The sequence below is a fragment of the Sminthopsis crassicaudata genome, chromosome 4 (assembly GCF_048593235.1).
Source record: "Sminthopsis crassicaudata isolate SCR6 chromosome 4, ASM4859323v1, whole genome shotgun sequence".
NCBI classification, from domain to species: domain Eukaryota; kingdom Metazoa; phylum Chordata; class Mammalia; order Dasyuromorphia; family Dasyuridae; genus Sminthopsis; species Sminthopsis crassicaudata.
In genome coordinates, this window is record NC_133620.1 from 116796990 (window position 1) to 117043097 (window position 246108).

At 34.3% G+C, this 246108-nt stretch overlaps 2 protein-coding genes and 1 pseudogene across 4 annotated transcripts; all 3 read right to left on the minus strand.

Annotated features, from left to right (window-relative positions):
- Nucleotides 1-102539: 102539 nt before the first annotated feature.
- Nucleotides 102540-103164, minus strand: LOC141541090 (large ribosomal subunit protein uL22-like; annotated as a pseudogene).
- Nucleotides 103165-120904: 17740 nt separating this feature from the next.
- On the minus strand, nucleotides 120905-168861 carry SLC30A10 (solute carrier family 30 member 10). 2 transcript variants are annotated; one of them, XM_074309192.1, is made up of 4 exons: nucleotides 168396-168861; nucleotides 138534-138614; nucleotides 130487-130726; nucleotides 120905-126437 (listed from the first exon to the last, which is right to left on the minus strand). In XM_074309192.1, exons 1-4 carry the CDS (start codon nucleotides 168844-168846, stop codon nucleotides 125950-125952), a joined length of 1260 nt encoding a protein of 419 aa, XP_074165293.1. In that variant the 5' UTR covers nucleotides 168847-168861; the 3' UTR covers nucleotides 120905-125949. The 2 variants fall into 2 exon arrangements, with proteins under 2 accessions (XP_074165293.1, XP_074165292.1); XM_074309191.1 differs by lacking the exon at nucleotides 168396-168861 and adding an exon at nucleotides 139173-140165.
- Nucleotides 168862-176490: 7629 nt separating this feature from the next.
- EPRS1 (glutamyl-prolyl-tRNA synthetase 1) lies at nucleotides 176491-242498 on the minus strand. 2 transcript variants are annotated; one of them, XM_074309193.1, is made up of 34 exons: nucleotides 242293-242498; nucleotides 236463-236547; nucleotides 232985-233084; nucleotides 231729-231885; nucleotides 229679-229818; nucleotides 229400-229494; nucleotides 227862-227988; nucleotides 226492-226684; nucleotides 225853-226024; nucleotides 224319-224552; nucleotides 223104-223188; nucleotides 222410-222469; nucleotides 222108-222128; nucleotides 218851-218961; nucleotides 216470-216606; nucleotides 215461-215668; nucleotides 214159-214271; nucleotides 211611-211728; nucleotides 209736-210092; nucleotides 205941-206183; nucleotides 203897-204127; nucleotides 202980-203242; nucleotides 200851-200902; nucleotides 199957-200166; nucleotides 198135-198207; nucleotides 196282-196361; nucleotides 195983-196084; nucleotides 194559-194714; nucleotides 193821-194018; nucleotides 193262-193435; nucleotides 183327-183487; nucleotides 182295-182373; nucleotides 179052-179116; nucleotides 176491-176847 (listed from the first exon to the last, which is right to left on the minus strand). In XM_074309193.1, exons 1-34 carry the CDS (start codon nucleotides 242336-242338, stop codon nucleotides 176697-176699), a joined length of 4797 nt encoding a protein of 1598 aa, XP_074165294.1. In that variant the 5' UTR covers nucleotides 242339-242498; the 3' UTR covers nucleotides 176491-176696. The 2 variants fall into 2 exon arrangements, with proteins under 2 accessions (XP_074165294.1, XP_074165295.1); XM_074309194.1 differs by lacking the exon at nucleotides 222108-222128.
- Between the last annotated feature and the right edge of the window lie 3610 nt (nucleotides 242499-246108).

Below are 246108 nucleotides of genomic sequence, written 5' to 3' on the forward strand. Positions count from 1 at the left end.
GTTTCCATTTTTATTACATAGAAGTCATTACTGATAGATTTGTATCTTGTTGAGTAAACCATATCTGTGATTGATCAAGTAATTGGGAGTTCCTCTTTAAAAAGATTATTGAGCATCTTAGTGACAGAGAGAATAGAGTGTCAGGCTTAGAGTCAGGAACATATGCCTCAGGCACTTACTAGCTTGTAATCCTCACAAGGAACTTAACCCTATTTGCCTTAGTTTACTCATCTGTAAAATGAGCTAGAGAAGTAAATGGCAAACCATCCTAGTATTTTTGCCAAGAAAACCCCAAATGGGAAAATAAAAAGTCAAATACATCTGAAAAAGAATTAAACAACAACTTATATAAAAGACTAACTGTATTCATTACTGAGCTAAGAAATAGCTTCATTAAATTTCTTTCTCTAGAGTTAAAATTTTTAACACATCAAAAAATTAGTAGGCAGTGAAATTATATTCAGTCCACATTTCATTGACTCTTCTCATACCCAGTGTCTATCTTTCTTCCCCTTCCTAATTATTTCTACATCCTTCTATTGTTCTTTATGTTAGTTGGTTAGTAAAACATGGGTCTCTGCTTGCCACAAACACACTGATTGTCGCCTGAGAAATAAGGAATTCCCATAGAAACCAAACCAAACAGAAAGGAAAGTGATGGGATGCATATGTTCTCCTTAAGTCTATTGCTGTATGCTCCACTGACCACGCCCATTTAGGGCTTCCGTGTTGAGACTAGTCCTTATTTTCATGACTGGTCTCATACAATCTTTTCTCCATCAAGTTTAAAGTTTACATTATACTTCCTTCTACCCTTCAGGATATTCCTTCTAATCCATTCATTCTCAATACTTCAGATCAAGTATAGGTATGAAGGTGGAGAATTCGTCCAAATCCAGGGAGAGGGACAGAGTAATAAAAAAAATCCTTGTTAAGCTCCAGTTTGCACAGGGATGCTGAAGGAAAATTTTTCTGAGAACTCTAATTGAGCATAAGCTTTGTCTCAATGCATTTGGGGAAGGGAGGGGGCAATATTCACTTGGTCTTTTCTACAAGAGCAGTGTGTGCTGGACATGTGCCTTCACATCCTGGAATATGAGCTAAGCTCATTTGGTTCCAAGTCCTATAGGGCCCAAGTAGAAACATAGAACCATTGTAAACAAAGATCTCAGAGCCTCAATGTTTTAAACAGAAGGAAATAAAGCCATAAAAGAGCCATCTTAAGAGTGGCAAGCCGCCCAGGTGTACCTGAGCAGCAAGTTACATTCCCCCAACATCAAAGGCAAGGGTGCAGTCGCTAATTCCAATTGCTGAGACATTTTAACAGCTGGAAATTAAAATAAGCTGTCAGTTGGCTCAAAAAGATTTTTTAAATTCAAAATAAAGCAAGCTAACAATTTGCAGATGTTTGGAAAGAAAATGTTTGGGTGACTCATTTTCAAAACTTGATTCCCTACCTTTGCCACTCCAGGACATATGAATGGCCATAGAGATGGTGAAGTCCTGCTACCTGAATTCTCTGTCCTAGTGAAGCTATCTGATTCTGCTGATCAGGGTATATTCACAGGAAAAAGAAGAACCAAAAAAAAAAAAAGAAGAAGGGGAACAAGAAGAGAAGGAGGAGAAGGAAGTAGAAGAGGAAGAGGAGGAAAAGAAAGAGAAGGAGGGAAAGGAGGAGAAGGAAGAGGAGGAAGAAGAGGAGAAAGAGGAGGTGGAAGATAGAAGAAGAAGGTGTGAGCCAAGTGCTGATTCAAGAAAATAAATAGAATGTCATCCCGGGTCAAGCTGGAGTTCATAAGATAACCAATCCAAGGCAGAAGTCAGAAAGACAAATTCACAAAAGACAAAGTGGCTAACTTGCAGAAGATAACATCAACATTACTTCGTCTCACACAACTTTCTGCCTAAGATAGAATTTTTGTATAGTAGCAATATAAATACATGGTCATTCTCACTCCCCTCTGTCTGTCTGTGTTATCAGCTTCCCATTATGCCCAATCTAATATAATCATAGATTTATGTAAATTGAATTTCCTTCTCTATTCAACTGAAAATAAGGAATGTTAGGGGAAAAAGAACCAGAATTTGTTTTTAATTGAAATCTAAAGAAACTACTTCCTGATAAATTTTCCTTTGCACCATTGACAAATACTAAAGAATAAATGTCTTTAAGGAGAAAGATCACATTTTTGCTTAATATAGGTGAAGGATTTTGAAGTGTTCCTTACATATGAAATCATTGCCTACATTTTGGTTGAAGACCCTCACCCCCTCTCAAAAAAATTAAAAATAAAATTCTTTGCTATAACCAAACTATGTCCAGTGGTAACTGTCCAGCAGAGCTGAAAATGAGCAGAGGCTCATGGGAACAGAGCCCTTTCATTTCTTTCCATGTAGGTCAGTCAGTCTGACAGGAAGAGCTTTCTCATGTCTCTCCAAAATTACAAAATCCAGAGTGTCAGACTAACCTGAGTCACTCAAAGAATGCAAATGACTAAAGTCCTGAACCAAATTTAAAAAAAAAAAAACAAAAAACAATGGAAGGTGGAAGGTCAAAGATACTTTAATGTGGGAAAGAACAGGAAAAACAAATAGGGATCATTTGCTCAGCCTTGAGCCTGTTTACTTTTCTCATCCCCCTCTTTCAGTGTGGCAAATCTGGAGTTCCCCTGTTTGGTCAGTTCCACCTGGACTTAAGCCTGTAACATCTCTACCCTGCAGGTATTCTTAGATTTTACTTCTTTTTTTATTTTTCATTTTTAGCCAGGCATATGATTTCACCAGGGTAGTGCCCTTCCAATAGAGGACCTTTTTCTCATACTGTGGATTAACACTTCCCCAAGTTGCATTAGGCACATAGAGTAACTTGTCCAGAGTCACATATATGAGGCAGGACTCAAACACAAAATGTCAAACTCTGAGGTACTTTTCTATACCAAGGCTTCTTAAGGTTTTTCCACTCACAACCCTTTTCCACTGAGAAATTTTTATGTGATCCCAGGTATAGATATGTAAAATAGATACACAACTCAAACATTTATTGATAATAAATCATAATTTCATGACTTTCACATTCAGTTAAAAGACCCCTTATGGGGAAGCTACCCCACAGTTTAAGAAACTGGGTTCTCTACACCATCTGCCTCTCAAACTTTTCATTAGAGCTTGCCACCTCAGTTCTTCAACCCAACAAGATAAAGGTACCCCCCATATTCTGACTTATCATAGTTCACTTTATTATACTGTGAAGAATTGGTTGTTGCTCTTTCTCTTCATTTCCAAAAGCTTTAGATCAAGAAAAATGACTATAGAATAAATATCCCTGGACATGTGTGTATGTGTATAAAATGTGTGTATATAAATATATACATACACAGACATACAGCAGAAAGTAACCTAAAAAGGGAAGACTCAAATTTTTGGAAGGACTGGGAAGGCCTCTTCCCAAAGTGACATTTGAGCTAAGACTCAAAACAAGCCAGGGATGTGAAGACATACACAAAAAAGGGAATGAACATTGCAAACAAAGACATAGAAGCTAGAAGGAGAATATCATTGTTGAGGAGCATATCAACCAGTTTGGTGATGTTTAACTACAAAATAGTGGAGGGTATAAAGTGTGAGAAGAGAAAAAGCAGAATGAAAACATGAAAAAGAGGGAAGTTGCCATCGATATTTTCTGTTTATGTCTTAACCTGAGCAATGATTGCCAGCAGCATTGCAGTAATATGCCAGTCTGATCTATTAGCTCAAATAATTATTGTGATTGGCAAGAAATATTTATTAAGCACTATATACAAGATAAGCAAAAACATGGTCCCTGCCTTCAATGCTCACATTCTAATAGAGGAGACAACTAGTAAGCAACTATGTATAGCCAAGATAGAAATAATATAGATATAGTAGGTGCTTAATAAATGTTTATTGACTGACTGATTATATGGGAAATAATCTCAAAGGGAAAGTAACTGAACTGGAACCTTACAGAATTGTTGTGAAGGTCAAACTAAATAATATTTACAAAGTACTTAACACAGTGCCTGGCATATAATTGCCACCTAATATATGCTTAGTCCCTTCCTCCTTTAGAAAGACCACTTTGGCAACTGAAAGGAAGATGAATTGGAGAAGAGAGAGTTGAGAGAAAACAACTAGCAATATATTGCAATAGTCCAGACATGAAGTGATGAGGACCTCATTCCAGCATGGCAGCTGTTAGGAGTTGAGAGAAAAGGTCAAAAATGAGAGATATTGTAAAGGCAGAAATGACGAGGCTTGTCACAAATTGGATATGTGGAGTGAAGGAAGGAAGGAGGAGTCAAGGATGACACTAAGATTGAAAGTCTGAGTTCCAGGGAGAAGGTTGGGAAAAGATCAGTTCTGGGGAAGCTAAGTGGTGGAGTGGACAAAGCATTCGACTTGGAGTCTCAAAGAATCATCTTCTTGAGTTCAAATCTAGCCTCAGACACTTACTAGCATGACCTTGGGCATGGAAGTTAACCCTGTTTACTTCAATTTCCTTTTCTGTAAAATGAGCTACAGAAGGAAATGGCAAACCAGTCCAGTATCTTTGCCAAGAATATCCCAAAATGGAATCATGAAGAGTCAGACATGAGGGAACAATAACCAAAAAAGGTCTATTTGGGACAAGTTAAGTTTAAGGTGTCCATGGCACATCGAACCTGAGATGTCTAAAAGACAGAAATATGAGAGTCAATTCATTCCTAGAGATAAAGGTTGAATAAATAGATTTAGGGTTCTCATAGTGTGACCTGAAGAATCCCAAGGCTCACTTTCACAGGGTTCACAAGGTCAAAACTATTTTCTGAATCATAGTAAGACATCATTTACCTATTAAAATATTATTCCCTTTTCCAACCACATATCTGTGTGAGTCCAGATTTTCTTCAAATACTTTAACCAAAATCAAATCCATACAATAGACAGACTGTAGAAGCAGATGAGAATCTAGCTGTCTTCTATTAAGCCACAAATTAGAGATTTGAAAAAATATGAAAATGATGCCATTTTTCTAATTGTTTTTTACTTTACAAAAAAAAAGGTTTTTTTTTTCATTTAAAAAGCATGTTGTATGTATTGTCATACAATGGGTTTGTTGTTATTTTAAATAAATGTTTAAAAATGTTTTAAATAAAGTTTATCAGTTTTAATTATTAATACAGTAAATATCAATAGCTATAACCAAGCAAAACAAAAGTAATTTTTAGAAACATAAATGGGTTCTAAGACAGAAAAATTTGAGAATGGCTGGTTTGTTTTTAGAGTACTGCTTAAGATACTTAGGTATCCCTGACATGCTGATCTAGTCTCTTTCCCCTACATCAGAAATCGTGTGGTTTTTCCCTTTTGTTTTAATTCTTCTTTCACAACATGAGTAATATGGAAATTGTTCAATATGATTATACATGCATAACCTAAATTAGACTGTTTGCCATCTTGAAGAAGGTGGAGGGAAGGAAAGGAAAGATAAAAAGTAAAATTGTGGGGGGGAGGGAGAGAGAGAGAGAAGAAAGAGAAAAAGGGAGACAGAAAGAGAGGAAGAGAGAAACAAAGAAAAAAGAAGGAAGGAAGGAAGGAAGGAAGGAAGGAAGGAAGGAAGGAAGGAAGGAAGGAAGGAAGGAAGGAAGGAAGGAAGGAAGGAAGGAAGGAAGGAAGGAAGGAAGGAAGGAAGGAAGGAAGGAAGGAAGGAAGGAAGGGGAAGGAAAGAAGGAAGGAAGGAAGGAAGGAAGGAAAGAAAGAAAGAAAGAAAGAAAGAAAGAAAGAAAGAAAGAAAGAAAGAAAGAAAGAAAGAAAGAAAGAAAGAAAGAAAGAAAGAAAGAAAGAAAGAAAGAAAGAAAGAAAGAAAGAAAGAAAGAAAGAAAGAAAGAAAGAAAGAAAATCACTACACTTTACATAAAAATCCTTATAGCTTTCCATTCTTTGAAAACCACATGGTAATATCTGTGTTCTATTGTATTTTTATTTATTTTATTGAATATTTTGCAATTCTACTTTACTCTGATTCTGCCAGCAATGTGGCCCAGAGCCACACATTTAACAACTCTGCTGTAATTCAAACTGCCTCTTGTCTAAATATAATAAAAATAACTCTGTCCAGAAGGATATGTATACATTTGATGCACATATTCTTTAGTCCAAAGAAAACAAAGTATTTTTGCAACACATGTAATCATGACAGTAGGTGAGCAAAGTCCTCTCTCTTCTGTTCTGCTGCAATAAGCATTTTTGAGGCTGTAAAGCACATACTACATGGATAGCACTCATATAACACAGGAGGAAAAGTGCAAAAATTGGGTTCAGAAGACTTGGATTTGAATCTTGCCTCAGTGGTCAGTGATGGTGGTGGTAATTTATCCATTCATTCTTCATTCTTGAATAGATCAATGATATCATGAATGATATTTTGACTTGTAATTATCAAATGAGTTATTTGCAAAAAGCTTAGCACAATACCTGAACATGCTAATCATTAATGGATGGTTGTTCACATCCACTTCCCTATTTATTACCCATTGTACATCAACAAGTCACCTAACCTCTCAAAGTCTTAGTTTACTCCATTGAAAAATGGGGGCAATAATACCTCTACTACTTATATTTCAGCATTGTGAAGAAAGCAGTTTTCAGTCTTAAAGCTTTGATATGAATCTCATAAGTCAATATGAGCACCATTTCTTAAGAAATTTCTGAAGGTTTTTTAAGAAAGACATGATATCTACTGTCCAGCAGTTTATTGTTGAGAAGACTAGTCACTCATCAGATAAAACCTATGGTTCAAATTTTGGTGCCATATTTTAGATAGGACATTTATAAGTTAGAATGCAACTTGCTAAGACAATTGAATGATGAGGAAACTAAAAGTCATCCCAGATGAGTATCAGTAAAAGAATCAGGGATGTTAACTTGGAAAGGAGAACACTTCCGTATTATAGCTTTCTTCAAATATTTGAGAAGTGATTAGCCCAGAAAGTTGGCTCAGAACCAATGGGGAAAGTAACAAGGAGGTGGGTTTGGGTTCAGTATGAGAAAACAACTTACTAGCAAATAGACTTATCCCAAAATGAAATAAAATGGAATATGATGGCTCACCTGAGAGCTACCAGAATGGCATTAGTAAATAATAGTGATAGTGTCCCTTTCCTAGCACCTATGGTAGCTTGGAAGAACAAAGAATATTTGTAACCATCCAGACTTGGAACTGTGTGAGCCAGCTCAGGGTTCTCTCTAAGAGGACTCCACTCACCTCAATAATGGTTTGCTGGTGTTCTTCAACAGTTAGACACTTTTGCCACCTAGTGGACAGAGTGCTAGGATTAGCTCCCTTGGGTTTACAAAATGGGAGGGACACAGCACAACCTCCTCTATGTGGAACATGGACAGAAGTATCTGATGTAATATAAGAAATTCAAATTGGACGTTTTTTAAAGACAGCTACCCCCTTCATTGTGGAGGTGAGGAACTATGGGCATGGAATATTGCATGTATTGTCATACAGACTTGGTCTATGTGTTATTTACCGTTCTTGAACAGCTTTTTTCCACTTCTCTTTTAAAAGAATCTTCTTTTTAGAAGAGATAATTCTCTGAGAACATGAAAGGAACAGGAAATATCTAGGAATAAAGATGATACAAAAATAAAAGACAAAAATATTCAAGTGGGAAAAAAACATAAGTTTGATGTTTTTGTTAATTTAACATATGTTCCATGAGCTAAGGAAACTAAAGAAATAGTAAAAAAGCAAAATGTGGTAAGCTGATTTGAGAAGCACAGTTCACTACAGACCTGCGTTATATAACAAGAGTCAGATATAACAGAATTGTGGAATTATAGAATTGCAGAGTTAGAGGGGAACTCGGAACTTATCTACAATATTGTCAGTTGTTATCCAGGTTCCCTTTAAGAGTTCTAGTGTATGGGAAATTCATTATTCTATTACCACCCTGAAGCAATCTGTTCAATTTTGGGATATTTCTATTTACTAGTAAGCTTTTCCTCAAACTGAGCCAAAATCCATCTCCCTGGTACTTCCCCTCAGTGGTTCTAGATCTACTTTCTGGGCCAATCACTTCTTCAAATATTTGAAGAAAGTTGCAATATTTTTCCTAAGTGTTCTTCTTTCCAAGTTAACATAGTCTGGTTCCTTTACTGATCCCCATATGGGATGACTTTGAGTTCCCTCATCATCCCATTGTCTTAGCAAGATACATTCTAAGTTATAAATGTCCTTTCTAAAATGTGGCACCCAGAATTGGACCACAGGTGTCATCTGATGAGTGCAAGAGGGAAAGAAAAGGATGAGATTAAATGAATTATCCAAAATCCCAGCAATCTTTCCATTCTTTCATGCTGCCTTTCAAACTATGTGGTAGAAATAGAAATATAAAGGATGTAAATAAGAAATATTATGAGAAAATTGATGTGATTTATGATTGATTTTAAGGACATCAAAGAAAGGAATCAGAATTGGCAAATAGCTTTCTAGCCCAAGTAATGAGGGCAAGGAAGTCTTAATAAAAATAAGGAAGTAAGAATAAAGAGTTGTTTATAAGGAAAGAAGATGACTGGATTTTTGATCTATTGAGTATCAGGTTCTAGCAGAGAATTCAAGTGGAGATATTGAATACACAGTTGGAAATAAGGAGCCAGCTGAGACAACTGAAGAAGACAGAGATTAAGTGACTTGCCCTGTAGCATATGATTACTAAGTGTCCGAGGTCACATTTGAACTAAAGTCTTCTGATCCATTCAGTCATCTAGCTGCATCTCCTGGTTATATGATAACAGAAAAGACCTTCCCTGTGACAGTACTACTTCTAAGAATAAGAGTTACATCTGTGATGCTGACTTGCATTGATGAAAGGAATTTCAACACTGGAACTTCCCCATAACTAATGAAATTAGAGATATAGTTTCTCCTCAACCCCTTCATATATATATATATATATATATATATATATATATATATATATATATATATATATATATATATATATATACACATAGGGGGAAGACAGTATTTATATACAAAATCTTTGTCGAGGTGATAATTATGTCCAAGGTGATAGTTGAGATTGCTGTAGGAGAGCTGAGAAAAAAGAAAATAAGACCCTCTCCATGAGTGAGAGAAGAAGTTTAATTATGGGCTTTTGAAATAGTTGTTTTGTGATTCACAAATCAAAGATTTGTCTTTAGATAGAACACAGTTGGGAGAATTTTCTGTCCAGATCTTGCCCTTTCAGTCACGTATCTCAGCTTAGATGATGGCACGGTTGTAATGCTACACATAATGACATTCAGTTTCTATCACTTACCACCTCTCCCCCCTCCAACACCCAAGCAAGCATAATTTATTGCAACCTTCTTCTCAAATTACCTCAAAATACAGACATAGAAGGGGGGAACCTGAGGGAAACCACAGGGGTAGTAGGACAGAGTTCACCAGCAGTCAAACCACCATGTGAGATTTGGGGGAGGAGACGAAGATGAGGGATGGCCTCTTCAAAACCAAGCAAAGAGAATCCAGTTACATCATAGAAGGTTGAAACCACTTCAAAGTCATACAAAAGCTTACATATTGGCAGCTTGAATCCCGCTAAGGATTGAAATGAAATACTACCTATTTCAACAAAACTGGAGCAATGATTCAAACAGCTTAATCCCTCCACATAGCCTCGGTTGGTGATCAGGGAGATCTGTCTCAGACCAACCCATTCAGCATATTTCATATATTTTGTCTTTATGGGTTTCCTTTTTTGGGAATGTTACATGAGATGATGGAAAACTGTAACTTGACCCCTTTTTACAAAAGAAAAAGAAAAGGGGCACATCTATACTTAGTTCTACCATGCCCAATGCCATTCTAGGACCTTGATACATTAGCCATCGAAGCTGGTTTTCTGGAGATAGGCAGCATGGTAGTAGAAATTTGGGGCAAACTGGAAAGTAAAGGTAAGTTTAAATAGATGTTATTAGAGCCATATCAGTGATCCAATCACTTATAGTAAGGACTTAAAATAGTCTTCTAGAGCAAAATCTCAGGCCTATATATTAAGACTGTGGCAAAGAGACCCCTGCACCAAAGAAAAACAACCACAAAACAATCAAAAATGAATGTTGCAAGATTACAAATAATGAGCATGGTCCCAAAGAAGAGACATGAGAAGACATTTCCCCATCACCACCTCCCAATGCTTTGCAAAGGTTAGGAGGTCCATAATTGCATAGATCTTCAGATTTTTTTCATTATATTGATTTATTTTGCTGGGATTTTTTCCTTTCCTCTTTTTTTTGAAAATAGGCAGCTAGGTGGTGCAGTGGATAGAGAACCAGCCTTGAAGTTAGGAGAACCTGAGTTAAACTGTGACCTCAGACACAACACTCTGGGCAAGTCTCTTAACTCAAATTGTTTCAGCAAAAATAATAATAATAATAATAATATTTTTAATATGAGATGTCTTTCTGAGAAGAGACCTAAGAATTTGAGGGGAAATTTAGAGAATATAAAAAACAAAGCCATCAATAAAAATGTATTTTTTTTAATCTAGATCATACCATGAAACTGCTTCTAGTTAGTGCTCAAGTATAGGACATCAGTCCAGTTTTCAACCCTTCTACTTAGAAGAACTTGAATGTCCTTGAGCCTTTCAGGGCCTCTATTTCCTCATCTGCAAAATCTAAGCCACTTTCTAGGTCCCAATCTGTCCTAAAGTTGTGATACTTTAATCCAATGACCCCTTAAAGTCTGGTGTAACTATAAAAGTGAGGGTCAAGAAGATACTAATAGAATCATGAGTGCAAAGGGAATAAAGCACTTACAGCATCTGTCTAAAGTGACTTAAGCCAGGGGCTTTCCCTGTCTCACTCCCAGAAACATTGAATTAAATACCATATATTTAGAAGAAAAAGAACAGCTGCTTTTAAAAAGAGATTGCAGGGAGCTGTAGCAAAGTTCTTCACCCTTCAATTTCGTCAAGTGCTAAAAATCCTGAGCCCATTCAGTCCTGAATCATCAGCCAAGCACAATGCAAAGAGCAGATGTGGGAGAAGGTCTACCTCTCTGGGGGTCATTGTAGCCTGTCTGTGCCAAAGAGGAAAGGGAAAGTTTTACAAAGTAATGTGCCTGATTCTTAAGGAATTTCCTTACAAACTTCCTCCTCCTCCCAGCCTGAGGCTTCAGACTACATTGCCACCAACTTCAAGCAGAAGACTCATGAAGAGAAATGGTAGGGGCAAAGGGGCCCCCATTTCAAATTTAGGCCAGTGATCAAAGAATGTCTTGCAAAAAATTGTGAAATAATCAAACTTTGACTTCACTTTCCCCATAATTCCCCTTCCTATATCAATGTTCTCCATCTTAAAAGATTTCCCCTTTAGCTTCTCCCTCTCATACTTATTCCCCTCATGTAGTCCTCTGCATTGAAGACAAAAATCAGATATGGAGATAGAAATTTAGGAGTCTTAAAGAGCATTTGTAAGCTCTGACTTTGAGTGAATATAGACCCATAAATTACTTTGAACCACATAGACCACTTATTTTTGCAAGTTGCAGACCTATAAACAGTCATATATATATATATATATATATATGTATTCAGCATATTTCATATATTTGAAGCAATGGGAGAGGATTCCCACCCCCCTCTATTCTCTCACTCCCATCACTGTCTGCCCTCTCCAGTAGCTTGGAAAAGCTTCAAATATCCAAGGTCTTTCTATGGGTAAGAACTTCCCTGCTTTGTATTTCTTTTCCTTTCAGATGGTTGTCACACTGAAAAGCCATCTAAAGAATTCGTAGAATCTAAGATCTATTAGGAACCTTAGAGATGATATATTTCAGCTCCTCCTTTTGCAGATTGGGAAACTGAGATATAGGAAGGCTAAATCACTTAGTCAAACTCACATAGCTAGGTTACAGAATTAGTATCTCCTTTATCTCCTAATTCCCAATTTAGAGTTTTTCCTCACTGTAATACAGCAAATTAATCCTCACAAAAGTAATGACTGTAGAATATAAATTCCTTGAGGGCAGGAACTGTTTCATTTTTGCTTTTGTATACCTGTATGCTTTTGTATGTACCTTGCTCATAATAGGCAGCTAGACAGTATAGTAGATAAGGTGCTAGACCTGAAGTCAAGAAGTTTCATCTTCCTGAATTCAAATCTGGCCTCAGACACTTATTAGCCATGTGCCTTAGGCAACTCATTTTACCAGATTTGCCAGTTTCCTCATCTGTAAAATAATTTGGAAAAAGAAAGATCTCCAGTGTTTTTGCCAAGAAAACCTCAAATGGGATCACAAAGAGTTAAACATGATTGAACAACAACAAAATCATATTATATAAAGCAATTACCAACAACAACAAAAAAAAGCTGTGGTTGGGAGGGATCATTATAATTGCGACCCCAACAAAAATATTATGGATAAATTTAAATTCTGAGTCCTATGTTCTAAGATCACTACTTCCAAAAAAAAAAAACTTCAAATATAGTCCCAACCTATCTTTCCAAGTTCAGTAAACATTAGTCCCACTCCCATGCTTTTCAATGCAATCCAACTGGCTTTCTCTCTGTTCCTCACACCCAAATGTTCATTTCCTGTCATAATATCTTTGTGCTGGCTGTCCCACAAACCTGGAATGTATCCCCTCCTCACCCCCACCTCATAGAAACTCTTTCATTCTTTAAAATATAAGCAACACCTTTTACATGAAGTCTTTTCTAATCCACCCAAACATCTAACTCCTTCTCTTTTTTCCCGGTATTTAATTACTTTGTTAGAATATGAAGCAATTTATATTATGAATTAATAATATGTTGACCACAGGACACAGAATATTACTTCTCTGTACTTGCCATATTTCAATGTGATACTGAACTTCCTCTTCACTAGGGTTTTCTTCATTGAAAAGCAAATGTGAACACCAGCCCTGAAGTCAGGAGGACCTGAGTTCAAACATGACCTCAGACACTTAACACTTCCTAGCTGTGTGACCCTGGGCAAGTCTCAGCAAAAGAAAAAAAAAAAAAAAAAAAGCAAATGTAATTGCTCGTTTTCTTTTAATTTCCAAATTCTCTGCTTCTTTAGATTTTTTTAATACCCTGAAATTTGTTGGCTCTTGAAAGTATACTATAAAATCCTTACTTTCCTGCCTTCTTGTATAAAATGTTAATATTTACTTATTTTTATATTAGAGTAATTGTTCCATGAGCCCCCACAGTTATCTCTATGCTCATGTTATTTATCCCAAACTACATGTAGTTCCAGTGGGGAATAATTGTTGAATGTTATTCTACACACAATACTAAAATGAGCAAAACCAAGAAAGAATTGTATACAGTAACAACAATATTGTTTTAAGAACTTTGAGTTACTAAATCACTTTGACTATTACAAATTAGCTACAAAGAACATATGAAGGAAAACACTATCTATATCCAGAAAGAAAATTGATAAATAGAAGTGTATGTAGAATGGCTTTTACATATATATGCATATTTATTCTAATAGTAATCATGGGGAGAGGGGAAGATAGAAAAAACAAAAAGAAAGTTACATTAAACTTTATTAAATATTTAAAGAGAATAGCAGGTTATTCATAATAGATTTGCAATTTCCTATAGAATCTTTTTTTTCTATCCTACTATGTTATGGAAATACTCAATTTATTTCTTAAATTCAGAATAAGATAAATAAAACTTTTTAAAGAGATTAAGCATTTCAAACTATTAGGAACTTAGAAACAATCTTGTCCAGTGCCAGCCCAATGGATGACTTTTAATCAAAAAAGAGGAAAAAAGGAGAGGAGACATTAACTAGTAACATCAAACTAGTTTAATTTCATAAAAAGAGGCTCCTCGTCTAAAAAGTGTCACTTGGAACTAAACAAAAGAGGATAGAATTATCCAACTAAGATAAAGCACCACAGGAGTAGCGCCTCCCTCCTTCTGGATGTTTTGTTACTGTAGAATACAATTGCTTTAGATTTTCTGGCAGCCAGATCACTCTTTGATTCATATGATTCATATGAACTTGCAGTCAACTAGAACTCCCATACTTTTCCACATGAACTCCTATCAGGTCATGCATGTGTCTCTCCTCACCTCTCCCTGATTTTTTCCAATGGGAAAGGAATTTATACTTATTCTTATTAAGTTTCAATACGTTTATTTGCCTTATCTATTTAGCCTTTCCAGATTGTCTTGGATTCTGATTCTGTCATCAGACATGTTAATTATCCTCTGGCTGGAGTGGAAAGAACACTGGATTTAGATTAAGAGAACTGAATTTGATTTCCTGCTCTGATACTATTCCATAGTGGAAGACAATATAGTATAGTGAATATTTATAAGAAAGATCTGAATTCAAATTCTACCTTAGATACTCACTCACTGTGCTACTCTTCCTAAACTTGCTTCATTTAATTTATATAAGATGAGAATGCTGAACTAGATGATCTATAAAGTTCCTTCCAGCTCTAAGTCTATAATCCTATGAATTTTATGATCTTGGATAAAATACTTGGCCTCTAGGGTCCTCCTTGGTGGATTAAATGTCCTCTTCAACTCTAAGTGGTATAACCCTTCAACAAACATTTAAGGATCTTTTTTTTTTTTTTATCTATAAACATAGATGCATAGATAGTTTCCAACATTTACACTTGCAAAACCTTGTGTTTCAAATTTTTTTCTCTCCCTTTCCCCATCCCCTCCCCTAAACAAAAAGTAATTCAATAGAAACCATTTAAGGATTCTAATAGACATCAAGTCCTGTGTTCCCTCATTTTATAATTAAAGACGAAATGGAGAGCAACTAGGTGACTTGCCTAAAGTCACACAGTTCAGTTCATTTATTAAGCACCTACTATATACAATGCATTCTCGTTGTGGTCCTTACCTTTATGCATTCAATATTATGGTGAATGTGCCCATTATTTAGCTTATCATTTTAATGTTCCAGTTTCCATATGAATAAAGAGCTGGATTTTGACTCTATTTCTAGAGTCTTTGCCTTTTGATGAGGAAGCAGTTATTTCATTTTATTTTTTAGGCTTTACTGCCCTCTTGTGGCCTTTAGAAAATATTACCTAGGGATCATTTTTAAAATTCTTCATGTTACAGCTTAATTCCATAATTACCTGAAAGCACTAAGTTGCATTCTTTTTAGGGAAAAACCTACTGGGCCAAGAGCAATTTAAATAATCTTTGTTGGAAAGAATTATGGTTTCAATAGTTCATACTTCTTGTAAATAGTAAATATCCAATAAGAAAGTAGGTATTGTGTGTGCCAGAAGTGGTTATTAATTTTCATATTTATGATGCTTAGAAGAAGGACTATACATATCATTGCCATAAGGAAAGGAAGAAGCCAATATAAGTAAGGGAAATAAAGGTACAGAGAAATGGAGGGGAGTGGAGGTGCAATTTGCCTCAGAGAATTAAAATCAGTGAGATCTTATTTATTTCTAGAAGCTGGGTACTTGACCATATTCTTATAATCTGGCTTTGTAGCTTATCCTAAAAGCAATCCCAGCCTCTTCTCATAGTGTGGATCTTAAATTAAAACCCCACAAGCATCCTATAGCAAGCCTTATTTCAACATCTCCAAAAAGTGACTGAGAAAAGACTAATAGCAATACCTCTTCATATTCACCAGTTTCACTACTTCACACACTCCAATGGTTGCAGATTCTGCCTCAGTTTAGATAATTGGAAGCATAACTCCAAGCTGACAGAAGAAACTAGCAACCTCTATCTCATTCTGTTCTAATAGACATTCAAAACAGAGGTGTTCTGACCTGGAAAAAATTTCAAGACTGATGATCCAACCCTCATGATTTGTACTAAAGAGAAGTGGAAGATGGAATACAAATGCTTCGTGGAGGATTTGGGTGAGGTGAACAAAGAATTTTCCTGGCAGAGAAGGTTACTGAAGAGCATATTATGTAATATTCTCATGGAGGCAATTTATGATCTGTCATTTATCTAAATTTAATACTACAGAACATTCAAGCTAGAAGGTGTTAGCAGGATTGCCTAGTGGTAGAGGAATGAGCTAAATGGGGCTCTTCAGGACTCATTCTCTTCTTAATTCTGAGACATTTCAAGATTCTTCTCCAAAAAAGATGTTAACCCTCCTAGATACCATCTTTTTATCCTGTATGTAACTTGCTCTGCATATATTTATTTATATATTTTCTCCCCAATGAATTGTAAGCTCTTTGAGGGTAGTGACTGTCTTATGCCCTTTACATATACCCAGTGCTTAGTACAAATAAGTATTTTATAAATGTTGATTGATTGATTGATAGTTGTGTAAAAGTCTGATATTAAGTGATTTTTTTTCACGATCACATGGCTAGCAAATGATATAGGGGATATTTGAAACCATACTTATTATCCACTGTGGTGGAATTTTTTACTCATAATAAAATTAAGTATTACCATTAAAAAAAAAAAAGATGTTAACCTTCTCTGAAGAATAGAACATAATGGCTCTGTATTCAGTCATACTCTAAATACTCAGTCATCATTCACTGAATGCCAACAAAAACCATGGCAAAAGATGGGGAAAGATGATTGAAAGATAGGACTGCTGCTGTTCTGTAAAAAAAGAAATTTGGGGTGCCACTGATAGTGCTCTGGTTGTCCCTACCAAGAAGTAGAAAAGGACTGAACTTGTATGTACAAACTCCTTTGTTTAGCTTTTAAGGCTTTCACAAACTGGTCCCAACCTATCTTCTTAGCCTTGTTATACACATTATGCCCATTCTTATAATCTACAATTCAGCCAAATGTGCCTTCTTTGTGTTCCTCACTTAGTTTGGGCTTTTGTATGGCTATCCACAGAGCCTTGAATGAAGCCTTCCCTCCACTACCAATTCACAGACTCTTTCACTTTCATGTTGACTCAAGTCAGCTCAAGAGCCATCTTATCCCATTCTACACAAAGCTTTTTCTGAGGCCTGGAAATATTCTTGCCCTAATTAATGACCTTGTATTTATTCTGCATTGATTTAGTCTGTATATATTTAAGTATATACTTATATACAGAGAGACTACATAGAAAGCCAGCTCCAAAGCCAGAAAGAGCAAGGTTTTGCCTATAATGAATAGATAGCCCCAGGCAAATGGCTTAACCTCTCAGTGCTCTAAGAAACACCTTTAAAAGATAAATTGTAAAAAAGATACCCATTCTAAATGTGATTCACAATATAGTATTTTCACTCTTTTTGTTGTTTGCTTGCATTTTATTTTCTTTCTCATTTTTTCTGCTCTGACTTGATTTTTCTTATACAACAAGATAATTTTAAAATATGTATGCATATATTGGATTTAACATATATTTCTATCAAAAAAAAAAGGAGATATCCATTGGCATTAATAGAAGTAGTACATTATCGATGAAATCATGGGACTAATCCCTAGATAATTATATATGAATATGTTATTTCCCCTAATAGAATATAAGGTTTTTGAGAATAGGTGCTATTTCATTTTTTGCATATATATATAAAATTTTGATGTTTTCCCCAATTACATGTAAAACAATTTTACCACTTTTTAAAAAGTTTTGAGTTTCAAATTCTATCCTTCCTTTCTTTCTTCCCTCCCCTCCCTAAGATGGTAAATAATTAGATACAGGATATACATGTGCAATCATGTAAAACATTTCCATGTTAGTCACTTTGTACAAGAAGACTCAATTAAAAAAAAAAGAATGAAAGAAAGAAAGTGAAAAACCTCATGGTTCCATCTTTATTCAAACAATATCCATTCTTTCTCTGGAGGCAGATAGTATGTTTGGTTCATGATTAGTTCCTTGGGATTCTCTTGTATCATTGCATTGTTAAGGAAAACTAAGTCACTCTCAGAGCTCCAGTGGCAACAAAAGGTACTTATACAATATTTTTTTTGCACCTGACACTTAGTAGGTAGACTCTTAATAAGTACTTGTTGATTGTTTGCCATATGCAATACCTCTAAATACAACTCCATCCTAAATAACAACTACATCTAATTCACCACTAATCCTAGACATCTTATGCCATTTTAGCAAACTTTTATGTGCCTAGCATGTACAGAGCCCTATGGCTCTGTTGTTTGTCCTTTGTTTTTTAAGAGGACCAATGAGGGTCTTGTATTGATTTGCCCGTGAAATGGATTTAAGTGAGGCTGTTGTTTGTCCTTTGTTCTCAAAGAGGACTATGATCAGGGAGGCCATGCCATGACATGCAAGTGGATTGGATTTAAGTGAGGGAGGGCTATTCAAGGTCACCTGTCTCACTTTCCCCTCCAGAGCCATCTAGGTCCAGTGGCCAGGTATAGATCAGGATGACTAGATATGGCCCTGGATGACACAGGAGATCTTAGCCTTTTAAGCTAAAGTCTTCCACAGATTTCAGTTTGACTGATGCTGCACCCATTCAGTGATTAAGCAACTGAGGCAAAGAATCTCCTCTTTTACTTAATCCAAAAAAATCAAAATCATCAAACTCCAGTGGCAAGACAAAAACCCAGCATGCAATGGATGACCTTGGCTTCTTTAATAACTGACCAGGCTCTGAGCAACATATAGTACCTGCTTCTGCCACCTTCATAACCCTTGGAATAAATTGTTCTCACCCACCCATTCCATCATGGAAAGTCTCCAACATGATTAGGGTAGATGTTCCCTTAACTCAATAAGTCTTAGAACTGTCAGTTACCGTCAACCTGGTTTGGTCTATCTGCCAAGAAAATTTTACTGAGGTATGGCTCTGTACATGCTATAATTTCTTGGAGCCACGGGTGAGAATTGAGTGACCAGCTGCATATCAGAAGTGAATCAGCAGCCCTGAAAAGGGATCACAAGCTCTCACATCAGAGGTGCTAGTCCTGCAGAATACTCCATGTATCCCACTGGAAGGTAGAAGAGCTATAAAGTTCAGATAAGATTAAACCTGCTCTCAAAAAACATCACATAAAAGGCACTAAAACTCATATAAAAGTAACTGTTGTATAAAATAATACCTACTAAGTGCACTAAAGAGGTACAAAGTAGAGTATATCAGTAGACCAGGGGATCAGAGATGCTTCCATGAAGGAAATCACATTTAAACTGAGTTTGAAAGGATGACTAGGAATTCACCAGATCATAAGGGATAGGGGTTCCAGGCATAGAATAAACAGAAGCAAAAACCTACAGATGGTAAATGTACAAAATCTTAAAAAGGGATAGCAAGAAGTCCAGAACAGCTAGAGAATGGAGCCTCCAACTCAAATAGACACAGATTCCTGGCCACATATTGACTTAGAAAACCACCATGATAAATGATTCATTTTCACATTCTTGCATATACTCATGTTGTCTCACTCATTCAACCACAAGTTCCTTGAAGGTAGAGACTGTTTCATTTTTTAGTTTTGTCCCCCAATCCCTACCATACTTCCTGATACCTAGTATCTTTTAATAAATGATTTTTTGATTGACACACTGTAAATGATCAATGAAGTGATCCCAGAAATGAAAAGGAAAAGAGAAGAGTAGGACATGTTGCCTTTGGAAAAGTTGTTTTAATGACTCCCCAAAATTTCCCTGAAACAAAGGTAGCCCATCTTTTTAAACAATTTTTCCTGATTCATGATGATATGTGGATGGCTGTGAGTAATGATACACTGATACATGATACATGATAAACCCACTAGAGGGTGGGTTTGGGGAGATGGTGAACTAATGATCCCTAAAGTATCTTACATTAAGGCTCAAAATTCTGTGATTATCTTGACTCCAACCCCCATGATTTTTCCCCATAATTTTACATTGTAAATTGAAGAACTAATTCTACCTCTTAAATGTTTTCAGCCCAAAAAAGAATCATGATGAGAATTCAAAACCAAGAGAGAAAGCCTTTGCATTAAACATATTTATCACATGAGGCAGGACATTGAAAAGATGGAAAGTCATCTAAGGGACAAGACATTTATCTGAAACCTGATTATAATTTCAGAGCCCCAGTGGGAATATTTGTGAAAGAGTAGCAAAATGATCTAAATGCTTAAATGTAATAGAGAGCTGGAAAGAGATCAAAATTAGGTATCATTTTAAAATCTCAGAAAAGAGTTACAACAGCAAAGACTAGGGAAATAATAACCCCCCTATTTATGACACTGTAATCCCATGACTCTGTCAAGAAATCAAAAAACAATCTCACTGATGCAAATTCCACATTTGCTTTGTTAGACCTCAGCATAATGGTTCCTGTCACCCAAGCCTCTTATCTTCTTGTCCTATAGTCCCAATCTCTTTTTTCATTCATGAAAATCTTTACTCAGATGGATCTCTTCAATGTAGGCACTCTCTTCACTGGCGCACATTATGACTCTTTTCTCTTTTCTCATGAACAATTCTTGTCTATGTGTTCTAAATTTTTCAAAAAATTCTTCATTTCCAGCTTTCCTTGTTCTTCTAATATTTCTGAGGTATTAATACAGTCCTCAAGCTATCCTATGCACCCATTGGATAGATCCTCACTTCATAACCAGACCACATCCTTTTTGGTTAAAATTTGTCTTTTATGATATCTTCTATACTTCATAACTATCATTTTGGCAATGTGTTACAGTGTACATTTAACCATATCTTGCATATTATCTCTTCTGGATTACTGCCTTATTAGTAAAGGGACTTGCGTACCTCAACAAAACTATGAGCTTTGCCATGAAATATTGTCCAAGACAGACAAATCACAGTGGAGAGTTCAGACAAAAGGTGATCCACTAGAGAAGGAAATGGCAAACAATTCCAATGTCTTTGCCAAGAAAATCCAAGAAAATGGATAGTATTAAAATAAAAAAAGATTTGAGTTAGAAAGTGTCCAACATGTTACTGGGGAAGAGCAGAGGTAGCTCCAGAAGGATTGAAACACCTGGACCACAGCCAAAAGGAAGCTTAACTGTAGATGTGCCTGGTGATGAAAGGAATGTCCAGTGTTGAAAACATGAGTATTGCATAGAAATCTGAAATATAAGAACTAAGGTAAACTGGATGTGGTCAAAGAGGAGATAGAAAGTTTAAACTTTGACATTAAGGGTGTTGGTGAATTTAATTTAATGAATTTAATTCAGATCATGATTACATATACAACTGTGGACAAGAATCCCTTAGAAAAAATGGAATAGTCTTTGCTATAAAAAAAAAGGGTGAGAAAAAACAGTACTGCGGTATAATCTCAAAAATGGCATGATGAAATCTGTTCTAATCCAAGATAAATCACTCAACAGTACAGTAATACAAATCTATGCTTGTGGTTTCACTGATACTAAAGAGGCCAAAGTTGCTCCATTTCATGAAGACTTACAATATGTTCTAGAAATAACACCAAAAAAAAAAAAAAAAGATGTAACATTCATCACAGGGTATTGAAATGCTAAAAAGGAGGAAGTCAAAAGATATTTGGAATAACAGGTAAGTTTGGTTTTGGAGTGCAAATAAAACAAGGCAAAAGCTAATAGATTTGTTGACTTTTAATTTTACTAATTTTTCCCCAGTTACATTAAAAACAATTCTTAACATTTATTTTTAAATGAATTTGGTTTCCAAATTCTCTCCCTTCCTTTGTCCCCACCTCTCCTTATTGAGAAGGCAAGCAACTTGATATGGGTTATACATATGTAGTCATGCAAAACATTTCCATAATAGTCATGTTATAAAAAAAATAATTAAAAAAATAGACCCCAAAAAAAAACTTCAAAAAAAAAAGTAAATAAAAATATCACACTTCAATCTAATATACCATTGGTTCATTCTCTGAGGATGGATGGAATTTTTCATCATAAGTCCTTCAGAATTATCTTGGATCATTGTATTGCTGAGAATGGCTAAGTCATTCACAGCTAATCATCTTACAGTATTATTGCTACCTTGTACATAGTACATTCTACTTCGCATCAGCTCAGATAAATCTTTCTAGAGTTTTCTGAGAGCATCCTGCTCATCTTTTCTTAAAGCACAATAGTGTTCTATCAATAATATATCACAATTTGTTCACTCATTCCCCAAGTAATGGAGAGTCCCTCAATTTCCAATTCTTTGCCATCAGAAAACAGCTGCTATAAATATTTTTGTACACATAGGTCCTTTTTCTTTTTTGTTTTTTATTTCTTCTGGAATACAGAATGGTATTACTAGGTCAAACAATATGCATAGTTTTATTGCTCTTTGGATATAATTCCAAATTGCTCTACAGAATGATTGAATCAGTTCACAACTCCACTAACAGTGAATTAATGGCTGGTTTTGATTATGTCCTTTCCACCATTTGTCATTTTCCTTTTCTATTCTATTAGCCAATCTAATAGGTATGAGGCAGTATCTTAATATTGTTTTAATTTGCATTTCTCTAATCAATAGTGAATTGGAGCATTTTTACATATGGCTATAACCTTTATTATAATTTTGATTACCTCATCTAAAAACTGTTCATATAATTTATCAATTAAGGAATGGCTGCTATTTTTATAAATTGAATTCAGTTCTCTATATTTGAAAAATAAGGACTTTATCAGAGAAACTTATTTCAAAATGTGTTTCACAATTACTATTGCTAACAATATTTCCTTCCATCCCATTTTTCCTGCAAATAGAGTTTTGTCAAGAAAAATTGCTGGTCACAGCTAACATTTTTTCCTCAAAGTCTCCAAAAGGTGATTCTACACATAGACATCCCCACAAGGTCAAAATTGAAAGGAAATTGATTATATACTTAGCAACCAAAGGTGGAGAAATTCTATACATCAGTTATAAGAAGATCTGGAATTGATTATGGTTCAGATCATGACTTCTTATTGCAAAATTTAGTCTTGAAAAAAGTAGTGGAAACCATCAGACTATATAAATATGACCTAAATAACAACTCTTAGAAATATAAAGTGGGGCAATGAATTTAAAACATTAGATTTTGGAAATAAAGTGTCTGAGAAATTATGGACAAAAGTTCACAAAATCACCTCAAAGAAAAAGACGAGCAAGAAAGCAAAATCACTGTCTGACAAGGCTTTACAAATAACAGAGGAAAGAAGGAAAGGAAAAGATATATCAAACTGAATGCAAAATTCCAGAGAATAGCAAGAAATTATAAGAAGGGTTTTTTAAACAAGCAAAGCAAATAAAGAAAAGAAAATAATATAATGGGGAAGACAGGAGATCTCTCCAAGAAAATTAGAGATATCAACAGAACATTTCATATAAAACTAGACATGATAAAAGATGAAAATGGAAGAGTAGAGGAGATTAAGAAAAGGTGGCAAAAATAAACAGAAAAAAGTGCACAAAAAAGATCTTAATGCCACTGATAATCACAATGGTGTGGTTCCCAATCTAGAACCATACATTCTAGAGAATAAAATCAAGTGGGCTTAAAAAGTGTTGCTAACAATAAAGCTAATGGAGTGACAGGATTCCAGATGAGTAATTTAAAATCTTAAAAAAGATAATGCTGTTAAAATGTTGCACTCAATATGCCAAACAAATTTGGAAATCCCAAAAGTGTGTACTGGATTGAAAAAAAGATCAGTTTATATCCAAACCTAAAGAAGGGCACTGCCAAGCAATGCTCAAATGATTGAACAATGACAGGTCATTTTACATCTCAACAAGATTATATTTATATCCATCCCTGAGCTTTACAAGGCTCAATGAGCAACTAAAAACTTCCTATGCAATCATAATTTCTGGGTGCTCATCAAGACCACATCTCCCTAATAAACCAGTTACAGCCTCATGAAAGAATGTGAATTCATAAAATCAAACCTACTCAATGCCAAAAGATTTGGCATTGGTGTGTTCTGCATGTAAAATGGAATCTTGTGTGCACTATTCAGGTTACATCATGTTAAACAGTCCTCTAGCTCCTCCATTGTGGTACTTTACTACAATCAGTACTGCCTATGGAAGGAAAACCAGCCCCATTTTGAGTAAACTCAGGCAGATTTTATTCTTAGCTAGGGACTCACTTCAAACCATTATAGAACCTCATGGCCTCCCTGGCTAAGGGGTCAGCCAGCCTAAAAGTCAGCCTCCACTCACCCCCAACCTCCCTCAAAAACTTGGGCAATGCAATGAAACACTCATTCCGGCAGTTCACCATAAATAGCATCCTAAAATCATTAAAAGCGCATAAGGAATCCCCCTGAGTGCAATGAACTGCAATTGGGGTACAGATTGCCCCTAGAAAACCAGTTTGCAAGTGGATAGCTCCTCTTGTGCCTCAAAGCTTATGATCTTACTAAAGTTGAGTTCCCACCTCATGAATCTGCCTGCCAAAGAAACATGAATAAAACAAGTAATGGGCAATGTTTCAGCTGGGTGACCAGTTCAATCATTCTTATGGAATCAAAGACCTCGGACATCAATTATTCTAACTCACTTACAGGTAAAAAAAAAAAAAAACTAAGGCCCAGAGAAATATCTATTTACCTATGGCCACATGGTAAATAATGAAATTGATACAAAAACTCAGTTCTCCCTTTCTGTTGCTCTTTCTACTAAGCTATGCTGCTGAAATCAACTGAAGACTTCTGTAAAAGAACAAGCAATTAAAAATCATTGGGGTATAAAGGATAGATGCTGGGTCTTAGAGTCAAGAAATCCAGGACCAAGGGCTTTGTGGCCATGGACAAGTCATTTAACTTCTCAATGTCTATAAGTTACAAAAGGGCTCTGACAGTGAAAGGAGTTTCCAACATCAAGAAATCCTAACACCAACAAAATCATATATCATTGATCAAATTTTACAAGACACCAAAAACAACAACAATAAAATACTGCCTGGGTGACCCTAGGAAATCTAGGAATGTCTCCTAACCTTCCAATGTTCCACCAACTTTCTAATACTAAAAGTCTCAGAATGTGCCATTCTGTTTCCATTGAAGAAGTTCCACCAATGAAATCAATAAAACCATCCAACTTAGTGCTTAACTAACTTCAGTCTCTAAAGGCCCTCATAGACAAGATGTGATACATTAAACAGGACACCATATTTACAGTCATAAGACCTGGGCTCACATCCCAGCTCAGCCACCTATGTTACCTTGAGAAGATCACTCCTTTAGTCTCTTCATCCATAAAATGAGGACATGAAGTTAGTGTCTTCTATGATCTGTCTCAATTCTAAATCAATGCTCCTATAAAACACATATGTGGTGAACATAAATACATACATATGTGTATTGTGACTTTATATATATGCATGTGTATATCCACCTGTGTAGATTGTTTAAAGGTATATGTCTATATAAATTGGGTTATACATACATATATATATATATATACTTATGTGTGTACAAGCATAATCACATACATGTGTTTTGTGTATGCAAGTAAGCATTTGTGTATATTTGTCTATATAAATTATGTATATATCTATATGTATCTGTGTACATTTGTACATATAGATATGAATACATCTATTTACATATAAATATATGTATATGTATATATAGGTATATTGTATAATGATATGTCAATATATTATATATGTATATTATGTTGCACATATACATTGTATATAAGGATTATACATGTGTAAATTGTGTATGTGTATATTTGTGTCTAAATTTAGGCATATATGTGTGTATGTATATACATACAGACACATATGTAATCTTTCAATAAGATTCAGGATCATCCCTAACTACCCACATGCAGGAAATAAGGAAAGGTCTCCAAATGATTCTAGACTCTAGGCTTCCCTGGCATTAGTCACTTCTTTATGAGGATAGGGTATAAGCACTAACCTAAAAAATGGCACTGAGATGATCAACTCTGATGGATGTGGCTCTTTTCAACAATTAGGTATTAGGTAATTCATGCCAATTTCAATAGGCTTGTGATGAAGAGAGCCATCCACATCCAGAGAAAGGGATATGGGGACTGAATGTGTATCACAACATAATATTTTCACCTTTTTTATTGTTGCTTGCTTGGTTTTTTTCTCATTTTTTTCCTTTTTTTTTTTTGACCTGATTTTTCTTGTGCAGCATGATAAATGTGAAAATATGCACAGAAGAATTACACATGTCTAACATATATTAGATTATTTGCCATGTAGGCGAGGGGAATAGGAGAAAGGGAGGGAGAAAAATTTGGAACACAAGGTTTTGAAGTGTGAATGTTGCAAGCTATCTTTGCCTGTATTTTAAAAATAAAAGGCTATGGGTGGTATTGTAAAGGCAGCACTCTCAAACCTGAGAACTAGGTGGACACCTATATACTGATCCAATTGGCTATTCCTTTCACCCTGGCATTTGATGAAGAAAGTAAGCCTAAAAAAGAATTAAGTCAAGGATAATAACTGATCAATTCAAGGCTAGAAATTCTGGATTTGGATCATTCCTACTCTGATGAGTAAATAATTGGATGAGTTATACCAGAGAGGCAGTGAAAGGAATAACAGAGTAGTTAGATGCCACTAATAGAATGTCAAGGGAAAATAGAATGACTCTAAAAAAATTATCAGCAAAAAGGAGGAAACAATTGGAGGTAATTTCACTCCTAGTACAACCTTGTTCAGAAAAATTTCAGGAATTAATTATCCATCCTGTGTAAGGAGATTTGTGCAGGTGTTAATAGACTTTTATGAAATAGGATATAAAATATTAACCAAATTTGAGGGGTTAGAAAAGAATGTGGAAAGCAAATTATTTTTAAAAGGGGGGAGAATTGTTTTTTTTTTTCAATTTTTTTAATTAAAGCTTTTTATTTTCAAACACATGCATGGATAATTTTTCAACATTGATCCTTACAAAACCTTCTGTTCCAAAATTTCCCCTCTTCCCCCCACTCCCTCCCTTAGATGGCAAACAATCCAATATATGTTAAACATGTTAAAACGTGTTAAATCCAATATGTATAACATATTTATACAATTCTCTTGTTGCACAAAAAAAAAATCAGATCAAAAAAAGAAAGTAAATGAGTAAGAAAACAAAATGTAACTGAACAACAACAAAAAGAGTGAGAATGCTATGTTGTGATCCACATTCTGTTATGTTGTGATCCACAGTGTTTAAGGCTTCATTTGAAGTTTGGTTTTTTTTTTTTAAATTTTTTATTTTATTTTATAATTATAACATTTTTTGACAGTACATATGCATGGGTAATTTTTTACAACATTATCCCTTGCACTTACTTCTATTCAGATTTTTTCCCTTCCTCCCCAACCCCCTCCCCCAGATGGCAAGCAGTCTTATATATGTTAAATATATTACAGTATAATTTAGATACAATATATGTGTGTAGAACCGAATTTTTTGTTGTACAGGAAGAATTGGATTCAGAAGGTAAAAATAACAGTTTACATTCATTTCCCAGTGTTCCTTTTCTGGATGTAGCTGGTTTTGTCCATCATTAATCAATTGGAATTGGATTAGCTCTTCTCTATGTTGAAGAAATCCACTTCCATCAGCATACATCCTCATACAGTATCATTGTTGAAGTGTATACTGATCTTCTGGTTCTGCTCGTTTCACTCAGCATCAGTTGATGTAAGTCTCTCCAAGCCTCTCTGTATTTCTCCTATTGGTCATTTCTTATAGAACAATAATATTCCATAACATTCACATACCATAGTTTACCCAACCATTCTCCAATTGATGGACATCCATTCATCTTCCAGCTTCTAGCCACTATGAAAAGGGCTGCCACAAACATTTTGGCACATACAGGACCCTTTCCCTTCTCTAGTAGTTCCTTGGGGTATAAGCCCAGTAGTAGTATGGCTGGGTCAAAGGGTATGCACATTTTGATAACTTTTTGGGCATAATTCCAGATTGCTCTCCAGAATGGTTGGATTCTTTCACAACTCCACCAACAATGCATCAGTGTCCCAGTTTTCCCACAGCCCCTCCAACATTCATCGTTATTTGTTCCTGTCATCTTAGCCAATCTGACAGGTGTGTAATGATACCTCAGAGTTGTCTTAATTTGCATTTCTCTGATCAATAGTGATTTGGAACACTCTTTCATATGAGTGGAAATAGTTTTAATTTCATCACCTGAAAATTGTCTGTTCATATCCTTTGACCATTTATCAATTGGAGAATGGCTTGATTTCTTATAAATTAAAGTCAATTCTCTGTATATTTTGGAGATGAGGCCTTTATCAGAACCTTTAACTGTAAAAATTTTTTCCCAATTTGTTACTTCCCTTCTATTTGTTAAAAAGGGGGGAGAATTGTGAGACATGGAGGATATTTGACTTCCACAGTTATGAAAATTAAATTGGAGAAATGAAACTTAAATTAGAAAACTGAAACCCAAAAGGACATCAAGAAAAGAATTATTTTTTAAAAAAGGAAAAAAAAAAACAAACAGCACTGACTTTGATCACTTCCATTCTTTGTACACCAATATGTACCAGGAGCTGCATCTTCCTTAATAACTGACTCCATTCTGACTTCAACTTCAAGCTGTATGGACTAATCAGTTCAGGTCATTATTAAGATATATTTAAGCATTTACTAAGTACCAGGCAATGGCCTAGATATGAAGGCAAAAATAAAACTGTTCTATCCCCCAATCAGCTTAAATAGTATCAAGGGAAATGATATGTGTACATATAAATACAAAATATAAATGGAATAAATATAAGTTTGTTTCTGGGATGTATTGGTACAGACCAGGAGAAATTACCTTTGAAATGACTTTTGAAGAAAAGCTAGGGATGGTAAGAGGTGGAGCTAAGAAGAGAGTGGTTTTCTAGCTTGGGAGACCAAGCGTACATTTAGGGTTGCAAAGACACAGTGAAAAGATAAGGAATATCAAACACTGAATAACAAAAAAGCCAGGAGAATTCAAATAAACAAAATAATGCACAATAAGATCAGAAAGTTAAACTGAATACTGGTTGAATAGGGTTTTATTTATTGTATTTTATTTTATTTATTTTTTATTATTATATTATTTATTATGATATATTATTATGTTGTTTATTGTATATTATAATAAAAACATTTGTTATATGTAAATTTATTTGTAAACATATATTATTTATTTATTTAAAACTTAAATATAAAATTTTTTTTAAATCCCTCCCTTAATTTCTCCCTTACTCCTTCATCTTACCCTCTTATTTCTATCTAAATTAGAAGTCTTTTTATAGCCTTAAAAGCTTATAAAGCCATATATATAGTTGGTTCTCCTTTATCCCATTCCCATTCATGTACACACCTTTCTTTATTCCCCTTATCCTAAACCCTTACCCTCTTGCTTCTTTATAAATTTAGAAGACTTTTATTCCCTTCTAAATACCTGATTTATATGACTCTTTTTTAACTTTTCCTACATGGTGTTTCTTTTTAAAATTACTTCACACCCACATAAATCATCAGTATTTCTATATAGTACTGACAAAACCCATCAGCAAGAGATAGAAAAAAAATCCACTTAAAATAACTGAAGACAAAATAAAATACCGAGGGGTCTATCTGTCAAGACAAAACCAAGAACTATATGAATATGGTTATAATACACTTCTCACACAAATAAAGTCAGATCTAAACAATTAGAAAAAATCAATTTCTCTTGGGTAGACTGAGCTAATATAATAAAAATGACAATTCTGCCTAAATTGGTCTACTTGTTCAGTGCCATACTAAACTGCCAAAATAAAAATATTTTATATAACTAGAAAAAATAATAACAAAACTCATCTGAAAGAACAAAAGGTCAAGAATATCAAAGGAATTAATGAGAAAAAATGCAAAAGATAGTGGCCTAGCATTACCAAATCTAAAACTATGTTATAAAGCAACAGTCATCAAAATCATTTGATAGTAACTAAGAAATAGAGTGGTAAATCAGTGAAATAAATTAGATACACATGACACAATAATCAAGGCCTGTAGTAATCTAGCATTTGATAAATCCCCAAACTCTAGCTTCTGGAATAAGTACTCACTATCAACAAAATTGTTGGGAAAACTGGAAAATAATGTCAGAAACTTGGCATAGACCTACATCTCACACCCCATACTAAAATAAAGTCAAAATGGGTCAAATGGATCCACATCAGTCAAATGATTTAGGCATAAAGGATGATACCATAAACAAACTAGGAGAGCAAGGGATAATTTATTTATCAGATCTTTGGAGAAGGGAAGAATTTATGACAAAAGAAGAATCAGAGAACATTATGAAAAGCAAAATAAGCAAATTTGATTATATTAAATTAAAAGGAAGTACAAAGCTGGGGGAAAAAATTACAGCCAGTGTTTCTGATAAAGATCTCCTTTCTAAAATATCTAAAGAACTGTGTCAAATTTATAAGAATACAAGTCATTTCCCAAGTAATAATGGTCAAAAGATATAAACAATTTTCAGATGACAAAATTAAAATCAGCTATAATCATATGAAAAAATGCTCTAAATCACTATTGATTAAAGAAATGCAAATTAAAACAACTCTGAGGTATAACCTCACATGACTCAGATTGGCTAAGATGATTTAAAAAAAAGATAATGGTAAATACTGTAGAAGATTAGAGGAAAATGGGACTCTAATGCATTGTTGATCAAGTTGCGAAATGATCCAATTATTCTGGAGAGCAATTTGGAACTATACTCAAAGGTCTATAAAACTGCTCATACTCTTTGACCCAGAAGTGCCTCTATTGGGTCCATATCCCAAATAGATCATAAAAGAGAAAAGAACTCACATGTGCAAAAACGTTTTTAGTAGCTCTTTTTGTGATAGCAAAGAATTGGTAAATGAGTAGATGCCCATCAATTGGGGAATGGCTAAACAAGTTGTGGTACATGAAGATAATGGAATATTATTGTTCTATTTTAAAAAATTATGAACAAGCTTATTTTAGCAAGGCCTGGAAAGATTTACATGAACTGATGCTGAGAGAAACAAGCAGAACCAGAAATACATTGTACACAATAACAGCAAGAATGTGTGATGATCAACTATGAAAGATTTGGTTCTTCTCAGTATTTCAGTGATCTGAAGCAATCCCAATAGATTTTGTACAGAAAATGCCATCTGCCTCCAGAAAAAGGTCTAAGAAGGCTGAAGGTAAATAAACATATGCTATGTTCATTTCTTTTTTCTATTTTTCCCCCATAGTTTTTCTCTTTTGCTCTGATTTTTCTCTCCCAACATGATTCAAAAAGCAATGTGTATTAAAAAGAAATAATTTTTTAAAATTACTTCATATTCAACTCCACTTTAATCTTTTTTTTGAACTGTCCAATTATTAATGACAATCTTTTACATTCAGTTTACATTTTCATAAATAAAAAATAAATGGCTTGTCTCTATTAGTGCCTCTCCAGGCCAATTCACCTGCCTAACTGCAGGACTCAAGGTCATCTTGACCTGACTTAGACCCCCTCTAAGTGCCAACCAGTAGACCAGCAAGGACTGGGGAAGATCCGGAACAAGTATGTTGGGTACATTTTGTAAACAGGATGGCTAGGGGATGAGTTACAGAGAACTCCAAGTTTCTCCTTGAAACTCAAAAATATTGTCGCTTCATGTCCTGCCTGATTTATCTGCTTTAAATTTCCTGAGTACCTTGTAGTTACAAAGCTTAAATGGAGTGCTTATACAATAAATGTCTTGACCATAAACACCATTGTCTCTCTCTTTTCTTGCTTCATGGTCACTGTGAGAGCCAATACAGCTGGCCTGTCTTTGGCAATTCATACTATTGAATTCCTCGTCTTTGATGTTTATCTTACATTTATCTTGAATTGTATATATCACAAGTAAGATTTTAAATACCAGAGTCTATATTTGATCTTAAAGATAATAGGGAACCATTGGAGTTTATTGAGCTGCAACATGATGTGGTCAGACTTACTCTTTCAGAAGACCAATTTGATAGTAGTTTGAAGGATGAAAGGGCACGGGGAAAGATTGGAGTCAGATGGTCCCTCTACAACATCCTCAACATATGGTCATTTACTCTCTATCTGAAGACCTCCAATGAAGAGAAACTCCCTCCAAATAAGACTTTGGGTCTTTTTAGTTGTTAGGAAGTTTTCCTTTATATTAATGTTAAAAAAAAAAAAAACCACTTACCTTTGCTCCTATTTATACTCCATGGAGAAAAGAAAAATTTTAATCCTTTGTCAAAAGGATTACTTTTCAAATATTTGATGACAAAAATATCATAAACCTCCTAACTTTCTCTTCTGAATAAATGCTAAATAACCCTATCTTTCCAAAGATGCTTACATGCCCTAGTTTCATATTTCCCCAACATCCTGAATGTCCTTCTCTAGGCTGACTCAAAATGAATAATTCAATACTTCCAAAGATGTATGATTTCATCACATATCATTCAATGGCTTCATGAACTGATGCACTCTTCCCTCCAAAAAAAATAATAATAATAAATCATTACTTGTAGTACTCATTTTGGTGATTAGCTATTTGACCTTTGTTAAGCTGTTTTCTAGATGAGTCTATTGCCACAGCCATAACAAGCTTCTTCATCATGGAAGGACCTTCAGAGTTTGCCCTCTGCTAGGGTTGATCTTTGGAAACCTACACTCATCTCCACCCTCTGAGAAAATGTTGGAGTAAGATTTGTCAAAGTATTTCCTAAAATACATTTTTAAAATTATGTCATTCTCAACTTTAATCTTTCTTTTGATCTGCCCAATTGCTAATGACAATCTTATACATTCAGTTTATATTTTCATGAATAAAAAATAAATGGTTTGTCCCTATTGAATGCCTTGTCTTTGATATTTATCTTACATTTATCTTGTATTTGTATATGTCATAATTAGGATTCTAAATACTAGAGTCTATATTTGATCTTAAAGATAGTAGGGAACCATTGGAGCCCCCATCAATTTTCCAGTCTGACCTTTCTCCCATACTTTATAATGCAATAACACTAGCCTTTATGCTATTTCTCAAACAAGACACTCCATCACCCAACTCTGGATATTTTTGTTGGCTGTCCCCCAGTTCCATGCCTAGAATTCTCTCCCTGGACTAGATTAGACATACTGCTCCATATGAACAAAACTATGGATAGAACAATAGACTATCATTTTCTTTGTTCTCAAATATTTAGTTTTATTATTAATATCTCAGCTTGCATTAGCTTGTTTGGTTACTATTGTCACATTACTAGTCATGCTGAGGTTACAGAACCCACAGTCTTTTTCAGATAAACTGTTATAGGTCACAAGTGATCCAAGATGTAAGAAAGAAAAGACCAAAGAGAAATTGTCTCATCAAACAAGAGGAAAATAAATCAAACAAATCATCAAAGCAGGTGACTTGGGTTTAAGTCCTGACCAGCACAGCTATTTGAGAGGCAATATATTATAACAGATGAACCACTGGACTTGGAGTCAGAAAAACTGGAATTCAAGTGCTACTTTAGACACTATAGAGCTGTGTGCTTTTTTTTTTTTTTCAAATAATTTAATCTCTACCTGTATTTATTCTTCTCTAAAATGAGGGACAGTGAATAGCATGCCTGGAGTCAGAAAAACTCATCTTTCTGAATTCAAAATCTTGTCTCTGACACTTACTGGCCATGTGATCCTAGGCAAGTCCCTTCACTCTGTTTACCTCAGTTTCCTCACCTATAAAATGAGGTATAGAACAAAATGGCAAACTATTCTAGTATCTTTGCCAAAAAAAAAATCCAAATGAGTTCATGAAGAGTTGGACATAATTGAAAATGACTGAACAAAAACAAAAGGAAGGAATTGGACTCAATGGTCATTAAGTTCCCTTCCAGCCCTGAATTTCTGATGCTATGAAAAAAGTTTTGTAATTTCCCCAAGGTAACCCAACCTACTCCCCTCCTCCTATTCAACTCTGGACCCAACTCATTTTTTATTTGTATTCTCTTTCCCAGAAACACACCCAGCCAGATAATCTCTAGAGGTTATATTCTATCTCTCTTCCACAAAATCCTTTTCTTATGTGCCACTGTGGCATGGAATGAACCCCAAGCTCCCAAAGGTTAACCCTTTCCTAGGTCGCTATCTTATTCATGCTAGACTTTTTGCCTCAACTATTCTTTCATCTCTTCTCATCCAGTACTTATCCATCCCTCAGTCTCATTCAAATGTCACCTCTTACATAAAGCCTGCCAGGAAGTCTTTAGCCAGAAATGAGTGTTCTCTGCTTGGAACTACTGTAGCACTTTGTACCTCTCCTATTGAGTGTTCCTATTCTCTCTTGTTTTATATATATATGTATATATATATATATACATATATATATATATAAAACATGTAATTTTATGTATTATCTGGAAAGTAAACCATTTACCTTCCCCCTCTAAACAGTAAACTCTTTGAATTTACTCATGGGCTTGGCCATGTTTCACTTTTCTTTGGTTCCACTACATCAACTAGAAAAGACCTATTTTTAATTAAAGTTTTTAATTTTCAAAAGATATGCATGTGCTGAGTGAAATGAGCAGAACTAGGGGATCATTATACACTTCAACATGAGGATGTATTCTGATGGAAGTGGATATCTTCAATATAGAGAAGAGCTAATCCAATTCCAATTGATCTATGATGGACAGAATCAGCTACACCCAGAAAAGGAACACTGGGAAATAAGTGTAAATGGTTAGCATTTTTTTGTTTTTCTCCCCAGGTTATTTTTACCTTCCTAATCCAATTGTTCCTTTGCAACAACAACAACAAAATTCAGTTCTGCACATATATATTGTACCTAGGATATACTATAACATATTTAATATGTATGGGAGTGCCTGCCATCTAGGGGAGGGGGTGGAGGGAAGGAGGGGAAAAATTCGGAACAGAAGGGAGTACAAGGGATACTGTTGTAAAAAAAAAAAAAATTACCTATGCATATGTACTGTCAAAAATGTTGTAATTATAAAATTAATTTTAAAAAGATATGCATGGATAATTTTTCAACATTAACCCTTGAAAAACCCTGTTTTCCAATTCCTCCCCTTCCCCCATCCCCTCCCCTAGATAGCAAGTAATCCAATATATGTTAAATATGGTAAAAATAGATGTTAAGTCCAATATATGCACATATATTTATACAATTATCTTGCTGCACAAGAAGAATCAGATAAAAAAGAAAAAAATGAGAAAGAAAATAAAATGCAAGCAAACAACAACAAAAAGAGTGAGAATGCTATGTTGTGATCCACACTCAGTTCCCACAGTCCTCTCTCTCTGGGTATAGATGGCTGTCTTCAATATAAGAACTAAAGACATTTCTTTTTACATAGGAGCTTTTCAATAAAAATCTTTCAGAACCTAAGAGTCATCAATAGAATATAGGGAAATCTGCATGTTGTAACCTTTCTCAAAAGGAAGGAGAACAATTATTCCCCCATTTGAAGTTGAACTCACTGACCTGATATATAAAAATTTTCTCCAATTCTTCTATAAAAATCAATAACAATCAATGACTAATCTTTAAGGTTTACTAAGCAGTTTCCATTCATTAATTCATTTAATTCTTATAATGATAATATGCCTCATAATGAAAAGTATAAAAGCCATATCACACATAATCTATTTCAGATTCACATTATATTCATAATTGTTCATCTTTTCTTTGCTTCACCATAGATTTTCTTTTGTTCTCTGCTATGCACTTTTTACTTTATTCTTTGACTTGACGAGTTGATTTTTACTTTATTCTCTGACTCTCTCCCTTCCAGAGTTTCACTTAACAAATTATGAGGTATTTTATTTATTTATGTTTTCTTTGTATTCTTCCCATCCCCAGCCTCTCTAAGAAAAAGCAAATTCTGTTAAGGTTAAAGATTGTGCATTATCTAAACCATATAAAACAACTAGCCAACAAGCATTTTGTTAAGTATTTGCTATGTGCCATACACTGAGCTATACACTGGAAATACAAAGACAAAAAAAAAAAATGAAAACTCTTTTCCTTCAAGAAGCTCTATAGAAGAATTGTATTTCACCTATCACTGAGGGTATTGCTCCACTGATGTGTATGCCCAATAAATGTTGAATTGAATTGAATTGCCTCCCCCATGAATTTAATCCTGTCAATCTGAGGAGTCAAAAAATGGCCTTTGAGAAAAGTCCAATCTCATTTATCACCTGCCACCCTAATATTCATCTAATAAAGGCTCAGGTAGAAAATATGTGAGCTTCCAAGTCTGCCCTACTCTCTCCCCATTGACAGTAGAGGCAAATTGTATTTTTATGGAACCAACCCAGGAATCCCTTCTCTCACCAAATCCAAGTCATTGTTTTAATATTGCATCTACAGAATTAAAATAGCCATGTTGAAATAGACAAAACAATGGATGAGGGAATCAGAGGGACAGAATGTAGAATTTATTTCTTATGTGATCTTGAGCCTCAGTTTCTTCATCTTTCAAATGAAGAACTTGGGCTAGCATTCTAGGGGCCTATGAATGAAGTCTTCTCCCCAGTGATCAATAGCCAGTCCCTTTCCTGTCCTTAATACCACTCCCAGTCTTCTAAACAAACATCGCTATTAGCTGCCTGGAAAATTTCAACCTTGTTCCAAATTTATATATTACTTTTCCATTATCTCAGAGTAATATTAATAATAATAACAACAGTCATAACATCTTCCTTCTCCGGAAGAAGTCCTGGCCATTGCTTGTATTTTTCTGGTTTGGTATACCCTGGTGGGCTTCTTTTTTTTCCCCCTTTTTCCTCCTCTTTAGTGGAAAATGTTACTTCTAGCTGCTGGATTTAATTTAATTTAATTGCAGCATTTTGCACACATGCCCAGAGGCCTTTGGGTAATACTTGCATTTTTAATAAATCTAATATATAATAATGACTTTGTTTTTAACTTTCCACTGAGAGTTGGACCCTGAATTGGATGTAGAACTCCAGACGGGGGTGTCTAGGTCATCCCACCATGATTGGATTTCAGGGAATCATAGAGTTCCTAATTGGCTTGCTCCCTTACTCACTATTCCCTCACACCTGTGTTTAAAGTCCACATTCAAACTTCCCATAAGCACTGAATTGACCAGTTGTTTCCATCAAAATGACCAAATAGATTGTGAGTATAGACACATCCCAAGCTTAGTGAGATTCAGAATGAGTGTAAGCCACCAGTATGTGGAACTACAGAACTGTCTGATTGGACACCAGTGACGTATTGGTTAGGAACAGACTCAGTATTCAAGGAAAGAGAATTTTTAGGAGAATATTATTTTGATTGTTGCTAAGGAGACTGTAACCATATATTCTGATGATGTACCTTTCCTAAATAACTGACTCAGATCTATCTTTAGCCCCAAGTCTGGCCATCTCAGATCAGCAGTAGGAATAGTAATAATAATAGTAACAATAATAATAATAATAATAACTAAAATTCATGTAACACTCTAAGGTCTGAAAAACTTACAAATGTCATCTCATTTTATCTTCATAACAGCTCTGAAGAAATAAATGCTATTATTATCCCCATTTTATAGATGAGGAAATTAAGGCAGGAAGAGATTAAATAATTTGTCTAGGATCACATAGCAAGTAATTATATGAGATTGTATTTGAGCTCAGGATTTTCTGGCTCCAGTGCCCTTCCTGATATATCATAAAGATGTTCCTATAATTAATAGATAATTACATACAACTTTGATAATTAAATTCATTGCAACCACAGATCAGTGGTCATATAGTAAAGAGCTAGTTTGATAACTAGAAAGTCCCAAGTTCACATCCTTCCACATAATCCTGCCCCAGAGCACATCCCTTAACTTCATAACTAATAGACAATTTTCTAAGTCTGTTTCAGAGAAAGTGCTGATCTTCATTACTCTAGAGAAGTTCCTGATTCTGTTAAAAACAAGTCAAATACCATAATCATGGACTACTAGAAGAAGGTTTTCTACTCTGACATGAACTAGATGATACTGAATAAGTCATTTTCTTCTCTAAAAGTACTTCCTCATTTCTAAAATAGGGGACATGATAATACTTGCATTCCCTACCTCACTAGGGATTATGGGATGGAAAGCACTTTGTAAACCTTAAACAATTATGAAATGTGAGATTTTATTTGTAGAGCTTATGTGATTAATATAAAGGCTATCATTTTAGACTTGTTGATATCTTCCTTTATAAGTTATTCACATGTCATCCCATTGTTATTAATAATAACTCCCATTTCCATAGTGCCTTCAGGTTTATAATGCATTTGACTAGAAATAAATTGGTGGTTAGATAGCATAAATAGTATTATTATCCAAATTTTATATATTAAGAAACTGATTTAATTTAAATTTAATCGTAATTTTTGCAAACTGGGTCAGAGGTCTTTGGGTAATATTTGCATTTTTAAATAAATCCAATATATTGTAATGACTTAGTCTTTAACTTTCTACTGAGAGTTGGAAAAGTTAAGTTATTGCTCATATAGGGTCACATAACTAATAAGCAGAATCAGGATTTGAACTTATTTCTTTCATAACTCCAAGTTCAATACTTCCCACTATAGCATTCAATTTCTATCTATCTTTGGCCATCCAATTAGATTATCATCTCCTTGCAGACAGGAATTATGATTTATGTTTCATAGAATGACAAATTTCACTCTTGAAGGACCCTTAGAAACAAAGTAGACCAAATTCATCATTTCCTCCCTCATTTTTTTTCACAAGGGTCCAATATACTACTCTCCAGCCTCCATTAGGCAGTAAGTTTCTGGGGAGGAGGAATTGAGTTTGTCTTTCTTTATTTCCCCAGAATTCAGCATGATATCTGGCATTTATTGGGAGCTTAATAGATATTCATTGATTTGACTCTGTTCCACCAAAGATGCTCAACAAAAGCTTCATTTTCTGCTAACAAAAATATTTACAAATCCACATGATTTCTTTTCCTTGATCACTGACTTAGTCAATCAATATAATAACAATACCAAAAAAAATGCACTCAGGTAGTTTCTTTTTGTTTATTGTAACAGTATTTGGTCCATACTCTTGAAAAACTGATATTAAGATAGGTGTTAGCAGCTGAGAAATTTGGGCAAACTGTAGGCTTCCAAAATAAGCTACAGGATTTTCAATAGTATTATATGATCAAAGGAATAGAGATTTGGAGGAGAAAGGGAACTTGGAAGCCATCTAATCCAATGCCCTCATTTTACAAATGAGAAAAAGTGAAGGCTAGAAATTTAAGTGACTTGCCCAAGGTCACTGATAGTCTGTTGGTGAGTCTTCCTCTTTCAAGTCTCTCTCCACTCCAATTCATCTTCCATTCAGCGATGTAAGTGATTTTCCCCAAAATGGGACCATGTCACCACCACTATGCTCAGCAGCTCTCTTTTGCCTCCAGCATCAAATATAAAATTTCTGATGGGCATTCAAAGCCCTTCACAACCTAACCTCTCTCCTACATTTTTAGTCTTTTTATGCCTTAATCCATGTCCTGTACCCTTCAATCTAGTGACACTGGACTTCATATTATTCCAAGAACAAGACACTCCATCTTAGTTCTCAGCATTATTTTGATTATCTACCATACTTTGAATGAACTCTCTTCTCATCTCTATCTACGGGCTTCTTTTAAGTTCCAATTAAAATCCCAATTTCTACAGAAAGCCTTCTTATCTAATCTAATTGCTTCCCTTTCTTATTTATTTCTTTGTTTGTTGCTTCCCCTATTGGATTGGCAGCTCTTTGAGGACAGAGACTCTTTCACTCTTTTTTTGTTTCCCCAGACCTTCACACAGTGCCTAGAAGGAGGATATGTAAATAACAATCACACATATGCCTCCTTTAGCAGCCAAGAGATAGTCCAAAACCAATCTATTGTCCATCATTAATGTTCAGAAATTCCAATGATTCCTGCAGGTTTTGAAGTCCTGCATCAGTCTCATCATGTCTCAAGGAATCCAATTATTTCCTGCAGTTTTTGAAGTCCTGCATCAGTCTCATTAACATTTTTGATGTTCATGAGTCAATGTTCATAAGTCAATTGCCACATATGTAGGGCTAATTGCCATGCTCTTTCAGTGGCAGGCATAGTCAGATATGGAACCACCCAATGTTTTTTGGGTCTTCTCCTTCGTTTCAAGGGTTTTCTCTTTTTCCATCTCTCTCCAATGGACAAGGCAGACACAGCTCGTTGGCACCCATCTGATTCCTTCTCCATCTGTAGAGATACAAGCAAATCCTTTGCCCCAAGCAGTTAGTCTGTCTGGTCCCTTCTATTCATTACTTTTCAGATCTTCCCACATCACCTGGCAATTATCTAAAGATATTGGAGCTGATTGCCTTTGGACACTGCCCTTCTGGCAGCAGTGGACCCACCACTCCACTGTCTGCTGGAGCCAGTGCATCTTCATCAAAAATCAAAAAATTAATAGTATATAGAGTTAAGTTTAGAAGCTCTCTAGGGCTACCTGTGGCTCCCCCTTTCTTTTTTTTTTGGAGGAGCATCTTAATGTCTCTGTATCCTCTCTACTATTGCCTGTTCTTGAGGATTGAAGGGTATACCAGTGATGTGTGAAATCTGATACTGTGCACAAAAGTGTGCAAAATGTTTGGAAGTATCTTTTTGCCAACACTGAGCTTTTAAATGCCCTGATTTACTACACTGAAAGAATTGATGAGTCTCTTTGGAAGTCTTTCCCAAGAAGGACCCTGTTTTAACATGTTCAGATCTCAAAAAGCTTGCATCATAGTCTGGGCATAAAAGGTATTTGTGCCCATTGTAGCATAGCACCTTATGATCTCACCTAAAGGACCATTATTTTAAAGTCTTAGTATAAATCTTCTACAATCCTCATTAGCATTTTCTCTAGCAAGCTGTCCTACCATAATTTCTGTTGCCTCACTTTCACCAATGGTTCGTGTGATAGCTGTTTGCAAATGTCCCACAAAATCAGGAAAGGATTAATTTGGACCTTGCTTCTCTATTAACCTAACTAAGTTTTCTTCATACTTCCCTTGGGAAGGAGGCTCGTTCACTACTATTTGCCCCATTTCAGCTGAAAAATGAAAGTGACTAGTTTAGCCCTTACCAAATCTCCTGCTTGCCTATTTTATACTTATTCTATTCCTAAGGTCATGGGGACTCCTCCCCCAAACTTGCTGATCACGTCAGTCAAGCTGCTGTGTCTAGGGCTCCACATCTAGGGCCCCACATTTAGGGAACAAAATGTAGTATGCTTCCTAGAGCACCAGATTAGGGTGCCAAAATGTACTGTCAGGACTAGCTCTCTGGAGGATCTCAAGACCAGCCCAAGTCTTTGGTCTTAGAGGAGGAGGGATGAGGCAGAGATTCATGTGGATAGTCAAATATAGAGTTTGTTTTTTTCAAGTTCTCTCAGCCTTAAATACCTTAGTACAATTACATCACTACAGCACACTGAGCATGTGCTAACTATAGTGCCATTATATCACCACAGCACACTGAGCATGTGCTAACTATAAGCACACTGCTATTATTATGTAAGTACCTCTTTTCTGCAAGTATCTCTGCTTCAAGTAGAACACAGGTTGTCACACCCCACCCCAATCTTCTCAGAAAGGCTGAGATCCCTCTAAAGGTAGATAAAAGCTAAACTAGACATTGTCAGCAGGCTCCCTCTGGGCTGAAGGATCTTATTCCTCACCCAGAGTTCCCCCACTGTGTGTGGCCCTCTACAGATACCAATTCCAATGATCTTGTGATGAAGATAGTCATCTGCATACAGAGAGAGGACTGTGTGAACTGAGTGTGGATCACAACATAGCATATTGTTGTTGTTTGCTTGCATTTTATTTTTTTTCACTTTTTTCATTTTTTATCTGATTTTTCTTATGCAGCATGATAATTGTATAAATATGTATACATATGTTTAACATATATTGGATTATTTGCCATCTAGGGGAGAGGATCTTGGAACATCTTGGAACACAAGGTTTTGCAAGGGTCAGTGTTGAAAAATTATCCATGTATATGTTTTGAAAATAAAAAGCTTTAATAAAAATAAAATGAGTCTGCATTTCTAACAATAATAATAATAACTAACATGTATAATGTGCTTATTATGCATCAAGCAATGTGCTAACTGCTTTAAAAATGTTATATCATTTGATCCTCACAACAATCCTGGGAAGTAGGTACTGTTATTGACCTAATCTTACAGTTGGAAAAACCGAGGCAAAATCAATGATTTGAATCAATGGCTGAGGTCAGATTTTAATTCAGGTCTTCTTGATTTTTAGAATTCTTTTTCTTGTCTTCTAACAACATAATTGTCTTTTATAGTATCTTTTGAACAATGACCTATATGTGAATAAGTATAGAATTTGGACCCTCAGCAAGTCTTCTGTCAAAAACACCACTTATCAAACTTAAGTTATTTTATTCCTTCCACCAATCAAATTTCCAGAACTTACTCATATCAACATTATACTAAAAAAGATGACTTTGTGAAATTATTCCCTAATATGAGACCAATATGTTGGGTTGCTCCAAGCCTGGAAGATATATCTAATGTCAAAAAACATGCCAAATGCTTTTTAATCCTTCAGGCACTTTATAGACCTGAGGTAATATCCTCACCAAGACAGAAGGCATTTAGAACAAAGGACTAAAGTAAAACTTCAGCATAAACTCCAGCTAGTGTTTTGTTACTGCCTTTCTCAAATCCTTTTCATTTCTTGGGAGACTAACAGGTCTTGCTGGGATAAGAAAAACCCACAGGACTCTAAATCCAGCTGTCCCTTGGCAATTTTTTTAAAAGGAGCTTCTAAAAATTATTCTGAGGGCACATGTTCCTCATACAAAGCAGTGGCTGGTTCTAGAGTTAGAAAGACCTAAATTCAAATCCTGCCTTAGATACTAGCTGTGCAACCCCAGCAAGTCAATTAATCTCTCTCAGTCTCAGAGTCACTATGTATAAAAATTGGGATAATATCATCCCAAAAGTCTTCATTTTTAAAACATATAAAAAACTGTATCAAATGTATAAGAATACAAACCATTCTCCAATTGATAAATGGTCAAAGGATATGAATAGATAATTTTCAGATAAAGAAAGAAGCCATCTATAGTTATATGAAAAAATGCTCTAAATCACTATTGATTAGAGAAATGCAAATAAAATAATTCTGAGGTACCATCTCACAGCTCTCAGATTGGCTAAGATTGACAGGAAAAGATAATGATAAGTATTGGAAGGGAAATGGGAAAACTGGGACACTAATGCATTGTTGGTGGAGTTATAAAATGATCCAACCATTCTGAGAGAAATTTCAAACTATGTCCTAAGGACTATAAAACTGTGCATACCCTTTGATCTAGCAGTGTCACTATTGGGGCTGTGTCCCAAGGAAATCATAAAGGAAAGAAAAGGATCCACTTGTATCAGCTCTTTGTGGTGGCAAAGAACTGGAAAAACGAGTAGATGCCCATCAGTTGGGGAATGGCTGAATAAGTTATGGTATATGAAAGTAATGAAATATTATTGTTCTATAAAAAATGATGAAGAAGCTGATTTTAGAAAGGTCTGGAAAGATTTATGCGAATTGATGCTGAGCAAAACAATCAGAACCAGAATACATTATACACAGTAACAGCAAGATTATATGATATGATCGGCTATGACAGACTTGATTCTTCCCAGCAGTTCAGTGATCCAAGACAGTCCCAATAAACTTTGGCTGGAAAATGCCATCTGTCTCCAGAGAGAGAACTATAGAAACTGAATGTAAATCAACACATGCTATGTTCAATTTTTTTTTCTTTTTCTTCTGTTTTTTTTCTCTTGGTTTTTCTTTTTTGTTCTGAGTTTTTTTTCTCTGAACATGATTTGTAAGGAAATGGTTTTTTTTCTTAAATGAATGTACATATATGACCAGAAAAATAAAACATTAAAAGAATTGTGAGGACAAATGAGATAATAAATATAAAGTGTTTTTGCAAATCTTAAAGCACTAAACACAAATACAACTATTATGCTACTACTCCTACTCCTTCTCCTCCTCCTATGGAATTAAGTAGTTACAAGTAATTTCAAATGTAAGTCAGTTGTCTAAAACAATCAACTGCAATTCAACTCCAAAGTATGTTCAAAAACAAATTAAATGTAGGATCTGTTTATCTCTATAAAAGCTTAGTTTCATCTTTCCCAGTAAGATCAGGAGTGAAACAAGGTTGCCCACTATCACCATTACTATTCAATATTGTATTAGAAATGCTAGCCTCGGCAATAAGAGTCGAGAAAGAAATTAAAGGAATAAGAGTAGGTAATGAGAAAATCAAATTGTCACTCTTTGCAAATGATATGATGGTATACTTAGAGAACCCCAGAGATTCTAATAAAAAGTTATTAGAAATAATTCACTTTAGCAAAGTTGCTGGATACAAAATAAATCCACATAAATCCTCAGCATTTTTATACATCACCAACAAAATGCAACAGCAAAAGATACAAAGAGAAATTCCATTCAAAACAACTGTCGAGAGTATAAAATATATGGGAATCCATCTACCAAAGAAAAGTCAGGAATTATATGAGCAAAATTACAAAACACTTGCCACAAAAATAAAGTCAGATTTAAATAAATGGAAAGACATTAAGTGCTCTTGGATAGGCCAAGCGAATATAATAAAGATGATAATACTCCCTAAACGAATCTATTTATTTAGTGCTATACCAGGGACAGCTAGGTGGCATAGTGGATAGAGCACCAGCCTTGAATTCAGGAGGACCCGAGTTCAAATCTGATCTCAGACACTTAACACTTCCTAGCTGTGTGGCCCTGGGCAAGTCACTTAACCCCAGCCTAAAAAAAAAAATAATGTTATTTAGTGCTATACCAATCAGACTCCCAAGAAACTATTTTAATTAAAAAATAACAACAAAATTCATATGGAAGAAAAAAAGGTCAAGAATTTCAAGGGAATTAATGAAAAAAAAATCAGATGAAGGTGGTCTAGCTGTACCTGATCTAAAGCTATATTATAAAGCAAATACCAAAACCATTTGATATTGGCTAAGAAATAGACTAGTTGATCAGTGGAACAGGTTAGGTTCACAAGACAAAATAGTGTACAACTATAGCAACCTACTGTTTGACAAACCCAAAGATCCCAACTTTTGAGATAAGAATTCATTATTTGAAAAAAAAACTGTTGGGAAAACTAGAAATTAGTATGGCAGAAATTAGATACTTAACACCATATACCAAGATAAGATCGAGATGGGTCCATGATTTAGGCATAAAGAATGAGATCATAAATAGATTTTTTTTATTTTTTTAATTTAATTTTTATTTTATTTTATAATTATAACTTTTTTTGACAGTGCATATGCATGGGTAATTTTTTATAACATTATCCCTTGCACTTACTTCTGTTCAGATTTTTTCCCTTCCTCTCCCCACCCCCTCCCCCAGCTGGCAGGCAGTCCCATACATGTTAAATATATTACAATATATTCTAGATATAATATATGTGTGTAGAACTAAGTTTCTTGTTGCACAGGAAGAATTGGATTCAGAAGGTAAAAGTAACAGTTTACACTCATTTCCCAGTGTTCCTTTTCTGGATGTAGCTGATTCTGTCCATCATTAATCAATTGGAACTGGATTAGCTCTTCTCTATGTTGAAGATATCCACTTCCATCAGAATACATCCTCATACAGTATCATTGTTGAAGTGTATACTGATCTTCTGGTTCTGCTCGTTTCACTCAGCATCAGTTGATGTAAGTCTCTCCAAGCCTCTCTGTATTTCTCCTGTTGGTCATTTCTTACAGAACAATAATATTCCATAACATTCATATACCATAATTTACCCAACCATTCTCCATTTGATGGACATCCATTCATCTTCCTGCTTCTAGCCACTATGAAAAGGGCTGCCACAAACATTCTGGCACATACAGGTCCCTTTCCCTTCTTTAGGATTTCCTTGGGATATAAGCCCAGTAGTAGTATGGCTGGGTCAAAGGGTATGCACATTTTGATAACTTTTTGGGCATAATTCCAGATTGCTCTCCAGAATGGTTGGGTTCTTTCACAACTCCACCAACAATGCATCAGTGTCCCAGTTTTCCCACAGCCCCTCCAACATTCATCATTATTTGTTCCTGTCATCATAGCCAATCTGACAGGTGTGTAATGATATCTCAGAGTTGTCTTAATTCGCATTTCTCTGATCAATAGTGATTTGGAACACTCTTTCATATGAATGAAAATAGTTTTAATTTCATCATCTGAAAATTGTCTGTTCATATCCTTTGACCATTTATCAATTGGAGAATGGCTTGATTTCTTATAAAGTCAATGATCATAAATAGATTAGAGGAACATAGGATAGTTTACCTCTCAGACTTGTGGAGGAGGAAGGAATTTATGACCAAAGGAGAATTAGAGGATTTTGATTACATCAAATTAAAAAGCTTTTGTACAAACAAAACTAATGCAAACAAGATTATAAGAGAAGTAACAAATTAGGAAAATATTTTTACAGTTAAAAGTTCTGATAAAGGCCTCATTTCCAAAATATATAGAGAACTGACTCTGATTTATAAGAAATCAAACCATTCTCCAATTGCTAAATGGTCAAAGGATATGAACAGACAATTTTCAGATGATGAAATTGAAACTATTTCCACTCATATGAAAGAGTGTTCCAAATCACTACTGATCAGAGAAATGCAAATTAAGACAACTCTGAGATGCCACTACACACAAATAATGATGAATGTTGGAGGGGATGTGGGAAAACTGGGACACTGACGCATTGTTGGTGGAGTTGTGAAAGAATCCAGCCATTCTGGAGAGCAATTTGGAATTATGCCCAAAAAGTTATCAAAATGTGCATACCCTTTGATCCAGCAGTGCTTCTACTGGGTATATATCCCAAAGAAATACTAAAAAGTGGAAAGGGACCTGTATGTGCCAAAATGTTTGTGGCAGCTCTTTTTTTAGTAGCTAGAAACTGGAAAATGAATGGATATCCATCAACTGGAGAATGGTTGGGTAAATTGTGGTATATGAATGTTATGGAATATTATTGTTCTGTAAGAAATGACCAGCAGGATGAATACATAGAGGAATGCAGAGATTTACATGAACTGATGCTGAGTGAAATGAGCAGAACCAGGAGATCACTATACACTTCAACAACAATACTGTATGAAGATATATTCTGATGAAAGTGGATATCTTCATAAAGAAGATCTAATTCAGTTCCAATTGATCAATGATGGACAGAAACAGTTACACCCAGAGAAGGAACACTGGGAATTAAGTGTAAAATGTTTGCACTATTATCTTTCTATCCAGTTTACTTATACCTTAGGAATCTAATTCTTACTGTGCAACAAGAAATTTGGTTGTACACACATATATTGTATCTAGGTTATACTGTAACACATTTAATATGTGTGGGATTGCTTGTCGTCTAGGGGAGGAAGTAAAGGGAGGGAGGGGAAAATTTGGAGAAACGAATACAAGGGATAATGTTGTAAAAAAAATTACCCATGCGTATGTACTGTCAAAGGAAAATTATAATTATAAAATTAATTTAAAAAAAAAAGAAATTGAAACTATAGCCACATAAAAAAAAGCTTAGTTCCAGGAGACAAATGCTCTCAATCTTTCTGTGGGATGAAGAGATGCCACTCAAAGCTAGGACTCTGGAAAACAAACAGACACTGCTTTTTTAAAGTAAGGAAAACAAGCATAAATTTATCTCTTTTCTGATAATGGATGTGGAAGTGGTCTTCTGCCTCTCAGTAGCACTATGGGTAGAACTGTGGGGTTGGATTTAAGAAGACCAAGTTCAGATAGAGACTTGAACATGTATTGAACCTGCATGATTCTAGGAAAGTCACTATTTGGCAGTGAGCCCTATAAATGTTGGTTATTATTATTTTTCCATCATTAAAAGAGCTTTTGAAGTTCAAGTCTCTGAACTTAAAGATTTTTTTAAATGGTAAAAAGTCCCTTTTTCTTCTTGTGAGGAAAAGTAAAAAACTCAGCCAAAGGTTCCAACTGGAGCCCAGAAGGCAATGGCAAAGACAGAGAAACTCTGTGACCACATGCCCAGCAAAAAATCCCAAGACCAGAGGAGCACTGCATACAAAGCTTCAAATTACCAAAAGACCTGAAGTACCATGTTAAGATCAGTAAAGAACAGACCAACTTGGAACAATATTATAACATCAATGGAAGACCAGCAACCCTACAACACCAGAACTTTAAGATAAATGGGCCAAATGTTATCTTCTCCATTTATTTATCTGTATGAATCTATAGATTCAAAATGCATGATCGCTGACATGTGTTCCCTATTTATGTATGCTTCTGCACTTGTTTCCAAGACTTTTCCATGGTTCGAACTAAAGTGTTAGTAAGATATCCCAGCTCTATAGGGATGAAGTTATATTGCTGTTTTTACAACTATGGAATTTGATGAAAAGCTTTTGCTTTGAACTAATTATGTCCTTTTTCTGTCTAGTAAAAGTAAACCTATCAGTAGTTATAGATGACCTATTGTTTTTGAGTAGACACAGATCTACAGAGTATCTTGAACCAAGTATAGATTTTTTTAGGCCCCTATGTCTGAGAGGGGAAATTCCCCAGGTGCTGTAATAGATTATATTAATATTGACTAAGCTTTGACTAAATCTTCTGATTGCTTTCCTAATGCATGTTGGACATTAGTCAATAAATACATCTAATATAGAGATGATCTGGATAATGTTGATATTTTCCTTAGTTCAGGCTTTAGCCCTGACATAGACTCAATTCAACAAACAAACACCTATACTCTCTCCACTAGAGTCCTCTTTCAGTACTTCTTGGGATGATCCTTGGTTCTCAAAAATTATTCCATGAAAAGAAAAGGGAGTCTTCAGATAGATCTTGATAAGAGATTAATAAGTGGCTAGACCTTGTTCACACATGGATGTCACCTCTGATTGATTCAATTCACCTGTAAAAAAGGGATCTAAGCCAATGGGGTAATTTGACTCAATCCTCATCCTTATATAAGTATGATTTTTTAAATTTTGTTTTTTTGCTGAAGCCATTGGGGTTAAGTGACTTGCTCAGGGTCACACAGCTAGAAAGTATTAAGTGTCTGAGGTCAGATTTGAACTCAGTTCTCCTGACTTCAGGGCTGGTGCTCTATCCACTGTACCACCTAGTTGCCCCTATGTATTCCTTTTAATGGAGTCTGTGGAGGTCCTCTAGTAAGACTATTACCCTGAATAGGAGCACTCTTTAATAATAATGACTTACATTTATATGGGACTTTATGATATTTATAAAACAATTTATCCCACAGGGCTTTGGGATAAGTACAGCAAGTGCTTTTTATCTTGTTAGAGATACAGAAACCAGAGCTCAGAAAGGCAAAATGACTTCCACGATCATACATATAATATCAGATTCTTACCTCCCAGTTCTCTGTATTATATTTACTTCTCTGAACATAAATTGATGAAATTCCCACATTCTTTTAATCCTTTTTTTAAAATTTTTGTCTGAATCTGCTATTTCATCAAGTCAATTCCCTATAATTATACTACCAGAACATTGCCTATGCCACTGAGAGTTTAAAAAACTTACTCATCATAACACAATTAGAATGTATCATAAGCAGGATAGAAATGTCCTTTACCTGTCCTTGACCTTGTGTTATTTATAATTTTTTTATTTATTTTATCTAAAAAAAGAATAAAAACAGAAAAACAGAAAAAGAAAACATAACAAGACAGAATAAAAAATTGCCATGTGCTCAGCAGAACATTAAAGAGGATTCAAAATACATAACAATAAATTACCAGTTCAAGAAAGGATTTATAATAGGAGAAATTATATTCATGAGTGTCCATCTTTTCTTTGCTTCCTTGTAGATTATTCTTCTATTCTTTGCTATACATTTTTTCTTATTCTTTTCTTCCCTTTTCGTACCATCTCATATCCCCCAAGCAGGCTATAGTTAAACAAGGACATATTTATGTGTACATATATAGACAATATACATATAATATATAATATATAATCCTCTCTCTCTCTCTCTCTCTCTCTCTCTCTCTCACACACACACACACACACACACACACACACACACACACACACACACACACCTACACACATACACCTTTCCTATCCCTGCTAACTCATTACTTTAATTCTGCTACTTAACTTGCCTTGCCTTGCCTTGACTTTACCTCCCCCCCTTTATGGATTCTTCTCTTATCTTTTTCCTCTGCTCTTTGTTTTCTCTTCAGTCCATCCCTTCCCACTCATTTCTTTATAGATTTTGGAGGGTGCTATATCCCTCATGATGTATATGTAATGTTGCCTATTTAATCCATTCCTGATGTGAACAGGTTTTCAGAACTATGAGCTCTTCTCTCTCTCTCTAATGTCTGTGTCTATTCTTCTTCTGCACTTCATTTGTATAACACAATTACTATTTTTATTTTAATTCTGCCCAGTCTTTCTTTTGAATTATTCATTTGATGATGTCAATCTTAAATATACAGCACACATTTTCTTGTAAAAAAAGATAAACAATTCATCTTAAATTGATGTTTGATCTTTGATTCTTATATGTTAAATTTTCTATTGAGTTTAGGTTTGGTTGAAAATCCTGAAAACCTGAAAGTTCCTTGAATGTCCTTTTTTTTTTCATTCAATATTACATTTTTCTGGGGATATGATATTTTTGGCCACAGGCCTAGTCTTTTGATTGCCAGGTGATCTTACAATTTTTATCAATGACTTGAATAAAGGAATACATGATATCTTCATAAAATTTACAAATGACACAGACCTGGGAGAGATTGCCAAGATAAAATAATCACAAAGTCGGGATTCAAAAGGATATTGACAGGTTATAGCTTTCAGACAAATATAATAAAATGAAATTCAGTAGATAGTTTTAAGTACTAGAATGGGGAAGAAATAAGTAGCACTTGTTCTGAAAAAAAAAGAAATGGGGGAGTGGGAAATGGACTATAACCTCAACAAACTTAACAATGTGATATGGCAGCCAAATAAGCCAAAGTCTTGGGTGGCATTTATAAGCAAATAACTCCCAGATATAGGGAAGTGATATTTCCGTTCTGTTCCATTCTGGTAATCATGGTTTAAGAAGATCCTTGATAAGCTGAAAAGGCAACAGAGGAGTACAAGGATGCTAAAGGACTATGACTCCATATTGTTTAGTTCAAAGAAGAGAAGATTCATAATATCTATGTTCAGTTATTTGAATGGCTGACATATGTAGACTTCTTCCATTTAGCTCTAAAGAATAACTACAATGGAATGTTATAGTAGAAATTCCTTTCAGGTATGGATTGGATTAGAAGGCTGCTCAAGTCCCTTCAAATTCTTAAATTCAGTGATTCTGCTTTGCTGGGTATTCTATCCACTGAAACACATAATGATATAACATTATAGATTATCAGATACAGTAATATAGATATATCACTCTCATGTCATTACATGTGGATAGTATCATATAAATCCATGACAAATTTTTCAGGACATATAAAAGCATATCATTAGATTATAATATCCTTGAGTCCATAATCAATAAGTAAACATTTATTAAGTGCCAGATAGTATCTTCATTGATAAGGTTTTGGTTTTTTGTTTTTGTTTTTTAAGAGGCAAAACCTCAAGGAACTTACAGTCCAATGGACAATGACTGTACTCATATGTTTAGCCCCTTCCCTCGGAGTCCTAGAATAGTATCTTGATATAGTAAGCCAAATAAATCAAACTGAATCTTTCCAATCTTTATTCCAAATCACTTACATCTTAAATTTAGAGCCTGAAGAGATTTGACTTCTCAAAATTGAAATTAAAATTACAATAAGTACAAACTAGGACAGGTTTGCATAAGATTCAATAATATTAAATTTTTTATTCTATTATTAAGACCAGGGCTTGAAATGGAGAATTTCCTAGTAATATTAAAACTTCCAGCATGAAGAACTTCTGCTGGCTTAAAAGCAAGGTGTTTCATCTCCCTTATGTTGAATAAGGTGTAAAATTCATAAACAAAGTATTTACTAGATGGCTTTTCTTTAAACATAATGGAAATTTAATTCAGGAAATTAACATCTATATATGTTTGTTTCTTCATGTTCCATAACAGATGAATTGTCAGTAGAAATGAAGAAGGTAAGTAGGATCCAAGATCACTCAGCCTTCTCAGTGTGTAACTCAGTTTGTAGTATGCAAATAATTTTACAGAAATCCCAGAGGAAATTTTTTTTCCCAACCACTAGTTTGATTTAGCTCTTCAAAGTCTTTAATCTTAAAATCTGAAAATTTCCTTCCACTAAAAGTCAAATACGGCAAATGCCCCAAAATGGTAAAGTGTCCTTTAAGAAGCACACCCATTGCTATTTCTTTGAGATGAACAGAAGAAATAGGAAAAAGATTCCAAGACTGACTTTGTGAAAATCATGGCCAAGGGACTCCAGGTTTCAAGAGTAATAAAATCAAAGTATTTTTGATTTAAAAAAAAAAGATATGTCAAAGAGATAGGAATTATTGTGTTTCTTAAAAGTACAATTTACCTGAAAATCTAAAGCATAAAGTATTGGATAAATTCAAGAAATTAACTTGGGGTTTAGGAACCAAATAAAACCCTCCATTTTGGGACATTTGCCAGATTTGGTCTTTGATGAAAATAAATTTGGCCATCTGTGAAGAGAATAATCACTGTGGAGAAGGATCTTGCCTTCTTTACTGTAACTAACACTAACCTCTGACCAACTGCCATTGACAGAAATGTAAACTCAAGAATCTCAAGAGCAGCAGCAATCCTCAGATAACCAGTGTTCCTTCAAGCTATCTATCCCCTTTCAGCATAGAAGATTACCTCTTTGGAGATTCAACCAAGGTGCTCTTTCTGGGTATTCTGTAACCTTATCTCCACATCAACATCAAAAGAAAGTTCTCATGACCACTGTCAAATGCTTCAACATCAGAAATGGATATGATTTTATCAGTAAAAATGACATTAAAGAAGGGTACCATCATATGGTTTGCCACAGCACCCTAAAGACCAAGACACTTTTGTTTTGCAGCTGAAACTTCTTTTTTTTTTTTTTTCTTTTTTCTTTTGCTAAGTCAATTGGGGTTAAGTGACTTGCCCGGGGTCACATAGCTAGGAAGTGTTAAGTGTCTGAGACCAAATTTGAACTCAGGTCCTCCTGACTTCAGGGCTGGTGCGCTATCCATTGGGCCACCTAGCTGCCCCATTCATTCATTCTTGTCCCTCTTCTATGAGGTGGTAGTATAAATTGGTGTTATAGATGCTATAGCTATGGATGGCACAGTGGATAGAATTTGGGTTTTCAACCTAGGAAGACCTGACTTTGTAACCCTGCCTCTAACATTTGCTAGTTATGTGACTTTAAACAATTCATTTAAATTATCTTAGGCTCATTTTTTTCTAGCTAAAATGAGAATAACAGTATCAATAACATTTAATTACCCCTTAGGATTGTCAAGACTAAAGATAATACATGTAAATGCTTTACAAACTTTAAAATGCTTTCCAAATGCTAGCTAGTTGTCATTATTATTTTTATGGATTCTACTTTTCCTCCCCAATTCTACCTCTATGCTATGAACAAATTGAATTTTATAAGGGTTTGTATAAGAGTGACATAAGAATGTCCGTAGCTTCCTAGTCGGCCTCTAAGGAGAGCAGAATACTTCTAACACTATAAGAGATGTAGATTACTTTATTAAAACTTGATTAGAATCACAGGTGCTTTTCAGTAAGTTCTGCTATTTGAAACTTGGCCCATTTAAAATCTTATGACTCATAGGTCCCCCTCCCTCACCCTGACCCTTGTAACAAATAAAACCAGGTCAGTTATTGTATTTTGTGATGTAACCTTGTTCCAGGCCAAATCAGACTAGCCCCTCTTTCTAATATAACCCTCTTACTCACTCTATTACTCAGAAACCATTAATGGTTTGCCAGTTAGATGAGGCTGGCAAGTTATTTAACTCTCTGGGTCTCCGTTTCCTTATAATTAGGAAAAATGAAAAAGTTGGACTAAATGATCTCTGAAGCCCCTCCCAGTTCCAAATCTAACAATTCTATTACTCTTTTATCTATCATTCAAGGTTCCTCAATATCTAAAGCTAATTTATCTTTCCCTTCTTCTCTATTGTTCCCCTGAACAAATGTTTCTCTCCAGCCAGTTTCTCTCCAGAGACATTCATGGTCTATTCATTCTTTACTAAATGTAATTTGTTCATTCATTTCATCTTCATTCTTTTGCTCAAACCAAAATCTCTCCTCTCTCCCAAAGGCCATACTTATTATCTTCCTCTCAGCCTAATTAAATCTTACCCATTCTTTAAGCACCTGCTCAAGTTTCACGGCTACTATGGCTCTAAGTCAGCACTCTATCCATTAGGCAACCGAGCTATAGTATGCATCATAGTGATATAGTCTCTTACCTAATGAAGAATGGACAAAAAATAAATTTAAAAAGCATTTATTTCATGTTAACTATGTGCAAATACTCTTCCCTGACTATTGCAGCCTTTAACAGTATCTATTTCCTTTGGATTTGTATACTATTCATATGCAATGTAAAGGACTTTTAGAGAGGGAATTCTACCTGCAAATTGCACAATAGTTACTTTGTAAGCTTCCAGGAAATATAGTTTATTCTTCTCTTTCTGGGAGAAACTGAAACTATTGTGAGCTCTGATCAGGGTATATCTCTCCCTAACATAGAAGTTAGGATTGGGAAGGAAGAGAAGGAATAATTATGATGACGTTGATAACAGCTTGTATTTATACAACACTTTCAGGTCTATAAAGTACTTTGCATGTATTATCTCATACTTGTTCCTGACTACAATTCCAAGAGATAGGTAAGGGTTGTTATTGTTGTTGTTGTTATTATATAGATAAGGAAAGTGAGGCTAAAAGAAGTTAAATGAATAGTTTGGACTGAAAAGAGGTAGAAAAAGAGAAAAAGACAAACAGATTCAGAGGTAATTATAGAAAGTGCAAGAGAAAAACAGAGACAGAGAGATGAGATAATCTCTACAAGATTCTAAGTGAAGTCAAAAAAAAGAAAAAGAAGAAGAAGAAGGAAGAAGAAGAAGAAGAACAAGAGAAGAAGAAGAAGAAGAGAAGAAGAAGAAGAAGAAGAAGAAGAAGAAGAAGAAGAAGAAGAAGAAGAAGAAGAAGAAGAAGAAGAAGAAGAAGAAGAAGAAGAAGAAGAAGAAGAAGAAGAAGAAGAAGAAGAAGAAGAAGAAGAAGAAGAAGAAGAAGAAGAAGAAGAAGAAGAAGAAGAAGAAGAAGAAGAAGAAGAAGAAGAAGAAGAAGAAAGAAGAAGAGCTCCAGCAGGCATTTTTTTAAAATTTTGCAATTCAAGTCCAGAAGTATCATGGAAGTATCATTACTCTCTGTGGAAGCCCTGCCTGAACCCAAGGTACTACATCTGCCTCCCCTTAAAACCTCAGAGAGAATCAATCAGAAGAATCAAGAAGTGAACGCCTGAGCTACTTACTAGTGATTGCCAACTTTCCATTCAAGTTTATAGATCTCAGTAGCCCTGAGCAGAAGCTGATTCCAAAGCTTATTCTGTTCCATAAAGTTACCCTTCTAATTTCTCTTTAAGTAGTTAGAATTTTTGCCAGCTAGATAAAATCTAATCAATGCTAACTACTTTTAAGTTGTTTGAGATATTTCCTAGTTGGCAAACAGGGACCGGTTTGCTGGAACCAGTAAATGGATAGGATTTATATAGAGATATAGAAAGGACCAGTATTCAAACTTCAATGTAAAGTACCAAGCCCTTTATCCTGTTTGGGGGCTTAATCCAAATGAAGAAGAATATCAATGAATTTTTATTTATCATTAATTTTTATAAACTTCACAAAATAGCAAAAAAAAATATATTAAATTCTGAGAATCTAGACTATTAAACCTAATGTCTGAGCCATGAATAAGCAGACTGAAATAGTAGGAGGCTTGATAAGTGGAAGGAAGCTCTCCTCTGAAGCAATCAGTCTATAGATATTTTCATACTCTGATTGTTCTTTACAAGAAAGTTCAAAGAATTTTATCTGTTCAAATGAGGAGAAAAGTGTAAGTGTAGACCAAGAGAAGGTCACACCCCCAGAAGCCAGCTAATAGTGAGCAGAGAATAAGTGGTGTCAGCAATATTTCAAAAGTAGCAGCTAGTTGAGTGAGGAAGGAGCTAGATTGCTTGTAATACTAACCATTCCAATCATACCAATTGTTAGAATAGTATTTCTTATCGTATAATATTCATTATATATTATCTTATAATTTTATTTCTATCTTCATATACATATGGTTTATCTTCCTGTATACAGTGTCATCCTTAAGGAAATATTAAGCATCTAGTGTGTGTCACACATTGTTCTAAGTAATGGAAATGTAAATACAAAAAAGACAGTTCCTTACCCTCAAATAATTTATAGGGGAAAACCATAGACAAAACAAGGAAGAGAAATTGAAAAGAGCTGGAGGCGGGAAGGAGAGATGATGGAGAAGGCCAACAGCCAGTGGGAAATGAAGAAATGACTGACCTGGACTTCTTTCTTAAATGGAGGTTCTGAAAGTCACCACACTCCACTCAGAGGAACTCCCAGGGCAGAGGGTATTAATGAGGTATGAGATTCAGGGATAATGTGTTATTATTTAATGATGAGGTTCCTGTGGGCATGATAGAGAAATCCAAAGAATAAAGTAAGGTGGAAAATGAAACTTCTTTAAATACTCTTTATTGTCTACTAATTTCAAGTCCCTAGCTGTCTTCATATGCCCAGCCCTTAACACATGACTGGTGAATAAATGCTTATTGATTGACTGATGATCCCCATGCTCATTATCTACAATGGACTCCTTGCTCTTGCTCAAACAAGACATTCCACCTCCCAGTTCTAAATATTTTACTGACTTTCTCTCATGCCTGGAATAAACCATATACATAATAACAATCTTTGAAAACTTATTAATATAATACATAAAAATTTGGGTAGATTTTGTGGTAGAGTCTGGAGAAAAAAATGAATCAAGAAGTTATTTATTTAGAATACCAGCTTTCGCTTGCCTCCTTGCTTCCTTCAAAACTAACTAAAAAATCACTCTTCCACAAGAAATTTTTCCCAATTCCCCTTAATACTAGAGCCTTTCCTCTATTGTTTCTTACAATTAATTCTATATGTTGCTTTTTTTGGTACAAAGATGTTTTCATATTGACTAGACAGTAAGCTCTTTGAGGGTAGGGACTATCTTTTGCCTTTTTTTTTTTATATCCCCAGTGCTTAGCATAGTTCCTGGCACATAGTAGGCATTTAATAAATATTTAATGACTGATAGTAGGTACCAAATAAATATTTATTTTCTATTTTATCAGAATATATGTGTGTAGACAAGTTAATATCTACACGCACACACATATATGTATTATACATCCATAAATGTGTGGATATATACAGACAGCTTTGTATATGTATAAAATCACCAAAAAAAATCAGACCTGACTGAAAAATAATGGAACAACAACAAATATGCAGGTATAGATACCTATTAGTGAGTATATCATATGTGAGTGAATGTCATAAGTGATTCTTTCTGTGTAGAAATTCCCTCTACACACCCATCCAAAACTAAATTTTTAAGTATTAAAGAGCTGCTTGAAGTTCAGAAAAGTTAAAATTTTTGCCATGATAAAACAGATACTAAGTTTCAAGGACAAGATAGAGCCTGTCTTCCTGATTCCAATATATCCAACAAAGGCTATACCGCCTTATGAAGAGCAATAACATAGGTTTTTGGAGTTCTTGATCATTCCAAGAAAAAATTCATGTGACTCTAATGAAAATAACTTCAGCAACACCCAGAGTGACTTGAGACTCAGACATTTGTCTAAAAATCAACAAACTCTAGCATTCTATCCAGCTTTGGTAAAAAATAAATACCAATGAACCAGGAACTTGATCTTGGAATTTGGGTTTGGAAAGTAGTTATACAGCAACATGATTGTTTCTCATTTAAAAAAAATACTGAGAAAATTGCACAATTTTATTTTGAAACCCCCTTGACTATCCTTACCCCCCAAAAAAAATTCAGAATAATAGTATCTCTTACCTAAAAAACAATATTGAGGAAATACATAATGCCAAGTCTGAAACCCAGGTAAGCATTGCTTTTCAAATAAACTTCTATGGAACAGTTGTTTCACTCAAAACTATGAGATATCAAAAACCAACCATAAGGCTCTTGGTCCTTGAGAACCCACTTGGCATCTGATAAATCCCTGCAGTCTAGAATATAAAAACCTTGAATGGTTTGGAACATGTGGACTATAGAGGGTCTCCTGGCTTCTTTCAAGCTAATTTGCTCCAGTGAGGGTTACATAAGTGCAAGCAAGTCCTCATAGCATGTTTTATCCAAAAAAATAATTGTTTCCAGGTTAAAATTCTCATTTGCCAAGATTCAGCCCAAAGAGAATGGTTAAAGCTTCATTATGAGCTCCCAGAGTAGGTACTTAGAAGAGGAAATATGCAGAACCCTCTATAGCAAAGTGAATAGCGCCAGAGCCCAGATTGCCAGAGCAGGTCAAGAAACAGGTCTTCAGCACTGGCAAAATGGGAGTTACAAAACCTCACAGCACTCATTTTCTAAAAGGAGGAAAATATTGCCTAGAGGTCAAAGGAGCCTTCTTTGAATCTATTTTGCTGGGATAACCATCTCAGTTTGTAGCCCTAAAGAATAATGTTTTTCCGAGAAGCTAATTTGCTTATTCTTCCCCCCTGGGCCTAAGTCAGCCAAAATAGTATAATAAATTGAAATTTCTATTCAGCACCTTCCCTCACATGGCATTCTCTTTTCTACCCATCCACTCAGTCAGAGACTGTTAAGGTGCTTGCTTATTAGAAGTAAAGTTGAAACCTTACACATGGTCTCTTTGTGTTTTAATAATGGATTCCCAAGAGGAAAAATCTTTAAGAGTCAGTACACTTAGAATCAATATAGGACAACAATTTCAGAGAGAGTGATGTTTAGGGACAGGTAGTTCTGTCCAATGGTCCCTAAAATCTTAGCATTCATAATCGATTCCTACTTATATCTGAGGCCAGCTCTGAAAGAAGGCTAGATTTGAAATCAAAAGCTCTAAATTTGAATCTTTAGGAAAGTATGGGGTGTTCCAGGAAGACTAGTACCTCTGGTATGGGGGCTCATGAACTCTTTTCAGGGCTACTCATCCACCTTTGGTGTCCATCTTTCAACTGACTATCACCTGTGGCTCCAAGAAGCTGCACCATGCACCCTGGTCTCAACAAATGGGCTAAACCAGGATAAAGATAACCAACAGACCTCAAACTTGCCTGTGAATTAAGGAGACATGTACCTCAAGCATATGAGTAGATAAGAATAATTTGTTCCAACAATCATGAAGGTAGCTTAAACAGGCACTTGAGGAGCACTTTGAGCTTAGCCAGACAAGATACTACTGCAGGCCAGGCCATCACCAGCAGAGCTGACTTTTGTCTTGCCATGGGCTTCAATGACACTGGAAGAGAGAGTAAGGCTGATGATTTTTTGCAACTCTGCTTACTTAAAGCCAATTCATGTATTAGTTAAGATGTGATGTAATGGATCTTCCTAAAAAACAAAGGACTAACAACAACAATATGGCTTTAAATATTCAACAATAGGGACATGGGGAACTAAAATCAGAACGCCATCAGAATAATTATGTGTGTGATGATAAAAAGCACAGAGGCATAGTCTAACAATTTGATGGAGGAACTCAGTGGAATAATGTTTTTTTGATAATCATCCAAACAAGGTCTCCTATCTACAATGGCTCCCCCAGAATTCAGTGGTGATTGTTCACTCATGTTTGTATTGCCTTAGTGTCTTTTAGGATGATAAAAATCACAGGATTTAGGGATCCTTTTCTTAATATCTGAGGAGAAGCTAGGCAACTAGCTTCTGATTTTCAGCAAATCTTGAAGACACTTTTACTGATAATAGTAATAATTGTTCTTCATTGTTATTTCTTTTTTCTCTATCCCAGTCTGCTCCAATTCCCTGATGATCAGATGTAAATTCTTAGAATTTCCCACATATCATGCCAAACAAAAAATGGAGAGAACCCAGAGAATAATGTTCACAGCTTCCCTTCACCATGTTAACCCCTCGTCTAAACTTGTCTAAAGTCTATAATTAAAGATGGAACCAGGATTTGAATCTAAAGGATCCAACTCCAAAACCAAGACTTTTTTCCATTACTCCACAAGTTCTGCTCCATCAGAAGATGAATGGTAGTGACCAGACATTGGTAATCCAAGTATCAGCTGGAAAAGCTTATAATTATAAACTTTAAAAAAAAGTTATAAACTGTAAGCATTTCTCAATTCTAACACATCATTATAATAGAGTAGGGAAGAGAGGAGAGGTCTCTCCTCAGGCTAAGATATTCTTAACCTGTTGGCTTTACAAATTGTCAAATATAAAACCAAGAGACATTTTAGTATAGTGACAGTGTGCTAGACTTGAGTTCAAATCCTCTTTTCAGCTAAAAGTATCTGATACTGGGGAAAATAAATTAGCTTCTCAAAAATTCAGTTTCCTTGTCTGTAAAATGAAATTAACGATACCTGATCTAGATACTTCTAGGGTTATTGTAATTTCAAATGAGACAATGTAGATAAACCAAATGTGATCACAAGTTTCTAGTTAGACTCAAGTTGCTACTGAATCTATTTCTGAATACTTAACTGGCTTCTCCTAACAAGATAATAGGTATCTTCTTGTATCAAATTGTCCACTAGAGGTCAGGAGATGCTAAAGCTGATTTTGTCATGTGTGAAAGCTGTTAGAAAAAAAGTCAAGGAAAAAACTCTTATTTCACTCAGACAGGCAAGACAAGATAGCTGCAATTAGTTTAAGAAATGCAGAGTATTATTGGAAGGTGGGGGAGGGATTTCCTCATTCCCTTGCTCTAAATTCTAGTTCTTTAAATTGTGCGTCACAATCCCATATGGGGTCTCATAACTGAATGTGGGGGTAGTGAAATTGTAATTTATTATCAGTAAATGTTTGATTTGTAGACCTATTTTATATACTTATATACCAGGGATCATGTAAAAATTTCTCAGCCAAAAAGGGATCACAAGTGGAAAAAGTTTAATTAAACTCTGATCTAAACCACCGTTTATTGCACACACTTCAGGTAATTAAAAGTAAGACATTGTTTTGCTTTCCAAATCATCCCCAGTAATCACATTCCCAAGATGCTTTGTGAAAGAAAAAGATACAGGACTTTCAATTTCCCCCCAACATTGTTCTTAAGAGTTGTTTGTTTGGGGCAGCTAGGTGGCGCAGTGGATAGAGCACCACCCTTGAATTCAGGAGGACTCAAGTTCAAATCTGGTCTCAGACACTTAACACTTCCTAGCTGGGCAAGTCACTTAACCCCAGCCTCAGGGAAAAAAAAAATGTTTGTTACATGAATTCCTAGCAACCTAATAAAGCCCAGAGTGAGCCCCCTTTCTCAGAAAAATGTGTTTGTTTTTTTAAGTCATAATTGAATGAAATGCCAGATTGCTGTTTTCTCCCAAAGCAAGTTCATGGAACCCTTGCATCACAAATAAAGAACCTTTAATATAAAGAATAATTCATCCATATTTAGAAAAGTATAATTATTCTCCCTTCTTTGCAGATGCAAGAAACAATGAGTGTCAAATATTGTATATGCTGTCCAGATTAGTTGATGTTCTGGATGGTTAGCTATTCTACTGGAATATCAAGTTCCAAAGTCTAAATATCAGGAAGGAGAGTAAAACTATCAATCAACAAATATTTATGAAGTATCTACTATGTGTCAGGCAGTGTGCTAGAACTGGGGTATGAGGAGAATGAGAAGGAAGATGATGATAAGCCCTAAAATTTGAATATCCTTTCACAACCATTTGTCTTATTGCACATATACCAGATAAGATGCTACTTAAATAATAAGTCTGGGGTAAAAATAGTTACAGTGTGACAGGGGCAAGTCACAATGTAGGGACAATGAAAGGGATAATGCTGATAATGAGGAAAGAGTAATAGAAATCAGAGGCAAGTCAGCCCACTCAATAAAAGTGCCTTCTACTCAATGATTAACATTCTCTTACTTGGTCATATTTACACATCCCAGTGATTCCAAACCCCTGTAGGTCATCATACAGAGCCCAGGCCCTATCCTTCACCACTAAGTTCCTTATTCCCTCGTTCAAATCCATCACTGATTATACACACTAGGAATACAGTGTAGAATATTGCCCCTTCACCTCCTACCTCAAAAGTCCCAACTCATGTTTTCCACTGTATCCTCTGGAATGCCTGTTCCATAGGCAACCGACTTGCCTTGATCTTCCATCTTTTCCTTTTCCACTTCTTCCATCTTCCACTAGTCACCAAGATCTGGCTTTCCCCAAATGACACAGCCTCTTTAGCCACTTTTCTATACTAACTACACCTTCACTAATTCCCCTTGACTCACTGTTGAGGTGAAGGAATTGGAATCCTTGCTCCTCATTGATACTTTCAGGTCTTCTCTCTACCATCATCACTTAGTAATCTCTTTCCTTTTATAATGCTGGAGAAACTGAGCAAGACAGAGATTAGAGAGTATTTAATAATTTATTAAATGGAGAGATTTACTGGAACCAATGATCCATGTTTGGTCCCAGGGCTGAATGAGACTATCGTCTCCAAGAATCCAACAAACAGAGTACTCCATGACATATATACACGTGGTTCAGACGCAGAGGGTAGACTGAGGCAGGAGCAGAGTCAGGGTGCTGAGAGCGAGAATGGGACTGACAAGGTAGGGTGAGCCTTGGGAGAGGGATGACATAGAGAGGGGGAGGCACCCCGGACATGGGGAGAGGCATCTTGTTAAGACAGTATCTGATATTCTAATAACTTGGGATGGGGAGAGGCATTCTGATGTTCTATCAAATATTCTGATAAAGAGGGAGGGGAGGTTTTGCAGAACTGGGAAGCAGGGAAACTAAGACAGGACTGAGTCAGGATAATTAGGGAAACTGAGTCAGGACAATAAAAGAGAATTATGGCATGACACTTTTGAGACCCAAAACTGAGCATGGTATCTTTGCTCTATGGAAAACAACATCTGCATCTCAGTCCTTCAGGTTTATAATTTAATTGTCATCTTCAATTCTTCATCATCTCACACCCCACATCCATATTCAATCTGTTGTTAAGATCTATCAATTTCATCTTTGCACCATCTTTTTAATACAATCCCCTTTCTCTTTGGAAACTACCACAACTCTATAGCAAGCCCTTTTCCCTTTTTTGCCCTTGAAGTTCCAATAACAAGACACCTCATGTCTCAACTCTGGGCATTCTCTCTTACCATCTCTATCTCCTGTCTTCCTTGACTTCCTTTGAAGTTCCAACTAAAACTCCTCTTCTATAGGAAGACTTTCCCAAACTCTTCTAATTATTTCCAATTTTCTTATCTAAAGCTTGTTTATACATATTTGTTTGCTTTTTGTCTTCCCCATTAGTTTTTGTCTCCTAGTTTAGATTGCAAGCTCCTTGAGATCAGAAACTCTTTTTTTGCTACTTTTATATACCCAGCATTTTGCACAGTGTCTGACATATAATAGACACTTAATAAATGCTTATTGTTTGTTTGTTTGTTTTTGGTTTGTTTGGTTTTTTTTCCTGAGGCTAGGGTTAAGTGACTTACCCAGGGTCACACAGCTAGGAAGTGTTAAGTGTCTGTTAAGTGTTAATAAATGTTTATTAACTGACTGACTTTCCAATGGTGATAATTATTCTTTGTGATTAACACAGTTACTTCAAATTGAGACCAAAATGCTAAAAATAATAATAGGCTCTCCTTTCTTCTCACATGCAACCACCATAATCCTATTACTCTGCCACCATTTTTCCCAGACAGATTAGAAGACAGTAGAAGTGATAAAGACTAAAAAGGCAATATTAGCTTATTCTTCTGCCAAGATATTTGTTTCTTACTTCACACTAGTAGTCACAAATAGCCCAATGCAAAAAAATTATAGCAATAAAAATGTAGCAGGATAGAGTAAAAGGAGAAATAGAGAGGACATTTATACAGTACAAAGCATAAAGGACAAATCATAGGTTACCACTTTTTCCAGGAAAAAATGTGCTTCTACAATTAGTCTTAACTTTCCCTCTATGAAACTTTAAACTCAATTAGGGTAAATCTTATGTCTTAGCTAAATCAAAGCCTTGGATAACAGACTGTACACAGCAAACACATGATAAATGGTTGATAAATTATAACTCTCAAAAGCAAAAATAACTTAACCTTGAAGTTAGGAGTTCAAGATTCAAATCCTGCTTGTTAACCATAGTTACTATAGCTTAAATTCCTTGTGCCTCACTTTTTTCAACTGTAAAATGGAGTAGTACTATTTGTACTGTTGTGCCACAGTTCCCTTTTATTGTCCGGGCTCAGTTTCCATAATTGTCCTGACTCAGTCTCCCTAAATTGTTCTGCCTCAGTTCCTAATTATTCTGGTCAAAACCACCACCTCTGGTGGTGCAAAACCACCCTTCCCTCCTAATCATTGGATACTTGATTAAATATTACCTTGTATTGTCTGCTTGATTTGTCTACATATATGTTGTGGTTTAAAAATTTCTTGATGGCAAGAGAATGTTTTAGAATATCAGATGCCTCTCCCCATCCCAATCTATTAGAATATCAGATACCTTTCCCCATCAGAATAGCAGATGCCTCTCCCCATCTCTGGTGCTTTCCCCCATTATGTCATCCCCATCTCCAGTGCCTCTCTCCATTATGTCATTATTCCTGTCACCCTATAAAGAATCTCTGTACCCCACATTTGCTGCTGGATTCTTGGAGATGATAGTCTCATTCAGCCCTGGGACCAAACCATGGATCCATCTGGTCCCACTAAATCTCTCCCTTTCAAATAAATTATTAAAACTCTCTAATCTCTATCTTGCCTCAGTTTCTCTGACATTACAGGAAAGTGTTTGCAGAATCTTAAAGCCGTATTTGATTTGATTCAGTTTGGTTTTATTGGTCCAGATCTATGAATTAACTAGTTTGGAAATTTTGGAGTAAGGAAGCTATCCTCTTTCATGCAGACAATCTATAGCTTTTTTAGTTTCATAACTGGGCAGATCTACAGCTGGAAGGCCCTCAGAGGCCTCTACCTCAACCAATCCTTTTTTTTTTAAATGAGGAAACTGTGGCCCAAAGAAGTAAATGATTTACCTAAACTCACCATAAATACTAGGAGATTTGAACCCAAGTCCTCTCCTTCTGTTCCATTGTGCCAAATTTACTAAGACTTATAGTTTTCCAGAATTGCCTGGGGTATTGAGAGGTTGAGTGACTTGGCTATACCCCACAGTTAGAATATGTCAGAAATCAGGTCTTCCACATTCCAATATCCACTTCCTATTTCTTTAACCACCAAACTACACTTTTCTAAGTACTCTATAACAGAGGGGTCAAACACTCAGCCATAGAAAACTGTCCCCAACAATTCCAAGTGCTGCCAAAACCAGAACAAAATGTGCAATAAAACAAAAATAATATTAATTTATTTTTAAAGTCAAGATGTAGCTCATGGAGCTCTTTAAATACAGATTAGTGCCCCATTTCTATTTAAGCTTCATACCACTGCTCTAATAAGGTGAATACAGCGACAGAGGCTGATCTCAAGACCAGGAAAACCCTAATCAGATTCTGCTTCTGATGAGTCTTGGTTCTGTGAATCTGTGAAATCTACAGATGTATCAGGTGATGTGCATATGCTCAGGACCTCTGCTGATTTCCCATAATTCATTGAATTTTTAGATTTCTTATTCAATTAAGTCAGTTAAGCTCTCCATTAGCTGGGACAATTCTCTAAGACAGTAAATTGCAGAGAAGGTGTGAATCTGTATAGCCAACTGAAGGAAAAAATTTCCTTAGCCAAGATTTACCTTTACCAAAAAAAAAAAAATCAAAGATCCAGTCAACCCTTGTTTTTATCTCTCCTATGTACAAGTCACTTAATTCTATTTGCCTCAGTTTCTTTATCTGTAAAGTGAGCTGGAGAGGGAAATGACAAAATACTCCAGTTTCTTTGCCAAGAAAACCCCAAATGGGGTCATGAAGAGTTGGACTCCATTGAATGACAACAAGGACTGGACTAGGAGTCAGGAAAACTAGCTGGGATGCCACTGTGATTTTCCAATTTACAAAAGGAAGTGAGGATAATTGCCCAGTAGATGGAGCTCTTGACTCCGCAGCTGAAAAGAAAGACATGTAGGGAGTCCATTGTAACTTCTTCACCAGTCTCATACTGAATTCCCAACAACCCTTCTATTGTGTTCAACTAGAAACGAAAGAGTACGCTCAATTCTGGACACCACATTTTAAAAAGACCCAGACAAATGAAAACAGAATGACCATAATCTGGATGAGCTTGGATACCATTCCACAGAAAGATCAATGAAGGAAAACAAGGATGTTTAACCTAAGGAAGAGAAGACTTACTGGGGATGTGGGTTCATTCTCTCTAAGCATTTAAAAGACAGTCACATGAAGGAAGCTTTCATTTGCTTTGCATTAGCTTATTTTGAATTTAAATATTTTGTGTATAAGGCATGGCCCTTAAGAAAAAAATCTAGCCAACATACCCCAATATATCTTGAGAGGATTCACGGATCCAAAAAAGAAAAAAACAAAAACAAAAACCACTCTGATTCTCATTGACTGGCCACCAAGAGGTCTCAGGCTAAGCCCCATTAGGTCATTGTTTGGGTCCTGATTGACTCTGGATATAAATAGCAATCATTTCTGCTTTGGCCAGAAACTCTAAGAGTCTTCTCCCATATTTATTTATGTAAAGTTTTGTTTCTTGTTTTTTTTTACTAGGTCAAAAAGGAGATTCTTTGCCTCAGTAGCTACATACTCTTAATCACTGAATGGGTGTGGTCAAACTGAAATATGGTGAAGACTTCAGCTTTAAAAAGGTCAAAGTCTCCCATTGCATCTATGGCCATCTTCAGTCATCCTGATCTATAGCTGGCCACCAGACCCACATGGCTCTGGAAAGGAAAGTGAGGTTGCTAACCTTGCATAACCCTTCTCTATCCAATTCACTAGCATGCCATGGCATTACCTCCCCAATGTCGTGATCCTCTTTGAGAATGAAGGACAAAAAAAAAAACATTTTGTGTATAACTATATTTGTGTATGTTGACATGCCAATTGAAAAAAGGTCCACAAGATTAGAGATAGTTTCCCTTTAAAAAAAAATTTTGGGTCTTTTTTCTGGTTATATATACACATTAGATTTTTTAATACACATTTCTTTATGAATCATGTTAGGAGAGAAAAATTAGAAAAAGTGGGAAAAATCAGGAGAGGAAAAAAAAAACAGAAGAAAAAGAAAAAAAAGTTAAGTATAGCATGTGTTAATTTACAATTCAGTCTCCATTGTTCTCTCTCTAGAGGCAGATGAAATTTTCTATCCAAAGTTTAGTAGAACTAACTGTGTTGGATCATTGAATCTCTGAGAAGAACCAAGTCTTTCATAGTTGATGATGTTCTACTTGTTTCCCTCAGCATCAGTTTATGTAAATCTCTATAGGCCTTTCTAAAATCAGTTCATCATTTTTAATAGAACAATAATATTCATATGAGAATAACTTATTCTGCCATTAACCAATTGATAGGCATCTACTCATTTTCCAATTCTTTGCCACCACAAAAAGAGCTGCTACTAACATTTTTGCACATGTGGGTTCTTTTCCCTCCCTTATGATTTCCTTAAGATATAGACCCAGTAGTAGTATTATGGGATCAAAGGGTATGCACAGTTTTATAATCTTTGTAACCATAGTTCCCAATTGCTCTCCAGAAAAGTTGGATTATTCCATAACTCCACTAACAATACATTAGTATCCCAGTTTTCCCACATCCCCTCTAACATTTATCATTATCTTTTCCTGTCATCTTAGCCAATCTGAGAGGTATGAGGTAGTACCTCAGTTATTTAATTTGCATTTCTCTAATCAATAGTGATTTAGATCATTTTTATATGACTATAGATGGCTTTAATTTCATTATCTGAAAACTGGAATAGAGATAATTTCAATTTTGTCTTTGTATAACTAATACTTAACATAGTGCCTAGCACCTGGTAATTGCCTGATACAACTTTGTTAATTAGTTGATTTGATGACAGATTTCTTCTGATTAGCCCCAGCAGACAGAATAAGAAACAGTGGGTTGAAGTTACCTGTAGACAGATTTAGGTTCCATGAGTAGAATGGTGGCCATTCTGAAAAAATGGGAGTCCTCAAAGTCAGGGACATTGTGGCAGGTACTCTTGTCATGTTTATGTTCAGAGGTGGATGTGAACCCAAAATGATCTTTGAAATCCTTTCCAGTGCTATGATATTGCCCTGCAAGAATTTCTCTTTCTCTAGTCTCTGCTTAATACATTAACCTTTTCTTCATCTTTTCAATTAATAAGCATTTATTTTTTCTCCTTCCCCAATTGGAAAAAAAAACAAGAAAAACAAAATCCTTGTAATAAATAAAATAAAATAAATATATGCATAGTCAAGCAAAACAAATTAGGAAGCAGTACAGTCCAAGACTCCTTACAGCTACTTCAAAAAAATCCAAAATCATTAGAATAGTGAGGGAAAAACCTAAGAAGAGACTGAATCATTTTTCTACCCAATGTAATGAATTTAGCCCAAAGGCAAGTGACCAAATCTTTAATTTTGCAAAATACTATATTATATATTATATTATATTATTTAACAATAATCCTGTGAGATAAGTATCACAAATATTAAATGAAGATACTGAGGCTGAGTAGTTTGTCTATGAGAAGTGCCAGGGGGCTGGATTTGAACCTAGTTTTTCCTGACTCCAAGTCCAACATTGGCTCCAAAAAGCCAGGACTCCGTATTTTACTTGCACTTCAAACAGTATTTGCTGGGTTAGGTTTCCTTTTATTGCATTCAAGCAGAGTTAGTTCCTAAGGCTATTTAGAAGTTCAGCAGGCTTGAAATGATGAAACACAAAGATGAGAAGGTGTCAGGAAAGGGAGAAGGAGGAAAAGAGAAGAAAATAAGAGAAGAAATACCTATTAACCTGTCCCCAATCTACCCAGATAACCAAAGGAAATTAATAGAGTAAAGAGCTTAGTATAGTTTTTGCACATACACATAAAATGATGCAATAAAATGCTTATTTCCTTCCTCTTCTCTTCCTTCTCCTAAAAGCTATTAGTCTATCAGCATTAGATCTACTACAAATTGGAGATTCTGGGGAGAAAGTTTTTCTCTAGTCTCTTTCACTTTATAATTTTTCTGGGTGTGGGGAGAAACCAAAAGATAAGCACTTTTTAAGCACCTACTGGAAGGGGAGCATTGCAGTAGATGTTGGAGTTAGAAAGACAAAAATATAATACTCCCTGACTTCAAGGTCTTTCTAGAGGAAAAATAAGATCATAGGAAGATAACTGAGGACTGAAAGGGACTTCTGAGGACATCTAGCCTAACCCTCTCATTTTTAATATGGAGAAAATAGAAAATGAAAGACATTAAGTGACTTCCTCAAGACTATACAGGTAAAAAAGGGTAGAGCTAGGATGTAATGTCCAGTTTCATGACTCCCAAGTTCAGTGCTTTTTGAATTTGTTTCTACTCTTAGAAAACGGGTATTGTAGCTTGGAAAACCTTTGAATATTTTTCCCTTTTCCACTGAATAAAATAAGCAAATAATCCTCTATCTCTGCTCTTAGCTAACCCTCACAAACAAGCCTGCATGAATCCAAATAGTCTCCTATCTAAACACAAAGTACCTGTATCTTGGAATTCTGCCTCCTGAAGAATAGACTGGAATCTCACATGACTGATTTCTAATTTTTATCCATTGACATGTCTCAAAGAGTAAAAAGAGACAAGAAAAAAAAATGGCCTCAAGAAACCAAAATTCTATTTACCTGCTATTTTTCAAATAACTTTTTTTTTAAACAGAATTTAAAAGCCTTGGGCCAACTATTTTCTCCAAATAGGCAAAACTGTCCATTTCTAAACAGAGATAGAGCCTAACTTTTTGATTTCATTGGTTAAAGGAAACTCTGATGAGGGAAGTCCCTTCATCAGTCGCAAATCAGATCCTTCTCTACAATTTAGACATAACCTAGAACACTGAGAAGTTAAATTATTTGCCTAAGGTCACACAGTCAATGTTTTAGAAACAGAACTTGATTATAGTTCTTCATGTCTTCAAGACTAGTTCACTCTCCATTAATGATATCAATAGCTACATTTATATAGAGCTTTACTTATATTATCTCATTCTATCCTCCAACAACTCTGGAAAGTAAGTGATATTATTATCCCCATTTTACAGATGAGGAAACCGAGGCTGACAGAGGTTTTACTGAGAATTATATAACTACTAAGTATCCAAGATTGGATTTAACTTCAAGCCTTCCTGAGTCTAGATAATATTCTATCTACTCTATAGTCTATCTATTCTACCACATATCTATCTCATTAGTCCTCTCTACCTTTCTGGAGGCTATTTCCTAGGGATACTTTTTTAAATGGATGTGCCTTAAAAAAAAAAAAAAAAAAAAAAAAAAAAAAAAAAAAAAAAAAAAAAAACATAAAGAGGGTGGAGGAGATGCCATAACACTTCCTTCTCTCCTTGTAATTTGCTCCAGGTTCATTCAGTTTAGTTGGTAATTGCTTTCACCTTTCACAGAACAGTTCCAACCACATAAACTAGCTGCCAAGCAATATCTGCTCTTCTTCTAATTCAGCTGCTTTTATGACCCTCTTATCGTGCTCCAGTATCATAGCTAAGTTCATTGGGTTTATCTATTATTGCTTTCATAGTATGTGCTTTGGCAAACCTCAGCCAGCATATTCAATATATTCAGCATGTTCAGAAAAAGACCAAAGTAGCAATCCTTGAAGGCTTTCCCAACAATCACATCCCTGGAGAGGAGGGCTCTACTAGCTTAGACTGTCCCAAAAGTTTTGGGGAACTTTTAAAATTTAATGACTTAAAATTGCAAAACTGTACATTCCTTAAAAGAGGAGCACCCTGTTTTATCTCTAAACATCCCCAACCTCTAAATCCAATTAGCAGAAATACCTCGTATAAACTAGGGGCCAAGAAAACTGCAACATAAGTGTTATTTTAACTTGAGATATGAACTGAACATATTTATTCTATCTTATATGTATATATTGTTGTTGCTCAGTCCTTTCAGTCAGGTTCTACTCTTTTTGACTGCATTTGGGGTTTTCTTGGCAAAGATACTGAACTGGTTTGTCATGTCCTTCTATAGCTCTTTTTTTTTTTTTTACAGATGAGGAGACTGGGGCAAAGGTCAGTGAATTGCCCAGAATCACACAGCTATTAAATGTCTGAAACCAGATTTGAACTCAGGAAGATGTCTTCCTGACTCCAGATTTGACACTCTACTGTACCACATAGCTGTCTCATTTTATTTATCTATCTATCTATAGATATATGTATAAATATATATAAAACTTGGCTGTTGAGGAAGCATGGTGAATATTTTTTATTTTAAATTAGTGAAGGAGCACTGACTTTAAAAAACAGCATGCAAATTAAAAGTGATACCCATAAGAGAGATTTCATTTTCTTGTAGTTACTTAAGCCTATTGTAGTGATATCTGATCCATGCAATGAAATTGACTGGGATATAAATGAATGGGGAAGGGGCAAAGAGTCATTGATTAGAAAGGTAAGCAGGGCACTTGTTTATGTATTTCCTTTTTAAAAAAATATTTTTTTTATTTTCAAAATATATGCAGATAGTTTTTAACATTCACCCTTGCAAAACCTTATGTACCAAATTTTTCTTCCTCCCTTTCCCCAACCTCCTCCCCTAGAGAGCAAATAATTCAATATATGTTAATTCTTCTATACATATTTTTACATTTATCATTGCTACACAAAAAAAAATCAGATCAAAAGGGAGAAAAAGAGAAAAAAACAATCAAACAAGCAAACAACAACATCACATTCAATCCCTATAATCCTTTTTTTAGATGCACATAGCTCTCTCCATTACAAGTCTATTGAAATTGCCTGAATCACCTCATTGTTGAAAAGAACTACATCTATCAGAGTTGATCATCATATAATCTAGCTGTTTCTATAGTGTACAGTGTTCTTTTGGTTCTACTCACTTCACTTAACATCAGTTCATGAAGTCTCTTCTGAAATCATCTCATTGATTATTTCTCATAGAACAATAATATTCCATAACATTCATATTCCATAACTTATTCAGCCATTCTCCAACTGTGGGACATCCACTTAGTTTCCAGTTTCTTGCTACTACAAAAAAGGCTGCTACAAGCATTTTTGTACATATGAGTCCCCCATTCCCTTTTTTTATGATCTCTTTGGAATATAGACCCAATAGACACTGCTGGATCCAAGGGTAGGCAGAGTTTAGTTGTCCTTTGGGCATAACTCCAAATTGCTCTCCAATTAGATGGACAATTGGATCAATTCACAATTCCACTAACAATGTATTAGTTTTCCAGTTTTCCCATGTTCCCTCTAACATTTATCCTTATTTTTTTTGTCATCTTAGCCAATCTGAGAGATGTGTAGTGATACCTCAAAATTGACTTAATTTGCATTTCTCTTATCAACAATGTGACTTAGAATATGACTAGACATGATTTTAATTTCTTTATCTGGAAATTATTCCTATCCTTTGATCATTTATAAATTGGAGAATGGCTTGTGTCTATGTATTTCCTAAACTATGATGAATTGAATTTTGATATACTTATAGGGCTACAAAAGGACTTGGAGATAAAGTGAAACCATACTAGTCTCACAAAATGACTGTGGAAATGCCAGTTATTATTATTATTATTATTATTAATTTATGCTATTCACTTGGTACTGAATCATTTGGAGTTTTTTTAATTTGTATTTACTTAAGTTTTCAAGTGTGCATACCACATCACTTGGAGAGCAGGCAAGAGCCATGTATTATATTTTTCTTATATCTCCCAAGTCCCTCCTACCAAAAGAGTGCTGAATACGTGGTAGTTACTTAATAATTATTGACTAAGTGAATAAATGCCTGGCTGGATATGAAAAAAATTACCATTTTTTTGTCACTGGAAAAAAGGATGTCTATTGATTTAGGTGTTAGATATTTTAAACCAGTTCTGATAATGCAATTGAATCATGGCAACTCATTTTACTCCAGAAGTTAGTGGGAGGGCTCTGGATCAGCTAGAATTTTAATGGGAATAGTGGAAAACTGGGTTTAGACATAGTCAGGAATTTACTGTCATGACAATTTTTATCTAACCAAGATGATGGACTCTGAAACCAGATCAGAGATGAATTAATGGGAGAAACACATAATTAGATGGACATTTGTGCCAGTCATCACTGTGGCCAATTTAAGAGTATCTTAGGATATGATTCCTGCTTCCTCCTTCCTCTAGAGTTCATAGTTATTGCACTATATAATCTGTTTATTTGATATCTATTTTGTATTTGAGTAGCAGTGTGGTGTAGTGGATAGAGAACTGGCTTTGGGAAAAGTTCAAGTTATGCCTTGAGCATGTGTTGGCTGTATGACCCTCAACAAGTCACTTTACCTCAATTTCCAAATTTTATTTTATACATTTTACTTTATTCTTTTTTCCCCTTAAACTCCTCTCCACTTCCCCAATGCAGGCTACAGTTAAGCACAGATATATTTACATATACATACACACATACACATGCACATTCATGCCCATCCACAACACACATATACATACATACATAAATCTAAAAACATACTTATCCACATATAATCAGACACATACTTATACACAGCCATATGTAAATATGCACATAATGTAGATTTCTCTCTAGATTGAATCTTTGACTTTATCTAAGATCAATGACTACTAGACTGACTTCTTTTTAATCTACATACCTTATCCCACTTCTGTTAATCTAAACAACCTTCTGTACCCCCACCTTATCTCTTGATATTCTTTCCTTCCCTTCCCTTTTTATCCTTTTTTCATTAATCTGCACACCTTGTCTCACTGCCACAAATTTTTATATCCTTCTATACCCCACCTCATCCTACTCCCTTCCCCTATTCCTCTTCCCTTACTTCTTTTTAGATTTTGGAGGGTGCTATACCCTTTATGATATATATGTAGTATTACCTATTTAACCCATTCCCAATGTAAGTTTTCAGAACTATGATCCCTCCTTCCCACTCTAATGCCTCTGTGTCTAATCTTCCTCTGCATCTCATAACATAATTATCTTTTCCTAGACAGTTTTGTTTTTCAAAGTCATATCACATTCAACTCTGCCTCAATCTTTCTTTTGATCTACTCAATTACTAATGTCAATCTTTAAATTATGGTATGTATTTCCATGTAAAAAGCCTAAATAAATTGTCCAATTGATGGGTAACCATGTAGTTTCCAGTTTCTGGCACAAAAAGGGCTGCCACATTCTTGCACATCCAGGTCCCTTTCCATTCTTTAAAATCTCTTTGGGATATAAGCCCAGTAGTAACACTGCTGGGTCAAAGGGTATGCACAGTTTGAGAAAATTTTGAGCATAGTTCCAAATTGCTCTCCAGAATGGCTGGATATATTTTCACAATTCCACCAACAATGTATCAGTGTCCCTGTTTTCCCACATCTCCTTCAACATTGTGCATTATCTTTCCCTCTCATTTTAGCCAATCTGACAAGTGTGTAGTGGTATCTCAGAGTTGTCTTAATTTGCAGTTCTCTGATTAATAATGACTTGGAGCATCTTTTCATATGGCTAGAAATAGTTTCAATTTCTTCATCTGAGAATTGTCTGTTCATATTGTTTAACCATTTATCAATTCACATGTGATTTTTAAAATCTTTTTTCTGAGTTCTTCTATATATTCTCTCTGGACAGGGAGACATTTAATACTACTCTGGAGTAGAAGAAGCTTTTTTTACTTCACTGCCCTCCTCTAAAGATAATCCTTGATTTTCCTTATTCCCACAGTAAGTTTCTATGATTGTATTCTTTCTTCTTTGCCTATTCTTTTTTTTTTTAATGAGAAGTATTAGAACAAGCATTTCTAATCATGAGGTAGGAGGATGGTGCCTCTAGCTTTTCAGCACTCTGCTCTGACCTAGAACCCCAAACTAAGAGTTTTACCCTCTAGCAAGTGCCTGAAGCTAGCAGCATCCTTGACCTACTGCTTCTGCACTCACTAGGTATACTGGTTCCTTTTCTGCCAAGGCCCTGTCTGAGCAGCACAGCTGAGCCTAACATTCCTAACCAGCCAAGGGTCCAGATTCAGTCTTCCCAGATTCAACTCCTGATGCCCCAGCTGTCTAGGAGGTGAAAGTTTTTGAGGTTCAGGAGGAGGTTCCAGCCAAGCCCAGGTAGCCCTAGGCTCCCATGGCTATCTCTGCAAAGCTAGCCTGGAGATGATTGCACTTCACACTAGTTAATCCCTATTCGATTGTCTTTCTTTGGGTCTTTTGGAGTTATTCCAGAAGTCTTCTTTTTCTGTTTCTGTTTTTCACCAGTTTTCAGCTTGAGGCACCAATATGTTCTATATATGGAGAAAATCTGGAGAGCTTGAAATTTTCTGACCTACTCTGCCATCTTCCCAGAATTCTCTTTGCCAGCAGAAGATTAATTTATAAGTACATCATGCATAAACCACCACTATCCTCAGCTGACTATTAAACATTTAACAATATATACTACCCATGTCCTATATGAACTTGATATGGTCTTTTGTATAATTTATTTCATATAGGACTTCATGGGAAATTTGATGTGGCATCTACGTCTCTCCTGTGGTCTTTGAATTATTGATGCTTCTGAATATTTTCAGATTTATAAAATAGTAGAAATTTCAATTATGTTGTACCCATAAGCCAATAACAAAAAAGTCTTTCATCAAACCATGCATCTGGAGAGCTTGAAATTTATTGATCTACTCTGCATCTTCCAAGAATCCTCCCCCTTGTAATTTTTTCATGTGAAAATGAAAGCATTAGAATTAAAGGTCTCCAAGGTTCCTTCCTAAGATGTTCTAAATGATGCTATCTATGACTTTGTGTCATTAAAAAGAGAGAGATATATATAGAAGAAAGAATAATAGATTTAAAATTAAAAACAACTGTGTTTGTATTCTGGCTTAGCCACCTGTGTGATTTGGGGCAATTCACTTCTTCTCTCTCAATGGCACAGCTGGATGGTATAGTAAATAGAGTGTCAGACCTGGAGTCAGGAAGACCTAAAATTCAGCCTCAGAAACTTCTTAGTTATGTGATCCTGAGCAAGTCACTTAATCCTCTTTGCCTTAGTTTCCTCATTTATAAAATGAGAAGGGAAAGGACATGACAAACTATTTCAATTTCCTTTCCAAGAAAGTCCTAACAGGGGTCACAAAAAGTTGTCTCTTGTAGGGACTCTGCATCCTACTTCCTAAAATGAGAGGATTTGTACCTATCTTGGCTTTAAGATCCTCCCAAAATAGCATTCTGTGATTCTGAAAAGAAAAATATGGTCTCCGCACACCATAGCAGTATATTTTATCAAGCATCATAAATGATAATAGCTCAGATTTATAGAGCAAAACTTTTTTTTATATTTCCCTAATTACCTCATCATCCTATTCACTGCAGAAACTCTTCCAAACCTTTCCATTTATCCCCAAATCCCTACCATGACTCCATCTTGCTATGGGCCAAAACTCTGAATTTGAAACAAAGAATTCTTACAAGATACTAAGTCAGTGGAATTGATAGAGACAATAGTTATCTAATTTAGCTTGGTTCAATATGATTGATTTAATCCTACAAGATGTTATGGACCAAAACTTGAAACAAGATACTAAGTGGAATTGAGGAGACAATGGTTAAATCTAGTTTAACGTTTAACGCCTCTGTTGAGGCAAATCCCAGTTCCTAACCCATGTGTGCAAGTGATTCCATTCCATCCAGTCTTCTCCAGAAGATTGTCCCTTCCATCATCCCTAATATTTATCTTCAATGTCTCCTCACATAGTTACTGCTTTCCTATTATTTAGAAACAAAACCTTTCTTCAAAAGATCTTTACTTGATCCACCCATTTCCCCTAATTATCATCAAATAGCTCTCTTCCTTTTTGTGGGTAAATCTCCAGTAGATGCTTCTACTAATTTCCTTTTCACTCTATTCTTAACCTCTTTTAGTCTGGCTTCTAACCTCATCATTCTATTGAAACTGCTTTCTCCAGTTATAAATGATGTCTTAATTGCCACATCCAATAGCCTTTTCTTAATCTTCATCTTTCTGGATCTTTCAGCAGCCTTGATCCTATCAATCACCCTTTTCTGATACTCTCTTCTTTCTAGGTTTTCCTGATACTGCTCTCTTTTTATTCTCCCACCTGTTTGACAAATTCTCAATCTTCTTTTGCTGAATCTTTTTTAAAATTTCTTTTATTTTTTAATTTATAGTATAAAAAAGGTGTTTCTGTAACATAGTACAATAAAAAGATGACTGTACGTGAAGTGCAAATCTATTATGTACAGCTTGCTATTCCTTTCAAATATACAGTAAAATTATCATGTAACATTCTTTTTTTTCTTCCTTAACCCCCCCCCACTTTAGAGAAAAAGGCTACTCATAATTGCCAGGTATATATGTGCAAAATTATTCTATGCAAACTTTTATTTATCATTTTTTTCCTCTGGATGCAGATAGCATCTTTCTTTTTATGTTCTTGATAGTTAATCTGGGTATTTGTAATAGTCAAAATAATTTATTCACTCGGTCATTTTTTTAATATCACTATTACTATGCACAATATTACATTCTTTATTATCTCATGCAAGTCTTTCCATGATTTTCTAAAATCACTGAGCTCATCATTCCTTATAGAACAGTAATATTCCATCATAACTTGTTCAGCCTTTCCCAAATGATGGTTATCCCTGCAATTTCTTTGCCACCCAAAAGAAAGCAGCTGTAAAATTTAAAAATATATAAATTCTTTTTCTTTTTTCTTTATCATCTCTGGAAATAGACCTAGTGGTACCACTGGGTTAAAGGGTAGAGGTATAATTGGGCATAATTTCAAATTAATCTCCAAAATGGTTGGATCAGTTCACAATTCTACCACAATGAATGTGTACCAATTTTTTCACATCTCCTCCAACATTTGTCCTTTTCTCCTTCACACATTTTACCCAATCTGGAAGGTATATAATTATATCTCAAGGTGTTTTAATTTGCATTCTTTAATCAATAATGATTTAGAGCATTTTCCAATATGACTACAAATTGTTTTGATTTCTTCATTGGAAATTAATATCCTTTGACCATTTATCAATTGGAGAATAATTCATATTCTTATGGATTTGACAAAGTCCTTTATATATTTTGATATGAGCCCTTCATCTAATAAACTGTCTATAAAATTTTTCCCCAATTTTCTGCTGGGATTTATATCAGGAAGGCAGGAGTGCTTTAAGAAAAGGAAAATCATTAACTTAATTAGAGAAAATTGATAAAATTCAATACTCATTTCTATTTAAAAAAACACACTTGAAAGTATTGATATAAATGGATTTTTCCTCAAATTGATAAAAAGTATTTAAATAAAATCATCAGCAAGCATTATTCATAATGGTGATAAACTAAGCCTTTCCAGTAAGATCAGATGTGAAACAAACATGTCACCAATATTTTTCAGTATTGTATTGAAAATCATAGCAATAGCAATGAAAAGAAAAGGAAATAGAATCACAATAAAACTATCTCTTTTTACAGAAGATTTGATGAAAATCCCAAAGATTCAACTAATTGGAACTAGTTGAAACAATAATTTTAGCAAAGTAGCAACATATAAAATGAATCCACATAAATTATCAGCATTCCTATATATCACGAACAAAGCTCTGCAAGAAGAAAAAATACTGCATTTAAAATAATTGTAATCAGTGTAAAATACCTGGGAATATACCTGCTAAAAACAAACCCAGGAACTATATAAACAAAATTACAAAAAAATATTTATACAAATAAAATTAAATTTAAATAATTGGAGTGTAATGCTGGAGAAACTGAGGCAGGATAGAGATTAGAGAGCAATTTAATATTTTATTTGAAAGGGAGAGATTTACTGGGACCAAATGGATCCATGGTTTGGTCCCAGGGTGGAATGAGACTATCTTCTCCAAGAATCCAGCAGTGAATGTTGGATACAAGGTTCTTTTATAACATAACAAGAATAATGACATAATGGGGGAGGTACTTGGATGGGGATGACCTAATGGGGGGAGGCACCTAGGATGACATAATGGAGGAAGGTACCAGAGAAGTTCCTGATATTCTAATGATGTCCAAAATGGATAAAGACCTTTATCCCATCAAACATTAAGAGGGAGTCATTATAATCTGAGGCAGAGTAACTGAATAGGACAATTAGGGAAACAGGGTCAGGACATTAAAAGGGAACTGTGTCACAACAGAAGGAATATTATATTCATGGATACTGGGTACTCAGGACCAATGTAATAAAAATGACTGTCTTATTTAAAATAATTTATATATTTAATGCCTTCCCAATTAAATTATTTTGCTGAATTAGAAAAAATAACAATATTAATTTAGAAGAACAAAAAATCAAGAATATCAAAGGAAATAATGTAAAAGAGGGAAAAAATGTAAAGGAAGAAGATTTAGCAGTGCCAGATCTTAAACTATATTATAAGGCAGTAATTTTCAAAACTATCTGATACTGGCTAAAAAATAGAGTAGACTTACAATCTACAGTAACAAATAAATGCAATAACCCAGTGTTTAACAAATGTAAAGACAAAATTTTGGAATAAATATTCATTATTTGATTAAAAAACAAAAAAATTATTGGGGAAACTGGAAAGTAGTATGGCAGAAATTGGGCCTAAGCCAGTATCTTCTACTATTATACCAAAATCAAAATAGAGACATGATCCAGATATAAAGAGAGATATTGCAAGAAAATTAAAACAGGGAATATATTACATATCAGACTTATGGATAGATGAACAATTTATAATTAAACAAGAGATAAAAAGCAAAGTTAGGTGTAAAATGGATAATTTCTATTATATTAATCTAAAAAGGATTTCAACAAATAAAACAAAAAATCATAAAGAAAGCAGGAAATGGAGGAGGAAGAGGAGGAATTTGCTGAATCTTCATCCAATTTCCAGCCTTTGATTATGAGTACCAATAAAATCTACCCTTTTCTCCCTCCATACTTTTTCACTTAGTGATCTCATCAGTTCTCATGGGTTCAATTATTATTGCTGCGTTGATGATTTTCAGATTTGTTTATCTAGTCTTAACCTCTCTGCTGTTTTCTAAACTCATTTCCTACTGCCTATTGAATATCTTATATTAAAGGTCCTGTAAACATCTTAAACTCAATATGTCCAAAATTGAACTCATGATCTTTACCTTTACATCCTCCCCTATCCTATAAGAAATAATGAATAAGAGTAATTCAGAAAAATATCAGAAGACTGGCATAAACTGATACTGAGTAAAATAAGTAGAACCAGAAGAAACAATTTGCGTAATGATAACAATAGTATATTTGGAAGTGAGCCCCCCCCCCCACACACACACACACACACACTAAAAGGAAAGCAAAGTCTGATTAATTAAAATTACCAATTCTGGTCCTAGGGAGCACAAGATGAACTATATTCCTTCTCTTGGCAAAGAGATAGGGGTATTGGAACAGAATATTGTCCCAATACATTATCAGGTGTGGTCAATATTTTTCTTTGCATTATTTTTCTTTGTTACAAGAAACGGGAAGAGGAAAATAGTAGAGGGTAGACTAGCATTTATCCAGATATGACTTATATATGCAGTATACTACATCCATAGTCTCTAATCCCTGCCAAGGAGCAGAGATACTTTTTCTTAGCTCTTCCTCAGAACAAAGCTTGATCACTTATAATTTCCCAGCATTCAGTTATAATTATTTTGTTATTCCCCTTCCCTTTTACATTGGTGTGATTTGTGTAAATTTTGCTTTTCTGGTTCTGCTTATTTTCATTTGTATTCAATTCATTTAAGTCTTCCCTCGATTACTTCATATTTATTATTTCTTAGATCTACAAGTATTTCTTAAGCATCTGATAGAGACAGATACCTGGGATACTAGTAAACAATCCTAATTCTTACTTAGTTTACCCTCATGATATGGAGCCTTTCTTTTGGTTGCAAGAAACTTAAATAAACTAGGTACAGATAAGGAGTCAGTTCATTCCTTTGTCATCAAGGACTACATTCACAGATTCCATCCCTGCTCCTCCTCTTCCTCATTGGGGGAAGGAACACCATATGACCAAATTTCATGAAAAATTGTGAAAAAATAAAATTCATCTGATCACTGGTTACTACAGAATTAGCACAAATTCTGCAGTAGTGAAATTAGAATAAGGAATATATTCAAACCATCCCTAACTCAGGTTTTTTCTTTAATAATTAGAATTGCAAAGAAATTCAGATAGCAAATTCTATTGCTAGCCTACCTGATATCAAGAATCTAAGATGTTTCTTCTTTATATCAGAATAGTAACAAAGTCATAGAATCTCAAAGGTAAAAAAGACCCCAGAACCATCTAGACCAGAGATTATTGATCATTTTTTTGTGTCACGGACCCCTGGAACAATATGGTCAACCCTATGGACCCCTTTTCAGAATGATGATTTGTCACTTATTATTGGAGGAAATGCTAAATTTCATTTCAAGGTCATTGAAATAAAAACTTTCCCCATCAAAGTTTCAGTATATCAGAGGTCAACATAAAAAATTTAATGGGAATTTAGGGGGAGTTTTTAAAACCTCAGAAATGCATAAAATATATGTATAGCATGGCATAATATCAACATATTTTATCTTCTGATACCATGATAATTCAGACTTCTCCAGTACAAAGGGAAGATTTTTCAGAAAACAGGGGGGGGGGGGGTGGAGGTAGAACATGCCCTTAACCCTGCAATGTGGAAAGGAAAACTATAAATTCCTAGTTCCTTCAGTCTACCTCCTTATCCTGTGCATTCTCTCAAGGCCTTCCACCATTCTGGATGACTCCCTTTTAATGCTTTTCTATATATCTATTCCCTTCCTGAAACACAATATTCAGAACTGAATACTCTACTCTAAATGTTGGCTGAGCAAGGCAGAATATAACAGAGACTTCTTTGTTATGGAAGCTATATCTTACTTAATGAAGCCTAAGATTGAGATCATTTTCTTGGTGATCATATCATATTGAAATATTTGACGATCTTGTTTCAGTCTTCAACCTTCTTTTTCTTCATCCTTCTTGATCTTCAGCATTTGACTCTTTTGACCACTCTCTTCCTATATAAGATTTTGTTATTATTTTCTTGGTTTTCCTTCTAACTGTTTGACCTTTCCTCCACTTCTTTTTCTGGGTTGTATTCTATAGCAAATCAACTGACCAAGATTTCAGCAATCCAAGTCATGTATCTCAAGGCCCTCATTGTAATATAGCCTAGGATCTTCTTGTAATATTTATTTTCTCATTAATTGTTCACCAATCAGAGTTGATTGCCACCCTCAGGAACATCTGCTCTTCTAAGAGGATATAAATTATGAACCCACCACCACTAGGTTTAAGAGAGACAGTCAAATGACCATCTTTTTATTAATAAATATGCTGGCCTTATTAATAAAATAACTTAATTACCCAGAAATATTCTCATTCTCCTCTCTTTCTCTCTCTCTCTCTCTCTCTCTCTCTCTCTCTCTCTCTCTCTCTCTCTCTCTGTCTTAGGATCATCAGCCTTAGTATGTTGAACTGTAAAATTAACATATTGGACTATATGACTTCTAAGGCTTCCTTCCTCAGAGCTTTAATCATTCCAGACTTCTAAATCTGTGATCTTATGATCTTAATTCTCTTGGAATCACACAGGCTTCCACCTACACAGAATCGTGGGAGGAATGCCTTTGAAGCTTTCTTAGTAAGACTAACCTAACTTCCTCTTACTGTATGAGTTAATACTAAACCTTAAGCTCTTACACTAATTATCCATCAGCCTTCTCAAAACAACTGCCCCAGTTTGAAATATCCAGCTTTGAAATATTAAGGACAGCGGCTAGCTGCATCACTAGTATTTAGCCAATCCAAAAGAAAGCCTTTTTTTTAAATCTTTGCAGAACCTCAGATAACACATAAGCAATCTCTTGAAATGCCAGCAGCTTTTTTATTAGCGTAATATAGCTATCATAAACATATTATTTTATGATCTTATTATAATCCATTGACCTTTCCCAAAGTGCTCCACGAACTCATTAACCTTCACTACAACACAACATAAGAAAGGCAACAAGTTTGCAGCTTTATTAGACTGCATGGGAGTGGCAGTCAAGGTGAACTTACCTGTCAGTGGGATGTGTAAAATATTCAACAGTACATATGGTATAATTTCAGAACACCTGGAAAACCACAAAGATAGTTTCCTCCACCCCATCCTCAATGTAGGTGTAGGGTGGGATGGAAGGGTTCACACACACACACACACACACACACTTGTGAATCATTTATACTGTAGTATGAAAGAACATATCAAAACTTTTCTTGGAAGTGGACTTTGATTATTTGATTATTCAATCACCATACATAAATTCAGTGCTTAATATATATACTAGGCACTGTGCTAAACTCGAGCTTTTTTCCTTAGTCTTATGACATGAGGAATTTCTGGTGTGGAAATACTCTTTACTGATGTAGATCAGCAACTAACTCCTCACTTAACTTATACCCTGGGAGCAGTTAGATAGTAAGTGATTTATTTGTGGTCAGCAAATCGTATGTGACAAAGACAGGATTAAATGCGAATCAGACAATGAACATTTATTAAGTGCTTACTTAATGTATTTGCCAGGCACTGTGTTAAGCACAGATATTAGTCGCCAGAAATACAAAGAAAGATAAAAGACAGCCCCTGTTCTCAGGGAGTCAAGGTCTAATGGAGGACTTGCTGAACTTGCTGACTAAAGCTGGCCCTCTGATTAGTACATTATGCTGCCTGATTTAAGCCCTGTGGGTAATAGGCAAAAATGAAACAATCCTTTGATGTCAGGGCCTGGGGGAGGGGAGAAGGGACCAAGGGGAAAGGGGGTAAAAGGAGATGAGTGAGTCATACACAGAAAAGGAGGCCTTGGAGATAAGTATTGCTTACTTCACAATTCTATATGGGGCCTGATCCAATCATCAGCCAGGAAAATTGCCATCAGAGATCAGAAATCCAGTCTTCTCCTGCACCCGCTGCTTCCTAAACATCAGGCATAAGGTGGCGCTATAGTGCTACCCAGTATCCTCTGAGATGATGAAAAATAATCTCTTTAGCAACGGGGAGGATTTAAGTAGCATCCTTCTAAATAATGTGGATGTAATTTGGCATCTATAAACACTGTCACCATTTAGACTAGGCAAATCAAAAGATCGGTGATTCAGAGCACTTTTCCGGGATTCTGTTGTAGCGGAGCAATATGTATTTTCCAGTCCTCATCTTGCTGCCCTTCCCTACCTGCCCCAATCTGTTTGCTTGGCTCTGCTACTATAGAAGCAATAATTGTTGGCATGGAGAGTTTGTTGCAGAACCAGGATTTGAAAGCAGGACTGCTGGTACCCAGCAGTTTAACTAGCTACTTTCTCTGCATTGTGTCATGATCAGAAGATGTCTAAAGAAGTATCTGAAAAGCATTAAATTCCTTTCTTACAATAGAGCATACAGAGTTTGTATCTCTATAACCAGTAAATGTCTGGAAAATAAGGAATTCTGTCATTTAGTTTTGGCATCAAATACAATTGTGGTATATGATCGTGATGGAATACTACTAACCTATAAGAAAGGATGAGCTCAATGATTTTGGAAAAACATTTTTTTTTTGGAAAAAAAGACTTGCATGAAATAATAAAGAGTGAAATGAGCAGAACCAAGAAAACATTGTATACAGAAATAGCAATATTGTTTTTAAAATGATGTTGAGCAAATAAATTGTTTTGACTACTGTAAATACCCATATTAATTAGTAAGGACATAAAAAAGACACTATAAGCATCCAAAGAAAGAACTGAAAAATAAAAAAATATAGAATAATTTTATATAAATTTATGTATACTTATATGTGCTAACATATACATAAATATATATTTTTGTATGATGATGACCATCTCTAGGGTTGGGGAAGGGAAGAAAAAAGGAATAAAAAAAGGAAATGATAATTTTATTGTATATTTGAAGGAAGTAGTAAGTTATACATAGTAGATTTGCAATTTCATGTGCAATTATCTTTTTTATTGTGCTGTATAATGGAATTTTTTAATTCCATAAATTTTTTTAAAATAAAATACATTAAAATATCTTTGTAAAAGAAAAAAAAAAGAAAGTAAGAATATCTTCCTGCCAAAGTAATGACTTTGGGGATTGAAATTACTTTGAACTGAATTCAGACATCAAGGGATAGTTATTTTGTATAGACACCACCTGAGACTTCAATAAATCTTCTGCTTGCTACCACTGTTTTGTATGTTTATTTCAAAATGGTCAGAGATGACGTTTATGATGTTTTCCCTTGTTTCTAAGTCTTTTCTATAATTTTGCCAGTCCACAAAAATTTTCAAAAACTTTAGTAAGAAATATAATTTATTCTGATTTCTAAAGAAAACATTTATTTTTATCTTTTCTTCCTTATATCCTTGACAACCATTTTCATATGAAGTTTAATAATTTAAACAAATTATGTAATATACTTAGAAGGATTTCATAAACTATTATATGAATAAATGCCATAAATATTGACAATGAAAGCTAAGATATCTCTGTTCCCTGAATTCTACTTTGGGTTCAGAAGCATATTATTCTTTCATTCAACAAGCCTCTACTAAGTTCTTGCTATAATCAAGGCACTGGGGCTACGTGCTAGGGAGGAACACAGCTAAAATCAGAGAAAAAATAGGAAACTCAAAAAGGCTTAAATTGAACTAGACAAAGCATTTAAATATATAATAACATTAAAAATTGCCAAAAAAAAAAGAGATCATTTTAGATATGTGTGTGTTTAGATATGTATTTTTTAAAGCAATAGAGATTAATTTTATACACAACAAAACTTTGGTAAGGAAATAAATGAAGAGACATGAGGAAAATGGTTTCAAATTAAGAAAAAGAAAATAATGACCACCAACTTGTTTAGTTGAAAACAAAATTGAAATTAAATTTAATAGGGGCAGCTAGTTGGCACAGTGTATAGAGCACCAGCCTTGAATTCAGGAGGACCAGAGTTCAAATCTGATCTCAGACACTTAACACTTCCTAGCTGTGTGATCCTGGGCAAGTCACTTAACTCCAGCCTCAAAAAAAAAAAAATTAAGTTTAATAATAATAGCTCACATTTCTACAGCACTTTAAGGTTTACCAAATGCTATATATGCATTATTGAATTAATAAAATCGATGTTTTAGTAGAAAAGCCTCTAAATACACATGTTTAGATTATGCATTATTCAGGCAAACATTTGGACAATGATTAAAACTGAAATGTCTCAACCAAGAAGACTACCTAAACAGAGACAGACAGCACAACTTCCATACATCTGGTATAGGATGGAATAAGATGGAATATTGATAAAGAAATCCAATAAGCAAGTATTGTACATTATTTCTATCCCCAAATCTCAAGCTTCCCTCCATCTTCTCCCCCCAAAAAATAAACCAGAAACCCACAGGCAATAGAAATGAAGACCCACTAGAAAAATAAATAAATACCCACACTCAGTAGGTGACCTCCCAACATACCAGAGACTGATCAGAGACACATTTAGTTTGTAAGCATCTCTATTCAGAGGCTTCAAAATCAGAAAATTCCTAAAAAACAAACAAACAAAAAAAAAAAAAACCCAGGGTTAGAAACTTATTGAAGGAACAATAGAAGTGATTTGAAGTTAACTTCCCTCATTCACACATCTCAGATTTTGAATTCTAAAAGAAAAGTAACCACAGGGGGTAGAGATCAACAAGGGGCCCTCGGTGACCCAGTCTAGACCAAACAGGACCCACAATTCCACCCAAAAAGCAACCCCATAACTCTACATAGCAGAGAGTTCAAATTTGTCATGACACAAAGCTCCAACTAAGGAATTAAAAATTAAACAGGAGATAAGATAGTGATAGATAGTGATAGATTCCTATCACTATAAAAATTTATTGTAGATCTAGAAATAACAACAAAATTCTCTTAGGAGAGAGTGTTTCACAACAATTATAAACAGATATTCAAAAAAAAAAATTTCCCATGAGGATACTTCGAAGAAATGGTACAAGAGATTAAAAAATGAAGTAATAGTTGGGAAAGAAAAATTGGGAAAACGAATAGTTCAGAAAAAAAAATGTTGAAGTTTATTAAAGAAATGAAATCCCTGAAAAATAGAAATCATATAAAAATAAATTCTATGAGATAGGAAGACATACTAAAATAAACAAAAATAAATCAGAAAAATAAGATATCTAATATCAAAAACAAGTGACCTAGAGAATAGAGCAAAGAGATAATTTAAGAATTACCAAATCCCCAAGAAATCATTGCCAAAAACAACAACAACAACAACAACAACAACAGAAAACTTGTAAACTATTTCAGGAATTTTTAAACAAAAACAACTCTCACTTTTATTAGAACCAAGGGACAAAGTGAAAATACAAAGAATTCACCTATTATCTCAAAAAAGAAATTCCATAAAAAAAACCTCCCAAAAATGTCCCTGCCAAATTCAGAACTTCAAAGTCAAAGAAAAAATACTGCAGTAATCAGAAAGAGAGCCATCAGTTTCTATTATAAACAAGAAGGAATCTTGAAATATAATATTCCAAAATGCAGAAGATATAAGCATACATTCAAGCATAACCTATTCTGCAAAACTGAGCATAATCTCAGAGGAGAAAAAAAATAGATCTTAATGAAATAGAGGACTTTCAACATTCCTGATAAAAAAAGAAAAAAGAAAAAGATCAGAGGTGAATAAGAAATTCATAATAAAAAGTCAAAAATCCAGAGAAACCTGGAAAGAAACCATTTGAACAATCAATGAATAAACAGTAAAGGACTAAAATTCCAACTGAGGTATGGGCCAGGGAAAGAGTGGGGGATGGGGAGGGAAGGAAGGAGAATGAGAAGGGGCAGTGTTCTTTCTGAATCCTAATATCTTGAAAGTATGATGGAGTCAATTAGGGAAAACTTTGATTGTTTTCTAAGGATTTTGAGAGGAAAAAAAAAAGAAGAGTAAAAGAAATAAGCCAATGCAGAAAGAAGGTAGAAGGGAATAGAACTTGCTATTTTTTGTAATTAAGGTCTTTGAGAAAAAGAGCATAAAAATAGTAAGAAAGGGATGAAGGGATTGGGCATCGGGTAGACCTCACTGAAGAAGAGAGAAGGAGAGGAGGAAGGGAAAAAAAGAGAAGGAAGAGAAAAGTTTAGAAAGGAGGTTATCAGTGATAATGCTTTAGAAAAAGAAAAGGGCAGATGAAATTTTTTTTGAAACGCATAGAGGAAAATAGAGATGTCAGAAGGAAACAGAAACAATTTCAAAAGTAATATCGAATTGTAATTTAATGTTGAATTTATTAATAAAAGATCAGAGCTGAATTTTGAAAAATTAATCACTATGGAAAAGAAACTCACAGTTTCATATGCAATTCCCTTTATGTATTCTATATTATATAGAAATACTGATTTTAAAATGTTCAAAATTTAATTTTTTTTAAAGAAAATGACTAAAACAAATGGAAGAGTCTGGTGGGAAGCTTTATTAGTAAATTAAAATGTTAAGGTCATCTGGGACATTTTTCAAAGATAGGAATGTTTAAAAATCACCTCTTATATTTTTCCAACAAATATCATAATTATTATTTGCATTAACAATAATAAGAAATTATGCCATGTGGAGGCAAGTTTCTTAGATATATATATATGTATATATAAAATATTATACATATTAGATAAGATTGTAAATGTTTGGAAAATAAACTTAGTTTTTATGTGGACAGGACAAAAAGTAATTTCTTTTTAGAATCAACCAAGAATTCCTGCCTTTTCTAAAATCAATTCTTGAACACTAAAAGTCAACAATCCTTTGATTTCAGAGTAAAGGGAGTATTTGTTAACAGATCAGATAACTGAGTTAAAATATCTATTTTTTCCATATCACTTATTAATATATTCAAGCCATTCTTTAAAACTTTTCTCTGAATTTTGGCAAATGATGGCATTCCAATACCTATTATGAGGTTGAGGGAAAGAAAAAATATGACATTATATACTTTGAGAACCAGAAAAATATTTAGTTTTCAAAAATATCTTCTTTTTTAAAAAAGAATTAAACCATTATTAAGTTACTCGTTTATTGTTTTTTTTTAATTCTTAAAGTGATCACTTTGAAATATTTATAGCATGCCACATCTAGAACTATAAATGCATTTCCAGTCTACTCTGTAACATGTGAATTTTTCAAAAGAACTGAAAGAAATAAAACTACAATTAAAAAAATAAATACCAAAAGCCACATCAAAATTAGACTGCCACCAATGAGCATCCTTAGGTATTACAAAAAATTTGCCTGAATATTGGAGGGGAAGAAAATTGGAGGGTTTTTGTGCAGCTCTGAAAGATTGATATTAAAGACATAAATGGTCATACTACAGCAAAATCATTTCAGTTCAGTAAGGATATTTTAAAACAAACCCAACCAAAAACAAAACAAAACACCATTCTCTCATATAACACATGAAGTAGTAATAGTATTTTGTGCAAATAAAAGGATATTCCACCCATTTCTTAAGGAGAATGTGAGCTATAGTCTTGAGAATTCCCAAAAATAGACACATTGCAATGTTTATACGTAGTTAAGATTTGTATAATTTTGCTTCATGCTCAACTATATAATTGATCATTCCTTCAAAACAAAAGAATTGGATTCAAGGATAGAAGATTTTCAAAATTTAATACAACAATGAAACATATTGTGCAACAAAATATTTCCAGTTAGATGTGAAGAGTTACAACAACAGCAAAAAATTATACAAAATTAAGTTGTATTTTATACTTGTGAAGTTTTTGGGTTTTTTCTATTTCATTTTATGTTATCAATGAAGATTATATGTAAATAAAATTCACTTTTATAAGTAGTTTGCTATATATTTCAATCTCTAGCATGTGACACAAAGATAAGTTTATTGTAAGACATTAACATGCTACAAGATAAAATGATTTGTTAAGTATGCAACCTTCTGACAATAAATGTTCCATTTTAAAATATTTTATTTGAAAATTGATTAATCTACTAAATAAGTGTTTTAATATTTATATTTTGTCAATTCACCTTTTAAACAATTAGCCTTAATTTTTAATTGCCAAACAATCCTGTCCAATTTTAAAGTACCAGGAAATGGCATAAAATCTTAGTAGGAAATTTTAAAGTTAAAATTTCAGTGATTACACTACCATCATTTGCCAAGATTCAGAGACCATCTTTCTAGAAAAGAATGGCTTAAATATTTTAATAAGTTATTTGGGGAAATCGACAATTCAATTCCATTTTCTGACCTATCAACAAATGCTCCCCTTGGTATGGAATCAAAGAACTGCTTACTTTTAATGTTATTCTCTCAATTTTAAAAATTTTGTTGAAGGAATGATTTCAGAAAAGGAAGGAATTCTGTGATTTGAGTCTAAAAGAAATTACTTTTATGCCTTGCCACATAAAAACTGAGTTTATTCTCCAAAAAATTACAATTTTATCTGTGCAGTCTATTAAAATATATGTAGGAAAGAACACACTAATGTTCCTACAAGCTGTGAACAAATTGATAGTTTTAACTCCATAGTTGTGCTTCATGGTTTATTTTTCACTTCTAATACATTAGTTGCTTTTGATTTTTGAAAAGGTCCAGTTAATATTTTCAGTTTGCAAAACAAAAACAAATAATAAAAATTTGTGCATTCACATATTTTTGCAGATAGAAAGACACATAGACAGATAGACTACAGATCTATGCCCTTATTGAAATTATTCCCTCTTTTTAATGGGAACAAATGGAAATCATGTATCACCCAATATCCAGGATGATTCAATCCCCAGATAATACTAATTTTTTTTTAAACAATCAAAACCAGATACAAAAAAGGGAAATATTTCTATTTTTATAAAACATAGAAAACCTGACATAAGTTTCCATGTCCCCAGTATCACGGACATAGGCTTCCTGAAGTCTCATAGACTTCCGTGAAAGAGGGGGTGTGGAGGTGTGGAGGGAAACGAGAAGCTAAACAATTTTTATAGGCATCAATCTAGCTGATCTTAATCAGAAAAAAAATCATCTAAAGCAATAATTTATATTCAAGTAACTATAACACAAGTAACTGTGGAAGGCAGATTTGCTATGTAATGGAATATATACATATATGAATATAGTAAGCATATATAGGGCTAGAACTGGAGTCTTGAACACCTGAGTGAGGAAATTCCTTTTACTTATGAAGGTCATTGTCTTCTCTAAACTTAAAATCTATGAAAGTTGCCCTCAACTACTGAGAGGATGTAACTTAATTAGGGTCACACAAACTGTGCCAGATACAGGACTCTGTAGTCTAGCTCTGAAACGCCCCTCCAAGGACCTGACCAGAGATAAATGTCAGTATTTAGGTGGGGTGGGGTGGGAGTGTATAAACACACACACACACACACACACACACACACACACACACACACACACACACACACAGAGGAATACGGGAATGTGGAAGAAACCTAATTTTTGAGCATTTTTCTTGCTTTATATCTAGTTTATTCCCCCCTTTTTGATACACATTCACTAATTCTAAGAATCTATTTCTATATACATCCTTATGGTTCAGAGGTTGCTAAAAAGTAGCATAGTTATGTTGCATTAAAATAATGCAAAAAAAAAAAAAAGTTACAGTTTAACCCAAAGACCCGAAAACATTTTACCAACATTATCTCCTAACTTCAAACGAGACCCTGCAGAAAAAGATAACAGAAAAGACAAAGTACGGTAACAATGCAGTTGTAAGATGTTCCTTTGGGTGGAGAAAAGGGAAGTAGAGGTGGGGGAGGGAAGCAGGGGAGGAGAGGGTGAGGAGTGGGGCAGAAAGCTGGCTCTTCATTATGAATACTTGGAGAATACTTTGTGTATTGTATGTGTAAGTACTGACTTTCTATAGGAAGTGGCCAGAATTCCAAATCCTTTCCTCTGTTGTCCCCTTCTTCCCATTCTGCTCTTTTGCATTGCACATATGCAGAACTCCCTTTCTATTTATTTCTGACATAATAAAACCTGGCTGCAAATATATTTATATATAACATATATATAAAAAGATAAATTTGTAAATGAATTAATGAGTGAACAAAAAAAATAAAAGGATGAATTAATTAATTATAATAATATATTATTATATTAATTATTATATTATTATAATTATTATAATCTCTCTTTCCTGGGCATAAAAATCTGGTAAATTATTTCCCCTACTAAAAAAATGAAGGGAACTAAATACACTAATGTATGCATTAATAAATATAATCGAAACAAACTGAATTTCACTTTCCAAAAGAAAGAGATTATGGGACTCACAGAATGGAAATGTTTTCTTAATTTGCATATTTGCTACAAGAGTTTTTCCTTGGATTGTTTTGTTAATAGAAGGGATGAGGTGGGGAGCTCGGGAATTGAAGGAAGAGCTAGGAGGGGTTTAGAATGCTTTGTACTATTTTAAATATGTAATTGTCAGATACTACTTCAGACTCTGCCCAGAGTCTTGCTTATGCTCTGCCAGGATCCTAGATTTGGAGCCAGAAGGGAACTTTAAAAATATTCTTGTCCAATCCCTTTGTTCTACATATAAAGAAACTGAAACCTAGAGAATGACTTGCCTAAAATCACACAAAGATGCAAATCTAAGTCTCAAGAGTTCAAATTCTGCATTATTTCCACTACACATTGGTTTCCTTGCCCCTGAGGGGAAAAAGCAAAGGTATTGCTAAATGTAACATTTCCAGAGACAGAAATCCTTGTTCAGTTATTTATTACCTATGAGTAATTTATTTCACCTTTCTGGCTTCAATTTTCTCCTCTATAAAATAAAGGGATTGCACTAGATAACTGCTCAAGGCCATTTCAGTTCTTTATCTTTTTATCCTGGGAGGCACTGATTTATTATATATCTATGCAATCAAAAGCATCCTCAAAACAAATTCCAAACAATTTAAAGCTAGAAAAAGAGTCCTGAGATTACTACATCTCTTCTAGTCCTAAAAAAAAAAAAGTGTTTTTAGTTTACATAGACACTATAGAGCAAATGAAAGGAGAATTTTCCTTCTTATACCAAGCTGTCTCCCAGGAAGCAAGAGTCTTTGGAAGGAGACTCAATCCTTCAAACTCAGTCCTTGAAGCCAAAATACAAGCAGTTCTGCTGATTCATACTATTAACCACACTCTAACAGCTGAATTCTGCTTAAAACTCAATGAATTGAAAAGAGAAAGAAACAAAAACCCTTCTTGTTTTAGAGAGAAATTCTTTTTAAAAAGAAAAAAAAAACTGCATAGTAAGTAGGAAAAGTGCCCCAAGAGCTTAGCATTGGCCACCAAGTTGACAATGAGCTTTAGCCTAAGATTTCTCTGACCCAGAAAAGAAAAAGAGTTAGGGAGGGTTTTATATTTATATCCTCCCTCCTGCCCCATGCTATGAATATATAAAGCACAGAAAGCATATATCTAAATGTGTATGTATGCACATATATTTGTATTTGTATATGTCTATGATTTGGTAGGTTTTCTTGTTTGATTCCTTAATTTCAAGAATGGACCCTGGTTTTGATATCATCCCCTGTGTTTTGAAGGGAAACATATTTTTGAACAGTATTTTCCCCCAATTGAATGCCAAGAAAAAATTTAGCATTCGTTTTATAAGATTTTGAGTTCCCACTTCCAGTTGATCAATGATGGACAGAAATAACTGCACCCAGAGAAGGAACACTGGGAAGTGAATGTAAATTGTTAGCACTACTGTATATCTACCCAGGTTACTTATACCTTCGGAAGCTAATACTTAATGTGCAACAAGAAAATGGTATTTACACACATATATTGTATCTAGGTTATATTGTAACACATGTAAAATGTATGGGATTACCTGCCATCGGGGGGAGGGAGTGGAGGGAGGGAGGGTATAATTTGGAAAAATGAATTAAAAAAAAAAAAAAAAAAGATTTTGAGTTCCAAATTTTTCTCCCTCCCTTATCCTCTTCTCTTCCAAAGATGGTAAGCCTTTTGATACAGTTTATACATGTGTTATCGTGTAAAATATATTTCCATATTAGTCCAAGTTGTAAAAGAAACAAATCAAAAAGAAAGAAAAACCATGAGAAAGAAAAAAAATGGGCAAAAATATGCTTCAATCTGCATTCTGAGTCCATTGGTTCTTTATCTGGCTGTGTATAGCATTTTCCTTCATGACCCCTTTGTATTTGTCTTGGATCATGGTGGTATTTAGAAAAGCTGAGTCAACCACAATTGATCATCACACAGTATTATTGTTACTGTGCATAGTGTTTTCTTGGTTCTGCTCATTTCAATTTGTATTAGTTCATATGAGTCTTTCTAGGTTTTTCTGAAATCTGCCTATTCATTATTTCTTACTGCATATTTACTGTGTATTTGTATTCCTTTGCATTCATTTATTGTAGTTGGTTCAAGCATTTTCCAATTAATGAGCACAAGGGAAAAATTATTAAAGGAGGACTCTATAATATGATTGGGAATTCACATAGGTAATTTCAGCATTGACAATTGCAAAACCTTTTGTTCTAACTTTTCCCCTCCTTCCCCCCACCCCTTCCCCAAGATGGCAGGTTGGCCAATACTTGCTAAATATGTTAAAGTATAAATTAACTACAATATATGTATACATGTCTAAACAGTTGTTTTGCTGTACAAAAAGAACAGGACTTTGACATAGTGTACAATTAGCCTGTGAAGGAAATCAAAAATACAGGTGGACAAAAATAGAGGGATTGGGAATTCTATGTAGTGGTTCATAGTCATCTCCCAGAGTTCTTTCTCTGGGTGTAGCTGGTTCAGTTTATTACTGCTCTATTGGAACTGATTTGGTTCATTTCATTGTTGAAGATGGCCACGTCCATCAGAATTGATCATCATGTAGTATTGTTGTTGAAGTATACAATGATCTCCTGATCCTGCTCATTTCACTCAGCATCAGTTCATGTAAGTCTCTCCAGGCCTTTCTGAAATCATCCTGTTGGTCATTTCTTAGAGAACAATAATATTCCATAATGTTCATATACCACAATTTATTAAGCCATTCTCCAATTGATGGGTATCCACTCAGTTTCCAGTTTCTGGCCACTACAAAGAGGACTGTCACAAACATTCTTGCACATACAGGTCCCTTTACCTTCTTTAAAATCTCTCTGGGATATAAGCCCAGTAGTAACACTGCTGGATCAAAGGAAATGCATAGTTTGATAACTTTTTGAGCATAGTTCCAAATTGCTCTCCATGGATGTATTCACAATTCCACCAACAATATATCAGCGTCCCAGTTTTCCCACAATCCCCTCCAACATTCCGCATTATCTTTCCCTGTCATTCTAGCCAATCTGAAAGGTGTATAGTGGTATCTCAGAATTGTCTTCTGATTAATAATGACTTGGAAGATCTTTTCATATGGCTAGAAATAGTTTCAATTTCTTTGTCAGAGAATTGTCTGTTTATATCCTTTGACCATTTATCAATTGGAGAATGACTGCTAAGGTTTTTTTGGGGGAAAGAAATGTAAAAACATAATTCCTAGCCTCCAAGAGTTCACCTTCTAATGAGAGAGACAACATAAAAACATATATGTACTATAAATGAGAGGTAGTTTCAGAAGGAGGATACTAACAGTGGGGTAGATTGAGAAAACCCTCCTGTTAAAAAAGGAAAAGTGAGATTTGAGCTGAGTTTACTTAATCTTAGTGAGAATACATTAAGATTGAAGAAAACTGGGAAAGGCTTTATCAAGAAGATGAAACTCTAGCTGAAACTTGAAAGAAACCAGGGAAACCAGGAACTTGGGATGAAGAAAGAGAGCATTTCAGACATGACAGCCAGAGAAAAGGCCTGGGGTCAGAAAATGGAACAATCAATTGGAAGAACAGCAAGAAAGCTATTGTCTCTAGATTACAGAATAGTATAGGACAATTCTCATAGGGAATTAATACAATTTTTTAAAAAAGCATTTGTAACTGGAATCATCAACATCAATGAGAACCTTTTGCCTTTAGCACTCATCTCAGAAGTTTCTAAGAAACCGAGTCCCCTACCTTGAAAACATGAAACCAAAGTCCAAGATAGCATACACGTAATAAAGGACTATAAAAAACACTCCTTTTGCTGACTTATATCATCTCCATTTATATCTTGTAATAAAGCTGATTAGGAAAAAAAGAAATGGAGCCAGCCTACATACTTGAAAAGCAATAATAATAGTAATTAATTTAAAGAAAAAAAATTCATCCATGTATAATTTATTTATATGGCATAGGAAAACATTCCTAGTGATTAATTTCACTCCTTCCCTCCTTTCTTTCCAGGAACAAGGAATTGCAACCTTCAGGCCCTTTCTGACCATAGGGGATGAGCACTCTGTTCTCTTGAGATGGCTTTCCTCTCTCTTCATATTCCAGAGATCACAATGTACTTCTAAGTCAGTATCATTTGTTCTCAGAGGATGAAGCTTTATGAATCCAAGAAGTACTGTTCTCCCATCAGCTAGGCTTTAGCCTTCCCTCATGATGTCTGTTCCTGAATCAATACCAATATCTTTTGTTGCTCAGCTGATATGACCACCAATCTAGAACTCAGAATTTAAATTTCTTTGAACCCCTCTTTAACCAGTTATCCCCATTCCCTCTCATGTAACACCTGTTCCACTTAGATTTCACATATATTGTACTTCTCTGAAACATTATTTCTTGGTGGGGAGTGTGTGGGATGGGTGCTTGACTCCTTTTCCCAAATTAACTAATCAGAGACATCTTCAAGTACAAAGAGAAAACATTTATTTAAAACTTGCAGGGAGAGGCCTAGACACACACCTGGGAGCCATCCCAGCTCCCACCCTGTGTTCATGAACCCAACCAACTGGAAGTAGAACACCTGGTTAAATAAGAAAAGACCCAAGTCTTTCCTTGGACCAAAAGGACACAACCATCCTGACCAATGGTCACCAATGCTGTCTGCCTCCCACAGGTCACATCACTTCCTGTGACTTCCCCTCACCTCCTACAACCTGGGGCCTGACCCTCTAGAGATCATGTGACTGTCTATGGTTTCTCCAGGACACAGAGTCCAAGGCCAGATCTCCTAGCTATGGGAATGGGGATCATGTGATTTGGAAAATCCCTCTGGTAAGAATGTCAAAGAAATGAGAGATGACAGCTTGTCAAAAAATCAATATGTGAAGTAATTATTATTGAGAAGAAGAGAATGAGTATATTGTGCTAAGTTCTTTATAGATATTTATTTGATCCTCACAACGACTCTGGGATAGAGACATAAATTGTTGCTATTTGTTTAGGATAACATCTCTATAGCCAAAAAAATCTACAGGTCATCTAATCCAGCTCCCTCTTTTTAGTTTTTCACTTTGTATTTCTTTGTAATTGAGGCAGAAGATCTCATTTCTCCTTCTAAAACTTTACTCTGCTCAATAAATTCAATATAATAATAGCATTTGCACAATGAATTTAATAGGTGTATAAAAGGTACAAGATAGTAATTAAGGATGCAAAGATATTTCCTTAAAAAACTTACAGTAGGCAGCCCTCTTTGTAGTGGCCAGAAACTGGAAACTACATGGATGCCCATCAATTGGAGAATGGCTGAAAAAATTGTGGTATATGAATATTATGGAATATTATTGTTCTGTAAGAAATGACCAGCAGGATAATTTCAGAAAGGCCTGGAGAGACTTACATGAACTGATACTGAGTGAAATGAGCAGGATCAGGAGATCATTATATACTTCAACAACAATACTACATGATGATCAATTCTGATGGACGTGGCCCTCTTCAACAATGAGATGAACCAAATCAGTTCCAATAAAGCAGTAATGAACTGAACCAGCTACACCCAGAGAAAGAACTCTGGGAGATGACTATGAACCACTACATAGAATTCCCAATCCCTCTGTTTTTGTCCACCTGCATTTTTTATTTCCTTCACAGGCTAATTGTGCACTATGTCAAAGTCCGATTCTTTTTGTACAGCAAAACAACTGTTTGGACAAGTATACATATGTTGTAGTTAATTTATACTTTAACATATTTAAAATGTATTGGTCAACCTGCCATCTGGGGGGGAGGAAGGAGGGGAAAAAATGGAACAAAAGGTTTTGCAATTGTTGATGCTGTAAAATTACCCATGCATATATCTGGTAAATAAAAACTCATGATTTACAAAAAAAAAAAAAACCACAGTATATCAGGGTAATGGGTATGGTGCATATACAAATAACTATAAGGCTATCAGAAAATGAGCAAGTATATAAGAAAGTCAAACAGAATGGCCTGATAGATTGAAGTATGCATAATCACTTCCAGCTGGAAAAACTGAGACTCAAGAAAAACTATAGAAGATAAAGGTGTAGAGGACAAGTATTGAATTAGTTCATGAACTGTAAAAGTCCAAACCAGGTATTACTTGAGACCTGCTCCCCCCATTAGAGCAGCAATTCAAACTATTGGCTCACTATCTCCCTATCAAAGACATACTTCAGATAAATTTAGGTTAATCTTGATAGAGAATGCTTTTGACAGGAACTAAGCATTTCTATTCTACTATTTACCCTTTAACAATGAATTAAGAACATACCTGAGGTAAATATATTAACATGCTAATTTCTGCTATTTGCTACTGTTTTGACTAGTACTGTGATAATGATAAACATCACAACTATTTAAAATTCTGTTGGTATTGATAAGCATCACAACTATGCTATTTATAATTTTGATAAGTACCTCAGTATTAATAGTTAAGGTGGATACTGAAATGTCAAAGTATGGTTTGTGTATTAACCCTGGAAGATTTACAATGTGACCTGAAGGTAGCTAGCTATAATGTAACACTAGCCTAAAGGCAACAGAATAGCATTGAAGGTAGACACTGAAGGAGGAAAAGAATTTCAGCAATGGAAAGTAAGAGCCCATCAGGAGATGGATTGTGCAAATGTATGGAAATGGAAGATGACAATGGACATTAAGAGAACCATTCAGTTTGCTGCAGCTTGTGTATGTTAAGAAACAGCATGAAATTATGAAAGGCAGGTTGGAGTCATATAGTGGTGAAACTTGAATACCAAGCTAAAAAATGTCATTGTTATTTTGTAGACATTAAGGAATAAATTAATGTTGAGTAGTATGGAAACAAGTAGTTGGACTTGCCCTATGAGATTATTATATGTGGAAATATGTGTCAAATGTTTGTACATGTATAACCTAATCATATTGAAGTAAAGGAGGGAGGAGAAAAAAAATAGAGACTCAAAACCTTTCAAAAACTGTTAGGATTACTAGGTGCTACATATATTGTATCTAGGTTATACTGTAACTCATGTAAAATGTATGGGATTGCCTGTCATCTAAGGGAGGGAGTAGAGGGAGGGAGGGGAAAATTTGGAAAAATGAATACAAGGGATAATGTTGTAAAAAAAATTACTCATGCATATATAGTCAAAAAATTTTATAATTATAAAATTTAAAAAAAAAAGGATTACTAGGTGCTAACTTGGTTGTCTAATTTAGCATGGTACTTAATAATTCTCTAGCTCAGAGTTCACACCTTTAGTTCAAACCTTTAAAGTTTACACCTTTAAAAGTTGTTTACACCTTTAGACTTCTTAAAGGAGTTTATACCTTTGGAGTACCCACAAGCCCATTCTCCTGGAGGATAAAAGGAGCCAAGAGGCTCCTGGAAGAGGTTAGGGTCTGGAAGAACTTAGAGTCTGGAAGAGAGTCTGGATTGGGCCAAGGAAACTTCCCATGGATTCGCAAATCCAGCAGATTCACAAGTCTAAAGGAAAATCTTGTTCATGGACTATTGGGAGATTCACATCTAGGATTGAATTCTGGGACACCCACATTCTTGGAGGCAGAGTCAAGATATGATTCCCACCTCTACCTTCATGCTGGCTGGAGGCTTTGGATTCAGAGGCAGCTAGAGAATGAAACTGGCTGGAGACATTCTGACAGGAACTAAAGCCAAGGCTGTCTCCAGAAGCCTCAAAAGAAACCTGCTCCCAGAGAAAAGGATTTATAGAAAAGAAATCTGCTCCCAGAGAATAATCGAAAATCTAGAAACAACAGAACATTACAAAAAAGAATGTTGAAAACTAAATAAAAATATTTTAAAATGTTAAAAAGAAGATTGTTATGACTCCTATAAAAGGCTGGAAAGTGAAGAAATTGGAGGCAGGAAAGTCAGTTAGGAGGCTAGCCTTAATTAGGCAGGTGACCCAGTAAGTGGAAAAGAAGAGATAGAGAGAATAGATAGTGCTAATATGGATGGACTCAACAACATTTGGCAACTGATTGAACATAGAGACCAAAGAAAAAGGCAGTATTCGTGGAAATCTGATAATATGAGACAGAGTGAAGAATGGAGTAAAAAAGGAAATGAAAAGGAAGAACAGATTTGGTGAAGAAGATGAATTCATTTGAGACATATTGAGTTTAAAGTGATAATGGAATATCAGTTGAAGACTTCCTGTAGCTATGGAGTATTAGAAGTCTGGGAAAAAGTCAAAATCGTGAGATAGGATTAGCTAAAGTCCTCAGGAACAATTGAAACCTTATATCCATTTGGGTCTTTAAAAAAAAAAAAAAAAAAGTGTTCATATTGTCTTTGATCAATGGGATTAGGAGACTGGAGATTTGTACCAGGAATATCACAAAGGCTAATTTTTCTTTAGAGTTCTCCAACTGGTAAAACTATAGGTTACTAGACTTCAGTTAAAGTTACTTGTAAGGGCTAGATTAGTGTTATCTCTTTACTTACCCAAGCACAGAGATGTAACTTTTAGTTGACTTAAGACATTTCAGGGTTATCTCCCTTGAAGTCTCCCTGACTCATTGCAGTCCCAACTAATCTTTCTTTTGTGTTCTCTAGTGCCCCATTAATTCTTTACCAACTTGCTCTTGCTTATGTTCTCCAATTATCTCACCTAAATATGTCCCATTTCCTCTAGTCAAATTCCTTGAGTATTGTATTTTTCTACTTTTTTTGTGTCCTTAACATTACCACATGGTGACCAAACTCTCCCTTATGTCTGAAATGTTCTTCCTCCTCATCTCTAACTCCTAGCTTCTCTTGGTTCCCTCAAGTTTCAGCTAAAGTCCTACTTTCTGCAAACAGTCTTCTTAATGCTAGTGCTAACCCTTTAGAATGATATGCAACTTATCTTGTATATATTTTTACAGAGTAGTTTGAGTGTTGTCTCCTCACTCCCACTCTACTAAATGGTAAGCCCTTGAGAACCATAAATGTTTTTGCCTTTCTTTGTATCCCTAACATTTAGCATATTATATGGCACGTAATAGGTACTTAATATATGATTGTTGGTAGATGCTTGATAAATATTTTATAGTATTACAAACTTCCAAAATGTTAGGACTCATCCAAACCCTTCCTTTTACAAATCAAGAAACTGGGGCCCAGAGTGTGAAAATGACCAGCAAGAGAGAGCTGAATGATATCATAGAGAAATTGCAGCTGCTAGAATAGGGATAGCCCTAAGCACTATCTCTGAACACTTATTTATTATATGATCAATGGCCACTCAATCTTTGAGCTTCAATTAGCTCATCTGTGAAATGAGCATAAAACCCTTAGTACTGAAGCTCAAATGAACCAATACTTTTCCACCCTTAAGGTGATATATACATCTCATTCTGTGTTATTGCATAAGGTCATGAAACTAATAGGCAGCAGAGCCAGAAATCACTCATATCTTTTGTCTCCAGAGCAAGAAACCTTTCCATTCTACCACACTAAAGGAAATAAATTGAAATGGGAGAGTTCTAGTCCACCTCGAGTTTGAGCTGTTGATAAACTAGCTCCATTAATATCTAGTCCACACCATCTCAGCAAGAAGTGCTTTCAACTCTGGAGTTAAGCAAGGAGTTATTTGGAGGGGGAAAATGCGCAAATGGAGCTTCCAACATTCAAAATGAATAAGAAAATAGAGTAAATGTCTTTTTTTTTCTTTTTTTTTTCTTTCTTTTTTTTTTTTTTAGTATAACATTTCATTTCATTTTTATTTGCACTGTCATATTTACTCTGGTGCCATAAGCTTTTGCTTCTTCAATTTCTTTTGGGATATCTTTTTCTTTTGAGCAACTTCCTCTTCTGGTTAAGGAACAATTTGTTCCTTTTCAGTAAGGATCATCTCAATGTGGCAAGGAGAACTCATGTATGGGTTGATTCGACCATGAGCCCTGTAAGTACGCCTCGCATTTTGGGGGCTTTGTTAACCTGAATATGCTCAATGACAAGCGAATCCACATCCAAACCCTTCAGTTCTGCATTACTCTCTGCATTTTTAAGCATATGCAGCAAGAACTCAGCACTCTTTTTGGGCCATTGACCCTGTGTCCAACCCCATTGCTTAGCCTGAGCACATCTGCCAACTCCACCATTATATCGGCAGAAAGGCACACATTGTTTTTTCAATGTGACATCTTTCAAATACTTGGTGGCTTTTCTGATATGCATGCCCTTGATAGCTTGGGCTGTTTCACGGGTATTCTTGAAGTGGACCCAGAGATTTGAGCCCCTTGATTTGCATGATTTTGTGGGGTTCTCTGGATCAAGAGAATACCTCACCATTTTTAAGGATTACCTAGGACGGCTCAAGGGAAGAGGAAGAGAGAAATGTCTTTTTTTTCTACTAATATGGATAGACTTTCTTCAAAATAGTTGAAATTAATGATATTAGGTGTCCAAACCTACATGTCATTTCCCAATTGCAGCCCTTATAGTTGAATAAAAGAGAATTAATTAGCTTAATATACAGTGACACATCCTGGTTTCATATACTCTGAGGAATGTGTGATGCAGGGGAAAGCACACCAGATTGAGAGTCAGAAGACAGAATTTCAAATCCTAGGTGGGCTTCTTACCATCTCTGTGACGTCAGGCTCCCGTTTCTTCCCATGACAAATAAAGATATTGGACTTGGTAACTTATTAAGATCTCTTCTGATTCAAGTAGCCTACCATTTCAGTTGATCTTTTTAAGCAGAGTCATGGATGGTACCTGTATCTTACTAAAACTTATATGATTATTTCTATTTCTGTGAGGTTCAGACTTGCCTGAAATCAAATTGCCAATAAAAGATGGTGAAAGAGCTAGAAACCAGGCCTTCTCACACCAAGACTAATACTAATAAAATAAGACTATTTTGTGTACTACAGATGCCACAGGATAATGCAAGATCTGGACTTTCCGTGCTAGAAAATATTTACTAAGCTTCTAAAAAGGGAAACATAATATGATCTTGAATACTTGGGTAGGATAGGACAGAGAATAAACTGTAATGGGACACAGAAAAGAAATATTAAAATATATGTAGCCTAAAATCATCCCATTCAAATTTGGAAATTTAATATTAGGCTATCAGGGCCAACAGGTTCTATCAGTGTTTCTTGATAAATCATTTTTCTCTTAAAATGCCCTTGAATTAGTCACAATGAGTTTAATCATTTATGAAGAATAAAAAGGCCATATCTTCTACCAAACGCCCTTGTAATCACTTGGGTAAATAGTCTGGAACCATTTGCCATACACATAATAGGATAATGAGTTTAAAGTTATAAAACCTAGAAATATTTTACTACAAGAATGCTGCTCTCTGCAATTCTCACAGCATATTGCCTTTGTCTGTATCCACAGAAGTTTTCTCTAAATCAAGAACCTATACAGATTCAATGATGATGTATATTTGGATGTAATATAATGACTTTGAGTCAGTAGGGTTGGGTTTGAATTCTGGCTGTGATACTTCATAACTGCGTGACTTCAGACAAGTTGCTTAACTTTTCTAAGCCTATAAAACAGAGTCTATAGCAATCATACCTGACATAGTGGTTGGCTAAGCAACTGCCTGATTGAAGCCACAGGGCTATTCTAATTGCTATCCTTAACCTGGCTTCAAGGTTTGCCCTGGATTGAATTGCTCTAAGAGCAAATGCCTCCTCAATAGGGAAATTACCCTTCCCAGTTCTCAATTTAATTGTTTCCTCCTCCCCACACCAGCTATTCGTGGGGACTGATTTTATTTTTGGTTCAGATCTAGCATTTCCACCCCCTCCTCAAAAGGGGAGATAAAGTATTAAACGTAAAAATAAGGCATGGAACTAATAGTTTATTCCCACACAGAAAAAGCTAATGCTAAGCAATGAAGAATCACAGAATGATTAGAACAGAATTCAACAAATTATAGCTCCTTGTAAAATCAGTTGAAAGCCTTGTAGGGATACAATTTCTTTACAAAGTTGCTCATTAATGATAATCTCAGAAACATGTATAGAACATGGCTCATGTTTAACATATCGGAGGGGTTGGGGGAGAGGAAGGGAATAAAAAATTTGGAACACGAGGTTTTGCAAGGGTGAATGCTGAAAGTTCTTTATGCATATGTTTTTTGGGGAAAAGCTTTAATTTAAAAAATCAAAATTGCTAGTTAGCTATTTTTTATTTCAACTCCTCTGAGTACAAACCAATCAAACACTAAGATGGTTTGTCTTTCTGGAATTTCTCTTTCTTTTCTGATTCTGATGTTGTTTTTAGTGAAAAACCTAATCTTAAGACTGAAGCTGTCATTGAAACTATTCTGACAAATGTTACCCTTGAAAATCACCAGCACTCACAAGTCTTGCACTGTCTTTTGATGATTACAAAGTTTATGTTAGTAGAAAGGAAACATAAATGGAGAGGCAAGGCAGTCAAAGGCTTCAATACAAATCCAGCTTCTTAGATAAATGCTCTATGTGAGGAACAGGGTTCTTAAAAACCCCTGATCCTGCCATTTTGCCAGGATAAAAAAAGATCTTTGAGTCTTCTATCGCCAACTAATGTTACATCTCTTCTCAGTGACTTCCACCAAGTAATCTCTCAACCGGAAGTCATCTCCTCTCTCCCACTGTGGCATCATCTTTCCTACTTAGCAACTAGATGGAGAGACTCAATTCAGTAATGAGTAATCACTTGGAAGCAACTGGAAGCAGGTAGAATATACCTATGCATGCTCATTTACACAGAATACCTAAAAGAAGGTAGAGAATATCTGTATGATCCAATATTAGGAAGTCTAAACTCTTGACTAGAATGCTCCAAGGGGTGGGGTAGTATCACTAGAGAGTATACCATAAAATACAAAGTCATTTTCAATAAAAATCTGTAACGAGCTGTCGTCTCCAGAAGCTGCTGGATCGCTCTCTGGGAAGAGATCTGCTGTGTCTTCTACTCAAATCTCTCCGACAGATTCTTCTTCCTGTAATGAACCGTTGTCTCCAGGCAGTTGCTGTTAACTCTTGTCCAAAGAAGTGACTTCCCTTCCTGCAGAGAGCTCCGTCAAGCCTGATGCAATTCAGAGTCTTCCTTCTTGAATCCTGGCTCTGAATCTCCTCCAGCTCTTATCCTTCTCCAGGCCGATCTGCTCTGCGCCCAGTGCTGTCCTCTCTTTTATTCTCCCAGAGAATGGGCGTGGGATAATGCAAGGGCTTCTGGGAAGAACCACCCCAGCCAATGGGCTTGCTCCTTCTACCAAGTCAACCTGAGTTCTCACCTTGTAACTATCCAGACAACCTCAGTTCTCACTTAGTAATCCTAACATCTCCCCCTTTCTTTTGATTTAGAACATAGGACAGTCATGACCTTGAAACATAAATCCATCAATATGGGAAGTATTACAGATAATTACATAAATTACATAAGCACATAGTAACATAGTAACATAACACATGCTAGAAGTATATAACATAATCAAATAATCATAAATTGAAAATTTATAAATGTCCATAAGTCCATTGTCCATTATTCTCATCTTGTGTGAGGAAGTCCAATGATTCCTGCTGGTTTTTAAAGTTCTTTAACAGTCTTCTTATTATCCATGCTCTTTCAGTGTCAGATGTTTCTTAGATCTTCTCCTTTATTTTGAGGTCTTTCTCTTTTTCTGTCTCTCTCTGATGGACAAGGCGAATACGACTCGTTGGCACCCATCTGATTCCTTCTCCTGCTGAAAAAATACAAGCAAACCCTCTCTCCCAGGCAGTTAACCTATCTAATTTCCTTCTATTTACCACTTTCTAAATCTCTTCTCATCATCTGGCAATTACATTGGAATTGTTTGCACTGGATACAGCCATGTTGGTTTAAAAGGCCTGTATTCTCCCCAAGTGTAATCCATTTTTGCAATCTGATTGTCTTTTGGCTGATTGATTGGGTAATCCCTTTCTTCCATGTGATTGTTTTTCAGCTGATTGATTAAATCAGAGTCCTGGCCTTCTAAAGGCTCTTTGGGTGTAACATCAGCTGCCATCATGCCCCAAGTCTTTTTTGCCTGGGGCCCTGGACCTGGGCTCCTCATCCCATTTCCCTGAATTATTCTACACTCTGATGCCCAATGGAGTCCTCTGTTGCATTTTGGACATGGGGTTTTAGGTCTTCTCTCACCCTGTTTCCTCACTGTATCTCCATACCTACACTGAGCTCTTAGATGTCCAATTTTTCCACATTGAAAACATCGCCGAGTTTCTCTAGAAGGCCTTTGCCAGGAGGGACCCTGTCTTTCCACATTCATCATTGTCCGGGTGTAAAAAGCATTTGTTCCCACTGTAGCACAGCGTCTTATGATCTCCTCTAAAGGAGCATCTTTGTCTAATCCCCATATAATTCTTTTGCAAATCTCATTGGCATTTTCCTTAGCCAGATGTCTGGTCATTATTTCTGTAGCTGAATTTTCTCCAATAGTTCTTTTGACAGCAGTTTGCAAACGTCCCACAAAATCTGCAAAAGGTTCATTGGGACCTTGCTGTATTTTAGTGAAAGCCTCTCCACGATCTTTCTGTCCAGGAAGGACACCCCAAGCTTTTATTGCAGCCTTAGCAATTTGTTCATATATTGTCATGGTATAATCAGTCTGTTCTGAATTCTCTCCATACCGACCTTCACCAGCCAAGTGCTCAAAAGTGAATTGTGTGTTAACTCCTATTTCCAAATTGCATCTGACTTGAATTTTACATAATTCATGAAATTCCGAAAGCCATAATAAATTTTCTCCAGGTTCCAGGCATATCCTTGCTATGGATTTCCAATCATTTGGGGTTAGGACTTCATAAGACAAACCATCTAGTAACATTTTGACATAAGCTGATGTAGCCCCATAAAGGGTACAACCTTTTTTCAAATCCTTAATTTTATTCAAATCTAAAGGTGCATATCTTCTCCTTTTTTTACCTACAGAGTCAGTATTTTCAATCACAGGATATGCATGTATAAAATCACTTATATCCTGTCCTTCTCTCTTAGCTTTAACCAATGCTTTTTCTAATCTTGTCATAGGCTTAGGCTTCTTCACAGGCAATTCTGTTTGTGTTTCTGCCTCTTCCCCTCTTTCTTCCTCCATCTCTGAAGGTGGGGTTGATGTGGGCCTGTCAATAATCTGTTCTCTAGGCAGGGTTGAAGCTTCTTCAAGAGAATCATACCATAATTCCTCATTTAAATCCTCTTGCTCTAGGGAAAGATCTTGATCTTTCCTTTTTTCCTCACACTTCCTCCTCTGTTCATTTTTAGAACTTTTCCTTCTCCTACAACTTGCTTGGTAGTTTAAGGCTAATTGAACTATGTTGTAGATATAAAATACTTCTGCAGAAATTGAACGAGGCCCATTTTTTGCTTGAAATTCTTTCATTTCATATCCCACTAGCTTCCATTTATCTACATCTATCTTTTCTTCCTCTAAGAACCAAGGGGATGTGCGTCTTAATGCAGCCAAGAGTTTAGCAATCTGTACCCAGGTTACAAGTAAACTCTGCTCCTCAATTATGTTGATTATACTCTCTATAGTACCACTCCTGAATGGGGGTGGAGCTGAGGTTGCTTCTGGGGCTGGGGATGAGTCGGCTGAGGTCCAGGGATTGAATATAGCTAACATCTGCCCCATTTCAGCTATAAGAGATTCCTGGTTTAGCCCTTAACAAGTTAAGTTCCTTATTTATCTAGTAGCACACTCACTTAATCTTTAACAAAGTTTCCTCTTTACTCACGGTTCTGGGTCAGAGAGACTGAGATCTGGATGGGAGGCTTTTCTACTGGAATCAGGACTGTGTCTGTCCCTGTTCGGGTGCCAAATTGCGAAGGTCTGGTCTAGCTCCTCTTGTCAGGATAAGCAAAAGTCCTTGCCCCACGTGTGGACGCCAATTGTAACGAGCTGTCGTCTCCAGAAGCTGCTGGATCGCTCTCTGGGAAGAGATCTGCTGTGTCTTCTACTCAAATCTCTCCGACAGATTCTTCTTCCTGTAATGAACCGTTGTCTCCAGGCAGTTGCTGTTAACTCTTGTCCAAAGAAGTGACTTCCCTTCCTGCAGAGAGCTCCGTCAAGCCTGATGCAATTCAGAGTCTTCCTTCTTGAATCCTGGCTCTGAATCTCCTCCAGCTCTTATCCTTCTCCAGGCCGATCTGCTCTGCGCCCAGTGCTGTCCTCTCTTTTATTCTCCCAGAGAATGGGCGTGGGATAATGCAAGGGCTTCTGGGAAGAACCACCCCAGCCAATGGGCTTGCTCCTTCTACCAAGTCAACCTGAGTTCTCACCTTGTAACTATCCAGACAACCTCAGTTCTCACTTAGTAATCCTAACAAAAATCCTTTGCAAAGAATCATAAATATAATTTGCTAAATGGTAAATTGGTTATTTCTGTTACCTGGCCAAATGTTAAATGTTAAATGTTTCTTTAACAAGTTTTTCAAGGTTCAAATTCAATTCAAATGAACAAACCTACTATATGTCAATATTGAGTGGTGGGGATACACAGGCAAGACAAAACAATCTCTGTTCTTACAATATGCTCTGAGGAAAAACACATGCACACATAAGTAAGCACAAAATATAAGATCAATTTGTTTAAAAAGAGAACAAAGTTTCCAGAGGGTACAATTAGAGTATAAGGTAGAGTGGACTAATGGTACCATGTGATAGAACTGACTTTGATAAGTATGAGGGAGTAAGAATGCTAGTGAAGTCATTCAGTTTAGGTAGCCAACAACTCAGAATTGTGGGTCTGAATAAAGGTACAGGACAGTTAATTGCCATGCCCATCATACTAGCAGTAGTTATAATGATTTGATTTTTAATCCCTGAGAGAGATAAAAAGGGAAGATGTCCAGTCCATAATCCTGCTAGATGGTCAAGAAAATATTTTATGGAGACCTGGGGTCAAGATGTTTATAGGAGTGAAAGATTCTTGACAACGCATTAGGTCAGCTTTGCCCTAGTACTCATTCACTATGAAGCAGATTATCACCTCTAAGATGTCTCAGAAAAAGAGAGATAAGATTTGGCTTATGGGATAATCAGCATTCCATCTACTATGATGATGTTTGCTACACTCTTCTAACTCAATAGTAAGTAATTTCAATTTTTTAAAGTAATTTCAATTAGTAAAGTATTGTCCATGTTCACAAGGTTCTTCAACTTCAAGACTTAAAGCAAATTTCACTTCCTGGTCTCTATCTCTTTTGCCCACCCCCTTGGTCTTCCATCTTAGACTCTCTTCCATGTATCTTGTACATATTTATTAAAATTGAGCTCCTTGAGAACAGGAGGATTTTTTTTTTACTTTTCTTTGTATTTCCATCACTTAGCACAGTGTACATATGTACATATGTTAGCACATATATAGTAAGAGCTTATTATAGACTTGTTAATTGATTGACCAGCTACCAATTCTATCAAACAATTAGAAAAAAAAAAGACAATTTATAACAATTAGACATATCTACAAGAGAAATAAGCTGATTTTAAAAGTGATAAGTTAATCCTCATTGGAGATCTTCACTCAGAGGTCAATGATGATAAATACTTGTCCAGTACATTATGGGGAGGGTTTGGTTTTTTGGGGGGGAGGAGAGTTTGTTTTTGTTTTTGTTTTTTGTTGTTGAGCTTGGACTAGATGCCTTCTGCTGTCCTTTCCTACTCCCAAATTATGTCATTCTGAGAAAAATCTATGCAAAGGCATGGAAATGGAAGATGGAATGTTGTATGACAGGAAGAATTAGTAAATCAGAAGAGTGTGGGGTTTTTTTTTTAACCTAATCTCATTTGTCCTGACATCTATGGGCTTTATGAGGCAGCAACTGTCACTCCAATTTTGTAGATAGATAATAGACATGGATAAAAGTACCTAACTAAAGTCACAACATTAACTAATAGCATCCACCAACAAGCATAAAGTATCTACTGTGTGTAAAGAATCATGATAGGTATTGAGGAAAATATAAAGGACCTTGCATTCTAGATTGAAATGAATGAAAAGGTATTTATAAAGTTATAATTATTTTTTAATTGAATATACTAAAAGAAAAATAAAAGTGCATTCATTTTACAGCAGAAAAGAACACTGACTCTGGAGTCAGAGATGGCTTCTGTTGTTCAGTCATGTCTGACTCTTCTCGACTCATGGACCATAGCACTCCAAGTCTTCTTGTTCTTTGTATCTGTCAAAGTCTATCCTAATTCAAGTTCATTGTTTCCATTGGAAAGGAGAGGGATTTGAATTCCACCTCTGATGCTTATTACCTATTTGACCTTGATGTTCATTACCCATTACTTTAAATGAGCAATTAATCTTCCTGGGTCACTATTCCCTTGTTTGTAAAAATAAGGGGTTGGCTATATTCGATGGTTTGCTATCTTGAGGAAAGGTAAGAAAGGGAGAAAAATTTGGAAAAAAAATCTTACAAAAATGAATGTTGAATTGATTCATTGTTGGTGGAGTTATAAACAAATCCAACCATTCTGGAGAATGAGTTAACAAATTGTGCATACCCTTTGATCCAGCAGTATTACTACTGGGCTTATATCCCAAAGAAATACTAAAGAAGGGAAAGGGACCTATATCTGTCAAAATGTTTATGGCAGCCCTTTTTTTGTAGTGGCTAGAAACTGGAAAATGAATGGATTCCCATCAATTGGAGAATGGTTGGGTAAATTATGGTATATGAATGTTATGGAATATTATTGTTCTGTAAGAAATGACCAGCAGGAGGAATACAGAGAGGCTTGGAGAGACTTACATGAACTGATGCAGGAGATCATCATACACATCAACAACAATACTGTTTGAGGGTGTATTCTGATGGAAGTGGATGTCTTTGACAAAGAGAAAAATCTAATTCAGTTCCAATTGCTCAATGATGGGCAGAAGCAGCTACACCCAGAGAAGGAACACTGGGAAATGAATGTAAACTGTATGCATTTTGGGGGTTTTTTCCCCCAAGTTATTTTTACCTTCTGAATCCAATTCTTTCTGTGCAACAAGAAATTCAGTTCTGCACACATATATTGTATCTAGGATATACTATAACATATTTAACATGCATAAGACTGCTTACCATCTAGGAGAGGGGGTGGAGAGAGGGAAGGAAAAAGTTGGAACAGAAGTGAGTGCAAGGAATAATGAAAAAAATTACCCATTCATATGTACTGTCAATAAAAAGTTAGAATTATTTTTAAAAAGTGAAAGTTGAAAACTATCTTTACATGCATTTTTAAAAATAAAATACCATGGAGAAAAAAAAGACAAAGGGTTGGACCAAATGGCCTCCAGAGTCCCTTCCTTCTTAAAATCTATGACCCTATGAATCGAAGAAACCAAAGTGTTGTGATAGTTTTGAGTTTCTTTGGAGGAAAAGAAGATTATTTTGCAACTAGAAGAGATCAGGAAAGGCTTCAGAGAAGAGGTGGTATTAAAGCTATACCTATAAATCCAAATGTGTTTAAATAGTAATAGATAACAGGGAAAACATTTCAAGTGAAGGGAACATCATGAAAAGAGACAGATTCTGCTTATGAAATGATGAGTAATCCAATCTGTCTGGAACACAGAGCTTATGGAGGGGAGCAAGGTTAGATCCATTGGGGAAAAAAGGATCAGACATTTAGAGCAAGAAGGGGTCTAAGAAGGCAATTTTAGTCCATTCCCCTCATTTTACCCCTGACCCCTGAGGAAACTGAACCTTAGAAAGATTAAATGACAAGGTCATATAGGTATAATAAGCGTCAGAGACAGGATTTGAGCTAAAGTCTCCTAGTTATAAATCCCATGGATTGTAATCTATTTATTTGTTTTTGCTGCTTCTTTCCTTCTTCCCTCCCTCCCTTCCTTCCTTCTTTTCTTCCTCCCTCCCTCACTCTCTCTCTCCCTTTTTTCTTCCTCCTTCTCTGCTTTCTTTCTGTCTTCCCTTCCTTCCTTCCTTCCTTCCTTCCTTCCTTCCTTCCTTCCTTCCTTCCTTCCTTCCTTCCTTCCTTCCTTCCTTCCTTCCTTCCTTTCTTCCTTCCTTCCTCCCTCCCTCTTTCCCTTTCTCCCTCTCTCCTTTCTTTTCTTCCTTCCTTTCTTCCTCCCTCCTTCCTTCCTTCTTTCCCTTCCCTCCTTCCTTCCTTTTATTCTTTCTTTATTCTTCTTTTTATTCATCTTATTTTACAGATGAGGGAACAGTGAGGCCAACAGAGGGTAAGTGATTTACTTAGGACTACACAACTCGTTATTACTTTGAAGTTGAATGGTGAACTCTGGTTTTCTAGAATGCAGATCTGACTCCCTATTTCACTGTACCACTAAAAAATTTGCTGTTTTCAAAAGGAAGACAATTCAATCTATATAAAGATTGTATCCATGAACTTTTGTCTCTTTGGCAGTTCCTGATACAATCCATCATTTATTACAGGGCTATTAGGAATACCAATGACTGATTTTCTAGAACTTGAAATAAAAAGATAAGCAAAGCAATTAATAACTACCATATTTGTCTGCTTCCAATGTGCAACGTGCTACTGGAGATCAACAACTATGTCATTGCCCTATGATCCAGTGAGCTTTCAACACAGAGTTGGAAGGGACAACCTCAAAGATCATGTAGGTCAGGCATGTTATATTCAAATAGAAATGGGGACCACTAAACCATAATCAAGGATCCCTGAGGGCTACACATTGACTTGGAAAACTGCATATTAACATTATCTATGTTCTATTATACTTTTATTTAATGTTAAATGTTTCCCTATTACATTTTAATCTGATTTAGCCTCATTCAAAATTATTGTTGGTCACATGTTCGACATCTCTGTTCTAAATCAACTCTCTTTCCAGTGCATATGTGAAAGTATGAAAAAGCATTTTAACATCTTTCATTCATTTTTTTAATTTGAATATAACACTAAATGTCCATCTCCATATATGAGATAGAATAGAAGAAAAAAAAGCATCATGCATAAAACTACAAATCTCTATTAAACATTGCTTGCTTTTCATTTCATATATATAATGAATTCAACATGCAATATTCAAAGCTGATCTACTTGGTTTTATTTCTTTCTGGCTTTCCCTCTGTTCTGTTTGGTGTTTGTTTGTTTGTTTTTTTAACATAAATAAATGTTTCAGTTGCTAGTACTTGTCTGTAACAGCCCTGAGAAATGGTGCATTCAGTCTCTGTTGGAAGATGTGTGGTATCCTCTATTAGACTATAAGGTCACTGAAAGTGGGAACCGCTTGTTTCTGCCCTCTTGTGCGAGCAGAATAACCTTAATTCCACTTCCACATGTCAGCTCTTCACATAATTGAAAACAATCACTAAGTCTTCAACTTAAGTCTTCCTTCTGCAAATTAAAAAGCTTGAGTTTTATAGCCAAAATTTTGCATATGGTTTTTAAAAGTCATTATGGCTTAAAAAAAAATTATTCCCTCTGTAGGCAGCATAATAATGTGCCTCCCTACTCTTAATTAGGCTTTTCTTCAACTGGCATATATGTCATCCATTTCTGGGTCAATACTTAAAGTGTTTCCAGCTTAATAGTATCTGCCAATATCTTTTTAACTCAGGGTCACCAAGACTCCTCCCAATTCTCATTACTTTTTTTAATTAAATATTTTTCCCAATTACATATGAAAATAATTTTTAACATTCATTTTTTAAAATTTTACATTCTTAATTCTCTCCCTCCCTCTCTTTCTCCACCTCATTGAAAAAGCAAGCAATTTGATAAAGGTTACATATGTGGAATCATGCAAAACATTTCTATATTAGTTATGTTGTAAAAGAAACAAACCAAAACAAAAACATAAAATAAGGAAAAGTAAAAAGAAAAAGTTTCCTTCAATCTGCATTCAGACTCCATCAGTTTTTTTTTTTTGGAGTCAGATAGTATTTTTTCATCATAAATCCTTTGGAATTATTTTGGATCATTGTATTCTTGACAATAGCTCCTTCATTCATAGCTGATTATCATATAATATTGCCGTTAGTATGTATAATGTTCTCCCAGTTCTGTTCACTTCAGTTTGTGCCAGTTCATGTCAGTCTTTTCAGATTTTCCTGAAAACACTCTGTTCATCATTTATTATAGCATAGTAGTCCTACATTACCACAACTTATTCAGAGCATTTTTTTCATGTGATTATAGATATCTTTCCACCCGAAAAGTGCCTGTTCTTATCCTTTGACTATTTGTCAATTGGAGAATGATTTGTTTTGACTTTGTTGCCTTTTGAGTTTGTGTTTTGATCTGTCACCTTGGCAACTTTCTATGATCAAATTCTTTTTTGTTTGCTCATTTTCGCAACCTATTTCTTGATTTTTAACTTTATGTTAAAAATTGATTCTGTTCCCAGGGTGTAGGGAGTATTGTGCCAAACTTCATCTTTGTGTGTGTGTGTGCGCGTAGCTATTTACAGAGCTAGTTCTAGAGATCTATAAGTTTTCAGTTTTTCCAAGATGGCAATGTGTTCTCCTGGCCTATGCTCTGGTCATGAGTGACTACAAGTACTCTTTTCTGTCCTGGAACTATGATGAGGGTCCCTATTCCATTGTGGCTGGTATATTAGTGCTTCTTTTCACCCTGGGACTGAGATCCAGGACGGTGAGCAGCATGTATATATGGACAATGCAACAGAAGCCTGTACTCAGTGCCTGCAAAGAGATCTCTATAACTTCCTTCCAACCAATTTTCTGAGCCCCTTACCATATGCAAACTTAGAGTTCCCAGAGACATTGCTTCTGATTCAATCACCGTGAAAATCTTCTACTGTCTTGTAGGTTGTTGCCTGCATTTAGACCATGCTCCATTCTCACCCTAGTGTAACAGATCTTCCCTGCTAACCTTCTAAGTTATCTTGGGCTAGAAAATTATTTCATCCTGTCCTTTTCTTAAACTTTTTTTAGAATCCATTCTGAGGCTTTATTTTTAAATTTTTGGAGGGTAATTTGTGAATGAATTTGTGATGAATCTCTGCCTTAACCAGGCAAATAATTCCTGCTTTTCCTTCATCATCTTGGCTCCACCCCGGAACCATCACTATCTTTTAAAAAATAGTGTTTCATTTCTTCAAATACATGCAAATATAGTTTTCAATATTTGCCTTTGCAAAAACTTGTGTTCCGAATTTTTTTCCCTCTCTTCCCCTTCCCCCTACCCAAATCATCAAGCAATCCAATATAGGTTGAACATATCATCACACCTTCTTACCCACTCTGTCTTGCCACCAAGTCCAAAAATAAGTCCTTAGGATTCAACTCTTTCTCTACAACTTCCACTCTCAATCCTCACTGGTACAATCATGAGAAAAAAAAGAGAAAGAAAAGGAAGGAAAGAAGGAAGGAAGGAAGGAAGGAAGGAAGGAAGGAAGGAAGGAAGGAAGGAAGGAAGGAAGGAAGGAAGGAAGGAAGGAAGGAAGAAAACAAGGAAGGAAGGAAGAAAACAAGGAAGGAAGGAAGAAAACAAGGAAGGAAGGAAGGAAAGAAGGAAGGAAGGAAGAAAACAAGGAAGGAAGGAAGGAAAGAAGGAAGGAAGGAAGGAACGAAGGAACGAAGGAATGAAGGAACGAAGGAAGGAAGGAAGGAAGGAAGGAAAGAAGGAAGGAAGGAAGAAAACAAGGAAGGAAGGAAGAAAACAAGGAAGGAAGGAAGGAAAGAAGGAAGGAAGGAAGGAAGGAAGGAAGGAAGGAAGGAAGGAAGGAAGGAAGGAAGGAAGGAAGGAAGGAAGGAAGGAAGGAAGGAAGGGAGGGAAGGAGGGAGGGAGGGAGGGAGGAAGGATGTGGCTCAGAAATGGTGAGGGGTCACCATTTAATAAAAAAGCTGGAGAGATCTCTAGAAGCAAAGTAAAGTTTATTATACATTCTTGCAAGAAGGGTGTCCCACCTGTTGAGCAGACAATTGAAGGGAGGAAGCACTTCCTGGTAATGAGAGATAGGAAAGGGAGAACTCCGTTGGTTGGTGCAAAGATAGTAAGATAATCCCATGAGGCTCAGTGTCCCCTGTAAATGAATTTATAGGCCGGAAAACCTAGATTGATAAATAAAAGGTTTATTGTAGAAATTTGGAAGTAAAGCTCAGTTAGAAAAACGCCAGGGCCAGAGGTGGCCGCTGGGTGGGCAGGAACACTTACATTGGCGGGAAGGATACCATGTTTTGGGGGGAAGGGCTCCTGCAAAGAGAGAACTCCAGCTTGGCTCTTTTATACCTAAAAGGGGCTTGTAGGTGGTGCCAAGTTCTGGCGGGTTTTTCAGATAAGTTAGAAACTGTGGGGGGTTGGGAAAATTTGAGCAGATAGTGGGGGCTGGGCCGGGATATTCAAAAGGGTGCTTTTTGACCAGGATTTGTGAATCAAGGTCAGCCATGGGGGTTGCAAAATCAGAAAGGAATCTTAAAGGTGTTGGGGATTTCCAGGCTTATGGTGTGTAAGACAAGGTGCAGGTGAAGTAAAAGAATTTACTCAATTTCTAAAATAAAAAGTAAAAGTTTATTTTAAATCACTGAGAAATATCAGTGGACAAAAACTCCCAGATGGGATTAGAGAGTTCTTCGTTTTGGTATGCTGGCTCAATATTTGGTATAAAGATAATCATAGGCAAGCATTAGAGGGTGTAGTGACAGAGGCCAGAACTCACTGGGAGGTAGGACGAGGAGGAGAAAGGTGGAGATTCTGGACTCTAGAATCAAGGAGAGATGCTTGGCATCACTGGGGGCAAGGTTAACCCTTTAATGCCTAATGCAGATACCCCCTTCCACCACTGACCCTCATCCTCAGTGGCTGAGGGTCTTACATTCTAAACTACACAAGAAATTGAACTTGACCAATAAGTACATAATTGTCCATATTTGATTGAAACAGGGAGAAAATGATGCCATTGGAGGATAGCAGGGGACTTAAATATTTAACTGATTATGGCCTTTGAAAAGCTACGGTTACGATGTACCATCTTTGCTTTGCCTTTGTAGGAAAAATATAGTTTTATCTATATTGAATCTAACAAACATTTATTAAGCATTTACTTTGCTAGATGTGAGATAGATAGGTATAGATATAACTAGGTGGGAAATATACATAATCATTTGTACAGGTCAGAACTAGATCTGCCCATAGGTAATGAGGAAAATAAAGATACTTGTAGGGGCTAAAAACATTTTTTTTAATTTCAAATTCATATACACACTAGCCAGAGTTTGCAAAATCAACAGTCTCACAAATATATGCTCAGCTAGTTTTGGTGTTAATGTCTGTGGTTTTTAGATTAGAACCTCTGCTACATGAAAGAAAGGCGGTAAGTAGAGAAGTCAGAGGGAGTCAAAGCAGCACAGGGGATAATGGCTTATCAAGTTAAAAAGAAGGTACAAGCATCAGTTTGAAGCTTGAAAATATGGAATAGATTTGAGCATGATGAGCCAAGCCCACTACAACTGGAGAGCAGAGATAGGAAGTTTATACCTCCAGATGGTAGTTATACAATTTAGGAATCAGAGATAACACTATCAAAACTTTCTTCTCAATATTGTACTGAGCCAGAACCCTGTAACAAATCTACTACTGCCTCATTATGGCGTATAATGCCTGTTTTTTATAGGTGTCTAGTACTGTGGGCAGAATTAGATTACTCCAATAGAATCATAGAATGTTAAGGATCGGAGTAAGTTTAGCAATTATCTATTTCAACACTTTCATTTTACAAATAAGTAAACTCAGAGAAAAGAAGTAACTTTCATGAGACCACATATCAAATTTAAAGAAAAACCAAGACTTCAGATTTCCTGACTCATAATCTAATGTTTTCCCTCTACATTATATGGAAAACAAATGGACGTAGAATATAATTGAAAAATTGATTGAGACAACAATATATTTGAGTTGCAAGCCACTGAGGTAGTTGGTCTATTAGATAAGATCTTTCTATTCCTTCTTATTTAACAATAGCATTAGAGGAGCAGGGAGTTTCCTTTTCAAGGATGTTCCATGTGATCTGGGAAAAGATGGTAGATAAATGCAGGGTTGGATTCCAGAAGTTTTCCTTTCTCTGAAAGTGCTTATCACCTGCAAAGCATTTAAGAAATTCTAGTAAAATTTGCCTTGCAACAGGAAATATAATATGTGGACATCCTAAGGTAACACAAATGCCTTGACTTGACTCATTTTTTCCTTCAAGAGTTTATATCTACAAGATAGGGGTGAGGAGGACAGAGAGAGACTGAGACACAGAGACAGAGATAATGAACATCATGGAGATAAAAGGCAGACACAAAGAAAGAAGACAAAGTGAAAAAATTGTAGACAGATATGTTGTTATTCCCTCTCTCTGCTATAGACCCTCCTGTTTATTGAAATTTATTCTTGTCTAAAGGTGATTTCAGTGTTCCTCCGTTGCATTTGAAGTCAATATCTGCTCTTCCTCCTCTCAAAACTTAATGTAGCTGAAGAGGGAAATGTGTCTCCTATCCATTTATGGAGATCCAAACTTTTCCTAGGATCTTCATCCTTGAAAACTATTTTAGGATTTAGTCAATGCCTTGTTGACTTGTTGAAAATGGAGGAGGTGGGGAAGGGGGGAAATAGGTGGCTTAGAGATTAGAGAGAAAGCATCAGACTCGAAATCATGAAAACATGAGGTGAAATATAACCTCAGACATTTACTAGCTTGTAATCATGGACAAGTCACTTAACCCTGATTGCCTCCAAAAGAAAAGAGGAAAGCTAAAATTATAAGGACAGGGAGCAAAGGGAGAAGAGGTCATCAGGATTAGAAGAATTTGGTAATTTCATTGCCATTTGCTATAGTAGATCAATTTTCCAAGATTAGCCCTTACCAAAAGGGAAAAGAACTCATTTATAGAGATTTATAGAGATGCCAATTTTCAGCTAATTTCTTTTTACATGGTAAAAGAGAAAATCAATTTTTTTCTGGTTGTTCTATAATCCATGCACTCATTGTCTGGGGAGGGGCAAGGAGGTTATTCTTTAGCTTCAGATTCCCACTATCTGCAAATTGGATTCACTGAATTTAAGAGGAAAGAAATCAAAAATGACACCTAAAGAACAAGTGTCCTCATTGTCCACACTTCCTCCATTTAGCTGCTGTCTCTCCATCTTGTTCACTAGCATAGCATGAAAGCCTTTGTTGAAATCCAGCAACCCATGATATATCAATCTGGTTTTGTTTTTTTTTAATTTATTTTGGTTTGATTTTGGTCCAGATATTTAATGAAAATGATGCTACTGGACCTCAGTTTGAATTCTGGCTCTTCTACTTTCTTGTGATTTTGACTAAGTTTTTGACCAAGACATTATGGGTCTTCTTTCTCATTCATAAAAAGAAGAGGTTAGAATAGATAGTGTCTAAGATCCTAACTCTACATCTTTAGCTAACTCTTGTCTCCTTTTCATCAGTTTGGAAGTTCTCTCCATCTAGAACATAAACAACTCATCTGTATGTAGCTTAGAGTCAAAGTGTTTCCTGGGTCACTGAGAAGTTGAGTCTTCCCCATTCAGACTTATCCATGTCAAGTCTTCCTAACTTCAGTGTTGGCCTTTTTATGATATACCAGGTTGTCAAAAAGGAAAATGAAGTTGAATCAGCATTTCTTATTTCTTGATGAAAACTGACTCTTGGTGATCTCTACATACTGTACTTTCTCAACCAGTAAACTACAAAATTCACAGGGTAGTATTAAAGAACTAAGAATATTCAAACACTCAGGCTTATCAGGACCCAGGTCTTTCTAAATAAAATCTCAACACATTGCAAAAGTGCTTTGAAATTGCTATGAAGCATTATAAAACATGAGGGATTGATGATGAGCAAAACAAAATAAAAAATAAAGAGCTTCTCAATTCTTGTATTTGACTAGATGCCCTGTAGTGTATAGATATGTCTTCGTGTGTGTATGTGCATGTGAGCTTGTGTGGACATATATGAACTGCGCTTGAAAGAAAGAATATAAAACAATGCTAAAATATTGATAATCTTAAGGAGGAGCTGAGCAATTGGATTACTATGGTAAGTACCATGGATAGCACCAACTCAGTCATCTCAAAAAGCTTGCATCCACAAACACATCTTAGTTCTGTTTTTATTTTTAAAAATACATTTTTATTGTAGCACCATTAAACATCCTCCACTTTAAAAAATACACATTAATGCACATAAATTATTGGGGAATTTCACATGCAGGTTAATAACAAGTTATCAAACCTTAGCATTGGAGAGATTTATAGAAGACTTCTCCCTAATGTCAGTTACGTTTTGGAAGAAAAAAAACCTGTCCATGAGGACCAAGGAAAACTTTTAGGCAACAAAACTCCACAATACTGTAACAAAAGCTCACAATTTCACTAAGATTTCCTCCTCCCCCCACTCCCCACCCTGTGGCTTCCATCACAAATCACAGCCCAGGAACAATTTCTGGGAATCATTTCTGATTCCTCTAAGAGGATAAAATCTCCTGGACCAGAATAAAATACCTGAACTATCAGAATCACTAAACATATATATCCTGCATTAATGAGACTTTAGCATAATCCAAATTTTTAAATGCTACGGAATGTTTACACTTTGACCATGGTTTTGTCTGTCAGTAGTTCCTCCATCCTATCCTACTTGAAAGCCACAAATACATTGAATAGCTTAGAGAGAAGGCACAGAAGCACTATAAATTTGCAGAATAACATATGCAGGGATCAACTGATCACATGCCTGAGGAAAAAAAATCTAACCAAGAAATTTTCCCTTCTTTAAAAACATCATGAAGATGGTATAAAGTAAAACATTAATGTTGAAATATTGATCCTACAGAAGATAATATAGATATATTTGAAAATATAAGAATGGGGAAAAGGATAAAGTTAAACATAAATGACTAGGAAGTTTTTTGTTTTATTTTATAAGATAGCAAAACTGGATATTTCTTCAATATCTTTTTAAAAATAGACAATTAGATTTATTATTTTTCTGTCTTTATTAGATGTTGGACTAAATTGGCCAGATGGATAATATTGAATTTAAGCTATTGAAGCACTGTGGTAATTAGCTGAATTCTTCAATCTCTATTTCACTTAATGTCTATGAAATAGATCTGTGTATTTTGTCAACTTCTAGATTTTTATTTATTCCAGTGCTTAAATAAAATAGACAAGAGCATGATAAAAACCAAAAAGTTACTTCACAATAAAAAATTTTTGAAAATGAAATTCTCCAGAACAATGATTATTTTTTTTAAAAAGATTCTCTTCATTTCATAAAATCAGATTCTCAGAATTGAAGGGACTTTGTCATTTAATTCCAATGGATATTTCCAACACATTACCAAGTTTCTATTTGAACATTCCTAGTGACAGAGGCACTATTATAAGACAGCCCATTACATGTGAACATCTCTAATTGTCATAATTTTTTTATATTAGGTCAAAATCTGCCTCATGTATTTTCTCCTTACTGGTCTTAGCCCCACAAATTTTCCTAATTCCTATGTCTTTTGGTTTATTAAGAAATAGATTTTTAATTGGGGAAGAAAACATGATAGTAAGTATATAGACATATAAACTTTGTGACAGAAGATATCATCAGGATCATTCAGTAAAATACTTTTAATCTTCCTCCCATTTTATAGATAAGGAAAATAGGTCCCAGAGATTATGCAATTTGTCCAAGGTCAATGCCAAGTTACAAACCTAGCTTTCTTTCCACTATGTCAGGTTGCTTTTACCTAGTTGCCTAATTTTGAATTGATCATTTTCTAGAACTGGATGCAATACAAGCCATCTCTTTCCTAATATATTTGCTAAATAATTTCTCTCCTTTTTGAATAGCCACTTTTATTAATAACATGGGAAAGAGGATGATGTAATAAAACTGCTTTGATAGAAGTGAAGCATAGCGGTACTAATTCTGTATCTAACATTTATTTAATAAAGAGCCACCTATCATTAGAGATCTTGTCTTTTGTCTACAGGCAGCACAAGGTACAAGAATACTCCCAAAGCTCTTAAATCAGATTACCAACATTCAAATCTTGCCTATAATTAACTACAACTTGTGTGATCTTGATCATAGGAGGTCATAGAACTTCCTCAGTTTCCTCAACTATTAGATGATGGGAATTGGACTAGATGGTTTCATAAAAACCTTTGCAGTGCTAAATCTCTTCTTATTCTAAAAATATAGTTTGAAGATAAAAGCAGACAATATTTTTTTGAACTGGTGCCAAAACAATGTAAAGGGTATTTTTTCTTATGTTAAGTCTGATGCATGATTATTAAGTTTCTGCTTATATACTCTGAGGCAGTCCATTCTACTTGTAAATGTCTCCTTGTCATAAAAATTGTCATGTTAAAAAAATTTGCCTCATATAATCCCTCATTATCGGTCCTAACTCTACAGATTTTCTTGCTTTTTGTACTTTCTAAGTCAAGTCATGAGCACTTTAATAAGCACCTACTATGTGTCAGGCACTATGCTAAGGGCTAAATGTAAGTTATGAAATAATGCTACACTCTTATTATATGACAAACAGCATGATAAGAGCAGCTTACCTCTAACTCATATCAAAGATTCTTAGAGAGTTTATGAAAATTATTTTCCTTTGAAAAACAAAATCATTTTCAGTTATTGCCCTAGACAAGAAAAAAATCAAACTGAGTGATATTTGCCTGGCTTTAAGGAAGTGTTTTGTTGCTGCTGACAGGGATAGTTTAGCAGATGGAACTAGGATGGGGAAGTATCAAGATTAGAGGAAAATTCTCCTACATATAAAGGCAGGGGGTACAAAGTGGAAAAGGGGAAAGTCAGACAAATAGAGAAATGATAAGTGCAATGTTTTACTACATCAGAAAAAAAACCTATGTAATCAGAAATTTAAAAGAATGTATTTCATTGTTGTCCAACTATTTAGCATTCTTGATGATATCACCAATTAGTAAATGTATATCAAACTGAATGGAAGCAGTGCATTAATATTTGTTAATAAATTGTTTAGATAATTTTAGTAGTAAGAATGGGAGATATTTTCTTAAGATGTACTTAACTATCTTGGATATAGGTTTTTCTCTTACATTTCAAAATAGGTTTCCCACAGAATTTATATATGTACACACACACATAAACACATGTATATGTATATGCACACATATAATTTTAAAAACTATTTGGATGCAAGCCAAAATACAATATATTAATACAGTTTTCACATAAAACATCAGTGTAGACAGATTGTTGGAAATGTTAAATTCTTATTGAAATTAATAAGAAAAGCCCAGTTATTTCTTTGGTTGCAGGCTTGCCACCCTTGTGAATAATACTTAAAGTAATAGAATGTGTCCAAAATATTAGCATTATCAACTTCACATGGTTTCCCTAGTTTGTGTCCATTTGTATCATGCCCTTACATTTTTTTAAAAGTTCAATTTTGCTAAAGAAACTTTTTGAAAGCTATAAAGTGCATATTGCCATCTCTACCAAAACGGTAGAAACTCTTTGGAGGATAAAAACCCATTCAGACAGTTTTCAATTTATCTCTCTCATGACAGAAGACGTGGATAAGCAATTCCATTATTTTATCTGCACTAGTGTAATTGTTCCTGCCTTTAAAATTCACTAAGAGAATAGGAAATACCTTATATTAAATTGGAAAAGCTATTACCTTTACCAACTTTGCATTACAGGAGATTTTTTTGACCATAGTAAGAGGACTCAAATTTAAATTGCCTAAACAAGTTTCATCTTTCATCTAACCTGTCATTTGTCCTGAGAAGCTGCAAGGCTATCTAATTCCTAAAACTCTAGTGAGACACTGTCCTTATCTTTATACCCCATAAAAATACTGATATTTGAATAATAATTAACACCTTGGAGTGGCCTTCAACAATAATAAAATTGGAATCCTATTTTAATTGTGTGTCTATTTCAATTGCTTTGGAGGTTCAGAAACAAAAGAAAATTTCAAACCCCTCAGAATGTATTCAAAATTGAAATTAATAAATCTGAATTTTCCCTTCTAATAAAAGTTTTTCTATCAAATTGCTAAAATGTGAAGTTAAAATAAATATATGAAAATGTGTAATTAAAGGAAAAACAATCATCTGAACTGGGCATGAAACTACAAAGTAACTTATTTATTCAGTAGGAATGAAAACTAAAATGTTTTATATTTTAAAATCTGGATAATATCCATCTTCTCCTAGTCAAGACATATGTAATGTGATCTGTATGAATGGATCCCTGCACTATGGAATGGAATCACTTCAGATGAACAGGTAGGACTTGACCAAAGAAATAAATGACAGCAGCTCCAAATGGATTGACTGTTGAAAACAAGAAATGCATGCTGCCTCAAATATGACTTTATTTTCCTGCAATGTTAAGTGAAAAAAACTTTACTCAATATTTTTTGACCCTATAGCTGTGGTTGTCTTCATTAAAAAAAAAATCACTTTTTTTTTCTCCACCTCTGAGGCAAACATATTATAAAGAAAAAAAAAATTTTTCTTTTGTTGAACTCAATGATCCTTTCTACTGTTCCTGAGTCTTTTCCAGCTTATTAAGTCCCCATTTTATTCTCTATCAAAGAGAAGATGTTAGAGAGATGGAAGGACAGAATAGAACACTACTGTGAAATTCATTATTAATGATTCAGAAAAGCACAACAGAAAAGCTTATATTATCCATCAGTTCACCTCAAAATAGACTAAAAGAACCCAGTCAAAAATGATTCTCAAAAAAGAGTCAGGGTAAGGAGAGAATATTCAAATGTCAGGCCTCCAAAAACATTGAATTAGTCTCTAGTTCACATTGTCTCTACACTTTTTCAATTTACTTCAGGAAATAAATGTTCAAACTAATGTTCTTGACTAAAGGGAAGATGCTCATATAAACATATGAATAGGTCAACAGGTTAACAATATTCACCTGTATAGTTTAGGTAGGGTGGGGTAGGAAGAACTTGTGAATCTTAAAATTGCCAAAATTTTTTAAAAGGACTTCATCCCTTATTTTAACATTGCATTACTAATTTTGGTTATTGGTCACCATTCAGGAAATCTGTTCCACAAGGATAAGTAGGAGCTGACTGGTGGTTAAGCTGCTTTTCTCAATCAGTTGACTTTCAAAGCTGAGACCAAATTAAAAATGGGTGCTATTGATAAAGATCAGCTCTTCTCGTGTCTGTTTAGCATCTGGCCCACTGTCACGATGACATTCTGCTTCGATGATAATTGCAGCTGTGTCATTTCGACTTAAGCCATCGCTTCTATATGTTGTAGTTGGAGGACAACCATTGGGCTCTGCACAACCATTGATATGAGTAAGGGACTGCATCTCTAGAGGGCAACAAAGATGATTCACACATGCTTTGGAGATGCAAGGTGAGCTACAGAGGAACATCCAGTCCTGCTCCAAGGATTCCTTCTGATCCACATATTCTGGCTGGATGGTTACATTATGGATCCCTGCATTGTGGAAAATTTCTCGCATTTTAAAATTTGCATCTTGGTAATCTTTGCTCTTTTGGCACTTGATGTGGAGAGTGGCAATGTTCTTCCCACTTACAAGTTCCCAGATGTGCATTTCATGTATGCTGCTAACACCGGGTACATTGGACAGCTTGCCCACTAGAAGAGAGAAGAACAGATGAGTACCAGAATTAAAAGTGAGTATTTTATAAAGATATCAAAGAAAAAATTATTAACCAATAGTTCTATCCAACAGAACTACAATATACATGGAGCCCATTTAAATATTCCTATCTCAAATAACTTATCTTGATTTAAATCAGCCCTCACCAGGAAAGAAAACTCTTACCTCAGGAAATAAATGTTTGAACTAAAATAACTAGAGAGGAGATGCTCAGGTAAACACATCATCAGGTCAACAATATTCACCGCATAGAATAGGTATGGTGGGGTAGGAAGGATTTGTGAATCTTCAAAATGCCAAACATTTTTAAAACGACTTCATCCTAAGAAAATTAATTGTGCTCTAAACAAATCTCTCCTTATTTCCATAATATTTTAAATTTTTCAAAGCACTTTATAATAATTCTAATAATATATTATACAAGTATTATTGTCCCATTATATAGATAATGAAACTGAAACTCTGGATTAAACAATCATTAGGCATTGCAACTGAAATTTGAATCCAAAGCCAGGTCTCTCTCTTTTGCCTCTAAGTCTAATATTCCTTTCACTGGAGCTTGCTTATTAAAAAAAAAAAAAAATTAACAAGTGCCTACTATGTTCTAGCCATTTGCATTAGACATTATAGATATAGATATAATAAATAAAATTATTTCTACACACAAGAAGCTTACATTCCAGTGGGAAGACAAGTGCATATATAAATATATGTGGAATACAAAGAATAAATACAAAATAGTTTGAAGGGGTGAGCATTAAAGAAAGGCTTCATATAAGGCAATGTCTTGATTGTGTTCAAAGTGAATTCTTTTTTTCTCTGAACTCCCACAGAACATAACAATGCCAACACCAATTTTTGCATGTCATGATAGCTTGCCTTATGCTGTTATTTAGTCATTTCTTATGCACATTCTTTTTTCTAACTAGATTGTAAGTTCCTAAAATTCATCATTCATTCACTCAAAAAGCATTGATTAAATGTCTACTACGTGCCAGACACTCTGCTGATTGCTAGAAATGCAGCTGCAAAAAAATGAAATAGCCCTTGTCCTCAAAGCGGTTTACATTCTATTGAAGGGAAATAGTAAGTTCACAGAAAATCCAATACAAAGTATATATAGTATAGATACAAAATAATTTCTAGAAGGATCTCAGCAACTAGGGAGTAAGCATAGATTTCCTGTGGAAGGTAGTACTTAAGGTAAGCCTTACAGGAAACCAGAGATTCACTGTGGTAGAGGTAGTACAGGAGTACATTTCAGGCATGGGGGTCAGTCTAGGCAAAGGTAGGGTGGATCACTGTCACAACCTCAGGGTAAGGTTGGGCCCATGCATAAGATTAGCAGCATAGCTATACTGTATTTGATTGACTACTAGTCTGAGAATAAGACAGGACTTTTAGATCTCTGCAGTTTTAGCTCACAATAAAATCTTTCCCCTAAGGAACAAGAGTTAGATAACTAAATAGTATCATCACAAGAGGAAGTACTAGGGGCAGCTAGGTAGCACAGTGGATAGAGCACCAGCCCTGAAGTCAGGAGGACCTGAGTTCAAATCTGGTCTCAGACATTTAACACTTAGACACTTAGCTGTGTGACCCTGGGCAAGTCACTTAACCCCAATTGCCTTAACAAAAAAAAAAAAAAAAAAGAGGAGGTACAATGACTCTGGAAGGTATTTTTACAAATATCTCATCAACAACCTTACAGGTAGATACTATTATTCTGTCTATTTTATAGTTGATGAAATTGAGCATTTAAATAAAGGTCCAATGATTTGACCAATGCCACACAGCTAGAAGACCTAATACTCTATCCATTGTGCCATCTTGGGCTTAAGAAATGTTGGTTAGGAGACCAGCTCCACATTTTATACCACATTGATGAATACAACAATAATAAATCTGCACAAGCCAAGAAAACAACATATACAATTAGGCAACTCCTAACCAGGTGGTACCTTTCCTTACCCAGTCCATACCCAATGAAGGTTGCAGCAAGCATGCTTTATTTGGTACAGCTCATGATGTCTCTACTTCTCCCTCTTCCCTTGTCCCTTATATCTTCCCCCCAACAGTCCCCTGTTTCCCCCAAGTCACATGCATCGGCAATAGTTCTTCCAATGGAGGGAGTGCTTGCCCGGTTCTTGGCACATACTTGATGCATGACTGTGACTTGTTTCTCTTGCTGGAACATCTAAGTGCACACCTAAGTGCAGAATACATGCCCGGGTGCCTCAAGCCAATTCTGGTTTGTATGGTTAGCCAAGGCATTGTGTTATAGGGGTCATGGAAAACATGTGGGGTAGAAGGTTTCAACAATATACAACGTAAAGGAAAAGAATAACCACAAACAATAGTGAATGCTGAAAAATCACAAGCAAATCTGGTTCTAAAAGAAAATATGAGAAGACATTTCCATTCCACCTATTTGCAGAGGTACAACATCCATGACTGGGGTACACTGCAGAGATTTTCAGATTTTTTTAAATGTATTAATTAATTTTGCTTATTTTTTCCCTTTCTTTTTTCTTTAATTTTACACACACACACACACACACACACACACACACACACACACACACACACACACATATATAAAGAAATGACTTTCTGGGAGAAAGAAGGGGAAGGATACTGGGGAAATTTTTGGTTATAGAAAAAAAAAAAAGGCACACTTAACCCTATTGGCCTCAATTTCCTTATCTGTAAAATGAGTTGCCACAAAAACCTCCTAATGGAATCATGAAGAATTGGGCACAACATAAACAAACGAACAGTAGCAGTGGAGATGTAGTGGTGGAAAAAGTAGAATTGGGACCGTCTGAGGTCTGTTTAAAAAAATCAGATATCCTGAGTGTATATTCATTTTGTGAATTATTTCACAAAACACTGATTGTCTTATCAATATTTTCAATACCAAAATTAGAGTGAAGAGATACTTTGTGAATTAAAATGTTTGCCAACTGAAAAAAGATATAATTTTAAATTTTACTAAATTAAAAACCTATACTGTATGGAATATATTTCATTTTCTTAGGGCACTTACAGTTTGAAAAATGGTATAATTATTTTCCCCTGTCAACACTTGGATTATTTCCATTAAGTCATTTAATTAGCAATATATATATATATATATATATATATATATATATATATATATATATATATATATTAATATACAATGCAATATACACAAACATATATACTATATATACATAGATACACACACACACACACACACACACACACACATCTTAAACTCAGATTTATACCAAAGTCAAAACTAATACTTATGGGTAAAGTTTTTAACCCGAGGGTAAGCAAAAAAAAATACAGATCAATCCAAAAAGAGGCCAAGAATGATCTGAATTTTAATCCAACTATTTTCATGTGCTATAATAAACTGAGAACCTTTGCCATACTTAAAAATTCAACTAGCAACCCTGCAGTATCTGAAGCAAAAAATGCTTTTCAGATCACTGAGAACAGCAAAGGTTCTTGACAAAAAAGGTATGGCAAATTAAAAGAAATCATTTGGCCTATCTCATAAGGGTGAAAAGTCCAAGTGTTGACTCCTGAGTTTCTCATTTTCACAATTCATAGAAACACAGAACAGAAAAGAAATGTAAAGTCTTACATAAGGATCATATAACTAGAATGCAAACACATGATTGAGTTTCTACAACCCAGAGTGCTGAGGAATTCAGAGTATATAAATAAAAATTTTCCCCAGAAATATCACATATATTATTTATGTCACTAAAATTAAGAAAAAATATGGCATAATGGATAGAGAGCTGACCTTGAAGCCAGGAGGACCTGGGTTTATGTGCTACTTCACACCTATGTGACCCTGGGCAAGTCATTTAACATTAATATGGTCTAGATGCCAACCTGCACAGTAATGGGAATGTCCTCATCTGAGATTTCAATAAAATTGTAAGCTCAGTTCATATATTTATCTGTATCACTAAAATTACATTGATAAAGGCACCACAAATTAAAAGTAAATTCAGCTTACCCAATTCTTCCAAATCGATACCTTTAGGAACCATTTGTAGTAAGATGGATGCTGTCTCCTTGATGAGTGGAAAAGCAGATGACAGAATAATGATGACCATGATAATAGTAAGGCTTGGATCAATATAGCACTGCCAGTTACATGGTTTATCTCCTTCCAGAGGACGCACATAGAATATGATAGCAGTAACTACTACAACCACAGATCCCAGTGCATCTCCCATTACATGCAACAGAACACCTAGAAGAAAAAACAAAAACAAAATATGTGAAAATCACAAACGTCATCTCAAGCCTATCAAGAATTCAACATAAATCTATCAAGATTTTTACACACATTACTTTATGAGAAAAGTATGATGGCTCAGAACGACATACCAAAAAAAAATCATTCTTCAGAGAGTCAAGTAAACAAGCATTTATTATATACTTAAATACTAAGAAAAGCAAAAATGACACTACCTTCACAGAGCATACAATCTAATCAGGGAGACAAATGAAAATAACTATGTACAAACAAGCTATATAAAAATAAAATGAAAATAATCAACAACAATTGAACTTTGGGACTATGAACAATTGAAGGCACTAGAATTAAGGGAGAATTAGGAAAGACTTCTTGTAATATTTCAGCTGGGACATGAAGGAAACCAGAGAAGCTAGAAGGCAGGAATGAAGGGGAAAACTCCATGCATGGAGGTCAACTAATGAAAATATCTGGAGTTTTAGACTTGGGAAGTAAAATGCCATCTGCATCCAGAGGAAGAATGTGAAGATGGAATACTATTCATATGAAGCATATTATTTTCACCTTTTTGGTTTGTTTGTTTGCTTTTTCTTGTGTTTTTTTTTCCCCTTTTGTTTTGACTATTTTAAAGAACATGACTAATATGGAAATATGTTTAAAATGATTGTACATGCTGACCTATATCAGATTGCTTGATATCTTGGAGAAGGAAGGAGAAAAAATTTGGAATTCAAAATCTTACAAAAAGGAGACATTTTTTTACATGTAATTAGAAAAATAAAATACTTTTTTGGGGGCGGAAGGTATCATCAAAAAGAAAAAAGAAAGAAAGAAAGAAAAAATAAATAAATAAAATGTAACAGCAAGGAAGCCAGTGTTAAAGGAAGTAAAAAAAATAAATAACTCTAGGAGCTTGGAGAAGGGAAGAATGGTCAGGAAAAACACTAGCTGATGAACCTAAAGAAGGCATGAATCCTCTATTTCATCCTGTCTTCTCAAACCACCTTGACTATGATTCATTATAAATAACCAAAGTGACAAGTGAGTCTATAGATGGGAGCTTTATGATTATTATCATAAAGATGTCTATTTTAGATTGGTCTTAAATTATTTTAGAAGGATAATGAGGTCATACTAACTGTATGAGTCTGGGCAAATCATTTAACCATGTATCTCAGTTTCCTCATCTGTAAGATGAGCTGGAGAAGAAAATGACAAACCACCTTAGTATCTTTGCCAAGAAAACACCAAATGGAGTTCAAAAGAATTGGACACAATTGAAAATGACTGAATAACAATTACAAAAGGTGATACAAAAAGGGAAGTTCTTTTTCATCTCCCTTCTTTCTAAACAAACTTTATACTTTTCCATGTAAAGATTTGCCTACCACTTATCCAATTTTAATATTCTAAAACATTAGATTAAAACATCTTCAAAAATAAGCATTCTATCATAGCTTTGTGTTTAACAAAAGACAAACTGTTTGTTCTTTAATAAATGAAGAGGTATTAAAGTTAACAGAAATGTCTTTAAATGCCCTTTAAGGAAGGAAATACTAGACATAGACATGTATCCTAGGTCTTAGGAAAATAGACTTCAGAAAGTAAGAACAAAATGTTCATACTGATCATATAGAAAAGAATTTTCTGTCTTTGTCTTTTTCTCTCTCTTCCCTCTCCTATCTCTTATCCCTTGCCTCTCTCCCCCCGCCCTCCCTCCCTCTGTCTCTGTCTCTCTCAACTCAAGAATCACCTAAAATATTTCACAATATCCAAAAGAAACCAAAGACCTAATCTTTAATGCTCCTTGCTCAAGACAGGCCAAAGCAATTCTATAAATTTCATGGATAATATGTATAATATACAATATACATAGTCAGGCAAAAGGAAGGAGAAAAAAGTAAATTTCTGTTTGTTTTTCAAAATGAAAAAGGTGTGTATGAATGGAAGGTGAGGGTGGGGGTAAAATGTTGCCTGAGGTCACTATAAAATCAGCTGTACTTAACTATTTAGTTTTGTTACATATATTAATGTAGGAGTAATCTATAAAGGATTGTAATATAAAAAAGCAGATCAATAAAACTTCTAAAAAAGAAAAAATGCACACTTTGCGTGGGTTCACCATCTCCTTGTATCATTTGATACCTTTCAAGCTACCTTAGCCATTTTTATTTTTTTCCTAATTGTTTCCTAATGTTGTCATTGTTCTTTCAATTAGATTGCAGGCTCCTTAAGGGTAAGGGCAATAGCTTATAATTATTTTATTTTTTTAATCATTGTGCCCATCACAATATTAAACATGGAGATGTCCAATAAATATTTTTGCTTGATTTTCTTCAAAATCCTTCTGATATGGACCGCTCTTATCAATATGTCATGAATGTAGATATCAAATATGAAATCTAAAAATTGATGTTTAAACCCAAATTCTGACAGTTACTATTTGTGTAACCATAGGTAAGTTATCTAATATTTCTGGGCCTCATTTTTTTTTATCAGTAAAATGAGGTGGTTGAACCAAATGATCTTAAAAACCCTTTGTATCTCTATCATCTATAAAAGTCCTGTATGCAGGTTTTGTGTAAAACTTTGGAAATATCCTTCCATTTCCCCTAAGAATGATTCAGAGCTCAAGGGGTTCTTGGAATCATAGAATTTCAGAGATGGAAGGGACCTCATAGATCATGAAGCCCAACATACCTGACAGTAAATTAGCTATCCCAAACCCTTATTTTTACAAATAAGGAAACTGAGGATGAGGGAGAAAATGATTTTCCAAGAGTCACAGAATTTTAGATTTGTTAGGGACTTTCATGGCCACCTAATCTAATCCATACCTGAAAAGATACCCCAACAAGAAGTCATCTAGTCTCTTTTTTTAAGACTTCCTATAGGGGGAAAATCTACTACTTCCTAAAGCCAGTTATAAATATCTATCTATTATTGACATAAAACCTAAACTTTACTCTCTGCAACTTCCTTCATCCATTGCTTTTTTCCCAACCATTTACTTTTTTAAACTAAACTCACCAAGCACTTCCTTTATCTGAAATACTGTGCTATGCTTGGTCCTCATACAGTTGGGGGATCTTAATAGCTATAGCAACAAATTCAGTGACAACCTGTTTTATAGAGTAAGATTGTTTGGTAGAGTTCAATAAAAGTTCATCATTTGGAAAATGACTTAAATCACATGGCTAGTCACAATGCTGCTAAGTATTCCAAAGATGGAATCTCCAGAATTCTTTTCTATTACCCTAGTTCCTAGCAATGTAAAAAAGAAAAGAAACAAATTGAACAATCAAAAATCATGAATTACTATCAAATAACACTCCTTGTCTTTGACATCATCTCTGCTCTTGGGAAAATCATGCAATTTGTTCAATTTGTTGATAAATTAGAAAAGTCTTTTACATCAGCATGGTAAACCTACTACTTTGTGTATTTTGATGAAATTAAAAAGTACTTTAAGATTACAATAAAACAAGGAAGGACACATTAAAGAGGCAGTGATTTTCCAAACGATTTGATATATGAAGTTCCAACTAGTTACAGATTAGAAAATGGCAAATATTTATTCAAATAAAAATGTTCATTATCTTCTTTTTCAGACTCAAACTTCCTACCTCCTATCCTACCTGAACCTACAAGTCAAGTAACAGAACAGTGCAGTACAAAAGTGTGAGTCAAGGACCTGATCCAAATTCCAACTCTGTTACTTGCTGCCCGTGTGATATTAAGGATGTTATTTAACTTCTCTCGACCTATTTTCTCAGTTGGAAACAGATTTGAAGGAGATCAATTTATAAGATCTCTTCCAGCTCTAAAACTCTGATCTTACGAATCATGACATAAAGTCCTATCACAAATCTTGGATTTTAATTTCCCTATAGATTCAGGTAAAAAATGATGGAGTCTGAGAGGTATGGGATTTCCTCCAACACAATCTCTGATTTCAATTAGAATTAGAATTGTGGAGAGAGGAGTGAAAATGGAAAAGAAACAGCTTTTTATAAACAGGATGCTCTGTGAGACACTTCCCCAGTTCTGGGGGCACAATGTTGTCTTTTAAAATAGCTGCTTACACGATGAAAGCTTAACAATGCTACAGACTGTGTGTAGTGTAGGAAAAGGTGAGGGAGGAAAAGAGAGAGTGGGTACCTTAGAGCATGATCCTACAACCTACAGTAAACTCTTTCGGGTTCTAGTTCTGCCATTTACCTAGTTGTGTGACCTTTGAGAAGTGACTCAACCACTTTGGGCCTCACTTCCCTCTTCTGGAAAATGAGGGGGTTAGACTAGATCATCCTTTCAAATCTAATTCCATGTGGTTCTAGGTTCATCCTTTAGCATAGCCTTAAGAAAGACTGAAGAGATGCATGTTCACAGTATAGTATTGACAAGATTCAACAACAATAGCTATAGTTTTTAATTCAATGTATGCAGTATGCAGGACACTGACAAGACAGGAAAAAGACTTGCATTGCTCAGATTTACAGACAATCAACATAGGTACTTCCCCATTCATATGTTCAAGTAATCACTGAATTGAATTTTTAAGTATCAAGATCTCGTGTTTCCTCCCCCTGCCCCCCCTTTTTTCTGTTCTTTTGTTTTATTGCCTCTAGTCAATTCAATAGGCATTGATTAAAGAGTTCCTGAAGCTTCAAAGTACCAGTGGCATAAAGAGTAGAATTTGGGATTTTAAGTCAAGAAGATGCCGTTTTGAATTGTCTCATACTCTCACTGGCTGTATGATCTTGGGCAAATCACTTAATCTCTGCTTTAATTTTCTCAGCTGTATAATAGGGATAATATTAGCACCTACTTTCCAGGATTTTTGTAATGATACACACATGATACAAAGTGAATAAAGTGTTTTATAAGTTTTAAAACATTACATAAATGCTAGCTATTATGTACAAAGACTGTGTTAATTGATTAGCAGTCAATATACATTTATGAAGAGCTTACCATGTGTCAGGCATTGTGCTAAGTGCTGGGGATTGCAAGACATGATCATTGCCCTCAAGAAGTTTACATTCCAATGAGGGGGATAACATGAAAGCAACTATACATATAAAAGAAACATATAGGAAAGTTAAAGGTGATTTCAGAGGTGAGAAGAGCTTGAAAAGACCTCCTACACATAGTAGTCTTTGGGATGAATCTTAGAGCCAAGAAAATCAGTAGATGTAGGTTAAAAGGGAGAGTTGCAGGTATAAAGGATAGTAAGTGAAAATGCCTGGAGTCAGAGATGGAGGAATAGAAAGAAAAAAGGTCAGTATTAGATTGGTTGTTTGTAAGTGGGACATCTGGACCCAAGATTTCATTAATGCAGGGAACTCCCACTGAGAAAACTCCCTCAGCCAGGGTAGATCTGCAACTATTTTGCATCCTAAAGACTTAATGTTTGGGGTATTGGGACATTAAATGACTAGCTCAGAGACACACAGTGTCAGTGGTGGGATTTGACTGCAAGGCCAGCTCCCTATCTACTATACCATAGCACCTCTTATTAGGAATTTATTGTTCAGTCATTTTCAATCATCTTTAACTATTCATAACACTGGGGTTTTCTTGGCAAAGATACTAAAGTGGTTTGACACGCCTTTCTCCTTTTACAGATGAGGAAACTGAAATAAACCGAGTTAAGTTTACTTACCCAGGGTCACAAAGATATAAAATGTCTGAAGCCAGATTTGAACTCAGGAAGATGAGTCTTTCTGACTCTAGTCCTAGCACTCATTGACTATATACCACCTAGTTGCTCTTTCTAGGAATACAAAGATAAAAATTAAACCTTGATACTCTTCAAATTTCTTGTGTCCTACTGAAATTTTGTGAAGTGCAACCATTATCATCTCCATACTCTCCTCTCCCCATCTGTAAGGGATTTAGGGATTATACTAGATTTAGTGATTTTATGGATTTTATGGTGGGAATAACATTAATCACTGAAGGAAAATAACCAAAACAATACTTAAATAAATGCAAATCTAAACTAATCTAGTTTTTAAAGATGAATTGGGGAAGGGGATAATTTATATTACAGAATTTACTACAAAATCCTATTAATAGTGAATTTCCTAGCCACACCAAATATGCGATTTAAAAAAAATATATATTGTATATGGTTTTGTTCATGTTGGATGCCTCTGGTTTCTAGATCAAATGAGATAATATTTGTAAAGTACTAAGCATAGTCTCAGGACAGTCGAAAATCATTTAATGCTAATTTCTTCTTGTTGGATAGGAGTTAATAATTGAGCAAATTATCAGTGCTACAGACTATGCATTTTAAGAAAAGAGTTGGGGAACCCCTGGGGAAGGGTTTTCCTTCAGAGCAGTTCATTAAGATTTTATCCAGTGTTTTCCAAACCATCTGAAGTTTGCCTTTTCTTTTTTGAGAAAGGGTTTCCTAATCATGTCTGGGCTGAACATGCAGCAGTTACTCCTGTATCAAAGAAATTTTTACCTAGCTCATAGCTAACTTGAGCTGCTTCACCATTCCCTTGGCAGCCTTCTATTCCTTCCCCTCAAAAATAAAATTCTAATAGCTCACCATATGGATGCTATACTTAGAATGGTCACCTGATCAGTTTGATTCCTATTGCAATTCAAATGATCCACAAGAATCAGCCACTCCAGAATCTATCTATATATCTATATAGATGCACCACCATGTCCAGTCTAAAGTTTAGTCTAATCATTACTATGTTTCCCAAAATCAAGAATAGGTTTTTGTGTCTTTTGGGGATCAGTGCCTAAAAGTTGGCTCTAATGCTGCTAACGGTAGGTTAGGACAAAATTCTACCTAAATAAAAAGTACCCTAGAGCAGAAGTTTTGAACTTTGGGGTGGGAAAGGGAAGCATTATTTTTTGGCCAAAAGATGTTTTTCATGCAAAACAAAATTACAAAAGGAAAGAAATTATTTGAAATAATCAATTTTTTTTCTTTCAAAATATCAAATTCATGGACCCTAAGTTGAAAACCCTGCCTAAACCAATGCTGTTTCTATGATCATGAGCTCAGATGGAAAGACATCAAGATATAGATAGTGGTGGAAACATTAAATTGTCAACTCTCAACCTTCACTGGCATCTTCAGGATTGTACTTGAAAGAAATTTCATGGGAGGAAAATTTGGATTCAAGTACCTGAAGGGTCTGACATTCTGGAAAAATCTGGCTTTTTCATTCCTGAAGATGAAGCTGAAACTGGCCAACTGAAGAAAATACTAGTCTCCAATATATCATAGATTAAAGGTGTAGTCCAATTCCTAAAGACACACACACACACACACACACACACACACACACACACACACACACACACACAAAACTTAGAGATGAGTTAGAGGCACAGAATGGTCAAATAACTTGCACAATGTGATTACTACAGATAGTAAGGGGAAAAGGAAGGATTAGAATCCAGCTCATCCAACCCTAAATCAGGAGTCTTCCCATTAAACTACAATGCTTCTATGATTCTACCAAAAAGAGACTATACTATAGGGTTAGGGAAAATTAGGAGGAACAAAAAAGTAGAGTAATAATTAGCACGTGTGCTCATCTAAGGGATATGATCAGTATCATTCTAAAATTGAGCGGTAATGTCCTTCTAGAAGCAATGAGTAAATAAGAAACTAGGGAAACCTAGTGCAATTTGAATATTTTCAGACAAATTTCTCCTCTCCTGAAAACCAAATGGAAAAAAAGGACAGTCATGTGAGTATGCATTATCAAAAAGATTGTCTGGTTTTTTTTTTTCTTTTCATAAAGATCTTAAAATAACATACCTCTTATATTCAGGGCTTCCGACTTTTTCTCTTTTTTCATAGCCTCCTCTTGAGGTTCATTCTGGATGTTAAAAGAATCACCTGCATTCAAAGAAGAAACCTTGTGTTGTGTATAATTCTACAAACAAAAAGAACCAAGGGACTCAAAAACAATTTTTAAAGCCTTAGCGGATTAGTAGGGTCCCCTTTATCCTCCACACAGAGTCGCACCCACGTATGAACAAAAAGCCGCCCTCCATTACAAATAGAACCGTTCTGGTTGGCCTTGAAATAAGCCTTGTGATCAGCTGTGGACTTTGTTCACTCTTCCATTCAAGTTAAAACCAATTCAAAAGAAACAAAAAAACCCTCCTCCCCTGCCCCTAAAACCTGAGAAATGAGGGAAGAAATGATCATCCTTATAAATTAAATAAAAATAAAATAGAATGCTGTTTCAAATTTTGAATATGTGTGATAGAGGTGAATAAAGGCAATGACAAAAAAGGAAAATAAAGCCCTATGAATTGAGTTGAGTGCAGTAAAATAAGTCCAAGAAATGAATGGGGGACCAATAGAGGGGGGAAAAAAGAAAAGGAAAAAGGCCCGAATGGGAAGAAGAGAAGAAGGATGGGATATCCAGAGGATGCAACTGAAAAGCACCTGCTTCACCCGGCTGCAGAGTCGCCGCTTTCTCCGCCTTCCGAGGGTTAGGGACCACCCGGAGAGTTGGGGCCGAATCCGAATCTGGCACTCCAGCAGTTGGCACAGACAGCGGGGGCTGCGCGCTTACTACCTCCACAGGTACCCAGGAATTTCTTTTGCTGCCCCTCAGACGTCGCCGGCAGCTGCCACAGGAGAACCAGGAGGAACAGTCCTGGAAGATCAGCAAGCCCACCACGTTGACCGCCAGCCCCAAGACCCCCACGATGAGCACGAGCTCTGGATCATCAATACGCTCCGGCCGGGTCAGGCGCAGGATGGCCTCCACGAAAATGGTGAAGCACAAGGCTGTGAGGAAGACCGCGTTGCTCAAGGCGCCCACTACCTCCGCTCGCCTGTAGCCGTAAGTGGCTCGGGCACCTCGGGTGTGGCGGCGGGCGATGAAGCCGGCGGTGATCCCCACGCAGAGCGAGATCAGATCGGACAGCATGTTGAAAGAGTCCGAGATAAGAGCGATGGAGTTGCCCAGGTAGCCCGACACCAGCTCAGCCACGAAGAAGCCGGCGGTGAACACCAGCATGAAGATCAACCTGCAAGTCTTGCCTGAGTAGCGGCCCATCTTCTCCGAAGCCACGCGGCGGGAAGGGATCGCTGACCTTCTAACTGCGGCTGAGCTCAATTACATCCACCATGCCGGCCCTCCGCAGCTGGGGAGTCCCTGCAGCGCACTGCGCAGCGCCGCCTTTTGGAGAGGGGCGCACGGAGTGTGCCCGGCCCGGGGTGTCTGTGGGCCACGCAGGCCTCTGCAACAAGTGCGACCGCGGACGCTGCCCGCCTGGGAAAGAGCCCCGAACACCCGCCGTCCGGCTTTCAGCAGCCAACACTGCCCTTTGGCTTTTTTTATAAGACAGAGAAGAGCGCCCCTAGCCTCCAAACGTTCGGTTGAAAGGAGTGGCCCAGCGGCTGCTGTAATTAGAACACCGCCTCCCTCTACCCTTTAGCCCTTTATAGCGAGATAATGATGAGGAAACTGAAGTTCAGTGGTTATGTCTAATTATACCTGGCCCAGGATCCGAATAGACAGGTTATGAACCCCGATCTCCAAACTCCAACAGCTTACTATTTCTACTGCGTCGCTCTGCCTCTTAAGCCATGACAGAAAGAAAAGAAGAAAGAGAAGAAAAAGGAAGGGAGGGGGGAGGAAAGAGGAGACAGAAACAGAGAGAGGAAAAAAAAAAAAAAAAAACATAAGGAAGGCCAGAAGAAAGATAAACAGGTCAGATCTGTAAGTTATGTTTTGAATTTATTGTATATTTAAAAATGAAAAACAAGCAGAAAAGCTGTTTTAATAGATTCGTGTACAATCCTTTTATATTCTACTTTGCACATGAAAATAGTAATTTTAATTGATAGTTAAGTTTAGAATAAAAAAATTTTGAAGTTCTGTCCCTAAAGCAATGATACATCAACTACACTTTACATCAAAATTTATCTCAAATAAAGCATCTTCTAGGAACATCAGATTTTGCCCCCTACCTCCAACCCCCGTGCACATAAGAGCTATTGAACTTCCTCCTGAGGTAGTGAATTTTCTAGCACTAAAGTCATTAAATGGAGACTGGGTAACTATAAGTAGGAAACATTGTTTAAGGGATTTATTGCCCAGGTAAGATTAAATTAAATGATTTCTGAAGTTTTTTCCAGCTATGAGAGCCTATGATTCTGTGAAGTGAAAATGTTTTAGAGATTGATAATAGGCTTGGAAAGAACATGAGACTATGAGTACAAAACTGCCATTCATCAACGAGCAACAGATGACTACCAAATGTAATGGATTATATCAGAAAACTGTATCTTCCATCTCCTACCTTGTATTTGTTCAAGTGCCCCATCAACTTAAAAATGTTTAGTACATGATTAATATATTAATAACCAAGTCAGTAGCAGCGACAGGATGTTTGCAATGCTTATTTGATACAGATTGATATTCATCATTGCTAATTGGACTTTTGTGCCACTGGGCACTAGAAGAAAAGTACAAGATCAGCAGACCTAGATCATGGGATACTGCTTAGTCACTCACTCTAGTTACAAATAGCAAAAATTGTGTCATAGTCTAGGAGATGGAATCACAGGAAAGCCATTTGCCAAGGAAGGTCTCTAGGTTTCTTAGGTACCATTAAGCTAGGATTGTATAGGTATATAAATATACCTTCCTCGAAGAAGACAGATCAGATTTCCTCTCTGACATTCAATTATTTTTTTCAACACAATAATAAATAGAACTTAACAAGTTGTCCAATTTCTTCTTAGAAACCTGAATATGCAGCCTTAGAGGGGAATACTGGAGTGGAATTAGTTTGTAATTCAAGAAGATGCTACAGATGTTTTAATGTGTTCATTGATTTAATTAAATTTTATCAATAACATTAGTTATCATTCATTTGTATAAGTATGGCTGAAGAAAAGGTTTATAAAATAGAAGTTTAGACTTGTAATCCAATAATGAATAAGACATCTGCCCTTGGATGCTCCATGGATTTAAATCATTATGACCAGTCCTAAAATTATTATCTTTTCCTCTTAACGTCCATTGTATCTAGCTATTTCTAGAAGTAGTATTATATATATATATATATATATATATATATATATATATATATATATATATATATATATATATAGTATTTGAAAAGCATTCTCAGAAGGGAAGTCATTAGCAGGTAAAGAGACTAGGAAAAGCTTGTGGAAAACAAAGTGGGTCTGGAAGTTAGGAAAATTAAGAGACAAAGATAAGAGGGCAGAATAGCCTAGGGATGGGAGATAGTTTTTATAGAGGAAGAGGAAAAGAAGATTGAGTGTCATCTTCAAAGAAATACAAGACTAGTGTTGCTGAAATAGAAAGCATAGAGGAGAGTAAAGTGATAAGAAACCTGGAAAGGAAGGAATCAAGTTTTGAAAACCAAAATAGTTTATATTCCCAGCCCTATGTTGATATTGGAGGTAATGGGGAAACTATCAAAGCTCATTAAGTAGAAGAATAACACCGTCCAATCTATACTTAGAAAAATCATTTTGCCATTCCAATGGATTAGAATTAGGAAAGACTTAAAATATGAAGACTAGTTAAAAGGCTACTACAATAGTAAAAGCAAAAAAATGATTAGTGATGTATGAGGGTAGTGATTGTGTGAGTTGAAAGAAGATATGAAAGTTGTAAAGAGACTGAATATTTCACATGAGTATAAAGAGTTGAGTATGATCCTGAGGTTATATAAGTCTCAGTGACAGGATGGATGAAGGTACCTTGGACAATTATAAGAAAGCTGGGCAAGGATAGTATTTTGGGGAAAAGATAATGTTTCTGTTTTATACATATATTTGGTTAGGATATACAACATTCAGTTTCTGATATCCATTAATAAATGTTTGCTTAATGAATGAAAAAGATGCATGGTGGCTGTAACCAGGACTCATGGGAGACCGAGCTTAACAGATATCACAATCCCTTGTATAAACAGAAAAGGTGAGTCATTTTAGGAATAAGAATGAGGGATAACAGATGGAGAGTTGAGGGTTTGCAATGGTATTCACAAAATTTTAAAAGAAATAGAAGGCTTTGAATACTTTTGGATAAGTCTTACATGAAAGGAAAATATGAATGAGAATCATATATAAGAAGAAAACACTCATGTTTTGCATTTTGCCTCTGTGAAGGGGAATACTCATATTAAGGAAATAATTGAAATGCTGAATCAATCCATTAACAAGAATTATTAGAGGCCTACTATGTGGTAGGCACTGAGTGAAGCTCTGGGATTACAATGATAAGGGTGGGCCCTTATCCTCAAAGAATTTACATTCTACAAGGGAAGATATAACACATGCACATTTAAGTTCATACAAAATAGATGGCTTCTTGTCTTTGTTCTCAGTAAGGACTGAAATGACATCTCCAACTTTGACTTATTAGATCAATACAACTTTGAAAGGCTTTGTCACAGATCATAACCAAAAAGTTCATATGACCACTTGGAGGGGAGATGACTCTTTTAAAAAAGTAGTAAATGCATACAAGGTAATTTGGGAGAATATTTAAAGCAGGAGGGGATTGAGAAAAGTTTCGTGAAAGATGAAGTAGAGATATCTATCCTTTATTTTTTAAGAAAACCAATAACAGGGTGAAGGCTTGATTCTTGTATAAATTAAATTTAAGTGAGGCAGATTTGCACAAAGCCGCCAATCTCATTGTCTTTTCCAAAGTCATTAGAGTCCAGTGGAAAGAGAGAATTCTAGACAGCTGTCCCTGAATGGCATCTTTGATGTCTGACCACATTCTAAGTGTTCCACAATATCTGGCTTCAGCTTCTTTCATGGTCATTGGACAAATTGTTCTCATCCACACTTGGAAAAGTCTTCGCATTCTTGGAGTACATCCCTCCAATTCACCAACAGGTTTAAAAGTCCATTGGTTACCCTCAACTTGATTTAATCTGTTTGCTGAGACAATTTACCAGACTGTAACTGCTCTGTGTGCTACAACTTCTTAGAGCCCTATGTGAGAGCTGAGTGCCAGATAGACAGCAATAGACAACAAAGCTGGATGAGCAGCCCTGAAAAGGGTTTGGAAACTTGTCACACCAGAGATGTGCTAGTAATCCTTGAATACCCCATGAATTACCTGAACCTTTAAGAAAATGAGGCATTCTTAGTGATGAGGAGTGAATACATTCCAAATATGGGGGTGCGGAGCAGTATCTCCCATTTTCTAGATAAATGAGCTTAGACTCAAGTTGGCTTTAGCAAATAATGACCAAAAGTCAAGTACCATGAAATGAAAATATTAACTGCTGCATTTGAGAGTTATCCTGGTATAATAAATGGAGTACTAGACATGGAGACATTAGCTAAGCTTTTCTGCACAAGTCACTTAACTTCTCTGGGTCTTAGTATCCTCATCTGTAAAAAAAAGAGATTGGAATTGATGACTTCTGAGGACCTTTGCAGCTCTAAACCTATGATTCTGAGCCCCTATGTAATACATGATCCAGAAAGAACACAATCAATTATATCTGGAATTCTCAAGCAACTAAATAGAAAATGTCATGGAATTTTCCTGAGAGGGTGAAGTGGATGGAATGGTTGCTATTTAGGGATAGGAAAGAACCTTTATTTAAGAGCACTTGGTCATTATGGTTGCAATTCTACCTTGTCCTATTATAACAACAACAACAACAAAAATTTAGCCAGGGCTAATGTGCATAGTGGAAAGAAGGCATTTATAATCATTAGCATTCATTTGTAGAGACCTTTAGTTTACAAAACATTTTCCCTCAAAACTCTATGATGAAAATAAAGCTAATGTTATTATTCCCATTTTATAGATGAAAAAGTAGAGGATTAGATATGTATGTATAGATGTGTGTGTGTGTGTCTGGTGTGTTTATATATATATGTGTGTATGTATGTACACACATATACATAGAGAAAAGGAAATACACATTTACCTAATAACTTTCCCAAATCTAGACATGAAATAAGTGGCAAAGTGGGGTCTCAAACCCAAGGCTTCTGATTCTAGTCTACTATGCCAACTGCCTTAGAAAGAGAAAGGACAAAGAGGGGTTAATAAAATGTTTGAGAAGAAAGGAGTGGTAGGGAAGGATAGAGACTAAAGGAGTATCCCACAACAGTCTCCATCTTCACATGCTGAAATGAGTTAATATGCATAATGGATTATGTAATCTTTAAAATGCTATTTAATGGAATTTATAAACATTATCACAGGCTCATTTCAATCTGTAAGAGATGATTACCATTATAATTTAAGGATTGGTTCCCCCAAGGAACTTAAAAGTTCATCTTACCAAAGTCATTGAAATATTTCCATTTCACATAGAAGCTGCACACACACACACACACACACACACACACACACACACACAATCTCCCCATTGACAGTGTGGTTCCCAAAAACAATAACCCTGATTCCAACAGAAATAACCCTCATTTACACAATCTTCCCTGGGAGATCAAAGATCTTTGCTTTCCCTTGTTTTCTCTCTTCATAGCAAACCAGTAAAACATAATAAAAGGAAATATTAGCCCAAGAAATGTGGGAATTGTAATGTAATGTTTTCTGTTGAGGTTTTCTTGGGGTCTCTGGAGGCAGCCTTCCTTTCAGTTCAGAGTAATCACTACAAGTGTAGCCAGATGTTAAAGTCCAAATCCTTTCTTGTCTCCTTCAAAGTCTTGTCACCTTTCCTAGGGCCCAGTTAGTTTCCTTAGAGGCATATCTCTCCTTGGTTTCAAGAGCTTGAGCTCTTGCCTCTTTCTCTGTCCTCTGAATCTCTCCAAATCCAAAGGTTTGTGCTTCAGCCTCCAGCCAATACAAAGATGGACGATGGAATGAATGTCTCTGCTTCTGGCTGAGTTTGTCTGAGGTTATATGGTCTCTTATCATAGGTATGAATCTTGTAGAACTGTAGTAAAGTACTAAGTACATGTACTGAACTAGAGAACTATTAAGTCAATTCTACTGACAATACCTTGTAAGAATCTTTTTTTTTTTTTTTTTTTTCAAGTTCAGAGTTCTGGCCCATAACAGGGAATGAGGACTTCTAGGGATAGGGACAGGGAATAGGGTTGTGATTCCACTGGCATAGAGACTTTCCAGATGAAGAAACTTTCTACTATTGCAAATTGGCACCTTTTCTGCAACTTAAGTCTTAAAGCTGTTTAAAGCATTGAGAGCATTGGCCTATAGCCAATAAAGGGGAAGGGGAATGTGGAGAAATGGGATTTAATTTAGGTTATACTTTCTCTCATCTCCATAATGTTAGTTAACTTCTGATCATCTATGCTGTGTAGTGTTTCTTACTACCAGAAAGCAAAGAAGAGTATGTTATCTTTCTTTTAAAATCATTTGTAATGTTCCTTTCTCATTAGTATAAATGAAGGATTCATTTGTTTTTTTTTATTTTTATTTTAATACTATTATTTTCCCAGTCACATGTAAAGATTGTTTTCAACATTTATTTTTGTAAGATTTTGAGTTCCAAACTTTTTTCTCCCTCCATCACCTCCTCCCTCCATACATTAACAAGAATCTGATAGAGGTTATTCCATATGAACCATGTTGGGAACATTTGCCTTAATGCCAATAAAATAATATTTCAATAATTAGAAATCAATCATACAGCCTTGGAAAAAAATTATCTCTCTACTTTGGCACCCAAAATATTGGAAGCATGTTTTGTCTTTGTAACAATGGAAGTTGACCCCAATTTGGATTGCAGCTGATATTCCTATAAACACCTTACATATTTACAAGATACTTCACAGCTACTAATTCATTTGATCCTTGCAACAATTCTGTGAGATTAAGGATTGAATTTTTATCTCTTTTTTATATATGAAAGAACTATGGGTCAGGGATGTTAAGTGCCTAGTTGTTTGTGACATTACTCTCTCCTTATTCTCCTACCTATCTGATCAATCCTTCTTAGTCTCCTTTCCGGTTCTTTATCTGGATCACAGATATCCCACATTCTTCCTCTTCTTCCTTTATATTATTTGATATGGTGATCTCATCAACTCTCATGGATTCGAATATCTTCTCTAACCTGATGATTATAAGATTTATTTATCCAGCCTTCACTTCTCTCCTAACCTCTATTTTCATACTTCCAACTGCTTATAGAAATTCAACATATTCAAAACTGAACTCATCCTTCTGCCTGAATCCTCCCTTCTTCCTAACTCTCCTATTACTATCAAGAATACTACCATCCTCCCACACACCAAGTTTGGAACCTCACTCTCATCCTTCCACAATCACCTATTAAGTCCTATCATTTCTATTACGGTTGTGCCACAGTTCTTTTAAAGTCCTGACCCAGTTTCCCTAACTGTCCTGTTCCGTTACTCTGCCTCAGGTTATAACATTCCCTCTTAATGTTAGGATAAAGATCTCATATCTTCCAGAGCTTCTCAAACTATGGCCCGCAGGCCAAATGCGGCCTGCTGAGGACATTTATTCGGCCTGCCTGGTTAAGGCAAATGGATTGAGGGGCGGAGACAGAGTGTGAGGTTTTGTTTTTACTGTAGTCGGGCCCTCCCACAGTCTGAGGGACAGGGAACTGGCCCCCTATTTAAAAAGTTTGAGGACCACTGTGACCTTAGGCTATTCCCTCTTATGTTTGATGAGATAAAGGTCTTTATTCATTTTAGACGTCATTAGAATATTAGGAGCCTCTCCAGTACCTCCCATTATGCCATCCTATGCGCCTCCCCCCATTAGAGGTCATCCCCCTCCAGGTACCTCCCCCATTATGTCATCGTTCTTGTTACCCCTAAAAAAGAATGTTGTATCCAACATTCGCTGCTGGATTCTTGAAAACAGTCTCATTCAGCCCTGGGACCAAACCATGGATCCATTTGGTCCCAGTAAATCTCTCCCTTTCAAATAAAATATTAACTTGTTCAAGGGGCATAATTTTATCATATTCCTGTATCCTGAAGGGCTATGGTGATATGGAGAATAGCTTTCAATTACTCTGTATTGCTTTAGCTGAGAGAACATGATAAGGAAGAGAAAAAGAACAGAAAACATGAAGAGAGGTGAGAGGAAGGAGAGGGAATGAGAGGAAGAAAGGGAAAGAAAGGAAATGTATCACTATGAGAGAAAAGGAAGAAATGTAACTTGAGAGGGAACAGAGGAGAAGAGGAGAAAAGGGAGGGAAAAAACATAATGAATGGGAGAAAGGAGAAAATGCATAAAATGTGGGATTTAATTGAAAATATAATGTTTAGGCTTTAATTACAGGGAGAAATTTGGGTAGGACATACAAGTTATTAGATATTCTTTTATCTGTATCCATCTGTCCTATCATCATCATTATCATCATTATCTTCATCATAGCCAAGATTGTTGTTTAGCCATTTTCAATAGTGTCTGATTCTTCATAATCCCATTTAGGGTTTTCTTGGCAAAGATACTGAAGTGTTTTTGCCATTTCCTTCTCCAGCTGATTTTACAGTGAGAAAACAGAAACAAACAAGACTAAATGGCTTGCCCAGGATCACACATAGTCAAACAGTTATTAAGTATCTGAGACCAGATTTGAAATCTGGTCTTTATGACTCCAAGTCCACAGCACTATTCATTATGTTACCCAGCTATTTCATAGCTCTGGGACCTCTGAGGTTATCTGATCCAAGACTTGCTGGAATCCCTTCTCCAACAAACCTAGTGGTAGTCATCTAGCTTCCACTTGGGCTTCTGGGAAATTCACTACTTTCCAAGGCAATCTGTTGCATTTTTTAAGTTCTTTCTCCTATTCAATTGAAATCCATTCTCTGTAATTTTTATTCTCTGAGCCTCCAGATCAAGAGAGTCCAGATAAATATTACAAGATGAAGGAAAATTAATACCCAATGAGACAAAAGTCCCTGCAAATTTTTTCAAAAGCAGATGGAACATGGGCAACTAGCTGATATAGTGGATAGAGAACCAGCTCTGGAATAAGGAGGAACTGAGTTTAAATCCAGCCTCAGACATTTCACACTAGCTGTGTGATCCTGGGTAAGGTACTTAATCCTGATTGCCTAAGGAAAAAAAAAATCAAACAAAAGAACATAGAGCCATAAAAGATTTTCCTTGAATGGTTTAAAGGAGAACTAAAAACTGTGAAAACATAATGTATAGCCCATATGATAGAAATAAATAGTAGAATAGAAAAAATACAGAGTAGCAAATCTCACCAAATAAACAAAAAAAGAAGATAATTGATTTTGGAATGCAAATACATGGAACTAAAGAGCAATCTAAAAGAAGAGAAACAAAAATGGAAAGACAAATACATGGAAGTGCAGGACAATTTGGAAGAAAAGAAGCAAAAAAAAAAAACATTAAAAGAAAGCATGATCTCTATATAAACAAAACATGTTGATTTGAAGAAAGGATATGCAGAGGCAAATTAAGAATTTTAGGACACCCAAAAGTAATGCCAAGTCAAAATAACTTGAAAACAATACTTCAAAAAAAAAAATATATATATATATATATTTTTTTTAACTGAGGCAATTGGGGTTATATGACTTGCCCAGGGTCACACAGTTAGGAAATGTTAAGTGTCTGAGGTCAAATTTGAACTCAGGTTGTTCTGACTTTGTGGCTGGTACTCTTATCTACTTCGCCACCTAGCTGCCCAAAAAATAATATATATATATATATATATATATATATATACATACATACATATATACATACATACATATATACATACATACATATATACACACACACACATATATATATATATATATTTAAAATCTGTCCATTTGTGAGCACAGAAAAGAAAAAACCAATTAAAAAAAATTTACAGATTGTCTTCAGAAAGAAACCATATGTTGCAAATCATAAGACATGTAATGATAAAATTGGACAATTCCATTGACAAACAACAAATTCTACAAGTGACCAGGAGAAAAAAGGAAATTCAAATAACATAAGATTATTCTGTATCCACAAAAAAACCACAGTGGGGACTGGAATAATATGTTCCAAAGTATAAAGGAGTTCAAGATGCAGCCCAAGGTGAGAGTCCCAGAAAATCTGAGTCTAACTATAAAGGGGGAAAAAAAAAGATGATGTTCAATCATTGTCTTCTAAACATACCATGTTTATTTCTATTTCTGTATTTGCCAAATTTGTCCCTCATACTACAATATCCTCCTCTACTTCTTCAAGTCTATCCAAATTCTATTCATTCTTCAAGATGTAGCTGTTTATACTGCATGAAATCCACCTTGATTACTCTAGCCCACATTAAGTAGGACTCATATTGAAAAGCAGTGGTAAATGTTTTTAGCCTTCTGAGGGAGAACTTAGCAGTTAGCAAGAATAATAAATCTCTGACTCAAAACTGCTTTTAAAAGGCCAAAAAAAGGGAAGTAATTGATCCATTTTGAAACTGGATTGATATGAAGTCAAGGCACCATCTATGTAAAATTAATACAATATTTAATAAGACCTTGACCATAAGTCTCAAGAAACAGAAATTTCCCTTAAAACTACAGTCAGATGGAAGTGGAAATCTTCAACATAAAGAAGATCCAACTCACTTCCAGTTGATCAATGATGGACAGAAATAACTACACCCAGAGAAGGAACACTGGGAAGTGAATGTAAATTGTTAGCACTACTGTCTATCTACCCAGGTTACTTATACCTTCGGAATCCAATACTTAATGTGCAACAAGAAAATGGTATTTACACACATATATTGTATCTAGGTTATATTGTAACATATGTAAAATGTATGGGATTGCCTGTCATCAAGGAGAGGGAGTAGAGGGAGGGGGGGGATAATTTGGAAAAATGAATACAAGGGATAATATTATTTTAAAAATTACTCATGCATATATACTGTGGAAAAAAATTCTAAATAAAATAAAAAAAAAAGTTTGCGCCAAAAAAAAAAAAAAACAACCCAACAGTCAAAAATGATAGATTATAGTTGAAGTATATAGATTTAGGAGGGTTTGCTGGATAACTCAGTAAATCCAAACCCTTTCTTCCTATAGGGTACCCTACTCAATGTAGATTTTAAGTCTGGAGTATTATAAAGGTCCCTGGGGAAATTGGATACTCATCAGAGAAGGCAATTTTCCTGACTATTGGCTCAGATAACAATTCTTTGTATTTTCTATATGATTCAATAAAACCTGTTCTGTATTGAGTGTTTTGCTAATCTTAGTATTTTTATGAGAACTCTTTTAGATATGAGCCAATTTATGATATTCTCAGGAAAAATTTTGAAGATATAAGAGGGATTCTTTTTAAAGACTTCAAGATTGAACTTAGTTTGTGTGAGTACAGATCTATTTCTCTACTAAGATATGAGCAACAGGTTACAAATACAGTATTTTGTACTGTTACATTGAAAATTAAAGTAAACTGAAAAACAGTGATCTGAGTATGATCAAAATGTTAATTAGGCTATCTGTAACTAATAAATTGGGTGATTGGTCTCTTCTAATGACAAGGTCCTAAGGTATAGGACTTATCAACTTTAATATAGTTTTGGTGATTTTAGACTTCAGGAGGGGGGACAATACAATTGAAAATAGGGTAGAAAGCATTGTGGTATTGGGGAAAATAGGATTACTTACGTTAGAAAAAGAGATTTGACACTCATGTGAGTGAGTCTTGGTCTTAGAAGAATATTTGCTTGATTTATGGGACCCCTTGCATCCTAGAGCTATTGATAGGGAATTAGGGATAGGAAATTCCCTGGCTCTAAGATACACATATCTTATGTAGAGAGTTAGCTTTAGCACTCAAAGATATCACCGGATGTCTTAGTATTTTCCTAGGACCTGAAGGTATGCATAACTTTAAGTTAACTCATAGGGAAGCTAAACTCTTGTGACTAACAAATGTTCATTATTTGAGTCTACTTGCAAGGTTAGAGATAATGGACTAGACTCCCTGGTGTCCACCTGCATCTTTCAGGGCTAGCAGATTTCCTTGAGGCAAGAATAAGGCAGTGGTAAATAGAAGAATTCGATTTCTAAGCTTAACCCATTATAAACCAATTGAATTTTGAACCAATTCAGAAACAAAGAACCATGACTTAGACAATTATTCATGGGGAAAAATCAATTAATTATAAATAGGATTATTAAAAAGATATATAATCAATTTAATTTTTTCAGTATCCTAAGAGTTACACTAATATTATTAATTACAGGATTTCAGAGCCAAAATGAATCTTGGAATATTATTAGAATTCAGAGAAGAAACAGATTACTAAGGATTAACCATAAGGCTTTCTTCAGAAATGAGAAAAGATCACTTTCTCTTTCTGAATAGGGTAAATCCTGCATAGGATTTAGACAAATTGAAAGAGGAGTTATGAAAAAGCATTCTCAGCAGCAGGAATGGCACAGATCAACATCTCTTATACCCATTTCCTTGTTTCTCTTCACACAGCTACTTCTTTAATTGAGGTTTTTTATCACTTCCATTTGGGTTGCTGGTGAAATCACTAATTAAATGGCCTTCCCCCAATCCTCTCAAAGAATTCTTATGACTATGAAATTTCCCTAAATCATAATTCAGATCACTAAAAACTGTGCTGTTCAAAAACTTCTATTAACAACCTATTGTCCAACTAAAATACCTTTTAAGCAGGCATTCATTGTCTTTCCTTATCTGATCCCAATTGACCTTTATAAACATTTTTTTACTACCCCACCTCTTACACCACGAAGTTTACAAGGCAGCCAAACTATACTATTTACTACTTACTGTTCCTTTATGCCCTCCCCAATTCTATTCCCCAAAATGAGTGCTCAGATGGTATTCAGAAATTGGAGTTTGGATCAATTGAGAATATTCAAAGGAGAAATTCTTTAAAGAATTTTTAAAAGAATGACAAAATCCTAGCACTGAAAGGGATCATAAAGGCCAACTAGAGATTTTTGAATCCCTGCAAAATCCCGTGAAGAGATTCTTAACATGGGACTCAAAAACTTGGTTAGGAATCTATTTTTCACTAATTTTGGGGTTCCTTTGTAATCTTATGTTTTGTTTTATACATTTAAAAACAGTATTGTAAGAAGATCTATAGACAAATTGCTAGTAATTAAATGCAAATTTAGGCAACAATGAAGTTCCTCCTCGATTGTCAGCATTGATCAGAGAAAAATAACAAAAGAAAGGGCTGTGGGAAACAGGCACATTGATGCACTCTTGGTAGAGCTATATGAATTGACAGAGTTTTTGGAAAACAATTTGAAACTTCTATAACTCTGTGTGGGACAAGTGCTAGACCCCCTTTCCCAAATTAACTAATCAGAGACATCTTCAGGCACAAAAGAGAAAGCATTTATTTAGTCCCTGCAAGGAGAGGCCCAGACACAGCTGGGAGCCATCCCAACTCCACCACGTGCTCGTGGAACCTGACCAACCAGAAGAAGAACACCTAGTTAAATAGGAAAAAGCCCAAGCCTTTTCCACTGGATAGACTAAAGGACATAACCATCCTTGACCAATAGTCACTAATGTTGTCTGCTTCCCACAGGTCACTTCATTTCCTGTAACTTCCTGAGGGTTTGACCTTTAGAGACCAAGTGACTCCCTGCAACCCAGGGTTTGAGTCTTGATGTTCCACTCTGGGAATAGGGAATCATGTGATTTAGTCTCAAATTGAAAAAACTTCACCCAATCAGTCCCATTCAACTCTAATGACTAAACTATGCATACTCTTTGACCTGGCTACTTTGACTCACTACTCGGCCAATAACCCCCCAAAAAATCCATTTCTATAATCCCCACCTTTCTGAAGAAGGGAGGGAAAGTGCATTTTCTTACCTTTTTTGGAGCCTTGCTTGACTATAGTAATAACATGTTGTTTAATATTGTTTTATTGTTTGACCATTTACGTTGTTATAATTGTATTTAAAATTTTTTTTGTTTTTGTTTTTCTATAATTGTAAATCTCATCTTCCTAATTCTGATTACTATATATTATATTGGTTTATATGCATCTTCCCATACTTCTCTGAATTCTTCATATCATTTGTTATGGCACAGAAATTCATAGCATTAATGTTCTACAACTTATTCAGCCATTCATCAAACAATGGGTCAGTAGATCTTCTTAACAGATAATAGTCCTTAACTAAATTCTAACTATAATGCCTCATCATGGTACAGAAGTAATCCTATTGAAAAAAATTCAATAGAGCAAAATAATTCATTTAAAAACTCAATTGGGCATATACAAAAAGAAGTAAAAAATGTGAATGAAGAAAATAACTCATTAAAAATCAGGACGGAACAAATAGAAATGAATGATTCATTGAGAACCCAAGAATCAGTCAAACAAAACAAAACAAAACAAAACAAAAATGAAAAGCTGGAGAATAACGTCAAATACTTACTGGGAAAATCTATAGACCTGGAAAATAGATCTAGGAGAGAGAATCTGAGGATCATTGGACTTCCCGAAAACTATGATCAAAAAAAGAGCCTAGATTCAATTTTTACAGGAAATCATCAAAGAGAACTGTCCAGAGATAATAGAAACAGAAGGGAAAATAGGTGTTGAAAGAATTCATAGAATACCTTCTGAAAAAGACCCTAAAAAAAGAACTCCACGGAACATTGTGGCTAAGCTGCAGAACTACCAAACAAAGGAAAAAAATATTGCAAGCAGCTAGAAAAAAACAATTCAAATATCAAGGTGCCACAATAAGGGTCACTCAAGATCTGGCTGCCTCCACATTAAAAGATTGAAGGGCCTGGAACCTGATATTCCAAAAGGCAAAAGATCAAGGATTGCAACCAAGAATAAACTACCCAGCTAAGTTTAGCATTTTCTTCCATGGAAGAAGATGGTCATTTAATGAAACATAGGAATTCCATTTGTTTCTAAGAAAAAAACCAGACTTAAACAAAAAATTTGATCTACATCCACAAGACTGAAGAGAAACAGAAAAAGGTAAAAAGAACTCTTGAGAGCTCTATCTCTGTTGTGGATATACTGAAAGTCCACATGAATAATTTGATTTTACTGATATAAAAAAAGGGGGGAGTAGTAAAGAGAAAGGGATAGTATCAGAAAAAGGGGAAGGAGTGATAAAAAGAGGGAAACTATATCCCAGGAAGAGGCATAGAAAATATACCACATCTGAGGGAATTTAGAGAGGGGGAGAAACATTGTGTGAATCTTACTCTCATCAGAGTAGGCTCAAAGAGTAAATAATTGACATATTTGTTTTTCAGAGAATTCTCTCTTACCTCATTAAAAGGGGGGAGAGGAAAAGGGAAAAGGAAAAGGGGAATAAGGGAAGAGTATCCTGAGTTCTCAAAGGCAATGCCAGTAAACCCAAGCTCTGGCAGGTCCTGTATTTTTGAAAATTTTCAAACATCAAATCAATATCAGACCAGCTTGGTTATGTTTGAGAGGTTCCTTAGCAGAAAAGTTGGTCAGCAAGTAATGAATTTTTAGAGTCACTGCAATTCAGAGATGCAAGTTCCTTGAGTCTATATATTGTCTAGTTTTTGTACCGGTATCCCTAGTGTCTTGCATAGTGTCTAGGACATGGCAAATCCCTAATAAATACTTGTTGATTGATTGTTTTATATTCTCAGGGCCTGACACATAGTGTTTAATAACTATTTATTGATTGATTGATGAAACCATCTATTTTAGACATGGAAAGAGCTGTGATGTGTATTGGTGAAGGGTCTTAAATTCCATAGGTTTTGAATTATTTTTAATGATTTTTTTTAATAGGTAAAAGTTCTGAGAGATTTATTCCAATTGCTTAATTGTTTAATTTAATCCTGGGAAATAAAAGAATATTATACCATTTTACAGATTAGTTTCACAAAGCTTAATGTGTCCAAAATGTTTATCCAATGTCTTAAAGTTTATAATTAGTGATAAAGTCAAGATTTGAATCAAGTTCTTAGGAATACTTAGAATTGCATTATGATACAATCTCTTTTTTTATTAATTTTATAATTATAACATTTTTTGACAGTACATATACATAGATAATTTTTTACATTATCCCTTGTACTCCCTTCAGTTCCGAATTTTCCCCTCCTTCCCTCCACCCCCTCCCCTAGATGGCAGGCATTCCCATACATATTAAATATGTTATATACAATATACAATATTGTAACAATATGTTATGTACAATATATACAATATATGTGTTTAATGCTTCTTCTTTGCCCATCTTAATCAATCTATGACATTGCTTTGTTCCACTTAAGCATCGTATTTCAGAAGGTCATTTGTCTCCTTGCACTTTATTATGCATAGTCTATATATTTGTATATATGAGTATATAAGTACTTTTACTGTCCCTTGGACATTTTCTCTGAATAAAGAGGCTTCAGCCTATATCATAAATGATATTCTGTGGAATAAGTCTTAGTAATTGTATCTGGGATTTTTTTTCCCCTTTGCTATTGTATCTTCAATTTTAAAAATTTTTAAAAATTAGACCTATGAGCCTTCTTATACTCAACCAATCAATATTTATTAAGCACATATTATATTTTAGATGCTGGGGATACAAATTCAAAGGATAGAACAATTTTTACTCACATCTAACATAATTCTTTCAGTGGAGACAGGAAGTGCATATATAAGGATATTCAAAGGAAAAATAGAGAATAAATACAAATAAATACAAAGCATCCTGGGAAAGATGGCACTAACAGTTTAGTAGATCATGAAATGCTTAAATTGAGTTTTGAAAGAAAAGAAATTCTATAAATGAATGAGTGAATGAATGAATGAAAAGTTAATACATGTTTATTATGTACAAATAAAATAATTATAGCAAATCATAGGTGCTTTTAGCTGCAAGCCAGAGGGTGAGTTCCTGTGGTCCTTAGCAAAGCAAGTGATAATTATCTTTCTTTTTGTTAGTTGCATTGAAAAGATCATTTCTATTTTTGACATTGAACCAGTAAGAAGAAATATCTTTTCTGAGTTGTCTTTAGCTGTGAAGGCTGAGAAGGTGAGGCTGCAACATCAGCAGAAGTAGTTACTAGGCTGCTAGGATTGTTGCCCTGGAGGATGGCTGCCTGCCAGGGCTGTGATAGTTGTCTGGGGTTAGGAGAGCATTACCACTACTAGCATTCTTGAATTTGCCTGCCAAGGGATGGCAGTTGGTTAGTAATATTAGGCAAAAGGGAGAAGGCACTGAATTCCAGAATAGGGAAACAACTTATGCAAAAGTATGAATCAATGCCATGTGTGAGGAACAGAAGAAAAAAAAGCTCAGTATATTTGGACTGCAAAAAGAAGAGTAATGTGCAATAATGTAGAAAAATAGGTTGGGGACAGGTTGTAAAGGCTGTTTAGAAGATTTTATTTTTGATTTCAGAGACAAAAGGGAATCACCGGAATTTATTGAGTAGGATAGCAAAACAATCATATCTGTGCTTAAGGAAAGTTCCTTTGGCCCAAAGTCAGGTAGAGCCTTGAGGCAGGGAGACCATGTAGTAGCCATTATTTACAATAGTCTAGAAGACAGGAAAATTAGGACTGAACTAAAGAACTGACTATGTGAATAGAAAGAGAATAGAAGGTGAAAGATATCATGAAGGTAGAAAAAGCAAGATTTGGCAATTGATCAAATATGTTGGGTAAGGTGATACCAACAGTTCCAGTCTCAGAAAAAAGAATTACTGTGCCTTCAATAGAAATAAGACAATTTGGAAAAGAGGTGAGTTTTTGGGGAAAGATAAGAAGTTCTGCTTTAGACATGTTGATTGAGATTATTGCAATTATTGGTGACACTAGTAAGGAAACTGAGTGTGGACCTAGGAATATTTTCAGTTGACTTTGCTCATAGATGGATTGATCTAGGACCCAAATGTGGAACTTTTGAGCAGAAAGAATATAAAAGTAGGACTTTGGTTGAAAACTTCTAATAACCACAGGAACCTCTTTGCAGATCACTTTTAGCCTACTTGTGAGCAGCTTTGCCTGCCTTCATCTCCCCAAACTGCTCCTTATCCACATTGAGAATTGTTTTTGTATAATCTTTTGTTCTTTCTCCTTAGCCCTCCACTGTTATCTTCCCCCCCTCTAGAATGTAAGCTCTTTGGGGGCAGGGATAGGCTAGGTTATGAGTGAAGATTCTTATCTTGTAACTTCTGTAACATTCAATGAATAGGGAAGCAGAAAAGAAACTTGTGCTTCAGCCTTTGGAGTTTCAAAGGTGTGTCTACTCACCTAGGCACCCATTCTTGCAAGAATGTAAAACAAATCTTTCCTGCATTCATGAGTGAGTCAGTGAAGTTCTTGGCAAAATATTTTGTTTCTTACAGTAGCATTTATAAAGTGCTTTAAAGTTTGTGAGTACTTGATGAATATTGCTTCATTTTATCCTCAAAATCAGTCAGGGAGGCAATTGCTATTATTTTCATTTTATAGTTGAGGAAACTGAGGCAATACAGAAGTTAATGATTTGCTAAATGTCACATAACTGAGGACAGATTTGAATCAAGGTCTCCCTGACTCCAGCTCCAGCCCTCTCAGCCTCTGAGCCACCAAGTGCCAATAACTATATGTTAACTACCAATTATGTGTAAGACACTAGGAATAGGTGCTCATAAAATAAAAATGAAAAAATTATAGTCCCTGACCTCAAGGAGCTTAAAATTTGACAAGGAAGCTACATTATATGCACAAACAAGTATGATCCAAGATTGAATGTGTTTGTTTAGCCTACATCAGATTGTTTGCTGTTTAGGCGAAGGAGCAGGTTGAGTAGGGAGGGACAAAAATCTGGAACACAAGGTTTTGCAAAGGTGAATATATTTGAAAAAATTTCAAAAAGAATTGCTTTTGAAATATATTGGAATATGTGTATGAACATATTTACATATGCATATGTGTATTATTACATAATATATGTATATGTTTTATATACTCTATGTATATATTATTATTATTATCCAATGGATTGTTTGACTCCTCAGACTCCAAGTGATCCGGTGTGGAATAACAAACTTGACACACCAGAAGTGACTCTGTGATATGTCAGATATCCATTCAGGAAGATGACATAGCTTCTAATTATTCATGTCAGATTAATAAACAGTCACCTCAGCATCTCTCAAAAGGGAATTATCAATCTCCTTAATTTACTGTTATTCCTGTAACTGAGGGAGAAAAAAAGGTCCTCTCCTTCCTGGTACTACCTTGGGATCTTTACCATAATGATATGTGACATAGGAAGCTCCTACCTCCTTAGAGAGTACAATTCCACTCTCTGTAAGAGACCCTGAAACTGATTAAGCTCCAGTGGATCAGTGGTCCATTTTCTTTTTCTTCCATTCTTCAAACTTCAGATTATATATGAATTCTCAATTCTTATCTGCTCCTTCAGATTCTTCTCCCCTGCCCTTTCTTCTTAAAGTATTTCTTGCATATTTTATTATTTAATTTTCCCTTAAAAACCTGGTGAATGTTCTTCCAGACCTTTTATCTTTGTTGCTTGTCAGGTAGTTAGTTGTCACTTGACATTGGTGAAAACATGTTAAATCGCTGAAATATTTGTTGTATCCTCCATGTTGTCTGAATCATATCTTCTATTCTATATAACTTTTATTGATTGACCAAGGACATTTGCTGTTATGGGTACTTTCTGAGGGAATCGTTTATATAGGGCACATTTCCCAGTGTTTTCTCAGGCTTTCCTCCCTCCTTATCTGACACTTACTTGCCTTTGATCTACAACTGACATATTCCTGGCACTAAAATAAGTAGTAATTGTCTTTAGCTGTTATCTAGAAGGTCTTTTGAAGATAGGGTAATTAATTTCCAAGAATTAATAAATGTCCTCTAATTTAATATCAAGACTGTATATGGCTTTTGGGGAGAAGGATCCCTCAAAATAGGAAGGGGGAATTGAACTACTATGCAGTCTTAGTGAAGTAGAAGGGTGATGTAATGAGGTTTTTGCTATTATTCAATCATTTCAGTTGCTTCCAACTCTTTGTGACCTTATTTGAGGTTTTCATGGTAAAGATGCTGGAGTGGTTTGCTATTTCCTTCTTTTAAAAATTTTATTAAAGCTTTTTATTTACAAAACATATACATGGGTAATTTTCAACATTGACCCTTGCAAAACCTTCTGTTCCAAATTTTCCCCTCCTTCCTCTTGCCCTCTTCCCTAGATAGCAGGTAGTCCAGTACATGTTAAATATGTTAAAATATATGTTAAATCCAATATATGTATACATAGCCATATGTTATCTTGCTGCACAAGAAAAATCAGATCAAGAAGGGAAAAAAAACTGAGAAAGAAAACAAAATGCAAGCAAACAACAACAGAAAGAGTGAAAATGCTATGTTGTGGTCCACATTCAGTTCCCATAGTCTCTGGGTGTGGATGACTCTCTTCATCACTGAACAATTGGAACTGATTTGCATCATCTTATTGTTGAAGAGAGCCGTGTCCATCAGAATTGATCATCATATAGTCTTGTTGTTTGCTATTTCCTTCTGCAGCTTATTTTACAGATGGGGAAACTGAAGCAAACAGAATTAAGTGATTTGCCCACAATCACACAACTAGTAAGTATCTGAAACCAAATTTGAACTCAGAAAGATGGGTCTTCCTTATTCCACGTTTGGCACTCTAACCACTATGCAATAAATGCTAAGTTTTGACTCTTTGCATAAGTGACTGAGAAACTACTGAGAATTTTTTAACAGGGGGATGACATCTGTAAAGAAATGTTTTAGGAAGTTTATCCTGGAAATTGATTGTGGCATGAAGGATGGATTGGAGTAGAGAGAGATGTTTCAAGATTGTTTGGTGTTTCCGAAGTGAAGTCATAATGGTTTAGAGTAGAGATGGATTCAGGAAATATTACAATTGATAGGTCTTGGGGATTAGATATGAGTGTAAAAGAAGTTGAAGACTAGTTGTGAATGACTGTGAGGTATCAAGCCTTTGTTACTGGGGAAATTACAGTCCCAATGATAGACATAAGAAAATGCTAATAAAGGAAACAGAATCTTAGGAAAAGGTGAATTCATATTTAATGACAGTTGAATGATACCCATTAAGCAGTTGGAAATTCAAGACTAAGAACAGAACATTCATTATAAATACAATGATAATATTAATGGTGGGTATGAAAGCCAGATTCAAGGGGTTGAGGAGTAAATGGATGATAGGGTAATATAAAGAGCACATATAGATTATGTTCAGAGAAATTTGATGGTAAAAGGAAATTGACAGATGAAAGTTGGGTTAAGGAAGTTGCAGAGATGGAGGAAGGATTTTTTGTTGGTTTTTGAAGGTAAGGGAGAACTAAGCATAGAGGGGAAAAAACCAGTGCTAAAGAAACACTAAAGATTTCATAGATATAGAGAGGAAAAGAAAGCCATAGAGACAGAGACAGACAGACAGAGGATAACTAATTCACAGACATAGATTCAGAACTGGCAAGGACTAATTTTAAAGATGAGGATTTGCACAAAGTGATTTGTATAACATCACACTAGTAGTAAGCAGCAAAGACAGAATATGATCCTAAACCCATTGAGTATTATGTCCCACATATCATATCTGTAATAGAATATGCAAGTGGAAACATTCTGTAAAGATTATGAACTCATTGTAAGACTAATCTACACTCTAATTAGAGGAATAAGAAATACAAAGAGCATGAATAACATTTTGCACATGTTTGTATTTGTATGTGTAAATTTGTTTCATAGGGAAACTAAGTGGAACAGATGTGACTAAGAGGGCATATTAAGGAATCATGGATTGATTAGATGTAAGTGATGAGCAACAGTATGGATTCCAACATGAGTAGTAAATTAGATCTAGAGGAAGAAGACCGTTTTTAGATAGACCAAATAGAATTGGTGACTATCAAATAATAGAGAGGTTGGTGAATATAGAGGGGATGATTTTAAAGGTATGGGTTGGACTACATGGCCACTGAAGTCCATTAACTGTGAAATTATATGATTCTGTTTGACTGGGAAGAGAAGCAACCCATAATTCAGCAGAGCCAGGATGAACCAAATTTAAATCCAGCCTCATTCAACTTCTTAGCTTTGTGACCCTGGACAAGTAATCAAACCTCTGACAAAATGGACCCACTGGCTCCAATGGAGAAGGAAATGGCAAACCACTCGTATGTTTGACAAAAAAACAAAAACAAAAAAAACAAACAAAAAAAAAAAAAACAAAAAACCCAAATGGGATCACAAAGAATGGACAAACCAGAAAGATTGAACAACAAATGACTGAGCAAAAGCTTCATTTGCTAAGATCAGTAATATTCTCAGGGAGCAGTTTCACACAGTTCCCTCCCCTCTTTGCAGAGGTGGGAAATTATGAGTATAAAATATTAGATTATGACATATTGGTTGATTTTCTTAAGGGCTAGAAACAGTAATTGCATCCACAAATTTTTCTAATATTGAGAACTCTGTTATGATGAAATTCCCTCTACTGATGCAGCTTGGCATCCTCTCTGAAATTTAGAATGTTAGGGAATCACATAGAGCATTGAATTGCCGGGGGTCTTACAAGCAGTATTTATCAGAGATAGTGCTTGAGTAATGGGAATCAAAGGCTCCAAAAATAACTCTCATTATTTCATACACACTCTCTCAATGCTTTTACTAAACTGCTTTCTATTCTTTCTTTCTTTTTTTTTTTTTTAACTCACAAGCAAATAGCAAATAGAGGTGACTAGGGAAAGAGTAAGAGATATTTTCAGAAATTTATATATATATATATATATATATATATGTGTGTGTGTGTATGTGTATTTATATATGCATATATATACATACAGATACACATAAAAGCTAAAACAAATCAACAAAAATAAGAAAAGTCAAAATTTTAAAGGCAATTTCAGTGACTTTGCATCTAACCCAGGGCCTACCAGAGTGCTTTATATATAGTAGTAGCCTTTTAATAAATGTGTTAAAGTGAATTGTTGAACAATAGCCAGAAGCCAGAAGCTAGTTTCCATTTACAATCCTCTTTTTATTCAAAAAAGTTTATCTTCAGCTTTCTGAACCTTGCTTATCTTAACTGTTTTTCAATAAAATTTCCTGGAGGAAATAACCCAAAAAGAAAGTGACACATTTTAATCAATGTCTACAGTATTATACAGAGCAGCTCGGTGGATCAGTGGATAGAATGTCAGATCTGACGTCAAGAAGATTCATCTTCTTGAGTTGAAATTTGGCCTTATATACTTATTAGTTGTGTGACCCTGGGCAAGTCACTCAACTCTGTATGCCTCAGTTTCGTTATCTGTAAATGAGCTGGAGAAGGAATTGACAAATCACTCCAGTTTCTCTGCCAAAAAAATAAAAATTAAAAAAAAAAAAAATCACAAACCCCAAATGGGATCATGGACTGAGAAATGACTTAATAACAACAAAACAGCTTTATGTATCCCAGGAGGTAATTTTTTAAAAATAGGCATCATATTGTGTTTGATTCTATTAACTCCAGAGGGCAAAATGCAGAGTAATATATGGAAGTTTCCAGGAGGCTATTTTTGCTTTCTTAACAATTGTTGTTGTTCAGTGGAGTCCAACTCTTTAAGTCCCTATATGGAGTTTTCTTGGCAAAGAGAATTGAGTGGTTTAACTGAGATTAAGTGATTTGCCTGGGTTCACAGAGTAAGTGAGTAATTGAAGCTGGATTTGATCTCAGGTCTTCTTAACTCCAAACCTGACACTCATATCTAGATCACATAGTTGTTCTTTCTAACAATTAGAGCTCTCCAAAAGTGGAATGGGCTATATTTGAAGGTAGTAAGTTCCTTCTAAGTAGAGATTTTCAAGTTGACTAGATGATCACTTGTTGAGAATATTATAAGTTTTTTTTTTGTTTTGTTTTGTTTTTGTCTAAATCTAGATTGGACCAGCTGACTTCCAAGGTGACTTCTAGTTCTGAAATTCTCTGGTTTTCCATGATAAATGTCACAAATAAAGTTTGCCAAAGCAACAAGTCAACAGTGTTGAAAAAGAAATGCTTTGCTGATATTGCAGATCCTTCTCAGTGCAGATCGTCTATTATTACATCTGACAGCCTGGCTTAATCTGTAGGAGTACTTTCACCCTAGGTGGGAGGGTAAATATTTGGGGAAAAAAAATTGGGGAACAAAAAGAAATTAATTTTTAAAAAGTAAAGCTTTACAAAGTTTAGAAGAAAGGGCTTTTTCTATTGAAAGTACATTTCAAAGTCCATTTATAGAGAAAGCGAGTTCTGTGAGCCTGCTCTATTCTCAGTTCCATTGCTACACAAGGCAAAAAAGACTCACTTATAATGGAAATTTAGCAGCAAAAGATAGTAGAAAATCACCTCAAATTAAAAAAAAAAAAAAAGCTAATTTGCATTAGAGTGTCTGTTCATCCTCAAATTAAAGAAGCTCATTTGTCAATTTAGGAAAAACAAATCCAGAGCTGAAAAGTTAAACAAGGAAAGAAGAAAAGGCAAATGTTGAAAACCAAATAAATCCAGTATAATGAAACTAGACAACTTAAGCAGAGTCTTTAAGTTGTATTGTGGTCTCAGAAACCAGGAGATAGTTGTAGGCTATAAGACCTCTCCTAGAGGATAGTGTTCACAGCCTCTGCTTTAGGACTTTGAACTAACTTGTAATGTATTCGGCTCCCCCTTCCACTCTTCTTTTTTTTATTAATTCTTTCACTTTTGTCTAAACTGCAATGAAAACTAGTTGAGATATTTAAAATTCATTCATTTCCATTTTTTCTCTAATTTAAGGTCCTGGATATCATCCAAACCTCTTGGTGTCTCATTGATTCATTTTCATGTTGCCTGGTTCTAGCTGTTCAGTTTTCCCCTCTATCAATTACCCAGGAATGTCTGAATAGAATGTACAATCTTTGTTCCCAGCTTTTTAAAAAAAAATTTGGTGAGCCTAATAATTTCTTGATTTGTCTCTCATAACAGCTACCCAAATTTAATGAACTCCAGTTCCCTTTGCCAGATATATATAGTAAAATGGGTGAAGAGCCACATAGAAAAAAAAAAAAAAAAAAAAAAGAATGAAAGTATAGAGTAAGAATCACTAGAAATATGCAAATCAAAATTTTTTATTTTAAAATATTAAAAAAAACCCAGAGCACTTTACATGGCTAGAATGTTAGACCAAAAGATACTATTGATAATTTTTAAATATTATGCAGAGGAAAAGGTAATTGGTACCAAAATATTAAAATCAAAACATACAACCTGACTTTACAAGCTATAAACTACAAAAGTGGCAAGAAACATATGCTATCAATTATAATCATTCTTTGTTTCAGTTTTGCTTAATGGGTTGGGGTAAATATATTCATCTTGGTTGTAGTGGAGAGGTGGTTGTGCTTGTGTTTGTTGGGACATAGTCTGCTGTGTCAAAACCAAAAATACCAATAAAACAACATTTTAAAAACTACGATAACTATATTAGGAATCTAGAAATGTAAAAATTCTTCCTCAATCCCTACAGTTTAAAGTGTGAAATTTCTAATTTTAAAAATAGTATCTAACAGTGGCTATCAATCAGTACTACTATAAAAACAGGATGCATTTTATTCCATTATTTTTATGAGAAAAGTGAAATGGGACAATATCTGTCAGTGTAAAAGATTCAACTAGCCTAGATGTTTACTCTTCACTTGCAACCTATTTTGTAGAGACAGGAGAGGGGAAGAGATGAACATTAAAACAGTTAACTAAAAACATCGCAAACATGAAACTAGAGAGAAGAATAACAAGAATCCAGATGTGGTATTTCTAATAAAAATAATATTCCCTTCTAAAAAAATTTTTGGTATAGTTCAGAAGAGTTTACATCAGACATTGGATCATTCATATACATATCATTTAGTTTAATAAAACCAATGCCAATAGAGCTCAGAATATTAAAAAAATATGAAAAATAGAAAACTATATCTCTAGATCAATCGTCCTTATCACCACAGTATTTAATTCTTTTGACAAAAGGACTAACTTACCAGGGAATGTATCAAAGGAAGATGAATAATATTTTCTTTTGTCTTATACCCTAGGCTGCTCCAGACCCAAGACCAAAGGGACTCATATGGTCTGCTCCACATGAACAGGTCAAGGGCTAGGATAAAAAATGGGTCTTGTGTCTTTTATTGTTATCTTAACATGGAAATAAAAATGGGAAAACACTTCTTCAAAAATGAGCACTTTGATAAAATAAGTCAAATAATTTTCTAATAAATGGGTCACAGATGTCTAAAGCATTGTCATATTATTTTCCATATTTGTCTATGTCTGTTTACCTTTTCTAGCATTTGCATTTTATAACTTTCTTTTGTTATTTAGAGATACATAGATGTTTATAATATAAGAAAAAGATAAAACTGGAACTAATGTAAAGCAGTTGAGATAAATTAAAAATGTGTTTGTTAGGATCCTATTGACACTTCTGTCAATTGTCTCTGTTTATATGTATTGGCCAACTATTCTTGCCTTGTTTTAATTCTAACATAGGACCAAATGTCATGTTATACTTTCACATAATGGCCTATGTAACAAGATATAAAATCTTCAGTCAATCAGTAATTGTCCTTCACAAAAGAGTCATAACCACCATTCTACTTTATTAATGTATTGATTTAGTCACTTGAAAATTATTGAACATTTAATATGTAAAGGGCATTTGTGTTAAGCTCTTGAGGGTTACAGAGATATATGAGACAATTTTTGCTCTTAAATAGTTTACAATCTAATTTAATTATTCTTTCCGTTTGGGGAAAGAATGTGCTTCAGTATAACTCTATCCTAGCATACATGCCTGCAAAGCTCTTCCAAGGAAATCCTAGTTCATTGTCTATATATTCTGTTCCCTTATTCCAATCAAATTGATCCTTCTCACTTTTTTTTTCTTTATTTTGCAAATCCTACATTCTATGTCAAATACCACTAAAAGAAGTGTACTGTTATTGTGACTTTAGAATGTCCACAATTTAATGACAAGATACACAACAAAAATAGATTCTTTATTAGACTAATTCCAGTTTATCCTATATGTATCTTGTATGTTTGCAAGTTGTTTCCCCTATTAGAATTTTAGCTCCTTGAGGTCAAGCATTGTTTTTGCCTTATTTATATTGTCTCGCATATACCTAGTAATAGCATTTACTAAATACTTACTGACTGATTTTCAGTGACAAATTACAATTTACCAGTATACAAACTGAGATGGAGATTGTCTAAGGCACTAGTCTCCTATATTTATCCACCCTTCCATGTAATATCCATATCTATTCTCAAATTCTATCTCTACCACACCAGAGGGTAGTAGAATCTTAGAATAGAGGATCCCAACAAGTGAGAGAAGATTGAACAGTATGAAGCAAGAAAATAACAAATTTATAATTCTCAACATCTAGAGGAGAAGTTTAGAAAGAACCCCAGGCTAGATCATCATATTACTCAAAGGCTACTCTACTATTGGTAGATTTCTTTTATGAAATTTTCTTTTTTGCAAACAGCTTTGATTAAAAAAAAAAAACTCCCATGGCAATAAAAATATGACATACTGTTCAGACTGAAGAGCCTCTTTAGATCTGTTGCTCTGTTCTGAGGTTTAGTGCAATCTTTTATTTTAAGATCTAAGAATAGGTAGGACACTCTTCCTACTTAAGTCTTTTCATAAAATCCACACCTAAATCCACACTTTTGTCTTCCTTAAATGGAACAGATCCTGAATGATAAATATACATTCAAATTATTGTGAAGTTTTCTGTTAAAAAAAAAAAAACAGAGAATTTACTAAATGAAAGGCTCCTTCATTTTTTCTCTTTCATTTGTACAAAATATTCTTAGGCATCTGCTAATCTTAATTTTTTCACAGTTACAAGTATTTGGAGGACTACAAGATAACGATTTATTTTTTTTCTTTCTTTTTTTCTCCCTTTTGTCTCATACTTTTTAACTGAACTTTCAGAGATTGTTGCTCTCTAAAATTTCACCATTGCCATTTCACCTCTAGTTAAACAATTACTTTTTCTTCATAGGAAGTTTTTTGATCTATTTTGATCTTTTTCTTTTTTTCAAATGACTGACAATGCTTTTGACGTTCCTTCCATTCCTAGATACCTATCAGAAGCTCCTGCTTTTTTTGTCCCTGGAGCTGGACTAGATGGCGACGGAGTTCCCTTCCAGCTCTAAATTCCATGATCTTAAGCATTTAAAAAAAAAAGAGAAATTATCATGGTACTGACTACAAGGGACAGTGGAAAGTATACATGATTTGGAGTTAAGAGACTTAAGTTTGACTCCTGTCCCAGATTCAATCTGTATGAGTATATAAGTGTGTGTGTGTCTGAGATAATCCCTCTGGGACCAAGTTCCTATAAAATCTGTAAAATGAAGACATTGGACCAAATGGCCCTTCCTTGATCCTATGGAAATAGCCTGCTCCTATTAATTTCCTAGGAAGTTGAGAATGAAAGTTCTTATTCCCAGATAAGACTTTTTTCTTAAAGTTTAAAAAAAAAAAAAAGAAAGAAAAACAAAAGCATAATATCTACAGGATATAATTTTCCAGAGAGGATGATGGTAAGAATCGGATAGGAATTTGATTAGACATACTGCAACAAAATGAAGAGATATTACCTTTAGGCTGTTTACCTGTTTCAGTATCTTCCTTAGCGCTATCGGCAGAGCAGTAACAGCAGTCTAGAAAGACAATGTAGTTGAGCACATTTAAGAAGAGCCCAACAATCCCAGCAATGAGGACCAACAGGGCTTCTTCTGTCTTCTGGGGATTGATATACCTCTTGATGGCTTCAACCAGGATGCTAAACATGAGGGCCACTGCAAAGATGGTGTTGCCAAATGCTCCCAACACTTCTGCACGGGGCAAGCCATAAGTATTCTTCCTATTCTGTTTGATTGTACTGATCCGAACCCCAAACAAACCTATGATCATGGAAATGAGGTGAGAGAGGACGGCAAAGGCATCGGAGGCCAAGGAGAGAGAGTTGCCAATGTATGCAATGGTTAGCTCCATCACAAAGAGAAGCAGGCTCACCACGCACATGAGGGACAGGCGACAGCTTCTCCCTGTGTAACGACCCATGTTGTCTTGGCCCTCCCACTTGGCTCCTCCAGTTCTCAGGAAGGTCTGGGCCCCAGTGGGAGCAGCTACAGATTTCTTGATTACAGTTCCCCAGGATAACTCTCTCCTTCAGCCTTTCAGGGCTTGTCATATTTGGAAAGCACTTTTTATAGGCCCTAGTAAAGCAATAAAATGGTTTAAAGGGCAATTAAGCAAGGGGACATCACGTGAGCCTCAGTGGGGAAATGGACAACATGGGGATCCCCTAGCTTCAGGTGTAGTTCTGTTATTGAAAAACATATATCGAACTGGTGAAAATCCCATGCCATAACAAGTGGGTAGTTCATCACCACTTGCTGTCTTCCCATCTTTTGAAGCCATGACATAGAATGTAAAATTATTTCAGCAAAGCAAGATTCATCTAATACAAAAAAGCTTTTCTAACCTATTTTGTAGATTATTTGGAATGCTACTTGCCATACAGTATGAGGAATTTCGAGAGATCAGCACTGAAGTGAGGGACAGCTGAAAGGTGAATCTTCAAAATGAAAGTTTTACTTCCTGTCAGCTCCTTTTCTTAAAGACTTTCCTTAAGTTCAAAGACAAATATTACATTATACACTCTCACTGGGAAGATAAGATATATTCTCTATTGTTGGGGGACAAGAGGGCAGAGAATTTGCTCTTCTAATGTTCAATTATCTAAATTCCTCTGCCTTCATACAGCCAGGGAATTACTCTCCAGTGTTTTGGGATATATTAACTTTTAAAAATGAATGATAGCAACTTTACTAATTAATATTTTGATTGGTTCCCCCCCATTTTATAAATTCACAAAATCTTTTTCTTTATTATTCTAATATATTCTGTAAGGAGGGATTTTCAAATTTAAAATAAGAGTTTTGAATTCAATGGCATAATTTCTAAAATCCTTTTCACATTGTTAGTTAAACTAAGTATTCTTCATCTGCTGTTTCAAGTTGAGATGTTTCTTTTAAACCTATTCTGTCTCCCAGAAAAGATGGGTTTGAAACAAAACTAAGCTATTTCTGAATCAGATTTATATAATAGCTCTCTATCTAAGCTTTGCTGTCACTTAGTTTCTTTTTATTATATTATTGTGATCTATAGGGGTAGACATTTATTCTTCCTGGTTTGTGCAGCTGCAATTGAACCCACACAGAGATTTACTAGAGAGCAGCGATTATTTTATTGTTATCTTTCTTGGTCTATAGCATAACACATAGTGTTGCACCTTACAGCTTTTGCAGTAGGTACTGAGTAAATATTTGTTGAATGAACAAATTAATGAGAAAGATAAATGGCAGGCAGACAGGTTAGTGCAAAGTTAGGAGTCAAAGACCTGAGTGCCCAGTCCCAGCTTTGCTGTTGACTATGAGTTTAAGACATTTTACTGTACTGGGCCTGTTTTCTCACCTGTGAGATTCAAACAATGGACTGATTCATCTCCAGGAATTCTGTAAGTGTTGTTGTTTGTCCTTCATTCTCAAAGAGGACCATGATATTAGGGAGATGATGCCATGACATGCAAGTGAATTGGATTAAAATAAGGGAGGTCTATGCAAGGTCACCTGCCTCATTTTCCCCTCCAGAGCCATCTAGGTCCAGTGACAGCTATAGATCAGGAATGATTGGAGATGCAAATCTTAATCTGATGTCATTAATCTGGCAGAAGACAGAAATTATTTTTATCTTAACTTCTGTGCTAAAGCTACTTTCCAAAAATATAAACTGTTAGAAGCCTATCTTCAAAAGAACCTGACATGCTCATGCAGAAATTAGTCTAACATGATTTCTGATCTTTTATTTGTATTTTTACAATTTTGACTAACAATCTAAAAGTTGGACAGTGGTCCTAACAATTCATTCATTTATTTATTTTTTTAACACATCATAAATTTTCATTTCACATTTGATTAAGAGGGTGTAGAAAAGAAAAATGCCAACTACAGAGTTAAGAGACCTGGGTTCAAAACTGATTTTTGACACTTCTATTTGTGCAATCTTGGAAAGTCTCTTCTTAGATTAAAACCAATTTCCTACTCTGTAAAGTATGGGGAGCTAGATGAGATAGAACCTCCAAATTCCCTTCCAGTTCTAAAACTGATCTTATAACAGCCACAATGTGGAAAACGTCACATAAGCACAGCTACACACAAAACACAAGCCAATGTACTGGTTGCCCTCTCCCTGGAATGTTGATGGACTCATTATTTATTGACATTACTGACAACATGCTTAAGGGAGGTAGGGGAGGAAGTGGGGCAGAAGTCACATTAAAATGACCCTTATGAGTAATTTTCTCCTGCAAAAACAGTTTGAATAAGCTTGGTACCTATCAGAGTTAGATTTTATTACATTAGGCAAAGAGAAACAATTACATTTAATGCTTTGACTCTGCCTATTGTGGGTATACACATCCAAACTCCATGTTTATGGATACACCTTAGTTATTCAGCTGATAGTATGAAGGAACATCCCAGATAGATAGCCATCATTTTATCCACATTTGTAATGCCTTCTTTCAGGCTGCTCTTTGTGATGGGAAACTTCAGTGATAGTGAACTTTCTCCAGTTCAGTTTGTAAGAATGTTGAACAGGAGCTTCCCCACTCAAGATGCTGTTCATGATATTCCCTTATCAAGTAACTCGGATCTTGAGCTGAACTGGGTTGGGCAGATTCTTCTGCAGAGAGCAGCTCAACCAATAGCCAACACTTTCTTGGAAGGGCTGAATGATGAGTAAAGGTCAAAGGTCAATTTGGGAATCAAGGTGCCACTGGCTCCTTCCTCTAGACAGGAAGCTGCTGGCATCAAACTTTTGTTGTTGGTAACAAATAAAAACGTCAAGGTACGAACAATATAGTTATATGGCAAAAGAAAAATATTAACAGCTCGGGTCAAAGATAAACAGTGGGATCTACCTAGACTTTCCACACCCAAAATACCAATCTCTTATCTATTTACCATCTGCTTTCATTATTACTCTCACATATCAGGATGAAGACATCTTTATGTCTTCCTCCACCAGTAGGTCAAATGACTAAATGTAATTATCCAGGCTTCAATTTTTTTGTAAATAATTTTTCTGGTTTGTTGGAGTTAAAAAATATATATATTTTTAAACTGTCTTAGTTGAACTAAAAATTTTCACCTTAAATTAGATGTAAAGCGGAACTGTGCTTGTCCTTCTGTATGTTAACTATCTAGAAATGGATCTTGTTTCACACTGACTCCCTAGCAGTTTTGAAATTGTTATCACATGATTCTGATAGTCCTCAAGGGGTCTGATAAAGGCCTCATTTCTAAAATACATAGAGAATTGACTCAAATTTATAAGAATTCAAGCCATTCTCCAGTTGATAAGTGGTGAAAGGATATGAACAGACAATTTTCAGATGAAGAAATTGAAATCACTTCTAGCCATATGAAAAGGTGAAATCATTACTGATCAGAGAAATGCAGATTGGCTAAGATGACAGGAAAAAATAATGATGAATGTCATGGGATGGAGCAAAACTGGGACACTGATACATGGTTGGTGGAATTGTGAAGTGATCCAACCATTTTGGAGAGCAATTTGGAACTATGCCCAAAAGGCTATCAAACTGTGGATATCCTTTGACTCAGCAATGTCTCTACCTGGGTCTGTATCCCAGAGAGATCATAAAGGAAGGAAAAGGACCCACATGTGCAAAAATGTTTGTGGCAGCCCTTTTTATAGTGGTTAGAAACTGGAATCTGAGTGGCTGCCTATCAGTTGGAGAATGTCTCAATAAGTTATGGCATATGAATATTATTGTTCTCTAAGAAATGGTCAGCAGAATGATTTCAGAGAGGCCTGGAGAGATTGACACGAATTGATGCTAAGCAAAATGAACAGAACTAGATCATTGTACATGATGATCAATTCTGATGAACGTGGCTCTTTTCAACAGTGAGGTGATTCAGGACAGTTCCAATGGTCTTGTGATGAAGAGAACTCTGCACCCAGAGAGAGAACTGGGGATTGAATGTACATCACAACATAGTATTTTCACTTTTTGTTGTTATTTGCTTGCATTTGTTTTCTTTCTCATTTTTTTCTTTTTGATCTGATTTTTCTTGTATAGCATGATAATTGTGCAAACATGTATAGAAAAATTGCACATGTTTAATATATATTGGATTATTTGCCTTCTAGGAGAGGGGGTGAGAGGAATGGGATGAAAAATTTGGAACACAAGGTTGCAAAGGTCAATGTCAAAAAACTATCCATACATATGTGTTTTGAAAATTAAAAAAAAAACAAAAAACCTGATATCACACTTCCCATGAACTCGAATGGTACTTTTTTGAATAGCTGATATAACACAACTTGAAAATAAAATATAATTCCATTCCTTTCAGGGGTTGTTTCTAAGTCATACCTTGCCTTGAAAAATACTACCACTCTACTTTAGGTAATTAGTGCCTTTATCACAAGACAATTACTAAATTTGCCAAATAAATTAATATTACTAAACTAGGGCAGCTAGGTAATGCAGTGGCACCAGCCCTGAAGTCAGGAGAACCTAAGTTCAAATCTAGCCTCAGACACAACACTTCCTAGCTATGTAACCCTCGACAAGTGACTTAACCCCAATTGCCTAAGCAAAAAAAAAAAAAAAATACAAACCTCTAACACAATAACTCACTACAGAATCCTTTCAGTGGTGAATTCATCTTTTTAAAAAAAATAATAGCTTTTTATTTTTCCAAATAGTTCTCAATATTCACCCTTGCAAAACCTCATGTCCCAAATTTTTCTCCCTCCCTCCCCAAGACAGCAAACAATCCAGTATAGGTTTAAACATGTGCCAGTCTTCTAAACATATATCCACATTTATCATGCTGCACAGGAAAAATCAGATCAAAAGGAGGAAAAATAAGAAAAAAAAAATAAGCAAACGAAAAACAAAGGTGAAAATATTATGCTTTGACCCACATTCAGTCCTCATAGTCCTTTCTCTGGATGCAGATGGCTTTCTCCTTCACAAGTCTATATAGTTGCCCAGAATCAGGGCATGGTTTGTTTGTTTGTTTTTTTTTGCAAGGCAACAGTTTAAGTGACTTGCCCCGGGGCCCCACAGTTAATAAGTCTGAGATTTGGACTCAGGTCTTCCTAAAACCAGGACTTATGCTCTCTGCACTGAGCCATCTATCTGCCCCTGAATCACCTCATTATTGAAAAGAATCAAGATCACCTTGAAGGAGATCCTCAAGTGCTTTTGGGATGCAGCAAATATACCCATTATGTGAAACCTAAAAATTGCCAAGGAGCAATATTCTTGGAAAACATCCGTGATGGTAGCTACTTTGGGAACTTTATTCTAACAGCATTTTTTTAAATTAATTATTTACAGATATTCTCATTATATAGGGAGACTGAGAAACTTAAAGGTAAATCATTAGGCCCTAGGTGAAATTAAAAATGGTTCATAAAGCTGGATTATTCCTAAACTTCTTATATTCATGGAAATGGATTCAATTTCCAAAAAATTTGATTTACAGATATCTTTGGGAAATATTTTGGAATGAATCAATTCTTATTAAAATTATATCAAGTAAATTAAATACACCAAAATTCTCAATTGAATCTGTAATGTGTTCAATTGGGATGATGCAAGATTACCATTTATCCATGCCTCGCTATTTCGTGTACTTTATGTTCATGTTCTCTCATAAGTTTGCCACAAGGGGTTCATCAAAAAGGCTGGGGCATTTTCTTACTTTTTCACAAATGAATGAGTGAATGAATAAATGAAAAAAAAGATGTTTATTAAATACTATGCGCCATATCCGTTAAGATAGCTTGACACTGCCAAAATACTAATGGATTGTTAAATTGTCACCATGTCATCCTTTGCACTTGCTATGTAATTAGTCCTCCCATTCCTACCCTACATTACACTGGTAACAAAAGATCTTAAAAGCACCATGTCTAAAGCTGGAAGAGGCCCTTCATTGACTTGATCTTTCCTGACACTCTGGGTTTAAGGTTGGTTTTTTTTCTGAGGTCTGAATTTTTTTCTGCAATCTTTAGGAATTTCTCTTCCTTCAGATAGCATTATGAATTAATTCTTCATTGCTTTCAACATAGATAAGCTAGTTGCTTTCACTGTTTTTATTCCTAAGTGTTATTTTTGTCTTCTGTATAAGTATCCAAGAATTCAATGAGTCCAACTGCAATGGTTTGATGAATCTTGCTGTTTAAAGGCGTCTGAATATTTTTGCAGATTTTTTCCCACTGATTCAGTTTTTGAAGAGATACTAATCATCATTCATCAACTATTTCTTCATAAGCTCTTACAAGTAAGTCTAAATCTGTGTTGTCTGTGAACACCAACTTTGTACTGAGCAAATACGTCATTCTTGCTGACCAAGATGAGTTTAGGCTTTAAAAAAAATCTCCATGTTATGACAATTGATATGTATTAGTTAAACTTCTGTATAAAGTAATAAGCAATATTGATGTAATTTTATTTCTGCTTATATGATTTTTTTATTATTACTTATTTAGATAGTTCAGGATTGAATTTTCTCAATTGTAAGCCATCTTAAAACTCCATAGTCTTATACTCCAATACCTCACATAAAATGGAGGTAGTACTAATTCTCAAAGAATATGTGAGTAGATTTTAGCATTTGGCAGGTAATACCATAATGCAAAGGAGTTAACTATGCAGTGAAGCATTAGATAACTAATTAGATAACTACTTTCTGAAACTCAATCTTGGTATGAATACAAAGTCTCATCATCAATAGGCTACCAACTTGTTAATAAACTCTTTGGCTCTGACAACTCATAAAAGTATAAAGAATAAAAATTGTGCACAATAAATCATTATACTTGTGGTTATTTGGATAAATGCAAAAGTACTAAAGATATTACTGATTCTTCAGAAGATGGCATTTTCAATCTGATGATTTCAAAAACTAACATATTCTGTTCCTTATGGCATCCTGTATAATTAAAACACACACATACAAAATCACATACCCCAACTTCCCTCCCAAAAAATCCCCTCCATAAATAATCAGATTATGTTATAATCTTTTCACATAAGTCAGCATCTTTCCTGCTTAACATGAAGTTTCATGTATCATTATCTGGCTTCATTCAGGTTAATGGCTCACATTCATGTTTCACTTCACTCATTTCTTCTTAAAATATATGTGAGATTACTTTAACAGATTAACATTTCAGGAAAGATGGATAAGAGCAGGAGATATCACCATTAGTCTGAATGCTGCCATTATTTTAAATTTCTAGTGGCATTATTTTTTAACAATTTCCAAAGGCCTGTGAGGATTCATATTTTGATGGATTCAGTTGAAACATCACGGTGGGAACTGGTGGTTGTGGTAGAGAAAGTAGAACTTACCTCATGCTCTGTTTGGAATTAATAACACTAACAAATAATGGGAGCAGTAATCCTAGCACCTATATTGCTGTTTCCTGACTCAGAGTCACTTATAAAAATCAAATTCTTGAATGATCCAGCGACTTTTAAAAGATCTGTTAAATGTCCACTTATATACTACTTTGCTTAAATTTTTAATTTGATTAAATTTTTTTCATAAAAAAGAAGTCAATCCATAAAAATGCAAATATGAAGAAATGTATGATCACAATACATATTTATTGTTAGAACTGTTCACAGAAAAGTCTTTATTACTACTATTTTAAGTGTATAATGACTTTTTTCTCTTCAATATTGTCTCGTATGGCTCTGCTTTTTAAAATTTTATTTAAAAAGTCATAAAACTGGTTATTTTTGAGATGTCAGTCTTATTTTAAAAAAAGAAGCTCAGCAATAGCCATTTTCTCTAGTAACTGCGACCAAACAAGGTGTAGAACTTGGCTAACTTCTTGCCACATACACACTTGGCTCCAGGTTGCAACTCACGGAGAGGTTTGAAGGGTATACAAAGGCTTTTTGCTCCCATTGATGGGGCACCAGGTTCAAGATCTTGATCTCTGAAATAAAAATAATTTCATTTGTTTTCATTTATATATTTGGACAACTCTATTAGTTTGAATGAGAGTACAATTTTTTTTCCATTAAGTTAAATAAGTTCTTTATAATAAATGCAATAATGATCATATTAGAGCTCAATGTTATTAAAAAAAAAATTGCCTAGCAGGCAAAACACTGTGATAAGCTTTTGAAAGTTGTGAGGCACAGAATGATTTACATGTAAGTACAATACAAAGTAAGATGTGATATAAGAGGTGCAAATAAAGTGCCATGAATCACGACTGCTCAAGAATATTCAGGGGAATGCTTTAATTGCCCATTAAAAATAGGCATGCCTTCAACTTTCTGTATAAACAATGATGCTCTGAATCTTTTAAAAAAGATTGATTTATCATTGCTTGGACTGCAATAGCTTTTAAATTGGACTCCCTGACTGAAGTTTCTTCGCTTGCCAATCCACAGAGTTAGATGTCATAATGATATTCCATGTTCATGAAGATTCCGTTGCTTGCTATTGCCTCTAAGATCACATATAAATGCTACTATTTGCATCTTAATAGCAGGACCAAGCAAATTTTGTGTCAATTGTTGCACTGGCTCTCTAGCATCAAACATTTCATAAGCTGGCTCATCTATCTGTCCAGTCATTCTAGTTTATTACAAACTGCCCTATCTGCCATTCCTTCCACATTATATTTTAACCCCATCTTCAAACCTTTGTATAGGTTGCCCTATAAAGCTAGATGGAATTCCAATTCAAATAAATTCAATTCCAATAGTCATTAGTTATATCAAGTTAAAAAGCTTAGTACAAACAAAACTAATGTAGAAAACATTAGAATGGAAGCAGTAAACATTCTCCAATTGATAAATAGTCAAAGAATATGAACAGACAATTATCAGATGAGGGAATTGAAACTATTTCTAGCCATATGAAAAGGTGTTCCAAATTATTATTGATCAGAGAAATGCAAATTAAGACAACTCTGAGATACCACTACACACTTCATAGATTGGCTAAGATGACAGGAAAAGATAATGACAAATGTTGAAGGGGAGGTGGGGAAACTGGGACACTGATGCATTGTTGGTGAAGTTGTGAACAGATCCAACCATTCTGAAGAGCAATTTAGAACTATACACTTCGATTTAGCAGTGTTATTACTTCACTTATATCCAAAGAGATATTAAAGAAAGGAAAGGGATTTATATGTGTAAAAATGTTTGTGGCAACCCTTTTTGTAGTGGCTAGAAACTGGAAATTGAATGGATGCCCATCAATTAGAGAATGGCTGAGTAAATTGTGGTATGTGAATGTTATGGAGTATTTTTGTTCTGAAAGAAATTACCAGTAGGATGAATACAGAGAGGATTGGAGAGACTTAAATGAACTGATGCTAAGTGAAATGAGCAGAATTAAGAGATCATTATACACTTCAACAACAATATTATATGAGGATCAATTCTGATGGAAGTGGCTATTGTCAATAATGAGAGGATCCAAATTAGTTCCAATTGGTCATAATGAACAGAACCATCATCTATAGACAGTGAAAGAACCCTGGGAATTGAGTGTGGGAAACAACATAGCATTTACACTCTTTCTGTTATTGTTTGCTGCCAAAATCCCTACCTTTCTTCAAAGCTCAAGTGTCAGCTCCTATGAGACTTTTCCTAATTCCCTCAAGCTACCAGAACTTCCCAACTCTACCTGAAATCACATTGCTTTTTTTTACATTTGTTCATTTTGTTTCCCCAGACAAAATACAATCACTTCGAGAGCAGGGATTGTTTCATTTTTGTCTTTATATCCTCTGGGATTAACAATATCTAGAAATTAGTAAGTACTTAAGAAATTCTCCTTGATGGACTAATATATTATACATTATGGATTCAAACATTAATTTTTAATGATATTTATGTGACTTCTGTTTAAAAAAACAAAAAAACCAGGGCATAGTATTCTTCATTTAATGTACTCATGACAATTCCATGAAGCCAGGCTCCAGTGTCTGCCTAGTAGTAGGAGCCTTCCGCTTATTTTGTTAAAAGTGAGTAAGAAAGCTTAAAACCAGATTCCAAGCACATAAAAATATCTAACTTCAACAATTGTTAAATAAGTATGAACTGATACTAAAAGAGAATATTTAAAGTCATTTCTAAATCATTTGCACATTTAAGTTGTATTTATGAATAAGTTTACCTGGCAGTAGTTTTTTTGATCCAGTCTTCACAATCAATTTCTCCACAGAAAGGAATCTGAGCAATCTAAGGTAACATGTAATGAAGAAGTAAAAAATTATAATTTGCTGTGTTCCATAAAATATTTTACATAGTGCTGATTCATTTATACTTCTAAGAACAACTAAATAAATTGCCCTGACGAAATTTATATCAACAGGGAAAATAAATTATTTAATTAGTAGGAATAGACTTCATATAGGTTCTATTTCAACAAGAATTTCAACAAATATTACTACTAATCTATAGTTACAATCAACACAATTTATCAGGATCTGAAAATGCTTGATCAACCTCTACCTGAATAATGTATTATCTGAGTTCACTATTCATGAAAAATGTAATTTAATTGTGTCAATTTTGTTTTTACCTCTGGCAAGAGACAATTTAAGATGCAATTTCCCCCTTGAATTTAAAAATAGAATACTCTCATGAAATGATTTTTGAAGTGAAAAATTTAAGCTCAAACTATGAAAGTATTTGGGCCAAGATAACAGTGAAACTTGTCCCCTTTGTGTTGATATTTGGTAAATCATTAGCACCAACTCAAACAAAAAGGATTAAAAACTCTGACATTTACAAAAAGTATTGTTTACAATGAATTAGAAAAGGGGGAAGATCGAAGGAGAGCCAATCATATTTAATTATACAGTGACAGGGAAAAGTATTCATGGTTTAGTTATAATCTCTTCCTAAAGGAAATACATTCCTAATATTTTAGTTTTAAATATTAATTCAGCAACTAGTTCAATATTTTCTCATTTGATACTATTTTAGCAATATTTTAAGTTTTACTTCCAGTTGGCAGTTATATTCCTTAATTTTAAGAAAATGATCACTATGCTCTAAGTTTGGATTGATCTTAAAAACAAAGAGCAAAAATTCACCCAATAATTTTATTAGCTAAATTGTTCAGAATATGTGTACTTAAAAATAAACATGTTATAATTTTTGAGATGACAAAAAATAAATGTAATACATAATAGCTTATTCAGAATATCTCAAATTCTATTCTTTATAATAAAATAATATGAATTTTTAGGTTAAATTCAATTCCAATAGTCATTAGTTGTATGGAAAATACCAACTGACAATCAGTGTAGACCTCAGTTTCCTTATCTATAAAAAAGAGAATAACGATTAACATTTTCTACAGCTTACAGAGTTGTCCAGAAGATATTTTATAAAGCAAAAAATGCTGTACAAGAGTTCCTTGTTATTTTAATCCAGTCACTGAAAGATTTCTGGTTAATACTAAAGCTTAATTTAACTTTAAATTAGAAAAATCCTCAATATTAAAAATTGCTATAGTTTATTGAAACTTTTTTAATGGGAAAATTACAAAGATATGTCACCATACTAAATTCTTAAAAAAGAGACATTTAAAACTATACATAAAAAACAAATATCACTGTAATAAGGTATTCATTCTTATACAATGTATGTGGTGTACATATTAATATCACATATGATATAGGCATTCTACCTAAAATTAAGAATCAGAGTACATCCATACTTTGCTAATGTTTATTTAAATGCACAATGAAATCTGTTTGAATGCTTTCAGTGGAAATATATATCCTCATGACATCCATGTTAAAATGCATAATAGTTCAGTTAATTAAAGAATTCTACATTGGAATAATTCCCAAAAGGAAACCAAGCACAATCAGATATGAAGAAGTTTGGAAAGAAAAATTTTAAATCAATAATTAGGATAACTAGATGCCTAACAATTATCAAATATTTTTATCTGTAAAAGTTCTTTTTTCCCTTCAAAAAAAGTACAATAGCTACATTTATACCAGATTTAGACATGAGAAGAGATAAGTAAAAGAGTCTAAAGAAGAGAAAATACAAAATTTTTTAGTGTTTAAAATACATTTGTTGGGCCTGTATCTGAAATTCAGTTGTAGTCTAGTTTAAACTAATTGAAATGCTTACAGAAGTTTATCTTCTATTAGTCTATCTTGTACATTTTTAATTTCTGTGAAAGTTATGGTTATTATTATCATGACAACTAAAGTTGTGCCATAGGCTAATTTATTAATTCATGCAACATTTTTAAAAATCACTTTTTAAAAAGTAACTGACAGACATTGTTTCCACAATAAAAGGAAATGAAAATGTCTTAAGAAATACATTAAACACAAAGAAAACAAATAGGATGCACATTCTAACAGAAAAAGAAAAACCCAAATCTCTCCTGGACAGCTGGATACTAGTTCCTCAACACCTTTACAATGATGTGGGTAGTACATCATTGTATATTACAGAAATGATGAGACTTGATTGAAAGAGGATAAAACTATCTAAGGAAACCACATACATAGGGAAGGTAGCCGATTTTGAAAAAATGGGATGATTAAAAAAAACACTAAGAATTGTGAGGGATCTTAGTATCTAATTTTATAAATGAGGACACATTATAAATTTATAAATGAGGAATCTTAGTGATAGTAGGGACTTTCAAAGCTATCTTGTCCAATGTCCCATCCAATGAAGGAATCTCCTCTACTTTTTTTTATTAGATGATTTAGTATCTGCTTTATAACTCTCAGTTATGAGGAATTTACTCTTTTACAAATTCAAGTTTGGCCTGAACTCAAAACTATACACATTAATTATTTTGTCTAGTTTTATCCCTTGTGCTTAAAACAGTGCTTATATATTTTAAGTATTTAAGATTTATCAGTCCCTATGGGAAAATAGATATGCCACAACAAAAATTCAGCTAATGTTTTATGTGATTTTGACAAAAAGATATGGCGGAAAGTCCATTAAATCAGGATCAATATCTGGGCTTAGCTGAAGCATTGACACTTATAGATAGTCAGGGTGAATCTGGGCAATTTGTCATCTAACTAAGCCTGAGTTTCTTCACTCAAAATAACAATAACATTCACAATAGAATTCTGTAGCTGTCCATACATTAGTCAATGTGGATTATCAACTCCCTAAATATATTAAGACATTATAATATCACTTATTCATTACATAGTCATGTAATTTGAGCAGTCTCATATAGAAAAACTTTTTTTCATAGCAATCCTCAGGTGAGAACCTTGCGATAAAACCACCTCATCTAATTATAAAAAGCAATAATCATATTGTTCCTTAAGTTCCAACAATATTTAAAAGATCAATTAAATATTTTTAATTCACCTATATGGTGAATTTTTAAGAACTTTTCAAAAGTCTTTACCTTTCCAGAATCCAATATTTTCTGAAATTCTTCCATTGTATTGGCTACAACCATGTGAGTTTTGAGGTCTTCAGATGCTCTACAGAGAAAATTATTAACAAATACTTCTTTTTATTCATCAATATTTATAACCAGTTTATAACAACACAAGGTGATAAATAAGCTAGAGTATATCAATAGGCTTGGACACAGAAGACCTCTGTCCTTATCCAGGTTCTGCTACTTATTAGATATGTGACCATATCCACGAGTCTTAATTTCTTCATCTCAAAAATAAGAATACCACCTGACATGATTGTTTTAAAGACCCAAATGAAGCTTAAAATGCTCTCTGAATGTTTAGTATTCTTAGTAGATCTAACACAGCAGTCTCTTAAGAATTTAAAAATTTTAGAAATTTAAGTGGTTCAATAGGTAGCCTAAGAATTTTGTTACATGCTTCTTTTTTTCCACTTTCACATGTCAATTACAATTATAATTATACATCCCACCCTTAAACAAATGAATGGCATAGAATGTATGGTAATAAAACATCTCTCATCCCTCAATACATAATCTCCCTTTTGCATACTGGAAATTCCTGGGACAATATAAATGCTTGAAAATGAAAGCCTTTTGTATAGCAACTCTACATTTTACCCACATAAACTGATTAATCTAATAGCTGTGGCAGATTAAGCTAAGCTTTAACTCCAAATCAGCATCCTAGTCACATTAAATTGGATGATTACAACATAAAATTAGTTTCATCCCATGTTGTAAAACATGGGTGTCAATGTAAACAGGAATGTTTGGTATTTTTTCCCCTTTCTTTAAATACCACTATTCTAAACTATCTTTTGTCAGTATTTTCTAAAATCCAAATACAGCTTATGAAGTGTCATGGAAGAATAAAAGAAAGAAAATAAATGAAAAATATTACTTGGGATGGGAATAATTTAGAAGAGCCTGTAAAATTTCTTTTCTAAAAACTAAGCATCATATTTAAAGAACTTATTATCCTATATCTCAGATAGTTTGTAAGGATCCAACCTTTTGAAAAGGTTAACATGGATATCCTCCAAAATATCACGAAGCTTCATTTCAGCATCCTTTTCAGCAATCGTCAGCTTTTCACCAGTGTCTCGTCTGACTGCTACAAACTGACAGTTCTTCATATCTCGTGGTCCCACTTCAAGTCTGATTGGAACTCCCTAGAAAATGTAGATAACTGTAACATAAATACACATGCACATGCAAATACCTGCAATTACATGCATGTCAGGAATCCTAAGAAAGACAAGTTTATATATACAATAAAAACATGTTTTCTCTCTAAAAGCTCTGCAGCTGGGTGGTACGTGCATATAGCACACAGACCTGGATTCAGGAATATCCAAGTTCAACTCTGACCTGAGACACTACTTGGCTGAATGACTCTGGGCAAGTTAAGTATCCCTGTTTGCCTCAGTTTTTTATCGGCAAAATAAGCTGGAGAAGGTAATGCTAAACACCCCACTATCTTGGCCAAAATATTTCTCCAAGTTTAAGGAACCCTGTATAAGAGTACAGCCCTGTACATATCAGCTCTTATGTGACAATACATGTATAATCAACAAAATAAATTAGAAAAAATACAAAAAACATCTGGAGAATTCCAACAAAGCACATAAATAATATTACTGCACTATATTAAACATGGTTGCTTTCTAAGAAAAGGGACTGCAAAAAATAAGTTATATAGGAGAAAAAAACCTCTAAATCTTTAGTTCAAAATGAAAACACTGTCATGTGGTAGAATAGAAAAATCAGTGAATGGGAACAGAAGGAATCTCAAAAGTAAAAACATTTATGCTTTATTCATTGTAAACCTCTTCTAAAATTTCCTAGCAAATAGTTATATCAGTGTTCAACTCCTCCTTTAACAGGCAGTCCATTGAGAGAAGTCCTATAAGCTTCACATATAGAGAAATAAAATGTTTCTGATCTGTTTCACTGAATTCTCTGCTTCTCTAGTTGGTCAAACAGGTTTTTGTTTTTTGTTTTTGGAGTCACAAAAAACAATCAAAGAAACATAAAAGAATATTATTAAGGAATGCAACTCAGAGCTAAAGTCTAAAAATTGAAAGATTTTATTTTTTAACATATAAGTTTATTTATTTTAAACTTAAACAGAAAATAAGAAAAGAGAGGCAACTAGATGGAGCAGTGGATAGAATGCCAGCCCTGGATCAGGAGAATCTGAGTTCAAATCTGTCTTCAGATACTTGACACTTAATAATTGCTGTGTAACTCACTTAATCCCAACTGCTTCGCCTCCCCCTACCCCCATCATAGAAAAAAAATAATAAAATTTGCCATGTGCACAGGAGAACATAAGAGAGAATTCAAAATATAAAGCAATAAATGTCCATTTCAAGAAAGCTTATACAATAAATACTAGTCATTATATTTAAAATTATCCATTTTTTCTTTGCTTCCGTGTAGATTTTCTTTTGTTCTCTGTTGTGTACTTTTTACTTTATTCTTTTCCCCACTTCTTCCTATACACACACCCCTACATATACAAACATATGCATACATATATACACATACATACATAGCTATATACATTCATATCCAATAGACCATATTATACTTATTTATCCTTTGTTTCTCTGAAAGCGAATAACATTTTAAGTCCAAGTCCTTCCATATTTTTCTAACTCCGCCAACTCATCATATCCCATATCATAGCAATATTCCAGACATATACTGTTTAGTTATTTTAAAAAGTCTAAAACAATTTAAAATATTGCAGGTATATAGTATAGTTTCCTTATCTTTTTCCCTTTTGATTAAGTCTATTTTAGTTTTAACTTATCCTGCTTTTTTTTTAACATGATAAATTCTACTCCTGATCTTTACTTTGTTTATATATATCTTTTATTACCTCCTGATTCCTATACTTTACTTCTACGTACTACCTTGACTCTTATTATGTAACTGAAATAATTTCTCCTCCAAGGATACTTCCCTTATCCTCTTTAACCTAACCACCCACATAAGTAAGACTCCCTTATCCTCTACCCCTTATGCTTATTTCTTTCTCAATTTAGAAGACTTTTATAACCTTATAAATATGTATTCTTCCCCCTTGAATCCTTTTCCAATGAAAGAAGGGTTCCAGAACTAGCAATCCTCCTCCCCATCTAATTCCTCTGTCAGTTCTCCTTTTCATACTTTATAATAATTGTTCTACCCCAATCTTTGTTTCAAACTACCCAATTATTAACAATAGTCTTAGACATAGGGTTTATACATAGACATATATAAAATATAAATAGTTTGTCCATATTGAGTGCCTTGTAATTAGTCTTTAATGTTTACTTTTTATTTCTCTTGCATCTTTTATATCAAATTTTCTATTAAGTTCAGGTCTTTTTGCAACAAAATCCTTAAAGTCTATCAATTCATTGAATATCCTTTAGTTTTTCATTAACGATTATCCTCAGCTTTTCTAGGTATGATATTTTCAGTCACAAACCCAGTTCTTTTGTTCTTTGATATATAGTGTCAAAGATCTTTGGTCTTTTAAAGAAGCCACTGCTAGGTTTTATGGGATTCTAATTGTGGCTCTGCCATATTTGAATTTTTTTCCCTTCTTGTTGCTTGTAATATTTCCTCTATGATCTAGGGGTTTTGGAATTTGCTTTGATGTTCCTGTAGGTTTTATCTGTAGGATCTCTTTCAGGTGATAATTGATGAATTTTAAAAATCTATTTCTACTTTCTCCCTCTTGTTCTAACACTTAAGCATAATTTTCTTTGATTATGTCTTGTGTTATTATATCAAGATCAAGACTGATGATATGTTGAAAAAAACTGTGTTTTTTTGAACTTAGCTTTCAGGCAGCCCAATTATTTTTATGTTTTCCTTCTTGATCTCTTCTCCACATAAACTGTTTTTCTTATGTTTCCTCGTCTATTTTTTTATTCTTTATATCTTTTGTTTTATTTATTCTTTGTCTCTTAGACCACTGCTGGCCTCCTCTTGCCCGACTCTAGTTTTCAAAGAGTCATTTTTTTTCCTCTTAAGACTCTGGTCTCCAAAGCTTCTTAAACTCTGGTTCACAACTCTATATATAGGGATGTGTAATTGAATGTGGGGGTCATAAAAACTTGGCAACAATAAAAAGGATCAACTATTCCACCAAGATTTAATTCACTATGTTACAACAAACAAGCATATCCATATCAGTATAAAAATCTGCTTTTTATCTTTAATAAATAGTAAAATTATGTGAATACCAAAGAATTGTTTTAAAATAAATTTATGATTTATTATTAAAAAAAATTCTGGCGCTCCTTTCAAGTTGGTTGACTTTCTTTTCATAATCTGCTTATTTTTCTTGGCTTGTTGTTTTTTCCCCTTTATCTCTCTTATTTGATTTTTTAAAAAGTCATATCAATTCTTTTTAGTCAGGTGACCATTTGATGTTACACTTTGAGGTAGGAGACGCTTTTTTTGCTTCAGTAGTTTTCTCTGAAGATGAACTTAATCTTCTCTAATCCTACAGCAATTTTCTATGGTAGGGTTCTTTTTTTTTCTTCTCCCTCCCTCCTTCCTTCCCTGCTTTTTTATTGTTTTCTTTTTTTTCTGGTTGTATTACGTACATGAAGTTTTAAAAATATACATTGTTTTATGGATCATGTTGGGAAAGAAAAATCAGAACAAAGGGGAAAAACCACAAGGGAAAAAAAAACAGAAGAAAAAGAAAAAAAGTGAACATAGCATATGTTGATTTACATTCAAGTCTCCATAGTTCTCTCTAGATCAGTGGTCCTCAAACTTTTTAGAGAGGGGCCAGTTCACTGTCCCTCAGACTGTGGGAGGGTGGGATTATAGTAAAAACAAAAACTCACACTGTCTCTACTCCTCAGTCCATTTGCTATAACCCAGGGGGCCGCATAAACATCCTCAGCAGCCGCATCTGGCCCAAAGGCCATAGTTTGAGAACCCCTGCTCTAAATGTAGATGGCATTTTCTATCTAAAGTTAATTGGAATTGCCTTGGATCATTGAAACTCTGAGAAGAACCAACTCCCTCACAGTTGATCATCTCACAATCTTGCTATTACTGTGTACAATGTATTCCTAGTTCTGCTTGTTTCGTTCAGCATCAGTTTGTGTACATCTTTCCAGGCATTTCTAAAATCAGTTTACTCATAATTTTTTTTTATAGGACAATGATATTCCATTACTTTCATATACTATAACTTATTGAGTCATTTGTCTGTATATTTAAAAAAAAAAAAGTATAACCTCTTGTTAGCATAATCACCTCTAATACGAGAGTGTGGAGGATGTTTTCTTTGGCCTCTGGTTCCCCTTCAGCTTCCCCTCTGGCCTGGAACTGAAACCAAGAACTCTGCTCTTCTATTAGTGCTGACTGCCAGCCTTAACCCCCTGCTTCCGCACTCACCAGGCAAGTGCTGATTCCTTCTCACCAAAGACCATGTCTTGGCCTTCAGATCTTCTCTGTTTTCCCAGGAGGACCCTGTTCTGCCTCAAATTTTGTTTTATTTTTATTTTTTTTTTTAATAGATCTATGTTCTTCCTGACATGACATTTTGTCTTGTTTCTGGGGGAGATCAAGAGAGTTTGGAATTATCTACCCAACTTTGCCATCTTCCCAGAATCCTCTCTTGCAACTGGTTAATCCCTATGGCTACATGGTTATTCTGACTCTCTTTCTCAATATTTGTTATGTTGGTTAAGATTTAGCTCCATAAGGAATACAGAGAGGCTTGGAGAGACTTGTATTAACTGATGCTGAGTGAAACGAATAGAACTAGGGGATCATTATACACTTCAACCATGATACTGTATGAGGATGTATTCTGATGGAAGTGGATATCTTCAACATAGAGAAGAGCTAATCCAATTCCAATTGACCAATGATGGACAGAATCAGCTACACCCAGAAAAGGGACACTGGGAAATGAGTGTAAACTGAGAGCATTGGTTTTTTTTTTGGTTTGTTTTGTTTCGTTTCTCTTCCCAGATTATTTTTACCTTGCGAATACAATCCTTCCTTTGCAACAACAAAAACAACAACAACAAAAAAAGATTTAGCTCCATAGTGACCAGATCTCCCCCTCAAAAAACCTTATCAATTTTATTTGAGAATTTCTTTTTGTTCACTCTCTTTTTAAATTTCCCATAATCTGGTTTCCAATCTCATCATTCAACCAAAATCATGCTCTCTAAAGTTACCAATGCTCTCTTAACTGTCAAATCTAAAAGTCTTTTTCCAATCTTCCTCTTCCTTGACTTCTCTAAAGCCTTTGGCATGCTGGATACTCTTTGTCTCTATGTATTTATGATACTACTTTCTTCTTAGTCCTTTTCCAGTAAGCTTCTTCTCAGTTTCCTTTGCCAGATCATTGTCTAGGTTACATTAGGCTCTCTTTTCTTCTCATAGTTTCAATTGTCATCTCTATGTTGATGATTCTTAGACCTAGTTATCTAGCCCAAACCTCCAGATACATGTCTGAAATTGGATGTCCCGTAGACATCTTAAACATGTTGAAAACTGACCTCTTTCTGTCAAAACTATCTTCTCTTCTGAATTTCCCTTGTATTGTAGAGGTTACCACCAGCCTCCCACTCACCCAACCTTCAAACCTATATGTCATCCTTGACTTCTCTCTCTCATCCCCGCTGTTGACAAGCTTAATTGATGTTATTATATTCAAAGAAATTGTTAGGAAAATATCCTGAACATATTATTTTAAAAAGGCAGGAGAGTTATAATATGTAGAAGAAATTCCATAGTATCAGTGTTACTGAAAATAACAAAACAAAAATTCAAATTAAAAACAAATTAATTTTCAACAAAAGGGGGATGGCTTATTAAACTATGTTAAATTAATGCAATGGAATACTGTAGTGCAAATTGGGCCAAAAAAAAAGTTGATGTATATCAGGATATCTGGTAAGTTCTATGTAAAAAATAATGCAAAGCAAAAGAACCAGAAAAATTGAATAGGCACTTATTAGGAGGAAAATTGAATAAGAATGAATAGACAGATGATTCTGAAGAGGTGATTGAAAAACCAGCATGATTCTTATTTATTTATTATTCTAGTTTATTTATAAATAACTCCTCACCAAACTTTTATATATATATATATATATGTGTATATATATATATATATATATGTATATATATATATATATATATATATATATATGAAATAGCGCTTTATAAATATCTGAAAATAATCTACATAATTCCAGGTTTTTAGTTAAATAAAAAGGATGATAAAAGTCTAGAATCTTGTTATTAAAAGAATCAAGGAAGTTTTCATTAAAAAGACAGCATCTGTATTGGATCTCTTAAAAAGTGAAGAATGGGGTTGAAGGGGTGTCCATTTGCAGCATGATGTAAACTGACTATGTAAATAAACACAAGAGGGCAGTAAAAGTTAATGAGAACTGAGGGCAATGCCTATTTTAGAGAAGTTTCCCAAGGGTCAACATTAGCTTTCTTAAAATTTGGACCCAGAATCAAACAAAAAATTCCAGATATAATCTAATTACCTTAGAAACAAACAAGACTATGACTCTTCATTACCTTCGGTACCAAATTCCAATTCATCTTTTACATCATAGTCTTTGCAATATATATTTTTTTAAAATCCTTATATTTTATTTTAATTCAAAATCCCTGCTCAAAAACCTCCAATGTTTCACTATTTTCAATGTTTGGTAAAATACCAATTCCTGTATATGGCATCCAAGGACTTCTAAAATGTGGCTTTAAACTACCTTTTCAGAACTACTTCTCATGACTCCTGTAAATGTACACAGACTCCTATCCATTCCAGCATAATTGAAATAGGCATTGCCCTCAGTTCTCATTAACTTTTACTGCCCTCTTGTGTTTATTTACATAGTCAGTTTACATCATGCTGCAAATGGACACCCCTTCAACCCCATTCTTCACTTTTTAAGAGATCCAATACAGATGCTGTCTTTTTAATGAAAACTTCCTTGATTCTTTTAATAACAAGTGATCTCTTACTCCCTGTAATTCTCATAAATTGCTTGAGTTTTTTCAATTTAAAACATCTGCTCTTGCCTTAGAGTTATTACATATAATACCTCCCTTACCTATTAGGTTATAAGTTTCTTGAGAAATAAGGACAAAACCTATTTATCTGTGTAAGCCCAAGGCCTACTGTCTTGGTGCTTAATATTTGTTGAACTGAATTGAACATCTAATTTCACAATGGATTTTTGGCAGTCAGCATAGAATTATTTTATAATCTGTAGTCAACTCTCCCAAGGCAGCTGATTTCTTGAACCAATGTATAAGGTTTTATAGTCATCTGTATTTCATTGTTAGATTTAGCTTATCATTCCAGTTTGCTAGGATTGGAGTATAAATCTATTATCCAATACATAAACTATCCTTTCAAGTTTCACCTGTCTTCATCTCACCAAGTTAGGTCTCTCAACAGACTACTTTCTGGCCATCTCTAAGCCAGAACCTCTGTATTTTAGTCTTTTTTTCCACTAAAACTCTACTGTTCTTCCTAGGGGGTGCCTCATGCTCACTGATAGGTGAACTTTCAACTTATTTAACTCAGTTTCAGTCTTATTATATTAGAGCAGATTTCTGAGCATCTGGAAGTTATGCTTTTGGATTAGAACTCTCCTAACCCACTTTTCATCACATTATTCCTCTTTTATCTTCTATTAGAATGTAAGCTCCTGACTGTCACTTTATAATATAGTTTGAAGTTCTTTAATTCTACCCCTTTTAATCATTTCATATTACATTACAGAGCTTTTTTTTTTGCTATTATTTTCTCAAGTTTTGTAAAGTAATTGTTTGATAATTTGATTGGTATAGAATTAAAAGTTCAAACTGAATGTGGCACTATTGTAATTTTTATTGTATTTTTATGGCCTAGCATGAGCACTGAATATTTCTCCAACTATTTAAATAGTTCTTTATTTAAGGAGCATTTTGTCATTGAACATATACAATATATGCATATATATTTATCCCTAAATATTTTATGCATTTTGTAGTTATTTGGAATGAGATTTCTATTTCTATTAGTGCCTTTTATATGTTTTTGTTATTACCTCATAAAAATGCTCCTGATTTCTGACGATTTATTCTGCAGTTTATAACTCTGATGAAGCTATTAATGGTTTCAAGTAGCATCTTTGCTGGTTCCCTAGGATTTTCTATGTAAACCTTCATGCCATCAGCAAATAGGAACAGTTTTAGTTCCTCTTTCTCTATCTGAGGTCTTTAATTATAAAGCAGCAATCATCAAAACCACTTGACATTGGTTAAAAAAATGGAGAGGTAAGATCAATGGAACAGATTATAGACAATAGAGAATCAGAAACAATGGATCTCAATAACCCATTGTTTGATAACCTGGAAAAAATAAACTACTTGTGAAAGTAATGCCTATTTGATAAAAATTGTTGGGAAAAGTGGAAAGTAGCTTAACACAAATTAGCTTAGACCAATGCCTTATGCTAAATTCTACAATATGTTCTAAAAAGATATGTAAACTCAATATTGAAGATTACATCATAAAAAACTAAAAGATACTGAAACAACTATAGGGAAATGTATTCTCAATCAAATGAACAATAGAGATAATTAGATCAAAATAGATATATTTAATAAGATGAAATTTGAATGAATCTAGGATAAAGGAAGTAGTTGAATGGAGGGGTAAAGAAAATCATCATATCAAATTTCACTGAAAAGGATTTGGTATCCGTGATATTTTCGTATACTTATACTTACATATACACACACACACGTGTGCATGCATGCATGTGCCTATGTAGCTATATGTGCATAAAAAGACCAAAAGTCATCCCCTATTAGCTGTTGGCAAAGAAAAGGAACAGTTCTCAAAAAGAACTGTAAACAAAACAAACATGACAATATTCCAAATCATTAATAATAGGAATGCAAATCAAAACAACTCTGAGATTTCAATGAACACTTGGCAAATAGGCAAAGATGACAAAAGATGGGAATAGTCAATACTGAAGGGCTTAAGGGAACACAGCCACACTAGTTCATTATTTGTGGAGTTGTCAATCAGTCCAATCATTTTGAAAAGTAATTTGGAATCATTCAAACAAAGTGACTAAAATATCCATACTCTTTGACTTGAAGATTCCATTACAAGACTTATGCTTCAAAAAGACTATGAGTAAAAAGGTCATGACATATACCAAAAATATAGCACTTTTAGTGATAACAAAGAACTGGAAATAAATATCCATCAGTTGAAAAATGGCTAAGCAAATTCTAGTACCTGATTATAATGGAACAGTATGCTGTAAGAAATGATGAACATGAAATAATGAATATTGTGAGTATAGAAAAGCACAAAAGGTTTTACTTGAACTGATACAGAGAGAAGCAGAAAAGAAAATAACATACACAATGATTATTAAAAAAATAACTGCATACTATTCAATAAGCAAGTAAACAAATACTACAATATATTTTGAAAATAGTTTAACTACTTAGTGAAACCCTAATTCCTGATGGAACTACATTAAAATTGGAATAATGACATTCATTTCAATAAAAACAAGCTAAAATAACTTTTCCATTAAAAATTTAGTATGCATATAAAAATTAGATACCACATATCTAGAGTAGACAATACTACATCCATCTATCTATTTATCTATGTATGTATGTATGTATCTATCTATCTATCTATCTATGTGTGTGTGTACATGTCTATGTGTGTGTGTACATGTCTATGTATATTCATGTATAGCAAAGCATCATCTGGATTTTCAATTTTTACTGACCAAAGAATATTACCACTTAAAACACAGAGGAATAATAATACAGCCTTTAAGTATGAGAAAAAGTAGCTACAAATAACAAAGTGTGGAATAAAATCAGGTAGGGAGAAACAGTTCAGAGGAATTTACCTTCAGCTCCCAATGATTGAACTTCCAACCTGGTGAATAATTGTCTCGTAAATCAACCCGGACACGGATGTTAACCATGAGCAGTCGTTTTCGATAATCATTGCATTTCATAAACAATGCCTCTCGGTCTTCTTCAGACAGTGCATTTGTAATTCCACAAGGAATAACAACAACCTATAAGCCAGTAAAATGTCCCAAACTTAGAATACAGAAATAAATTTGACTCAAGTAATTTTAGTATGTAAAGTTTGCAACCATCTACAAAACTCTGCAAGTTGGTGTATATGATGTCTAAATTGCAAGAAATTTTATGGAATTATTTATCAGATCCCATAAATTGCTTCTTCTATGAAGTAGAAAATACTCCGCTTATTTTAAAGAAAGTATTTGAAGAACTGGAAGTAATTAACTATAGAAGCAAAATAAAACAGATAGATACAAAATGGTTAAAATGAATAAGAATTTGTTTAACATTCTACATTATCTTGTTTACAATGCATTTTAAAAATCTACTTTTCAAAGTAGAAAGTAAGTCACATAAAAGAGACTTTTTCCTTACCTGAACACAGGCTACGCGGGGTGGCAGGACCAAACCCATGTTGTCCCCATGAACCATTGTCATAACACCAATAGTTCGAGTTGTAAGTCCCCAAGAATTTTGATAGGCAAACTGCTTCTCTCCTGGTGTCTTCGGGTCTTCAAAAATAATCTCAAACATTTTAGAAAAATTCTGCCCAAGATGATGTGATGTTGCTCCCTAAAATAAAGTCAAGTAGTTGCAAGCATAAAAAAGGCATGGCAGCTTATTTAGTAAGGTTAAAATAATTAACTATGTCTTGACAAATAAATGCTGGAATTCTAAACAAGTTTTCTTCTGTACAAAAAAAAAGTTAACTATTCTACCTAATCATCATTATTTTAGAAACTTAAAAAAAATTATTAATAATATAATATAAAATTGATGTTTAAGTGTAATAAAAAATTTCAGTTTATTAAAAATATACATTATTCAGGGATGCTAATGAACATGATTTCTTTCCACTGCTAAAAAAAGGGAAATATTTCTGAAGATAAAATTATAAATTACCATTAAATGAAAAAGAGGAAGTATATTTAATATTGAACTTCTTTAAATATGTCTATTTTACCCAATAATAATATAGTTCTAAATAAAGACAAATGTAGAAAAATAGTTTTAAAATATTTTAAGAATCACCTTCAGGAATTTTCTTGTCTTTACTTCTTTGATTGTCACACCTAAATGCATTAAATAAAAGTCTACATCCCAAGTTGATACCTGAATTGCTCTTCCACTGGCAGAAATGAATGCTTCTACTGTAGTAGTATAGTCTCCTCCTGCAAACTTCTCCTTCTCAGTTTTTCTTCCCTTTACAACAGGGATAGCCAAGAGTTCTTCATACACTTGAGCATATAGATCAAGTATCTGCAGGACCTATAGGTATTGCAAAATATGTTTTCACATTAATAACATTTCCTCATTTCAATTTAGAAAGGCTCAATTTTAAAAAACATGGACAGAAATTCCTTTTAAATTGTAATAGAATATTTTTTTTTTCTGAAAAGATTTGTTAAAGCAAACAGTACAAACTTAAAAATGGAAGCTTCTGAAACAATGAGAATAAAACAAATCAAAATCATATTGCTACAATAAAAATATACATATTGAAATTTTATTTTACAAATTTAGGAGATAAAATAGTCAAGGAGATATGGACATGTGTATGGACATATATATGTGTATGTGTATATATATGTGTGTACATGTACATTATATATATTTTCCTCATATATGTATTGCTAAAAGCAATTGAGCATTTAGTAAAAATAAGTTTTTAAAGAGAGATCAAAATAATTAAAAATTAAAACACGATGATTATCGTTTTCTATCAATTTGGGTTGTACACCAAAGTAAAAATTTTCAATTGATTCTCTAGGGTTCTGTAGGTATATCATCATATCATCCGCAACAAGTGATAATTATCTACTCTAATTCCTTTAATCTTTTTTTCTTCTCTGATTGCCAAAGCTAACATTTCTAATATAATGTTGAGCAGTAATGGCGATAGTGGGCAATCTTGTTTCACCCTTGTTTTACTGGGAATGGTCCTAGTTTGTTCCCATTACATACGATTCTTGCTGATCATTTTAAATAGATGCTTCTGCTCATTTTAAGGAAAATTTCATTTATTCCTATACTCTAAAGTCAAAATTTTCAACTACAAACAACAAATGAAAAATTCCAATTGAAAATTACTTAAATTTTAATGCATTTGACATTTCATAAGATTTCTCACTCCTTCCACTTAAACAGATTATTCCTTAAGATATGGTGTGATGACCGCATTAGCACCCTGGATAACTTAAAATCAGCCGGAGTCAGGATAAGCAAAAGTCCTTGATCTTTATTCTTGGTCTTTAGGAATAGGAGTTAAATTGGCAATCTCTAACTAGCTTTTCAAGTATCCTAATATATGCTTGCCCTTTGCTAACACGATCATCATCATGCTGCAAATAAGGTACTATATATAGTACAGGTGACATGTATTGTACAGATCAAAGACTATTCCACAAAAATCTCTTTTGTGCCACTTATAGATTTAATTTTTACTTACAAGTACTTAGAGAATGGCTATTACATGGATATAATGTGCTAGGACATATACTCACACAGCAAATCAATAGATCACAAAAAACTTATACCTCTGCTGCGGCTTCTTCATATGTAGCAAAAGCACTGTGTCCTTCTTGCCAAAGGAACTCACGGGTACGTAGGAAAGGTTGTGGATGCTTGAATTCCCAACGCTGAAAAAGAAATTAATGTGTTTACAATTCAGGTAACTAGTGAAAATTGTTTAGTTTAAACTGACCACGACTTTATTTGGCATTTGTTTCACAACTCTCAAGAACCAAAATAATCCCATCTCCAAAAAAACTTATTCAGTTTAATAAACAGTAACTAGGCATTTTTTAAATGAAATCAGTAAGAGTTAAGTACCTACCACTACATTGCACCACTGATTAAGTCTGATTGGTAGATCCCTATGTGACTGGACCCATTTTGCATAAGCAGGATACATTACTAAAAAACAAAGTGGAAGGGAAGAAAAGAAAATTTAACACTCTAACAACATACTATTTACAAAATAAACATACAAAGCCATTTCCAGAGGGTGGGTAGGTCTAGCTATTAGAAGACATCAGGAAAGGGTTCTATAGAATTATAGATTTTTGAAAGGTACACTACAATCATGAAGGCAAGACCACCTAAGGCATGGAGACAGGAGACTGAATGTGATTTATATTGACAGAAAGTAAGCCAATTGGAATAGATTGTAGATGGTGTAAAGGAAAGTAAAATATAATAAGGTAAGCTGGCAAAACTTGAAATCCCCAAAAAAAGGAGTTTATTTTATTTAGAGGTAATAGGGAAACAGCAGAGATTAGGGGAGTATACATGGCCAAATTTGTCCTTTAAAATATCACTTTGGCAGCTGTAGGGAGAATGGACTGAAGAAGGAAGAAAAACTGCTACTGTAATAGTTCAGAGAAAAGATTTACTAAAGTATACCATCAAATTTAGTATAAAAAGGATATAGGGGCAGCTAGGTGACTGCATAGAGCACCAGTTCTGGAGTCAGGGAGGACCTCTACCCTATTCCCACTCTAAAAAGTTTATACAAACACACCTAAACTTTTTGTTATCTATTCATATAAATGATTAGCTATTATTACTAATAATTAGAAAATTTAAAATGAATTGCTATTTTAGGTGCTTTGCTCAAAACTCATATATATGTATATGTATTATGTATAACCCATGTGCTGTGAACATACAAAATACTAAAAGAAATACTAAAGAAAGCGTCATAAGATATAGAAGAGAGAGAATATCAGGCCTGAGTGCTTGAGCAGGTTCCAAAAAGATCTCATGTGAGATAGAATTTTAGCAAATAAACAATTTTATGAAAAATGAATTTAATTAATATTAAAATACAAAGTTATATAAAGTGTATTACAAATAGTATATTACTATATTACCATTATGAAAAGGAACATTCCCTTCCATTAGTCATGAAACAAATTGTTTTTTAAAAATGGTACAGTAGGAAGAGAACCAGATTTGAAGTAAGATGTTGGGTGACTCTCCGCTCCACTATCTATCAAGTGAATATATATCTACCAAATGAACAGGTCATAACCTCTCAGAGAGGTCACTTTTTCTGTTTACTCATCTGCCAAATAGAGCCTGTACAAGATGATTATAAGGACGCTTGAAGATCTAAAGAACAAAAGCATACATTTCTAAAATTTGTGGTTATAATTACTATGCCCAATCAAAACAAGACTTCTCTTGAAAGTCAGATTATAGAATCTATTTTCTCAAATATTTTGACAAGGTATTTTATATTACTTTATTATTGTGTTTTGTTCAAAATCCCTTAAGTATGAAAATAAAGGCAACTTTTACATTCCTATAAAGCAAACAAATAATCATTTAAGGAGAATTAATGAATCTGCAGAACTGAAAGAATCAAGATAACTAATAAAAATTGGAAATGGTACAGAATTTAAGCATTCAGTGAGAAAAAAGGAATTTTTAAAAAGCTTTAAAAAGACTTCTAAAAAAATTTATTTAATTTTCCTAACCAGAAAGTGTTTGTTATAAGCTATCATTTCTCTTATTGGAAAGTGAGAGTAAAGGCTTTTCTAAGGCATATTGGAGTCATGATAGGAGAATATGACTATTTATCTTTTCCATCTTTATTAAACTTCCTCGGACTTTAGATTTCTGGTAAGGAGACTTAAAGCTAATTTAAGTAGAGTTCTCCATTAATCCAAGGCCTTTCCTTACCTGTTTCACTGGTGGGGCGAACAGCTATTGGTTCTGCCAATTCTGTTTTGCCAGACCTTGTAACCCAAGCAACCTAGAAAGACAAAATTTGTATTTTGAAAACTTTGGGCAATTAATCAATTAATTAACATTTATCAAGTACTACTATATTCTAGGTACCAACTCCTACCCTCTCAAGGAGCTTATATTTAATCAGGGCAAAGAAATATCTGTATAGATGTCAGTCAAGTAATATAATAAGTGCTAGAGATACAAAAAAAGAAAGAAAAAAATAATCCCTACTATTAATGACCTTATAGTCTCCAAAATATATAAGATAATTATTCTGGGATGACCAACTATAAATGACTTTGCTGTTCTCAGTAGTACAATCATCCACAACTACTCTAAAAGGACTTGTATGAAAATTCCTATCCATTTTCAGAGAAAGAACTGATTTGATCTGAATACAGATTGAAGCATTCTCTATTTGTCCTTTCTTTCTCTTTAACTTAATTTTTCTTAAGGGTTTTTATTTTTATTAGGGTGGGAGATCTGTTTTCTTTCACAACTTGACTTTTATGGAAATGTTTTACATAACTTCGAAGACATGTCGTTTCTTAATTGTGGATTAGGATAAAGGAGAACTTAGAACTCAAAAATCTTAAAAATAAATGCAAAAAATTTTGTTTTGAATGTAACCAGGGGAAAAATGTTAAATAAATAAATAAAATTGAAAATAATATTTTAGGGGGAGAATAGGGTGATGACTAAGCCACTTTTTAACAGAAAAGAGACAGACTCAGGGAGTAAACTGAGTAATATACAAAAGCCTTTTGGGACATTGTATTTTTTTTGAAAACGGCTAATGCAGGAATTTGTTTTGCTTGACAATGTATACTTGTTACAAGGGTTTTGTTTTTCTTTTTTTTTTCAATGAAGGAGAAGAAAAGAACAGATGAATTTGTTAATTGAAAAAATAAAACTAAACTAATAAAGCAAGATGTAATCATAGGAGAAGGACTATGTCAGCAGGCTAATGTGACTTCATTATAAAAGACTTCAAGGGGAATAATGTATAATCAGTCACAATGGTTAAATCAGGGTTAGGTTTTGAAAAACTCTCAATGTCAAAGAGAAGAATTATATTTAGAAGGAATCATGATCTGAGTTTTTTGAGGACAAGAATTGTGTTTTTCTTTCTTTGTATCCCCACTCCATAGCACAGTGCCTGGCATATAATGAAAATACTTGCTGACTTTCTGATATAGATCATCTGCAAAGAGATGACAATGAAACCTTGAATTGATGAGATTTAGCTAGTGAGACAATTCAGAGAGAATAGAACCCAGGATAAAACCTTAGGGCAAACATAAAGTTAAAAGATACGTTAGGAAATGATGAGATGGCAAAAGGCATTGAGAAGCAGCAATATATAACTTTATGTTTCTGATTAATAGTCCTTCCAGTAATGACAGTAAAAACTGCACAAATTACAAACTGACATCATAGTATCTTTAAATAAGGACAGTTCAACTTAACAGCTAAACATCTAAAACCATTCTTACCGCACTGTAAATATTTTTTTAAAAAGAGTAATTTTCATTGCCTATTGTTTTTAAAATTAAAAACCTGACTAAAGTAGAATTTCCATTTATCTATGAAGATGTTAATATAAAATCATTCCTACATAATTTATTTAAAAAGCACATTTTTCCTATTTTTTTACTGAAGGCTTTTTAAAAGTTAAATTCAATATCCATAAGTGAAAAAAAAAAATTTAATTCTGATAACAACCATGCAAAAAAAAAAAAAAAAAAAAAAAAAAGAAAGACCAACTTACCTCAGGGGCAAAGTCAGCAACATGCGTCTTTTCTTTCTCCAAAGCACCTTGAGACACAAACATAGGGAAGTAGCAGTTTTCCACACCCAGTTTCTTGATCTCAGCATCAAAAAAGTCTTTAATGGCTTCCCAAATGGAATAGGCCCAGGGACGGAGGATGTAACAGCCACTCACATCATAGTATTCGATCATTTCTGATTTTGTGATTACCTTTATAAAATATATATTCATTATTATAAAGGAACTTACTGAAGCTAATAACTAAATGATTAATGAAATATAAAAAAGTTATAAACATTAACTTCAAAATCCAATCTCAAAATTACACAAAAGGCTCTAAATCAAATTCAAATTTTTAAAAGATAAGTGATTTCATCAGGATGAATATATTCTGCTTAGGTAGATTAAAACCTCTCTATGCTTTAGTAGATCCTTTTTGCTGGTAGTTGGGGCAAATTTTCTGATAAATCTCTCAGAAATAAACTATGTCAGTTTCTCAAACACAAATCCATACCCTATAACTCAAACTTTTTACAATTTCATAGTTTCTGTAATCAGAATTTGCATTTTGCTATTTTAGCCTCTGAAAACCCAAAGTTACCCCTACACATCACTGGATGTCAGAACAGAATTTTAACAGAGAATGTAAAACCACACAAAAATTTATGTATACTGTTTATCCTGTCCTAAGTACAATCTAAAAGAAACAGTAAGACCATACAATTCATTCAAAAGATGTGATCAATACACTAAAAAATAAAATCCAAACAATGTTAGAAATGAGATTAAATTACATGTAATCAAGTTTCTTTTTCTATAATTATATACAATAGTTAGCACATAATTACAAGTTCAATTCAACTTATAAATGAAAGTCAAATGGAATACACTCACTTGAGAAAACCAGTCTGCAAGATTTTCTTCTTTTTTTGCTTCTAATCCCAATCTGTAGAAATGAGAAAACAAAAGTAAATCCCCAACTGAAATTACTACTGTTAATATTTAAAGAAAATTGTAAAAATGACTTTAAGCAGAAGGGACCAGGTTATAGTTGGTACCAAGGACAATTAACAATTTTGCAGAAGAGGAACTGTACACTCTCTATTCTTGTTGAAATAGTCATTTCAAAAAACTTTAGAGGACCATTCAAAAAGATTTAAAGTACATAAAGAAAGTCAAGAACAAGGCTTGTTATTTATCCTCCACAGCCAGGCAACCCAAAATGTATTAGTAGGTTGTAAAGCACAAGAGCAAGTTACAGATGAGTAGAGTATTCTTTTGGATAGCCATAATTGACTTGTGATGGAATTCAATTCTAACCCTGACTGTCACTCCCTACCAGCAATAGAAACCTACCAGATTCTCCTGTTGTCATTCCAATGAGGATCTTAATAAAACTGTATATGGGTACTTCTCTGTTGCTTATTTCTATAATTTCAGTGTACTGAGAGAATATATTATCGTTGAAGCAGGTATTACAACAAAGAAACCTAGCAGAGGTCTAAAGACTGGACCTAAAATTAGTTAGGTAAGTTAAACTTAACCCTTTTGGAACATCTGACTGAATTTTTATAACAGATGGACATCTTCCCCCATCTCCTCCAGGCAATTGGGATTAAGTGACTTGCCCAGGTCACACTGCTAGTTAGTGTTAAGTATCTGAAACCAAATTTGAACTCAAATCCTCCTGACTTCAGGGCTGGTGCTCTAATCACTGCACCCCCTAGCTGTCCCTCAGTTCGACATCTTACTAAAAACTCAAATTTACCTTATTTATCAAATATCAAATTTATATCAAATTTACTTATATCCTATTATTCTAAATTTGCATGAACTTAATGGATTCTCTTAAACTTAATGGATAGTTCTTTCCACCTGCCAACTTTCTATTTTTTAACAGTATAACCAAAACACATCACATTTGACTATTATTATTATTTTTTTTTTTTTTTGCTGAGGCAATTGGGGTTAAGTGACTTGCTCAGGTCACACAGCTAGAAAGTGTTAAATGTTCGAGGCCACATTTGAACTCAGGTCCTCCTGACTTCAGGGCTGGTGGGTGCTCTACCTACTGTGCCACCTAGCTGTCCCACATTTGATTACTCTTTTTATCTCAGCTACTTCTACATTTTTAGTTCTTTATTCAGAATACAATATACAATATTGTGATAATTTATTATGAATCCTAGTTGAAAGAGAAAAAATTCACTTTTCTTAAGAAACAGCTCCTCTCGGGGCAGCTAGGTGGTGCAGTGGATAGAGCACCAGCCTTGAACTCAGGAGGACGGGAGTTCAAATCTGGTCTCAGACACGTAACACGTCCTAGCTGTGTGACCCTGGGCAAGTCACTTAACCCCAGCCTAAAAAAAAAAAGAAAAAAAGAAACAGCTCCTCTCCAAACAGGAAAAAATAACTAAAAATTGCTTAATATTTCAAGAGTTCAGATAAATTCTTGACAATAACATAAAAATGATTGAATCGGTTTATTTCACATTATATCCCTAAATACAAAACTATAAAATGCTGCTAATAGCCATATTCCCAACTTTCAAAACTTCTAATGTAGAAAATCTCTTCAGAAAGTACATTCTAACCAAATATAATATATAAGGGTTATGTTTATAAGTAAAACATATAAGACTTTAAAAGGCAACGTGCATCTTCACTACTCTAATCTTCAAACAATTTTAGTTTTAAATTCAAACTCATTTATTTCAAAATTCTCAAAAGGAAATTCCAAATCCTCCTATACTTCTTTATTTAAAAAAAAAAAAAAGAAAGAAAGAAAAGAAAAAAATCTCCCTTTTCTCTAATCCCCCCCCAACTTTTGTTCATACCAAATCTTAACTCTTTGTGCTACTGTGTTAGCATTCAGATTGTTTTTATATGTAAGAACTCACACTGATCAAAATAAACTGTATAATTTTAAATTAGTTTGATTCAACCAAAATTTTTTGCTTGGATTTTGTGGGGATTAAACAGCTAGTAGTATATATATTTAAATTTACACACACACATATTACCTGGTTTGTTTCTTAGGTCCCTGACCTTCTCCTGCTCCACTTGAAGACATTCCACTGCCTTGGTCCTTAGAAGATTCTTTCTTTTGGCTGTCATTTTGTTTCTGTGACTTATTTTGTTTTTCAGATTTATTTTCCTTTTCTTTTTTCTTTTTATCCTTGTCTTCAGTCCCAGTAGCAGAAAGTGGCTTGTAATCCACTCCTGTCAGAGACTTATACTGTGCCTTCAACTGAAGAAGTTCCTGTACAGCTGCATCTACTTTATCCTTTAAAACAACAACAACAAAAAATAAGTCAATAAGAATCTCAAATTAATTTTTATACACTGAAAAATAATCATTATGACAAATAATGCCCATGCCTAACAGATTTTTATACAAAAGTCTCAGAAGGAAAAGGAAGTCTAAATAAAATATTAACTTTTGATAGAATTAAATAGTTTGTGGTGTACAGTTTAACAAACAGGGTTATATATTCTATTAACCAAATACCTACGATGATAGTCTAAGTTACACACACTCTCTCTACTCTCTGTGTGTGTGTGTGTGTGTGCATATATATATATCTATATATATCTATATATATATACACACACATGACAAGATCTGTGATTTCAGGCAGTTTCAGTGAAACACTTGCTCTTGCTCTACAACTTACAATTTGAGATTGCCTAAGATGCTGGCAACTGAAAGGCTTATCTGAGCCAACATAAAGTTGTGTCTTTCTTATTCCCAGGTCAGTTGTCTTTTGCTCTCATATTGTATAATATATTTTCTAAAAAAATGTTTTTCTAATTTAGAAAAAACTCCATATATTATTCATAGGATCTATCGTTCTATTAACATAATAATCAACTATCTTTTCAGGGAGATGCATGACAACATAAGAGTGGTTTGTAAAAAAAAAATATAAAGGCAGACCTTGGTGACTTTTTCAGCTTTTAGTTTCCGAACTTCATCTCCTTGGGCAGCCACTCGGTCAAACAAAGCTTTGGCTTCAGGTGTGTCAGGACCACTGATTTCAATGATTTTAGCTGGACTTGAAACCAAACTCTGAAGTGGAGGATGACCAGGTTTGTATTCTTGTCCAGTTTTTTCTTTATACTCAGCTTTTAGGGAAAGTAACAGTTTTACAGCTTCGTCAATTTTATCCTAGATTAAAAGAAAAAATCAAAAATATACACACAAAAAGGAAAACTATGAAGACAAGTAATAAAAAATGATGGAAACTTAATCAAGAGAACATGAGTGTCCTTTTCAATCTTGAAATAATCAGGAGACTATTCCTGTAAATTGTATTTCCCTTTTTTAAATAGCTAGCTAGTACTTTAAGGTTTGGAAAGTGCTTTACATTTTCTCTCTTAATCACTACAAATAACCCACTGAGGTAGATATTCTTATTATACTCATTTGATGAATAAGGAAACTGAGGATGAAAGAGGTTAAAATGACTTGGCAGGATCACACAGTTTAGTAAGTGAGGCTAAATTCAAACTCAGATCTTCCTGATTCCAACTCCAATAAGTTAGCCGTGGTACCTTGCTATCATAGCAAAGAAGAGTTAAACCATTTGGCCTAAAAGCATAGGGGAAAAAAGCTAAAGCAAAGTTAAGAACAGAATTGTTATGCATGGTATATATTCAGTTCACAAGATAAAATTCATTCAAGAAACAAACTGAACATCGATAAATCTAACATCTTGTTTTGTGTATAGTGAAATCCAAACTAGAGGTATAACACATACAGACCTACAAGTCCAGAGAAAGGAAAAAAGAGGGGAAAAAAATACAGGGCAGAGACAAAAAGATTGTCTATTTTTTAAAAAAATCATTATTTCCTAAGCAGCTGCATAGTCACTGGATCATGGAGAGAGAAAAAGAAAGCTGTAGCCCAATCACAATTTTAAAAGTAAGAAATTCTACTTTCAAAAGCTGGAAATGAACTGCATAAACCAGTATGCATTTTTAAAATGCTTATGTGTAAGGCATTGTGTGGACTACAGGATATGCTCATTGTGATGATTTTAGTTGCATTCTTTTATATGTATGCCACAGCCTTTGATATTAGAACTTTCTTCAAGTGGCAATTTAAAGCTCCTTTTATTTAGTCTCATTATTCCTAATGTTAGTAAGAGATAACAACAATGGGAGAAGACAGAGTGCATTATGTTGCCTGCTACTTTCGCAATACAAGGTGTCAGTTTAAAGAAATAAACTGCTTCTGAGTAATAATAGCTTTTTGGGCCAGCTAGGTGTTGCAGTGGATAGAGCACCAGCCCTGATGTCAGGAGGACCTGAGTTTAAATCCGATCTCAGACACTTAACATTTCCTAGCCGTATGACCTTGGGCAAGTCACTTAACCCCAACTGCTTCAACAATAAATAAATAAATAAAATTTTAAAATAATAATAACAATAGCTTGTTGTTTTTTAAAACACATGCAAAGATAGTTTTCAATATTTATCCTTGCAAAACTCTGTGCTCCAAATCTCCCTCCCTTCCCTTTCCTTACAGCAAGTAATCGAATATAGGTTAAACATGTGCAATTCTAAATATATTTCCACATTTATCATGCTGATCAAGAAAAACCAGATCAAAAGAGGGGGAAAAAAAAAAAAGAAGCAAGCAAACAACAAAAAAGGTGAAAATACTATGTTGTAAGAGAACTGTTAGGTTCTGTACACATATGTTGTATTTAGGATATACTATAACATATTTAACATGTATAAGACTGCCTGCCAACTAGGGAAGGGAGTGGAGGGAGAGAAAGGAAAAGTTGGAACAGAAGTGAGTGCAAGGGATAATGTTGTAAAAAATTATCCATGCATATGTACTGTCAATAAAATGTTATATATATTAAAAAAATATATACTATGTTGTAATCCACATTCAGTCCCTATAGTCCTCTCTGAGCAATAAAATCAAAAGGTAGCTTCTGACCTATAAGCTAAAGGCTTAAACATACCTTTGAAGCTTTCTCAGTTTTCAGTCTTCGGACTATTTCTCCTTGTTCAGCCACTTTATTATAAAATGCTTTACTGTCTACTGAACTTGAGCATGTATTTGGAGGTATAGAAGGGGTAAGAAGAGATGAAGTAGAAAGAGAAGAAGCTGAAGGGAGACCACCTGGTTTGTACTCTTGACCCGTCTTTTGTTTGTATTCTGCCTTTAAAGTTAATAGCATTTTCACAGCAGAATCTACTTGATCCTGAGAAATGAAAAAAGAGAAATGTATATACATTTAAAAAAATGAAACATACACATTTTTAAATTAGCTAAAGAAAATGGAGAAATGTCAAAAAAGATCAAATGATTTTCTTAATCATTTCTGTAGATAAAAGCACATTTGAAATAGGTTCTATTTTACATAAAAAGCAAACAGTAAAGAAATAAATGTGACATTATTCAGACAAACATTCTCTGGGGTGAGAGGGAGTGGGGGGGAAATGTGAGTTTACAATACTCTAACTGAACCTTGACTATATTGAAAATGAAGACAGATAAATACTCAAGACAAAGTGATGACTTAAATAACATAGTAGTTAATTTTATAGTGAATGGGGAACTAAATATTCTGATTAACCAGAATGTGTATCCTAAATGGATTATCATTTTTGGCAAAACCTCTCATTTTATACACACACACACACACACACACACACACACACACACACACACACACTTTTAACTATTTCAATGATTCTATAATTTCATCAATGTTGGTAAATCCCTCTGGAGATATCATTTCATTTTCAAAAGACAATTCATTCATGCCTGCTCATCCAATGATTCTTTCAATCATATCACAATACAATTACTGATTTTTTTGATAAAATGATAATAACTGAACACTATTACAGCAAATATAGGAGAATGAATGAAATATACATGAACATACTCATTAAAAAAAAAATTCCAGATTTTTATAAGATACAGTGCCTATTAAAAGTAACGTTTTAAAAAGGAAGAGGTATGGAGGGGCAAGGATGGAAGGAAAAGGGAAAAAAAGATAATAAGGACTAGGGAATTTGATCCTGTTAATTGAACTTTTTAATAGTTTGGAATCTAAATAAACAGGAGACCACAAGAAGACAATAAATATTGATGATAATAAGAATTTATTTATCATGTAGTAGTCTTTATTTCTTGTAAATCTTCCATGAACCATCCAGGATAGTGCTCTGGACATTGTGGGCACAATACACATAAGGGGTAATATGATACACAACCTAGCTCTGTGCTTGAAACTAGGAGATATAAGGTCAAATATTGATTTAGACACTTTCTAAGTATGAACAAGCTGCAACTTTTCACATGTATAAAATTAGGATGATGATTATACAATGACACATAGCTTTTGTAAAAAGTTAGTTAAACAATTTGCTGATTAAATACATTTTTAAAGAAGAATCTTTACGTTTAAACATTATATGGTACACATAGTGACCTATATATAAAGCTTCCAATAAGTGCAAATATATATGTAAATATGTGTGTATATATATATATATATATACACACACACATATATATATGTCTATATATATATCCATGTATGTATGTATATGTTTGTGTGTATGTATGTCTCTGTGTATATATGTAAGTATATGCTAAAATATGAGATACATATATTAAACCTGCAAGGAACTTCAGAAATTACCCTCAATAAATACGGGAATGTGGAATAAATAAAATTGATGCAAATAATAAGAATTTATAGAAAACACTAAGCAGTTCATAATATAGAAGGAAATACATACTCAATTGAAAAATTTCCTATTTTAATAATCATAAACATAAAAAATACCCAAACTCATAACTGAGACTCCAAACTACCAAGAGAAAGCAAAATTGCACGACAAAAGACTATCTTTGACAAAAACTAAACACAATGGAGACCTAAAAAAGATAAAGGGGGAGGTCATGGATTAAAAATAAAGATTTCACATTTCAAACTTGTTTTTAGAACAAAAATATTTTAAACCACTGACCAAAAAAAAAACCAAAAAAACCCTTCATCCATATTAAATCAATTAGAGCACTACAGTTTTCTAAAAAGGATAGAATTAGCTGCATTGGTTTTTCTGTTTTGTTCAAATGACATTTTGGAGGAAGTATTTGGATAATAAATATTTAAAAAGCAGGATCTATGAATCAAAAAGATGCAAAAGATTAGGCTTATTTTTAGTTAAAAAGGAAAAATGGACTTGACACAAAATATGAAATATTTGTATTTTTAATTAATTAAATAGCAGCAAAATTAAATTTCCATACAACAATAAATAAAAATTATTGATTTCACAAGGCCTAAAAATGCCTGAACACCTTGAAATGTCAATGGTTTTAATTTTCAGCATATGAACAGTCTCCTATTTTTAAAATTTCACTTTAAATGTAAAATACTATTATTTTTTCATAATGACAACATCAATTAGACTTTACCAAAATGTCTATTTAAAATGAAATTTATTTTTTTCTTCCTCCTCTTCAAACTATAACACAGAAATTTAACATGTGAAATTTGACCATAATTTTTGCTCAAGGAGTATCTTAGTGTTCAATGCCACTTATATCTTTATAATATCTGCTTATTACTTCATTTTGTTATACTATTTTACTGTAAATGTTTCTGCAATCTATAGAACGAGAGAAGGAAAAAGTTGGAACAAAAGAAGGCTGACTACAAGAAGAAAATTGAAGGTAAATATCCAGGATTCCTGATCTGTCTTATGCTTATACTCTGCTTTTACAGTTAAAAGATCTTTCACAGCATCACCTATCTGATCCTAAAAGCAAAAAAAGGGAAAAAAAGAAAAACAGAGTACTTATAAGTTATACCCTGAAGCAACTTTCTGATGTCAAACTTTGACCAATTGAACTGTGCATCAAAGGTAATATTTTATCCCTAAAGAAATCATACAAAACACAACATTTTCAGAAAACAAAATGCCTAAATAAAGTCATATTAATAAAAATCTAAGAGCTTAGGTATGATACAACAAGCCTATGATTAAATAGATATCTGGTGCTAACAATGCAGGGTATCTCTTTGAAATCATCACTTCAAATTAAATGGTTTACAATGACTGGCGAATTCTATTATACCCAACAGAGATAATTATCATAAGGTGTCAACTCAGTACCATTATTTTTAAAGTGTCATTGTATAGTGGGAGTAGAACTAGTTAAGACTGGCTTTTTCACTTACTGACTTGTAACTGCTTTATTTATTATTAAATAGAGTTAGTAATACTCATACTACCTTATAAGATAATTGAGAATATTTTGTGATATATAAATCATCAAATAGCTATCTTATTAAAACACAATAATCACTAAACTTGGAAATCTAGATTTTTTCCAGCAAAATGAACTCCCAATAAACCTCTCCTGAAAAGGAGGGCAAAATTCCCTAAACTTTCTTTGGAAAGGTTATAAATGTCCCCTGAATGCTGGGAAATGCTAGACTGTTGCTAAGAGACTGGGATTCCCAAGAACATTCCTTGAAATACAGTTCAAGCACTGATGTCTAAGATCTACACTGATTAATGTTAGACATGTAATAATCTGGCATTCAGGGCCTACATACTTAAAGCCAAAGCCAAGGAAATGTGAAAAATTATTGCGTTTATAACATGTTACAAATTGCAAGAATTGAAGTTTATGAAAGTTAAGCTAGGGGATCTAAAAATATTGTGTTCGGTGTAAGCAGATTTAATTCTTGCACTTAAAAATGTTTTAATCATCTCATTAAGCTTACCTTTGAGGCCTTTTCTGCTTTGAGTTGACGAACCACTTCTCCTTGTGCAGCAACTTGATCATAAAGAGCCTTATTGTCTGTAGTAAAGGAACTGTTTGACACGGGGGAATTCTTTTGTACTATAGCTGGAGGATTTCCAGGTTTGTATTCCTGGCCAGTATGCTCTTTATATTCAGCTTTCAAAGCCAAAAGATGCTTTACAGCCATATCCACATCTTCCTTGGCTGCTTTCTTTGCTTTTAATTCTCGAACTACATTGCCCTGAGCAGACACTTTATTGTAAAGGGCCAAAGCATTTTCTGGAGTCTCAAGATCCTTATGAACAGGTGGCATAGGTTTTTCTTTCAAAGTAGTTATCTTTAAAGGCAGAAAACAAAAATTAAATATGTAGTTCATATGAAATGCAGATAATAATTTTTTTCAAAACATCCTCATAAATGTATTCTGATGGAAGTGGAAATCTTCAACATAAAGAAGATCCAACTCACTTCCAGTTGATCAATGATGGACAGAGGTAGCTGCACCCAGAGAAGAAACACTGGGAGGGGAATGAAAATTGTTAGCACTAATATCTGTCTGCCCAGGTTGCATGTACCTTCGGATTCTAATGTTTATTGTGCAACAAGAAAGTGATATTCGCACACATGTATTGTACCTAGACTATATTGTAACACATGTAAAATGTATGGTATTGCCTGTCGTCGGGGGGAGGGAATAGAGGGAGGGGGGGTAAATTGGAAAAATGAATACAGGGATATATTATAAAATATATATATATATATATATATATATAATAAAAAAAAAAAAAAAAAAAAAAAAAAAAACATCCTCATAACACATATAGTTTTTCCAGACAAAGAATAGCTTTAAACTTTTTTTTTTTTTAAAGCAGAATTGAACTTTAGCTAACAAATCTTTTCCTGTAAAATGGTACTGAAGAAAAAATTACTTTAGGAAGAAAATGAAGTATCATGATCAATCAATGAGCAAGCATTCATTAAGTACCTACTATGCATCAGATAATGTATTATGTATAAAGATACTAGGCATCACATACTGTATTATGTATAAAGACAAAAGCAAATCAGTCCCTAATTTCAAGGAGCTAAGATTATGTGAAACAATATGTACTAGGATAGTAGGAAAGACTTTGTAGGGTAAGAGGAAAACAGGTAGAGAATCAAGACAGCAAGTGGCATCTGAGCTAAGCCTTGAAGAAAATTAGGGATTCTGAAAGGCAAGAGAGAATGACAAGGATTCCAGGCCTGACAAAAAAACAATACAAAGGCATAGAGAATAAACATGGATTATCTTACACGAGAATCATTAATAAGGTAAATATAGCTGTAGGATTGAATGAATGAAGTAAAGACTGGAAAAGGTAGGCTGGAAGTTAGAATATACAAATAATTTGGTATTCTTACTTAAAGTGTTTTAAATTGCTTACTCAGGGAACTGCTGGAATAAAAACTTATCATGAAAAGATTATCAATTTTTGAAAAATTTATCCTAAAGAAGATAAATATCAATAGCAATTTTCATTTTTAAAAATGTCTACTAGAATGGAAATCACAGGGCTTTATGCCCTAAATTTTGGCATATAGTAGCATAATTAAAACAAGAACAACTTGTTTTATTTGATTCTTTTTTTTAAAAAACCTTATTTCTACTTTCTAAATATTTTATTATTTTTCAATTAACAAAAATATTATCTCATGCAAACTTTAACTTAAAAACATATAAGGATAGAAATCTAAAGTTCACACTCATTTTCATATGACAGAGACATCATCACTATTTCCTAATATGAAAACTGAAAGTACTAAACAATTCTTGCTAATTTACCATCATAGTTATAAAAAATAACACATTTACCTCATTCTTTGTTGTTTCTGCTTTAGTCTTTTCCTTTGAGCCAGATGTTGGCATTTCTTTTGTGTGGCCATCAGGGATGTATATCAAAATGCATGGAGCTTCTCTACAACTATATGGGCTAAAATAAAAAATAGGATGTGGGGGGGGGAAGAGAACACTATGAAATTTCTTGAATAAAAATTTAAAATATTTAAAATGAATAAAAGATTTTAAAAAGATGCAAGAAACTGACTTTTTTTTAACTTCAAGATATAATAGTTCATCTGACTACATGCATGACTCCCTTGAGATTTTTTAAAATTTCACAAAAGTATCTATATACAAATTAGTTTATGACTTTACTCATTTTCTAAGAATCTCTCAACTTTAAAGGGTTTACAAAAAGTTACTAAACTGCTTGATTTTATCCATTTGGTACAGTTATACCACAACTAGTCTACATTCCCCTCCCCAAAATCAAACAAAGAGGAAATGGATCTATGTATAAAAATATTTATAACAGATCTTTTTGTAATAGCCCCAAATTGTAAAATAGTACAATTATAAAATTCCTACTAGGGAATGGCTAAGCTAATTGTGATACATAAATGTAACTAAATATTATTTTTGCCACATGACATGTGAAAATGATCAGTTGAAAAGGAAATAAGACTTTATGAAATGATGCAGTGTGAAGCAGAATGAGAATAATTTATAAAAAACAATTATGAAAGACTTCAGAACTCTTGATCCATGAACAATGATAAAGTATTGAGTCTAAAAGAATGAAGATAAAAACATGCCACTCCTCTCCCAACAGAAATAAAACTTAAAATTCAGCAAGAGAGCATGTTCAGATAAAGATGACATGGGAATCTATTTTGCTAGATGATACAGAAATGCATCAAGATTTTCTTTCTTTGTTTTTTTTTATTTTATAGGAGAGGAAAACAGAGGGATAGATAATAAAAAAGAAATACTTGCCCCTTGAAAAAAATTTTTTTAAAGAAACAAAAAGGCCAATCAATAATGATGCATCAACTTTTTATTTATATCCAATTTTTTCATTAATGCAAAAAAAAAATTTTTAGAGAGAGTATTACAAAATTGCTAAAAGGCACATTTAACATTTGCTATGACATTAGTAGTACATTGGTATAGAATAAAAATGCTTATAGTAAAAATACATTCTATCAGAAATTCTGTCACATAATTTTAATTTTCCCAACAAAGATATGCTGATCCCCAAAGCTTCATATGCCCACTGCCATTTTCCCTTCACTTTTCCTCTCACTTGATGGATCTACTTGATCAGGGACTTTGTATAAAAAAGGCAGGTATGCATGGGATGGGTGATGAAGTAATAAAGTGAGTGTTCCACTTAAGAATTGTGAAAGAATAGAGCACCAACCCCGAAGTCAGGAGGACCTGAGTTCAAATCTAGTCTTAGACACTTAACAATTCCTAGCTGTGTGACCCTGGGCAAGTCATTTAACCCCAAATGTCTCAGCAAAAAAAATAAATAAATAAAATAAAAATTGTGAAAGACAAAGAAAAGGAAGCCAAGTGAAAAAAAGGAATGTTAAAAAAAAATTAAGAGCATAGTACCTTCCTCATTTTCTCGGTCATCATTTTTTTAAAAATAGCTTTTTTAAAAATTTTCAAAATACATGCAAAAAGTTTTCAACATTCACCCTTACAAAATTCTATGTTCAAAATTTTCTCCTTCTCTTCCCCTCACTCCCCTTCCCCAGATAGCAAGTAATCCAAATGCCATTATCTAATTTAAAACTATTCATGCTTTTGTCAAATGGCAAAACAAGACTTTAAAATGAAGTCAGAACTAAAAAAGATAAACGATGCATGAAAAGAAGAGTTCTTATTCTAAATAATATTAAAATAAAAACTGATATTATTTGTTGCTCAAAGGCAAATTATATCTTCAAAACACTTTATGTCAGCCAATTAAAATGATTAAATGTACTTTAAGAACCAAGTTTTGATTTTCTGATAGAGATGGCTGAGAGAATTTAAGAAAAATACTGCATATCATAAATCCTAATAAAAATCATACAATCCAATGCAACTGCTATTCATCTTTAAAGTTATTCTAAATATTCATTTAGCATTTATTTTAAAGTTTTTCTACAAGCAGTTTAATAACAATCTAAGAGGTGGAATCAGAAGAAAAAAGCAATTTTCATTCAAAAGAAGACATTTTAAAAATGTAACCATTTCAATATGTAAAATGTATTTTAAACAACATTATTCAGATTAAAAATGTGCCTTCCTAAAATAAAATATAAATAAAATAAAATAAATAAATTATAATTATAATAAAAAATATAAATAAAATAAAATAAATAAATAAAATATAAATAAAAAATAAAAATGTTATGTAAAATAATTCAATAATACTAAATAGAGAAATATAAATATGACAATTTTAAATTCTGAACAATTATTACTTAACTAGATAATTACCTAGCTTGAAAGAGATTATTTAAGACATTACCATTAGGAAAAAACATAGAATTTATACTCATGATAATCAAGGATAATTGCTTACCTAAAAGGTTCATAGGGTTGATCACAAATAAAAAATCCTCTTCTCTGTAGTTGTATTATATCTCCTTTCTTCAAATCCTTGAGGCAGGGATCCCCTAACATTAGTTCTTCTTGCTATAAACAATAGTTTAAAAGAAAACACATTTTCTTAAAATCTGAGCATGTGAAAAGCTATAAAAACATATTTAAATATGATAAATGACTATGGAATCTGTAAAACTTATGTATCTTTAAAAAATTCCTTTGACTAGGGATATGAACAGACAATTCTCAGATGATGAAATTGAAACTATTTCCACTCATATGAAAGAGTGTTCCAAATCACTATTGATCAGAGAAATGCAAATTAAGACAACTCTGAGATACCACTACACACCTGTCAGATTGGCTAAGATGACAGGAACAAATAATGATGAATGTTGGAGGGGATGTGGGAAAACTGGGACACAGATACATTGTTGGTGGAGTTGTGAAAGAATCCAGCCATTCTGGAGAGCAATTTGGAAGTATGCCCAAAAAGTTGTCAAACTGTGCATACCCTTTGACCCAGCATTGCTGTTATTGGGATTATATCCCAAAGAAATACTAAAGAGCGGAAAGGGACCTGTATGTGCCAAAATGTTTGTGGCAGCTCTTTTTGTTGTAGCTAGAAACTGGAAGTTGAATGGATGTCCATCAATTGGAGAATGGTTGGGTAAATTGTGGTATATGAAGGTTATGGAATATTATTGCTCTGTAAGAAATGACCAGCAGGAGGAATACAGAGAGGCTTGGAGAGACTTAAATCAACTGTTGCTGAGTGAAATGAGCAGAACCAGAAGATCACTATACACTTCAACAATACTGTATGAGGATGTATTCTGATGGAAATGGAAATCTTCAACATAAAGAAGATCCAACTCACTTCCAGTTGACCAATGATGGACAGAAATAACTACACCCAGAGAAGGAACACTGGGAAGTGAATGTAAATTGTTAGCACTACTGTCTATCTACCCAGGTTACTTATACCTTCGGAAGCTAATAATTAATGTGCAACAAGAAAATGGTATTTACACACATATATTGTATCTAGGTTATATTGTAACACATGTAAAATGTATGGGATTACCTGTCATCGGGGGGAGGGAGTGGAGGGAGGGAGGGGATAATTTGGAAAAATGAATAAAAAAAAAAAAATTCCTTTGACTTCAGAATATCCCCAAAAAAATCAATTATTCAGAATTTGTGCTACCACCCTCTCCACTTCTAGAAAAAATTGTAAATAGCATAAAGACTAAATGAAAATTGCTTTCTAAACAACCTTGCTATTCTTGTTGATGTACTGTTTGAAGTCCTCATCTTTTCCAAGAACTGGCTTAGTAATAAGGTGCTCATAAGTGACACACACTGCTGGAATAAGAGAAGAATTTGCAGTCTCTGCAAGCCAGGTGATCTTAGTGGTCTTCTTGTAGTCCTTGTTCTCTAAGTTCAATTTGCCATCAAGGGATACAATTTTTCCATTTGAATTCCTAAATATAAGTTGGAAAAATATTTTGAAGAAAATGAATTTAAACTCCATAATGTTTATCTTAACCTCAGTGAATTAAAAACTTCCAGCCACTTGGCATTACAAAATTTAACATGAATTACTGATAAAGGTACTAATAGTATATATCTTCATGATTATCTGGAATTTGCTTATAATTATTAACACAAACTCAGATTTAAGACTGCAAATAAAACAGTGTATATATAAAATAATAGAAGACTGGAATCTCAGAAAAGGAAGCTCTCTCAAATTCAGTTCTACCTTTATCAGAAGCCTGACCACAAACTATTTAGAAGTTCTACCTCCTACTAACCTGGGATCTGCTTTCCACTAGTTCCAGTTCTACCTTACCTTAATTTTATCTAATAGTTAATAAATCTAAAATTAAATTTATAGGTACTATTTATTATAGGAAGCAATGTGGACATAAACCACTTTAAATCAAGGCAACTAGCACTTAAGATAAAAAACATGTTATCTCTGTCCAAAATAATGAAAAGATTCAATTTATAAGTGCATTGTAGAATTAGCATTGGATCAAAAAAAGAGCATTAAATCAATGGGACATTTTTACTGACTTTGTTCCATTCCATTTTAAAACAACTATACTATCTTAGTGGTATAAAACCAGCAAATGAATCAAGAACAAAATAATTCTTACATCTAACAATTTACATATCTACGAATAAGTAAAAGAAAAACTGTACTGCTCAGACACACAAGAAATAAATGTTCAGAAATATCTCAAAATTAAGAATTGAGAACAAAGACTAATTCTTACTTATGTATTTTAGTGATGATAATGTTGCCCCAATTTATAAATGTTACGATCTCACCCTCTGATAAGGTCTCTGCATCAGCACCTTCAATGAGCACTTTGGGACCATACCACACGGGCTTCAGGCCTACATCAACATTCTATATCATAAAAAAAAGGAGCATAAATATAACAAATTGTACTGATAAAAATCTGAATCCAAGTACTTTATGAACAAGGATGCATATCAATTTACAAATTGATAGTATGATAAAAGGATAAAACTTGGAGTCAGAAGATCTGGGTACAAATCCTTCTCAGACAATGGCCTCATTTCCTCAGCTATAAAAAAGGAGTTGGATACCAAAGGCCTCCAAGATTCCTTCCAGTCCTAAATCTATGATCCCATGACTCTAGGGTCCCTTTTAATTTTGAATCTATGCTACTACAAAAAAAAAAAAAAAAAAAAAAAAAAAAAACATTAATCTGTGCCCTAATTATGTTTCTTTGTAATGCTATCTTAATAAATGCTATACTTTTATAAAAGTTAATGATCCTCTAATACACTTTTAAATGAAACTTGTTTTAGCTTTCGAATAGTTTAAATGTTTATTACAATCAGTCAATCCCTTACTACCAGTGTCAGTGAAATACTACCAGCATCCATACTAGCTCCCTGCTGTCGTCACAGGAATGAAAAAAAAAAAAAAAAAAAAAAAAAAAAAAAGACAAGAACACAAATGTGCAATGATGGAAGCAACTCTGATAGATAAGGCCACTTTAGCTGGAAAGTGCAGCACGCTTTGCAGCACATTCTGCATCTTTAGTTCAAGGTACGAATTAGGACATCACCATTTATCTTGGAAACTTAAGGAATGTGAATAAAGTCTACCTCAGGTTGCTGCAACCACAACTGGGTAAAGTATTACCAATTATCTGGCACCACACACTCAGTAGAAAGCATTTGGAGAAGCAACAGCAACAACAAAAAAGTGACAAATAAAATACATTAAGCTTTGCAAATAAAAGGACAAAACTCCTGAGTGCAGCCCAAAGCAGATTAAAATGTAATTGTGAAATGTTTAAATACAACACAGATAATGATAATCTGTAGATTTTGAAGTCAATACGTGATCCATAGGAATCCATTTCTTTTTGAGTTTGATATCATTGGATTAAACTCTCATGGTTTAACCATGGCTGGTTAATCAGAAATATGGCTGTGGCCTAAGTTAGTGGCAAGGAGACAGTTATGGAGAACAGCACCATAACCACAATCAAAGCTCATTCTATTTTCATCTATAGCACCAATGTCTTACTTTTTAAGTAAAACAGATAATTAGGAGTTACTTGAGTATAGTCAAATCACAGTAATATGATGCTCTACAAAGCCCTCTGTCTTATATAGATGCCTTGTGATTTTGTGTATTTATAAATCTCTTTCTACAGAGCATTAACTAAAATGCAAAAGCCACACGGATAAATTTAGGACAGAAAGGGATTTTTCACATCATCTAATACAAATATTGATCAAAAGTTCAGAAAGAGGTACGTTTCAATTTCTATGATTAAAGGTAGTTGAGAACACTACCTAATCAGTTAGGAACAGTAGAAAAAGTACAAATGGAAGATTTGAATCTGAATGATTTTCTGGCTCTGCAGCTTTCTACCTGTTTGACTTCTGAACCTTTCTTATGTGTAAAATGATAGAGTTGGACTAAATGATTGCTGAGATCACTCCAGCTCTAGATTTCATGATCTATGAGAATGACATACAGCAAAACAGGTAGATAGGATTATCCTCTTGTTTGCAAATAAGGATTTTCTATGTATAAGGATGTCTTACTTTTGTGTGTGTCATGGACTCAACTTCAGCAGTTGGGTAAAACCTTTAGATCCCTTATTAGAATCTTTTTAAATGCACAAAACAAAATACTTAGGATTCCAAAGACAAATTTATAGAAATGAAATTAGTAGGGAAAAAAAATTCATGGATCCCAGATTAAGAACATCTGTTCTACAGCTCTGGAAGAAAGGCAATGGTCATAGGATTTGAGATTTAGAAATAGAAGGAAGGGGTACCAATTAACCTTATGTCCGAGACATTAAATTTTAAGGGTGGGAAGAGATCTTACAAGTCAAAGTTTAACCTACTAGTTACAATTTGCAGATGAAGAAATAAACTTTTTCTAATGGGTCAAATTTTAGGAACTGGTCTGATAAACATTTCAAGCAGAACTTATTCCCCATATATTACAATCAGGGAAATATATACCAAAAAATTACTGATTAGTTTATCAGTAAGAAATTATACTAGCCATAACTTCCCATCTGTTACACGTCTTCTTTTTAAACTCTAACCATTTTCCTAAGAGAGACAAACATTAACAAAATCACAGTGGGACCTTTGGGTGTTTAGCCACTTCTTTCATCTCTTCCTGAGCTTCAGGTATGTTCACAGTAATTACTTCCTTCTGTAGTAAAGCAACATATCGAGGAGCCACAGGGTCTATAACCTTCAAAAATCAATAAAAAAGCAAGGAATAAATACCTTATGTTAAAAATCCTCTAGTCAAAATCAAAATATCACACAATTAAAAGCTATGACAAGGAATATTAACTGGTTTTCTTTGTTACTGCACTTATATGCTGTTATTTACCTGCTAACTCTTTTCTGATAAGTAAATGCCAAACAACTGAGGACAATTTAAATCACAACTACAAAAAGTTTAAATTAACTTTCAAAGAAAAAATTCTTGGCAGGCAAAAGAAAAAAAAAAGAGTAGAAAGGATCTGAAATAATACATTTCAAATATCTAAGCACGAGTGTTCCTATTGAGCACCAGAAAATAATTATATTCTATAGGTAAATATTCTAAATCTGCCAATAGACTTCTACTAAGAGTGGTAAGGGTGGTAGTAAAAGGTCAGTGATATAATAAAGCCCATTTTAAAAGAAATATGCATATTTTGTGATTATTTTTCTTTTAAACAAATCATTAAGCAATATTTTAAAAGCAGAAGAGCATTAGGTCACTATAATAAGGCAATTTCATAATACAACACTAAAAAACCAGTAAATTGTAATTACTTTTAATAATCATACTAGCTATGTTCTAAATCTATTCTATCTTTAAAACAACAAGGGTTTTCTACAATTGAGGTCGTCTTTTTTAACTACACAGTTCAGCTTAAAATTGTCCAGGAAAAACACAACAGTATTTGAGGGATACCAAAAACACAGGAGGGAAAACAACTAGAGGATATAAACATATCCCACTTAGTGTTAACTGATTCCTCAAAAACACATTAGATGAAACATCACAGGGGTCAGTTAATTAGAAATGTTATATGCATGTAATGATGTTAGAATAGGCATTGTGATAGTGAATATTTATACTTATTAGCATTTATATATGTGAGTGTATGTGTGTGTATATATATATATATATATTTTTTTTTTCCAACTGTATGAAAAGTACACGTAGGTACCCAAAATGGCACATTATTTTTTTTTTTTTAAAGTATCCATTTTTCATTTTTGCAGGTACATTTTCCTTTTAAATACAGGTAGCTCTAGCATTTTAGGAATTTATAAAATAATAATCAGGCCATAATGGTAATTTTGTCCCTAGGTAACAAAATTTATATATCTTTTTGGGCTAGAAATTAAGGAAAAACTATTTATTATGCCCTTAATATGTGATAAGGGATAAAGTCATTTACATTTTAATACAATTTTTTATGTTGAAACTGTATACAGAATAATATATTTTAGGAGTTTATGGCAAACAAAGCTTTGATGGAATTATATTCCAGATTTCAAACCTATGACACTTTTTGTTTTGAACTAAAAACTCAGGGTTAAATTATTTAAAACTTTTTCAGAGTAACAAAACAAATTATAGTCTGTATCTGAAATATTTTCTACAATGTCAGGAACAATATATTTTATGAAATTCAAACTACTATAGAAAACTAGTAGAGAAGATAAAGTACTACTAGATCTGGAGTTAAGAAACCTGGTATTTATAAATTATGTGATCATGGGCACATCACTAAACTTCTATGAAACACAGGATTTTTCATCTGTAAATTGGGACTATTATTACCCCTAATATGTATTTCACAAGGGGTTCAGAGATGAGAATACACATAAAGTACTTTATAAACTTCAGTGAAATGTTAATATTACTAATTGGTTAATATTATTGTCATAATAGTTCAATGAAGACAAAAATTCAGATTTATGGAACAAATGTCATTTTCATTTTAGAGTGAACAATATTGCTATTTGCTTTTTGATACTCTCTGGTTTTAACTTCTTGCTCCAAACATGCCTGTAACTTAATGTTTTAGTTTTATCCAAAGTCATTAAGGCAGCTGGCAGGTAAATTGTGGCCCATGTACAATGCTTGATTTAATCCGATGGTTAAATTTAGCCTTCTGCTCCTTCGTTATATTTTAGTCTGAGAGGGAGCAAAAGCTCTTTTGTTTTAAATGCTATATTATATGTTCTATGACATATGCTCTATATTCTATATGTTCATATATTCATATGTTCTATGAACACAAAGACTATATAGAAGGAAATTTCAATGAGTTTCATCATAAGAAGATGCAGGGAAGAAAGACACCAATGAGGGCAGTATAAAGCTGTTGCCTTGCACACAAGGATGCTCAGAATGATTATGGTTTCACCACCATTTTAAACTTGAAACCAAGATACACATTTATAAGAATGGTGTTGGTGGATTACTGGGTCCAAATAACTTGTAATTTTTAAAATAAAAAGTATGGTAACAATCCCTTTTATTCTACTATTTTTATTCTACTATTCATAACTGCAGCAACAGAAAGAACCAATTGATAATTCCTTGATGTGCTCTACTGACCAAATACAAAAGAAAAAATATAATACATGCCAGACAAGCAATTACTTTTCAAAAGGGGCAAGGCATCAGCAAAATCAAGCAGCAATCTTCCCCCCCTGCCCCCCCAAAAAAGTTCACAGAACACACACAATCACAAAAATCATAGCATAAAAGTTGGCATTCTAAAAATATTCGCCTTATTATAGTGTCCAAGCAATCTGCTGCCAATTATTAATGAACCATGTCAAGATGCAGTATTCCTTGTTTGACATTCAATTGAGAAACATTAAAATGAATACAATAAGACAAAGGAAATAAAACTGAAGAACCATAAAAATCAGTGAAATTTAATGAAATGTGGGGCAGCTAGGTGGCGCAGTGGATAGAGCACCAGCCTTGAAGTCAGGAGGCCCTAAGTTCAAATATGACCTCAGACACTTAACACCTAGCTGTGTGACCCTGGGCAAGTCACTTAACCCCAAATGCCTCAGGGGAAAAAAAAAAAGAAAGAAATTTAAGGAAATGTACATATTTAAAAATCCTATGTCCTCTCCAGAGAAAGGAAAGATAGTGTAATTATAATAGCTTCCCTTTGAAATTAAGACCACCAGAGGACAAAACTTAAAAAGAAAAATAGGAATAATGCATTTTCACTGGATATAGACAATGCAACTGTTTTCCTTGCTATAAATGTGACTGTGCTACAAAGCAGCATAATGGCATTTCAGATCACATGTATATGGTGCTGAAAGCTATGTGCTAAGGCAAACAAAAACATTAAGTAATACCTTCTTACAGATAGCTCGCAGCTTGAAAGCAAAAAAATGAAATGCAGAATGTTCATAAGAATCACAGCAAGAACAATTACCTTTCCATAAAACTGTTAAAAACACTGTGCTACTGTTTTTGGCAAGTTAATATGTTTAGTGCTAATATGTTACAAAAAGGGAAACATTCCATTTTCCTGAAGGTGGGCAAAAAACTTCTATGATTTCTTCTTTTTACAGGCACTCCAGTGAATTTTAGATTTATTACATCATTCAAGAATAAGTACAAAGAAGTAAAAACAAGAATTGAAACTAACACATACCTTTTTGTTAAAGGACCAAATTTTATCCCATTCCATGTTAACAACTGACCGTGAAGAGCCCTAGAAAAAAAAATTAGAACATTTTCCCCCAAATTTAGTTTAAGAAACAGAATAATAAAAACAAAACAAAACAAAACAAAAAACAGAAAAGCAAAACAAAACAAAATGAAACAAAACAAAAGAGAACATTATCATGTGCCCAATAGAACATCAGGGAGGATTCAAAATATATAACAAATATCAATTTAAGAAAGTATATATATATATATATATATATATATATATATATATATATATATATATATATATATATATTAGAAGAAATTTTATTCATAAGTGTTCATCTTTTCTTTACTTCCTTGTAAACCGTTTGTTCTCTGCTAGACATCTTATTTACTTGATTTTTCTCCCATTTATCCCTCCCACCCTCAAGCAAGCTACAATTAAGAAAAGATATATTTATGTGTACCTATGTGTACCTATGTAGATACACACCCACATACAGCCTGGAAATGTTCTTAAATATCAAATTGGAAAATGAGCTATTAAAACTCTAGCTCATAATTTTTCATGTTCTAATCCTGATTTTTGCATAATATAGGATAGAGAAGATAGAAAAGTAAACACCTATCAGTAAGACATATTTACAGGTTAATAGCCTTATTTCAGAGCAAAAGAAATGAACACAACTCACTTGGGCAGCAATAAACTGTTTGAGTCCCTCAACTGTCATCCCTCTTCTCAGCACACCACGTACTGTAGGAAACCTTGGGTCATCCCTGAAAAATGGTAAAGCATTAGTGATTCAAGAACTTCTGTTATATGAAGAGTTAGAATACACACAGGAACAGAATAAAGCTTTAAAAAAATATACATCATAATGAATTATATGTTGACTTCTGAGTCGATTACCTTATAAAAGTGGGATACTAATGAGGCCAAAGTAGCAGAATCATCAATAGATACCTCTGAGATTACTTGGTTCAACTCCTTTATATTAGAGATGAGGAAATAGGTCAAGAAAGGTCAATTGCTAAAGGCCATACAATTATTAACTGGCATATCTGAAATCTGAACCCAGGCCTTCCAATTTTCAGTCTAAAACTCCTTGTGCTATATACTGCCTCCCTAAGGACTCAATCACTCAAACCAGTTGCATTTTTATCTCTTGTAAAATGAATTGCATTGATTAGACAAATTGTATCTTCATATGAAATAATCATTACTATAATGAGAAAACACTAAAGACTTGTTCCAAAATGGACCTCAGAATAAGAAGTCCTTTTGGATTTCAAAACCTAAACCAATTTGGATTGAGGTAGTGTCTAAGAGGGTTTGTACTCAAATATGTTCTACTAGACAGTAATATCAGTTTCATCCACAACATGGATATGTACTTCACACAACAAATATATAAGTACTTAGACCTATCCTATTTAATTTAGGATATATGACCTATGTTAATCATGCCAAGAATGATCCTAACATAATATATGTAGCAGTCCTTGTTAAACAGATTGCATTTACGATAGTTCTATTTATTATCATCCTTAACAATTCACAGGACAATACCATAAAACAAAATGCATATATTATCTCTCATTTTATAGATGAGAAAAGATCAGAAAGGTTACTTTTTAAATAACATTCTCATTTTCATTTATTTACAAATGCCAAACTTTGCTGTTAAAATTTTTCTCCCTATTTTATTTTCTTTAAACTGTTAAAAAAAAAAAAAAGTTTTGTTGGAAGCAATGTAAATATATAGTGTAAAAACTAAACAATAAAAATTGTGTTAAATATATACATATATAGATAGATTTCTTTACCATAGAAATCATACATATATGGTGAGTAAACTGTATTCATTCACATGTTTTCCATCAATTCCAGATAACATAAAACATACCATCCGTCAACTAGTCCTTCATTGACAAACCACGTGAGCTTTCTTTTAGACAGCACAGTGTTGTTTAAATTTAGACGACTATATTCCCAAATATATGGTCTTCTTATGCCCAATGCTTCAATAATCCAATAAAACTGTTCATCTCTATCATGATATTCTGTTGTCCTCAGAGCATGTGTAACACCTTCAATGCTATCAACTATGGGGCAGGCAAAATCATATGTGGGATAAATGCTAGGAAAAAAGAAGGAAATTTTTTTTATCAACAAAAAACATCTTTACTACCTTTATTCTAGATGAAAGAATAATATTAATTAAATGAGAGTTCTTCCTAAATAATGGATTGGATAAAAATAAACATAATTTCTTGATTTCCCAGGAACCCAAGCCATATTTGCTCAAAAGTAATCATTTTTTGAGTGTTCAAATTCAACTTATCCTCAATATAAAGCAGTAAAATGAACTTTAGTTTTACTTCTCACTTCTGTCTCACTTAGCAAAATCTATAATAATGGGCTAGTACTTTTATTCCTTGATGTGTTATATAGAATCGAAACAAGCAATAACTAGCAGGTACCATGTCATTATCATTTAAGAAAGCTGTCATTGATGTTCTCTAGTATTACTATTCCAAGCAATTCAGCCTTGTTAAGATTAAAGATCTAAATGACTTCATCAATCAGGAAGAGAAAAATATTTTCATCCCAACATATGAAATGATTAAAAAACAGGATAAAGTAAATAAATTTTAAATACTTCTTTTGAAAACTTTTATTAAAACAAAAATCTTTACCAAATGATTTTAATTTGAACTCTATTAAAACTTAAAACATTATTATTACATTAGAGTAGCCAAGCACAGAATATTAGAGAAAATGTGTAAGTAATAATTCTTGAATTTTCAAAAATAATCAAAATGGGGGTGTGAACACATTTATAAGATTTCCAAAAGCAATCTTACAAAACTAAAATCAATAAAGCAAATAACTCTACTTTGCTCCCTATCTTTCCATAATACAAATTATAATATTAACTAATACATTCAAGAGATATATTGCTATTATAATAGTCCAGGCAAGAGATTATATGGGCCTTGATATGACTGAATAGGAGAAAAGAGGGAAAGGGAAAAATTAACTCTTTGTTGGATTTCTGAAAAATCAAATTCATTCCATGTTAATTTCATTTTAATTTTTTACAATTTACATATCCAAGGAATGAATAATTAGCATCTTAGTAGCTCCCTTCCAGATTTAAAGCAAATAAAGAAGGAAAAGGAAAATGAACCAAGTTTGTATTATTTGTATTTTATTCCTCAATTTAATTTTCTTAACTCTAAAAATCAGAAACAAATAAAGGTTTTTAGTGAAGGTCCCCTAATCTTTCTCAGTATTAGTTAGAGAAATATGGATGTGCTTCACTAAGAAATATAAACTAAAGGATACACTAAAATAACTCACTACAGATATTTAGGTGTTACTTGATATGAAAAAGGCATAAGGAAATACTCTGAGCATTAAAGAAATGAACTTACTTGTATTTATTTCCAGTTCGTGGGTGTGGTTGAATTTTGCAACGGTAAAGAGTTGGGTCCCTCATGCACCCATTATTACTACTCATGTCAATTTTTGCTCTTAAGCAGCAGGTCTGACCAAATGGAGTTCCTTTTTTCATTTCTTCCCACATTTGTAGATTCTTCTCAATGGCTAGTGAATAAAGATATGCAGTTCAACCAAAGCATTACTAATTTGACTCAAATTTCTTTTCAAATACTACCAACATATTCCATAGTATTTCAGGTTTTTTACAAAAAAGAAAAAAGGAGAGTTCATAAAAATGATTTATATCACATCAATATGAAACTAAACTGTTTCAATCTCTGATACTGAGGCAGATACTTTTTCTTTTTAGCATCAGATCATGTAGACAGTCCTAAGAGAGACCTTAGAAGTCATTTTAGTCCAAAGAAAACTAAGACTCAAGGTTAAGGAACTTCTTTGAGGTCATACAGGCAGAAAGCATTTTTAAGTTATTCTGACATAAAGAGAAACTTAATGCATTTGAATTGAAGAATACATTCAAGGTAGCAATGCTATTTTTAATAAAAGAAAAGACTAGTACATTTCATAAATGAGGAGCAAGTTAGATGTATAAAGGACCAAATGCATCTTACAATTGTTCCTATGTTTCGATTCCATCCTCTGTTCACGTTCTGCTTTCATTTCTTCTGCAGGGGTATCATCTACGTAAGCTTTTCCTTCCTGAATAAGTTTCTCTGCATATTTCATTATTGTTTCAAAATGATCTGATGTATAAGTAAATTGATCTGGCTTGATATGCAACATAGCCACATCCTCCAAGATAACCTGAAATATGAAACCCAAACAAACTTCAGTTTTATTAGTCCAAGAAACATACAAAGTTACTATCACTTTTAATTGAATTTCCCTTGATTAGCCAAGTACTGATACAAGTGCTTCTATTAGTATAACCAACAGAAGAGAAGCCATAAAGGATACAATATATTTGGGCCCCTGTTACACAGCTTGAATAAATTAGTAAACTAGAAGGGACTATCAAGGTCATTTAATCTACTTCCATCATCTAATTGATGATGAGAAAATTGAGGCCAACAGTAGAAAAGTAGATTTCCCATGGGTTATACAGGAAGAGCAAAGCTCTGAATTTAGGTCCTCTGACTCCAAAATTAAGATTATTTGGCAGCAGGTTGCATGTACCTTTGGTTTCTAATGTTTATTGTGCAACAAGAAAATGATATTCACACACATGTATTGTACCTAGACTATATTGTAACACATGTAAAATGTATGGGATAGCCTGTCATCGGGGGGAGGGAATAGAGGGAGGGGGGGATAATTTGGAAAAATGAATACAAGGGATAATATTATAAATATATATATATATATAATAAAAAATTTAAAAAAAAAAAAAAAAGATTATTTGGCAGAAAATTAAGTAATATCCAATGAGTGAAAGAAGAGAAAGAGAAAAGAATGTCAGGAAAAAAAGTAAGAAATGTTTACTATATTACCCAACTCATTCCTTTCTGACAAAGACAAGACCTCATGACAGGAATTACTAATTACTCTGAACAATTACTGAGTATCAACTTGATAGAAATGAGTTTATCTCTCTCTACCGTGAAGACATGAAACTTCTGAGCTTTTGAACGAAGATGACAAAAAAGATACTGGGAAACTTTCACATTTTTTCACCTAGTTATTGAGGGTTTTGTTTCTTCTTTAAAGCAATTTTCCATTGAAAGCAAAAAAGTATATTATATAAAAAGGAATGCAAAATTCTATTTCTTATCATACTTTGCATAAAACATAAAAGACTTGAAAAGAAATGGAAAAATAAGTTATGTGTACTTAAGTTTATTATATCTCCACCTGAATTTGAGAAATATAATGTGGGAAATAAAATGATAAAAGGACTGGCATCATTTAAATTTAAGAGCCATGATAAACACTAGGTCAGCTCTAATTTTAATAAACTTATCCAACACTACACTTAATTTACCTTTTCAAAATCTTCCTTCTCTTTTTCTGGATTTGTGTCATCAAATCTCATGATTAGTTTTCCTTTAAAGTTAACCTGGTAGTGCTGGTTTAGAAGAGCAGCTTTTGCATGTCCAATATGTAAGTAACTAAAATAGAAACATTTCAAAGAAACTTCATTGACATGTTTTTAAAAATTACTTTAAATTAGCAGACCCCTTTGAAGTACATGAGAACAAGCTTAAAAAAAAAACTTTATAAAGGTTAGTGTGCTTATATTGTGATCATTCTAATAAAAAATATATATAAATATACATAAACCTTAACAGGATTAACATTATTAATATAATATTATTAACATTAAATAATATTATTAAATTAAATATATGCATTTTTATTAAGAAATATGTATATAAACATTATATACTTACTTTTTGAATTGATACAAAAAAAGTAATTTATAAAAAGTTGGAGGCATATTGCTAACTTCACTCCCACCCAATATTGCATGTAATTATAATTTGATAGTACTGACATAGGCTGCCTATTCTGCTGCTTGTCCAGTATTAGGAAGCAAAAAGACTTATTTGATCTGTTCTTCACCTTTTGGAAACTGACCACAAAGAAAAGTAGAACAAACAAGAACCACAAATGGCAAAGGATTTTTCTTATTAGAAATTTTAGTTACTAACAGACACTTTCATCCTAGTCATTATATCTCATTCATCTTGAAAATAGAGCTACATCTATGGACAGAATCAGCTACACCCAGAAAAGGAACACTGGGAAATGAGTGTAAACTCTTAGCATTTTTTGTTTTTCTCCCCAGATTATTTTTACCTTCCGAATCTAATTCTTCCTTTGCAACAACAACAACAAAATTTGGTTCTGCACATATATATTGTACCTAGGACATACTATAACATACTTAATATGTATGGGAATGCCTGCCATCTAGGGGAGGGGATGGAGGGAAGGAGGGGAAAAATTTGGAACAGAAGGGAGTACAAAGGATAATGTAAAAAAATGCATATGTACTGTCAAAAAATGTTATAATTATAAAATGAATAAAATAAAATAAAATTAAATAAATAAATGAAAAGCCTGGACTTCCAGGAGATTCAGAAAAAAAATTAAAAAACAGAGCTACATCTGAATAGAGATGACTATCACTACTGGCATTATCCTATAAAAGACATCTTGATAGGCAGCAAATAATGAATGAATCATAGAAGATAAGAATCAAAGGGACAAAATCTTTATTATACTAGAACAGTTTTGCAACCAAAGTTCAAATTGGAAACAGTTGCAATTCTTCATTTTCAAAGTTTTCCAATATTTTAAAAATCTGCTTGAATAATGTCCCTCATTTTTTTTTTTTTTAAACCAGGGGGAAAAGCATCAATTTAGAAATGAACTCATCTAAAACTGCCTCTGGCATATCTTAATTTAACAAATATGTTTTATATATATTAACTTATAACGGATAATTTTTTTAAAAGTTGTATTTGACTTATTTGATCTTAATCATGCAAATGATTCCTAACAACATTAGCTTACCCACTGGCCTCAGGAGGGAATCTGACCACAACCTTGCCCATCTCTGCACCTGGAAGCTCAACAAATTTTCCAACATCCTGTTTCTTTTCAGTTGCCTTAAAAACAAATGAAAACTTACAGTTAGCTGTTTTGCCCATTCAACCAATAAAACCACTAGTCTGTGAAGTACAAAATCCTCTCGGAGAAGAAAATATGCAATAAATCCAAAGTAATTCTGTTTAACATCACTCAAATCTTATTCACAGTAAAGCAGTACCAAATAACTATAATTCTGCTTACCACTTTGATTTTTGGTGCAGCAACATTCCATTTGGTACCAACTGACTGAAATGCACGTTGAGCTTCAAGAAAGCCAAACCAGCGTTTTACATGAAGTGGAGCCATATTCTCTTTCAACTGCTCTTGCCATTTATTATTTCCTGTAAACAAATACACATTTTAAACAATTCACTAACCTTGCTATTTTAAAATGACTCAACTTAAGGCAGCTAAATTAATGAAACAGTACACCTCTAATGGATTGTTAAATCGTAGACTATTTAAGACATTGTGACATTTTTGCTATGTTTATGAAACATGCATGATTCAGGAAAGTTATGAGTCCAGCAGTATTTATTTAGCCCAACTTAACTTTTTTTCCCATTCTATGAGGTCCCCACAATACACACCAAACCAGCATGCTAATGAGAACAATTCTGAGAATAAGGTAGCTTCTGCTTATCTCCTCCATCAGACTTTAAGCAAGCAGAATTATACCATTCTTTGTATTTATGCACCTGGCACAAAGTAGGCACTTAATGAATACTTACTAATGGTAGCTCAACTAATTATAAATAATCTTGACCATTAAATTTTAGCAGTATTAACAACAAAGTTAAATACTAAAGCACTGTATTAAGTAAATATGTATTCTTTAATTTCTTTCTAAACAATTAATCTTAACAAATAATCTTAAATCATTTTCTCAGATATGAATAACTCGTCAGATGCTTCTATGCCATACATAGAATAATAATAATTATTATTATGCAATGCTTCTAATCATTCTGAATGTACTCCTAGCTACACTAAGGCACATTTGGTAAAAATCACAGGCACATTGGTTGCTTAAGACTTTAAGAGAGGCTGGGAGATGTGCAGCAAGATGGTGCAGTGGATATAACACCAACCTTGGAGTGAAGAGGACTGGAGTTCAAATCTGAACTCAGATACTCAACTTTCTAGCTGTGTAACCCTGGGCAAGTTACTTAACCCCAACAATCTCACAAAAAAACCCAAAACAAGACTTAAAAGGTCTGTGATGTTGCCACTATGTAGATTGTCAGTCTTCGATGTCTTAGAAAACAGTAGTCCTTGAGTTGATCTAGTTAAAAAATCCACTTGACTAACTTGTTGGTGAGTTTCTCCACACTTGTCCTTGAGCCCATGTTCAAAGGCTTTTCTTCTTGGTAGGCTTTCATAAGAGTCAGTGTTCTACTAGCATAATCTAGGTCAACTTCAAACCACTTTCCTTTTACTCATACTTTTTTTTCATTCCCTTCTAATTATGTATTTATTTCATGGTAGATCAAAAGTATCTAAGGATTTCATTGTACATCTGAATAGTCAGGAATATAAAAATTTCAACATCTAGTCCAAATCTGGAAGGTTGCATTATTAACATCTCCTTTAACAGGAGTTTGGTATTCATCACTTTGTTTTTCATCTTTTTGTTGATTTGAAAAGGAGAGTAGAGAGAAATTACCAGAGGTAAGAAAAGCAGAGAGAGGGGAGCAAGTGAAGTACCTAGTTAAGGCCATAAGAAAAAGTGAGGATCCCACTGGAGGAGCTATTCATATATCTGTTACACACACACACACACACACACACACAGTTTTAAGAACAAGGGGTATCTTTTTTTGTTTGTTTGTTTCTCCCAATTAGATGATTACAGGCTGACTGTTATTGTTCTGATTGAGGTGTCTTGGTGTGGCACTGTAGGGGCCTCTCATATGATATACATTGAGGTGTCTTGGTGTGGCACTGTAGGGGCCTCTCATATGATATATATATATATATATATATATATATATATATGATGGTGAAATTATTGCTTGAAAAATTATTAAATAATTAGCCTAGAAAATCTGAAATGTTAATGTGGAAAATAGCAAAATACTTTTTATGATGTTCATCAAGGTAATTTTCATTTCAAAGTAAAAAAATCCAAAATATTATACCTTAAATTTTCCTGTTAACAATGGAATTAAAAATCTGTGAAGAAATGATTAGTTAATAGCATGAAGTAACTGAAAATTTAAAGTGCTTAAAAAAAAAAAAACAGATATACCTTTTAATGTGGCCCAAACACACAGGTCTGCTAAGCTCAATGAGTTTCCAACTAAGTATGTTCTTAGTGACAGACAGTGATTAAGTTCACTTACTGCTGTATTAAACAATGTACAAGAAGATAATTTTGTAACACTGAATTCCAACCAATGGTCAATCTGGCAAAAGAGAAAAAGGAAGAGATAAGACTGTTTGATATTCCAAAACTTATTATTTGTTTAAACCATGACAAAGAAAGTCTAGCTAACAAAGGCAATTAGACAGTTAAGATTTTGTGAGCTCTGTTTTTTATTTAGAGAAATCACAGTAGCGTTGCTTACTAAATATCAGACTATTATTACAAGAAGGAGCACGGAAAGATAACTACTCCTTGCTTCTAAATAGCATAAATCTCTAAGAAGTTATCACTGCAAAATGGACCTATCTACACAAATTTAACAGAATTCTTATTAGTAAAGGACTTTAAAATGATCTGACCTTAAATTTCACAGTAAGAAATACAGAATCAAAAATGAGGAGAGGAAGGTAGAGAATATAGCAAGGAATCATTAAATCCAGAAGTCATAAAAATCTCATCAATAATGCCAGAAATTTTGGCATGAGTCAGTGACTTTCTGAATATCTATGATGTGCTAAAAGTATTTTATGCTAATTTATACCAAATGTTTTCTTGTGCTACAAGAGTATTCCCTTAACTTTTAAACTAATTTTTAAAAGAAAGTGTTAAATATCAAACAACCATGTTAACAAGTTATCTATTATAAAATCTTAACTGGATCTTTACTAAAGTAAAAATCCATTATACCTCCTAATTGATTCTCTATCCTATTTCTCATAGCTCATCCAAACCTTCTCTTTTTGACCTATTAGAGCAGAATATTGTAAATATTCTCAATTCAGGTCTTTGTATTGGATTTTTGTATTTTTTTTCTTTATAGTGAAAGAAAGCTAAATCTGCGAGGGAAAATAAAAAAAAAACAACTATAATACAAAGACAAAAGGCATTAGTAAGATCAGTAAAAAACATCAGTATTTTTAGAAGAAATGGTAGGAAATAGAAAATCCAAATACAAATAGAGTAATTAGGGTAGGAGGAAAGAAATGGAGAAACAAGAAAAAGTCACAAATTCAATATTCCAGATGTTATGATTCTAACTATAAAAATGCTACATCAAATAAAAGCAAGAATAATGAAATTCTCAAATAAGTATAAATGCAAGCTAATAAAAAAATCACAAAGGATTGTTGATGACTTACTTCAGTGTGCTCCATCAGGTTACAGCCATACAACCCAGCTGAAGTTGCAACTCTAGCCAAGTAGCGAAGTATAGAATTCACGTCAGTGAATGTAACATTGCTACAAGTAAGAAAACGATGTTGTGTTAGCCATTTGGCTACCACCAATTTGAAGATTTGTTATGTGAACAATTAAGTAAGATAAATTCAACTAATAGAATCATCTTCTTCACCCTCTACATTTCACTCTACTCTGCTTGACTTTGTTTTGAAACAAAATTAAATTTGTTAAAGTTTCTGTAATGTGCCCCAGGTGTGCCAAATAAAAAGTCATGGCCCTAAAATCTGTTGCCATAATCATCTGTTGATTCCAGGTATTTAATGGAATTTATTACATAACAATTTCTCTGTGTCTATATAGCATGAAAATAACAAAACAGTCTCTAGGAAACTAATTTTTATATAAATATGTGTTGAAAAATATAGATGTTTATGTATTAATTATGAGAGGCAGTGTATCACAGTGGATAAGGATCCATCTTCAAAAACAGGGAGATCTGAGTTCCAAGTCCCACCTCTTACATATATTGGTTGTGGGATACTGAGCAAGTTATTTAACCTCTCAGTGTCCTAGAAAAACAGTGTCAAAGTTAAATAGAAAGGTTGTATAATGACTTAGAAAACCAAATTAGCATCATCTATATTGTATTCTATTTTTATATTTTGTTAAATGTTTCCCAATTACATTTTAATCTGGTTCAGCTTTAGTGTGGGACAGCTAGGTAGTACAGTAGATAAAGTGACAGGTGTAGAATCTGTAAGACTCATCTTCCTAAATTCTAATCCAGTCTCAGAAATTTAATAGCTACGTGACTGTGGTAAAGTTACTAAACCCTTTTTGCCTCAGTTATATCTGAAAAATGAGTTGAAGAAGGGAATGGCAAACCACTTATCTATTCCAAGAGAAGGGACCACAACGAGTCAGAAACAATTTTCACCACAACAGCCCAAATTTTGTTAGTGGCTTGCAGTGAGTTCAATGCCTCTAATCTACACAGCCCTCCAAAACTAAGGACTGAAGGGAAAATAATCAAAACTTTGCTTTATTTTTACCAGAAATGTCCTTTGTATACAGGGGTTGCTAGGACTTATCTTCTGTGTCAAAATAATTTTTAACCTTCTAATACCTAGATCAAGTGATTATTTTTAGAGACTATGGCAAATCAATCATTCAACTATCTAACAAATGAATAAGCAGTATGTTGTAAGAGTCTACCCAGCACAAATCCCTATTAGAAGGTTATAATTTATGGCCTGAATTAAGGATCTTGAAATGTTAAAATAGCACATAAATATATGGTATATGTATTGTGGTTTCAAACAGAACACTAGATTAAAGATTACAACCTTAGAACACTCTGAAAAGGTTTGCCAAACCTTAAAAGCAATTCATCCCTAAAATTATCTCAAAGAAAATAGATTCAAAAGCCTACTTGTTAAAATGAATTTAAGAACTATTTAACTAATAACTGAAGAATGATCAAATTTGAAATACTTCAAATGATTTTTCAGCTAGTACCTAAATAAATTAGTTTATTTTTTGGTGTTATGGAATCCATTTACTCCAAACCATCAATTGTGAAATAAGTTTAGCTGATGTTTCTTAAATTTTATTTCCCATTAAAATGTACCACTGTTATAAGAAATCAATTATGTAGCCAATACATAATGAGATGGTGTTGACTGTCAACATAAAGTGCTTCCTTTCCATTCTAAAGCTATTACTGCTTCATTATTAGCAGCAATCTCTATCCTCATGATGTGGTTTAGCCAGTTTTCCCATTGGAAAGTTTGCTGAAGGTCAAAAAGTTAAGTCAAAACATGAAAAGGGAGTGTTAGAACTGGAGTCTAAGAGACCAGGATTAAAATTCCCCAACATAGTCACTAATTATGAAAGTATGCCACTATCTCTTATGGACCCACTTTTTATCTTTATAGGGAAAAAATTTTACCAGCAATCTTTCTCACATGGCTCAAATTAAATAAACAAGGTACACCACAAATCTTAAAGGAATATAGTGCCATTATTAATAACAACAAATAAAATTATATAATTATAAAATTAAAGAAATTCTAGATATGAATTAGTGGGATATCAGAAGTTAGGAGATGAAAATCTTTGAATTTTATAAGTATGGGTGCATAAGATTACTCTTAAGGCAACTGAACCATAATCTTTTTAGAAATATAATACATCTGATAGATATGGCCATTTTCAACAATGAGATAAACCAAATCAGTTCCAATAGAGCAGTAATGAACTGAACCAGCTACACCCTGCAAAAGAACTCTAGGAGATGATTATGAACCACTACATAGAATTCCCAATCCCTCTAATTTTGTCCACTTGCATATTGGATTTCCTTCACAGGCTAATTGTACACTATTTCAAAGTCCGATTCTTTTTGTACAGCAAAACAACTGTTTGGACATGTATACATATATCGTATTTAATTTATACTTTAATATATTTAATATGTAATGGTCAACCTGCCATCTGAGGGAAGGGGGAGAAGGGGGGGGAAAAATTAGAACAAAAGGTTTGGCAATTGTCAATGTTGTAAAATTACCCATGCATATATTTGATAAAAAAAACTATTAAAAGAAAAAAAAGAAACATAAATACAATTCAAACATTTAGAGCATTGAAAGATTTAAGATTATTTTAAAATTCTATAAAGCAACAACAAAAATTAATAGCTGATTTAAAGAATTGATCAATGCAAAATGTTTTGAAAGTTAAATTACTCATTAGGAAACATGCAAACAAAAATACTAACTATGAAAATCACAAGTCATTTTTTCTTCTAGATTCTACATTATTCTATATTCTGAATTCTATATCATGACCCTTTTGGAGAGTCTGTACTGATTAATTATAATGGTCAAGAAAATGCATACTGTTGACTTGTTTTGTATTTATCTTTATATCCTCAATCTCTTCATTTACATGGCTTGACATAGGAGATATGCTCTGAGAAGTCGGAAATCCTATTTAATGAATCTGTATGTAACAAATATGTACGTACATATACAACTTTTTAATGCTGTGATCTTTAAATTAAAGACACCAAAACACATCTAAAATTGATCATGAATAATAAAATATCTTTATAAGAGAGATATGAAAAAATACCTCATTTTATTATGCTGAATATATGAACTAGAGTAATTATAATCATGTTCTACAATTAAATGGCACTATGAAAAATGAGTTACATGATTTTAAAAGAACATTCAAAAGGGTAAATCTAGAAGTGATATCTCAATATATTTCCATTTGTTGTTTTCATTGTAATTGTATTCCTTAATATCATCTCTAACAATCAAGCAACAGAAATCAAGCATGCAAAAATAACTTCTTTTAATTCACACACCCAATTAACATTTTTTAAATGCTAGTCTAAAAAATGAGGGCAGAAATGTAAAAATTACTTACTCAGAAACTCGAAGGATATTCTCTTTTCCTTCATCAACTGAAATTTTGACATTGTCTTTAACGTGTTCTATTGTCAACAAGGCTCCTATAAACAATGGAAGAAAATTTAAAGTCTCTTCATATTAGGTCACATTTATAGCCTGAATCATCAAACTTTCATATATTGAAAGGTTCTCTAAACAAATATACCCAGCAAAAGGGATATTCTTTAAAAAGGACTTTTACAAAACAGTCTTTTGTCTTAATGGAAAGATAAAATACACCAACAGCTCAGTCAGGAGCACTTGCTTCTAGATAGGCATTTAAAATTAACTTTCTTTTTATAGGAGGCAAGGATGGCTTAGAACATGATGAAACACAGTGGTTACTCCTATGTTTCTTAAGTTGGATGACGTAGTCAACTGTTCTTTAGAAAAATAACACCTGAGTTCTCATAGAACTAGCTTCCCCTAGAATAAGTAATTTTAGAAATGAAAGACTTGTATGTCATCTCAGTGCTATTCAAAATTGTGAGAGTATTTGGCATAACACAGAAGACACAGAAGACAATGTGATACAATGAAAGTGCTGGATTCTAGTCAAAAGATTTAAGCCCAAACCCTGTCTCTGTCATTCACTACTTGAGGGATTTTGGGAAAATCATGGGCCTTCATTTCCTTAAATGTTAAATGAGAGATTACATCTATGTGACCTTAAAGTTTCTTTCATCTTTAAAATCTGTGTCTCTAAATATATAAGTAAAAATCATTTTAAAAGACAATAGAATATGCATTGGCTAAATTAATATTCAGAGAAATGCAAATTAAAACAACTCTGAGGTACCATCTCACACCTCTCAGAAAGGCTAAGATGATAAGATATTGGATAAGTGTTGGATAGGATGTGGGAAAATTGGGACACTAATACATTGTTAGTGAAGTTGTAATGATCCAGCCATTCTGGAGAGCAATCTGGAGCTATGCCCAAAGGGCTATAAACCTGTGCATACCCTTTGACCCACCAGTGCCACTACTGGGTCTGTATCCCAGGAAATCATAAAGGAGGGAAAAGGACCCATATGTGCAAAAATGTTTGTAGCAGATCTTTTTGTGGTAGAAAAGAATTGGAAAATGAGTAAATGCCCATCAAATGAGGAATAGCTGAACAAATTGTAGTATATAAAAGTAATTGAATATTATTGTTCTATAAAAAATGATGAACAAGCTGATTTTAGAAAGCCTGGAAAGATTTACATAAACTGATGCTGAGTGAAATAAGCAGAACCAGGAATACGTTGTGCACAGTAACAGCAACAATGTGAAATGATCAACTATGAAAGAGTTGGTTCTTCTCTGAAGTTCTATGATTTAAGGCAATCCCAACAGACTTTAGATAGAAAATGCCATTTGTATCCAGAAAGAAAACTATGGAGACTGAATATAAATCAACACATGCTATGTTCACTTTTTTTTTTTCTGTTTCTTCTAGGCATTTTCCCCTTGTAGTTTTTCCCTTTTGTTTTGATTTTTCTCTCACAATGTTTCATAAAAAAGTGTATTTTTAAAAAAATAAATGTATACATATAACCAGAAAAAAAAGTAAAACAAAACAAAGTAAAAACTAAGACTCATAAAAAGACATGATAGAATTTATATTCAAAGAGGCATAAATCAGTGGAATGTCTTAAGAATGGGTTTCTGAAAAAAGATAAAGTGGTCAAATAACTTGTTTTCTTCAGATCCATGAATTCATAAGTGTAGAGAACCCTCAAGCATCAATGCAGAACTGTAAACGTACTGCAATTTAAGATTTTAATGAATTTTGAGTTACTGAGGGAATGAATGTTTTAGGATTATATAGATAGCAAGTATCAGAAGAGAAACTTAAACCTAAATCTTTCTAAGTCTAGAGTAGGCTCTCTATTGATTATTCAATTCCGACACTCAAAAGATACCATTTCACAAAAGCAGCACAAATTATCAAGTCACATGAGAAAGCTTCAAAATTTCTAATAATCAAAGAAATCCAAATTTAAGAAACATTGACACAAAGTTCAGTAGTTATTATTAGAGTTTTTGATAATTTAGAAAATTTGAACAATGTTCCTCCCAATGTCAATAATATAATTAATGCCTAACATTCCTATAATTCCTACAATATACCAGACACTTTACAAATACTGTATTGTCATTATCTATCCTCATTTTTTATCTGAAGAAAGAGGCACGAAGGTTAAGTAACTTATACAGGGTGATAAGGCCATTAAATATCAGAGGCTAAATTTGAATTCAGGTCTTTCTAAGTCCAGTCTGCCTACTCTATCCATTATGCTAATTCCAAAAGATCCACTGGACTAATAAAGAAGTTTAAAATGATAAAATATAATGCTGGCTAGGTTGTGAAGAAAGGAACATCATCTTACCAGTAGTATATGGTACCATAAGGCATAATGGTATTATACAATGAAAGCTATTAAACTTAATTCACCTTGAGCTGGTGATCACGTTAACTAGAACTTTCCTTATGACTGTTACTAGTGGGCAAAAAAAAAAAATTGGTGGTTAAGCAAAGATATCCATAATAGCAAAAAATTCTGAAATGATGTATCTGGAAATATGTCCAACCAAGATGATCAGAGTGGTAGCACAAAGTTTATAGATGGCAGGTCCTGGATTAGGATGTAGGTCTTTTGATGGAAAAAATAATAATAATAATATAAAGACTACTGAAATTGGGTTCAACTCTAACCTCTAATGCTTCCCACCTATATGACCTTAGACTAACTCCCTTAGCTTCACTGAGCCTCAGTTTTCTAACCTGTAAAATGAAGAGGGTTCATTAGATACCCTCTTTCACTTCTAAATCTCTAATGCTAGGACTCTTCTGATCAAATCTCCTTATGCTTGTAACTGATATCTTTCTATTAATTTCATTATTAATAATTTGTTAATTAAACAAACATCTGCTGAGTTTCCATGTAAAAGGTACTTATGAGGAAGACAAATGCATTTAATTTGCCAGAGTATATTAAATGATGAAACGTATACCATCATGTTACTTTTAAGAATTTGCACTATTAATCAGACAGTGCAGTTGTAAGAATAAGCACTAACTCAATTAAACAGACATCATTCAGATGTCTGACTACATAAAACAAATTTTTAATGCTATATACTAATTGTAGTCTCTAAATATCTAATTTTAGAGGAATTTGAAACATCAATTTTTTTCCTTTCAAATTACATCTAAGATAGTCCCATTCTCATTTAGGTATTCTCGTATGTATCTCAGCAACACTTCATGTTAAAATAATTTCCAAGAATTCTGCGTAATCAAATATGGAACAAAGCTGGAACTCTATAAAAGAATTAAATAAACAAAACAGCTAAAATCTCCTTGATATAAATGACTGTAATGAATTAAAGCAATAGAAAAAGTGAGAATATGAACAATAATAAGTCAAGGATCCAAAAAGTCAGGCAACAAAAATCTTTTAGAATTTCTCCCCAAAGAGAACACAAAAGACTGAAAGAAGATTTAAAGGTAAGGATCTTACCTTTAATAAGGATCTTATTTAATATTATTTAATAAGGATCTTATTTCTTCAAGAGAGTATCTTACTTAAATCAAGTTTGTATTTATTAGTACTACTATTAAAAACATTATACCCACATAAGATCTATTAGCAATATCTTTGTTCTTAAAGATTTAAAGCCTAACTTATATTTTAACATATTTAACATGTATTGGTCAACCTGCCATCTGGGGGAAAGGGTGAAGGGAAGGAAAGGAAAAGTTGAAACAAAAGGTTTTGCTGGAAAATTAACTATGCATAAAATTTTTGTAAAAATTAATTTAATTAATTAAAAAAAAAAGATTTAAAACCCCAAAAGAGTTAACAATGTCAAAACTAATTTGAATATGTATATCTCATCAGCTGATCAAGTCCAAAATTTAGAAGAAGGGTGAAGGGTGTCAATGAAGACTCAAAAAAACTTAACGATCTTATAAATTTTTGTAAAAACGATCTCTCTCATGCTAATTTCTGAAAGTTCATTATCCATGTTTGAATATAACCCTGAATTTAGTACAAACTAAAAACAAAGCAGGGAGGTGACAGGTCAGAACCTTACTACTTTTGCAGGATAAAGAAGTAAATGCACCTGCCTACAATATGACTGGTGTTTCAGGTACCCATTATTTGCAATAAATATGTCACCAGAATAGGCAATGATAATCACTTGCTTTGATTACATTTTCCAAGGGCAGTACAGCAAAAAGTCCAAAATAGAAGTAACAGAAATATGGGAAAACACAGTATTTTGCTGTTTGTTTTGTGGGGGAGGGAAATCCCATTCCATCTTCTCCAATATTCTGCCCCTTTTTATCATCTCATTTTTCAATCTCTTCCTGTCTATTGCTGCTTCCCTAATGCCTAACAAACATATCCATGACTCCTCAAAAAAATCCTCACTCTATCATCATTAGCTATCATAAAACTTCCTTTCATGACTAAACTCTTTGAAAAGACTGTCTACAATCAATGACTCCACTTCTTTTCTTCTTCCCTGTTAACCTTTCACTCTGGCTTTGGATCTTTCAAGTAAAATTGCTCTCTAAGTTAGATGATTTTTTAATGGCCAAATCTCAATGGCCTTTTCTTGTTTCTCTTTTTTCTTGACCTCTCTAAAGCCTTTAAGCAATCCATCGCCTTTCTCCTTGATCCTTTTCCTCTGCAGGTTGTCAGGATACTGCTCTCCTGGTTCTTCTATCTAACTATTACTCAGTCTCGTTTACTGGATATTTTTTTTAATAGTTTTTATTCACCAGATCTATGCATGGGTAATTTTACAGCATTGACAATTGCCAAACCTTTTGGTCTAATTTTTCCCCTCCTCCCCCCTCCCCAGATGGCAGGTTGACCAATACATATTAAATATGTTAAAGTATAAATTAAATACAATATATGTATACATGTCCAAACAGCTGTTCTGCTGTACATCATTTACTGGATCTTTATCTAGGTGTCCCCAGATAATCGTGGCCTCTGCTTTTCATCAACTTCATCATCTCTCTGCAAAAGATTCTCATATCTATTTTTAATCAAGTCATAGTCTCAAATCTCTCAGATATTTATTGCACATGTCTTAAACTAAACTTATTTTTACCCCCACCCCCCAAAATCCACTCATTAATTTTCCCATTACTACTTTAAAACACACTGTCATCTTTTTAGCTCTGCCTCCTATCATAAGGTTCCGGCTAAAATCCAACTTCTAGAAGATGCCTTTCCCTCTTCTTCGTCTTTCCTTCGTTGATTACCCCCCAATTATATATCGTGTTTTCACTTAGTTTGTACTGTACCATAATGAGCTCCTTGGGAACAGGGACAGGTTGCATTTTTTTATAAAAGTAATTCTTTTTCTTTTTATCCCTTAGCTTGGAATGCCGGCACTGAATGCCTGGAAAAGGAGCTGCCTGAAGTAAAGCAGGAGTAAATCCCATCCAACAACGTGTGGTTTCACCAGCTGAGGCGGTCCGGGCGCTCCCAGGCTCGCAAGAGCCATTTTAAATGGCACGGGGGAGAAAATGCAGTGGCGACGAGGAAACTACTTCCAGCGCAGAGGGGACGGAAAGGAGACAAACCACGTGTTCCCCGGGTTCGAGAACTGGTCAGGGATCTCCTTACCAGCAACGAAAAAGTCCCCCAAAGGAAAAGTGAGGCGCCCCGGCCTAGCTTGGAGGAGGGCAGGGGCTGGAAGAAACAACATCTCCGGCGGGTTTCAGGTTCCCGGGGCGGGGGAATACCCGCCCTCTTAGCCCGGCCCCAGGGTCCTGGCCAAGGCCTTACCGAGAGGAGGGTCTACAGGATTCACCGTCAGACTCAGCGCCGCCATCTCCACCCGTCAGTGCTTCAGTCAGTATGTCAGTCCTGCCGGCCTCTAGAGAAGGACGCGTGGGAGACTGGAGGGTGAGACGTGTCCACGCCGCCGCCGCCAAGGCTCCTCCCCCCAATTCGGTCGGACACACCCAGTTTCAGCCCCCACTCTCCACCCCGTCCGCAAAGCTTCCGGTGCAGTGGCCAAATGGCCTCGGGCAGCTCCGGAACCTTTTACAGTCTCGGTCGCGTCGCAGGGTCCGCTTCCAAAAGAAGCACCTTGGACGACGGGGACCGCGTCTGAGCGTTCCTAGTCTCCCCTGGTCTGATGCGGCTCCAATCTCCTCGATCTCGCCTTCGCTTCTGCAGCCTACAGTTTCTCCGTCCCTTCCCCTGATGCCTTCTCCTTCTCTCCGATTGTGATTAAGAGTAATTATAGCCTGTATACACTATTTCAAAGTCCGATTCTTTTTGTTCAGCAAAACAACTGTTTGGACATGTATACATATATTGTATTTAATTTATACTCTAACATATGTAACATGTATTGGTCAACCTGCCATCTGGGGGGGAGGGGAAGGAGGGGAAACATTGGAACAAAAGGTTTGGCAATTGTCAATACTGTAAAATTACCTATGCAAATATCTGGTAAATAAAAACTATAATTAAAAAAAAATAATAATAATTATAGCCTGGCGCTTTAAGTTTAAGTTAAGAAGAAAACTTCAATTATCTTCATGGTTTTATCTCTCTTTAGGCTTTTAAGCATTTTTTTATTTGTTTTAGCTTCATGATTTTTGCTTTTCTTTGGAGAATCCATCTGTTTACTTTCTTTTTTTTTGCAGCTGATTCCTCTTTAGATAGGCAGTTTTTTCTTCCAATCTGGAAAGTGACATTCTTTTGATTATCAGTTACTATGTCCGCCACACCGCAATTTTAAAGGTACTTTTAGATGTTGATCATTATTAATCATGTTTAATTCTGTAGCTTTATGTAAAGCATCACACTCAGTAGATATTTCAGAGCAGTTTTCAGAAACATCGTAAGTAGTATTTTTAATTTTGGCACTTCGGGGGATCTTCCAGTTTCTTCTGATGTATCACTTTTTTTTTTTTTTAATCCTCGAATCAAAGACAAATTTGTCAGTTTCTTGTTGATCAAGTTTGCATTTTTTTTTCTTTTTTAGCATATGCCCTTAATTCTTGTAACAAATCATCAACATATAGTTTACACTCTCTGTTCAACTGCACTACGACCCTGAACGGGGTGGGTGGGTGGGGGGAGATAAATGTTCCAATTATAATCATTTTCCAGGAAACTGGCAGAGCTTTAAGTGGTATTAACAGTGTCGAGTATTTTAATAGCTTTAAGGTTTGCAAAATAATCTACATATATCTGCTATTCTGATCCTTAAAACAAGTCTATTATGAATTTGTGGCTTTCTTCAAAAGTTCCTGGTCTAATGTCCTGAGCAGGGGCGGAGTTTTCATGCTTGTCCTGTATGATGGATGAAGAAAGGCATCTAAGTACATCCTAACTAAAAATAGAACCAGTGAATGTAGCTCTTTTAAAAACTTAACCATACTTTTAGCGTTTTGGACCACTGACCTTCAAGAAATTCCTGTTGTGTTTTTTTTGTTTTGTTTTGTTTTTTTTTATCCAGGCCAGATCATGTTTGTAGAGGAACAAGAAAGGGCTTTTAGAAAAAGATTCATTTATTGTGATCCATCGTTCACACAGTGGAACTGATGATTCACTATTCTGATTCTGTTGGTTTTGGAAAAATAACAGTTATTATGGATCTAAGGAGGCAGATCCAATTATACCATGTAATTTAAGTGCTCTTTTGTAAGATCATAAATTTGTGTTTAACTGTTTATTTTTTAAAAATCATGTCCCCCGTTTGTACATATGCACTATGTATACTATTTTGCACAGCTGTTTGGCAGTTATGATGATATGTGTTGAACATTCTGCTGTAAAACAATAACTACCCAGAAGACTCTTTTAAAAAGCATATTGTTGTTTTGATGATGATGATGCTCATTTGAAAGAGCTGGGGGCAGAAAGGATCAGTGACTTGCTCAGTCACCCAGCCAATAAAAATCTGACACAACTAGTAAGAGGTTGAATATGAACTGGTCTTCCTCTTCTCTTGACCTTTCTATCTCTTTGAGCTCCCACATTTCTCCGTGCTGTCTTTCACAGCCAAATTAGGAGAAAAAGGGGCCCACTGTTTTACAGCCCACTCACTTCTCAATCCCGAGCAATTCGACTCATTACTTCACTGAGACCCTAACTTCTAAAATTCCGAATAATTTCTCCCCTCTTCCTATCTTCCCTCTTTTTTTTTTAAATTTTTTATTTTAATAGTTTTTATTTACCAGATATACGCATGGGTAATTTTACAACATTGACAATTGCCAAACCTTTTGTTCTAATTTTTCCCCTCCTTCCCCCCCCCCATGGCAGGTTGACCAATACATGTTAAATATGTTAAAGTATAAGTTAAATACAATATATGTATACCTGTCCAGTTGTTTTGATGTACAAAAAGAACCGTCTTTGAAATAGTGCACAATTAGCCTGTCCTATCTTCCCTCTTCAGAATGCTACCATCTTCTATCATCCAACTAGGTGACAATTAATTACTGCATATTCTTCACCAATCCTGCCTCTTCCCAATCAATTCAGTTGTCAGATCCTGTTATTTCTACCATTGTAACTACTCTTCTACACTCCCCCTTCTCTCCCAATACTACCACCCTGGGGCAGACTTCTTTGCCTCATGCCTATGCAGGTGGGTCTCTCCACTCTGGTCCATTCTCCAATCAGTTGTTAAACTGATATTCCTAAACTCTGATTATATCCCCTCTCCCCTATTCAATTAGTTCCAGTTGCTCCCTATTATCTCCAGGATCAAATACAGAATCCTACTTGGCTTATAGAGATACTCCATTTCCAAATGGGAACATTTTCATTGGTTATTCTCCTATGCCTAAACTCTCTCCCTCCTCATCTCTGCCCTTTAGCTTCCCTGGCTTCTTTCAAGTGAAGTCTCATCTTTTGTAAGAAAGCTTTCTGAATCCTCTTCAATGCTGGTGTGGGTCAATTTAATCTGGACATAGCAGCATTTGTATTTTTCTTTTTGCATGTTCTTCCCTATTGGATTGTAAACTCCTCGAGTTTGGGGACTGTCTTTTGCTTCTTTTTATATCCTCAGTACTTACCACTTATTGATTGTGCCTTCCCTGTTATCTCCAATTTATTCTATATAGCTTACTTGTACATGGTGTTTTTCCCCATTAGTTTGTAAGCTCCTTGGGAGCACAGGTTGTATCTTTCTGCATTTCTTTGAATCCCCAGTGCTTAGCACAGAACTTGGCATATCATAGGGATTTAAATGCTAATCTTTCAACCTGTTTCCTCATGTCAAAACTAGAAGTAATAATTCTGATTAGTCTGTTGAGAATTAAATGAGATATAAAGTCCTCTGTAAATCTTAAAGTGCTATGTAAATACTAGTTATTATTTTTATGTAGAATATATGCTATCCTGCCATCTCTCCAAAATACAGTTTTTCTGCCTAGATGGAGCTGGTGGCATTCCTTCATCTTATCTTAGAATTCTTATCTTCTTTCAAGGTTCAGCTGAGATGTCATCTCCTACAAAAAGTTTCTTGATTTCTTCTCTCCCTCATTCTTAAGTTTTAGCATTCTTGACCTCCTCAAAGTAACTTGAATTTACCTAAGTAAATAGTATATATACATACATATATATTATGTAACA

Coding starts and splice junctions, on each gene's coding strand:
- EPRS1 (XM_074309193.1), bottom strand. CDS start 242,338: ATGGCGGCGCTGAGTCTGACGGTGAATCCTGTAGACCCTCCTCTCG. Junction 231,886..232,984: donor ACCTGATGGAGCACACTGAA/GTAAGTCATCAA, acceptor CTCTTTTGCCAG/ATTGACCATTGGTTGGAATT. Junction 200,167..200,850: donor TTGCAGACTGGTTTTCTCAA/GTGAGTGTATTC, acceptor TATTTTATAAAG/GTAATCACAAAATCAGAAAT.
- SLC30A10 (XM_074309191.1), bottom strand. CDS start 139,791: ATGGGCCGCTACTCAGGCAAGACTTGCAGGTTGATCTTCATGCTGGTG. Junction 130,727..138,533: donor GGAAGCCCTGAATATAAGAG/GTATGTTATTTT, acceptor TTTTTCTTCTAG/GTGTTCTGTTGCATGTAATG. Junction 126,438..130,486: donor TATCGATTTGGAAGAATTGG/GTAAGCTGAATT, acceptor TCTCTCTTCTAG/TGGGCAAGCTGTCCAATGTA.